This window comes from Stomoxys calcitrans, chromosome 2, assembly GCF_963082655.1.
Source record: "Stomoxys calcitrans chromosome 2, idStoCalc2.1, whole genome shotgun sequence".
Classification (NCBI taxonomy): domain Eukaryota; kingdom Metazoa; phylum Arthropoda; class Insecta; order Diptera; family Muscidae; genus Stomoxys; species Stomoxys calcitrans.
The window spans coordinates 233,967,426-234,255,783 of NC_081553.1; the positions used below are offsets into that span (position 1 = coordinate 233,967,426).

At 38.2% G+C, this 288,358-nt stretch overlaps 4 protein-coding genes across 23 annotated transcripts in view; 2 read left to right on the forward strand and 2 right to left on the reverse strand.

Moving 5' to 3' along the window:
- Positions 1 to 4,169: 4,169 nt before the first annotated feature.
- On the reverse strand, positions 4,170 to 28,143 carry LOC106095639 (arrestin domain-containing protein 17). The gene is made up of 5 exons (XM_013262918.2): positions 27,213 to 28,143; positions 11,450 to 11,802; positions 10,748 to 11,384; positions 6,847 to 7,014; positions 4,170 to 5,972 (listed from the first exon to the last, which is right to left on the reverse strand). Exons 1-5 carry the CDS (start codon positions 27,325 to 27,327, stop codon positions 5,830 to 5,832), a joined length of 1,416 nt encoding a protein of 471 aa, XP_013118372.1. The 5' UTR covers positions 27,328 to 28,143; the 3' UTR covers positions 4,170 to 5,829.
- An 8,349-nt stretch (positions 28,144 to 36,492) lies between these two features.
- On the forward strand, positions 36,493 to 37,771 carry LOC106095606 (pyridoxine/pyridoxamine 5'-phosphate oxidase). Its single transcript, XM_013262848.2, has 4 exons — positions 36,493 to 36,706; positions 36,774 to 36,930; positions 37,006 to 37,462; positions 37,670 to 37,771. Exons 1-4 carry the CDS (start codon positions 36,679 to 36,681, stop codon positions 37,733 to 37,735), a joined length of 708 nt encoding a protein of 235 aa, XP_013118302.2. The 5' UTR covers positions 36,493 to 36,678; the 3' UTR covers positions 37,736 to 37,771.
- A 9,528-nt stretch (positions 37,772 to 47,299) lies between these two features.
- On the forward strand, positions 47,300 to 221,501 carry LOC106095625 (diacylglycerol kinase eta). 6 transcript variants are annotated; one of them, XM_013262896.2, is made up of 14 exons: positions 47,300 to 48,014; positions 65,771 to 65,881; positions 170,509 to 170,589; positions 207,062 to 207,913; positions 207,982 to 208,538; positions 208,600 to 209,473; positions 209,541 to 209,684; positions 209,752 to 210,171; positions 210,314 to 210,928; positions 211,694 to 211,816; positions 212,283 to 212,481; positions 212,549 to 212,924; positions 212,983 to 213,805; positions 213,871 to 221,501. In XM_013262896.2, the coding sequence occupies exons 1-14, from the start codon at positions 47,778 to 47,780 to the stop codon at positions 214,177 to 214,179; spliced, it is 5,721 nt and encodes a 1,906-aa protein (XP_013118350.1). In that variant the 5' UTR covers positions 47,300 to 47,777; the 3' UTR covers positions 214,180 to 221,501. The 6 variants fall into 6 exon arrangements, with proteins under 6 accessions (XP_013118350.1, XP_013118347.1, XP_013118345.1 ...); XM_013262893.2 differs by lacking the exon at positions 211,694 to 211,816 and having other exon boundaries at positions 47,301 to 48,014; positions 210,314 to 210,574; positions 210,647 to 210,928; XM_013262891.2 differs by lacking the exon at positions 211,694 to 211,816 and having other exon boundaries at positions 47,301 to 48,014.
- Positions 221,502 to 227,814: 6,313 nt separating this feature from the next.
- Positions 227,815 to 288,358, reverse strand: part of LOC106095618 (uncharacterized) — a 161,665-nt gene continuing 101,121 nt past the window's right edge. For 14 of the 15 annotated variants that reach the window (XM_059363830.1, XM_059363841.1, XM_059363839.1 and 11 more), the window contains 10 exons: positions 279,737 to 280,043; positions 266,141 to 266,201; positions 259,404 to 259,668; positions 259,189 to 259,307; positions 253,633 to 253,811; positions 253,392 to 253,565; positions 247,608 to 247,757; positions 241,124 to 241,342; positions 237,985 to 238,098; positions 227,815 to 237,629 (listed from right to left, as the gene is read on the reverse strand). In XM_059363830.1, the coding sequence (XP_059219813.1) occupies positions 237,277 to 237,629; positions 237,985 to 238,098; positions 241,124 to 241,342; positions 247,608 to 247,757; positions 253,392 to 253,565; positions 253,633 to 253,811; positions 259,189 to 259,307; positions 259,404 to 259,668; positions 266,141 to 266,201; positions 279,737 to 280,043 (1,941 nt within the window). In that variant the 3' untranslated portion in view covers positions 227,815 to 237,276. The remainder of the gene's footprint in view (positions 237,630 to 237,984; positions 238,099 to 241,123; positions 241,343 to 247,607; positions 247,758 to 253,391; positions 253,566 to 253,632; positions 253,812 to 259,188; positions 259,308 to 259,403; positions 259,669 to 266,140; positions 266,202 to 279,736; positions 280,044 to 288,358) is intronic. The other variant, XM_059363845.1, reaches the window with a different exon arrangement.

The window sequence follows — 288,358 nt, forward strand, 5'->3', positions numbered from 1 at the left end:
GGAAAGACTGATTGACCTGAAGGTGAGAGGTTGAAGCTTCAGTGGGACAAAACGCCCATACCTCAAAGGCAGGTCGGTGGACACGGCCCTTCACGAAGTGATACAGGAGGTCGAGACGTCTCTCTGACAGAAGGAGTACCGCACTGTATCGCACGGAGATTCACCCCTTAATCTCCCAGTGGACCAATAATATGATTTATGGCACGATTTTTAATGCGAACCTGGGAGATTGTGTGGTCAGAAGGGGATGACCAGAGGAACGCCCCAAGGAGGAATGTTCTCACCGATTCTATGGAACCTCGTGATTAATGAAAGCCTGATGGATCTCGGTGGGGACGGCACGAAGATTATCGCTTATGAGGACGACGTAGTTCTGCAGGTCCGACGCATGTTTCTGTCGACCATCAGCGAGATCATGGAAGGGTCACTGAGGAGGTAGTCGAGATGGGCTGCAAGAAATGGGTTGAGGACCAATCCAGGGAAGAGGGAGCTGGTGCTCTTCATATGTAGATATAAGATACCGGAGTTCAGACTCCTGTCCTTGGAAGGGGTCATCCTATGGTTGTCGAAGGAGGCGAAGTACCTAGGCATAGTCCTCGATTCGAAACTGTCCTGGAAGAGGAACGCCGAGGGAAGAAGCCGTAAGACTCTGCGTGGTTTTTACGCCTGCAGGAGAATGTTCGGTAGGAAGTGGGGGATAACTCCCAAGATGTTTTATTGGATGTATACGGCCATCGTGAGACCTGTACTGGCCTATGGGGCACTGCTATGGTGGAATGCCGTAGGGAAAAGGACTAGTGCGAGGGAGTCCAAAGAGGTCCAGAGACTGGCCTGCGTCGCGATCACAGGGGAACTGAGATCCGCACCGCAGGCAGGCCTGGAGGCGGGGTTGGATTTGCAGCCCATTGGGGCCTATATTTGGAACTGCGCCACCTGGGTCGCGCTTAGGCTGAGGATGGCACCAGTACCGACTAGAGTCAGGGCATTCGCGATTCGATTTCCTGATAGGGACGAATGGAGGGCGAATGGTGTATTTGAGGAGGATAAGACCTCGATCTACACAGATGGCTCCAAGATGGACTCAGGGTGAAACTGCCGAGAGTACGGTCTTTCAGTCTGAGGTCTGTGCCATTGCAGTGGCCACATGAAAAATTCTAGTAAAGGACTTACCGCCCTTGAAACTCAGAATTTATGAGCACAGTATGGAGGCGCTCAAGGCCTTAGGTTCGAGGATGGTGAGGTCGAGATGCGTGGCGGATTGGTTGGAATCCCTTGATAGGCTCCATACCCACGATGTAACGCTGACATGGGTTCTTGGGCATGAGAGGATTCCAGAAAATGAGAGTGCGGACGAGTGCGCTAGGAGAGGTCCGTCTGCGCTGGGCGGACCAGTCATCGGTTTTGCCTACGTGCCATTTGTCGAGCTACTGAACACACTAGAGGGAATAGCCAGAGCGGCGCCGGTGGCGAGGTGGGACTCGGTGGATGATTGCCGCACTGCAAAGGCGCTATGGCTAGTCATCGACCAGAGGAGGACGAGGGAGTTGCTGGCGTTCGGTAAAGCAAGTGTTTTCAATAAGGACAAATCAATGAAAATACCTTTTTTTTGACTAAGCAAATTTTTTGCTAACATCTCAGCTCTTAACATTCCAAATTTCAAAGAGATATCTCTACCCGTTCTCACACGGAATATTTGTTACTAGTTTTTTCGATTTTCTCCCACTGTTTGATAGTGGACATAGTGGGCCTGTGGATGTTCATTGAGAACGCAGGGACTGAGATCTGCTCCCGGCTGCCTGACAATAATACGATCTGGCATGTGGAACTCCGGGCGTTTACGGAATGCGTGAGGAAGTGTGGTGTTAATGTTTTTAACTACTCCCTCAAAAACGGTGATTGATACTATCAATCTCGTGATTGAAGCTGCCTCAATTAAAAAAATTAATTGGATCAATTAATTTCATGATTGAAACCGATTTTTATTTTTTTCTGTATAACCTAAAAATTTCAAAGCACCCTTGCAGACCGACAAGGACCGTATGGGTGTCAAATTAAAGGTTTTTGCGGTAGAGTACAATTGGATCCAAGATGAACACATGGTTCTGAAAGTTTAAATTTAAAGTTTTAACCTCAAAAAGTTTAAGATTCTTACTCCATCTGCCCAAAATTAGTATAGCGGTAAAAATTAAAGCATGATTTTTTATGAGTTATCTTTCTCAGGGTAGCAGCACTGTTTTATAGACGTTCGTACATAGTATACAGAAGAGAATATTGCACCCGTTGCAACCAATGATAAATAGTAAAAATTCTATTCGTGGCTGTTGGCAGCTATTAGGCATATGTTATACATACACTGGGAATTAACCTTACCACTTGAAGCGGAGCCGTAGGCAACATTTACATGAAGTTATTATACCCTGCACCACCTTAGGGGGAGAGGTGGCTGATATACCTTCGAGTATACCGATCGACTCAGAATGACTTTCTGATTCGGTTTAGCTATGTCCCTCTGTCAGTTGTTACCAAACTGAACATTTTTGCAAAATTTCATCAAATTCAGTTCCGATTCGGATATAGCTCTCATACATATGTACCGCTCGATTTGCACTTATACCAGAGCTGGCAAAATATCGATACTATCGATATTTTATATTTTGTCTGAAAATCGATTGATATTTTTCCAACCGATACTTTCGGCAAATTTATTATACCCGCCACCGAAGGATGGGGGTATATTCATTTTGTCATTCCGTTTGCAACACATCGAAATATCCATTTCCGACCCTATAAAGTATATATATTCTTGATCAGCGTAAAAATCTAAGACGATCTAGACATGTCCGTCCGTCTGTCCGTCTGTCTGTTGAAATCACGCTACAGTCTTCAAAAATAGAGATATTGAGCTGAAATTTTGCACAGATTCTTTTTTTGTCCATAAGCAGGTTAAGTTCGAAGATGGGCTATATCGGACTATATCTTGATATAGCCCCCATATAGACCGATCCGCCGATTTAGGGTCTTAGGCCAATAAAAGCCACATTTATTATCCAATTTTGCTTAAATTTGGGACAGTGAGTTGTGTTAGGCTTTCCGATATCCTTCGTCAATTTGGCGCAGATTGGTCCATATTTGGATATAGCTGCCATATAGACCGATCTTCCGATTTAGGGTCTTAGGCCCCTAAAAGCCACATTTATTATCCGATTTTCCTGAAATTTGGGAAAGTGAGTTGCGTTAGGCCCTTCAACATCTTTCGTTAATTTGGCCCAGATCGGTCCAGATTTGGATATAGCTGCCATATAGACCGATCCTACGACTTAGGGTCTAAGGCCCATAAACGCCACATTTATTATCCGATTTCGCTGAAATTTGGGACAGTGAGTTGTGTTAGGCCCCTCAAAATCCTCCGTCAGTTTGGCCCAGATCGGTCCAGATTTGGATATAGCTGCCATATAGACCGATCCTCCGATTTGGGGTCTAAGGCCCATAAAAGCCACATTTATTATCCGATTTTGCTGAAATTCGGGACAGTGAGTTGTGTTAGGCCCTTCGACATCTTTCTTCAATTTGGTCCAGATCGGTTCAGATTTGGATATAGCTGCCATATAGACCGATTTCTTGATTTATGGTTTTGGACCCATAAAATGCTCATTTATTGTCCGATGTCTCCGAAATTTGGGACAGCGACTTAAGTTAAGCTCCTTGACATACTTCTGCAATATCGCACAGATCGGTCTAGATTTGAATATAGGTGCCATATAGACCGATCTCTCGATTTAAGGTTTTGGGACCATAAAAGAGGCATTTATTGTCCGATTTCACCGAAATTTGGGACATTGCTTTGTGCTAGGCTCTTCGACATTTTTATGCAACTTGGCTCAAATCGGTTCAGATTTGGATATAGCTGCCATGTAGACGGATATCTCGATTTAAAGTCTTGGCCCCATTAAAGGCGCATTTATAATCCGATTTCAGTGAAATTTGACACAGTAACTTATGTTAGGCTTTTCGACATCCGTGTCGTATATAGTTCAGATCGGTTTATTTTTAAAGATTGCTAGTGTACTTATTAGTATATGGTCCAAATCGGAACTTATTTTGATATAACTGATATGGGACATAAGGTATGAAATTTTCACCGAATTTTGATGAAAGATGGTTTACATATATACCCGAGGTGGTGGGTATCCAAAGTTCGGCCCGGCCGAACTTAACGCCTTTTTACTTGTTTTTTGCAAAATTGGTCAAAATAAGAGCGATCTGAGCATAGATATTGCTTCTGCATAAATCGATCTCTCGATTTATACTTCGCATTTTGATTTGAAATGTAGGTGATGGAAAATTAACGATAGTATCTTTTCCAGCTAGCCGCTTGAAATTTTGCACAAATACTTTTTAATAGTTTAGGTCGGTTGGGATTGTAAATGGGCTATATCGGTCCACGTTTTGATATAGCTGCCATATAAACCGATCTGGGATCTAGACTTCTTGAGCTAGAGGGCACAATTCTTATCCGATTTCGCTGAAATTTTGCATGAGGTGTTTTATTATGACTTCCAACAACTGTGCTGAGTATGGTTGAAATCGGTTCATAACCTGATATAGGTGCCATATAAACCTAACTGGGGTCTTGACTTCTTGAGAGTCTAGAGGTCGCAATTATTATCCGATTTGCCTTTTGTACAACGGATCTTCTCTTGACCATCAACATACGTGTTTATTATGGTCTGAATCGGTCTATAGCCTGATACAGCCCCCATATAAATCGATATCTCTATTTAACTTCTTGAGCCCCCAAAGGGAGCAATTCTCACTCGAATTGGCTAACATTTTACACAGGTCTCCAATATATATTTTAATTGTGGTCCAAACCGGACCATATCTTGATATCCTTTTTTGCCTATGAAGAGATGCCGGAAAGAACTCGACAAATGCGATCCATGGTGGAGGGTATATAAGATTCGGCCCGGCCGAACTTAGCACACTTTTACTTGATTTTAAACACTTGTTCGATGCTGCAAAGTTTTGCTGGTAAAAAACCTCCAGCAGAAATTTGCAAGCTCTCATTTACCAAACTGTCAAAATTTTGCTCGCACTCTCCCGCTCTCTTCGGCTGGTAAGTAAAGTACGAGAACGACATCTAGTAAAAATTTTTGGAACTTTGCACACATAACATTATCCATCATTACCGTAAATACATTTTGCCAACCTTTAAGGTATTATCCCCAATTTATGTATGGTACAATTTGCTCAAACAAAAATTCGTGGTGAATTGTATTTAAGATTTCGGTTCAAAAATAAAATTGAGGCTCTAAATGTTTGTGTTTTGTTTTACAAGGTTCTTCGAAACCGATGGTATTCACTATCGCATACAGGCAACTATTGACAATTGTTTTGATTTGTAACTAATTTTTATGAACACATTTGTCTTTAGTATCTCTTTTTTAATGCCCGCACGCATAACTTTCAGAATACTTAGAATCTTATCTCTATGCATTAGAAAACAAAAAAAAAAAACGTATTTGTGCCAAATTGTTAATGATAACGCGCGACCCACCCTAATGTACAACATTCACATTTCATATAATATTCAATAAGTGCGTATGTTTGTGTTCATGTAAAATTGTTATTAGGTTAAATTTTCTTTTGTTGCTATCTAAGGAAATATTACAAATACACTGGAGACGAAAAAAAAAATTAAATACAAGAACGACTCTAAGAGACGACCGCGATGACTTAAACGACGACGGCGACGATGCTTATACATATGCTAGGTGAAGCTGATGCCCCATTCGGGCGAGGAGTAGGGGCGGGAGGGGCAATCATCAACTATTTCTTCATGTAACGCAATATTTGGAATTTCCCAAATGTCTTTACATGACTCAATTCTAACGATGTGGGGGACATGTCCGACATAGGCGTTGCTAGCACCATTGGATGGTAACGTGATGGTATGGCATCGTAAAGGGTTTCTATAAAAGACAAAAACAGTAAAAGAAGAACAACAAAAAATAGACAGAGCGACACATGAAAGAAACAAACAAATGGAAATTCATTATTAACCATTACATGAAGCAAGGGGTGAGGTGGGTCGATTAGTGGATTAGTGTGGGGCGGGGAGTGTTGTAAGAAAGCCAATCGTATGTTGAAAATTCAAAGGCAGCAAACACATACAAACATATCAGAGGAGAGAAAAAAAGTCGCAAGGCAAAAGTCTCATAGTGAAAATCAAAGATAGGCTAATCATACGATACAATACACTTACATAGGGCTAAGGCTAGAAAACTTAGAAATTAATTGTTTCCATACCAAAATACAATACGTACATTGAAATTATGCTCATATAAAAATAATTAGGCTTAAAGGCGTGCAAAATTCTAGTTTCTAGTTTTTTTTTTTTTATATAACAATTCATTCCAAATATGAAAATTAGAAATCAATTTGAACGCAAATTGAAAAACATACCAATTTGTTAGAGAGGATGAATGTTGTCTGGCAATTGGCAAAGTGTTTCGTTTAAGGATGTGTGTTAAAGTTTCAAATGTAAATAAATACAAGTAATTTTAAATTTTTAAATTATTTGAAAAAACAAAAAAAATATTTCAATTTTGTAACTAACTACATATATCTAGAAGGAAATAATTGTTGTTTAAGAAAAACATGTAGGTAGTCAGGTAGACAGGTTATTAGGTATATGTTGTATGTATATAAATATGTATATATATAGTAAGAAAAAAAAAAAACAAATGCATATCAATGGGTTTTGGAGTTCTATGTAATAAAAAATTTTGGATGCTGGTAAAAGTTGTAAAAATTATTCAGATTCATTTGTGGAATCATCACTACCGGGTGGTATTATGGGAGTCTCGTAGTAATAGTAGACGGGATAGCGCGGTTTAAAGTTCTCGTTTTTGGAATTGGTCACCACACTGGAAACGCTGACATTTTCCATGTATGCCAAGTCATCGAAAAATTTCTCGCTTAAGGCCATGGCATCCTCATAGGAGGGAGGCACTGGAAAAAGAAAAATATCAAAAGATTAGACAATAGAATTCATTAACAAGTAAAAACAAGTAAAAAGGCGTTAAATTCGGCCGGGCCGAACTTTGGATACCCACCACCTCGGATATATATGTAAACAACCTTTCATTATAATCCGGTGAAAATTCATAATTTGTGCCCCAATAGCAGCTCTATCGAAATGTAGTCGAAAAGCCTAATATAAGCCACTGTGTCAAATTTCGTCAAAATCGGATTATAAATGTGTATTTTATGGGACCAAGACTTTAAATCGAGAGATCGGTCTATATGGCAGCTATATGCAAATCTGAACCGATCTGGGCCAAATTGAAAAGAAGTATGTCGAAGGGCCTAACACAACTCACTGTCCCAAATTTCGACGAAATCAGACAATAACTGCGCCTTTTATGGGCCCAAGACCTTAAATCGAGAAATCGGTCTATATGGCAGCTATATCCAAATCTGGACCGATCTGTGATATATTGCAGAAAGTTATCGAGGGGCCTAACATAACTCACTGTCCCAAATTTCGACGACATCGGACAATAAATGCGCCTCTTATGAGCCCCTTACCTTAAATCGAGAGATCGGTCTATATGGCAGCTATATCCAAATCTGAACCGATCTGGACCAAATTGAAGAAGTATGTTGAAAGGCCTGACACAACTCACTGTCCCAAATTTCAGCAAAATCGGATTATAAATGTGTCTTTTACGGGGTCAAACTTTAAATCAAGAGATCGGTCTATATGGGAGCAATATCCAAATCTGAACCGATTTGGGCCATATTGAAGAAGGATGTCGAAGAGCCTAACACAACTCACTGTCCCAAATTTAATCGAAATCGGATTATAAATGTGTCTTTTATGGGGCCAAGACTTTAAATGGAGAGATCGGTCTATATGGCAGCTATATCCAAATCTTAACCGATCTGGGCCAAATTGAAGAAGTATGTCCAAGGGACTGACACAACTCACTGTCCCAAGTTTAAGCAAAATCGGATTATAAATGTGGCATTTATGGACCAAGACTTTAAATCGAGAGATCGGTCTATATGGCAGCGATATCGCAATCTGGACCAATATCGGCCATATTGACGAAGGATGTCGAGGGGACTAACACAACCCAATGTCCCGAATTTCAGTAAAATCGGATAATAAATGTGGCTTTTATAGGCCTAAGACCCTAAGTCGGAGGATCGGTCTATACGGCAGCTATATCCAAATTTGAACCGATCTGAGCCAAATTGACAAAAGATGTCGAAGGGCCTAACGCAACTCTCTGTTTTAAATTTCAGCAAAATCGGATAATAAATGTAGCTTTAATGGGCCTAAGACCCTAAGTCGGAGGATCGGTCTATATGGCAGCTATATCCAAGTCTGAACCGATCTGGGGCAAATTGGAGAAGTATGTCGAAGGGCCTAACACAACTCACTGCTCCAAATTTTAGCAAAATTGGATTTTAAATGTGGCATTTTTGGGCCTAAGGCCTTAAATCGGCGAATCGGTCTATATGGGGGCTATATCAAAATAGAGTCCGATATAGCCCCTTCTTCGAACTTAACTTGCCTACGGGCAAGAAAAGAATCTGTGCAAAGTTTCTGCTCAATACCCCTATTTTTAAATACTGTAGCGTGATTTCAACAGATAAACGGACGGATATGTCTAGATTATCTTAGATTTTTACGCTGATCAAGATTATATATAGACTTTGCAGGGTCGGAAATGGATATTTCGATGTGTTGCAAACGGAATGACAAAATGAAAATATCCTTCGGTGAACGGTATAAGCAAGTAACATGTAAGAGCGTGCTAAGTTCGGCCCGGTCGATTCTAATATACCCTCCACCATGGATCGCATTTGTCGAGTTCTCTGCGCGTTATCTCTTTTTGGGCAAACAAAGAATAATGAAGAAGAACTGTTATGCTGTTGGAGCTATATCAAGCTTTAGGCCGATTCGGACCATAAATGAATTGAATGCTGAACATTATAGAAGTCATTGTGTAATATTTCAGTCCATTCTGACAAGAATTGCGCCTTTTAGGGGCTTAAGAAGCCCCTATTTCGATGAAATTTGGCACAGCGAGTGCCGGTATCCCCCTAAACCCTTTTGTTGAATATCGTCCAGATCGGAAAATATTTGGATATTGCTGCCATATAAACTGATCTCCCGAAATAGAGTATTGAGCCCATAAAACGAGCAGTTTTCATCCGATTGTGATGAAATTTGAAACAGTGAGTTTCGATAGACCTCTACACCTGTTTGTTGAATATCGTCCAGATCGAGATTTCGTTAGAGGAGGAGAGGTGCAGATATTAATCCGCCCCTTGCCTTGTTGTGCGCTCTAAAAACTAAAAAGTAATCTCGAAAAAGAAAATTTTAAGTTACTACTTACAAAATCCTTAATTGTTTTCCATACCACTCCCCTAAGTTGGTTCATGACTGGTATCGAGTCCCCACCTCAGTACTGGTGTCTTTTAGGCGCTAAAGGCGGACAATGACATAGGAAAAGCTCCAACGTCTCATCATCTTCCCCACATGCCCTACTCACGCTATCACTTGCCGAACCGATTTTGCATATGTGTCCCGTTATGACACCAAAAGCTATACTGACCTCCTTCTTACTTCCTTTCGGTAATAACCTCGTCTCACGATCCGGATCACCCCATAGGATTTTTGGCATCCTAACAACAGTTTCGCTTTTCTACAGTGTTACATGCATGTTACATGTTACAAGGGCGTTTGCCGCCCACGCCCTTAAATCGGACTGCATCGACCCGAAAAGCTTCTGGTTAACCAAGTATATCGGCGGCAGTTCTTTGGCCATCACTGCCAAATCGTCTGTCATTTCATTCCCTCTTACTCCGTTATGGCCCGGCGGATTGTGTCAAACTCAGAGAAAGCGTTAATCTCCTTCTTATACTGCAAGACTGTTCGTGATATTACCCTCCTGGTTATTATTGCCCTTATTGCCATTTTACTGTCCGTAAAGATGTTCACACTCAACGTCTTCGTGCTAACACCACACCACCTCACGCATTGCGTGATCGCCCGGATCTCTGTCTGCAGGACCGTATTATGGTCAGCCAGTCTAAAACATATCTCAGTCCCTAGGTTCTCAATGTAGACCCCAAGGCGCACTCTGTCCTCCAGCTTTGATCCATCCGTGTAACATGATCTTCCAGATGACAATACTAGTGTTCCGTCAGTCCAAGATTGTGCCGCTGGCAACTCCGCCTCGCACTCGACCTCAAGTATTGTCTCAGGTATTCGATCGGAACCCTTTTCCCTTATTTCCAGGTTTCCTATCGATTATACCGCGATGGTATGAGCCGCTCCCATCCTCAATCCATTCTCCCATCGCCTTAAGTCTCATAGCCGAAGTGGTTGCTTCACATTTAATATGTTTGTCAATGGGTCTGTTATCTAGAATAGTCTCCAGTGCCCTAGTAGACTCTTCATGGCTCCGCCTATGCCAATACAACACGTTTTCAGAACTTCTCGATCCTAATGTTGCACTTTTTTTCATAGCAGTTCACCAAACTACTGGAGCGTAAGTAAGTATTGGTCTAATCACCCAATATTTCTTTATTTAGACACTTTACCGTGATTTCAATAGACAAACGGACGGACAGCTACTTTGACTTTTCCTGTCAAAACAATCTCGAAAATTTTATTTTTCCCCCTTCCCCTGGTGGTGGTTATGAAAACTACCTAAAATCTTACTCATTTGTATGTAATCCGGAGGATTATCCGCATCAGTCACCATTATCGTGGGCGTGGTATTCTCATTGCCTTCGTTATCCAACAACTGTTCATTGGCCATTGCTCTAACCTGGGGCTCATCCACCGATTCGGCCCTCATAATGCTGTTGTTGTTGGCCTGCAATACCCCCGCACTACTCGAACTATCCATGATGGGCACACTGCCTATGGTCACGGGAACCTTCAGTTTCATTTTCCAATGAAATTCCGTTGGCTTTATCACAATCTTCATGGCATAGTTGACGGTTATGGGACATGAGGTCTTGGCCGATGTTGGCGGTATGGATGGCAGTTCCAAATAACCACGATACACCTTGCGGCTCCATCTCAAGACATTGCCAAACTGCTTGGATGCTATCAAATGCTTGTCATAGCGATACTCATGTTGCGGATCATGAGTCTCATAGGTCACCTCCTGCTTCAGTTTCACATCGCATGCGGTTATGTCGATGGAGGACTCATTGTTAATGTATAAAACGAAATGGATTTTTTGGCCCGGCGCATAGCCGCAATAGGGTGTGGAAAATTTAACGGTAAGTGGTCCAGTGGGGCAGCAAAAACTCCAGAAACGTTTACGATCTAATATCTCTAAGGGAACCTGAAAAAAAACATTCAAAAAAATGGATTAAATGCGGCTTGCTTCTGTTTTGAGCGACCACTTACCCTATATATGGCATCACTGTTTAAGTCTACTGGATGTATCACCGTAAAAGGCAATTTGAAAACTTTGGGATAACGACCCGGCCTATCAATGGTCGTTATGATCTCATAGTGTATCTGTCCATATTTGCCATCGAAGGAGGTTGGTAAATTTTCCGGCAGTATAACATGGAATGTGTATGAATATTCACCAGCCATCCAATCCAGATAGGAGTTGACACCACATGATCCCAGCACATAGGAGCGTGATGACAAATACGAACGATAGGCTCGACACATGGCCCGCTCACTGTCGCGTGGATATCCCTTCTTTATCCAGCGTATCTTGGCATAACCATTGACGGTGATGTGTATGGCTGTAATGGAAATTTAAATTCATAAAAAAGTTAAACTAAAGGGTGATTTTTTTGAGGTTAGGATTTTCATGCATTAGTATTTGACAGATCACGTGGGATTTCAGACATGGTGTCAAAGAGAAAGATGCTCAGTATGCTTTGACATTTCATCATGAATAGACTTACTAACGAGCAACGCTTGCAAAGCATTAAATTTTATTACCAAAATCAGTGTTCGGTTCGAAATGTGTTCATTTACCGTAACGTTGCGTCCAACAGCATCTTTGAAAAAATACGGTCCAATGATTCCACCAGCGTACAAACCACACCAAACAGTGCATTTTTCGGGATGCATGGGCAGTTCTTGAACGGCTTCTGGTTACTCTTCACTCCAAATGCGGCAATTTTGCTTATTTACGTAGCCATTCAACCAGAAATGAGCCTCATCGCTGAACGGTGAATGAACATATTTCGAACCGAACACTGATTTTGGTAATAAAATTCAATGATTTGCAAGCGTTGCTCGTTAGTAAGTCTTTTCATGATGAAATGTCAAAGCATACTGAGCATCTTTCTCTTTGACACCATGTCTGAAATCCCACGTGATCTGTCAAATACTAATGCATGAAAATCCTAACCTCAAAAAAATCACCCTTTATTAACATTTGTTATCCAATTCTTATATATTAAATTAAAACCTTGTTTAGTGCAGACTCATGAATACCTAAACCATTTTTTCTATAGGTTTAAATAGAAGCTACGTGGAGGTTGAGTACGAATTTGTCATATAGCCGATATAGCTATAGCTGCCATATAAACCAATCTCAGAATCTGACCTCTTGAGCCTCTAGAGGGCGCAATTCTTATCCGATTTAGCTGGAATTTTGCACACTGAATTTTCCCATGACCTTCAACACACGTGTCAAATATGGTCTGAACGGGCCTATAGCCTGATACAGCTCCCAAATAAACCGATCTCCCGATGTTACTTCTTGATACCCTAAAGGGCGCAACTCTTATACGAATTGGCGGAAATTTCACACAATGACTTCTCTTATGGTCTCCAACATTCAATTCAATTATGGCCCGAGTCGGACCATAACTTGATAAAGCTCCAATAGCATAGCAATTTTTATCGTTTATCCTTTATTTGCCTAAAAAGTGATACCGGGCAAAGTACTCAACAAATGCGATCCATGGTGTAGGGGGTATAAGATACGCCCAGGCCAAACTTACCACGCTTGTACTTGTTTTAACCACCACCACCCAAGGATGGGGGTATTTTCGTTTTGTCATTCCGTTTGCAACACATCGACCCCATATTATTGATCGTCGTAAAAGTCTAAGACGATCAAGCCAAGTGAGTTCGTCCATCTGTCTCTTCAAATCACGCTACAGTCTTCAAAAATAGAGATATTGAGCTGAAACTTTGCACAGATTCTTTTTTTATTCATAGGCAGGTTAACTTCGGAAATGAGCTACATCGGCATATATCTTGATATAGCCCCCATATAGACCGAACTGCCGATTTCAGGTCTTAGGCCCATAAAAGCCACATTTATTTTCCGATTTTGCAGCCATTTGATACAATAAGCTGTTTTAGGCCACTTGACATCCTTCTATAGTTTGGCTCATTTCAGTCCAGATTTTGATATAGCTGCAGATTTGGATGGGCCCATAAAACGGTCAATTTTAGTTCAATTTCGCTGAAATTATGGACAGTGAGTTTTGTTAGATCCCTCGATTTCCTTCTAAATGATGGCCCAGATCGGTCCAGACGGATAGACGGATCTCTCGATTTAAGGTCTTGGGCCCAAAAAAGGCGCACATATTGTCCGATTTAGCTGAAATTTAGGACAGTGAGTTGTGTTAGGCCCTTCGACATCCTTCTTAAAGATGTTTTATGGTCTTGGGCTCATAATACGGGCATTTTTTGTCCGGTTTCGCTTACATTTAGGACAGTGACTTCTATTAGACTTTTCGATAGCCGTGTCCTACATGTTTCATATCGGTCTATATTTGGACATAGCTGCCAAATGACCAATATTGATCCAAAATTGCAAATTTTGCCCATGAACATTCCACTAAGGAACAGGTGCAAACTTCTCACATATCAATGAGTGTAGTCCGATTCAAGTTTAAGCTCAGTGATAAGGGACCTCCTTTTTATAGCCGAGTCCGAACGGCGTGCCGCAGTGCGACACCTTTTTGGAGAGAAGTTTTACATGGCATAGTACCTCACAAATGTTGCCAGCATTAGGTGGGGAAAACCACCGCTGAAAATTTTTTCTGATGGTCTCGCTAGGATTCGAACCCAGGCGTTCAGCTTCATAGGCAAACATGCTAACCTCTGTGCTATGGTGGTCACAGTTTGGTGCGGTTTATGGGCTGGTGGCATCATTGGACCGTACTTTTTCAACGATGATGTGAACCGTAACGTAACTGTGAATGGTGAGCGCTGCCGTGAGATGATATCCAATTTTTACACCCTCCACCATAGGATGGGGGTATACTAATTTCGTCGTTCTGTTTGTAACACCTCGAAATATGCGTCTAAGACCCCATAAAGTATATATATATTCTTGATCGTCATGTCATTTTAAGTCGATCTAGCCATGTCCGTCCGTATGTTCGTCCGTCCGACCGTCTGTCTGTCGAAAGCACGCAAACTTTCCAAGGAGTAAAGCTAGCCGCTTGAAATTTTGCACAAATACTTTTTATTAGTGTACGTCGGTTGGTATTTTAAAAGGGCCAAATCGGTCCATGTTTTGATATAGCTGCCATACTAACCGATCTTGGGTCTTGACTTCTTGAGCCTCTAGAAGGCTCAATTCTCGTCCGACTTGACTGAAATTTTGCACGATGTGTTTTGTTATGATATTCAACAACTGCGCTAAGTATGGTTTAAATCGATCTATGTTTTGATATAGCTGTCATATAAACCGATCTTGGATCTTGAATTCTTGAACCTCTAGAGGGCGCAATTCTTATCCGATTGTAATGAAATTTTGCACCACGTGTTTCGCTATGGCTTTCAACAACTGCGCTAAGTATGGTTTAAATCGGTCCATATTTTGATATAGCTGTCACAAAAACCGATCATGGGTCTTGACTTCTTGAGCCCCTAGAGGGCGCAATTCTTATCCGATTTTATTGAAATTTTGCATGTTGTGGTTTGGTAGCACTTCCAATAACTACGCCATGTTTTGATATAGCTGCCATATAAACCGATCTTGGGTTTTGACTTCTTGAGCCTCTCGTCCGATTTAACTGAAATTTTGCATGTAGTTTTTTGGTAGCACCTCCAACAACTACGCTTAGCATGGTTTTAATCGGTCCATGTTTTGATATAGCTGCCATATAAACCGATCTTGGGTCTTGACTTCTTGAGCCTCTAGAGGACGCAATTCTCGTCCGATTTAACTGAAATTTTGCACGTAGTGTTAAGGTATTACTTTCAACAAATGTGCTACGTATGATTCAAATCGGTTCATAATCTGGTATAGCTGTCATATAAACCGATCTTGGATCTTGACTTCTTGAGGCAATGGAGCGCGCAATTCTCATCCGATTTGGCTGAAATTTTGTACAACGGTTTCTCTCATGACCTTCAACATACATGCCTAATATGGTCTGAATCGATCAATAGCTTGATACAGCTCCTATATAAACCTATCTCCCGATTTTGCTTCTTGAGCCCCTACCAAGCGCTATTCTTATCCGAATGAACTGAAATATTACACAATGACTTCTACAATGTTCAGCATTCATTTATGGTCCGAATCGGACTATAACTTGATATAGCTCCATTAGCATAACAGTTCTTATTCAATATTCTATGTATGTCTAAAAAGAGATACCGCGCATAGAACTCGACAAATGCGATCAATGGTGGAGGGTATATAAGATTCGGTCCGGCCGAAATTAGAACTTGTGTTTACTCTAAATGCAAGATCATGACTTCCATGACTTGTGGTTTCAACAAGACGGTGCCACATGCCACACAGCACGCGTAGCAGTAGACTTATCGAGAGGCGAGTTCGACCGATCAATTGGCCGCCTAGATTGTGCGATTTAACGCCTTTAGATTATTTTTTGTGGGGCTATGTTAATGGAGCTCATGTTTATACAGACAATTTCGCTTCAATTGGCGCATTGGAAGACAACATTGAAACATTTATTAGTGAAGTACCGGGCGAAATGTTGGAAAGAGTATGCCAAAATTGGTCGATGCGTATGGACCACTTGAAGCGCAGTCACGGTCAACATTTGCATGAAATAATCTTCAAACATTAAATTATTAGACCGAACTATCGATTCAAATAAATATCTCATGCTATTTTCTGAATTTTATGTCTTTTTTTTTTTTTTTTGAAAAACTTTCCTATAGCTTTTAAAAAATCACCTTTTATAAACAAATTTTTGATGATTCACTCTTCAAAATCTTCCACAACTACCACGTGGTTCTCGTTATTCTATAATATAATACTCGTTACTCTATAATTCTCGAGGTATGGCATTTAGAAAAAAAGACATATTCTTGAACGTCTCGGCATTCTAAGTCGATCTGTCCGTCCGTCCGTCTGTGAAAATGTTGGTTGGTAAAAGCTTAAAGCTAGCAGCACAAAATTTTGCACAGACACTTCTTATTTATGTGGATTATTGCAAATGGGCCATACCAGTTCAGATTTGGATATCGCTCCTATATAAAGCGTTCCCCCGAGTTGACATCTTGAACCCCTAGAAGCCGCTATTGTTGTGCGATAGGGCTGAAATTTTATTCCATTATGACTTCCAACAGTCGTGAAGAGTATGGTTTGAATTGGAATATAACCTGATTTAGCTGCCATATAAACCGATTTGTCGATTGTCTTGTTAGGTTCCTACAAGCTTTAACTTAATTTATAATTTTTAGCAGTATGTTGGGTTCCCTGTATTCAGCCAGGTCGAAATTAGCATGGTTTAACTTGTTTATTAAAAACAGAAAAACAAAAATTTTTAGTAATAAATTTCTTTTAAATTGTTGAAGCAGTAAATTATTTAAGGATCTATAACATTTTTAAGATCCATAATATGAAAACAAATTTTCGATGAAATAAAATTCTAAAGTCACATCCCAATGATTACTAACTGCAGATGAAGTAATACCCTTAAATTAACAAATGCTATAACATTCCCGCTCCTATACTATAAAATCCATCAATTGCCATAAATTGTATGGCAAAAGCAAACAAAGACGATTTTGGGCGCCACTGCAATATAATGTTGACTTTGTAATTAATTTGCAACTGCAATGGAACATCTTTGCCATTTCTGTACTTTGTCTGTGGCATTTATGTGCATTCGCTTCAAAGAAAAACCAATGAAAATTCACAGCCATGCGAATAGTCAAATACTTTGTGTTGATTTATGGAGCACAACCTCTACCAAGATTTAATGAAGATTTTCTGTGCCGATTAGGGAGTCCACTTACTACTCTCCTATAGTATAGCTTACATGTCCCTGTATGTGAACATTGGCAACGTTTGTCTTCTAAATGCTCACTTTTTTGCTGCTTTAACGACTGTTATTCACAGTAATGGCTGCATGCCAACAAAAATAGGAACAACAACGAGAGAAATGCTTTGCTGCACAAACAAGAAAATCAACTAAAAATAGGAAATAATTATATAGAGCACCGATAAAGTGCTTACAATAATAATAGACAGCCACAACAAGACAAGAATTTCCACACAGGATATGGATACTGCACAACACGTGTGGATGTGTGTGAAAATGTTTCATACTCACGCACACACATACCACACACTCGTAGACAGGCGCTTATTTGGACTAATGCGACAAGTCCATGGACAATACCCACCACAATGGACACACAACACATGATTTGGAAAGCAATTAACAAATGTGGCGAAAACGATGGAAACTTCATTGTCATCCCATCCAAAGGAGACACTAAAGGTCAATCTATAGGGTGAGCTATAATGTCAGACCTTTTTAGCTTGGACTTTCAATGCATTTGTTGCAACGTAGAGTGTGTGTGTGTGTTTTGTTTTGCTAAAAATAATGAGCTAGTTTTAGTCATATCATGTTATCCCAATGGGATAATAAATAGTGGCATTTAATAAGGGTACTGGGTAATATTAAAAAAAAATATGGCGAAATTGTCTGCAATTTTAAATTTGCATCTAAATGTCAAAGTGGATTAATATGGCAAAGGCCAATTCTCATTAATTCACTTGTGGTTGAAATTAGAGAAGGGTGTTCCTCGCTTTTGCAAATGACATATAGAGCGAACATTTTATACCATCACCAATAGAAAAGATAGTAACAAGGGTTAGGTTAAGTTAGCAGCAGCCTCAGGGCAAGCTAGATTCTGTAAAAAATAAAAACTAACAAAGTTTACCAGGGCTGAATGTTGGGAAAGAGGAAGGCCATGTGACTACTATACGTACCAAAATTTCTGCCAAATCTACCAAAAATTTAAGCTTTTTGGGGCAGTAAAAGTCTGATAAAAATATCGGTTTATATGGGGGCTATAACAGACTAACAGGAAATGTGTAGTCCATTGCCCCATATATACCGATCCTACAGGGAATGAAAAGTTTCAATTATCGTAACTTATGATTTTAATTATTTTTTTTTTTTCAAAAGGTCGCTTAATTATTGTTGGAAACTGCTTATTCTTTTTCGAACTGTCCCAGGATCTATCCTACGATGTTAGAATGGTGGCAATTCGTCACCTCGAGCGACAAACCCTTATAAAAGTGATAGAGTTTTTCCATTTAAGGGGATGAGAACTGGGACCGGTCCCTATCACTAGAGGAACTTTTCCGTGACAGTTTTGGAACCTGTCCCATTTCCCTTAGGGAGGTTATAAACCGATTTGGATCATATCTTTATGTGCCACGGATGTTGAAAGTCATAACAGAACGTTTCTTGCAGAATTTCTGTCTAATCGAACGACAATTACGGTTTCCACGGCAAAAAAACACTTCATACAAAATTTAAGCAAAACTGGGTTTACGAAGTCAAATGAGAGAACTATGACCTATGTCCAACTCTCAACCGATATGACCCATTTGCAATCCCCAAATATAGCTATGCAAAATTTCAAACGGAAATCTTCCTTCGTTCGAACGCTATCGTTATTTCCATGGAGAGATGGACGGACGGACGGACATCTAGATCAACTTATAAAGTCAAGAGAAGATCAAGTTTTTATACCCACCACCGTAGATTAGGGGATATATTCATTTAGTCATTCCGTTTGCAACACATCAAAATATCAATTTTCGACCCTACAAAGTATATATATTTCGGATCGTCGTAAAAGTCTAATGATGTCCGTGTGTGTGTCCGTCCATCCGTCTGTTCTAATCACTCTACTGGCTTCAAAAAATTGAGATATTCAGCTAAAGTTTGGCACAGATACGACTTTTTAATGCACTCTGGTTAAATTCTTTAACTGGCCAAATCGGACCATATTTGGATATAGCTGCTATATAGACCAATTTTCCGATAAACAGTCTAATACCCATAAAAACTTTAATTTTTCATCCGATTTTGCTGAAAACTCAACCAATGAGTAGTTTTAGGCCTTCCGACATCTGACCCAAATATGGTTCAGATCGGACTATATTTAGATATAGCTGCCATATAGACCGATCTGCCGTTAAAGGGTCTAAAGCCCATAAAATCTTTATTTATTGCCCAATTTCGCTGAAATTTAAAACAGTAGGTAGTATTAGGCCTACCAAGATCTGACCCCAAAAATGGTTCAGATCGGACTATATTTAGATATAGCTTAAATATAGACCGATCTGCCGTTAAAGGGTCTAAAGCCCATAAAAGCTTTATTTATTGCTCAGTTTCGCTGAAATTTTAAAACGTGGGTTATTTTAAGACTCCCGATATCTGCCCTAAGTATGGTTTAGATCGGTCTATATTTAGATATAGCTGCCATATAGACCGATCTCCCGATAAGGGGCCCATAGAAGCTTTATTTTTTAACAGATTTCGCTGAAATTTGAAACAGTGAGTAGTTTTAGGCCTACCAATGTCTGACCAAAATATGGTTCAGATCGGACTATATTTAGATATAGCTGTCATGTAGACCGATCTCCCGATAAAGGGTCTGAAGCCCATAAAAGCATTATTTTTTATCCAATTTCACTGAAATTTGAAACAGTGAGTAGTTTTATGCCTCCCGAGATCCGCCCAAAAAATGGTTTGGATCGGACTATATTTAGATATACCTGGCATATAGACCGATCACCCGATAAAAGGTCTGAAGCCCATAAAAGCACTATTTTTTATCCAATTTCACTGAAATTTGAAACAGTGAGTAGTTTTAGGCCACCCGCCATCAGACTCAAATATGGTAAAAATTGGACTGTATTTAGATATAGCTGTCATAAAGACCGATATGCCGGTTAAGGGACTGCAAGTATTTATAATCTTGATCGTCTTGACATTCTTAATCAATTTAGCCATGTCCGTCCGTCCGTCTGTCGAAGAACGCTAACTTTCGAAGGAGTGAAGCTACGTGCTTAAAATTTTGCATAAATACTTTTATGAGCCGCTAGAGAGCGCAATTATTATTTGTTTTGGCTGAAATTTAGGTTTGACCGTCAACAACTGTACCATGTATGGTCCAAATCGATACATAACCTGATATATCTTCCACATGAACCGATTTTGGATCATGACTTATTGAGCCGCTAGAGGGCGCAAATATAATCCGATATTTCTGAAATTTTGCATGAAATATTTTGGTTTCACCATCAACAACTGTGCCAAATATGGCTCAAACTGTTCATAACCCGATATAGCTCCCATATAATACGACCTCGGATCTTGACTGCGTGAGCCGCAGTCAATTACTATGCGATTTGGTGCAATTACTATGTGATTTGGCTGAAATTTTGGGCCAAGTATGGCCCAAATCGGTTTACAACCTAATATAGCTCCCATATGAACCGATCTCCCGATTATACTTCTTGCACAATGAATTCCACTTTGGTCTCCAACAGCCAAACTTAACATAACTTGGTATAGTCGAAGTTGCATAACAATTCTTATCTACAATCCTATAAGGAGATATTGGCCAAAGAACTTGACATATTCGAACCATGGTGGAGGGTATATAAGATTCGGTCCGGCCGAACTTAACACGCTTTTACTTGTTTTTTTATGAGTATTACAAACTTGAACTTGAATTAAGTTTCTCACATTTTGTAAGGACATAGCCAGAAGTTTTATTTCCCCTAACAATGGTGCGATTACATCATTTTTTCCCATTGGCGCTGTTCAATGTCATGACGGCTCTGTGAGTGATCATAAAATTCGTCAGTCCAATGGAATTGAACACAAATTCAAATGGTCGACATTCTTCAACCTCCAACCAATTTCGCTGTCGTTTGTAATGAAGGGAACACAGGACTCAACCCTTATGGGAGCAGAGCTTTACACCATCTACATGTAGTCAAGCATTTTATACAACAGTTTTCACACCAATGCATAATTTTCTCTTTGCTTTCATAAAGAGGAAAGTCCTTATGCAAGCAACTCGTAAATTTAAATTAATGAAGTTTAGCGATTGCCACTTTTATGTGTGACGGTTGATTCATCCAAAGGATATTCTTGAATTTCAATAAAATTCAAGTTTTGAGATGATTCATATTAACACATTTATAAATAATGAGCAAACTTAAATTAAAACAAGAAAAGTGTGATAAGTTCGGCCGGGCCGAATCTTCGGAAACCACCACCATTGATTCTGCTAAGAATTTATACAAAATAAATTTTGTTAAAGGGCATAATTTTATTCCACATACCAAACTTCTGTCAAACCATCAACAATTAGAGCTCTAGGAACATAACATGGATGATCGAAAGACCGGTTTACATGGGAGCTATATCAAGTTCTTGACCGGATTGGATCGTACTTGGCACAATTATTGGAAGTCATAATAGAACACTACGTGCAAAGTTTCAGCCAAATCGTACAAAAATTGCAGATTCCACGGACCGACTAAAGCCGTATTTGGCAAAATTTCAGCCAAATCAGACAAGAAGTCAAATCGGGATATCGGTATATATGGGAGCTATATCAGGTTCTTTAACAAATTTGAACCGTACACAGTTATTGAAAGTCATAGCAGAACCCTCTTTGCAAAATTTCAGCCAAATCGGGCAAAAATTGCAGCTTCCAGGGGCTCAAGAAGTCAAGTCAGTAGATCGATTTATATGGGAGCTATATCCAAATCTGAACCGATATGACCCATTTGGAATCCCCAACGGCCTACATCAATAGTAAGTATCAAACGGCTAGCTTTACGCGTTCGACCGCAATAGTGATTTCGACAGACGGACAGACATGGCTAGATCGACTCAGAATGTCGAGACGATCAAAAGTAAAAGTAACCAAATCGGATAACAATTGCTGTCATATCAGTAGATCGGTTTATATGAGAGCTATATTAAGCAGATTTAGATCGCACCTGGCACGGTTTTGGAATTCGTAACAGAACATTATATGTGAAATTTCAGTCAAAGCGGATGACAATTTCGGCAGGTAAACGCTCAAGAAATAAAGTCGGAGGACCATTTTATATGGGAGCTGTATCCAAATCTGTGTCGACACCGCCCATTGGCAAATCTCAATGACCTACATCAACACGAAATATCTGTGCAATATTTCAACTGGGTATCTTTATTTGTTCTACCGCTTACGTGGTTTCAACAGACGGACTGACAGACATGGCTAGGTGGACTCAGAATTGGGTCGCAGATTCATATTTTGAGGTGTTACAAACGGAATATCCAGATTAGTATACCCGCTATCCTATGGTGGTGGGTATAAAAATTGTTTAATGTGATAAATAAACTCTAAATAACGGATTTAACATTAAATCAAGTAAGTATGTGCAAAATTCGGCAGGGTCGAGTCTTGAGAGCCCACCATGATAGCTTCTATAAAAACTTTCCACAAATGAACTTAGTTGAAATCATATGTGTATTTCAGGTATAAAATCTCTGGCAAATCTGCCACAAATTGACGTTTCTAGGGGCGGGAGAAGGGCTCAAGATGACAAATTGAGAGATCGGTTTACATGGGAGCTATATCCAAATCTAACCAGATATAGCTCATTTGAAATCCCCAACAACTTACATCAATAAGAAGTATCCGTCAAGCGGCAATGCTTACACCAAGTTCCACACACATTGTTGAAATCGGCAAAATCGAATAAAATGCGGCCTTTATGGACCTAAGACCCTAAATCGGCAGATCGGTCTATGTGGGGGCTATATCGAGATATAGTCCGATATAGCCCATCTTCGATCTTAATCTGCTTATGGACACAAAAGAGAATCTGTGCGAAGTTTCAGCTCAATATCTCTATTTTTAAAGACTGTAGCGTGATTTCAACAGAAGACGGACAGACAGACGGACGGACACGGCTAGATCATCTTAGACTTTTACGCTGATCAAGAATACTTTACGAGGTCGGAAATGGATATTTCGTGGATACCCACCATCCTTCGGTGGTGGGTATAAAAATGATTGAAAGAAACAATTATATAATTGAAAAATTCAGATTCAATTAAAACAAGTAAAAACGTGTTAAGTTCGACTGTGCCGAACTTTGGATACCCACCACCATGGATATAATAATCATCCCATTTTATTATTGGGTTGCCCAAAAAGTAATTGCGGATTTTTTTAAAGAAAGTAAATGCATTTTTAATAATACTTAAAATAAACTTTAATCAAATATACTTTTTTTACACTTTTTTTTCTAAAGCAAGCTAAAAGTAACAGCTGATAACTGACAGAAGAAATAATGCAATTACAGAGTCACAAGCTGTGAAAAAATTTGTCAACGCCGACTATATGAAAAATCCGCAATTACTTTTTGGGCAACCCAATATAACTCCACTACTATATCATTGGTAAAGCTTTTATGGGCTTTAGACCCATAATCGGTATATCGGTCTATACGACACCTATATCTAAATATAGTCCGATCTGAATTATATTACAATCGAATGCAGGGAAGCTTTAAACAACGCACTGTTTAAAATTTCAGCGAATCGGGTAAAAAGGCAGTCCCTTAACCAGCAGATCGGTCTATATGGCAGCTAAATTTAAATATAGGCCAATCCGAACCATATTTGAGTCAGATGTCGGGAGGCTTAAAACAACTCACTGTTGCAAATTTCAGCGAATTCGGGTATAAATAAAGCTTTTATTGGCTTAAGACCCCTTATCGGCAGATCGGTCTATATGGCAGACATATCTAAATGAAGTCCGATCTGAACCATATTTAGGTCGGGTATCAGGAGACTAAAAATAACTCACTGTTTCAAATGTTTGCGAAATTGGGTAATAAATAAAGCTTTTATGGTCTTCAGACCCTTTATCGGGAGATGGGTCTATATGGTAGCTATATAGTCCCATCTAAACCATATTTAGGTCAGTTGCCAGGAAGCCTTAAAATACTCACTGTTTGAAATTTCAGCAAAATCAGTTGAAAAATAAAGTTTTTATGGGCATTAGACCCTTTATCGGTAGATCGGTCTATATAGCAGCTATATCCAAATATGATCCGATTTGGCCCGCTCAAGAACTTAACCAGAGTGCATCAAAAAGAAAGTATCTTTGCCAAACTTCAGCTCAATATCTCAATTTTTAAATGGCTCTAGAGTGATTACAACAGACGGACGGACAGACGGATAGACGGACAGACATCGTTAAATCGTCTTAGAATTTTACGACGATCCGAAATACATATACTTTGTAGGATCGGAAATTAATACTTCGATGTGTTGCAAACGGAATGACTAAATGAATATACTCCCATCCTTCAGTGATGGTTATAAAAATGATTGATTCAAATCATTTTTTAATTGAAAACGTTTTTATTCTCAATTACTTTTTTAATTTTTAAATAGGAGGCCACCGTAGCGCAGAGGTTAGCATATCTGCCTATGACGCTAAACGCTTGGGTTCGAATTCTGGCGAGACCATCAGAAAAAATTTTCAGCCGTGGTTTTCACCTCCTAAATGCTGGCAACATTTGTGAGGTACTATGCCATGTAAAACTTCTCTCCAAAGAGGCGTCCCACTGCGGCACGCCGTTCGGACTTGACTATAAAACGGAGGCCCCTTATCATTGAGCTTAAACTTCGATCGGACTGCACTAATTGATATGTGAGAAGTTTGCCCCTATTCCTTAGTGGAATGCTCATGGGCATAATTTGCAATTTTACATTTTTAATTTAAAAATTCTCTTGACATTTTTTTTTATTTGTGGAAGAAAATTTGCAATCTGGTCCCATCTCTTTTCGTTTTGGGTATTACATCCAAAGTTTATCAAGTTATATAATACCCTGTTTAACAGTTGTGTTGTATTTTATAAAATTCTAGCTCGACTAGGGCTAGAAGCATGCCTATTTAGTTTTCATAAGCATATAGTGGATGAATTGTTATAGTTGAATAAAATTATTTTCGCCATTAAAGGATATGTTTTTTTGAAAAATATACTTTCTTGAAATCGCGTTGTACTTCAAGTCTTCTATATTTAAAAACAAGTAAAGGCGTGCTAAGTTCGGCTGGGCCGAGCCTTATATACCCTCCACCATGGATCACATTTGTCAAGTTCTTTGCCCGATTTATCTTAATAGCCAAACAAAGAATAATGGAAGAATTGCAATGCTATTGGAGCTATAGCAATTTGTAAACCAATTAAGGGCCGTACATATATTGGCCGTTGGAGATCATTGTGTAAAATTTCAGCAAAATCGGATATGAATTGCGCCCTCTATAGGCTCAATAAGTATAATCAAGAGATCGGTTTATAAGGGAGCTACATCAGGTTATGAACCTATTAAGACCATAATTGGCACAGTTGTTGGAAGATAAAGCAAAGCACTTTATGCCAACATTTCAGCTAAATCGTATAATAACTGCGCCCTCTAGCGGCTCAAGAAGTCAAAATGCGATAAACCGATTTGAACGATACCTGGTACAGTTGTTAGAAATTAAAGCAAAACATTTCATGCTAAATTTCAGCCAAATCGAATAATAATTGAGCAATCTAGAGGCCCAAGAAGTTAAGATCCGAGATCGTATCATATGGGAGCTATATCAGGTTATGGCCCGTTTTGAGCCATACATGGCACAGTTTTTGGGAGTACTAACAAAACTCCTCATGCCAAATTTCAGCCAAATCGTCAAGATCTTAGATAGGCTGTATCAAAACAAGTACCGATATGGCTCACTTACAATTCCAACCGACCTACACTAATAAGAATTATTTGTACAAAATTTCAAGTGCCTTGCTGAACTCCTTCAAACAGGAATATGTATACTTTATGGGGTCTAAGACGAATATTTCGAGTTGTTACAAATAGAATGACGAAATTAATATGCCCCCATTATATGGTGGAGGCTATAAAAACGTTGTTCCACAAGTACAATTTTGAGCAATGGGTATTTGTATTAAATTGATATGAAATACAAAAAAAAATTGCACGAAAACTAAAATTTTCAAAAATCCTAAGCCAACATTTTTATTTTTTAATTTACATACCACCTCAATAAAAATGCTCTAAATTCTTACGGTATTTCGTTAAACACCTCTTCATCATACATATATACCTGCTGCAAAAACATGATATTTCGATTATGTATCCAAGTGAAACAAACATTTATTTTAGCAACAATCATAAATGTCCTTGTGCCAGTTTTTGAGTAGCTTGTTGCCGTTGCCTAGTGCGTATGATGAATGTGAATAGCAAAAGTGTTGGTGTTTATCATTCGCATAGATGTACCATCTATGTGTGCTACGGAATAAAATCGTGTTTAGGCATCAAACTATGATTTTTTCAACAACCCTTTTTTAACAGTTTAATTAAAATAAAACTGCAAACTATTAGACAAATTCAATACCCCTTTCATCTACTGGATAAGAGACATATCTTTTGCCATCAATAACCACCACGAATTGACAAATTGCGATGTTTATTGATAAACGACAATTAGAAAAGAGTAAAACAAAAATGTAATAAACTTTAATGTGCATTGCAACAACAGTTTCCCAAGCAAATGTGAGAGCAGAAAAACAAGCGTATAAACTGGTAGTCCGTTCGAATGTTTGTCATCACCAACACAGCCAATGAGACACAAACATTCCTCGGAAATGGGCACACACATCCTTTTTGAGTCATACTCTTTGAACAGCACAAATAAACAAACAAACGTTGGCACACACACACTCACAGCCACATACACCATGAGATGTTGAACAAGGAAAAGGACCTTTGCAAAACAAAATATGCAAAATGAAAGGCGAAAGGAAAACAGAAAACAAAAAACCAGAAAAAAAAAACAGAATTTACAATGTTGTTTGTTGTTTGTTTACCTTTAATACGTTTTGTTGTATCAACAGTGAGATCAACAACACCCGATAATTCCTGGCCAGCATAATAGACACCTTGAGTATTGTTATCGAAGGATATAAGGCACTCAATGGGCATATATTTCTATATGTGTGAAGGCACACTCACACAGACAGACCGACTAACAAGAGAGACAGCGAGCAACAACACACCAAGACGAGTGCGGCGACAAATTCAAAGCCGTTGCGAATGGACTGGCAAGAGGAATAGCAACAGCAACAGCAACACACCGCAGACGCACACTTTTGACACACTTTTGTTTCTGGCTCTGTATTTTCTTTGTTTGTTTGTGTTTTTTTTTTGGTTTGTGATCAAAATCAAAAATAAATTTCCGAGATTTTTGTTCTTTTGTTTTTGTTGTATTTATTTCGGTGTGTCAATGTTAGTGCTAGTGTAAGTGTGAGTGTCAGTTTTTGTTTTAATTTATTGGCGAGTTTTGTTAGCACAATTATTGTGGTAGTGGCAAGGACGACTTTTTGTAGTAGACAAGTGATTAAAATATTGCTTTAATTTCCCTCTTTGATTTGTTGCGAGATTTTCGTTTCTCTTTACTTCTTAAATCGATTTAAATACTTTTGGAATTTTCATGGGTATGTAGTAGAGCATGGGTAGTTAAACGTTTACTTTTCGTTTACTTCGATTAGCACTACATCATAATCTTCATTATCAGCACTAGCATGAACGTCGCCATCATCACTCGATTTTCCCGATAACACAGCAATAGCGAAAATTGTCGAGTAGTTGTGGTTGTTATTATTTTTATGTTTATTGCTATTTTATGATTAAATTATTCACTTTGTTTTATTAAAAAGAAATTCTCCTCAAGCCTTAAATTTTACTTTTGCTCACGCTTTAACGTTTTTTTTTTTACGCGGACATGCACAACAAACCTCACGAACGACCAGCAGCCTTTTGCGTTCACATAATTTTCAGTTGCTCGATGGTACTCGTCTCGTCGTCCTCTGTCGGCGTAGAGTACTCGTGAGAGCTTCTGTTGCTGTGTAAGTGTCAGCTTGTCCTGTCAGTATATTGTTCTCCTTATTTTCTGTTTATTCCAAGAGTGCGATGTGAATGTACAGTCAGCGGTTGTTGAATTATGAATCATAAGAAAATTCTGTTAAAATGCGATGATGGATTCTATTCATACCAGCGATTCTTGATTCGGAGAGATAGGAAATCAGTTGAAATCCTTCTGGAGAGTTTTAATGGTTTTCTAAATATTATAAATTAGGCATTTCCTAAAGTACTTTTTAGCCTATGGGACTGTGGAAAGACGCTTTTTGTGTTTTTTCTGGTCGATGGTGGATTTGCCAGAAGCAAGGCTAAATTTTTGGTGCCCCATTTGGCCTTGACTTTTAATCTCTCACACGGCTGCATGAAGTTTAGCCCAAAGAAATTGTACCTCAAAACCAAAACGAAAATATGTCCGAAACAGGAATGTGAAGAACAGCAACAAAACTTTTGGCGTCGATTCTCGTCTTGTCTTTTTTAACCAAATCCAAATTTGTCGATTTAAATTGGGAAGTTAATGATATTGGATTATATTCATGTTACCATGGGGCTTTATCTCACTGCTTGGACCAAAAAAGAGACTTGTGCAAAATTTCATGACAATCGGACAAATGCTACCTGTATCTTGCCAACAAGAATATATGGACAGACAGACAGACATAGTTAATTCAAATCAGAAAGTGATTCCAAGCCGATACGTATGATAATCAATGGGTCTAGCTCTTATCCCTCTTAGTTTTGCAAACAAGTGCTTACTTACTTACTTATTGGCATTGGTCAAGTCTCCGTGACAAGTTTGACATAAACTGAAGGCATGGCGTACTACGGAACCGACGATGAAACCATCAACGCCTTCCTCAAGATACGAAAAACTAGGTTAGATAAATGATCCTAATATTGAAACATCAGGCAGTGCAGTGGCAGGAAATCCAATGCAGTCTTAAGAACAGGGAGCAGGGAATGAGACCATCACCCACTTCCAAGATGCCCATTTACTGGAGGACCAATGATAGTAAGTTTAATAAAGTTAGTCATGAGAGAAATAAGTCAATATTGAGAAAAAAAAAACAAGCAAAAGCTTGCTTAGTTCAGCCGGGCCGAATTTTGGAACATACCACCATGGATTCTGCTAAAATATGGGAGCTATATCTGGTTATAGAACGATTCAAACCGTACTTGGCATAATTGTTGGAAGTCATAACAGAACACTATTTGTAAAATTTCAGCCAAATTGGATGAAAATTGAAGCTCAAAAAGTCAATTCGGGAGATAGGTTTATATGAGAGCTATATCCAAATCTGGACCAATATGCCCCATTTGCAATTCCCAACAACCTACATCAATACTAAGTATCTCTTTCAAGCAGCTAGTTAAGAGAGCCATTCGCCGTATCCGTGGTCCTGAGCCGAAGAGCAGTTATCCCAATTTACTGTGGACGAACTAACGATTGTCATCCGCGGCTCCAAACCATCCAAGGCGTTGGAACCCGACGGAATCTCTACACTGATGCTGAAGAATCTGAATTTATCTGGACTTGAGTACCTTAGTACTGTCCTCAACCTGTCTTTGAAAACACTTATAGTTCCCGATGTGTAGAAAATGGGCGGAGTGATCCCGCTACTGAAGCCTGGAAAGGACAGGAGTTTGGGGAAGTCGTTTGGGACCGATCTCCTTTCTCTCGCCAGTAGCAAAGACACTTCCGCGCCTCGTAGGAGAATTTCAATTCGCTGAGCATCTACCTGGATTCCGAAGACGACATAGCACAACAACTGCTTTGCATGCCATCACCGCACACATTTGCCGTGGCTTTAATCAGCCCTGGCCATGTGATAGAGCGGTCCTCGTGCCATTGGACCTATCGAAGGCATTCGACACGGTCAGCCATGCCAAACTATTTAAGGACATCGCCAACACGTCCCTTCATCCAGGCCTGAAACGCTGGGTCGCGAATTATCTGTGTGATTGCAAGTCATTTGTGGAATTTGGGGATAGGAAGTCGAAGCACCGTAGAGTGAAACGGGGAGTTCCCCAAGGCGGGGTGATATCTACGGCACTGTTTAACCTCTACCTATCCTCCATTCCACCACACAAAGAACCTACCAGTGCAAAGACATAACTACATGCTGTCTAAGCAATACCTTTAGGGCTGTTATCGCGTAGACCATACAAATTACATCTTGTGGATAGGTATCCACCGCCCAAAAGCCTTAAGGTAGATCTACATGATCTAGAGCGTGAGGTTCAGCGCTGCAATAGAGAACCTCTAAATCAAGCGACATATCATGCGGGTCTAGACAACATTCATGCAGACACGGTAGCAGATGCGGTAAATTACTACCCGGTGAATGCCATCCTTGGAGAACGACCGTTCCGACAGATGCAGCCGCCTCCATTCCTACAGAGCAAGGATGGATGGAGACGTGCAAAATGTCATGTCATGTCACCTGTTTAACTGCAAAGCCCAACCCACTCGACTCTGATCCCTCTGGATCTGGACACTCAACAGAATCAAGCAGACGAAAGATAGAACACAACAACAACCAATTATTCTTTGCTAACACTGGTACTCGGCCGAAGACCTGCGTTATTTGTCATGAAGATTTGACAATTTTACCCACCAATTTGGGTATGAAATGTATTTAGTTTACAACAAAAATAAAAACAATTTGGGGTACATTTTCTCAAATTAAAATAAGAGCTGAACATATTTTTCTGCCTATTAAAAAAAATTGAAAAATATTTTCAAAAATTTCGCGATATTTGAAAACGTCTTGGAATGTTATGTTTTTATACCCACCACCGAAGAATGGGGGTATCTTCATTTTGTCATTCCGTTTCCAACACATCGAAATATCCATTTCCGACCATATAAAGTATATATATTCTTGATCAGCGCAAAAATCTTAAACAATCTAGCCATGTCCGTTCGTCTGTCCGTCCGTCTGCCTGTTGAAATCACGCTACAGTCTTTGAAAATAGAGCTATTGAGCTAAAACTTTGCACAGAATATTTTTTTGTCCATAAGCAGGTTAAGTTCGAAGATGGGCTATATCGGATTATATCTTGATATAGCCTCCATATAGATCGATCCGCCGATTTAGGGTCTTAGGTCAATAAAAGACACATTTATTATCCGATTTTGCTGATATTTGGGACAGTGAGTTGTGTAAGCCCTTCGACATCCTTCTTTAATTTAGCTTAGATCGGTTCAGATTTGGATATAGCTGCCATATAGACCGATCCGCCGATTTAGGGTCTTATTTTGAAAGACTGCAGCGTGATTTTAACAGACAAACGGGTGGACGGACGGACGGACGGACATGTCTAGATCGTCCTAGATTTTTATGCTGATGAAGAATATATATATTTACTTTATAGGGTCGGAAATGGATATTTCGATGTGTTGCAAACGGAATGACAAAAATATGAATATACCCCCATCCTTCGGTAGTGGATATAAAAATGTTGATTAAATTCTGTGCCTCAAGCAAATGTAACACAAATTATTTGTTTCAATGCCGAAATTATCTTCCATCTCATTTTATACCGTTGTAATATAGGATCCTTAGACTTTGCATTAAATGTTTGTGTGTCCTTTTTTAATGCACAAATTCATGTATGTGAGTTTGTTGATTTTTGTGGCCCCAAAGTTATCCTTACGTTTACAGTGCTCTAGATTTAGTTTTCATTTGTTGTTTAGTGAAATCCTTGTTGGGTATTTCATGTTCTTGTCCTTTTTGGCAGCGCTGCCAAAAACGAGTACGGCAGAAACATCGTGCCTACGATTAGCTTGCTTGTGTGTTCATAATCCTCATACACACGGACAAACACACAGTGTGATATGAGGAAGCTTTGTTGTGGTTGTTGCTATATGTTTTCATCACTTTGGGGGCCTTTACGCATCTTTAACATTGTTTCTTTGCTTTTATCGTCACCTTTATTACGCTGTTTTGTTTATATGCTGCTACGCTGCTTGATTATTGGTGTGCGAAAATATTCTCTCTCTGGAGAAGAGAGCACTTTGAAGCTTTGTGCTTTTTGAAGCCTTACGGCATGTATATTTAAAGCGGTAAAAAAACACATTTGTTCTATCCAGTACAAGTCAGATATACTGACTAGACTTCTAGTGCAAAGTTGTAATGCACAGTTATCGATGTCATACGACTACACTTTGGAATTACCGGGGGCTATCGGAAACACTTCATCTGACATATCCAAGGAGACATTTTAGTGTTATTGCGCGCTATTAAGAAATAACTTATTTTTTAAATATTGTTATATCTGGTTCTGTTTTATTTAAGGCCTATCCAATGAAGATTAGAAACACTGGCAGGATATTCAGTGTATCGATAACATGCGATAACAGATATGATGCCTGCATAAGCGTGCTAAGTTCGACCGGGCCGAATCTTATATACCCTCCACCATCTTTGCGCGGTATCTCCTTATAGGCATACAAAGAATAATGGATAACAATTGTTATGCTATTGGAGATTTATAAAGTTATAGTCCGATACGGACCATAAACGAATTAAATGTTGAAGGCCATAGTAAGTCCTTGTGTAATATTTCAGCCCAGTTGGATAAGAAATGCGCCTTGTAGGGGCCCAAGAAGCAAAATCGGGGGATCGATTTATATGGGAGCCGTATCAAGCTATAGATCGATTCAGACCATATTGGACACGTATATTGAAGGTCATGGAAGAAGCCGTGGTACGAAATTTCTGCCAAGTCGGATGAGAATTGCGCCCTCCAGAGGCTCAAGAAGTAAAGATCCCAGATGAGTATATATGACAGCTATATCAAGTTATGTACCGATTTGCGCCATATTAAGCACAATTGTTGGAAGGCATTACAAAACACCTCGTACAAAATTTCAGCCAAATCGGATAAGAATTGCGCCCTCTAGCAGCTCAAGAAGTCAAGATCCAAGATCGGTTTATATGGCAGCTACACCAGGCTGTAGACCGATTTCAACCATACTACGCACAGTTGATGGAGGTGGTACCAAAACATCACGGGCAAAATTTCAGTCAAATCGGACGATAATAACGCCCTCTAGAGGCTCAAGAAGTCAAGACCCAAGATCGGTTTATATGGCACCTATATCAGGATATGTACCGATTTCAACCATACTTAGCACAGTTGTTGGAAGTGATACCAAAACACCACGTGCAAAATTACAGATCAATCGGGCAAGAATTCCGCCCTCTAAATGCTCAAGAAGTCTAGACCCCAGATCGGTTTATGTGGCAGCTATATTAGGATATCAACCGATTTGAACATTATTTGGCACAGTTGTTGGAAGTGATATCAAAACACCACGAGCAAAGTTTCAGTCAAATCGGATAATAATTGCGCCCTCTAGAGGCTGAAGAAGTCAAGACCCAAGATAGGTTTATATAGCAGCTATATCAAAACATGGACCAATTTGGCCCATTTACAATCCCAACCGACCTACAGCAATAAAAAGTAGTTGTGGACCGATTTCGCCCATTTAAACGTTGACGTCCTTTCAACAAACGAACACACTAACGGACGGATATGGCTGTTTCGACTTAAGATATCATGACACTCGAGAATGTTACAAACGAAATGTCAAATTCCAATTTGCCCATGAACATTGAATTAAAAAACAGGAGCAAACTTCTCGTATGTATACCAATGAGTGCTGTCCGATTCAAGTTTAAGCTCAATGATAAGGGGCCTCCTTTTTAGGGGAGAAGTTATTACATGGCATACGTACGGCACAAATGTCGCCAGCATTAGGATAAGGTAACCACCGATGAAAATTTGTTCTCATGCTCTCGCCGGCGTTTACCGTCAAAGGCGGTTAGCAACCTTTGAGCTACGGTGGCCTCCAATTTTCAATTGTAGTTCTGGTCAATGGCAAATTAAGCATCAACACGCAGTGTAATAAAATGAACTTTCTCGATTTTGATTTTTCCGCCACGCTTTTGAATCTCACAGCTGTTCTTGGTGACATTTTTTTGTTGACACATATTATTTTCAAACAAGATTCACTAATAGAAGGACGCAAACATAAAATGGATAGGCCCTATGAACATCATTAAAGATGTCAAATATGCCGAGTGAAAATGTCATCAAATGGGAGAAACCGTAAATAAAGAATGAATGTAAAAAGAGAACAAGATGACATTCTCAATGACAAGTACTGCCAGAAATTAAAAAAAATAATAGGTCGGCTGATCGTTTGGCTTAACCTTATTCAGTGAATTCTGATTTTCAAAGATAATTTCAATGTTTTGTGTTCATTAAGTTTGTTTAGTATGAATTAAACCGGCAATTCCTTTTGTAGCGTTTGACAGATCTGCTCCGTCAGCCATACGTAATGCATCAAACAACTGCAACTAATTAATTACCATCAAAGCCTTACACCATGTTTACACTTGGAGCAAATCTAAATTTGAGACGAGATTTCAAAAATGTCGTGTTTTGCAACGAGGTTTCCCAAGACGGATTTAGCAAGGTGGACTCACGCGAAAAGCTGTTAAAAGCCGGCCAGGTTTGACGGTATTAAGATGTCAGATTTCGATTGCATTCTTTTTGTTGTCATCTTATTTCTCGCATATTCTCTGCTCATGTACGCACACGTATGAATACACGCACACAAATATCTTTGTGTGTGTTGGCAAACCGTCGATCAGCTTGATGGCAAAATTGGGGATTTCACCATATGATTTGTGATTTTGTACAAATGAGACCACCTTTAATTGTTTCGCCATGGAGGTTACCCATTCATTTTCAATGTGAGCAAATCTACTTAGGTAAAGTTTCTTTACGTTAGGTTGAAAAGAGGGTGCAGATATTAATCCGCCCCATGCCACTATGGACATACACCTAAGTCAGTAACCAGCTTGTTGTGCGCTCTAAAAACTAACAAGTACCAAACTGCCCTCCGAGTGGACTCACCTTTGGTGGGCGACCCATTCAACCAAACCTAACCTTACCTCGAAAAAGATAATTTTATGTTAGGAACTCCGTGCTACTGAAAAAATCCTTAATTGTTTTTCATACCACTCCCCTAAGTTGGTTCATGTCTGGTATCGTGCCCCACCTAAGTACCTTTGTAGTGGCAAAGACATAGGAAATGCTCCAACGTCTCATCATCTTCCCTACATGCCATTACTTGCCGCACAGATTATGCATAAGTGAGCTCGTAGTCTTATGTGTCACCAAAAGCTATACTAACGCCCTTCTTACTTCCTTTCAGTAGTAGCCTAGTCCTCTGACGATCCGGATTACCTCATAGGATTTTCGCCGTCCTACCAACGTTTCTCTGTTCCACAGTGAAGTTTATCGCCCACGCCCAAAATCGGACTGAGTCGACCCGATAGGCTTCGGTTTAAACAGGTTTATCGACGGCAGTTCTCTGGCCATCAAATCATCTGCCCTTTCATTCCCCCTTACTCCGTAATGGCCCGGCACCTAAACGATGCAGATTGTGCCATACTCAGAGAAGGCGTTAATCTCCTTCTTATACTGCAAGACTGTTCGTGACCTTACCCTCCTGGTTGTTATTGCCCTTATGGCCATTTTACTGTCCGTAAAGATGTTCGCACTCGAGGTCCTCGCGTTGGTACCACACCAAAACCCACTACAATTTAAAAAAAAAATGCAAATTTTGCCCATGAACATTCCACTAAGGAACAAGGGTAAACTTCTCAGTGCAGTCCGATTCAAGTTTAAGCTCAATGATAAGGGGCCTCCTTTTTATAGCCGAGTCCGAACGGCGTGCCGCAGTGCGACACCTCTTTGGAGAGAAGTTTGACATGGCATAGTACCTCACAAATGTTGCCAGCATTAGGAGAAGAAAACCACCGCTGAAAATTTTTTCTGATGGACTCGCCAGGATTCGTACCCAGGCGTTCAGCGTTATAGGCTGACATGCTAACCTAATGCGCTCATATCAATATCAACATATTTATATAAGGGCTCACTGCAGCAAAATTACGCTTTGAATACCCAATTTTAAGCCAATGGCTAAAAAAGACTATGCTAATTATGACTAACGACCTCTTCTGAGCACTACAAGTAACTTAAATATATAACTGAAAGATTTTTCTACTAGCGACATCTGGCATGAAAAAATCGCAATGGAAATCCACACTTTGTTAGCATTAGTTTAATACAGATGGAGACTTTAATTATTGCCATGTATCACCATCTGGCAACTACGTTTTCTATCATTGACACTTAAAAAACAAAAACAATTTTCAATGGCCAAACAACAATCATGCAAATATAAACAGAAGATAAGCGGCAATAGAATAAAAAATAAATTGTTTTTATTACTGCAATGACGTTAAACTGCTAACTGTTGTACGGATTGCAGCTGCTTAGATTAAAATTTAAACCGAATTTGATTGAAAGAATCAGTTATTAAAAATTCGCAAGATGTCAACTGCAAGTGTTCCATTATCCGGTAAGTTGCTTGTTTTTGCGGTGCTTTGGAAAAAAATTTGTTGTTGAATTCTCTTTGATGGCAACAGCTCTGCGCATGAAATACATGGAAAAGAAAGAAGCATTTCTGGAGGAGAACATAAAGGTAAAGGAACCCATCAGTTTGTTCAATGAATGGATGAGCCAGGCAGTGCAAACGGAAGGTATTTTAGAACCAAATGCGGCTTCATTGGCTACAGTGAATAGGTGAGATTTTGTTTGTTTGTAAATAATTAACTTCGAATTACGCAACTTTAACAAATGTTGCCTTATGAATTTCAGTAAAGGCTGTCCTTCCAATCGTTTTGTTTTACTCAAAGATGTGTCGCCTGCAGGATTCACTTTTTTCACCAACTATGGCAGCCGCAAGGCCAGCGACATTGAAAACAATAACAATGTAGCCATGACTCTTTATTGGTGTCCATTGCGTCGTTCAGTGCGTATTGAGGGTACTGCTGAGAAAATCCCTAAGGAAGATTCCTTAAAGTATTTTCATGAAAGGCCAAGAGCCAGTCAAATTGGCTCTTTAGCTTCGGAGCAAAGTTCTAGAATACCTTCACGTCAGCATTTGGATCAAATCGAAAAGAAACTCAAACAAGATCTGGGAGATGATAAGGAGGTACCTCTGCCCAACTGGGGTGGTTACTTGATACGGCCAAGGTTAATTGAATTCTGGCAAGGACAGACGGATCGTTTACATGATCGCATTGTATTTAGAAAGCATGCGGGTGTGGAGAAGGTAACTACAAACTATTTTTTAAGTAGAAATCCAGGAAAGTGAATTAAATTTTTATGTTGGCTTTGGGTTCCCTAAAAGAAACCCAAATATCTCAATGCTGCAACTTTTCTTGAAACACATTTTTATATTCCGCAATAGGCCATAGGTCCATCTTTTCCCTATAATTCTTGTTCGATTTTTAATAATGTGTGCTTTATTTCATTCTAGGAAGTTGACAATGTTTTAATACATCCTGCTGAAAATGGTTGGGTTTATGAACGCTTGGCTCCTTAATTGCTAATAAAGAATTTATGGCTGTAACCAAAATGATACGACACTGGTTTGTATATTCACATGATTTAGCGATGCCATGTAGAAAGATTTTGTATTATTATTGAGTTGATTAGCCAATGTCACTGTTATTTAAGTGATAAGCATAAACATTAAAGCCAAAGTACATTTTGGATAAATAAAATAAAAAAAGAAAGAAAAAAAAAAAGAAAATATTAGTAAATTAAGCATTGAAAACCCTAAGTAGACTTTGGAAACATTTTTAGAGGCTATCTATTGAATTGCAGTTATCTCTGGAGGCCACTGGTTACAATCGAATATCATATGGGTATAGTTAATTTTTTTTTCCTGCCCATATCCATCTCATTTCTCGTTAAAGCCGTTAACAACATTCTTAGAGCGAAAACTGAAATCTGAAATTTTTATTAAAACGTGCATTTGGTAAAGTGGAACATTTTTATACCTTCCACCATAGGATGGGGTATACTAATTTCGCCATTCTGTATGTAACACCTCGAAATATGCGTCTGAAACGTCATAAAGTATATACATTCTTGATCGTCATGTCATTTTAAGTCGATCTAGCTATGTCCGTCCGTCTGTCTGTCGAAAGCACGCCAGCTTTCGAAGGAGTAGAGCTAGCTGTTTGAAATACTTGCGCAAATACTTTTTATTAGTGTAGGTCAGTTGGGATTGTAAATGGACTAAATCGGTCCATGTTTTGATATAGCTGCCATATAAACCGATCTTGAGTCTTGACTTCTTCAGCCTCTGGAGGGCGTAATTCTCTTCCAATTTTACTGAAATTTTGCACGTGTTGTTTTGGTATCACTTCCAACAACTGGCCCTATGTATGGTTCTAATCGATCCATGTTTTGATATAGCTGCCATATAAACCGATCTTGGGTCTTGACTTCTTGAGCCTCTAGAGGGCGCAATTCTCATCCGATTTGGAAGAAATTTTGTACAACGGCTTCTCTCATTACCTTCAATATACGTGTCTAATATGATCTGAAGCCATCAATAGCTTGATACAGCTCCCATATAAACGGATCTCCCGATTTTGCTTCTTGAGCCCCTACAAGGCGCAATTCTTATCCGAATGGACTGAAATATTACACAATGACTTCTACAATGTTCATCATACATTTATGGTCGTAATCGGACTATAACTTGATATAGCTCCAATAGCATAACAGTTCTTATTCAATATTCTTTGTTTGCCTTAAAAGAGATACCGCGCATAGAACTCGACAAATGCGATCCATGGTGGATTGTCAAAATCTGCCTGTTGTGAACGTTGTCAGTCAAATTGTTTTCTCTTACAAAATTCAGTATCCACGCATAATTATACCCATCACCGAAGGATGGGGTTATATTCATTTTGTCATTCCGTTTGCAACACATCGAAATATCCATTTCCGACCCTATTCAGAATATATATTCTTGATCGTCGTAAAAATCTAAGACGATCTAGCCATGTCCATCCGTTTGTCGTCTGTCTGTTAAAATCACGCTACAGTCTTTAAAAATAGAGATATTGAGCTGAAACTTTGCATAGATACTTCTTTTGTCCATAAGCAGGTGAAGTTCCACTATGGGCAATATTCGATATATATCTTGGTATAGCCCTATATAGACCGATCCGCCGATTTAAGGTCCAAGGCCCATAAAAGCCACATTTATTATTCGATTTTGTTGAAATTTGGAACAGCGAGTTCTGTTAGGCCCTTCGACATCCTTCTTTAATTTGACCCAGATCGGTTCAGATTTGGATATAGCTGCCATATAGACCGATGTCTCGATTAAAGGTCTTAGGCCCATAAAAGGACATTTATTGTCCGATTTTGCCAAAATTTGGGACAGTGAGTTGTGTTAGGCAAGCAAAAGTACGCGCACGACTTCTAGTCAAAATTTGCAGAACATCAGCTGATTTTTGTTTTGGTTGGTTTTTTATTTGCTTGCTTAGGAAAACAATTGTTAAAAAAAAATGCTGGCGATACTTGTGAGGTAGGCAAGGCTAGAAGGGGAGCCATTCGTCGTATCCGTGATCTCCGTGCCGCTGGATAGTCATCACAATTTACCGTGCATGCAGCTACGAATTTCATCCGTGGCGCCAAGGTTGGTCCCAGATAGAATCTCTACATTGATTCTGAAGCATCTGGATCTTCCTGGAGTCGAGGATCTTACAACTGTCCTCAAGCTGTCTGAACACTATTATAGTACCCGATGTTTGGAAGATGAGCAGTGTGATCCCGCTACTGAAACCTGGAAAGGACACGAGCAAGGGAAGTCATACAGACCGAACTGTCTTCTTTCATCAGTAGCCAAGACGCATTTCCATTAGCCGAGCATCAGCATGCTGCATAGGACTACAACTACTTTACATGCCATCACCACTAAATACCATGGCAGCATCTTCCCTCCTTAACAAATTCAAAGGAACGGTGTTGGTTTCATCGTAGCGCTCTGATGAGGATGATTCCATCAAAACACCAAAGAAACCGATCATTGCTCTTTTCTTGGTGTCTGAAAGGATACAATGTTTTAATTTTTCAAGATTCTCCAAATAATTCCGCAAATTTGCACATACTTTCTAATGTAGAACAGCCGACTTGAGGTAAAATTACAACTTCATTTGGCGAATTTTCTGTACCTGAAAACTAGCTGCTGCCTTGAATCTTCATTAAAAATAAATAAAAATGAAACAAATATAAAAATTACCAATAAGCAATATTTTTACTTTTTACTTACCTCTTTTTTGTATTTTCATGTAACGGCTGATTTTCATAAAACAGCTGACCTTTACAAAACATCTGTTGCAAATTTCTACTGGCAAAAAAAGTCTCTGTAGAAATGTCAAAATTTCCTCTCTCTCTCGCACTCTCTTCTGCTGGCAAAAAAGTACGCGAACGATTTCTAGTAAAAATTTGTGTAAATTTGCACATATTTTTAAGTTCCCGAACACAGCTATTTTGATAATCTCCCATCAATATGTGTTTAAAATTTATCAAAATATGTTAATAATTTTTATTTCTTTAGCTCACGAAAGCCAAAATGTGAGTGATCGTATTTGACACTGGTCTTCTTATAATTGACGCCAATACACCCGTAGTGAAACCCACTTTCAAAACGAATTGCTTACGCCATCTTTTGCATTGCCACTCACCCGTGCGAGTGAATGTAAACATTAAACTTAGTGGGACAGGCTGTTAGTGTCATATTAAGGACTTATATTATCAAACTCTTGGCCCCATAATCGTCAACACTTTATTGTAGTCAAGAGCGTAAATTTCTTCGTAAATTATTTGAATGATCCTAAATCGTGCGCCGAATTCAGAGATAAGCTATCAGTAAACCTTTGAGAACAGGGTACCCCAAATCGTTTTCTGGCACATAAAGCGCCCCCTTATTAAGCATCTGTGAGACAGTAGGCCGAACTGTGGTGAACCATGCAGCGTGGGTGGGCACCAGGGATGAGAAATATTGACTTTGAAATGGTACTCTTTGACCGAAAAAGTACATTTTATCTTATTTTTGTTTGCCGAATCTTATACACCTTCCACCATGGATATTATTTCTCAAGCTCTTTACCCGGTATCCCTTTATAAGCAAACAAAGGATTATGGGTTATGCAAGCTATTCTTGTAAGGTTATAGACAGTTTTGGACCGTACTTTGCAAAGTTGTTGAAAGTCGTAACAGAACACCGCATGCAAAAAATCTGACAAAATTGAGGCTTGTAAAGACTCAAGAAATCAAATCGTGAGATCGGTTTATATTTGAGCTATATTAGGTTATAGACCGATTTGGGAGATCGGTTTATGTGGGCGCTATATCTAAATCTGAACCGATATGGGCCATTTGCTATCTCCAACGACCAACATTAATAGTAAGTATCTGTGCAAAATTTCAAGCGGCTAGCTTTACGCGTTCTACCGACGGACAAACATGGCAAGACCAACTCAACGTCGAGACGATCAAGAGTATATATACTTTATGGGGACTTTGATGAATACTCCGTTACAAACGGAATGGCTAGATTGGTAGACCCCCAACCTATGTTGGTGGGTATAAAAACATATGTTATGGAGCGGTCCATTCTAATGTACAATTGTCATATGAAGCAACAGCTTTTCTCAAGTTTTTTTTTGCATATCCTTTCAACAAGACACCAAGAATTGAAATTGCATTGACAATTGGCCTTCCTATTGTTAGAATCCTATCAATACCCTTGCCAGCCCAGCCAATAAAGGACAATATGAATCTTACAGCGCTAGTTAAATTTTTACTTTTTATACATACGAATACGCAACAGTCTGTTTCCTAGAACACATGCCTTGACATGTGACACTCACATGCACATGCACACGTACAGTTTCAAACACTCACACCCCTCTTGCGTCGTTGCCTCACTGCATAGTGCTCTAAATTAAATTGATGGGCAACTCTAACAAGTATAATTAAGAAACAGAGACATTTAACTGTCTCTGCCTTTGCCTCTCTCGCTCACTCACTCTAAGGGAATAATTGAATTAATTAGCCATGTCAGTCGATGTCCTTTCAACAACTTGTAACTATTTGACAGCTGCACTTGTTTTTGTTTTTATTAGTTTGTTTTGCTATTGCTATCCTTCGCCAAGGTTTTGGTTGATTGTTAGCGCCTTTTATCCATGTGCGTGGGTGTATGTTTTGTCTGGTGCCTGTGTCCCCATCTGTGGGTGTATCCCAAAAGGTGTTGTAGTGTTGGTGTAAGCACATGTCTTAGCCTGAGGTGCTGTTGCTGCGACTCTCTGTATCCATGAACTCCCCTATTCCCTTACCCCATGCTTAAAGTCATACAACAAAACACAACAAACGACATTAAGGGTTTATGAACTTTTGAAAGTCGTTTTGTATTTGTTGGTCTCCTTATGTTACGTGTGTGCAACTTTTTCGCTCCATTTGCTCTCTTTTTGTTGTCTTTCTTTACCCAAAGAAGAAGGAGATGCCTAGAAGAGCAAACGTATTAGAGAGGGACCTATTAGCATAGGGTTGCCAATAGGTTAATGATTTAGTACAACATTTCTAAAACAAATTTGTAATACACATGCTGCTGAGTATTCAATATATTGTAGATTTTTGAATGCCTCCCACCAGACCGCATTATCGAATAACATTATAGGGCTGATAACTGCTGTATACGGCCAACCATGACAAATGGTTAACGGTCCCCTAAAGAGAATTTTTCATTGTATTTCGATGAAATTTGGCACATCGAGTTCTGGTACCCTCCTTGACCTTTTTGTTGAATAGCATCCAGATCGGACGACATATGGATATAGCTGCCATATAGATCGATCCCCTGATATAGTCGAACGAGTCGAAATACGATGAAAAATTCTCCTTTTATAGGCTCATTACACTATATCGGGAGATCGGTATATATGGCAGTTATATCCAAATATGGTCCGATCTGGACGAGATTTCCCAGGAATGGGTAGGGGTCTACCAGAACACACTATGCCCAATTTCATCTAATTCGGGTTATAAATGGAACTTTTATGGCCTCAATACCCTATATCGGGAGAACGGGAGGTCGGTGTGTAGGGCAGCTATATCCAAATATAGTCCGATCTGAACCACACTCTACAGAAATGGGTAGGGGTCTACCAGAACTCAATGTGCCGAATTCGGATGAAAAATTACCAATTTATTGCTTCAAGACAGTCTGGAGATTGGGCTATATAGCGGCTATATATAACTAAAATCCGATTTTATGAGATCAGAAGAACATGTTTATATACAAAGAATACGAAATCATCAAAAAATTTTTTGGAAAATGCTTTTATACACAATATATCTGCAAAATTATAAATACCCAGCTTTTGGGTATAAATGGGTAAAAACCCGGTAATATTTTCCCAATTTTCCGGGTAAATGAATTCTGATGAATATCTCTAAGAGTGCTGAGATCAAAATCTAATCGAATACCTTGTATCCTTGCTTATAATAACAAATTCCATCTTGGACGTATTAATGCCTCGACCAAAATTGGCTGCCCAGTTCGCTGACAACGTGGAGCTTTCTGAAGAATGTCTCTAAGAGTGCTGAGATCTAAATCTAAGCACGTGATCGTGAATTAAAATTCTTCATTGGTTAGCGACTCGCGAGACACCCACGAAATACACACGAGACGCTCACGACTCACGAGAAAATCATGACTAACTGTTAAAAATTATCAAAAAAAAAAATAAAATTTTTTGCATGCATCCCAAATTTTAGGGTATTTTGGTCGGTCTAAGGGCAGCTATATCCCAATATAGTCCGATCAGAACCGCATTTCACAGTAATGAATAAGGGCCTACCAGAACTCACTGTGCCTAATTTCATCGAAATCGGATAAAAAAATTACCAATTGCCTTCAGACTTTAAGTCTGAAGATCGGTTTATATAGCGGCTATATATAACTAAAATCCGATTTTATGAGATCAGAAGAACAGGTTTATATACAAAGAATCATCAAAATTTTTTTGGAAAATTTGTTTATACCCAAGATATCTGCAAGATTAAAAATACCCAAAAATAGTATTTATTGAGTATTTGAACAATAAATGCCCAAGCGTTGAGTATTTAACCGGTCGTTGGGATTGCCATGATATGTTTTTCACAAATAAGTGTGGCCACTCGCAGAAATCCTCTATTGGGAATGGCAAAATAAAATTAAAACCAATTAATCACAAAATTGCGTGCACGAATCTTAATACATCTTATTTGACTTCTAGGTCCACTTATGTTTATAAATTTTACAATTATTTTCACTTTTTTCCTCGTATTGTTTTGACAGGTTTGCAAATGGCGTTGCCAACTCATGGCAAACAAACAGTCTTGGAAACTTTTTTGTGTTTTCTTAAAGTTAATTTTTATACCCACCACCGAAGGATGGGGGTATATTCATTTTGTCATTCCGTTTGCAACACATCGAAATATCCATTTCCGACCCTATAAAGTATATATATTCTTGATCAGCGTAAAAATCTAAGACGATCTAGACATGTCCGTCCGTCTGTCCGTCTGTCTGTTGAAATCACGCTACAGCCTTTAAAAATAGAGATATTGAGCTGAAACTTTGCACAGATTCTTTTTATGTCCATAAGCAGGTTAAGTTCGAAGATGGGCTATATCGGACTATATCTTGATATAGCCCCCATATAGACCGATCGGCCGATTTAGGGACTTAGGCCCATAAAAGCCACATTTATTATCCGATTTTGCTGAAATTTGGGACAGTGAGTTGTGTTAGGCCCTTCGACATCCTCCGCGAATTTGGCTCAGATCGGTCCAGATTTGGATATAGCTGCCATATAGACCGATATGCCAATTTAGGGTCTTAGGCCCATAAAAGCCACATTTATTGTCCGATTTTGCTGAAATTTGGGATAGTGAGTTGTGTTAGGCCCTTCGACATCCTTGTTGAATTTGGCCCATATCGGTCCAGATTTGGATATAGCTGCCATATAGACCGATCATCCGATTTAGGGTCTAAGTCCCATAAAAGCCACATTTATTATCCGATCTTGCTGAAATTTGGGACAGTGAGTTGTGTTAGGCCCTTCGACATCCTCCGTGAATTTGGCTCAGATCGGTCCAGATTTGGATATAGCTGCCATATAGACCGATCATCCGATTTAGGGTCTAAGTCCCATAAAAGCCACATTTATTATCGGATCTTGCTGAAATTTGAGACAGTGAGTTGTGTTATGCCTTTCGACATCTTTCTTCAATTTGGCCCAGATCGGTTCAGATTTGGATATAGCTGCCATATAGACCGATTTCTTGATTTATGGTTTTGGGCCCATAAAATGCTTATTTATTATCCGATGTCGCCAAAATTTGGGACAGTGAGTTAAGTTAAACCCCTTGACATACTTCTGCAATATCGCACAGATCGGTTCAGATTTGGATATAGCTGCCATATTGGCCGATATCTATGTTTTAGGTTTTGGGGCCATAAAAGACGCATTTATTGTCCGATGTCGCTGAAATTTGGGACAGTGAGTTTGGTTAGGCTCTTCGACGTCCTTCTTCAATTTTGCCCAGATCGGTCGAGATTTGAATATAGCTGCCATATAGACCGATATCGCGATTTAAGGTCTTGGCCCCATAAAAGGCGCATTTCACTGAAATTTGGTTCAGATCGGTTTATTTTTAGATATAGCTAGTGTACTTTTAGTATTTGGTCCAAATCGGAACATATTTTGATATAACTGATATGGGACATAAGGTATGAAATTTCCACCGAATTTTGATGAAAGGTGGTTTACATATATTCCCGAGGTGGTGGGTATCCAAAGTTCGGCCCGGCCGAACTTAACGCCTTTTTACTTGTTTTTTTAAATTAAAATTTTTATACGAGTTTTTCGAATGACAAAATGTCAATGACATTTTCTCTGAGGACAAAATTTCAATAAAATCTTCTTTAAAGTTTCTTCTTCATCTTCATCTATAATCTAAATTCGCAATGGATGCTTTTGTGTAAAGATTCAATTTCAATGAAGTTATTATAAATAAAATAAAAATGTTGTACATTAATCCTTGTAAAACTGATTGTCCAAAAAATTTTCTCAATATTATTCCCAATACTTGGAAATCCTGTGCAAATGCTTCCCTTTCGTTCTTCTCATTTACAAATATCCTCATATACAGCAATGTTTTACTTACACACACATACAACAACAAAAAACCTTCACAGACATTTAAGCCATCAATAACAAGCCGTGAAATGAATGTGAGTCTCTGTATGTGTGTGCGTGTGTGTGTGTTTTTGTAATTTCATGGAAGAGAACTCTCAGCAACAAACTCCAATAAACATTTCGCTCAGCATCAAACAAGGGAAACAATATTTCTTTTCCTATACACTCAGCCATAGTTAGAGGTCTGGCAAATGCCAAAAGCTCAGTGAGGGTTGCGGTCTTGAAACTGTGAACTGTGTGTGAGCAAAATTGTGGTTCTTTTACAATAAAATAAAATTACTAAAAATAAATGAACATGAAAAGCAAACCGATAACAAAAGTGTTTAAATATTCTTAGAATTAAAAAAAAAGAAAGAAATTGTTCCCCCAAAGCTAGGCAACAATCGGTCAATCATATCTGCAAATAACAACTCAATGCACAAAATGAGCAAAACTACATAATAAGTCACAAAAAAAATACATTTTTTACAATTTTTATACATAAAATACATATTTTTGTCGATGTTTCAATTAAAACGTAGTTAGAAATATACATAAAACGATTTTTTATAGAAAATATATAGCGAATGAAGCATAAAAACGGGCGTACCAGCAACATCGTCTACATGTCCCGTCTAGCCTGAAAGTATACTCTAAAATATAAATGTGAAGCCGTGTGTATGTGTACGTTTCTGTATGTGTGTTTGTGTCTTTTTTTAAATAAATTGTGGTACATACATACAAACCTGTTAGACATGTGATTTTTTGTATTAACAATTATTGTCGGAAAACCAAAAACTTAAACTAAATGTCCCCCCCCCCCCCCCCCCCCCCTAACAGGAGTTGGATACACAACAACCCTCACAAGCCAACAGCCAACAAGGCGAGAGTTTTTCTCTCAAGCAAATAAAATAAAATGCCTTTTTAGCCAAATTATGAAAATAATGAAATTAATATAACATTTGGTGGAATACTCGGTGTGTCCAAATGTGTGGAAAAAATTGTCTACACACCAAAGAAAAACACAAAGTCAAGTGTGTAATGTGCAAGTGTATGCGTTATATTCCCCCTGAAAGTATGCCATAAATCATTGAACCGTTTTCAGTGCAAATTAAATATCTTCCCCGCTAAAACAAAAGGAGATACCAGGACCTGTGGGCAAGGCGAGAATCAGAACCACAACAACGGCAAGAGCAACAGCAACAGCAACATAATCAGCACCAATTCAACCAAAAAAGGAGCAGTAATTCGTTCAGCAACAACAACTACAAAAACCATTTTACCAAATTGGCAGAGCAGCAACAAACGCAGTGAACAAGAGGAAGCATCAGCAGAATGTCTAATCAGGGACTTCTACGTGTTGCTGCCATTAACGCAACCAATCGTAGCAGTGGCGGAGGAGGCGGTCGCAGTGCTGGCAGCAGTACATGTAGCTCAGCCAGTGTATCACCCATACCCATACCGGTGATTGCCATAAGTCCAGGAGATGATTCCTCCGAATCGGAAATTGAAGCTGAGCCAGCGAAAATATTTCATCGACGTGTTTCCACCAAACGCAATGTCAACAGTTCGGTAAGCATTCCTCATATTCGCACAAACACACCCGCAAAATGGTCCATCCATGGTCATTGCTGGGGATCTCCTTCCAAAAACTGTTCATGTGAGATAATTATGATAAAGTTGATTATTTTGCAAGAAATTGTATTTTTTCACACACACAAAAAAAAAAAGGAAAACAAAATGGATGAGAAAAGAACAAAAGTTTTTTTTGGCTAAATTTTTTCCTCAAATTTTGGTTGCGGCTTTAGTGGTTCTTGTGTTTCTTGCCCTTCAGAGTTAATTTAATAAAAAAATGCAAAAAACGCCAAACCCAAAACCCAGGCTTGAGGTATACTTGTCGGTTGAAATATAAAAAAATCAAAGTCGGTGTTTCTAAGAAAACCACTTGTATACGATTGACAGCAGAAAGAAAGACGAAAAACCGTTTCAGGCTATTTCTGTACACTGAGCCAAAGTCACCAAAGGCCTTTTTTCCCTGTTATTTCCTAGCGTCATTCACATGATGGATATTCTGCGGTCTCTTCAACATTGGAGAAATAATTTTGAAGGGCAGTGTTGCTGAAATCTTGAATTTGTTGTAACAAAATTATATTTGAAATGTGATTAAAGTAATTAAGGACAACATTGCATGGGTGGGGCTCACGAAGTTTTTGTAAGATATTGCAATGTATCATGACGATGACAATGATGACGAGGCATCCTTTCTTAAACTTAGGATTTGTTGAGTAAAGGAAAAAATCTTTTTCGATAGAAAATTGAAGAAAGTAACAGGAATAAAAAAGGCTTTCAGTTTTTCCGGGCCGAACTTTGGACACTCACCAACACCATTCGTCATAACAGGGTAAAAAATTTATCATTTATGAACCATTAGCAGCTACATATATCTAAATATTGTCCGATCTTCACTATATTCAGAAAGGCTATGTAAGGTCTAACACAACCCAACGCACCAAATTTATCGTTTTTAAAATTCACCTTTTTTGGGCTAAAGAACGTAAATCGGAAGATCGGTATATGTAAATGACAGCTATATACAAATATAGACCGATCTGAACCATATTGAACACGAATGTCGAAGAGCCTAGCACAGCTCTCTGTGTCATATTTCAGCGAAATCGAGAAATAAACGCACTTTTATTGTCTCAAGAACTTAAATCGGGAGATAGGTATATATGGCAACTTTATCCAAATATAAACCTTAGCAATGGCCAGAATACGACCACTTTCGGACAACAGTATGCCAGAGTATTCTGACAATCCGACATCCATCCACAGACTCCTACTTCGCCACCGCCTTCGCATTGGCCATTTCCTGTACTATGTTCAGTAGTTCAACAAAAGGCACATGTGCAAGACAGGCGACATATCCATTTACCATGGAGGAGCCCATCTTAGCATACTCGTCTGCCCTTTCATTTCCCAGAGCACCGACGTGTCCGTGAACACAGGCCAACACAATGTTATGAGCCAGAAGTCCGTTCAGGGTCCTCAAACTATCCGTCATTCACTTCCACCTCACCGTTCTCTAATGCAAGGCCTTGAGAGCCGCCATAGGTTAGGTAAGGTTGAAAAAAGGGTGCGGCAGCTTTACTCCATGGCACTATGGACATACACCTAAGCTAGTAATCGGCTTGTCATACGCTCTAAAAACTAAAAAGTAATCTTGAAAACAGAAAATTTAAAGTTAGGAATTCCGTGCTATTTACAGAAACCTTAAGTTTGTTCATATCTGGTATCGTGTCGCCATCAAAGTACCGGTGTCTTTTACCTACTAAAGCCGGGCAAACACATAGGGAAGAGGATCAGACGTTGGTCTCATCATCTTCCCCAGATGCCCTGCACATGCTATCACTTGCCGCACCGATTTTGGATAAGTGAGCTCCTAGTCTTATGTGTCCCGTTATCCCTCAGTAATAACATCGACCTCTCACGAACTGGGTCTCCCCATAGAAATTCCGCCGTCCTAACGACCGTTTCGCTGATCCACAATGGGCGTTCGTCGCCCTTAAATCGGTTTGCTTCGACCCAAAAGGCTTCGGGTTAACCCAGTTTATTGGCGGCAGTTCTCTGGCCCTCACACTGCCAAATCGTCTGCCCTTGCCATCCTCAGAGAAGGTGTTAATCTCCTTCTTAAACTCCAAGACAGTTCGTTACCTTACCTTCCTAGTTGTTATGCCCTAATGGCCATTTTATCGTCCGAAAAGATGTTCACACACGAGAGCGATGGTGGCAAGCCCATGGCACATACCTCTGCACTCGTTTGGCAATCTAACTGATATACCGTTGAAGAGTGTCCCTAAGTAAACAACAACCCCCACTCTCACTCCATCATCGGGCGTTATTGAAGACCAAGGTCTCATCCACATTCAATACAGTATCCGCCTCCCACCGTAAAGCGAATCTTGAAACTCTTCTCACCAATCGGACTCGACGCATTTAGCCTGAGACTTACTCAGCCTACTGTCTGCATCCATAATATCTAGAATGGACCGTGACAGTGCCCGGCTTCTTTCAGCATGCTTAGTTCTCTCAGCCATAGTGCGACCTTAGCGGCACAGCTCCTTATATAGATCTCAAAAGGTTGTATATTCAGCATCACCTCCAAACCCGCCTGCAGTGTGGATCTTAACTTTTCTGTTAAGTTTTTATGCCTTTTGAATCTCCGTGGTGCATGTCATCTTTTCTACTCCCTTCCACCATACTTGTGTTAGATATGTTAGCACTGGTCTCAGAATGGGAGACGAACATCCTTTTGCAGGAGTAGAAGGCGCCTTTAAGCAACTTTCCTCCGAATTTCTTTTCCAGAATAGTTTTAAATCGAGGACTAGGCCTAGGTATTTCGCCTCCTTTGACAACTGCGGAGTGATCTCGTCGAAAGGCGGCAGTCTTACTTTACTTACTTTAATTGGCTATGACAGAATATTTGTCTCATTGGCCAACCGTAAAATAGCGTTCCAAGCGCCTCGATCTTCTGCGCTCCTTCTATAATCTCTGACACCAATATTCGAAGTGTCTCTAACCACTTGATCCATTGGGCTTTTGGTCGTCCAAGCTTGCATGTACCATCATGATCGCTTTCAAAAGACTTCTTTGCCGGAGCTTCTTCATTCCTTCTGACAACCTGACCTAACCAACTCAGCCGTCGTAATTTCATACGTTTAACTATGCTAACGTCGTCATACAGCTCGTGGTTCATACGATGAAAACTGATCCATAAATTTTACGACGAATCTTTCTCCCAAACACTCCAAGCACTGCCTCGTCTGCTTTCACAAATACTCATGTCACGGAACCATATAACAACACGGGTAATATAAGTGTCTTGTATAGTGTGATCTTTGTCCGTCGAGAGGTGGGCTTGTTTCTAAGCTGCTGTTACTCAGACCAAAGTAGCTTTTGTTTGCCAGTATTATTCTTCGCTTTATTTCAAAACTGATGTCATTCGTTTCGGTTACGGCGGTGCCGAGGTAGCCAAAGTTACTGACTATCTCAAAGTTGTGGTTCCCAACTTTCTCCATTTTCTTTATCTGCTCGGTTGTACAAGGAGTTTTAGGAGTTGAAACCATTCATTTCGTCTTATCTCCACTTACTGGCAGACCCATTTTCACTGACTTTCTTGCGTTTCTATCAAAAGCTGCAGTTACTACTTCCGGTGACCGACCTATGATGTCGATGTCGTTAGCATCGGCGATTAGCATGTGTTCTCTTATGATTAGTATGCCATATCTATTCACATCTGCATCTCGTATAATTTTCTCCAGCAGGATATTAAAGAGATTACATGATTAGTTGTCTCCTTGACGGAAGCCTCGTTTGGTCTTGAATGGTTCGGAGAGATTCTTTCCAAGTCTTACTGAGCAACATGTATCAGTAAGTGTCATCCTGCAGAGTCTTATTAATTTTGCAGGGATACCAAACTCAGGCATGATTTGAAATACCTTTGAACTTATAGGGCGGCTTTGTAGTCAACAAAGAGATGGTAGGTGTTGATATGTCCTTCTCAGGTCTTTTCCGGAATTTGGCGCAGTGGTCTATGGTGAATTTACTGCAGTCTACAATTTGGTACGTTATATCTTCGGGTATAGAGCATCTGCTAGGCGTTCCTTGAGTTATTCTTCAACCTACTTCAGTTAGCCCATCTCTACATCATCCACAGTGACCTTTCCATTATATACCTGATCGTCGACAGAAATCTTCCTCGAATTATTAAGACGACATTGTCCTCGTATGCGATTATTCTCACACCATTTCTGTTGAGATCCAATAAGACTTCGTTTATCACTTGTTTCCCGAGAATCGGCGAGAACACTTTTTCTTGAGGCGTTCCCTTTGTCACCCGCATTCTGACTACACTGCCTCCCAAGTCCGCATTGATAATCCTGCCGCGAAGCATACTATCCGTCAACCGTGAGATATTCGGGTGGATCTCCGTGAGGTCCAGGGCGGCGACTTTTGAATAAAATCGATGACAGACTGATGGCTCTCTAACCCCTCGTAGTAGCACTGGTTTATTTTTCCCGACCTTGCGGTAAAGATCACCCTGACCTCCCTCCATACCCTAAGTATGATGATAATGGAAGGCTAGCCTTGAAATCGTTTTGAGAAGATCAGATGATAAATCCGTTTAGTAAGGCTCTAGAAGTGGATATTGGGCGATATATATGAGTTATACCAAAATCTCTCGACAGACGAAGATTACACTATGCATGACACCAATACTACCCGTGTCCCCGGCATTGGATAGCTGTGAGCACCACACAGGCTGCAACATTTAGGTCCGATCTGTGTGGTGTTCATTGCTGTTACGAGAAGCTTAGCTTCGAAGCACTGGGCGCATTCACAGGTTGCGGATAGTGGAATGCTCCATACGATCGGTCCTTTGGACAGGAACGAGCTACAGAATCCACAGAAGCATGACGAGGATCGCCACCTCCACATGCAAATGTGGTTACAACAACAACTTCCTGTGTTGTTATATGGTTCTGAGGCATGGGTACTTTTGAAAGATGAGGAAGTGCTTGGAGTATTTGAGAGAAAGGTTCTTCGTAAAATATAAGGACCAGTTTGCGTTAATGGAGAATATAGGCGTCGTATGAACCACGAGCTATATGACGACGATAGCATAGTAACACGGATCAAAATACAACGTCTGCGTTGGCTAGGTAATGTTGTCAGAATGGATGAAGAAGCTCCAGCAAAGAAGTCTTTTGATGGCAAACACGGTGGTACACGCAAACCGGGACGACCAAAAGCCCGATGGAAAGATCAACTGGTGGGAGACACCTCGGAATTTGGTATCAGTGATTAGAGAAGGAACGCAGAAGATCGAGGCGCTTGGCACGCTATTCGACGTTCGGCTAGAGGAACAAATGTTTCGTCTCTAACCAGAAAACGCCTCTGCCAAAATTTGAAGATTTATGACTTGTTTTCATTGGATACATAAACATGAACGAATAGACAGACAAACGGACGGGTGGATAGAAAAATAGATAGACAGAAACTCGTACATCGATATGTTACATTCGGAATAACAACCACACCAAATATCGCCTAAAAACTACACTAAAAAATGCCGATATAGGTCTAAAGACAGATACTTTCCCCTATAAACTGATCTCCGATTTGATTTTACGAGCCATATTCAAGACAAGCCGGTCATTCAAAATACTCAACAAAATCTCTGTCTAAAGCACACACCTAAAAAAATTTTAAGAGAATATATAGTGTCCGCTATTTTCTTCAAGACAAACCGGTCATTCGAGACATTCAACAAAATCTCTGTCTAAATCACACACCTAAAAAAATTTTAAGAGAATATATAGTGCCCGCTACTAAAGATTGGGCATAGAATCGGATTGCTACTGTTTAAGTTTTACCAAAAAAAAATTTCTTTCTACAAATTTCCTTTATCCTTAAGTTTCAATTTAATTTCTCTCAGTGCTTTAAATACAACAACAACGAAACAAAGGGAAACCTGTGATTGCAGCGGAAAACTTTTTAAACATAAAAATTATTATTTATTAAAAAGCTTTTAAAACAACCGGCATACCAAGAGCTTTGATTTGTTGTAAATTTCACCAGATTCAATTTTCTCTAGCTCTCTCTTCCATTTGTTTTCTTTTGTATCTCATTTTACATCGTAGTATAGAGACTACCACAACACTTACTCGCAACTCTCATCACACACAAATGTTGTAACAGAGGCACAAGCATCAACAAGCTATGTCAATACCGGGAGAGAGCCAACAAATTTGCCGGAACTTGTACTAGTGTATGGAAGGTGTAACGAGAGCAATGATTCCAACAACATCAGAATTTTACGATATGTTTACATTTGACATCACGGTCCACAAGTATTGGTGTTGTATCTGTATCTGTGTTGACTTTCTATTGTACTATACAATGTAGAAAGCCAACACAGAAATTGTAACATGTGATAGAGGACGAGATGCAGAGGCGATAGAATGAAGAAAATGGATGTAGAGGGAGTAGATATGTGCATTTTTGAGGATATGCAATACAGTACTTGGCGTTTGAGTTATAACGGATATGCCGCTATTTGAATGCGAAAGAGGACAATGAGGGTGTGGTTAAATACCACGCGCAGCACTTATGCGTACTTTAGCAATCAAATTCATCCTTATGCGTTTTTTGGGTTGAATTACACACCATGCGCCTTTTGCTGCATACAAATTTAAAAAAAATCAGCTGATTTATGTCATAACCAACCTTTAGTTTAATGAAAATATTCAATAATGTGGTTATATATAAAATCATATTATATAAGTTAATTACTTATTTCTTGGCGTATAGTTGAACTTTTGGTATTTTTATGACTTACTTAATGGTTTCGGCTGCAGGTCAGTTAAAACAAAGTGTTTTAGGGTGTGGTTTCAATTTATTTCCGATATTTCGGTTGACTTCGTCTAACCGTTTTCACAGGATTTTAATTGAGGCTTAATACAAGTCGAAATCGGGCAATAAATGCAGCTTTTATGGGCTTAAGACCCTTAATCGGCAGATCAGTCTATATGGCAGCTATACCTAAATATAGTCCGATCTGAATCTTATTTGGGTCGGATGTTGGGGGGCTTAGAACAACCCACCATTTCAAATTCCAGCGAAATCAGAACTCGGCTTTTATGGTATTAGGACACCAAATCGGTCGATATGGCAGCTATATGTAAATATAGTCCGATGTGAACCATGTGGTGTTCGGATGTCGGGAGGCTTAAAACAACTCCCTATTTAAAATTTCAGAAAAATCGGATAATTATTGTGGCTTTTATGGGCTTGAGACCCTTAATGGACAGGTCGGTCTATATGGCAGCTATATTTAAATATATAGTCCGATCTGAACCATATTTAAGTCAGATGTCGGGAAGCTTAGAACAACTCACCGTTTCGAATTTCAGCGAAATCGGGTATTATGGACTTAAGACCCTAAATCAGCATATCGGTCTATATGGCAGCTCTATCTATATTTAGTCCGATCTGTACCATATTTGCATTGAATATCGGGTGGCTTTAATCAACTCACTCTTTCAAATTTCAGCAAAATCGGGTAATAATTGGCTATATCTAAATATAGTCCGATCTGGACCATATTTGAGTCGAATGACGGGAGACTTAAAAAAACTCACTATTTATTCAGAGAAATCGGATAATAATTTCGGATTTTACGGGCTTAAGACCCTTAATCGGCCTATATGGCAGCTATATCCAAATATAGTCCAATTTGAACCATTCAAGAACTTCACCTGCGTATGGAAGAAATACAAGTCTGTGCAAAATTTCAGATTAAGCTCTCAATTTTGTGCTTGCATTTGGATTTGGATAAGGCTTAATTTGTGGTTTAGTGTAGGGTTGCGTTAGGGGTTAGAGTTAGGTTTGAAGTTAGGTTTGGATTGAGAGTTGAGATGAGCGTTAAGTTTAGGGTAAATGTAAGGTAAGGGTTAGGCTTAAGGTAAGGTTATTGTTGGAGTTAGATTAACAATTAGTGTTATGGGTGGGAAAAGGGTTGGGGTTAGAGTTAGGAATAAAATTAGAGTTAAGTTTAATGTAAGGATTAGTTTTAGGGTAGAATAACGGTAAGTGTTCGAAAAGGGTTATATTGAGGATAGTATAAGGGTTAGGGCAAGGGAAAGGGTTAAGGTGGTAGTTAGAGCTAGGTTTATGGTTAGAAATAGGTGTAGGATGGTGCTACGTTTGTTGTTATAAGGGTATGGTAAGATTAGGTTTGTATAAGTGCTAAGGTTTGTAATAAGGTTGGGGTTGAGGTTAGGGTGGAGTTTTGGGGTTGAAGATTGGCTTGAGTTTATTGTTAGAGTTAAAGTATTGATAATGATTGGGTTTCGGTTTGGTACTAGGTTTGGCATTCGGGTAATAAACAAGGTTAGTGTTATGGTTAGGGTTAGGGTTAGGGTTAGGGTTAGGGTTAGGGTTAGGGTTAGGGTTAGGGTTAGGGTTAGGGTTAGGGTTAGGGTTAGGGTTAGGGTTAGGGTTAGGGTTAGGGTTAGGGTTAGGGTTAGGGTTAGGGTTAGGGTTAGGGTTAGGGTTAGGGTTAGGGTTAGGGTTAGGGTTAGGGTTAGGGTTAGGGTTAGGGTTAGGGTTAGGGTTAGGGTTAGGGTTAGGGTTAGGGTTAGGGTTAGGGTTAGGGTTAGGGTTAGGGTTAGGGTTAGGGTTAGGGTTAGGGTTAGGGTTAGGGTTAGGGTTAGGGTTAGGGTTAGGGTTAGGGTTAGGGTTAGGGTTAGGGTTAGGGTTAGGGTTAGGGTTAGGGTTAGGGCTAGGGTTAGGGTTAGGGTTAGGGTTAGGGTTAGGGTTAGGGTTAGGGTTAGGGTTAGGGTTAGGGTTAGGGTTAGGGTTAGGGTTAGGGTTAGGGTTAGGGTTAGGGTTAGGGTTAGGGTTAGGGTTAGGGTTAGGGTTAGGGTTAGGGTTAGGGTTAGGGTTAGGGTTAGGGTTAGGGTTAGGGTTAGGGTTAGGGTTAGGGTTAGGGTTAGGGTTAGGGTTAGGGTTAGGGTTAGGGTTAGGGTTAGGGTTAGGGTTAGGGTTAGGGTTAGGGTTAGGGTTAGGGTTAGGGTTAGGGTTAGGGTTAGGGTTAGGGTTAGGGTTAGGGTTAGGGTTAGGGTTAGGGTTAGGGTTAGGGTTAGGGTTAGGGTTAGGGTTAGGGTTAGGGTTAGGGTTAGGGTTAGGGTTAGGGTTAGGGTTAGGGTTAGGGTTAGGGTTAGGGTTAGGGTTAGGGTTAGGGTTAGGGTTAGGGTTAGGGTTTGGTTTGTCCTAGGCTCATGATTGGTAGATAGATAAGAGTTAGAAATAGGATTAGAATTAGGGTAAGGCTTAGGGTTCGGGCAAGTGTTTCGGTTAGAATTTAGGTTAGGATAAAGTTAGGTTTGTGCGATGTTAGTTACTCTTAAGATTAAGATTACAATTTAGAGTTGAGTTTAGTGGTAGAGTTTGGTTAAGGTTAAGGTTTATGAGTTGAGTCAGGATTAAGGTAAAGATAAATGTTTCTGATATGATTTCGGTTAACATTAAATTAAGGATTTGGGTTGAAGTTAAGGTTCTAAAGCATCACCAACGATAGACTATCCCATGCTATAAAAGACAATCTCTTTATAGCAAAAAGCTAAACGTATGCCCTCCATTTTTTATACCCACCACCATAGGACACAACACAATAACCCATAGAAATATCCATTCCCGATCCTACAATCAATATATATTTTCTCAATCCTCGTAATATTTCAAGACGATTTAACGATGTCCGTGTGTCTGTCCTTCCGTTTGTTGTATTCACGCTACAGCCTTCAAAAATTTAGGTATTGAGCTGAAATTTTGCACAGATCCGTACCATATTTGTATATAGGGCAAAATCTGATCATATTTGGATAACGTTGTCAAATGAACTGATTTTACAATGTAGGGTCTTAGGGATAACCCCGGTTAGGGTTTCCTCCTTGCGTCCTGGTGGCGGTGGTTATCGTCAACCGATGGTCATAGTATTTCATGTTCTGCTTTTTGGGATCAAATGCAAAAAAATGGATAACTTGTTGCGCATAGGATGTCATTTTGATCTTGATGGGTTTATAATCTAATATAACTTCAAAGTAAAGTCCTTAGTTTTGGACAAGACAATCTGAAGTAAGTTTTATTTTGACAATATATCGACAGACTGATGACTTTGTTGGGCAACAAACATGTTCGCTACCAAATCGGTAGCTTTCTTCATGGAATATATTTGAACATAGTTAAGTTTTGGTATTGTTAAAACATTTTCTGATTGACTACTTAGTTTGAATGCTCAGACATATGTTGTGATAAATGTAGTCCTTGGTCTTCAGATGTTATTAAATTTCAATAATATTTTGGAATTTATTGAAATTTAATTTTATTGCACTACGAAGACTTAATATAATTCTACTTTACCTATTTACCGTTCATGGGTATGCTAAGAAGAAGTTGCTCAGAATATCTCTTGTAAGTATTTAAGCCAGCACAATGTATGTGGGATACAGACAGAATGACGTGTTTGGCTTCAGCAGATTCCTTTGAATATTTAAGGTTTGTTGAATATAGACTGCACACATAAAGACACATTCAATGCATATTTCGAAATCTTGCTAACTTTAAGTACCTCACAGAAGTATTCCAAGAAACAAATAATGGCTGAATGTTACACTTCTTTCAGTGATTTTAAAATTTGCGTGCAATCTTTGTCATTGCTATGGTTTCACAGCCCCATTCTATCTACTGTACAAGGAATGCCGGCCTCACCCCACTTTTTTTTATCTAAAAATCAAAGCTGATATTACATATCCGTTATGGAAATTACCATGTCGGTAGGGTTTCCGGTTTATCAAAGATCCCATAGTGTTGGTATAGCATTGTTCTGCAGGATGTGTTTGGGGCAATGTTGCCGAAAACTATGATAACAATTTAAAATGTGTGCAAATTTCCTTGCCAAGCAATTTGGGTCGTTTTTCCCATATTCATTTCCGGCGATCGAAAACATTTCTAAGTTTGTCAATGGTTTATGGGTATTTCTTTTGGCAGCGTGACAAAATTTCGGCCGTCACCACAAAAACTCCAATGTCTGGTGGTGTCCATAAGAAGAGGGAGAAGACAAGATAATAGTCATACATACAAACAAACGTATTCACTAAAAACAGTTATGGTAGGGTGTGGTGGTCAGCTCTAGGTATGTTTATACAAAAAATATTAAATTCCCACTAATTTGTCTTGTTAAAGAGACATTTGAAGTATAGATTGGAACACATGAGGGGCATCGCCGAATCTAATTACAATATCTTGTCTACTAGGAATATGGTTTCTTTATACGGTCAAAAATGAAAATTTCAAGGTAGTATTACCCCCATTCTAAGGTAGAGGGTATAAAGAAATCAAATGCCAACACTATATAGGAAAATGGTCATATTCACTATCCTTAATCTTACCCGATTTAGCTGAAATTTTGTACATTGGCTTCTTATAAAGGGTGATTTTTTTGAGGTTAGGATTTTCATGCATTAGTATTTGACAGATCACGTGGGATTTCAGACATGGTGTCAAAGAGAAAGATGCTCAGTATGCTTTGACATTTCATCATGAATAGACTTACTAACGAGCAACGCTTGCAAATCATTGAATTTTATTACCAAAATCAGTGTTCGGTTCGAAATCTGTTCAAATTTTGACAAATTTTGTTCAGCGATGAGGCTCATTTCTGGTTGAATGGCTACGTAAATAAGCAAAATTGCCGCATTTGGAGTGAAGAGCAACCAGAAGCCGTTCAAGAACTGCCCATGCATCCCGAAAAATGCACTGTTTGGTGTGGTTTGTACGCTGGTGGAATCATTGGACCGTATTTTTTCAAAGATGCTGTTGGACGCAACGTTACGGTGAATGAACACATTTCGAACCGAACACTGATTTTGGTAATAAAATTCAATGATTTGCAAGCGTTGCTCGTTAGTAAGTCTATTCATGATGAAATGTCAAAGCATACTGAGCATCTTTCTCTTTGACACCATGTCTGAAATCCCACGTGATCTGTCAAATACTAATGCATGAAAATCCTAACCTCAAAAAAATCACCCTTTATGAATGTGTGGTGCAAATGGGTGAACTTTTATATGCACTGCTCCCATATAAACACATTTTTCTATTTCACTTCTTGAGCCCCTAGATGAGGCAAATTTTATTCGATTTAATCAAAAATTTACAAACTATGTAGAAGAGGCACTATGTAGACGGGCCGTAGGCTCGAACGGGGTGATTAGACCAATACTTACTTACGCCTCAGTAGTTTGGTGAACTGCTATCGAGAAAAAGTGCAACATAAGGACCACACAACAGGTTCAGAGAACATGTTGTCTTGGCATAGGCGGAGCGATGAGGACCACGCCCACTAGGGCACTGCAGACTATTCTAGATATCCGACCCATTGACATACAGATTAAGTGTGAGGCAGCCACTGCGGCTATGAGACTTAAGGCGATGGGAGAATGGATAGTGGATGGGAGCAGCTCATACCATCGCGGTATAATCGAGGCGACGATAGGAAACCTGGAAGGAAGGGAAGAGGTTTCCGATCGAATACCTGAGATGAACCTTGAAGTCTAGTCCGAGGCATTGCTGCCATCGGGACAGTCTTGGATTGACGGAACCCTAGTATTGCCATCTGGAAGATTATGTTAGACGGATGGATCAAAGCTAGAGGACATAGTGGGCCTGGGGGTTTACATTGAGAACCCAGGGACTAAGATCTGTTTTAGACTGCCTGACCATAATACGCTCCTGCAGGCGGAGATCCGGGCGATCACGGAATGCGTGAAGTGGTGTGGTGCAGTAAAATTGCCATAAGGGCAATAACAACCAGGGCGGTAAGGTCACGAATAGTCTTGTAGTGTAAGAAGGAGATTTACACCTTATCTGAGTATGGCAAAATCCGCATCGTTTGGTGCCGGGCCATAACGGAATAAAGGGAAATGAAAGGGCAGACGATTTGGCAGAGAAGGCCAGAGGACTGCCGTCAATAAACTTGATTAAACCGAAGCCTTTCCGGTCGACGCAGTCCGAGTTAAGGGAGTGGGCAAGTTTTTAATATTCATTGTAGGATATCCAGGATAAATATGAAAAAAAAACAAAAAAAATAAACTAAACAATTTTTGTCCTGTGATACAAAATTGAGTGCAATTTTTTCCAAACATAAGATTTTGATGAAATTTTTTCCAAATACATACACAATTTAAATTAGGTGTTTACTTAGGACACTTTTAATGCAGTTTTCAAGTAGAAAATTTCAATCAAATTTTCTTTAAAGACTAAATTAAAAAAAAAAATTGTAAAGGGCAATATTTCAAAGAAAGTTATTAAAGATTAAATTTTATTGTTTTTTTCTTTTATCCCGTATGGCGAATGAGCAACGCATGGCTTCAAATTACATAAACCATACGCTACCCCCGTCTAAAGCTTTAAGAGTGTTTTTCAACTTATTTTCCCATATATTTCAATTTGTATTTTTCCATTTGGATTATCTACTCAATATAACGCTGCACCTTTGTTCAAACGAAAACTAAGATTACACTTTCCAAGTTAATAGTAATATCGATATTTTTGTCAGTTCATTAGGCATTACATCTGTCAATAAATAAAAGAAAGGCTTTTGCCTTTGCATGATGAACTACCCTTCAAACACAGACTGTTTCAACAGCTAATTTCAGTTGATTGAGGATGCAACAGGGATACTGGAACTACCAAAACAAATCTCACTCACTCACATATAAACCGAAGAACAAAACTAGCACACTGACTCCACAAATCCCCTGCCACAGTGTGCCAATATTGATGGCCCCATGTTTTGGTGCTGTCAGATTTTATGATTTTCTTGTTTACTTTCCATTGTCAGTTTTTTTCCATGGTGTTTTCTTTGCAAATCACAAATCAAAAACCGAAACAAAGTTAAACAATGAACAGAAAAAAAAATAAAATCACTACAGCCACCAACAATATCAATAACAACATTACCATAGAGCTGCCTCAACACGCCCCCACCCGCCCATCGTCCCTCACAAAAAAAAAAAAAATTCCGTTCACACCATGGCTCCAAGCGAACAAGTATCCTATACGTTTGAGTGAGCTGCCGATACCAAAACTAAAAAAAAATGTAGGGAATAACGAAAAACAAGCCGAACAGTATCCTATTGATACAAATCAACTGCCAGCATTATTGTATGTCAGGGTGAAGTGAATCGCTTTTCGAACCTGCATTGTGGCAGCCACTCACAGGCAGTGGCAGTAGCCCCACTTGAGACTGGCGGCGGGAGGAGCTTGTGGAAGGTGTTATTGGTAAAGAGCCTTCAGGTTGTGCCAGTGATAGTTGTTTGTCGATTCTTTTTGTTGATTTAGGCCCACTTGAGTGAATGTATATGAATGCTTGGATATGAATGTATGGGTATGGTTATTTTTTCTAACATCCGCACAATGGGTATATATTTACTTAGGAATAATTGGACATGCTTCAATGGTTGTATAACAATCACACAGTGGGAAATTATTTTATAGAATGCAGTGGAGTTTTTAAGAAGTTTTCTAAAGGAATTAATACAGTTCTATTTAAACAAAATTTCAACGATTTTTTTTTTTTAAATCTAAGATTAAGGGTGCAATCTTTAGTTATAATCCCATAATCCCCCCTCTTTGAACTTAACCTTAACTGGATATAAAAAAGCAAGTTAGCAGAGACAAAAGTCGGGCGGTGGCGACTATACAAAAGCCTAAAACTACTTTAACAACTACTTTGCTCTATAGGTATAAATCGGAAAATACATGTATATGGGAGATATATCAAAATCCGATTTAAATAATCCGCAAATCAGTGTTCTTTTTTCGTTTGCTTGGGACGTCAACGATAGGTGAGTCCGATCTTTCTATTCTTTTGTTTCACATAGTAGTTCTCATAGTTTTCTGGAGGCGCATTACTGGCCCAGTGCCTCAACCGCATGGGTTTTGTGGGATTACACATATATCCCTCGTTGTGGCGAGCAGCTTGCTCCGACGCTCGTCTCCAGCCACCCCTAACCTGGGAACAGACGCTTATGTTAGCAATTAATTTTGTCATTCCGTTTCCAAATTGCAAATTTTTGTTATTTCACCCATTAATATTTCGTTGGGCAACAGCGGGGATACTTCTCTCACATCAATGTCAATTGTCCGATAAAATGTTATGCTCAGTGATAAGTCACTTTCTTTAAATGGACTTCCTGCCTATGAACAAAAAACAAGTAAAAAGGCGTCAAGTTCTTTGCGTTAAGAACTTTAGATACCCACCACCTCGGGGATGTATATAAACCACCTTTCTTCAAAATACGGTGAAAAATGCATACCTTATGCCCATAGCAGCTATATCGAAATATGTTCCGATTTGGAATTCTAATAAGTACAAATTGTTGATTGTACAATTGTGTATAACAAAATATTGGTCTTTTTAGTAGCTTTATCTAAAAATAAACCGATCTGAAATATATACGACACGGATATCAAACAGCCTAACAAAATCGGATTATAAATGCGCATTTTGTGGGGCCCAGACTTTAAATGGAGAGATCGGTCCATATGGCAGTTATATCCAATTATGGACCGATTTGGGCCAAGTTGCAGAAAAATGCCGAAGAGCCTTACACAACTCACTGTCCCAAATTTCGACGAAATCGGACAATAAATGCACCTTTAATGGGCCCAAAACCTTAAATCGAGAGATCAGTCTATATGGCAGCTATATCCAAATCTGCACTGATCTAACCAAAGGATGTCGAAGGGCCTAACACAACTCACTGTCCCAAATTTCGGCGAGATCGGACAATAAATGCGCCTTTAAGGGGCCCAAAACCTTAAATCGAGAGATCGGTCTATATGGTAGCTATATCCAAATCTGGACCGATCTTAGCCAAATTGAAGAGGAATATCGGAGGGCCTAATTTCAACAAAATCATATAAAAAATGCGGCTTTTATGGGCCAAAGACCCTATATCGAGAGATCCGTCGATATGGCAGCTATATCCAAATCTGGACCGATCTGAGCCAAATTAAAGAATGATGTCGAGGGACTTAACTTAACCCACTGTCTCAAATTTCGGCGACATCGGATAATAAATGGGCCTTTTATGGATCCAAAACCTTAAATCGAGATATCGGTCTATATGGCAGCTATATCCAAATCTGGACCGATCTGTGCAAGATTGCAGAAGTATGTCGAGGGACTAAGCCTAACTCAATGTCATAAATTTCGGCGACATCGGACATTAAAGGCGCCAATTATGGGCCCAAAACCTTTAATCGGCAGATCGGTCTATATGGCAGCTATATCCAAATCTGGATGGATCTGAGCCAAATTGAAGAAGAATGTCGAAGGGCTTAACACAACTCAATGGTGCAAATTTCGGCAAAATCGGATTATAAATGTGGCTTTTATGGGCCTTAGATCCTAAATCGTGAGATCGGTCTATATGGCAGCTATATCGAAATCTGGACCGATCTGGGCCAAATTAAAGAAGGATGTCGAAGGTCTAACGAACCTCACTATTCCAAATTTCAGCAAAATCGGAAAATAAATGTGACTTTTTTGGGCCTAAGACTCTAAATCGGCGGATCGTTCTTTAAAAGACTGTAGGGTGATTTCAACAGACAGACGGACGGACATGGCTAGATCGTCTGAGATTTTTACGGTGATAAAAAATATATATACTTTATAAGGTCGGAAATTGAAATTTCGATGTCTTGCAAACGGAATAACAAGAATATGTGCAAAGTTTCAGCTCAATATCTCTATTTTTAAACACTGTAGCGTTATTGCAACAAACATACTGCCATGGTGGATAGATATGGCTGGATTGTTTTGGGTTTATATGACGGTCAAGAATATATATACTTTATTGTGTCTGAAATGGATATTTCGATGATGTGCAATTGAATTGGGGCCACCGTAGTACATAAGTTAGCATGTCCGCATATGACGTTCAACGCCTGGGTTTAAATCCTGTCGAGAATATCAGAACAAAAAAATCAGCGGTAGTTTTACCCTCCAAATGCTGGCCCTCCAAATGGTGAAATACTACTTGTACAAATTTCTCGCCAAGAAGGTGTCGCTCTGCGGCACGCCTATCGGACTCGGCTATAAAAAGGAGGACCCTTAACATTGAACTTAAACTGGAATCGGACAGCACTCGGTGATATGTGAAATGTTTGCCTCTGTTCCTAAATAAATGCTTCATTTGCTGACCAATCTGCTCTTCTTAGGGCTAACATTTCATTCATTTGTGAATATCACTTTTTTCGCCCACGGTGCATTATCTTCGTGCTTTCTCATTCTTAACTTACCTGCCGCTGCTTGTTTGGGGGATTGTTTTGGTGGCCTGCGAAGTGTTATAAAGTGAAAATGAATATTTTGCACGTGATTGAGGGAAAGCCAAATCGCGCAATCAATCGTTCATGTTTTCCGGGCAAACGGCAAATGTTAGCAGAAAATTTCAACAAAAGAAAAGTTGGAAAACAATGGAGTAGGCGGTAACAGCAACAGCCGCTGCCGTAAAGAAAACAAAATGCATTGATTACAAACAAACACTCGTTTACATAGACATACAACCATACATTCATGCACTCATAGACCTTTGCTGCAATTAAGGAACGCAAATTGCTTATAAATTTAATTCGTATAAGTTTTAAAGTTCCTTTACTCAATCGCTCTTTTATTCTCTCGCTATTTTTCTTTTCAGGTTGCCATTAAGGAGGGTTTCCTGCTTAAACAAACGTGGTCCTTTCAACGTTGGCGTCGGCGTTTCTTTCGCTTGAAACGCAATAAACTCTACTATGCCAAGGATCCCAAGGTCAGTGTAAATCATATTCAAAAACTAAACAACGATGCCTTTCAAACTTGATTGCGAACAGGAAAAACTGCACACACATACACACACACACACACACACACACACACAATTTTACTTGAAAAATTTCGAAAGTGCAGTTGTTAAGCTTCAATAGCAATTGAAAAGTTTGCCTTTTTTCAGCTAAGTAGCATTGGCATCATTTTAAGTGCCTTGCAATGGCTTATGACGTCTAAGGACGACGTGCATTTAGGTGGGGGAGGGAGGTAGGAAAATGAAGGACATTGATAAGTTTGATTGAATGTGGTCAACATCATAAAGGAGACCTCTTGAATTTCATTAGCTTGACAAATGTCACATCCGGCCTTCCTTACAACACAATCACAAGGACCCTGTGCAAGCACAATTATAAAAATATCCTGTGACGTGCTGCATAACATTTCGCTTTATTAGATCATGTAGTGTGCAAGGGTCTAGTCTGAGCAAAACTCCACATAAATGTCTATAGATGAAACAAAACGGCATGGCACGCATATTTCACCGGCCTTATTGCTCGTCGGATGGGGGGGATCTTGCCAATGTTCATCGTTTAATTTTACCAACTACCAGCTTTAATGTTAATGCGTGCACGAATGATAGCAAAACCAAAACAAAAGAAAGTCAGATAGAATAGACAAATACACAAAGTATAAGGGGGTCACAACACCAGAGGATCTATTTCCGACATCATTCGATCGGCTGTGCTAAGGTGTAAGCTGCACAGCATGCCCTCCCTTCCTGTTTACCAAAAGCATCCAAAGAAATCGCTTCTTGGTTGGTAAACCCATAATATTTACCCTACCTTCCTTTACCGACCCTACAAATCAAACTCAAAGGTTTGGGCTTACTCCATATTTAACAAATTCATTAAATTTATTAAGAAAAAGTTCATTATCAAATCCGGTCGCTCACTATAGAGATGAATCACATCATACTTTAAAAACAGACAAAAAAAAAAATATAATAAAAGAAATATTAAAGTCAAGGCTAACAACCAATTTTTTTGTATATCTAAATTGATCCTTTAATTTACTAAAATTATTTTCATAACTCTAAAAAAAAACTAATCATTTAAATTAAATCTCAAAACTTAACAAGAAGGGTTAAAAAAAACACGGCATGAAAAAAAAATATTTATATAATATATCAAATAAGAATCAATAGGCGAGTTTATTTGAATTCGTAGCACGGCAGAAAAAAAACTAAATCGGCTGTGAAACAAACTTCATTTAAAAGGCTCATTATGAAAAAAATGATATGTAGCTGTGTGAGTGTATTTCCATTTGTACTTCTGTTAAAGTAAAACAGCTGTGAGTGCATTGACCCCTTTTTTCCCTTACTTCATTTTTTTCCTCTAATCACGCATACATCAACACAACCCACTCGGTTGTATAAAACGAAAAACTAATTTTAAATCGCGAAGTTTTGACTAATATGCAGCCAAATTTCAATAAAAATGGTATCAAATGTAAAAACAATATTTTATAGGCATACTGGGCTAGATATGTCAATGATCAAAAGGCACAAAACGTACATTCATATAAAAATATTGCCAAAAAAATTGTATCAAAGCTATTTCAATCGAAGCAGTGCTTTTCAGACCCAAGAACATTTTCTGAGAGTCTTGTTAACAGCGAATCAACATAGTTAACAGAGGTTCCAATAGCATGTTAACACTTTAGCATTGACATATCCACCAGCACAGAATCAGATATATATGTATATGCAGGATATTTAACTGAGCAAACACAAACAGATCATCTGAAAGTTGCCAACTTGCAAAAATTCCAATTTAAAAATTATGGGGGAAGATTTAAAACATTTTTAAATTAATTTAAAAGAAAAAAATTATTTAATTTGACAAAAATTACCTGAGAGAGGTAACGGCATCTCTCTCACTCTCCGAAAAAAAATAAATCTGTTTGGCTTTGCTCAGTGGTAGTATAACAGTTTGCACTTACTTGGTTTTTGTTGGAGCTCCCACGTTGAAAGGCCTTTCGAGGGGTGAGGGGTTATTAAAACAAACCAGCAAACTCCAGCCAATTGCAAGTTTTTAACAAAATACGCGGCATACACAAAAAATCACTTTTTTCAATATAGTCTTTAACATTTGATACGATTCACTCTATCGGTCTTTTTTTATATTCGCCTTTTTCTAAAACATTGGATTGCCAAACTACTTTTACCAAAAAAAAACTCTCAATTATGCATTAACTTTTTGTTTCACTTCCGATTCGGTTCTCCATCTCTGCCTTACAAATGAGCAAAAATTAAACTATATAACACTTGAGGCAAATTACGTGGGCAAAAATACGGAAAAATAATTATTTTTTTAAGGTCTTTTTTTTAGCAAGTTACAAAACCTAAGAATTAGCACGCAAGAGTTTTTTTTTCCTTTTCGAGAGTGATTTTTCAACCAAAACGCGTTTGTTTCGATTCCCGAAAAACAAAAACTAAATGAGTTGCACCAATCCCGACGGCTCTTTTTTTCTCTTGTACTTGAAACCAAGACAAACGATCCATTTAAAACACCAGAATCCACAGATCAAAAAAAATGAAAAGACTTTTGTTAGACTCTCTCAGGCAGCCAAATCTGCACAGCAGAAACAGAGAAATCCATATGAGCACAGGGAAAGGGGGAATCCTAGAATCAGAGAAACAAGGCCCACAGAACAATGAGTTCTCCAAAGAAATTGAGAAATTGTTTAGAAAAAATGCCACCTTACCAAATGTATTAATCCAGGAGTTAAATGATCACAGGGGACCAACACTCCAGCTTTGGGGATAAAACCCTCAGCAAAAAGAAAATGCAGGAAACCAACACTTGCAACAATTATTTACCCGCGATTTTATAAATAAACATCGATTCTGCAGGACAATAAAAAAATAAAAATTGAGGAGAACTGCCACCAACAAAAAAAAATTTTAATCCCTTTTTTACTAAAGCAAGGATAACGCTTTTACACTTTTAAAGAATCTCAAGTCCTTTACGACACAAAAACTTAATCTTTTGGGTGCACACGGTTGCAAGGTTGGAGCAAAATGGATCTCAAATCAGTCTGCTACCACCTTTTGTAGCCTCGACCTAAACAATGGGGCAAATTGCTGAATTACTACCACAAATTAAAATTCTCAAAACCAAAAATGTCTTCTTTTACATACATGCCACAAATACAATAATAATCCATTTGTGAGTGTATGGGAACTCCAATGCGAAAGAAAAGCTACAAAGAACATAGAAAAGAAGTTAACATTCACCACTATGGCTAAGGGGAAATTATAGCAACTTTTCAATATGGAGACAAAGTGCTCTAAACCTATGATTTGGTCGGACTTATATGTGTGGATGTTAACAACCAAAACCATTTTCCACCTTATCCAATAGTTGTCAAAAAAAAGAAAACCAAAAGGAAAAAAAATTAAACAACTCATTTGAACTTTGATGTGATCAAATGATCAAAAAAAAAGAAAACAAATGAAATGAAACAAACAAAAAAAAAAAAATAAATAAATAAAAAATATAAATGTATAAAGAAACACTGCTGCCGGTATTCGAACTCACGCTCACCGGTTCGTAGGCTGTAACGCTTCCCCTAGGCTACCGCCTATGATGCGTCTCTGTTAGCTAAGTGATTATAACACATGATCACACTAAGCTTTGAATCATCAACAGCGGTCAATGTAAGTGAATCCAACTGTAACAGTGCTACAAGGAAGAAGAAGAAGAAAAACAGCATAGGCAAAGCTCCAAATATGTTCCAATAAGGGAACAACATGAGACAAGCAATCACAACAACAAAAATACTCTAGCATCCACATTGTATGTTAACTCGCGTTGGGGTTGGAAAAAAAACAGGAATGTCCATATCTATTATCAGGCGGGCCAATTCCAAGAAATATATTCATATTGGGTACATCGACATGCGCCACTACAAATACCCCCCGCCAAAATCAGGCTTAATGGACAAATTGGAGATTAAGTCTGATACCGCATGGAGATGTAATCTATTGCCTCATATCTTTTGCATGATATGTACCAACCAACTTGCCTTGAAGATCTTCAAGTTCTTAATAACAAGTACCAATTCTACGACGAACCCTGCATTTAATAAACGTAGGTGCAAGTTTAGCATTGTATCCTTTTTCAAAACTGCTTTGGCTAAAATTTCGCCTGTACACCTCTTGACCAACATTATATGACACTTCACGCGAACGTAGGTTGTATTGTCTTTCATTACGATCATGTTGCACTCTCATCACATTAGCAGCTTTAGATCTAACAACATCAAAGGTGTCCGATCTATTAAATTGTATCGCCCTATCCTCTAAAGCATTCAGTTTTCTTAGCAGTTGGTAAATAGAACCATTAGTCACCATATTTTGACCAAAAACCATAAAATAAGGGGAAGTCCCAATGGCAGTATGTACTGTCGAACGCAAAGCACACGCAATGTGGCTTAGTTTTTCATCCCAATTTTTTTGATCGGGTTTTACATATGCTTTAATAGCAGAAATGACGGATCGGTTCACCCGTTCAGAGGCATTAGCCTGTGGCGAATGAACTGCGGTATAAATATGAGAAATCTTATAAAAATTCAAAAGATCATTAAATTTCTTTGCTTTGAACTGCGTTCCATTATCCGAGATAACGCTCTCTGGTACACCAAATGTGTGAAACAAATCTTCTTCCATATACTTAATAACAGCATCAGCTGTAAACTTTTTAACCGGGCGGAGAAAACAAAATTTTGAAAAATGATCAAGGACAATAAAAATTCCAATATTCCCTGAACTGGATCGAGGGTAAGGTCCTATGAAATCAACATATAAGCGCTGAAAGAATCTATGGGATGAACCAGTGTCACCCATGGGTGGTCTCATAACAACATTAGGGTGCTTTGTACTCTTACAAACTTCACACGAGTTAACATAATTCTTAACATCCCAAACTAAGTTAGGCCAGAAATAGTATCTGCGAATTCTTTCCAATGTTTTATTAATCCCACAATGCGAAGACAAGGGGTCATCATGATGTTTCTGCAATACCTCTGGAACCATACTTTTAGGAATCCATAGCTTCCAAATCATGTCATCAGCAAGCTGTTCTCCAACGGCGTGTTCCGTTCGTCTGTATAAATAACCATCGATAATCTTCAAGTCGGGAGTGGAATCGATATTATCTTCAACCCTTCTCAATAAGTCCTTGTAGTCGTCAGAGGAAAAATGTTCAGATTTTAAATCAACAAAAAACCCCGCGTTCATTTCTTATCTCGGACAGACCGCATATTTCGGACAAGTCATCGGTATTCGTACGCGAAAGCGCATCAGGAACTATATTCTGCGACCCTTTTCTATGCTCAATTTTAAACCGGTATCCTTGAAGCTTCAAGGCCCATCTAGCTAGCCGCGTGCTTAAGTCAGTTTGGGACATGAGCCATTTAAGAGAGGCGTGATCAGTAATCACCGTGAACTCATGTCCCTCGACATAAGCTCGAAACTTTTTAATGCAAAGCATTGCTGCCAAGCATTCTTGTTCAGTGACACTATAGTTACGTTGGGCTTGGTTAAGTTTCTTAGACATAAACGCCACAGGAAACTCATCGCCCTCCGCATTCTTTTGCACCAAGACTCCTCCTATTCCTGTTTTGCTGGCATCACAGTGTATAAAAAACGGCTGTGAAAAATCAGGACTGTGCAAAACAGGGGCTGAGCTAAGAATGGATTTCAAATCTTCAAAGGATTTTTGGGCCTCCTCGGTCCATACGAATTTTCGATTAGTCTTTAACAAATCAGTTAAGGGACTAGAAATAGCAGCGTAATTCCTGATGAACTTTCTGTACCACCCTGATATACCTAGAAATCGTCGGACTTGTTTAACCGATCTCGGTGCCGGGAATTCAGTAATGGCCGAAATTTTTCCTGGATCGGTACGAATGGTCCCGTCCCCAACTACATGGCCTAAATATCGGACTTCTGTCATACAAAATTTGCTTTTTCCTACGTTTATTGTAAGTCCAGCATTACGAAGACACTTAGCCACTTCCTTGAGTACCTCTAGATGCCGATCAAATGTGGGAGATACCACTAGAAGATCGTCCAGGTAGACCAAAACCTCAGCTCTGAGAGATGCCGGTATCACCCTATCCATAAGCCTGCACATGGTTTGCGGGGCATTACATAAGCCAAATGGCATAACTTTAAAATGATAAAGGGGTCTCCCAGGAACCGTGAATGCAGTCTTACCTTTCGACGATTCATCTAGCGGTATCTGCCAGAATGCATCCTTCAAATCAAGGCTGGATATAAATTCAGCTTTAGGCAAACGACTCAAGATACCATCGATATGTGGAAGTGGATAAGCATCCCCCTCTGTAACAGCATTAAGTTTTCTACTGTCCAAGCATAAGCGATTCTTGCCTGGTTTTCTATGCAAAACAATCGGTGAAGACCAAGGACTAGTGGACTCCTCTATTACACCCATAGCCAACATGCGATCAAGCTCTTCGTAGATTAGCTTCTCAATCGCCGGAGAGACAGGGAAATGCCTTTGTTTTATCGGGGTTGCACCACCCGTATTAATAGTATGGCAAATAACATTCGTTTTCCCTAGGCCCTCTTTCGCGAACGAAGGAAATAAATCAATAGCACATTGCAGCTGAAACTTCTGATCCACCGAGAGATATTTCTGGTCTAAATTTTGGGCATCGCCTACTGAGAACGATAAACTGGAAATTCCATTTAAAAGAGACTGAGGAAGAAGGTTATATTTCCTCCAAAAATCAATGCCAAGTATCAAATCCTGTGACAAATTAGGAACCACATAAATAGTAATGGGCTCACTTTTATTTCTAAAAACCACTTCAGTCGTAAAAACACCCGCAATCCTTTGAGGTTTACCATCTGCCGTATTGACAGTGGTGTTTAATTTCTTATAAGGAATCTGAGATCCTAGAAAATCTATAGCGGCTTGAGCACCAAGACACGTCACGGAGGCACCAGTGTCTAAAAGACCTATCACATTTCTATCTAACAAACGCACCTCAGCATAAGGACGAACATCGCCTGGCCTCTCAAGTACTGAAACACTAAAGTTCCTTTTTAAATTCTTGACAATTTTCCAAAATTTTCTCATCCTTTTGCTTGACCTGGCAACCCTAGGCTCTTCATTGAATATCCTGTCTCTGACCTAGAGATAATTTTTTAACCTCACATGAAAAGGTATTATTGGACGAGGTCCTGTAGTAGTAGGGCAAGTACTTTGAATCACAGTATTATCCTGGGTATCATAATTTTTATTTGAATATTCAGTATTATGGGTTTCCTCAGGTTGAGTATCCGAAGGAAAATTTGAACGAGAAAATATTTTTACATGGTCTGTGAGGATTGTTGACAAGTTTTCGGTCTGGGTGCACTTCTCAGTGCAGAGCTCTGGAAGTTTTTTGGATTGTCATTACATTTCCTACAATTGGGTTTATATACTTGTGGAGTACCACAACCATAACAAAAAACACTGCGATCAGCTAAACATTCTTGGTATCTATGACCTGTATGCCTACAATTCCAACACACAGATGAGACCTCCGAAACTTCTTCAAACTCAAGTAATTCAGGCTCGTTAACTTCATTGAATTCAACTTCTGCTGCACGCTTTGAAAAATGATTATGCCTGCTACCGGAGAATCCATGCTTACGACTCATATCCTGTAGGAAGAACTCCCTACGCCGACAAATTTCACGCAATTGACCAACCGAGCTAATCGACATATTTAATATTTCATGCTGGATATCTGGTTGTAGATTGCGACGTAAGATTTCAACCAGCGTTTTATCATCAAGGGGCTTATCAAGTCTATCGACCAAGTCTATGACTGAATCATAAAAAGTGTCGAACGGTTCGTTTGGCTTTTGCTTCCTGTCGCGTATTAATTCTCTTATGTCAATATCAGTTCTGGAGTCCCTATAATGCTGACGTAATGCTCTACAAAGATCGAACCACTGAACAACACGTACAGTACGGTGGAACCTCCAAAACCAGTCACTGGCTTTGCCTTCAAAAAGTGCACTTGCGCTACGACAAAGGATGTCAAAATCACCATTTAATGTCTGTCTAGTTAGGGCTTCAACACGATAAATAAAATTATCAACAGGTAAGCTGTTCGAACTACCATTGAACTTAATCTTCCAATTGGCAATTATTTGGCTAACCTTATCAGGACGAAAGGCTAAATCATGGCTTAAATTTGGGGCACTAAATCGAGATCGGCTTGCAGAATTACCATCATGGTTACTTCTACCAGAATCATTATTCACCTGTTCATTATTTGAATATGGCAACCCCAGCAACTGCTCCAATGTCCTCTGCTCAACCTCACCTACATTCAGCATAGAGGGACGGTTTCTATTGACTACCGGCGAAGATGCGTTAGCAATCTGTGGAGCCTGATTAATATTTAAACGAGCAAGACTAACCTCAACACTCTTCTCGACCCACGAAGTTACCTGATTGGAAAGAGACTGAACAATCTCTGTTTGTTGCCTATTCATCATTGCAGTCACTAAGTCCTTTATGCTGTCCAAAGTCAAGCTGGGTTGAGGTAGTGACATACCTGCACTAGCATCTAAATTTGTAGTTATATCCTGGTTAGAGGATCCTTCAGCCCTATTGTCATCATAGCTCTTGGCTTTTGCAGACGACCTAGTTGCAACCGATGAAGTTGTTTTCTGCGAAGTTGCAAGACCGGACTTTTTGCTGTCCTTGACTATGTTCGACCCACACACTGGACAATCAGACTGAGTTTTAATGTAATTCGTAATGCATATTTTATGAAAGGAATGTCTACAGGAGGTTTCTGTTAAAAGTAATGGATTCTGAATAACAGAACTACAAATCTGGCATAAAAGCAAGTTACCCTCAACAGCTGTTCCAGCAGCTGAAATATGTTCAGAACTTCTTTCAAGGGGCATTTTCAAATAACATTAAAAAAATCAAAATCTAAGGCAAATCAAGACAAAATAATAACTAAAAAAAATCAAAAAGTAAATAAAAACAACAATTCAATCAAGAAAACCAAGTTTGATTTGTTCGGGCATAGGAGGTAAGGTAGGATAGTAATAAAAAAAAATTATCAAACTATGCGAAAATAGATGGAAATAATTAAGGAGAAGAATAACAAATTGATAGGGGAGACAGAAAGAAAAATGGTTATTTACGATGGGTAAAAACATCCTCGATAATATTCATACATTCCAAATCGCAAATAGAGAAAACAAATAATAAAAGTTTCCAATCAGATATACGCTGAAGCCAGAATTAGAGCCTAGTCCAAAACCTGTATTCATTCAACCTGAACACCAACTGAAACTTTCACACGAGAGAAAAAAGGGCAGGACAACCTAACTCCTGGTTATATGCTTCAGCATCGCTGCATATCAAACATATAAATTCCAACGAAGTTTAGTTATCCCGACAAAAGAAAATAGATGGGGAAAAAAATAAAGGCAGTATAAAGAAAAGAGAGGAAAAATACTAGGAGCTGAGTGAAAAATCCTACGATATCTGAAATATCAAGCCGTTCAATATAAAAAAAATTTTTAATTCACTCGGGCCCCACGTTGGGCGCCAAAAACTGTAGTGTGCAAGGGTCTAGTCTGAGCAAAACTCCACATAAATGTCTATAGATGAAACAAAACGGCATGGCACGCATATTTCACCGGCCTTATTGCTCGTCGGATGGGGGGGATCTTGCCAATGTTCATCGTTTAATTTTACCAACTACCAGCTTTAATGTTAATGCGTGCACGAATGATAGCAAAACCAAAACAAAAGAAAGTCAGATAGAATAGACAAATACACAAAGTATAAGGGGGTCACAACACCAGAGGATCTATTTCCGACATCATTCGATCGGCTGTGCTAAGGTGTAAGCTGCACAGCATGCCCTCCCTTCCTGTTTACCAAAAGCATCCAAAGAAATCGCTTCTTGGTTGGTAAACCCATAATATTTACTCTACCTTCCTTTACCGACCCTACAAATCAAACTCAAAGGTTTGGGCTTACTCCATATTTAACAAATTCATTAAATTTATTAAGAAAAAGTTCATTATCAAATCCGGTCGCTCACTATAGAGATGAATCACATCATACTTTAAAAACAGACAAAAAAAAAAATATAATAAAAGAAATATTAAAGTCAAGGCTAACAACCAATTTTTTTGTATATCTAAATTGATCCTTTAATTTACTAAAATTATTTTCATAACTCTTAAAAAAAACTAATCATTTAAATTAAATCTCAAAACTTAACAAGAAGGGTTAAAAAAAACACGGCATGAAAAAAAAATATTTATATAATATATCAAATAAGAATCAATAGGCGAGTTTATTTGAATTCGTAGCACGGCAGAAAAAAAACTAAATCGGCTGTGAAACAAACTTCATTTAAAAGGCTCATTATGAAAAAAATGATATGTAGCTGTGTGAGTGTATTTCCATTTGTACTTCTGTTAAAGTAAAACAGCTGTGAGTGCATTGACCCCTTTTTTCCCTTACTTCATTTTTTTCCTCTAATCACGCATACATCAACACAACCCACTCGGTTGTATAAAACGAAAAACTAATTTTAAATCGCGAAGTTTTGACTAATATGCAGCCAAATTTCAATAAAAATGGTATCAAATGTAAAAACAATATTTTATAGGCATACTGGGCTAGATATGTCAATGATCAAAAGGCACAAAACGTACATTCATATAAAAATATTGCCAAAAAAATTGTATCAAAGCTATTTCAATCGAAGCAGTGCTTTTCAGACCCAAGAACATTTTCTGAGAGTCTTGTTAACAGCGAATCAACATAGTTAACAGAGGTTCCAATAGCATGTTAACACTTTAGCATTGACATATCCACCAGCACAGAATCAGATATATATGTATATGCAGGATATTTAACTGAGCAAACACAAACAGATCATCTGAAAGTTGCCAACTTGCAAAAATTCCAATTTAAAAATTATGGGGGAAGATTTAAAACATTTTTAAATTAATTTAAAAGAAAAAAATTATTTAATTTGACAAAAATTACCTGAGAGAGGTAACGGCATCTCTCTCACTCTCCGAAAAAAAATAAATCTGTTTGGCTTTGCTCAGTGGTAGTATAACAGTTTGCACTTACTTGGTTTTTGTTGGAGCTCCCACGTTGAAAGGCCTTTCGAGGGGTGAGGGGTTATTAAAACAAACCAGCAAACTCCAGCCAATTGCAAGTTTTTAACAAAATACGCGGCATACACAAAAAATCACTTTTTTCAATATAGTCTTTAACATTTGATACGATTCACTCTATCGGTCTTTTTTTATATTCGCCTTTTTCTAAAACATTGGATTGCCAAACTACTTTTACCAAAAAAAAACTCTCAATTAGGCATTAACTTTTTGTTTCACTTCCGATTCGGTTCTCCATCTCTGCCTTACAAATGAGCAAAAATTAAACTATATAACACTTGAGGCAAATTACGTGGGCAAAAATACGGAAAAATAATTATTTTTTTAAGGTCTTTTTTTTAGCAAGTTACAAAACCTAAGAATTAGCACGCAAGAGTTTTTTTTTCCTTTTCGAGAGTGATTTTTCAACCAAAACGCGTTTGTTTCGATTCCCGAAAAACAAAAACTAAATGAGTTGCACCAATCCCGACGGCTCTTTTTTTCTCTTGTACTTGAAACCAAGACAAACGATCCATTTAAAACACCAGAATCCACTGATCAAAAAAAAATGAAAAGACTTTTGTTAGACTCTCTCAGGCAGCCAAATCTGCACAGCAGAAACAGAGAAATCCATATGAGCACAGGGAAAGGGGGAATCCTAGAATCAGAGAAACAAGGCCCACAGAACAATGAGTTCTCCAAAGAAATTGAGAAATTGTTTAGAAAAAATGCCACCTTACCAAATGTATTAATCCAGGAGTTAAATGATCACAGGGGACCAACACTCCAGCTTTGGGGATAAAACCCTCAGCAAAAAGAAAATGCAGGAAACCAACACTTGCAACAATTATTTACCCGCGATTTTATAAATAAACATCGATTCTGCAGGACAATAAAAAAATAAAAATTGAGGAGAACTGCCACCAACAAAAAAAAATTTTAATCCCTTTTTTACTAAAGCAAGGATAACGCTTTTACACTTTTAAAGAATCTCAAGTCCTTTACGACACAAAAACTTAAACTTTTGGGTGCACACGGTTGCAAGGTTGGAGCAAAATGGATCTCAAATCAGTCTGCTACCACCTTTTGTAGCCTCGACCTAAACAATGGGGCAAATTGCTGAATTACTACCACAAATTAAAATTCTCAAAACCAAAAATGTCTTCTTTTACATACATGCCACAAATACAATAATAATCCATTTGTGAGTGTATGGGAACTCCAATGCGAAAGAAAAGCTACAAAGAACATAGAAAAGAAGTTAACATTCACCACTATGGCTAAGGGGAAATTATAGCAACTTTTCAATATGGAGACAAAGTGCTCTAAACCTATGATTTGGTCGGACTTATATGTGTGGATGTTAACAACCAAAACCATTTTCCACCTTATCCAATAGTTGTCAAAAAAAAGAAAACCAAAAGGAAAAAAAATTAAACAACTCATTTGAACTTTGATGTGATCAAATGATCAAAAAAAAGAAAACAAATGAAATGAAACAAACAAAAAAAAAAAAATAAATAAATAAAAAATATAAATGTATAAAGAAACACTGCTGCCGGTATTCGAACTCACGCTCACCGGTTCGTAGGCTGTAACGCTTCCCCTAGGCTACCGCCTATGATGCGTCTCTGTTAGCTAAGTGATTATAACACATGATCACACTAAGCTTTGAATCATCAACAGCGGTCAATGTAAGTGAATCCAACTGTAACAGTGCTACAAGGAAGAAGAAGAAGAAAAACAGCATAGGCAAAGCTCCAAATATGTTCCAATAAGGGAACAACATGAGACAAGCAATCACAACAACAAAAATACTCTAGCATCCACATTGTATGTTAACTCGCGTTGGGGTTGGAAAAAAAACAGGAATGTCCATATCTATTATCAGGCGGGCCAATTCCAAGAAATATATTCATATTGGGTACATCGACATGCGCCACTACAATCATTACAGGGATTTGCAGCTAGTCCCTTGCTTGCTCTAAAATGAATGAATGACAAAAATAGTTGCCATCCATTAATTGTTTTATACATATGTGTGTGTGTGTGTGTTAATTCAACGGAAGTTAAGTTAAACTTAAATTGAATAAAGCCAGGAAATTGTATTAAATTGGCTACAAGGGTAATTTAACATACTGAGGTCTTTTTAAGGGAAATCATAGTATTTATACATACTAGGACGAGTTGATTTACATGGATGAAAAAAAAAAATTAAAAATCGTATAGGAAAAACTGCATCTACATAAAATTCTCCGAAGAAACCTTGGATCTAAAATCAAACCCTAATCCGCTCCTCTCGACTTGGAAAAAAACTTGAAACTTGAAACAAAAATTTTAAAATTTAAGATCTTCTCTCTTGGACCTAAATTAGGTCCAAGTGAGGGGAGGACGTCCACCTCCAAATACCCCCAAATAGACATTTTAGCCAACCATGGCTATATGGGACTCAACTGAAAGATATTAGAGAGTAGATTCGAATAGGACATTAAAATTTGCGTTCAAGTCTAGGTGTCGCTTTTCCTCCTAAAGATACGTCAAATGGGTTATTTGACCCATTATGACAATATGGGACTCAAATGAAAGGTATTTGAGAGTAGAAAACGAATTTGATATCCAATTTCGGAGTCAAGTGTTTTGGGGTACGCCCTTATGTACCCCCTAAACTGAACTTCATTTCCGTTGGTTATAGATAACGAATTTGATATCCATATTTGAGTCGCAATGTCTGAGGTACCTTTCCTCCCCTAATGAGAACATTACCCTTAGGAAGAACATTACCACCAGGAACCGAGAAGGGGCAAATTCTTACACATCTATGAGTGCTTTTCGATTCAAGTTTTAACTCAATGATATGAGACTTTTTTTATAGCCGAGTCCGAACGGCGTCCCGCAGTGCGACACCTCTTTGGAGAAAATTTTTTAAATGACCATGCATGGCATTGTACCTCGCAAATGTCGCCAACATTAAGAATTTTGTATGTTTTAGGTTACTATAAGGGTCCATACACAATTTTACTTACATCGATACACACATCTCCGAGATATGACGCCTTTGAAAATTGGGGTTAGGGGGAGGGTGCGCTCCCCTCGCGTATATTACGAAATGAAGAACCCTATTTTCACCGGAGGGCCAAACTCTGCCGTCTGTGAAAATTTCATGAAAATCAGTTCAGCCGTTTTTAGGGCTACTCAAAACACACAAAGCGCTACACTTTCATTTATACCACCACTGTGGTATAGGGTGTTATAACTTTGTGCATTTGTTTGCAACGCTTAGAAGAAAAAGAGCTAGACCCATTCCCATACCGATCGACTTAGAATCACTTCCTGACTCGATTTAGCTATGTTCGCATGTCTGTCTGGTAGGTCTTGAAGGGTTTGTTGTCCCAATGACGAACAGTATGGATTTTGAACAGAAACGGATCAGATCTTACTACATACTCCCATATATAGGTAAGGTTTAAGTGGCAGTCTGCCATCAGACTCACTTAGAAGTTTTCGTTCATTGTGTCACCACAGAAACAGAAGAAGGAAAATGCCTTCTAGTTCCTACCGTTGATCCATCCAGATCGCTTTAAAAAGCCTAATAATTTGCGAATGTTCACATACGCTAAATCAGACTGGTTCTCAAAGGAATGAGAACCTAAAGTGGAACTCATTCTGACTGCTAGTGGGAAACACACACACACAGAAGGTGTTCTATAGGCTGTTCTTCATCGATGTCCCCATGTCTCTATATAACTTTCATCCGATATGGCCTTTTAAGGCTATGGGAGGCACAATTTTCGACCTGTTTCCTCTGTTCCTTAATGGAATGTTCATTTGCAAATTTGTATTATTTTTCAATGTGTTTTCAATAAATCGAATGTCATGTAGCTTGAAAGATATGCCAGTGTGAACTTGGTGACACTTCGTATCAGCTACTCCCAAATAACTTTTTTATTTAAATCCCATATTGTCCCGATGAATCTCCGTTGGGAGAGGTTTTGAGGTAGAGCTTCCCGCCACATTTTGATATCGGTATTGTGTTTTTAGTAGGGTACATTCAAAATTTAGAACGGTCCACTTTTCTTTGATATATCGCTTTTTTGAAAATTGCCTTAAGTGCGAGGGTTCACCCCCTACTCACTTTGATGTCAGAGACTTTTTGTGTACATGTGTATGTTTTTCCAAATAGATTTCATACACATGTTCACATGGTAGACGTAGATTAACTATTTTTCAAAGTAAACCAAGTTATTATTTGGGTTTATGTGTTGAAAAATGTTTCCCGGAAATGTGCTCTTGGCATTATAGGTTGTTGCTTCCGTTTCTTTTATTATCTACTTCTTTATAAAGATACTTTTTGCCATCCACAGGAGCGTGTGTTTATCATGGAGTTATCATAAGTGTCACTCTCGCTGATGATTAACGTCGCGTATAGGCAGCAAAGCCAATGCCATTCATATTCACATTCTCAATTGTCTGGCAATGGCAAGATAAGCAAAAAATATGTGAGCAGTGTTTGAGGGAATTTGTGAAAATTTTGTTGCAGACTGAATTTTATGTTTGTACCTACCGGAAGGAAACATAAAACATTTCCACGCATAAACATACATACACATGTATGTATGTATGAGTGTTGAACATTATAGGAGATATAAAATTTCAAGTTAATTGTTTATTTACCTTTTGCCTTTGTTTTGGGTTTTCGTTTCAATCCATGCCGAAGGAACTGTTAGCCAGGCCTGTCAAGCAAAGGAATAACAACAGAACATTCCCTTTTTATAGCCATCACCAAAGGATGGAGGCATATTCATCTTTTCATTACGTTTGCAACACACCGACCCCATATAGTATATATATTCTTGATCGCCGTAAAAATCTAAGACGATCTAGCCCTGTTTGCCTGTTGAAATTACGCTACAGTCTTCAAAAACAGAGATATTGAGCTGAAACATTGCAAAGATTCTCTTTTTGTCCAGAGGCAGGTTTAATTCGAATATGGGCTATATTGGACTATATCTTGATATAGCCCCCATATAGACCGATCTGCCGATTTAAGGTCTTAGGCCCATTAAACCATATTTATTATCCGACTTCGCTGAAATTTGGGAACGTGAGTTGTGTGAGACCTCTTGAAGTCCTTGTTTAATATGGACCAGATCGGTTTAGATTAAAATATAGCTACCATATAGACCGTACTCTCGATTTAAGGTTTTGGCCCCTAAAAGACACATTTATTGTTCGATTTCGGGGACAGTAAGTTATGTTGAGCCCCTCGACATCCTTGTTTAATTTAGCCCAGATTGGCCCAGATTTGGATATAGCTGCCATATAGTCCGATCTCTCGATTTAAGGTCTTGAACCCATAATATGTGCATTTATTGTCCGATATCGCTGAAATTTGGTATAGTGAGTTGTATTAGGCTCCTCGATAGCCCTGTTCAATATGGCCCAGATCGGTCCAGATTTAAATATAGATGCCATATAGACAAATCTCTCGATTTAAGGTTTTGGACCCATAAAAGGCGCATTTATTGTCCGATGTCGCCGAAATTTGGGACAGTGAATTGTGTTGGGCCCTTCGACATTTTTCTTCAATATGGCCCAAATCGGTCCAGATTTGGATATAGCTGCCATATATACCGATCTCTTGATTTAAGGTCTAGGACCTCTTATGAGCTCATTTATTGCCTGATTTCGATGAAATTTAGGACAGTGAGTTGTCTTAGGCCCCTCGACATTCAATACGGCTCAGATACGTTAAGATTTGGATATAGCTGCCATATATACCGATCTCCCGATTTAAGGTCCAGGGCTCCTAATAGGCACATTTAGTGTCTGATTTCGCTGAAATTTGGGAGAATGGATTGCGCTCCTCGACATTTACTTTGAGTATGTTTAAGAACGCGCTCTATTTGCATATAGCTGCCTATCTCCCGATTTAAGTTCTTCAGAAAATAAAAGCACATTTGTTACTCGATTTCGATGAAATTTTGCACAATGGGCTCAACATTCGCGTTCAGTATGGTTAAGATCGGTTTATATTTGGATATAGCTTTCATAAACATATACCGATCTCCCGATTTGAGTTTTTAGGCCCATAAAAGGTGCATCTTTTAACCGAAGAATGTAGTACAACGAATTGTTTTAGATCTTTGTTGAATATGGTGGAGATCACTTTAGCTGCTATGGGTTCTTAATTCATGCATTTTTCACCGTATTATGACGAAAGGTGCTTATATCATATATATCCGAGGTGGTGGGTATCTATAGTTCGACCCGGCCGAACTTAATGCCTTTTACTTGTTTTTTTCTTTTTTTTTTTGTTATGAATAGCATGTCATGCGCTCTCTTGAGTGGATATTAAAATTACAATATAATAAGCTTGAAATAAGCTGTTATTATATCCAAAAAACGTCTGATATTCTTTCAAAGTCCCTTTTCGTCACCTGAATAAATGTCTGGCTGCTATACATATTTCCCAAATCCTAAGCGGGAAGTCCCAATATGCCCATATGAGCATTAAACAAGTATGTATGTGTGTGAACGAGTGTGCAGAGTATTCTGTGTGTGTGTGTGTGTTTATATGAATTTATATGGCTGTATGAACTTTATAAGAAACCAATTTAAATTTGTAACACACCTGAGCCTTACCATCTCCAGTAACCTCTTCTTACATTTGAAGTTATAATCCTCCACACAATCAGGCACATGCACATATACTCACATATAATGCTTAAAACCATAACTATAAGCAATAAAGAAAAACTTTTGACAAGGCGATTCGATGGATGTCTGCTTAAATGATGGTTTGTCTTAGCCAATCATCATGCAACAAGGGAAATCTTAATAAATGTAGTGGATGTATATGTGAGTGTATGCGATGGGTTAATGTCTTAAATTCCAATGCGAAGAAATACACATCGTTAAGTATATGTATATAGCCATATACTTAAATGTGTATGTGTATGCATGTCTTTCCTTATGACAACTGACAACTGATCCTTTTTATTATTTTCTTGAGTGTTGTCCTCGGACCATGTGATAGCTTGCCGTAGTATTTTAGCGCGTGCTTGTGTTTACTACGTTTTCACCACTATTTACCATTGCCGCCATTCTAACACACTGACACACACTCCATGCCTTACGCATTACCTTTTGCCCCACATTATAAAGAAAATGGTGGGATACAGAAAATAAGCACGTGAGTTAATGTTTTGGCTGAAAAGAGAATGTGGTGAACTTTTTTTTGGCTGCTCAGAGTTTTTTTTTTTCTTTTTTGCTTAATAAGCAGAGAGCCTTGCAGAGTTGCCATTCAATAAAAAATTTTCCTAGGCACATTCCATCACATATCAATTAGTGCTGCCCGATTGAAGTGCGTCCGAACGTCGTGCAGCAGTGCGAAACAGCTTTGTAGAGAATCATTTGGTCGAATTATATAAATGGGAGCTACATCTGAGCTAATCTGAGCCGATTTTTACCAAAATTCGAAGGCTTCGTCTATGGGCTAAAAAAGTGATGTGTAGAAAATTTCGTTATGATTGGTTTAAAAAAATACGGACTTGCAAACAGCACAGAAAAGATATGCAGACAGACGGACATGGTTAAGCTGAATCTGGAGGAATTTCTGTGTAGAACCATACATATTGGCACAGCAACACTAATGTTGTAGTTCTTGTTTTTACAATATAATCATTGCCAAATAAATGTGTAGTTTGTTTTGCAGAGAACCCAGCGACTCAAATGTCTGATGTCAGATACATCTGAACCAATTTTGAAGTCTTCCAACAAGATCTTACCGACTTCGTTTTAAATTCTATTCGACATTCTGAAGGAATTTTTGTTCCAACAGTTTTGAAATAATGCTGAACGAAGTCTGACCGTTTTTATACCCTCCACCATAGGATGGGGGTATACTCATTTCGTCATTCTGTTTGTAACTACTCGAAATATTCGTCTGAGATCCCATAAAGTATATACATTCTTGATCGTCGCGACATTTTATGTCGATCTAGCCATGTCCGTCCGTCCTTCCGTCCGTCCGTCTGTCTGTCGAAAGCATGCTAATTTCCGAAGGAGTAAAGCTAGCCGCTTAAAATTTTGCACAAATACTTCTTATTAGTGTAGGTCGGTTGGTATTGTAAATGGGCCATATCGGTCCATGTTTTGATATAGCTGCCATTTAAACCGATCTTGGGTCTTGACTTCTTGAGCCTCTAGAGGGCGCAATTATTATCCGATTGGAATGAAATTTTACACGACGTGTTTTGTTATGATATCCAACAAATGTGCCAAGTACGGTTAAAATCGGTCCATAACTCGATACAGCTGCCATATAAACCGATCTTGGGTCTCGACTTCTTGAGCCTTTAGGGTGCGCAATTCTTATCCGATTGGAATGAAATTTTGCACGACGTGTTCTGTTATGATATGCAAAAAGTGTGCCAAGTATGGTTCAAATCGGTCCATAACCCGATATAGCTGTCAAATAAACCGATCTTGGGTCTTGACTTCTTGAGCCTCTATAGTGCGCAATTCTTATCCGATTTGAATGAAATTTTGCGTGACGTATTTTATTCTTACTCTCAACAACTGTGTCAAATGAGGTTAAAATCGGTTCATAACCTGATATAGCTGCCATATAAACCGATCTGGGATATTGACTTCTTGAGCCTCTAGAGGTCGCAATTATTATCCCATTTGCCTGAAATTTTGTACGACAGATCCTCTCATGACCATCAACATACGTGTTTATTATGGTCTGAATCTGTCTATAGCCCGATACAGCTCCCATATAAATCGATCTCTCTATTTTATTTCTTGAGCCCCCAAAGAGCGCAATTCTTATTCGAATTGGCTGACATTTTACACAGGTCTCCAACATATAATATAATTGTGGTCCAAACCGGACTATATCTTGTTATCGTCCTAATAGCAAAGCAAATATTTTTTTATATACTTTTTTGCCTAAAAAGAGATGCCGAGAAAAGAACTCGACAAATGCGATCCATGGTGGAGGGTATAAAAGATTCGGCCCGGCCGAACTTAGCACGCTTTTACTTGTTTCGAATATTTTTTTTTAATTTTTCTTTTAACAGTTCGGAAGGAGTTCTGAACTATATCTGCACTGTTTGTGTGTTCCAAAAGTTCTGAAAGAATTCTAAATGATGTCTGAAGGTTCTGTCGTATGTTTTTATTCTTTAATTTTTCTTCCAATAGTTCGGACGGAATCTTTTACGATGTCTGAACTCCTTGTCGGATGTTTATACCCCACACCACCACTATGGTACAGGGTATAATAGATTTGTGCATTTGTTTGCAACGCTAAGAAGGAGAAGAGCTAGGCCCATCTGTAAGTATACGGATCGGCTTAGAATCACTTCCTGATTCGATTTAGCTATGTCCGTCTGTCTGTCTGTCCATTTATTCTTGTAATCAAATACAAATTTGTTGTCCGATTTTCACAAAATTTAGCTTAAGTGTCTTTTTTGACCCAAGCACGAACGCTATCGATTTAAAAAAAAAAAAAATCGGTCCAGATTTAGATATAGCTCCCATATATATCTTTCATCCGATGTGCCCTTTTAAATCTGTAGAAGTATATATATGGCCGTAGTAACTACAATTTTCAATCGATCAGCACAAAATTTGGCACGGACTGTGTCATTACTGATCTTAATATATCTCAAAATTTTCATCAAAATCGGTTCAGATTTAGATATAGCTCCCATATATATCTTTCATCCGATTTCAACTTTTAAGGCTGTAGAAGCCATAATTTTGGTCGGATCTTCACCACATTTGGCGTGGAGTCGTTTTTGTAAAGTCTCAATGTATGTGCAAAATTTCATAAAAATCGGTTTAGATTTAGTTATAGCTCCCATACATATCCGATTTGGCCTTTTAAGGCTGTAGAAGTCTCAATTATGGTCCGATCTTTACAAAATTTTGCATGAGGTGCTTTATTTGACGTCTTCATTAGTGTGCAAAATTTCATAAAAATCGGTTTAGATTTTGATATAGCTCCCATATATATCGCTCATCCGATATGGCCTTTTAAGACTGTAGAATCCACAATTTTCGCCCGATTTTGCATGAGGCGTTTAAATGGACGTTCCAATACGTGCGCAAAATTTCATTAAAATCAGTCCTAATTTAGATATAGCTCCAATGTGTATATTTCATCCGATATGGACTTTTAAGGCAGTAAAATCCACAATTTTGGTCACATCTCTACAATATAGGGCGTGAGATGTTCTATTCCATGTCCCAGTATGTGTCATTTAAATTGGCACAGGTTTCGATACAACTCCCATATAATCTTTTATCCGATATGGCCGATATTAAAGATGTGGAAAATCCAAAACTTTGTCCTATGGTAGGAAAATCTTACAAGATTCTAAATCGCTATTTCAATAGGTATCCAAATTAAAGTCTGACTAGATTTCCAGATAAGTTATACATATAACAAGTACTACATGCACGAGGTGGTGTAGGGTATTATAAAGTCGGAACCGCCCGATTTTTGCCTTTCCTTACTGGTTTTGATATGTCATAGTACCTCACAAATATCGCCAGCATAAAGAGGATATAAATACCGCTGAAATTTTTTTTGATGCTCTCTTCAGGATTCAGGATTAGCACCAGGTATTAAATAACCGGCTTTTGCCTTGCCTTTTTTGTTACGACTGCAATTAATTTTTGCATTTTTTCGTATTCCTTTTGAACTTGTCGATTATGGCCATTGCTAACGTAAAACACTGTTTCCCTGTCGAGTTTCCTTTCTCTTGAAAGCTCAAAGCTTTTGAGCTTTATGTCCTCATTTTCCTGAATCCTTAGACGAGACATGCCGTCTGTGGTGGAATTTTCACCAGCCAACCAGTCACACGGGTAGGTTTATAAGCATAGATGCTGAACGAAAATCGCTCAGTAGTTACCCAGTTGAGCATCGGTTAACACAGAACCAAAAAAACAAGGATATTGGAAATCAAATCAGACCAAAAGACAACATTGCCAATAAAAAAAAGAACAAAAAAGAGACCACAAACAAAAAGTAAAAAAAAAACCATTGGACCAAAAAAGGAACAAAAGCGCTTTTCAAATATACAAATTACAAAAAGTACCTTATCAAGCCTCCCAGTCCCCAAATCCCCCAACCACCCACAACGTTACAAAAAAACAAGCATACAACAAAATAAAAAAGAAACGAAGCGAAAAAATTGAAATCACCTCAAATTAAGTGTTACTTGGTAGTGTACAACAACAACAACCAAAAAAATAAATAAATAAAAGGAAGAAAATAAAACATTTGAATTAAGTGTTAATTGTAGTGAGCTTGGCTTAATAACTTGTAGACCGACGTACCTCCTCCACAACAGACAGCAACACGGACCTCCAGCTACATCCTCAGGCAAACAGGTAAGACCAGGTGCATTTATATGCTGCTGTACTTAAATTACAACTAAATGATATTCTCTCACACAAATGCAAACACAAACACAAACACACAGGGAAGGATAATATCCATTGGCCAAATACAGCAAAGCCGGAAACAGACCGCATTTTTTTTTGAATGCGGGGATGTGCCAAGGCTTTGTTGTTGGCAAACAACTTCGTTGTTTTGAGAGGTTTCAGTCGCCACTTTCGCATGAAATTCATTTTAATTCATGGCCGTAAAATGTTTACTAAGTAAAAGTTTTCCCAACTTTGGCCGAATGTTTTCGCCCCAACATGCTCAGCATCCCCTACTGTCTTAGTTATCCTTATATGCTGCGATGGCAAAAGGTCAAAGTGTCTTTCTACTCTGGCAAATGCACATTTTCCTTTTGGGACGTTGAAAATTTTGTGAAATTGTCTGTGTTGTGTTTGTGTGTCTTTTTTCTCTTTGAGCTTTTTGGCTGTTTTGTATGCCATCCTCTTAGCTTTGTAAAGTAAATATTTTAACTGCCGCAAAAGAAAAGTCTTATACCCGCATAAAGTCAGAAAAACTAACCCACAACTAGTCTATGTCACCGCAGGAATATGTGAATAATTTTGGTATTTTCCTTGCAAAAGCTGGCCAAAACACAGCTCAAACAGAAAGGACACCGCCACAAATCCTTGAGATTCGACTTAGTCCATATGATATGAGGGCAAGGCAGGGGTTTTCTTGAAGTTAAAAGTTCGCCTTGGCATTTTCAACAAAATTAGCAACGAAACTTTTTCATTTTGTCTGCATATTATCATCTTTATATTATGTTTTTATGGGGGCCTTACTGTGGATCATTTGTTTAGGATTAGATGCGAAATGGCTAATGAGAAATTAAATTAAAAGGGATTTTAGTTGATTTAGTTGGTTAAAAGGAAACATATTTTTTTTTATATATTTAAAAAATATATTTATACAAAAAACACAAAAAGAGGGATACGAATAGGTTTCCTTGCTAAATATATTAAATAGCCCAACATTTTTAATTTTGCCAGCATTTAACCCAGAGATTTATTGTTTTTTTAGATTTTATATATAGCGGTACATGTTTTAATTCAGCAACTTCGCCATTGGATGGGGAATATACCTCGCCGACATTCCTTTTGTTTTTATATCCTCCACCATAGGATGGGGGGTATATTAATTTCGTCATTCTGTTTGTAACTACTCGAAATATTCATCTGAGACCCCATAAAGTATATATATTCTTGATCGTCGCGACATTTTATGTCGATCTAGCCATGTCCGTTCGTCTGTCCGTCCGTCCGTCTGTCCGTCTGTCTGTCGAAAGCACGCCAACTTCCGAAGGAGTAAAGCTAGCCGCTTGAAATTTTGCACAATAACTTCTTATTAGTGTAGGTCGGTTGGTATTGTAAATGGGCCATATCGATCAATGTTTTGATATAGCTGCCATATAAACCGATCTTGGGTCTTGACTTCTTGAGCCTCTAGAGGGCGCAATTCTTTTCCGATTGGGATGAAATTTTGCACGACGTGTTTTGTTATGATATCCAACAACTGTGTCAAGTATTGTTCACATCGGTCCATAACCTGATATAGCTGCCATATAAACAGATCTTGGGTTTTGACTTCTTGAGCCTCTAGAGGGCGCAATTCTTATCCGATTTGAATGAATTTTGGCACGTGATATTTTGTTATGATATCCAACAACTGTGCCAAGTATGGTTCAAATCAGTTCATAACCTGATATAGCTGTCATATAAACAGATATGGGAACTTGACTTCTTGGGCTTCAAGAGGGTGCCATTTCTTTCCCATTTGGCTGAAATTTTGCATGACGTATTTTATTCTTACTTTCAACTACTGTGTCAAATAAGGCTCACATCGGTTCATAACCTGATATAGCTGTCATATAAACCGATCTGGGATATTGACTTCTTGAGCCTCTAGAGGTCGCAATTATTATCCGATTTGCCTGAAATTTTGTACGACGGATTCTCTCATGACCATCAACATACGTGTTTATTATGGTCTGAATCGGTCTATAGCCTGATACAGCTCCCATATAAATCGATCTCTCTATTTTACTTCTTGAGCCACCAATGGGCGCAATTCTAATTCGAATTGGCTGACATTTTACACAGGTCTCCAACATATAATTTAATTGTGGTCCAAACCGGACCATATCTTGATATCGCTCTAATAGCAGAGCAAATCTTTTCTTATATCCTGTTTTGCCTAAGAAGAGATGCCGGGAAAAGAACTCGACAAATGCGATCCATGGTGGAGGGTATATAAAATTCGGCCCGGCCGAACTTAGCACGCTTTTACTTGTTATACCCTACACCACTACTGTGGTACAGGGTAGTATAACTTAGTGAATTTGTTTGTAACACCCAAAAAGAAGAGAGATATACCCATTGATAAGTAGACCGATCAACTCAGAATCACTTTCTGATTCGATTTAGCTATGTCCGCCTGTCTGTCTGTCCATGTTATTTTGTTTACAAATCACAGGTCGCAATTTTCATCCGATAGTCTTCAAATTTGGTATGGGTATGTTTTTCGGCCTAGAAACGATGCCTATTGAAATTGGAAAAAATCGGTTCAGATTTGGATATAGCTTCCATATATATGTTCGTCCGATTTGCAGTAATAATGCAATAAATTAGTCATTTGTTAACCGATTCTGTCGAAATTTGGCAAGAAGGATTTCCTTTTGACTCTCAATATTACTGGTGAATTTTATAGAAATCTGTTCAGATTTAGGTATAGCTCACATAAATATATATCGCCCGATTTTCACTTCTAGACCCACTGCAAGCGTATTTATTGACCAATCTTCCCAACATTTTGTACAACGCTTTCCTCGACTAATTCCACAATATCCATAAAGTTTGATCGAAATCGGTTCAGATTTAGACGTAGTTCCCATCTCCCGTCATTTGTAAACCGTATTTATTACATTTTGCACATATTTGCTTTGCTCGAAAATTAATGCAGTAATTTTAATAACCTATCTGAATACATCCGCCGAAGTCTATCAAAATTTGTACAGAATTAGATATAGTCCCACTTTTGTATTTAAAGGGTAGGTGTAGAGTATTATAAAGTCGGCACCGCCCAACTTTTGCCTTTCCTTACTGGTTTCCAAATCGGTCTGCCTTAGACCGCACCATGCTATCGATAACTATATGAGTGTATAACCCTTTATTTATGATAATTTTGTTAAAATCTCCAATTCAACGTTGAAATTTAAAATAAAATTTCACATCTGCTTCATTGTTAATCGGGCACAATTGGGAAAACGAGCATTGATTTAAAATCCCCATGAATTAAATTTTCGATAAATATAAGATTTTATCCCAATGGCAATTTGTGTGCCCTTATATGAAACGACCATACCCTAGGGACTTGTATGTTTGAAATTCGTAAAAAATCTCAAATGTTGTTAGCCCAGCCAAGGGCAAAAGCACAAGTCGTCATTGTACATTCCATGTTTGTGAACTTAATAATGAAAAAAAAAGCCATGTACGATTAAAAGACTAGAACGAGCATAGACGACCGTTTTAGACTCTACACAATAGCATAAACTTCCCGATTACGAAAGCCTTCCGACTATAAGTAGCCCTAAAAAACAAAAATCTGGTCTTAATGACTGTTTAATTTAAAATCGAGAAATAATAAGGGTGAAGGCTTTATTTGATACGATTGAAATAAAGAATTTGGCCAAGTAGTATGAACGTTTATGGCAGATAGACCTTGCGAAATAGATTCAAAGTGATGCCCTTAACCAAATGTTACCTATGGTCATGCCTCATCCATTCTATTTGGAGATGATTCAAATAAATGCACAAGGTTATGTTACCCATTGCCACAGTAGTGGTATAGTGATTAAGGTGTATGGGTTTACGGGTGAATATGAACTCGGTGTAATGATGTTTTTCATTGCCGAAAAAACGAAAAAAAAACAATGTACACTTCCTTTGCTTGTTAAAAACAACGACGGACAGGGTACAATACAATTTCGCCCTTATCCAAGCTTAACCTTTTTCACTTTGTTTAACGTTTTATTCTCATCTTCTAAGAATGGGCTATAATTTCGTACTTACTACACATACTGAGACAATAAGAGGGCCGCTTTGAGAGAGTGTGTGAGAGATAGGGACAGACAGACAGACATTTGTAACATTTTCAAAACTCATCTGAAAATTCCACTTAAACAATAATGTCCTTGCAAAGCAAACGTTTCACCAATGATGCTGTTGGTTGTTGGAATTGTGCATGTAATGGTAATAAGGACAAAAGTGCCGCAAGAAAATTTTCCAAAGCTAAAACGACAAAGTGAAGCAAAAACGTTTGATATGTTCAATAATGAACGGACAAACAAACACCCAAACATGCCTTCCAGTATGTGAACAACAAATATGAACATCCTCCTCCACACACATGCACACACACACCAATATACGTTTGCGACGAGTTTCCTTTAGCATTGTGAAATGTAATCAAGAAATATTTTTCATCAAATAGGCTATGGCATAAATACTTAGAGATCAAAGTGAATAAAAACGACTTTATTGAAAAGATAAATAGATGGCGGAAAAAGCAGAGCACACCCATGCTTGTATGTGCTAAAAGTGCACAGTAAAATTTTCTGGGCTTAATTTCTATAAGACATTCGTGGAAACATCTCTGATTGATAACTCAATAATTTAACTGTTGGCATAATTCGGAATGTTGACTACAATTTTATGCATACCACAAGGATTTTTTTTCATAAGAAGTTAACAGAAGGCTGCTTGGAAATTGTAATCGTATTAATTTTGAAATTAATTTATAATCGTATTAATTTTGAAATATGACTAAAATGCCTACAACAAACGAAATTTGTAACAGCAGCTGATTTGGAAGTTCGTGTGGGGCATGTAAAAATTTTGATTGAAGACCATGGGCGTACCACCAAAACTCGGCGCCGACACATAAAACACTTGTAAACCAAGCATGGTTAATAAATCATATTCCGTTCTTCATTTCGACCACACGGTGGCTGAATAATTCGCCAGGTGCAAATCTGTTGTAGTTTTTATACCCTCCCCAATAGGATGGGGGCATACTAATTTCGTCATTCTGTTTGTAACTCCTCGAAATATGTGTCTGAGACCCCAAAAAGTATATATATTCTTGATCGTCATGACACTTTAAGTCGATCGATCTAGCTATGTCCGTCCGTCGGTCCTTCTGTCCGTCCGTCCGTCCGTCGGTCCGTCCGTCTGTCCGTCCGTCTATCTGTCGAAAACAAGCTAATTTTCGAAGGAGTAAAGCTATCCGCTTGAAATTTTGCACAAAAACTTCCTATTAGCGTAGGTGGGGAATGTAAATGGGCGATATCGGTTCATGTTTTGATATAGCTGCCATATAAACCCATCCGGGATCTTGACTTCTTGAGCTACTAGAGGACGCAATTCTTACCCCATTTGGCTGAAATTTTGCATGAGGTGTTTTGTTATGATTTCCAACAACTGTACCAAGCATGGTTTAAATCGGTCCATGACTTCTTGAGCCACTAGAGGACGCAACTCTTATCCGATTTGGCTGAAATTTTCCACAAAGTGTTTTGTTATGATTTCCAACAAGTATGCCAAGTATTGTTTAAATCGGTCCATAACCTGATATAGCTGCCATATAAACCGATCTGGTATCTTGATTTCCTGAATCACTTGAGGCCACAATTCTTATCCGATTTTTCTGAAATTATGGACGAGGTGTTTTATTATGACTTCCAACAACTGTGCCAATTATGGATTTAATCGGTCCATAACCAGATATAGCTGTCATATAAACCGATCTGCGTTCTTGACTTCTTGAGCCTCTAGAGGGCGCAATTTCTATTTGATTTGGCTGAAATTTTGCATGACGTATTTCGTTATGACTTCCAATAACGGTGCCAAGTATGGTTTAAATCGGTTCATAGCCTGATATAGCTGTCATATACACCGATCTTGATTTTTGAATTTTTGACCGACTAGACGGCCCAATTTCTAGCCAATTTGGCTGAAATTTTGCATGAGGTGTTCTGTTGCGACTTCCAACAACTGTGCCAAATATGGTTCAAATCTGTTCATAACCAGGTATAGCTGTCATATAAACCGATCTGGGATCTTGACTTCTTGAGCCTCTAGAGGTCGCAATCATTATCCGATTTGCCTGAAATTTTGTACGACGGATCCTCTCATGACCATCAACATACGTGTTTATTATGGTCTGAATCGGTCTATAGCCTGATATAGCTTCCATTTAAATCGATATTTCTATTTTATTTCTTCAGCCCCCAAAGGGCGCGGTTCATATTCGAATTGGCTGACATTTTACACAGGTCTCCAATATATAATTTAATTGTTTTCCGAACCGGACCATATCTTGATATCGCTCTAATAGCAGAGCAAATCTTTTTTTATCTTTTTTGTTCCTAAAAAGAGATGCCGGGACAAGAACTAAACAAATGCGGTCCATGGTGGAGGGTATATAAGATTCGGCCCGGCCGAACTTTGCATGCTTTTACTTGTTTGGGCCTACGACCTTAAATCGGCGGATCGGTCTATATGAAGGCTATATCAAGATATAGTCCGATATAGCCCATCTTCGAACTTAACCTGCTTATGGACAAAGAATAATTCTGTGCAAAATTTCAGCTCAATATCTTTATTTTTAAAGACTGTAGCGTGATTTCAACAGACAGACGAACGGACATGGCTAGATCGTCTTGGATTTTTACGCTGATCAAGAATATATATACTTTATAGGGTCGGAAATGGATATTTCGATGTGTTTTTTATACCCACCCCTATCTTTCGGTAGTGGGTATAAAAAACTTAATTTTCTGTGATATTCATCCTCATGGTCAGATTAAGCGTAAAAATAAACTTATTTAATTTGTGTAAATTTGTAGCATAATCCATGGTGGTTGGTTTCCAAGTTCAAGTCCGGCCGTAGTGGCTACGTTTTTACTTATTTTCTATGAAAACTTTAAATAATTAATGTATGAACTTTTACGAGCCTACGCAAACTCAATAAATTTTTTTTGGTCAATGGTTTACTTAGACGAGAAAAAACTTTTTTATAGTTTGTAGTTCGTTGTAAATGACAGTTTTACTAATCGAATACAAATAAATGTCTAAAAAATTTAATGGCAAGTCAATATAAATTGAATAAACATGAAAATGTAATCAAAGCAATAATATAATATTGTTCGCATTGGGAAATAATGAAAATCGAGAGTTCAGTCCAATAAACTGATATAACATTTAACATTTATTTAATTTACCTGCAAATTGTAGTTTATTTTTGTTAGTTCAGGACAAAGTTTGAACGTCATAATGGCATACCTTTTGCAAATATTCGAATGCAAACATACAATGAAAAAAATAGATTAAGCCAAAACTTGTAGCCTTTCAATATGACAAACTAATAGACTTTCTTACTACGCATTTGCGAATATTTGTTTAGCTTTGTTGATTTTACAAGGACATCCAAATCTCCGGACAAAGCAAGGATAATGGAAAGTATTTCAATTAACCTTTTTTAAAATTTAAACTTCTTATAGCAAACAGTTTACTGTTTGACTTCGAGAGAACATCAAACGCAAACAAACATAGAAAAAGAATGAGGGGGATTATTACTGAAAATTACACTTGAAAAAATCATTTTGTAATATCACTTTAAAATTACAATTTAATTTATTTGCAAATATGTCCGATTTAGGGATGTTTTGGGGAGTGAGGTGGTCGCCCAAACACTTAGCCCTAGAAATATATCAGCATCTTGCTCTACTCCCAAATATCATTTATTTGAACCCCATATTGCCATTGGCCTCCAAATTGTATATCAAATACGTTTGCTAATCTCAAATACCTTTTATTTAAACCCCTTACTGCAAAAGTCAGCAAATATGTCCGGTTTGGGGTATGGGCCCTAAAAACTATCAATATCGAGCTCCACTCTCTTTAAGACCCAAATTGTCATGGTGAGCAAATACGTCCTATTTGCAGGTGGGACGTCGGTTAAACAGTTGGTCCCGACTGTTGATATCATATTTGTAGTCTACTCCCAATTACCTTTCAATTGAGCCCCATATTTCCACAGTCGACAAACATGACCGTTTTGGCGGATGTTTTGAGGGATGGGGCCACTCCGTGACTTGGCCCTGAAAATATATATCAGATTCTTGTTCTACTCCAAAATATCTCTAATTTGTGCCCCATATTGCAATGGTCTGCAAATACGTCCTATTTGGGTGGTTTTATGGGGTTAGGGTGGCCCATTAACACTTTTTCCCGAATATTGATATCCGATTCCTGCTTTATTCCCAAAGACTTTTCATTTGAAGGGGTGGACCCCGAGAAACTTGATCCCACATTTGGTTGGGGGTTGGTGTGGTCCCCCAAACACTTGGTCCGACAATTGGATATCAGATACGTTTTCAACTCTTAAATACCTTTCATTTGAGTCTCATATTGTCGTGATTGGACTATGTATATATTTGGAAGGTTTTGGGGTAGAGCGACCCCTAGGTACCCCATCCGTAGTTTGGATACCAAATTTTTGTTTGTAGGTTACTATAAGAGAGCACACCAAATTTCGCTTAAATGGCAACACCCATCTCCGACATCTGGCGTTTCTGAAAGGGGGAGCGTTCGCCCTCCCTTCAGATATCAAAAAATGTAGTACCCTATTTTCACCACGGGATCACCATCAGTAAAAATTTCAAAAAAATCGGTTCAGCCGTTTCTGAGTCTATAAGGAACACACAAACAAACACAAATTGATTTTTATATATAAGACTAGCATCCCGGTGGTCCGATTCATTGTCCCGTTTTTGAAAACCCCTTTTAAGTGTAGGACTTCCAAAAACCTATGCAGTCACTCGATTTGTAAGATTATGAAGATTTGTAATAATTGGGTATAAAATTTCAGAAATTTGTCCCCTTCTGTACAGAAAGTACCAAATAGTCGTCCAAGATATGTTGTCAAGGTATAAATGAATGCCAATTTTGAGCGCTTTTGCTCAATCGTAAAGAAAGAACTATTTTGTAAGTTTTCGTACTAAATGTACACTTTGGAAAAGAAAAATCTTCTGGTTGCCCAAAATTTATAGTCAATCCCAATTTTGAGAGCTTAAGATTACTCTGTAAAGAAAATACCATATTGTATGTCTTACAATATCCTCTTCTCACCGCCCAATATTTACTGTCAAGGTGTATTCGTATCTTAATTTTGAGTGCTTTCGCTCAATTCGTAAAAAATTACTTTTTTGTACGTTTTAGTACCTAAATGTACGATTTTGAAAAATCTTCTAGCCACCTTCAAATTTATAGTCAAGGTGTACTTGTGTCCCAATTTTAAGAGCTGTAGTGCACTCCGTAAAAAAAGTACCATTCTGTACGTTTGAGTACCTTAACACACGAATAAAAATTATCTTCTATTTGCTAAATGTATTCCTTCAAGGCTTCAACTACACCACAATTAGTACGTTTTCTTCCACATTCGTCAAATTGCTTAATTTTATCAACCATCGTTCGCTGTAACCGAAGATGAGCTGTTTTGTACTACTTTGAACTTTTTGGTACTAAAATGTTCGAATTTTGAATGGATCATATAGTTACCATATAGTTATAGTTATCATATAGTTACCCATTATATATTTCCTTCTCGTACACCCATGCTAAATATCAGACCTCCAGCTCCTTCTGTAAAGAATGTACTAAATGGTACCAAAATGTACGAGTTGTGAATAGATAATGTGGTCCCCCATCATATTTTTGCTAGTAGTACCTGCATGCCAAATCTCATCGGTAAAGAAAGTACAAGTTGGTACTAATTTTGGTACCAAAATGTACGCATTATTAAAAGATCATTTAGTCACCTATAATATATTTCATAGTTGTACCTACTTGCCAAATTTTGGACCCCTAACTCCATCTATGAAGAAAGTACCAAATGGTACCAATTTTGGTACCAAAAGGTGCGAATGGTGAATAGATCATTTGGCCATCTATCATATATTACTTAGTTGTTCCTACACGTCAAATTTCAGACCTCACCCATGTTGATACCAAAATTTTTAAATTGTGAAAAAATCATTTAGTAGCCAAATGTCAGACCTTTAGCTCCATCTACACCGAAAGTACCAATTTTGGTACGAAAAATTTATGAATTGTGAAAAGCTCATATTCACTCATTACATTTTTCCTAGTTGTACCTGCATGCAAAATTTCAGACCTCTAACTCTATCTGTATAGAAAGTACCAAATGGTACTAATTTTGGTACTAAAATTGACGAATTTTAAATAGACCATTTAGTCACCCATCATATATTTCTTAGTTATATCTACATGCAAAATTTCAGAACTCTAGCTCTAGACGTACGTTTTCTCCCGGTGCAAGTAATATTTTCATACCATCCACCATTGGATGGGGGTATACTAATTTCGTCATTCAGTTTGTAACACCTCGAAATATGCTTCTAAGACCCCATAAAGTATATATATTCTTGATTGTCATGGCATTTTAGGTCGATTTAGCCATATCCGTCTGTCTGTCCGTCCGTCTGTCCGTCCAACTGTCCGTCCGCCTGTCCGTTTATATATATATATATATATATATATAGCCTCTAGAGAGCGCAATTCTCATCCGATTTGACTGAAATTTTGCTCGTAGTGTTTTGGTGTCAATTCCAACAAATGTGTTAAGTATGATTCAAATCGGTTCATAATCTGATATAGCTGCCATATAAACCGATCTTGGTTCTTGACTTCTTGAGCGAATAGAGCGCGCAATTCTCATCCGATTTGGCTGAAATTTAGCATGAGGTGTTTTATTATGACTTCCAATAACTGCGCAAAGTATGGAGCAAATCGGTACATAATTTGATATAGCAGCCATATAAACCGATCAGGGATCTTGACTTCTTGAGCCTCTAGAGGGCGCAATTCCTATCCGATTTAGCTGAAATTTTGTACAACGGCTTCTCTCATGACTTTCAGCATACGTGTCTAATATGGTCGGAATCGATTTATAGCTTGATACAACTCCCATATAAACCTATCTGCCGATTTTGCTTCTTGAGCTCCTGGAAGGCGCAATTCTAATCCGAATGAAATGAAATATTACACAATGACTTCTACAGTGTTCAGCATTCATTTATGGTCCGAATCGGATTATAACTCAATATAGCTCCAATAGCATAACAGTTCTTATTCAATATTCTTTGTTTGCCTAAGAAGAGGTACCGCGCATAGAACTCCACAAATGCGATCCATGGTGGAGGTAAAATTTCAAAATTCTATACCTAGCCATCCGCCCTGTACTAAGTTCACACATTTCGTACCATTTTGGTACTTTTGTTAGTACCTAAATATAGAAAAACTCTTATAGTCACCCAATTAAGGTTGCTATAGTGTACCCAATTTCCAAAATTCAGAGCTCTAATTCAATTTACAAAGAACGTACCATTTGCGGTACTAAACGTACTATTTCTCCCACTTCCGGTACGATTTTCCATTTTTTTTACCGCCCAAGAACATAAATCTAGCACTTTCAGTTCGCGCTGGGCAAATAAAGGGTGATTTTTTTGAGGTTAGGATTTTCATGCATTAGTATTTGACAGATCACGTGGGATTTCAGACATGGTTCAAAGAGAAAGATGCTCAGTATGCTTTGACATTTCATCATGAATAGACTTACTAACGAGCAACGCTTGCAAATCATTGAATTTTATTACCAAAATCAGTGTTCGGTTCGAAATGTGTTCATTCACCGTAACGTTGCGTCCAACAGCATCTTTGAAAAAATACGGTCCAATGATTCCACCAGCGTACAAACCACACCAAACAGTGCATTTTTCGGGATGCATGGGCAGCTCTTGAACGGCTTCTGGTTGCTCTTCACTCCAAATACGGCAATTTTGCTTATTTACGTAGCCATTCAACCAGAAATGAGCCTCATCGCTGAACAAAATTTGTCAAAATTTGAACACATTTCGAAGCGAACACTGATTTTGGTAATAAAATTCAATGATTTGCAAGCGTTGCTCGTTAGTACGTCTATTCATGATGAAATGTCAAAGCATACTGAGCATCTTTCTCTTTGACACCATGTCTGAAATCCCACGTGATCTGTCAAATACTAATGCATGAAAATCCTAACCTCAAAAAAATCACCCTTTATGTACCGTGTCGTATTTTTTGGTACTTTTTAGTACCTAAACATTCAAATATCACAAAATCCAGCCTAATCCAGAATTATCCCGTGCTTATGAACCAAGACCAACATTTGTGCAAAATTTCATGATTCTAACTTTAGCCGTTTGGGCTGGGCGATGATCAGCCAGTGAGAAATCAGTCAGTCACGCTGCTCCTTTATATATAAACCGATCAGCGAAATCCTCTGATAATTCAGAATAGAGTAGTAATCTTTGTCAAGAAGTAGATTTGGGAAGGACACAGTTTTCCTTTAACACTTTTAAAAATCAATTTCCTTATTTTATCATGTAAATACAATTTTTTTCCTGTGTATTATTGTAGATATTCTGCACAGGTGCTTGTCAACCCATTGCCTATTGTTGTTACAAATCAATTGTAAAACATCCTTTTTCCATAGTCCTTGGCATAGTTTGATGTGACAAAAAGTAGTCGGCATCTATAATAGGGGATTTTCTCACATTTCCTAGGCTATTTTAACACGTTAATATTCATTGAAAGCATGCACACATACATACATAAACAAGCACTTTCCCTCCGTACAAATGCTGGAATATAACTATGTGCTCCAACATACATTATGGTATCTACATACACACCATTCACGTTAACGCACTAACTAGCCTCCTTTTGATTGACGGCTTATTCCTGTCGAGTACATACACACACTAACTTTTTATTGCGGAACGACACGTATTCCTTCCAATTGACCATAAGCCATGGCCATAACAGTGAGCGCAGAATGATAGAGAGATAGAGGCGGGGGCAGGAAGACATTTTAGCAAAGATTAGCCTACATTTAATGAATATGGCTATGGGGATGTAATGGTGGATGTTGTTGACGATGGTGCATGCCCTCAATTGAAGAGACAGTTAGGATGAGGTGTTAATAATTCCAACTCCATAGCCACGGAGACCAGTGGGCGTTGGGGGCCTTTGAAGTTTTTGTGGTTGGCCACATTTCTGGGAAATTTCTCACAGGTCTTTAACATTTGCAGGGCGGTGTAGGTGTGCAGTAGGTTTTTCTTCGCCTTTGGAAATTCATTCAAACCTCAAACCAATACAAAATAATTGAGAACGTCCTTTGTTATATCGACCGACATTAACATGAACTCAATTGTTTGTTAGTTGTTTTTGGGAGGAGTGTTTGCTGCGTGCCAATTAGCCCTGGAAACGGAATGGTATTTTTTGTAATTGCTTAACAGTTTATTGTTAACTTTGGCTACAAATGATTTCGTGGTATTTTGTTTTTTTTTTTTTGGTTGGCATTTTTGGGATGCGCTCCACCACAGTTGGCTAAGTTCTATGAATAGGAGCAATATGTGGTCTTTCGCAAATGTCTTATTCTTCATCATGAAATGTTCAGAACTGAAGCAATTGTTAAAATTCCCTAACAGTTAATTTTTTTTTCGATTTTATCTCAAGGACGAGGATACCCTTATAAAAGGGTTCTACAGAAAAAAATTATGTGAAAACTTTCATGTAAGAGTTTAATCTCCTTTGTAATATAAAAACAAGTAAAAAGGCGTTAAGTGTGGCCGGGCCGAACTTTGGATACCCACCACCTCGGGTATATATGTAAAACACCTTTCGCCAAAATCCGGTGAAAAATGCATACCTTATGCCCCATAGCAGCTATATCGAAATTTGTTCCGATCTAGACCAAATACTAATAAGAACCAGTCATTGTTCAATTGTGTATAACAAAATTTTGATCTTTTAAGCAGCTATATCTAAAAATAAACCGATCTGAACGCGGATGTCGAAAATCCTATCATAAGTCACTGTGGCAAACAGTGAAATCGGATTACAAATGCGCCTTTTATGGGGCCAAGACTTTAAATCGAGATATTGGTCTATATGGCAGCTATATCCAAATCTGGACCAATTTGGGCCAAGTTGCAGAAAAATGTCAAAAAATTTCAAATCTGGACCGATCTCTGCCATATTGCAAAAGTATGTCGAGGGGCTTAATTTAACTCACTGTCTCAAATTTCGGCGACATCGGACAGTAAATGCAACTTTTATGAGCCGAAAACCTTAAATCGAGAGATCATTCTATATGGCAGCTATATTTATATCTAAACCGATCTGGGCCAAATTGAAGAAAGGTGTCGAAGGGCCTAACACAAGTCATTGTCCCAATTTTCACCAAAATCGAATAATAAATGCGGCTTTTATGGGCCTTAGACCCTAAATCGGCGAATCGGTCTATATGAGAGCTATATCCAAATCTGGACCGATCTCTGCCATATTGCAGAAGTATGTCGAGGGGCTTATTTTAACTCTTTGTCCCAAAGATTCTGTCCTCGGAGAGTGGATCTTCGGCGAACTTTCCCAGAGACCATTTACCAATAATTCTGCGTTGCGGCAGGTCGTTCGGCTTCAATTCTTGCACCAGCTGTATTTTGAAGGCTTCACATGTGATTGATCATTCTGCTTGGTGAAAGCGGTACCCCATAGGCTAAATGCCTAGGTTCAAATCCTGGCGAAAACATCACACAAAAAATTTCAGCGATTTGTGAGGAATTAAGCTAAATTACAACTTCTTTCAAGAGATATCGCCCTGAGACACGCCATTCTGACTCGGCTTGATTTTATTGTTATTGAATTAAACTTAAACTGAAGAAGTTTATGTTTGTTTCTGTAATGTTTCTGGGCAAATTTTGATTACAGCGTACAAAATTCTTAATTGGATACCAGTTTCCAGATGTGCCGTAGTGCTGCTAAGGGTAGCTAAAATCTCTGCATACAGGAAAATACTCCAGTCATATGATAAACTAATGACAAGTGTTGTTCATTATTACAACGAACCTTAATGAAAAATTACACGAAAACGAAGCAAAAAATCATCATTTCACATTTTTTACCAGACCAAAGTTGAAATTCAGTTCTCGATTCATATATGCATGTTTCGAATTTCATTTGACACTACGAAGTTAAATTATTTCCAAACATTTGGTGTAAATTGAATTTTTCAATTTGTTAATTTGTCAATTTTTCCTCACAACAGCCTATGTACTTATAATCGTATTTATTTCTTCATAATTTGCATTGAATGAAAATGCTGTTAATGATGTTTCGCAGTGGATGTAAAGCATGTTGGAGGCTTCAACATAATCACCTCAATGGGGTGCGGATGTGCTTGTGTCATTATTCGATTAACAGCATTGCCTTGTTGAGATTTCCAAGAAAAGTTAATAATCTTATCATTTTGGGAAACTCTTTTAATTTAATGAAACTTTACTTTTCAGTTTCTAATGACGGTCGCGACGGTGGAAGGGAGGTTATATATACAAAAGCCACTCATTTGTTTAGTTTAATTTTTAAAAATTTCTCCTTTGTTTGCTGGCAAAAGCGGCAAAATGGAGTTGAATTTTGTCATTCATTAAATACAACTTCTTAATCATGGGCGATTTTCATTTACCGGTCGTCATTCGCCATTGTTCGCTAGGCATGATTAATATTAGGCGTATGATTAATATTAATTTCATTGCTGTCGTTAATCTTCTTTAATACTTGGAATGAAACTTTGTCGTTCACTTGCGTTTATCGTTTACTCACGCCATTGTTCAGGTCATTTGTCGTTGTGTGTGTGGGTTTCGCTGGCATTGGTCGCAATAGGGGAGGTAAAAGTTTGTCCATTCACAAAAGCTGCTTTGTTGTATGTATTTGCTTCAAATTAACGCATTTATAAATATATTTATACATATTGGTGGGCTTTTCTCCCCCCACCCTTTTCATTGCAATTTGCCTTTGTTCTGTCTCTGGGCTTTTGTGTGTCCACCCAAATGGCTTCGATTGTTTCCAGAGAGTAGAAATATATGTCAATTAGGGCAAATTAAGAATTATTTCAGGCTTCTCCTCCACACCCCCCATAGGACAAAGTCCACCTCATCATGGGTGGCAGCAGCCATAAATTAGCACAAAATCAATAAGTTTATTAAAGAGTTCCAAACTTGGACCATGCCTTCCTGTGTACGGGACATGTGTGAATATAAAGCAAATGAATAAAGTCAAACTTTCATAATACAGATGAAACAATGTGGGCATAAGGGTATTATACTGCTTACAGATAAACATTTTGGATAACATGGAAACTTTTTTAATAAACTCAAAAAACATTTTTAGGGAGCAGAAGTTTGAACAGTAGGAAAATTGGCTTAATTAAAATAAAACTGAAAAAAATTGTCATGGGAAAAAAATGTTATTGAAATTTTGCCTTTGAATAACATTTTACGTCAATTTTGTATTTCGAAGAAATTCCAATCTAATGTTTTCCTTAAGGAAAAATGTCACATTATTCTGAGACACAAAGGACTAGTAAAAAAGGAATCCCCTAACTTTGACGATCCACACGACCCAAATGGAAAAAGGCCCATGATTTGCACCTGGAATGTCGGTACTCTTTATAGGGAAGGTGCAGTGTACGCACTGGCGGAGTTATGTGAAAATTGTATGACCGATGGAATGGCGTCACAACAACACCAAACGGTGACTAACTCTACTATAGCTGCCATGACACGAGGCATGAAATTGGCTTTGTATTTGTGGTTAATCGGAGACTGAAACATCTTGTCTCAAGCTCTACTCCTGTGAATGAGAGGCTAGCCACAACCCGCATAAAATCTAAATTCTTCAACAAAAGTTTAATCTCCAGGAGATAACGTCCTATAGTGGGTTGAGACTAAAAGATTTCTCTCAGGCAAAAAAAGGTAGCAGCACCAGATTTCAACATCAAAATATTCACAAAGCCTGTCACCCGTTCAAAACACGAGGAATCAAATTGATCACGTTGTGATAGACGGAAGGCATTCATTCAGCGTATTAGATGTACGATCGATCCGTGGAGCGAATATAGATTCGGATCACCACCTCGTTGCAGCAAAGGTTCGCACCCGTTTGAACATGGCGAAAAAGTACGATCTGCAAACACAACAGATGATAACGGTATACTCCACTTGACTAACTCAACTGCTTGATGAAATCACTCCTTGTTCTGATGATGTAATGGTGCAGTGGGAAACTATTGCCACACTCTGGAAAATGCCGCGAAATCAGTACTTGGGTACCGGAAGCCTCCTCCAAGAAACCCATGGTACCACCAAGAGTGTCGAGATGCTACTGAAGCCAAGAATGAGGCATATAGAGCAACCCTGCAATCAGTTGCAACGCGCCAGATAAAGGACAGGTATCGGGAGAAAAGGAGAGAAGATTCCGCAGAAAGAAAAAGGAAGTGGAAAGACGTGAGTGTGAGCGAATTGCGATGTACAGGAGTCAGATTAAAGTCTGGAAATTCTACCAAAGAATTAAACATCAAACCGATGGCTTTGGTGCAGGCACATCCTCTTGCAGAGACAAAAAAAGAAATCTGGTAACTAATTCAGTTGGTGAGCTGAAGATTTGGAAAGAACATTTTATCCAACTGCTAGTGGCCGACGTTGGTGGCAAAGAGGATACCGCAGAACCACTCCCTGATGATGGTATAGAATGTTTACCACCTAGTCAGAATGAGGTCGAAGTAGCAGTGACCCGACTAAAGAACAACAAGGCAGCAGGAGCCGACTTGTTACCCGATGAGCTATTTAAACCGGAGGCGACACACTGATAAAGCGTATGCATCAGCTCGTCTGCACGATCCGGCTAGAAGAACGCATAAACGATGATTTGAACCATAACGTATTATGTCCCGAGATAATTGTTTGAATAATTCGTGCTACTTACAAAATCCTTACTTGTTTTCCACGCCTCTGGGTTGGCTCATTTTTGCTATTGTGTCCCCACCTAAGTGCTGGTGTCTGTTAGCAGCGAAAGCCGAGCAATGACAAAGGAAATGCTCCAACGTCTCATCATATTTCCTACATGCCCAACACATGCTATCACTTGTCTCACCGATTTTGCATAATTGAGCTCGTAGACGTATGTGGTCCGTTATGATACCAAAAGCTATACTGACCTCTTTCTTACTTCCTTTCAGTAATAGCCTCGTGTTCTCACGATCCGAATCTCCCCATCGGATTTTATCTCGGACTGCGTCGAATAGTTGGGCTTCGGGCTAACTGAGAGCCGGGCTCTTTCTTTTCCAGGTTCGGCTAATGGGATAAATCTTCTGTTATAACCAATCAAATTAAAAGTAAGGGAAGAAAGTCATTGCTGTTTGTTTTTAGACAAATTTTTCTTCGGAGTGCAAAGATAACAAAGCATTCCCAATTTGACTTCTTGTATAACCGATATCCCAATTTGACTTTTTGAACCTCTAGAGGGCGCAGTTACTACTCGATATGGCTAAAAATTCGCATGTACTGTTTTGTTATGATTTTCAGCAACCGTGTCATGTATGGTTAGGTTCATAACCTTATGAAGCTCGCATATAAACCGATCTCGCGATTTGAATTCGCGAATCTCTAGAGCGCGCGATTATTAACTGATTTGCCTGAAATTTCACATTTCATATTATTTTTCTTTATTTCTACTTTCATTTATGATTCAAATCAGTTCATAAACTAAAATTTCATCCATAAACCTGATCTCTCTATTTAACTTTATGAACTTCCAACTTGACAATGCGACTTGACTATAATATTGAACGTGGCTTTTTGTTATGACTTCTAACAGCTATGACATGTATGCTCCATAATTTGATATTAATCGCTCTGCTTGTTGATAAAAGTCTTATAAAGAACTTGTCAAATGCGTTGCATATTATAGGGTATAGAAGATTCGGCACGCCCGAACTTTGACTATAATATTGAACGTGGCTTTTTGTTATGACTTCTAACAGCTATGACATGTATGCTCCATAATTTGATATTAATCGCTCTGCTTGTTGGTAAAAGTCTTATAAAGAACTTGTCAAATGCGTTGCATATTATAGGGTATATAAGATTCGGCACGGCCGAACTTTATTTTATTGTTTAGTTGCCTTTTTGACTCTTCTCCAATTTGTAATAAAAGTTAAATTTTGTCAAGTATTTTGAAATTTCTCAGAACCAATGTATAAAAGGAAGAGAATGAACAACTAAGACTTGTTTCGTGGAAAATCCTAAAGCAATCTCCGCATTTAACTAGAATACAAAAACGCACGTTTCACCTACATGACTTTAGACAAAGCTGGAAGTCATAAGATGAGCTTAATTTTTGCAACAAATAATAAAATTTATGTTTATTGCCGCCTATGAAATGTAAAAAAAAAAATTAAAAAAGAAATTATTTTTGAGAAAATATGTAACACCAAACTTCTTAAAAAAAAATTAAAAAAAAAAAACAAGAAAAAAGGCATTAAGTTGGGCACGGCCGGGAATAAATACGCTATTCATGGCGAAAATAGGTCCATACCCAAATATAGTTCGTTCTAAACCAAACTGTACAGGGACGTAGCAGGTCCGTATACATCTCACTTTAATATGTTTCAGAGAAATCGGGCAATAAATGCGGCTGTAATTGGCCTGAAACCTTCGACACTCTTCTTCAATTTGGCCTAGATAGGTTCATATTTGAATATAGCTGACATATAGACGGATCTCTCGATTTAAGCTTTTGGGGCTATAAAAAACGCATTTATTGTCCGATGTCGCCGAAATTTGCGACAGTCAGTTGTGTTAGGACCTTCGACATCCTTCTTCAATTTGGTATGCATTTTTCACTGGATTTTGACCAAAGGTGGTTTACATATATACCCGAGGTGGTGGGTATCCAAAGTTCGGTCCGGCCAAACCTAACGCCTTTTACTTGTTTTTATACCCCCCATCCTATGGTGGGGGGTATAAAAATTCTAATTCTAATTTCGTCATTCTGTTTGTAACTACTCGAAATATTCGTCTGAGACCCCATAAAGTATATATATTCTTGATCGTCGTGACATTTTATGTCGATCTAGCCATGTCCTTCCGTCTGTCTGTCGAAGGACGCTAACTTCCGAAGGAGTAAAGCTTAAAATTTTGCACAAATACTTCTTATTAGTGTAGGTAAGTTGGTATTGTAAATGGGCCATATCGGTCCATGTTTTGATATAACTGCCATATAAAACGATCTTGGGTCTTTACTTCTTGAGCCTCTAGAGTACGCAATTCTTATCCGATTGGAATGAAATTTTGCACGACGTATTTTGTTATGATATCCAACAACTGTGACAAGTATGGTTCAAATCGGTCCATAACCTGATATAGCTGCCATATAAACCGATCTTGGGTCTTGACTTCTTGACCCTCTAGAGTACGCAATTCTTATCCGATTAGAATGAAATTATGCACGACGTGTTTTGTTATGATATCCAAAAACTGTGCCAAGTATGGCTCAAATCGGTCCATGCTTTGATATAGCTGCCATATAAAGCGATCTTGGATCTTGACTTCTTGTGCCTCTAGCTGGCGCAATTCTTATCCGATTTGGCAGAATTTTTGTATGAGTGGTTTTATTACAGCTCTAACATTTATGCCAAGTATGGTCTAAACCGGTTCATAAATTGATATGGCTGCCATATACACCGATCTCCGGTCTTGACTTTTTGAGCCTCTAGAGAGCATTTATAATCCGATTTGGCTTAAATTCAGCATGAAGTCTTTTGTTTTGACTTCCAACAACTGTGCCAAGTATGGTCCAAACTGGTTCATAACTTGATCCGATTTGGCTGAAACTTTGTACAATGACTTCTTCTATGATCTACTAAGGTCTCCAACATCCAAACCAAGTATAGGCAAAATCGGTCCATAATCTGATATGGTTTCAATAGCATGGCAATTTTGATCCATTATCCTTTGCTTGTCTATGAAGAGATACTGGGAAAAGAACCTGACAAATGCGATGCATGGTGGAGGGTATATGAACCGATCCGATTTGTTCCCCTCGAGGACCCAATTTATATCCGATTTAACAAGCCGATCACAAATCCTTTTTGATCTGAATTTTTTTTTTTAAGTTAATTCACCCCGAAAGGGCTGACTTCGATTTTTCGTATCCGTTTCATAATAAAAATTGATTTAAAAACTTGACAAGTGCAATCTAGAGTAGAGGGTGTAGAAGATATGGCCCAAACGAACTTGGCACGTTTCACTTGGTTTTGTTTGAAAGCATTAAAATTGTCTATGTGTGCTAATAAAAAAGAAAACATTTCTCAAAATTTTTTCCTCGTTCCGACACTCATTTAATTTGTGTTGTTTTTTGAATTCAGTTCGTTTTATCTTTGTTATCCCTTCTGCTTAAACTGTGATTTTTCAAGTGGCAAAACATTTCAGCTTTGATTTTTTTTCCATTGAAAACCGACTTATCACTGAAAGATATTGGCATATCTTGGGTTTTGTTTAGTATTCCTTGCCAATTACTGTCGTGCGTTGCGGAAAATCTCTTAAGAAAACACTGCGGTATCAATTTAGTACGCTCGCACCCACACTATACGAATAAACCACTTGGATGAGTTGTTAAATAAGTTCATGCCCTTGTACATATGACAGATGTAGGAACAATAAGGAAAAAAGCGTCAAGTTCGGCCGGGCCGAATCTCATATATCCTCCACCATGGATCGCATTTGAAAATGTTTTGTAATGACTGTGTCAAATATTGTATATAGGAGCTACATCAAGTTATGCACTCTACTAGTCATGGCCGTTGGAAGTCATAAAAAACTTCAACTACAACGGAAGTCATAAAAAACTGTCAGCCTAATTGGATTAGAATTGCACCCTCTAGAGGCTCAAGAATTCAAATTGCGAGATCGGTTTTGTATGGCAACTATATCAGGTGATGGATCGAATTGGGCCATAATTGACACAGTGACTTTCAAAACAAAAGGCAACGCGATAAATTTTAGCCAAATCGAATAAAAAATTGCGCCCTCTAAAGGCTTGAGAAGAATAGAACGGTATATATGGCAACTATTTCAAAATATGGACCGATTTGTCCCATTCACAATCCCAATCGAGTCACACCACTAGGAAGTATTTGTGCCACATTTCAAGCGCCTAGCTTTACTATTTCGAATGTAAGCCTGCTTTCGACAGGTGGACGGACGGACATTGCTATATAGACTTAGAATGTCAAGACCAAGAATGTTTTCGATCAATATTTCGATAAGTTACAAACGAAACAACGACACTAGTATACCCCCATCCGATGAAGTCGGGTATAAAAATACGATTCCCAGGAACGTTTTACAACTGTTTGTGATGTTTTGCAATGGATAAGTGTATATGTATATATATAGATATGTGTGTCTGTGTGAGTGCTTGTGTTTGTGAGTCTTATTGTACGTGACCTGAACATCAAATGATTTCTGATGGCATTTGATTCAATGGCAATTCGTTTCGTATATTTGCGAGTCAAAAAGGCGAAGGATGACAATTACACCTTCGAATGATTCTTCGAATGCGCGGCATAAACGTGCAGATATGTTGACTGCTGACTTTATGTTCGCCCCTACCGCTCCAAAGCTTTAGCAATAACGATTGTTTGCCGATGAGTAGTCAGATAGATATGAAGTGTATGCAAGATTGTATACATACATATGTATGTATATCTATACGCATGTATTCGCTATGTGTTATGTATAGCTGGATGGTAGCGAGTTCCCAAGAGCATAGCGAAGGTCTTATAAAATTTAATATTGGGGCCTTACTTCAGAGACGGGAACTTGCAGCGTTTTCATTTGTATTGAATATCCTTTATTTCTGACGCTTCCTCTAGTAATGGATCGATGTTTTCAAACTATAAGAAGTCATAAAAAAATAATTGCCTCATCTAGAAGCTCAAGAAGATCGAGAGTTCAGTTTATATGGAAACTACATCATGTTATGGACCGAATTGAACCATACTTGGCACGGTCATAACAAAACGTTAAAGGCAAAATGTCAGCCGAATCGGGTGTCAATTGAGATTTCTAGCGGCTCAAGAACTCAAATATAAAAATCGGTTTATATGGCAGCTTTATCAAATTATGGACCGATTTGGATTATAGTTAATGAAGATGTAAGAAATCTAAATAAAACACCCCATGTAAGGTTTGTAAACCAAATTGTGTGAAAATTACGCCATCTAGAGGCTCAAGTAGTCAAGATCGGTTTATACTTTAATTATACTCACCACCGTAGGATAGGGGGTATATTCATTTAGTCATTCCGTTTGCAACACATCGAAATATCAATTTCCGACCCTACAAAGTATATATATTTTGGACCGTCGTAAAATTCTAAACCGATTTAACGATGTCCGTGTGCCTGTCTCTCCGTGAGTCCGTCAGTCTGTTGTAATCACTCTACAGCCTTCAAAAATTGAGATATTGAGCTGAAATTTGCCACAAATACGTCTTTTTGATGCAAGCTGGTTAAGATCATGAACGGGCCAAATCGGACCATATTTGAATGTAGCTGCTATATTGACCGATTTTCCGATAAAGGGTCTCATGCCCAAAAAAAATTTTTTTTTTATCCTATTTTGCTGAAATTTAAAACAATGAGTAGTTTAAGGCTTCCCGACACCTGAGCTCAATATGGATTAGATCGGACTATATTAAGATATAGCTGCCATATAGACCGATGTCCCGATAGAGGGTCTGAAGGCCATAACAGCTTTATTTATTACCCGATATCGCTGAAATTTGAAACAGTGGGTAGTTTTGGGCCTCCCGACATCTGACCTAAATATGGTTCTGATCGAACTATATTTAGATATAGCTGCCATATAGACCGATCTCCCGATTAAGGGTCTGAAGCCTATAAACGCTTTATTTTTTACCCGATTTCCCTGAAATAGGCAATAGTGGGATATTTTAGGGCTCCTGACATGTGACCTAACTATGGTTCAGATCGGACTATGTTTAGATATAGCTGCCATATTGACCGATCTCCCGATTAAGGGTCTGAAGCACATAAAGGCTTTATTTATTACCCGATTTCGTTGAAATTTTAAACAATGGGTTTTTTTAAGCCTGCCGACAACTGACCCAAACATGGTTCAGATCGGATTATATTTAGATATAGCTGCCATAAAGACCGATATCCCGATAAAGGGTCTGAAGCCCATAAAAGGTTTATTTTTTAACCGATTTTGCTAAAATTTGAAACAGTGAATAATTTTTAGCCTCCTGACACCGGACCTAAATATTGTTCAGATCGGACAACATTTAGATATAGCTGCCATATAGACCGATCTGCCGATAAGGGGTAATAAATAAAGCTTTTATGGGCAAAAGCTTTATTTATTACCCGATTTCGATGAAATTTGAAACAGTGGGTGTTTTTAAAGCCTCCTGATATGTGACTTAAATATGGTTCAGATCGGACTATATTTATATATAGCTGCCATATAGACCGATCTGCCGATAAGGGGTCTGAAGCTCATAAAAGCTTTATTTATTACCCGATTTTGCTGAAATTTGAAACAGAAGGTTATTTTAAGCCTCCTGACATGTGACCTAACTATGGTTCAGATCGGACTATATTTGGATATAGCTGCCATATTGACCGATCTCCCGATTAAGCGTCTGAAGCCCATAAAGGCTTTAGTTTTTAACCGATTTCGCTAAAATTTGAAACAGTGAATAATTTTTAGCCTCCTGACACCGGACCTAAATATGGTTCAGATCGGACAATATTTAGATATAGCTTCCATATAGACCGATCTGCTGATAAGGGGTTCTGAAGCCAATGAAAGTTTTATTTTTTACCCGATTTCGCTGAAATTTGAAACTGTGAGTAGGTTAAGACCTCCTAACTTCCGACCTAAATATGGTTCTGATCGGACTATATTTAGATATAGCTGCCATATAGACCGATCTGCCGATAAAGGTTCTGAAGCCCATAAAAGCTTTATTTTTTAACCGATTTGAAACAGTGAGTTATTTTTAGCCTCCTGACACCCGACCTAAATATGGTTCAGATCGGTCTATACTTAGATATAGCTGCCATATAGACCGATCTGACGATAAGGGGACTGAAGCCCATAAAAGCTTCATTTATTACCCGATTTCGCTGGAATTTGAAACAGTGAGTTTTTCTGAGCCTCACGATATCCGACCTTAATATGGTTCAGATCGGTTTATAATTGGATATATCTGCCAAAAAAAAAACAATATTTTGTTCTACAAAATTGAATAATGGCATATATATTATTGGGTTGCCCAAAAAGTAACTGCAAATTTTTCATATAGTCGGCGTTGACAAATTTTTTCACAGCTTGTGATTCTGTAATTGCTTTAGAAAAAAAGTGTAAAAAGTATATATGATTAAAGTTCAATCTAAGTTTTAATAAAAATGCATTTACTTTCTTTTAAAAAATCCGCAATTACTTTTTGGGCAACCCAATAGACCACTCAATTTCCGTGCCGAATTTGGGTGCTTAAGTTATTTCAATTTCACCGGATTGTGATGAAATGGGGTTTACATATATAACTGAGGTGGTGGGTATCCAAAGTTCGGCCCGGCCGAACTTGATGCCTTTTTGCTGTTATTTTTATTGAACCCGAATTTTTGAAATTTAAGAAAGTGACTGTTTACATCGGTCATTATTCATTAAAACTTCGACATCAAAATTTAAATACAAGTGGTGTTACTTTCATTAAATACGAAAGCGTACTCGATCACGTATGCGGCAATTCGGCCCCTATTTAGCAGTCATGGTATGTTATGCCATAGTGGGCGTGCACACCATACCATGCCATAACTTTTAGCTCTTAAATATTTGAAAAACTCTTTCAAAGAACTTGTTACGTGCGATCCATTGAGTATGGTATATAAGATTCGGTATGGCCGAACTTAACGCTTTACTTGTTTTCAATAAAATTTTCTATATTTTAAAATCTTCATTTTTGGTAAAAATTTGATTCATTTTTTAATTTCCACTTTTTCAATGTAAGGGCCTTTCTTCAGGCCCCTATTGGAATTGAAACCTTTCCCAAATTTCCTTTTCGGTGATTTACATCATATCTAGCCATGTGTATATCAAATAAGTGTGCGTGTTTCTGATGTAAAATATTCTTTTGTTGCTTAGCATTGCCCTGGCATCCTTTGGCTGCTTATTCTATGAGAATTGGGTTCCTTTTAGTCTAGGGCAATGGCCAGCATATGGTTTGAACGCATCCAAGCCAGAGTTCGCATTTATTTGCCCATTCATGGCATTTTCGGTTGTTGCTCATATTTGCATTGGGATGCCGGCCCTTTAATTCAATGTGGCTTTGGGTGAATCGTTAAAAGTCTTGCCGATTTAATGGCTCCTTACGACTAATGAATGCTCAGTGACTGGGAACAAATTAAATATTAATTTTTGGACGAGGGTAATCAAATGTAATGGGAATTTAACTACAATGCAAAGAGCCTAGATCCCAACAATAAGTCATCATGACACACAACATGTTGTTAGAAAGCTTTATGGAAATTATTTAAAATTCGGGATAAATATTTTTAAATTTACTTGGGATTGAAATTGAAAATTTTGGAAAAAGAAAATTGCATGGACATCAGGAAATTAAGCAAGAAAAAAGGCACAATGTTCGGCTTGACAGAACTTTAGATACCCACAAGCTCGGTAATTTTGACTTTAATGGGCCCACATTTTTTAATCTGAAGATCGTTCTATATGGGGATTATATCAAGATATTGTCTTTAACAAGCCAAAGTTTAACTTTAACTTAATACAAAATTATTTAAGCGCCCCAGTAACCGAGTTGGTAGTCTGCTCGGATTGCCAGTGAGGGGTCGTGGGTTCGATTCCTCCCTTAGGTTTTGGCCTGTCGCTATTGTGGCATCAAAAAAGACTAAACTTTTTCTTAGTGAGTTTGTAAAGGACTGCCGCTCTTGTCTAAACTAACCTAACCTAATACAAAATTAGTTTTAAAATAATACAAAATAATAATTCTGGGTGAATCGTCAAATTTGCTGAATGACTAACTTAATGCATCTTTTTATCCTTCATAATTATTTATAAATATTTATTTCATATTTATCATAAACCACTATTTTGTCGCAATCCCTTGTGGCTTAATGAACATCACATGGACAATACAAAATGCTAACAGGTTTTTGTATTATGGTTATTTGTGTGAGAGAGTGGGTATGAGCCAAACCTAAAACAAACACTGACAGACGATAGACATTGGGAAATTTATTCAGTCATCATCGTCATCATCTCGTGGCAAATGAGTAATACCCATTGACTTACATGACCTCATAAAAATTGCAATTTAAATGTTAATGGCATTCTAAGTTTAACTTGTATGCATTATTGAGTTATTTACCAAACTGCATCCTTTGCAATTGTCTATGTGTGTGTGTGTGAGTGTGTGCGAGTAAGTAACAGAGAAACGCAACGTACCTATATGTTTGTGTGTGTGTGTGTGTGAGTTTTGTTTTGTGTTTTGCAAATACCATTTAATAACCATGCACCCTTAATGCAAAGAGCGAGAGAGCGCAAACGACAGACAACTTGGTATCGTGCAGGAGCACCCCGTACATTGTATCATTTTCATGTGTTATCCTTTGGGGGCGACTATATACTGTATTCGAAACACCTTAATAAAGCTCACTTTCGCTTACAAGGTTATGACAGAGCACATAAATTTATTTGCAACCATTCAAGGATGCACATTGTGCACAAATGCAACTGTGACCCCCACTAACATTTCAATAGAGAAACGAATTGACAACTTAATTGCATTTCTTTTCGTCCAAGTTCAATTTGTTTTTAATTTTTAGAAAAGAAAATTATTTGTATGGTTCATAAATATGCCTTTTATAAGCTCATGATCTTGTATCGGTAAATTGGTCCATATGGTATATAGCCAAATATGGTCCGATCTATACCATACTCAGCAAAGCTGTCATGAGGTTTGATACAACCCACTGTTCCAAATTTCAGTTTACCAGATAATAAATGAGTCTTTTATGAACTTAAAACCTTAATTGGCGTATCGGTCTCTACCGGGACTCTATCAATATATAGTCCGACATAACAATGTTATGACTGTCAACAAGGGCAGTCATAATAAAGCAGCCCCTAAGTGTGGTTTAAAGCGACCTTAAACCTGATGTAGCTGCCATATAAACCGATCTCCCGATTAGACTTCTGGAGCCTCTAGGGGACGCATTTATTATCGAATTTGGCTGAAAGTTTGCCAAATGTGCCAAATTTGGTCTGAATCGGTCCATAAGCTGATATAGCTTCCATAAATACCAATTTCCTGATTTTACTTCTTGAGCGTATAGAGGGCGCAATTCTAGTCCGATTTGGGTGATATTTTGCACAGTGACTTCTGTTATGACCTTCAATATACGATCCACCAAATATGGTTTACCAAATCGGTTTATAACCAATGGCAGTTCTTTTCCATTATCCTATGTTTGCCTACAAAGAGATATCGGGCAAAGAAATTGACAAATGCGATCAACGAAGGAGGGTATACAAGATTCGGCCCAGCCGAATTTAGCACGCTTTTACTTGTTTTTTTTCGTTTTTTTTGGATTACCACCATGGCTTTTGGCAACGCTACCAGTATCATTATAACAATTTATAATTCTATATACAAAACTGTTTGTTCACTTTGAAGTGTTTGAGATCGCCAATAATAGCCGATTGTGATTTTCCAGTCATATACAACGCAATCACACTATTACGCTAGAACTCCATCACGCAAAACTTTCTTTTTAACTAAACTCAGATGCAAGTACTTTTGGTGAGCAGTCACATTAGCCACGCTCGGCAACCCTGTCTATTAGCTGTACTTTTTCCTATGCATGTATTTTCGTGTAATGGTAAATTTTTTGTCTACAACAAGTTACACTACTTCCATGGTACGCACATGATTCTGTGTATCTGTTGGAAGTTGTATTGATGGCTTTGATCGCTAGGCAACGGCTTTCGCTGCTGCTCCATGTGGCCAGGTTTGAATCCCGGCCGTTATCAAGTTTTTCGTCTGTTAGGTAGAAAACCATTAAATTTTTGTTTGTTTCTTAAGACGAGCTTTATGATCGGAGATTTTCTTTGCAAATGCTATAGTGGATTAATAAAGACATTTATAGTTGTTGGGATACTAATCAAAGATCTAATTTTTACACAAATTTGTGCATTTAATTGGAGTAAATTGTTAATGGCAATCGTAGGTCTTCGAATAGGAGTTCTGATAAAAGTTTAATCTCGAAAAAGAAAATATAAGTTAGGTTTGCCGTGCTACTTACACAATCCTTAATTGTTGTCCATACCACACCTCTAAGTTGGTTTATGTCTGGTAATGTGTCCCCACTTAAGTACCGGTGTCTGGTAGCCGCGAAAGCCGGACAATGATATAGGATATGCTTCAACGTCTCATCATCTACACATGCTATCATTTGACGCACCGATTTTGCATAAGTGAGCTCGTGGTCCTATGTGTCCCCTTATGATACCGAAAGCTATACTGACCTCCTTCTACCTTACTTTCAGTAATAGCCTCATCTTCTCACGATCTGAATCTCCCCATAGGATTTTCGTCCTATTACCGTCCGTTTCGCTGTTTCACAGTGTTAAATGCTCGTTTGTGACCCACGCCCTTAACTCAGACTGCGTTGGCCTGAAAGGCTTCGGTTTAACCAAGTTAATTGACAACAGTGATCTGGCATTTACTGCCAAATCGACTGTTCTTTCATTCCCCCCTTACTCCACTATGGCCCGGAAACGAAACTCAGAGAAGGCGTTAATCTCCTTCATACACTCCAAGACTGTTCGTGACCTGTTCTGGTTGTCATGTCCTGATGGTTAGTTTACTGTCCGCAAAGATGTTCACACATGAGGTCCTCGTACGAACACCACATCCCTTCACGCATTTCGTGATCGCCCGGATCTCTGCCTGCAGGATCGTATTATGAGCAGGCAGTCGAAAACAGATCTCAGTCCCTGGGTTCTCAATGTAAACTCCCAGGCCCACTCTGTCCTCTAGCTTTGATCCATCTGTAAAGCATGATCTCTCAGATGGCAATACCAGAGTTCTGTCAATCCAAGACTGTGCCTCTGGCAGCAGTGTCTGGCACTCCACCTCAAGTGTCATCTCAGGTATCCGATCGGAAACCTCTTCTAGTCCTAACATCTTGTAGCTGTTATTTTTAGTTTGACATATATATATACCAGTGTGAACTTGGTAACACTTTGTGTCAGCTACCCTGTATATCTCCATAACGTTGTATAGTATTCTTCGTCCGCTTTGTTGTTGAAAGCAGGTTATCTTTCGAACGTGTACATCTAGCCACTCCAAATTTTGCAAAAATACTTCTTATCGATGTGTATCGATTGGGATTGTCAATGGGCCAACGCGGTCCAATTTTATACATAACAGTCATATTAACCGAGCTTCAGATTTGAATTCTTAAATATCTAGAATGTGTTATTCTTATTCCATTTGACTGTAATTTGGAACTAATATTCTTTGAGGATTTTCAAAGTCATATTCTTTCTATAATCTGATAGCCCTATAATTGATTTCTTGAGCCTCTAGAGAGTACTACGAGTATTGTCGACGTATTTGGCTGAAATTTGGATGTGATGTCTTGTCACAACTTTCAACAATCATGCTAAAATGATACAAATGGGCAGCTATGTTATCAACAGAACTCCTTTTTTGACTTCTTCAGCTTCTGAAAGCGCAGTTACTAACCGAAATTATTATCTGACATTTTGAACGTGGTGTTTTGTCATCACTTCTAACAGCCATGACAAGTGCTGTCCATAACTTTATGCAGGTCTTATATATATATATGCGATCGATGGTAGAGGATATATTAGATTCGATCCAACCGAACTTCACCACACTTTTACTTGTACAGTCCTAATATTTCTTTTTCTCGAGTTTGATATTAAATAGAGTAAATATTTAATGTCATAATTCATATCTTTTTAAATGTACCAGTTTCACACCTTTTTCGCCCACTGTGCCACGTGAAGGGTTTTCAATATAACATGGAAGCAATTAAATGGCTATTGTGCAACGTCACAATGCAGAAGCAAACGCCGAAGCCAAAGCCAAAGAACACTGAAATAGAGACCCCATAAATTGCATGACTAAACGTTGCAAAACAATCCACATCTATGTGTGTACACTGTACAGCCATTGCAATAGTAACGAAATGCTTCACAGAAATCCAACAGGGTGGGCAAAGCACATATCCAACCGGTTGCGCAAAGGTATCCTTGTGAACAATAGCAAAAAAGCACAATAGCTGCATTCACTATAACTATGACGTAGAGAGCAACAATGATGGCAAGTCGGACAAAGATATGCGAGCATCATGATGATCATTAACACGAATTTGCAGATGTTGAACTAATGCTTCAGCTATTGGCTAAGTTGGTGAGTTTCATTGCTTTCTACTGGTGTAAGCTCTAGGAAATTGAAAAGAATTTTTTAAAAAAAGTTCTATTGGAAGTGAATGAATGGTCAATGTATTGTCATTTTTGTACGCTTGGAGTGCCAAGTACAAAATCGGGACTATTTATAAGAAAAGGAGAATATAAATTGGCGTATGTCCGCTTTTTGAGAGATCAACGATGAGCTTATATAAAAGATATGTATATAAAGTATAAACAGAATACAATTTAATTGAAAATATAATTGTTTTCAATTAAAAAATTAATTGATTTAAACATTTTTCAATAAATTTTTTTTTTCAATTACAATCGTGCTTGAATGATGTTTGCTATTTTCAGTTAGAAAATTAATTGATTCAAATAATTTTTTAATTGAATCTGAAAAATTTTTCAATGGAAGACTTGATTGAAAATGGTATCTTCTTCAAATAAAACAAGTAAACAGGCATTACGTTCGGCCGGGCCGAACTTTGGATACCCAACACCTCGGGTATATATGCAAACCCCCTTTCGTCACAATCCGGTGAGAATTGGATAACTTATGCACTCAAATTCGGCACGGATATTTAGTGGTCTAATAAATATAAATCACTATTCAATTTTGCAGAACAAAATATTGGTGTTTTTGGCAGCTATATCAAGTATAAATTGATATAAACCATATAGGACAACGAAATCGGATAATAAATGCTGATTTTAAATCGAGAGATCGTTCTATATGGCTCCTATAACCAAATCTGGACCAATCTGGATCAAATTAAACAAGTATTAGAGAGTGGTCTCGATCATATTCTATTCTGGTCCCGAGAACTCATATACAAGTAATATTTTCAGAAAATAAATCTGTTTTTATGGGCTTCAGACCCCTTATCGGCAGATCGGTCTATATGGCAGCTATATCCAAATATTGTCCGATCTGAACCATATTTAGATCGGATGTCGGGAGGCCTAAAGGTACTCTATGTTTAAAATTTCAGCGGAATCGGGTGATAAATAAAGATTTTTTTGGGCTTCAGACCCCTTATCGGCAGATCGGTCTATATGGCAGCTACATCTAAATAAAGTCCGATCTGTATCATAATTGGGTCGGATGTCAGGAGGCTTACAGGAACCCAACATTTGAAATTTCCGCAAAATCGGATATAAAATAAAGCATTTATGGGCTTTAGACCCTTTGTCCTAAAATAAAGGTCAAAAAGACAACAGTGAACCGCAGTTGAAATTGCAAAATAACCTTACAAATAGAAGCGTCTTTATATTGGGTTGCCCAAAAAGTAATTGCGGATTTTACATATAATCGGCGTTGACAATTTTGTGACTCTGTAATTGCATTCTTTCTTCTGTCAGTTATCAGTTGTTAATTTTAGCATGCTTTAGAAAAAAAGTGTAAAAAAAGTATATTTGATTAAAGTTCATTCTAAGTTCTTTTAAAAATGCATTTACTTTCTTTTGAAAAATCCGCAATTACTTTTTGGGCAACCCAATATGTTTGTCTTTTGTATACCCTCCACCATAGAATGGGGGTATACTAATTTCTCCCTTCTTTTTGTGATACCTCGAAATTTTCGTCTAAGAGCCTCCATAAAGTGTATATATTCTTGATCGTCATGACATTTTTAGTCGAACTAGCCATGTCCGTCCGTCCGTCCATCTGTATGTCGAAAGCACGCAAACTTTCGAAGAAGTAAAGCTAGCCGCTTGAAATTTTGCACAAATACTTCTTATTAGTGTAGGTTGGTTGGGATTGTAAATAGGCTACATTGGTTCACATTTTGATATAGCTGCCACATAAACCGATCTGGGATCTTGACTTCTTGAGCCGCTAGAGGGCACAATTCTTATACGATTTGGCTGAAATTTTGCATGATGTGTTTTATTATGACTTCCAACAACTGTATACTCAGCACAGTTGTTGGTTGAAATGAGTCCATAACCTGATATAGCTGTCATATTAACCTATCTGGAGTCCTGACTTCTTGAGCGTCTACAGTGCCTAATTCGTATAGTCCTATGGTGAAGGGTATAAAAAAAATTGGTCAGTCATCTATGAAGTAAAATGAGAATCAATTAGTTATCAAAATTTGAAAAGGACGGTCATGTCCGAAAGTAAATAGAAAATTGAGTTTATAGATTGCATCTTTATTTTAAAGCTTAAGTTCTTCGGCTTGTATTCAATGCTCAAATCCTGCGAACAAGGAAACATTTTAAATTTTGGGCCGACTTTTTTTCAGTGTAGCAAAGCACCATAACTATGAAACCAAATCGAGTTTAATTAAATGAAAAGAGAATAGTTCAAAAACGAAATTCAAAATATTATTTTTTTTTAATAGAATTTTAATTGAATGGAAACAAAAACTTGCCTTAAAATTCATATTCATGAAACTATTAAAACACAAATGTTACATCATTTCATTGCAATTGGCCTCCATGGCAAGGACATGCATATGTAACAGCGGTTGTGGACCTCATATTAATGGGACATGTCATACATATTTGTAATGAGACGGCAAAAAACTATGAGTATTAACTTAACAAAAAAAATAAAACCAACATTTGTTTTCCATTTTCAATAGGGTATACGCTGGACAACTGGTCTTCAAGTGGGAGAACACTATCAGCCATAACAACTACATGCTCTCGGGTTATGCTATACTATGGTTGGTGGTATTTGCACTGCTTTTACAAGCATTCCAATCACCTCTTTTCGCTTTGGGCTGGCCTGTGTGCCAATGCTTGTGTCTGTATGTTATGATGGTTGCTTGTTATTGCTATTTGGTATGGTAAAACATATGTGCGAGTATGTGTGTCGACAATAAACCCACATTTGTAGCCTACAACAACAGGATTACATACGGCGAGTACTTTCTGTGGCTATAGTGAAAGGAATTCATTCCGAAATGAAATCCTTAAACTGATGACACACCTACACTGGCACAAGAGAGCGTTAATATTTTATGATTATGTATGCATGTGCATGTGAGTGCCTGAAACAAAACGAAATATATAACATTCATACATAATGTTCAGATCAAGCCCAAGGCACATACATATGTACATTTACACATATGAATGTGCGCGTATGTTTTGATGTGTCCATATAAATAAGCGTGCAAGCATATGCATATTGTATGAATTTAATTTATGTTTGTATTCTCAAACTCACCAAACCATGTATCAAAGAGAGAGATACAAACACACATGCACACACACACACTAAAGCGTTCATGCCTTCACATGACATTTAAACATACTTTTTTACGATGCTGACGACCAAGACCAAGCTGTTATGGTACAGGCTGTTGCTGATGTTTTGCTTCTTCGAGGTCACAATTTTGTAAATATTTAAAAGGCTCGGGCACATCACCAAACTTCAGTGTGGTCTCCCAGTGTTGAGAGTGGATCGTAAAAGTTTCACCGAACAGGTTGTTGCTGTTGCAAAATTTTCTTAAAGGGATTCTTCAAAGTTTCTTTGAAAGTCTCATTTCTACGTATTCGTTAAAGCAGTGATGGGCACACTGGCAACCTTAGCCCAAGCGCTTGGGTTAATGTATTTGTATACGTGCAGAATAATGTGCTATAGTCTGTGTGTATTTGCCCATCGCTGCGGCGTTAAAGGTCAATCATGGGTAATTTTCTTCTCCACCTACAGCTGCCAAAGTTGATAAAGAGCAAAAGTTTGCAACAAATAAAAAGAACAAAAACTGTTAAATTTATTAAAATTTGTAAAATTGTGAAATGAATATAAACATTGATTGATTTTCCTCAATTTCATCTGCATATGCTACTACAGGTAGGTTAAAGACATGATAAGTGAAGACTCCTTTGCAATGTGATTGAAAACTAAGCAACTTTGATTTTATGGAAGGAGAATTTGTATAGCCACTGCCATTGGATGATGTAATACAGCATACGTAACTTTTTATTCCGTTGCAACACCTACAGATATTGATTTGCAAACAACCAGAGTATATACAGGGTAGCTAACACGAAGTGCTACCAATTCTAACAAACATATTATTGATTTTTTTTTTTCATTGATTCAAAAGACAACAAGTAAAAGCGTTCTAAGTTCGGCCGGGCAGAATCTTGGAAACCCACCACTATGAGTTCTGCTAAAAATTTATACAAAATAAATTTAGTTGAAGGGCATAAATTTATTCTATTGGGTTGCCCAAAAAGTAATTGCGGATTTTTTAAAAGAAAGTAAATGCATTTTTAATAAAACTTAGAATGAACTTTAATCAAATATACTTTTTTTTACACTTTTTTTCTAAAGCAAGCTAAAAGTAACAGCTGATAACTGATAGAAGAAAGAATGCAATTACAGAGTCACAAACTGTGAAAAAATTTGTCAACGCCGACTATATGAAAAATCCGCAATTACTTTTTGGGCAACCCAATACAAACCAAACTTCCGTCAAACTAACAAAAATCACAGCTTATAGGAACCGAACAAGGATGATCGAGAGACCGGTTTATATGAGTGGTATATCAGGTTATGGAGTCTATAATATAGACTGATTTGGACCGTATTTGGCAAGGTTGTTATAAGTCGTAACAGAACACCGCTTGCAAATTTCAGACAAATCGGATAAAAATGGCGAAATGTAAGGACTCAAGAAGTCAAATCGTTAGATCGGTTAATATGGGAGCTTTATCACGTTATAGATCGATTGGCACCGTACTTGGCACAGCTGCTGAAAGTCATTACAAAACACTATATGCTCAATTTTAGCCAAATAGACAAAAATTGCGATTCGATTCGGACCGTACTTGGCGCAGTTGTTGGAAGTCATAACGGAACACCACATGCAAAATTTCACCCAAATAAGAAACCAAGTAAGAGCGTACTAAGTTCGGCCGGGCCAAATCTTATATACCCTCCACCATGGATCGCATTTGTCGAGTTCTATGCGCGGTGTCCCTTTTTAGGCAAATAACGAATATTGAATAAGAACTGTTCTGCTATTGGAGCTATATCAAGTTATAGTCCGATTCGGACCATAAATGAATGCTGAACATTTTAGAAGTCATTGTGTAATATTTCAGTTCATTCGGATAAGAATTGCGCCTTGTAGGGGCTCCAGAATCAAAATCGGAAGATCGGTTTATATGGGATCTGTATCAAGCTATTAATCGATGCAGACCATATTGAACACGTATATTGAAGGTCACGAGAGAAGCTGTTGTACAAAATGTCTGCCAAATTGGATGACAATTGCGCCCTCTAGAGGCTCAAGAAGTCAAGAAGTCAAGATCCAAGATCGGTTTATATGGCAGCTATATCAGGTTATGTACCGATTTGCGTCTTACTTAGCACAATTATTGGAAGTCATAACGAAACACCTCATGTAAAATTTCAGCCAAATCGGACGAGAATTGCGCCCTACAGAGACTCAAGAAGTCAAGATCCAAGATCGGTTTATATGACAGCTACACCGGATTATAAACCGATTTAAATCATACTTGGCACAGATGTTGGAAGTGATCCCAAAACACTACGTGCAAAATTTCAGTCAAATCGGACAAGAATTGCGCCCTCTAGAGGCTCAAGAAGTCAAGACCCAAGATCTGTTTATAAGGCAGCTATATCAAAACATGGACCGATTCGAACCATACCTAATGCATTTATTGGAAGTGATACCAAAATACCACGTGCAAAGTGTTAGTCAAATCGGAAGAGAATTGCGCCCTCTAGAGGCTCAAGAAGTCAAGACCCAAGATCGGTTTATATGGGAGCTATATCAAAGCATGGACCGATTTGGCCGATTTACAAACCCAACCGACCTACACTAATAAAGAGTATTTGTGCAAAATTTCAAGCCGCTAGCTTTAGTCCTTCGAAAGTTAGCGTGCTTTCGACGGACGGACGGACGGACAGACGGACAGACGGACGGACGGACGGATGGACGGATGGACGGACGGACGGACGGATGGACGGACGGACGGACGGACAGACGGACATAGCCAGATCGATTTAAAATGTCATGACGATCAAGAATATACATACTTTATGGGGCCTCAGACGCATATTTCGAGGTGTTACAAACAGATTGACGAAATAAGTGTACCCCCATCCTATTGCGGAGGGTATACAAATTGCGGTTTGTAAGGGCTCAAGAAATCCTATCGGTAGATCAGTTTATATGGGAGTTATATCAGGTTATAGACCGACTTGGACCGTACATGGAACAGTTGTGAATGGCAGCAACAGAATACTACATGTCAAATTACAGCCTTATCGTTTTTGTCCGATTGGGCTGAAATTTTACGGTTTCTCGGGAGATCGGTTTATATCGAAGCTATATCCAAATCTGAACCAATATGGCCCATTTACAATCCCCAATGGCCTACGTCAATAGGAAGCATCTGTGCAAAATTTTAAGTAGCTAGCTTTATACGTTCGACCGCTATCGTGAATTCGACAGAAGAACGGACGGACGGACATGGCTAGATCGACTCAGAACGTTAAGACGATCAAGAATATATATACATTAATGGGTCTGAGACGAACATTTCGAGGTGTTACAAGCGGAATGACTAGATTAGTATACCCCCATTCTATGGTTGTGGGTAAAAAAATGTGTGAATATATTCTAAATTTCAAAATCCATTCACTATTGATCGATATGGCCACTTTTTGCCTGGACTATTGCTTTGAGTTGATCGTATCTGGTATATATCGAGAATTTAATTTAATTAATGAATTACATCTGGGTACTCCTAATTAATGAACGACAACAAATAAAAACAAATTAAGGAACGGGACAAACTTCTCACATATCAATGAGTGTAGTCCTATTCAAGTTTTACATCAATGATCAATGATATGGGGCCTCCTTGTTATGCCCAGTCTGAGAGGCGTGTGGCTTGGCTACACCACTTGTTATCGAAGTTTTAACATGACAGGATACCTTACAAATATTGCCATCGTTTTTAAAAGATAAACCATCGCTGAAAATTTGTTGCTTACGTTCATGCTGTGGTTTGAACCCAGACGTTCGGTGTCACAGGCGGACATGCTAACCTCTGCTTCACGGTGGCGTTCGAATAACTACAATATAACGAACTGCATATCTACAAATATTTCCAACCCTCTTTTTCAGAAAAAAATATTTTCCCTACTTCCAAACCTATAAAAGTCTTCATTTTGCGAACTAAAGTAAAAGTTATTCGAAGCTTCTTTTTTCTTTTTGCTCAACCGCAATATGATGTGTTTTTGGCTTTAGAATATTTGTTTAGATTTTGTAAACTTTTCCTCTTAGCTTTTAGTGTTCATTAAGATGTACGGCTTAAGACTAATTAATATTTACATATCTAATTCACATGTGTGTGATAATTAGTAATTTAAATTTCTCCACAACTTCCACAGACGACTTCTGAATTTGGGTATTCATTCGCATCCCAATTTGACAGTTGCTGTATTGTGTTGACTCGGTTGAAGGATGTGGATCTTGTCATTTGCATAAATTATGTTTTTAGAGAGCTTTGAGCGGGAGGGAGCATGGGCGAAAGGCAAACAAACTCAGGCGAGTAAATGTTTGCCTGACATCAATTAACACCAACACCACTAAGACTTGGTGGGCCTCATAAGAAGCAAGTTACGAAATTGGGTGAAAATTGGAAATGAATTTGTCAAGATTTTAAACATTTATTTTTAATGATGTTGATTTCAGACAAGAGAATGAATGATAAATTGCCTTCTCTAACCATTTCATAGGGGAATGCCAAAGTCAATCAATGTGTGGTTAGGAAAATAAATTGGAAAATCTGATGAAAACAGCTATGAGCGAATTTTGCCAAGGTGCCATTTGTGCAGCATAATTCAAACACAATTTTTTTTTTTTTAAAGCTGAAAATTTTTCTCAGAATTTTTGAAATTCAAATCATTTGTTCAGTTTCACAAAGCGATTACTCCTTAAGTAGATAAACAAATTTGAGGTTTTCCAAAAAGTGGCAAAAGTGGGCCTTAAGAGTGCCTTAACAGTGGGAGTAATAGGTAAAACCAGTAAGAAAAGGCAAAAGTCGGTCGGAGCCGACTATATAATACCCTACACCAACAAGTCCACTTACTACTTTGATTAAATAGAACTTATCGCCAAATCCAGCCAGACTTTAATTTTGCATGCCTATTGAAATATGGAATAGAACTTTGTAAAATTTTCCCACGATAGACAGAAATAGTGGATTTCTACAGCCATAAAGGGCCATATCGCATAGAAGATATATATGGGAGCCTTAAGCGAAACCAGCCTTGCTTTCTGAAGGACATACTGGGACGTCAAGTAGAACATCTCACGCTCAATATTGTAGAGATCTGACCAAAACTTGTGTTAAATACTGCTAAAAAATAGGTTAGGTGAGAGTGGAAGTCCTTTACAGACTCACTTATACAATTTTAAGTCCAATTTAAGTACAATTTTACAGCTTTGCAGAAGGGCCGAGAGGGTCTTAGATAGGGCATTTGACTGGGCTAGACACAGAGGTATCAATGGTAACCCAGAGAAGACTGAAATATGCCTGTTCACGAGAAAGACGAAGGTGGGCCAATTTAACTCACCACGTTTCCTCAGTAAGACGATTTTGATATCTGACAAGGTCAAATACTTAGGACAGGAAACTGGAAGTGGAAGTGTCACATTCAGGAGCGTACTGAGAAGGCTCACAGATGTTGGGCACTATGTAGACGCTTAAAATGGGGCCTGAATCCGTGGATAGTCCACTGGCTCTATAGAAGTGTAATTAGACCAATACTTACTTACGCCTCAATATTTTGATGGACTGCTATGGAGAAAAAGTGCAGCATAAGGACCATGCAACAGGTTCAGAGAACATGTTGTCTTGGCATAGGCGGAGCGATAAGGACCACGCCCACTAGGGCACTGAAGACTATTCTAGATATCCGACCCATTGACATACAGATTAAAGGTGAGACAGCCACTGCGGAGAATGGATTGAGGATGTGAGCAGCTCATATCATCGCGGTATAATCGAGGCGACGATAGGAAACCTGGAAGGAAGGGAAGAGGTTTCCCATCGGATGCCTGAGATGAACCTTGAAATCGAGTGCGAGGCACTGCTGCCATCGGCACAGACTTGGAATGACGGGTCATGTTACACGGAAGGATCAAAGCTAGAGGACAGAGTGGACCTGGGGGTTTACATTGAGAACCCAGGGACTGAGATCTGTTTTGGCTATCTAATCATAATACGCTCCTGCAGGCGGAGATCCGGGCGATCACGGATTTCTTGAGGTGGTTTAGTGTTAACGCGAGGACGTCGAGTGTGAACATCTTTACCGACAGTAAAATTGCCATAAGGGCAATAACAAGCAGGACGGTAGGGTCACGAACAGTCTTGCAGTGTAAGAAGGAGATTAACGCCTTCTCTAAGGATGGCAAAATCCGCATCGTTTGGGTGCCTAGCCATAACGGAGTAAGGGGAATCAAAGGGCAGACGATTTGGTGGTAAAGGCCTGAGGACTGTCGTCAATAAACTCCCTCTCCCACTCCCTTAACTCGACGCAGTCCGAGTCCGAGCTTCTGTCAACGGAGTGGGCGTTGGTAAACGAAGAACACATGATTCTATTCATTTGTTAATTTTCATTTGTTGTCAACGCCTGTTGCGATTTTCTAGCCAAATGTAGGATAATCGCACTTCCACACTTTGACTCCATCACTAATTACTCTTTTTTTATACTTAATCTAGTCATTTCGTTTGTCACACTTTGTAATATTGACCTGGACCCCATAAAGTATACATATTCTGGATCGTCTCGACATTCCGATTCGATCTAGCCATGTCCGTCCGTCCGTCTGTCAAAGTCACGATAGAGGTCGAACGCGTAAAGCTAGACACTTGAAATTTTGCACAGATATTTTACATTTAAGTAGGCCGTTGGGGCTTGCAAATGGGCCATATCGGTTCAGATTTAGATATAGCTCCCACACAAACCGATCTACCGATTTGACTTCTTTAGTCCCTGGAAGCCTCAATTTTCATCGGATTTGGCTGAAGTTTTGAACATTGTGTTCTATTATGGCTTCCAACAACTATGTCAAGTACCGTTCAAATCGATCCATAATCTAATTGGGTTGCCCAAAAAGTAATTGCGGATTTTTTAAAAGAAAGTAAATGCATTTTTAATAAAACTTAGAATGAACTTTAATCAAATGTACTTTTTTACTCTTTTTTTCTAAAGCAAGCTAGCAAGCTAAAAGTAACAGCTGATAACTGGCAGAAGAAAGAATGCAATTACAGAGTCACAAGCTGTGAAAAAATTTGGCAACGCCGACTATATGAAAAATCCGCAATTACTTTTTGGGGAACCCAATAGCTCCCATATAAACCGATCTCCCGATTTAACTTCTTTGGCCCCTGGCAGCCGCAATTTTTGTCCGATTTCGTTGAAATTTTGCACGACGAGTAGTTATGACGTCAAAAAAATGTGTCAAATACCGCCCTTGATATAGCTCCCATATAAACCGATATAACGATTTGACTTTTTGAGCCACTGGAAGCCAACATTTTTTCTTCTATCTGGCTGAAATCTTGCTCATAGTGTTGTGTTGTGATTTCCTACAACTGTGCGAAGTACCGTCCAAATCAGTCTATAACCTGATAGAGCTCCCATACAAACCGATTTCCCGATTTGACTTCTTGAGCCCTTACAAGCTGAAATTTTGCGCATAGTGTTCTGTTGTGGCTCTCAACAACTGCGCCAAGTACTGTAAATTGCGCATAGTGTTCTGTTGTGGCTCTCAACAACTGCGCCAAGTACGGTCCAAATCGGTCTATAACCAGATATAGCTCCCATATTTTAGCAGAATCCATGGTGGTGGGTTCCCAAGATACGGCCCGGACGAACTTAGCACGCTTTTACTTTTTTTAAATAATCTCAGAATCAAATGCTTTTGATGACTTAAAAAAATTTAATGAGCTGTCAATAGGACTAACAACGCGTAACTGTCATTTGTAGTTTGACTGATATACCAGTGTGAACATGGTAGTACTTCGTGTCAGCTTCTCTGTACCTTATCTACTTCTTTGATTTTAACCCCAATTCCTGAGCAAACCAGAATTCGTTTAATTGGCCCCATACCCCATATCCATGATCTGGCATTTTTGGAAATTGAAATTTGGAAAAGTTGGAACTCCCTCAGATAATAAAGAAAAAACTGGAGAAAAACTACTCAACATCAATGTCATCAATGTTGCCAACAGTGCGGGACTACTTCTTGGCAATTCTTCCTCCATTTCAATTTTTTGGATTAAATTAAATATTCAATTATTTACGAGCTTTACAAGAAACTCATTCGCTTTGTTGTTGTTGTTGTTTTTCTTCCTCTTCTTCTGACAGTGGAAAATATGCAAAAAGCACATCAGTCACGTTGTTTTTTGTTTTGTTTTTGAAAATTATTTATTCACCGCAACTAAATTATTCAGAACGATGACGAAAACCTGCAGATAACATATTTTTTTTGTATTCCACTTAGCATTCCATCGGAGGCGATAAAAGATTCAAGCAGTCTGGTCGCTTAAGAAAATTGCAAGACATTTAGTACACGTCCTTGAGGTTTAGTGTTTCCAGAAGTGGGGTTTTATGTTTGTGTGCGTGCATTGCTTTTGTTTACACCACATTAATTTACTATAAAAGCAACCAAGGATTTTGTCATTTGTTGAAAGTATCCTTAAAAAACTGAAACTTAAAGCAAATTGTTTGAAATTGCCATATATGGCAATATGCAAGTATCTGGCTCAGCGTGTCGTTTGCCTACACAAGCCTAAGCCTTATGCTGCCTCCCTCATTCCTCAGGATATGTCTATGGGGTCTTTGTGTCTATAAATTTTAAGTAATCTTCTAATGATAATAATACCTTAAAATACATTAAGAGATAGACCTGCTGAGACATCCTTCTCTCAGCTAGATGACATTCATCCAGGCACCGACTACACCTGGCCGTTTATATCCTCCACCCCACTGTCATGCTGTTCTTTGCATAGCTATGTTGAAATGTTTAAGCTCTTTTGCCAGTTGATGTGAATGTAAATGGAAATGGAATTGCCAAGAGCTATGCTTGACACGCATTGGACTCATAACTATGAGCAAACATTGAGACAATGTATGTATGCGTGTGGGAATCTGTGTGTGTGTGTGTGTGTGGTTGTGCAAGCAAGGTTTTATTTGTTGCTGTGTAGCCCTTTAGGCAGGTGTTAGTCGGCCATTGTTTTGGTGTGTTAGTGCTTGAGATATAATTTCCTCTAGGCCTGTCATTTTATGTGAGCACTTTGCTGGGCTCTGTGTGTGTGTGAGTGTGTGTGCGTGTTTGATCATTGTCCTTTCTGTCGATGGCACTAATACACAAAACATCGAAATATTAAAACTTTTTCGTTTACACAAATTGTTTTTTGCCTGAGTTTTTCAAATCTTAGTCACGTCTCAGCAATTACGAGGATCATAGCATAAATTGTATCAAGGAAAACTTTTTTGCTTTGCTCTCTTTGTTAAACTGTAATTGAAGTTGTTGCTGTCCCCCTACTAGCACTACCACAAAAAAAAAAAAAAACTTTTACTGCAGAATCAAACGACAAAACGCAGATAAGAAAACGAAAACGCCAGAATTTTGCCCATTAAAGTTGGTCAATTGCCTGCGGGGGGGAAGGTTGATTTTTATGAGTTTTGTTTGGCGACTGGGATTACAAGTTGCAAATTGTAAATGGCACATTATATTCGTTACGCTTCAATTACTTTATCGAGTTAATATTATTAGCAAGGTAAGAAAAAGGGTCCGCAGTTGGTTGGGTTTGGGGGAAAGTGCGTGTGATAAGAAAAAAACGCCAAAGTCAGTTAATCCCCATCGAGAAATCCGTTTGATTAAATGTAAACTTGTTCTATCCCAGCAAAAAACATGCAGGGGTTTCAGCAGCTTTGTAAGGAAGGTTCAAGCCACTCAGTGCTACTGGTGCTCTGAGTTCCATGGTGAAATTTTAATGAAATATGCCATTTGCAATTAAGCTCTTTTGGAAGCACGAAATTGAGAATCATTACCGCATTACTGATTCCCTTTCATTGCACTCTACCATAGAATGGGGGATTTATTAACTTCGTCATTCCGTATTGGTCTAAGACCTCATGCAATATGCATTTATTTAGTATTCTTAATATACTTGGCATTCTAAGTCGATGTAGTCATGCCCGTCTGTTTGTCGAAATCACTACAAGGGGCGAACGATCATAGGTATTCCCTTGAAAATTTTTTACAGTTACTTTTTATTGATGTATTTCATTGGGGGTGTTGCAAATGGGCCGATTCGATTTATGTTGAGCTTTAGCTACCATATGAACAAATCTCCCGTTATGATTTCTAAAGTCTCCAACGGACGTAATTCTTATCCGATTTTGCTAATTTGATGACACGATGACTGTTTTCATGACTATGACCAACACCTGAGCAATGTTAAATCCGAATCGGTCTGTAACCTGATATAATTCCCATATAAGCCGATCTACCGATTTGACATCTTAAGCCTCTTAAGAACGTAATTCGCATCCGATTTGGGCAAAATGAGCAATGACTCCTCATACGATAATCAACACCGTTGCCAAATATAATCCGAATCTGTCCTTAAACTGATATACAATAGCTCCCATCTAAACCGATCTGATACAGCTCCCATCTAAACCAATCTCCCGATTTGACTTCTTTAGACTCTAGAGCGCTTAACTCTTAGTATATCCTTCTCGTATACAATTAATAAAATTGTGAACTCTCAGTTCAATACCCACAAGAAAAAAATTATTTTTGCTGGGATACGACAAATGTTTGCTGGGATGCGACCAATTATTACACAGCTTAAAGTCATTTTAGTGTTTACGTTGTTGAAGCTTTCAATTTTATTTTGCTAACCATTGGTTATAAATAACACTTAAAGAGGCTTGAGAAATCGAAAAAAGTTTAAACATTTAAGGCTTTTCAGTCCACGGAGAGATGAAAAATGTGGATACCTCTTAAAGAGGGTCTCTTTCTTGGATCTTTGCCAGTATAGGTGTAGTGTCAATATCTGGTCTGTGGTAGATTTACCGTTTAGATTAACCTTTGTCGGGCGGAGGTCGCCGTAGCACGGAGGTTAGCATGTCCGCCTTGGCTCGAATCCTGGCGAGAGACCATCCGAGAGAGACCATCAGAAAAAATTTTCTGTGGTGGTTTTCGCCTCCTAATGCTGGCAACATTTGTGAGGTACTATGCCATGTAAAACTTCTCTCCAAAAAGGTGTCGCACTACGGCATGCCGTTCGGACTCGGCTACAAAAAGGAGGTCCCTTAACATTGAGCTTTAACTTGAATCGGACTGCACTCATTGATATGTGAGAAGTTTGCCCCTGTTCCTTAGTTGAATGTTTATGGGCAAAATTTGCATTTTTGGTAGATTTACCGCATTTAGAAGACCCAATTATCTCGTTGACTTTGCACGGTCATCTCTAGTACAGTGCGTTTGAGAGATTTTTGTATGCGAAGTGAAAAAGTCTTGTCCACTCTCTTGTGTATCAGACTTGGTTTTGCTGAGATTATGAACATCGAGTATGCGTTCTTCTAGATTGAGCAGACAAACTGATACATAGGACTGATACATAGGACTCATATTTAGTGTTGATTCCGGTATTAAATAGTTAAGTTGGTAAGCCATGGGTTCCTGCTGCCTTGTTGTGATTCCAAAGGGTATACAAGCTATACCGCCATCAAGGATCGATATTGTGGTCTCCTCCTTGCCCCCAATACTAGAAACCATATCCCATATCGGTTCCCATATCGTCAGCACATTTTTTCTGTAAGAGGTTGCGCCTGTACCAAATCCATCGGTTTATTGTTAAGTGCTACGATAGAATTTCCGGACTATTCTAACTCCTAAACATCTTGATTCTCTTGATTCCACTCACGTCTTTCGATTTCTCTCCTTGCCCTGCTGAAAATGTGGTTCAGCATTGTTGTGATTCCAAGGGGTATACATGCTATACCGACATCAAGGATCGGTATCATGGTCTTCTCGTTGCCGCCAATACTGGAAACCATATTCCATATCGGTTCCCATATCCTCCGCACATTTTCTCTATAAGAGGTTGCGCCTGTAGCAAATCAATCAGTTTATTCTTTAATTCTACGATAGAATTTCCGGACCATTCTGACTCCTTAATAACTTCATTCTCTTCCACTCACGATTTCTCTCCTTACCCTGTTGAAATGGGGATTCAAGATTCTGAACTTCTCACCATAACTCATCTTTGCCGGGCGCTTCTTCCTGCAATCCAGGTTCATAGGGCAAAGCTTTGTTCTCCAAAATATTGACTTTGCAGAATTTTTTCAAAGTGGACAATGGTTTGGAGGTCACGGTAGCACAGATGATATTATGATAAGAAAATTTTTTAATCTGTGGTTCTACCCCACACCCCTCCTCCTCCCCCCAACCACCTAATGCAGGCGACATTTGTGAGGTGCTACACCATGCATAGAGGCCATGTGAAAACTTCCCCCCAATAGAAGTGTCGCACTGCGGCACGCCATTCAGAATCGGCTATAAAAAGGAGGTCCACTATCATTGCGCTTAAATTGAATCGGCCAGCCCTCATTAATATGTGAGAATTTTGTCCCTGTTCCATAATGTGGCAAATTTGCATTTGGGCAATGGTTCGCCAATGCATCGCTATGCAAAATGCATTCTCCCAGCAATTTGGTTAGTGGAGTAATATGTGCCCTTGGTATCTGTTACCTTCGAATTTTGTTTATATACAACTTTTGTATAGTCTCCTTGGAAGGAGAGAATGTTCCATTTACTGAAAACGCTAAAGACCTGGGTGTTTTGTTGTACAGGAAATTGAACTTCAAACCCAATATTTTGGAAAGGGCAAGAAAGGCTACTCTTGCCCTTAACACCTGCAAGAGAGCCTTGGCAAAAGTTGGGGGTTTTAGCCACGGGTAATGCACTGGCGTATATACTGCAGTTGTCAGACCTATAACGCTATATGGTGTTGTGGTGTGGTGGACGGCGCTTCAAAAGTCCACCTACTGTTCAATTCTTAACCAGATCCAAAGGGTGACTTGTTTTTGCATCACAGCCGCACTGGGGACGACACCATCTGATGCACTGAATTTAATGCTACACCTAATGCTTCTGGACGTTGTGGCGAGACAAATTTCTGCGACCACTGCTGTGAGTCTAAGGAGCTTTCTCTTTGGTCATGTAGCGGCTACGTACACTGCGTTATCCTTGATAAAATGTCCGATGATTTACACTCTGCCTGAGCCGCTTTTTGATAAAAAGTACTGTACCAGTACTCCTGATAGAACCGATTGGAGCTACGATATGCTTGGTAATGGAAATTACATAGACTTCTACAGGGATGGTTCCAAACTAGGCGACCAGGTGGGCTCTGTAAGACAAGAACTGGTCATATCGATAAGGTTACCCGACCACTGCAGTGTGTATCAAGCGGAGATCCTTGCAATTAAAGAAGTGGTGAAATGGCTAAGATATAATCGCATAACGACAACTGGCATTAGTATCTTCTAAGGTAGCCAGGCAGCCATTAAATTCCTGGAGAAGGTATTTCTGAACACAAAAACCGCCCTCGACTGACGTAAATCTCTCAACGAGATGGTTGAACAGTTCAATATTTACATGTTTTGGGTCCCCGGCCACAGAGATATCCCATTGAATTGTAAAGCGGACGAGCTTGCGAGACGAGGAACTACCTTACCTGATTTAGTTGATGTGAACATTCGCAAGTTGTTGGGCTTTTTAAAGCGATCTGTATGATACAACGCACAGTGGGCCAAATGGCAAAAAAATTGGAAATAAGTCTACAACTTTTTATCTGTTGATTTTAGCCATACAAAATGTTCTAGACATTTGTAGAGGAGGACATAGGCTTTCAGAAAAGTGCTGTTGTTGGTCCATATCTTTAATACAGGGTGAGCTACAGGGTGTCAAAGTTGACCACTTTTGACTTCTCCAAGCTTCTGGGGGCCATAACTTTTGATCTACTCAACCGATTTACATGATTTAGGACTCTAGAGAAAGAGCTTGAGAAGATCTAAAAAACTTATGCATAAAGTACCATGCCATCGTGTACTGTTAAGGAGTTATGAATTGTTTAATTTTAAAATATGAAAATTTGGCCTTGGTTTTTTTCAGTGTTTTTTTAATAACTCCGTCAATTTTAAAGCTATAAACTTCATACTTCACACAAATTATGCCAGCATATGTGTGCATAAAATACAAAAGGAATCACGTGAATATCTTTGGCGGTTTAAAAATGGCATCGTTTTCAATATGAAAAATATTTTTTTTGTCAAAAAATTGCAAAATTTTTCAAAAAAGATACTCCCATTTCCTTTAAGTTTTCGCAAACTTTGGCCGTCAAAGCATTATCATTTCTTTCCATTTTCACAAAGTCGAGGTATTAAGAAAAGTTTTAAGTGCTAATTTGGCTAATTTCGATATCAAACAACACCGTTATCTTAAGACCAAAATGGCCAATTTTTTTACTAAACTTCAAAAGTTTCTCACTGGAAAAAAAGTTCCACGGGGATTTTTTCGCTTTTTTTGAACTTAAATGAAAGCTTAAAATGTTCCCAACATTTTAAGGTATGTCTCGCCATATCCTAGCCATAAATGAGATCGTAGCGATCAAAATACTGAAAAAAGTCAATTTTCAAGTAGTGCTATATTCATTGCTAAAAAACAAGTATTACGTCACATTTTATTGCAAAGATGTTAAATAAACTTTTATTTGGTAACACTTCTTCTACAAAACACAAAAAGAATCATGGAAATATCTCTATTCTATTCCATTTTATGGAACCGGCAATAAAAAAGTCAATTTTTCAAAAAAGTCGAATTTCCCAAATTTTGTTTTTGTTGTCCTAATTGCACATGACACACTATAGCCATATTTACGCAACATACCTTATCGTAAAGGAAATTTTCATACCTTTCCAACGATGTATAAAACATTTCTCAACTCGGATTCTATCTACTCTAAAATTCATTTACACTTCATTAAACTCTATATAAAAATGTCTATTTGTGAAATGGAACCTTATATGGGGCCTACACTAAAACATTGATAGATTTGCCCAGGGTTTACAATACAAATGTGTTAGAATAAAAAAAGGTCTCCTGCCAAAGTTTAAAAAAATTGGAATAAAAATATGTGTTTTAGAGCGAAAACACTTCGCATCGGCGTGCGTTTATATGTATATTAGCTACTCCCAAAATAAAAAAGCATTTTAGTTTTGTATTATTTGATTTTATTCTCTACCAAATAATCTAAGGTATCAAAATTTAAAAGCTCTTTAATTTGAATGGCATCGGGATCGTCCTTATCTATATCGTCACATATTTTTGGTAGCCATTTAGTTCTGATGCTGTATAGTACCGGATCAGACGATAACAATAAATATTGAAGTAAATCATAATTTTGGTTAAATTTGGTGCTCTTTCGGGTATTGAAAAGCCGGAACTGTTTAACATCTCTATTACGGGATTCCTGAGCTTCTTCTGTAAGTTCTCCTAACGGAAGTATGTTGTATTCCACAATTTCCTTGCCATGATGTAAGACTTTATGTACTGTCGGTGTTAAAGCTTTCCACGAATATAAATCAGATAAAATGTTTTTTGTGTCATTACTATAAGCTTCAAATTTGGTTGAATTTATCATCTTTTTGCTATTGATTACAGCCAAAATCACTTTGAATCGTCTTAGCAAGTGTTCATCAAGACCGGTTATTTTAGATGTCGATACGGGGTCCTCAAAAAACCGCCTTGCCGAGTTGCCATCATTTGTGCTTCCGTATCCGTAAAGAGGTTTATCTATTATAAGTCCCTTTTGTTTAAACTCCAACTGGATTCGATTCTTCTCTTCCTGCCTCATTTTGTGAAGATCTTGGTTGTTTCTAGCAGAGACATCGCGGTTTCCAGGGCTAGTCCGATATTTAAGGTCATACGATAAATGCAAACAATACTCCATGAATCGAATTCTACAGTGCAGGGGCGAAATACCGAAATTGAGCGCATTTTCGTTTACTAAATTTTCATCAGACTTGTCCTCGAATTGCCCATTCTTCTTGCCACAAATATTGCATCTCCAATTGGACATAACGCCAAGAAACAAATACTCAACAATGAGGAAGGCTCTTCGTGAAAAAGGATGGGGTTGTTTACCCTCAAAACATAAATTGTACAACACCAGGACGAAAATGGTGCCATCAAATATATACGTGGACGAATTAAAAGCAAGAGTGAAACTTGCTGATCTTGTTGAAAATACAGCTGTTAGAATTATTTCTAATTTTACTGAAGAACAGTTGAACACATGTAATAATTCCGAAGTGGTTTTGATCAGCAAATGGGGTTGTGATGGATCATCTGGATTTTCCGAATATAAGCAACAAACAGAAATAGATACCAACTTCGCATCAATTTTCATGGCATCATTAGTACCATTGAGAATGAGATTGTACAAGGACCAATCTTCATCATCGAAAGAAAATGCATTTCAAGATATATGGATAAATAGAACACCTGGGTCAAAATATTTATGTCGCCCAATTCGGTTTGAGTATACAAAGGAAGACCGGAACACAACACGATCTTTGGTGAACGAAATAAAGGAAGAAATTGCTGCATTACCCATGATTGTTATAAACCAATTGGGAAGAAATATAAAAGTTTCGTTTCAACTACAACTCACTATGATCGATGGAAAGGTGGCAAACGCATTAACTGGCGTTATGTCCAATTGGAGATGCAATATTTGTGGCAAGAAGAATGGGCAATTCGAGGACAAGTCTGATGAAAATTTAGTAAACGAAAATGCGCTCAATTTCGGTATTTCGCCCCTGCACTGTAGAATTCGATTCATGGAGTATTGTTTGCATTTATCGTATGACCTTAAATATCGGACTAGCCCTGGAAACCGCGATGTCTCTGCTAGAAACAACCAAGATCTTCACAAAATGAGGCAGGAAGAGAAGAATCGAATCCAGTTGGAGTTTAAACAAAAGGGACTTATAATAGATAAACCTCTTTACGGATACGGAAGCACAAATGATGGCAACTCGGCAAGGCGGTTTTTTGAGGACCCCGTATCGACATCTAAAATAACCGGTCTTGATGAACACTTGCTAAGACGATTCAAAGTGATTTTGGCTGTAATCAATAGCAAAAAGATGATAAATTCAACCAAATTTGAAGCTTATAGTAATGACACAAAAAACATTTTATCTGATTTATATTCGTGGAAAGCTTTAACACCGACAGTACATAAAGTCTTACATCATGGCAAGGAAATTGTGGAATACAACATACTTCCGTTAGGAGAACTTACAGAAGAAGCTCAGGAATCCCGTAATAGAGATGTTAAACAGTTCCGGCTTTTCAATACCCGAAAGAGCACCAAATTTAACCAAAATTATGATTTACTTCAATATTTATTGTTATCGTCTGATCCGGTACTATACAGCATCAGAACTAAATGGCTACCAAAAATATGTGACGATATAGATAAGGACGATCCCGATGCCATTCAAATTAAAGAGCTTTTAAATTTTGATACCTTAGATTATTTGGTAGAGAATAAAATCAAATAATACAAAACTAAAATGCTTTTTTATTTTGGGAGTAGCTAATATACATATAAACGCACGCCGATGCGAAGTGTTTTCGCTCTAAAACACATATTTTTATTCCAATTTTTTTAAACTTTGGCAGGAGACCTTTTTTTATTCTAACACATTTGTATTGTAAACCCTGGGCAAATCTATCAATGTTTTAGTGTAGGCCCCATATAAGGTTCCATTTCACAAATAGACATTTTTATATAGAGTTTAATGAAGTGTAAATGAATTTTAGAGTAGATAGAATCCGAGTTGAGAAATGTTTTATACATCGTTGGAAAGGTATGAAAATTTCCTTTACGATAAGGTATGTTGCGTAAATATGGCTATAGTGTGTCATGTGCAATTAGGACAACAAAAACAAAATTTGGGAAATTCGACTTTTTTGAAAAATTGACTTTTTTATTGCCGGTTCCATAAAATGGAATAGAATAGAGATATTTCCATGATTCTTTTTGTGTTTTGTAGAAGAAGTGTTACCAAATAAAAGTTTATTTAACATCTTTGCAATAAAATGTGACGTAATACTTGTTTTTTAGCAATGAATATAGCACTACTTGAAAATTGACTTTTTTCAGTATTTTGATCGCTACGATCTCATTTATGGCTAGGATATGGCGAGACATACCTTAAAATGTTGGGAACATGAACCTTAAAATGTTGGGAACACAAAAAAAGCGAAAAAATCCCCGTGGAACTTTTTTTCCAGTGAGAAACTTTTGAAGTTTAGTAAAAAAATTGGCCATTTTGGTCTTAAGATAACGGTGTTGTTTGATATCGAAATTAGCCAAATTAGCACTTAAAACTTTTCTTAATACCTCGACTTTGTGAAAATGGAAAGAAATGATAATGCTTTGACGGCCAAAGTTTGCGAAAACTTAAAGGAAATGGGAGTATCTTTTTTGAAAAATTTTGCAATTTTTTGACAAAAAAAATATTTTTCATATTGAAAACGATGCCATTTTTAAACCGCCAAAGATATTCACGTGATTCCTTTTGTATTTTATGCACACATATGCTGGCATAATTTGTGTGAAGTATGAAGTTTATAGCTTTAAAATTGACGGAGTTATTAAAAAAACACTGAAAAAAACCAAGGCCAAATTTTCATATTTTAAAATTAAACAATTCATAACTCCTTAACAGTACACGATGGCATGGTACTTTATGCATAAGTTTTTTAGATCTTGTCAAGCTCTTTCTCTAGAGTCCTAAATCATGTAAATCGGTTGAGTAGATCAAAAGTTATGGCCCCCAGAAGCTTGGAGAAGTCAAAAGTGGTCAACTTTGACACCCTGTAGCTCACCCTGTATTAAAGATATGGACCAACAACAGCACTTTTCTGAAAGCCTATGTCCTCCTCTACAAATGTCTAGAACATTTTGTATGGCTAAAATCAACAGATAAAAAGTTGTAGACTTATTTCCAATTTTTTTGCCATTTGGCCCACTGTGCAACGGTAGGAACTTGAAGGCATCTTCCTTCTCTTGTGCCTGTGGTATCACAATGGACGAAAACGTCTAAATGAGTCTGTTGGCAGACTGCCACTTTAAACTAACCTTTTGTATAAATCCAGCTCTTACGTTTCCCGCTTCGCTTGAAGGGGTGGGAACATTAGTTGCAATAAGCTTTTGCCTCGAATCGGTTTCTCGTTGTTTGATCGGGGGGCAACATTTTGGCTTTTTGAATTCCACGATGTTGAAATCTGGTGTTGTTAGCTACCATTTTGCCGCTGCAATGCCTTAATCCATTTTGTCATGGGCAGAGCTATCCTGCCTGTACCAATAGTCGATTTCATAAGTCAATCCCTTTGTCCTTTCTTCTAGGCTTTCAAAGCATATTTCGTAAATAAATCAATTCTTTGGTCCAACTTTCCTCTGTTCCTCCCGAGCTGTTACATTTTCCTTCATATTTTAGGTCCTTAGAGGCCCACATAAAAAACCTTGGTTAACTTTTTTAAAATCAAAATCTGTTATAAGGATGTAAATGTAAATTTCTTAAAATTTTTTCCTTTTTTTTTCATTTTTTTTTTCTTATTGTTTTTATGTACATTGAACACTGTGCATTGATGAAGACGCTGCATTTGTATTAATTTTATTCACGTACGTCGAAACAACTTCATTAAGCTGTGAAACAATCTATTCTCACTATGGGTTGGAACATCATTTGATTATACTCAGAGATAAAAACACTTGCCAACAACATTTTCTCATGCACGCTTACGCTTTCCCATACACACAAGAAAGTCGCTCACAATGGCAATCCAAAGATATGGAAATAATGACCTTAACATATGTTGCATACATTCAGGCTGAATATTATTTTGCTTCAAGGCATTCAGGCTCAAGCAGAGATAATAACAACACACACACACACACACATCCAGTTAGGGATTTCCTCATATGCATGCATATTGGTACTAAAGAAAAATGTGTTTTATGTAAATATTTTCATTTGTTTGTTTGTTCGCCCGCCCGCTTGTCCTTCATTCATGAATAAAGTTTCTTTCTTTCGTCCTGAACTAAGTGTGATAAGTGTTGAATATCAGGGATGTTGGTGAGTTGATTTGTGTGTATGTGTGTAAGGTTGTGTTTTCATTGAATCGACACATTTTCAGCACGAAACGCTTCCGTTTGCGATTTATGGCCTTTTCGGCATGACGTTGTTAGCAGAAGGAAAGAATAAAAAAAAAAAAAACAAAAGTTTAAAACATTGGATTTGTTCCCGCCTTAAAATGTCAAGTAAGAAGGTCGTTAGATTTAGGGGTTTTTTTCTACTACAAAACATTACCAAGAAGAAATCAAGCACAAGAAAATCTGTTCTTTTTTCAAGCTTTGGTCTTTTAAGATAAAAAAATGTTAGAAGAAACCCTGCTCTAAAAAATTCTACCAAAACTAATTTAATAGTTTCTTTATGTCTTACGTTGATGATCATATAATGACTTCATATTTTATTTTTTTTTTTCAGGTAAAATAAAGCGTTAAATTTGAAATTGTTGTACAATTTACTTTGTTTTTTGGTGAGTTTATTATTTTACTAATACATGTCCAGAGGGTGCTATCCAATTTGAGTTTTGTTCTTTTTTATGACCTTGAAAGCAGGTTGGCAATGTAAATATTTATTTTTTATGATAGTCTCGCCAGCATGCGAACCCACGCATTAAGCGTCACAGGTGGACATGCTAACCTCCACGTTACGATGGCCTCCGTTGGAAGTTCACGTCCGCCAACTTAGACAAGTCCTCCAAGAAGTGATAACCTAAAGTGGAACTCTTTCCGCTTGCCAATGCCGAAAACATTCATCAGATGTTCTATAGTCTCCTCTTCCTCGACGTCCCCATAGCTTCTGTAGAAGTCATAACTTGCATCCTACAGTCTATCAGCATCTTTACCGATACAACAGCGACTTATCATGAAGGACACATTGATTGAGACGTCTGTTGTAGTCAGCTACAGCAAAGCTGTAGATCGCTTGAAATCTAGATTGGGCGACATTGAGTGTATCTTCACTTTGTGACCATTTGTCAATCTTAAGCTCAACTGTCGAAAAAGTTAGCCTACACGAAGAATCTTACGATAATGGATTGAGGCTAAGCAAAGGGCTCGCCGCAGCAAAGAACATGGTAGTAAGCAGCACCAGATTCCAACATTAAAGAATTCACGCGGCCACATGGCTCTCACTCGTTCAAAACACGAGAAACTAAATAGACCATGTTGTGATATTTATGTCATTCTGCATTATCATCTAAGTCCTTCCACCACTTCTTTAACCACTTTAATATTTTCACAAAAAATGTGGTCGATTGAATTGGTAAAATTTCGTATCCTTTATTTGCTCATATATAAATATTTGTTAGGCATATGTGGATAAAATTGCTTTCTCTATTGGTCATTGTTAAATAAATTGAAAATAGTTTTAATTTAAAATTTTCTTATTGTCCACACACACTTGTAAAATATATATAGGTTAGTTAAATTGGTTTTAATTATGCTTCACAATAAATCTATCAAACAGATACTTGTGTCTTGATTACTTTTTGTACTCTTTTCCAAGTAAGACTTGACGCAACAACAATAAAGCAAACTGCAAAAACAATGGGTTTCCATGGGAAATGGTGTAGCCAGAGTATGGCATGTCACTCACAGTTGCCTTGATGTCTGACAGCAGTCTGTTGCAAACTTTAGGCAACTTTAAAGGCAACAAATGAACCAAACAAGTTTGTGTGTTTGTTTCTTGCATGAATAATACAAGCTGAAGGACTTTCTTTTGTTCTATGTTTTGATATGAAAGAGAAAAGCCTGGATATGAAATTGACTAACTTTGGAGTGAATTTTTGTTCTCAACCATCAAAAAGTCAACATCCCATGGTCATGGAGTAAACTACATATGATATGAGAGCATATGTTGGCTGAAAACGGTTCTAAGGATTTAAATGTATTCAAAATCAAAAAGGATTAAGTTTAAGCTTTAAAAGCAATAATTTCAACTAACTTTGATAAAGGTACAGTAAAAAAATCCCAACAAGGATTTTCCATTATATTGTTAATGTAAACCAGTGAGTGTATTAAATTTTAATAAAAATGTGGGTAGCTCACAAATTTCTTATAAGGGGCTAAGATATCTTGCATATCAAAGGGAACAACTTTTGTTAGCTTCAATAGAAAAAAACCTTCTTTTTGCAAATGCCAAGAAATGCTGTACTTTAGAATAACCCAACCCTGCTTGTTAAGATACTTAAATAAATGCTTAGCTTATAAAAAATCGCCTTCATTAAGGCAAGGCAAGGCGTAATCAACGCTGGAAAATACTGTAATAGTCTTGCAGGAATTTTATGTGTGACTGAGTATATCCTACACAACTGCTGTTGAAATTAATTGTAACGCACACACACACACATAGTTAGCTAAGTGATATTCATTAAATGAAAGGGGCATGATAACATTTCTCAGTCAATTTAGTCAAATTTATTTGTCTGTCTGTCCGTCCACCCATCTCTCTGCTTTTCTTAATCAAAAACGTAGAAATTAAAAATTGTCAGAGTTTTCCTTCTCTTATGGACTAAAGCTTCATACAAGGAAATTGGATAACGGGGGTTCAGATTAAGCCTCTAACGGATTCACTGGTTACGAAATATGTGGTTTTTTGTTGCCCAAACATCCCATTATGGTACAAGTTTGAAGAAAACTAACTTCTCACAAAGTCAATTGAGTGCTGCCCGAATGAACGATAAGGGGACCTCCTTTTTTATGCCAAGTCCAAACGGCGCTTCACCGAAAAGTGACAACCTCTGTTGATAAGTTGTACTTGACTGAAATACTCACAAATGTAGCCAGCATTTGGTGAGGGTTTAACTATGGCTGAAAATGTGTTTTTAGATGCTCTTGCCAGCAGGATTTGAACCCGGGCGTTTGGATGCATTAGGCGGGCATGCTAACCTATGCACCACGGTGGATCCCGGAAATATACTCATCATATCATAACACCAGAAGTAATTAAAACATGTCTGCCATTTGATAGTAAAAACCCTTAAAGTATACTTCATTCTTTGATATACTCACCACTGAAGTATGGGGGTATATTCATTTTGTCATTCCGTTTGCAACACATCGAAATATCCATTTCCGACCCTATCTTATATATATAAAATTAAATTTGTGTTTGTTTGTTTGTTCCGTACGGCTGAACCGATTACCTTGAAATTTTCGCAGATTGTGTAGGTTGGTCTGGAAGGAAACACAGGCTTTGTAATTTTTTGATATCGGGAGGGGAGCGGACCCTCCCCATTACCCGAAAAGTACTATCCAAAAATAAAAGTCTACCGATCGGGACAATATGAGATTCAAATGAAAGGTATTCATGAGTAGAGTACGAATTTCATAATAAAAGTTGGTTCCAAGTACCTAGGTGCCCGCCCCAGCCCCAAAAACCCCTTAAAAGAGGTCTGTTTGACGATCATGACAATATGGGACTCAAATGAAAGGTATTCGGGAGTAGATTACGAATATGGTCTGAATGTAGGAATAGGCTTTATAATTTATTGATAACGGAAGGGGGCGGACCCTCCACCGTTACCCCAAAAAAACCATCCAAAATCTAAAGTGGTCCGATAAGGACAATATGGGTATCAAATGAAAAGTATGCGGCAGTAGATAACGAATCTGGCATAAAATTCATGTCGAAGTATAGGGGGTCACCCCACCCACATAAAAACGCCTAAAATGGGCACGGATATATGGGACTCGGTTTGTTTGTTCCGTATAGACTGAAAAACGGCAGAACCGATTTGTTCGAAATTTTCGCTTATTGTGTAGGTTGGTCTGGAAGAAAACATAGGCTATATAATTTTTCGGGTTCGGAAGGGGGACGGACCTTACCCCTTATGCCAAAAACACAACCCAAAATCTAAAGTAGACCGATCGGGACAATGAAAGGCATTGGAGAGTAAAATACGAATATGGTATTAAAATGTGAGTTTAAGTACCCATCGGGCTGCCCCAACCCCAAAACTCCCCCAAAACAGACATATTGGACGTTCGTTTCAATATGGTGCTCAAATTAAAGGTAACCAAGTGTTTTGGGGTACGCCCTGAATCACCTTCTAAATCGAACTTCATTTCTTTTGGGAATAAAGAACATAATTGATATCTATTTTCAGTGCAAAGTATCAGTGGCCGCTCCAGCCTCAAAACACCCTCCAAACGGTTCATATTTAACGGCCGTGACAATATGGGGCTCAAATTAAAAAGAATTTGGAAGTGTAGCATGAATTTGATATCTATATTTGAGTCGAAATATCTGAGGTGCCATCCCTTCCCTAAAAAGCACATCTCATTACTCTTAATTTTTGAAAACACCAGGAACCGAGCCGGGGCAAACTTCCCACACATCAATGAGTGCTTACCGATTCAAGTTTAAACTCAATGTTTAAACTTTTTTTAAAGCCAAGTCCGAACGGTGTCCCGCAGTGCGACAATTCTTTGAGGAACACTTTCTGAATGACCATGCATGGCATTGTACCTGGCAAATGTCGCTAACATTAAGAGGGGAAAAACAACGCTTTGTCCGACGTTCTCGCCAGGATTCGAACGTTGTTCAGCGTCATAGGCTACAATGGCACGAAGTCGATATCTGCATTTAGGGCGAAGTGTCCCCACCCTAAAAAGATAAAAGAGAGTTAAGGAAGGCGCAGCGGAGCGGGCCCGGTTCGGCTGGTAAAGTATATATATACTTGATCAGCGTAAAAATCTAAGACGATCTAGCCATGTCCGTCCGTCTGTCTGTTGAAATCACGTTACAGGCTTTAAAAATTGAGATATTGAGCTGAAACTTTGCACATATTCTTTTTTTGATCATAAGCAGGTTAAGTTCAAAGATGGGCTATATCGGACTACATACCTATACAGACCGATCCGCCAATATATGGGTCTTAGACCCATAAAAGCCACATTTATTATCCGATTTTGCTGAAATTTGGGACAGTGAGTTGTGTTAGGCCAGTCGATATATTTCTTTAATTTTACCCAGATCGGTCCAGATTTGGATAAAGCTGTCATATAGACCGATCTACTGATTTAAGGTTTTGGGTCGATAAAAGGCACATTTATAATTCGATTTCGTTGAATTTTGACACAGTGACTTAAGTTAGGCTTTTCGACATCCGTGCCACTACTTACCTAGACAGAGTATCAAACAGTCATCTTTAACTTGCCCTAACCTATTCTTTTACTGACACTGAAATAAAAAATGTTTCTCTTTATCATTAATTACACCCATTAAAGTGTCATTAAATGGGTCGTAATAACAACGTAATTGCCACATGCTCATAGCATTGGACAGAACATGACCATATGTCGCTGCTCCTAATGTATTTCTCTTAATTGACAGTTGGGATCAACTGCAATTCACCAACAACTAACCACTATCATCAACGTCATCATCAATCTTAGTTGTCCCAAACCCCATATGCTGGTGAAGAGCACTTTCATTTGTATTGAAGCGTTAAAAAAATGCTCAGTGCAAACGTATATTAACTTATCTAACAGGTCTCTCAAGGACATTTGTGATGATGTGTGCGTTTAGGTAGGTGTGTGCCAAACTGTCAATGTCTGTGGCTGTCAATGGTGAAAGATGGTTCTTCACACCAATGCATTTTGGCTCGTAATTGCAGAAACTCGAAAACTTAAAAACAGCACACACACACACACGCGCAAACGTTAATCTCATCATCAACAACAGTAGTCGAGAAATGCATAAAAAAAACAGCAACTTGCCAAACATATACCATGAGCACCACGTCACATACCTTTTTGGGGTAGGAATGTGTAAACATTTGGCCAACAACAAGGTCAAATTGATTGCATAATGACCATTGACGACTGACTGTGCAATTCGATTGAATTTAAAGTAGTACGAAAAACTGGAGGAGATCTTCCAACTTGAGAATCACTTCAATATTGACCTTTGGCCTTTCTGTGGAACATCAAGAGGAGCCGCAAATTGAAAACTCAAATTAGTTTGTAGTTGTTAATTAACTATTAATGAATGAAAAATTTGTTACGAATGTCGTGGGGCATGACATAACTCACTGCTGCTCCAAAATCCTGCAATTGGGTTATAAATGTGGTAATACCCAAATTTTATCCAATCCGCACTATATTCAAGAAAGATGTACACAAACTAACAAAGTATTTATATTATTGATCGTCATGACATTTGAAGTCAATCTAGCCATGTCCGTCCGTCTTACCGTCCTTCTGTCTGTGGAAAGCGAGATAACTATCGAAGGCGTGACGCTAGGAGTTTGAAATCTTGCACAAATACTTCCTACCAGTGTAGGTCAGTTGGGATTATTAATGAGCCTTATTGGTCCAATTTTGCACGGATTATTTTGATTTGCCAATAGTTACCATATAAACCGATCTCGGATCTTTACTTATTAAGAGAGCGCAATTATATTTCAATTTTGGTAAAATTTTGCATTAAGTCTTTTGTTTTGACTTCCAACAACTATGCGAGGTATGGTTCAAATCGGTTCACAACTTGATAAAGCTCCCATATAAAATGATCTCCCGATTATACATCTTGAGCCTATAAAGGGTGCAATTCTTCTTCAAATTGGCTAACATTTTACACAATGACTTCTCCTATAACCTTCAACATGCGTACCAAATATGATCTGAATCGGTCTACAATCTGGTATAGCTTTCATATAAATCGATCTCCCGATAATACTTCTTGTGCTCCTATGGGGTGCAATTCTTATCCGATTTGGATTTGTCAGAACGACTTGTACTATGGACTCCAACATCCAATCTAGTATGGCCCAAATCGGTCCATAACCTTAAATGGTTCCAATAGTATGGAAATTTTTATCCATTATCCTTTGTTTGCCCATAAGAAAATATTGGGCAAAGAACCTGACAAATGCAATCCATGGTGGAGGGTATATAAGATTCGGCCCGGCCGAACTTAGCACGCATTTACTTGTTATTACCTAATCTCGCTGAAGTTTGGCGCTGGGACTTGCCAGCTGTTCGCCATCTTGCCATCTGTACCGAATATAGTCCAGATCGGAATTTGTTTGACCGAAACCCAAAAATGTTTGACCGAAACCCAAAATGGGCCATATCGGTGCACATTTTGATATAGCTGACATATAAACCGATCTCGGATCTTGAATTCTGAAGCCTCTGGAGAGAGCAATGTGTATACGATTTGGGTTTTTGAACTTCTAAAATGAGCAATTACCAACCGATTTGGCTAAAATGTTGCACATAGAGTTATACGAGAAAATTATTCAAAGAACGTGTCGAATGCGATCCCACTTGGGAGGTATAAAAGATTAGGTCCGATCGAACAAAACGCTTTTACATGTTTTATCTTATTTATACTCAATATTTCTTTTGGTGTAAGGTATCGAAAGGTCGGCTTTGTCCGACTTTAGTCCATTTTTAATTATTTGCATATGCTGTTTGAACTCTGTATGCTTACTGGTTTAAATTCTCCTCTTCACCATATGATGCAAAATCCTGTAGGTTTCATTGACAATTTCTGACATTTGCTCAAAAACTATCAAATCCTTGGAGTTCGTAATTGGAATTTGCTTCTTCACAAAACACATATAAAAATCCAAACACTTTTATTTCAGCTTTTATATTTTGTTTGCGTCTTCTTTTATTTTGGCTTACATTTTTTTGGTATTTTATGCAGAATATATTATTAAGCTGAAGAGCATTAGGTTAAATGCTTCTACTCGAAGAATACCATAACGAAACAAGTTAATTGGGGCCTAGACAACCCACACCTCATTGATCGATATTAAATTTGCATTCATTTGAAATGAAGAATTTCTACCCAAATCCATACATATTTGGGGAGGCACAGAGCTATTCTTAATCTAAACTGATTTCTATGATACTCACTACTGATCTGAAGAGTTATAACAGAAACCTTTGTGCCAAATTTCGTATGAATCGGTAAGCAAATGACATGCAAACATATGGAAGCTAAATCTTAAGCCAGACCGATTTCAATGAGGATCCGTACATATTGTGGTATTCGTAAATTTCTGAAAGACCGCTTGCAAAGGCTGTAACAGATAGAATCAGGCGATATATATATGCGAGCTATATCTTAATCTAAACCGATATCTAAGAAATTCACCAGTGATCTCTAGAGACATAATCGGTGTACAAATGACCACACACTCTCAATTTTAGTTCCAAAAGGGAGCTCAATCGAAATGGAAACCGATTTCTGAATGATTGGATGAAAATTTGTTACCTGTACTTTAAACACATATCGACATGATAAGACAGACGGACAGACCCACGGGCGGATATAACTAAAACGAATCAGAAAGTGGTTATCGATACTTCTTTCTTTCTTTTTTCTTCCTGGGGTTACAAACAAATGCCCTAATACTATAATAACCTGTGCATCACTGTTGATGTTGCTACTTCTCATATTGGTGAAAATATCTTCAATATCATATCTATCAATATCTTCAATATTTGGAATTTTCTTCTCTTTCCATGAAATAACTTTGAGTTTTGGCAAGATTATAGGCCTCATATTTTGTGTCGGCCTCTTGGCCTTTAAATTTTTATTTTTATTAACTCAATAGAATATGCAATTTTACCCAATCAAATTTTAATTCTTGGTATATGATACAATTGCAAACTCATGTGCAATCAAACATGGAATTTGGTATAACGTGTACAACTGGTTTTCATTAATTCCTTAGGTACACAGCATATGAGTAAATATCAAATTAGCTCAAACAAATTTGTCTGTAGACAAAAAAAAAAAACCAAAAACAAAATTTGTTTTTCATCTGAAATTCTAAAATTGGAATAAAATATTTACAATACTGCTAATTGCATTTGAGGAACATAGAAACCCAATTTTAGCCAAACTAAAATAAATGGAAACTAGCTGCTTTAACTTTCAAATGAATCGAGTGGCAAACTGCTAGAAATTTTGGCTGTAAGCATTAATAATTTTGGTCTTTTTATATATTCTCTGAGGATGGAAAAATCCGCATCGTTTGGCTGCCGGGAGTAAGGGGAAATGAAAGGGCAGACGATTTGGCGTTGAAGGCCGAAGGACTGCCGTCAATAAACTTAGCCTTTTGGGTCGACGCAGTCCGAGTTAAGGAAGTATTTGTGCAAAATTTTAAGCGCCTAGCTTTAAGGCCAACTCCACTGGGCCTTCCTTTGCAATATATGAAACAAAATTGTTATTTAAACATTTAAGTGTTTTTAGTGAAATTCCGGGCTGAGAAAGCGGTATACAGCTGTCTAAATGTCTTTATATCATTAGAATGCAAACACACACACCATTGCCCAATAGTGTCTACGCGCTTTAGAACATGCATATAGGCCAGTGGTATTGAAAATACTATGCCATTGTGCTAGTATGTCCACCACTGTTTTATATGAATCATATATGATCTTTGTTGGTTTATGACATAGATGAGCAGCATACATATCCGCCCTCGGGCATAGGAAAAACGAAAAGAAGTATTTGGGTAGTAAATAATAATAAATAACTTCGTGTGGCTTCGTTCCGCCTTTTCAAAGTTATTTCAATTGTTTGATATTTGATGATAATCATACAAACACAGTTTGGACATTTCAACATCGTTAGTGTTTTCTTCTTTGAGATCGCTCGGAGAGTTTTTGGTCAATTGGAACTACACCAACACTGTGGTACAGGGTATTATAGATTTGTGCATTTGTTTGCAACGTTAAGAAGGAGAAGAGCTAGGCCCTTCGATAAGTATACGGATCGTCTTAGAATCACTTCCTGACACGATTTAGCTATGTCCGTCTGTCTGTCCATGTATTCGTGTAATCAAGGTACAGGTCGCACTTGTTGTCCGATTTTCACAAAATTTTGCACAAGTCTCTTTTTTGGTCCAAGAACGAACGCTATTGATGAAAAAATCTAATCTATTTTGAAAAAACTCGTTCATTGAAATCGGTCCAGATTAAGATATATCTCCCATATATATCTTTCATGCGATGTGCACTGCTAAAGCTGGAGAAGATACAATTTTGGTCCGATCCTTACAAAATTTGGCACAACGTGTTCTTGTTAACGTCTCAATATGTGTGCAAAATTTCATCTAAGTCCGTCCAGATTAAGATATAGCTCCCATATATATCTTTCATCCGATATGCCCTTTTAAAGCTGTAGGAGCCGCAATTTTATTCCGATCTTTACCAAATTTAGCATTAAATGTTTCGTGTGACTTCTTAATACGTGTGCAAAATTTCATCTAAATCGCCTCAGATTTAGATATAGCTCCCATATATAACTTTCATCCGATTTGGCCTATTAAGGCTGTAGAAGGCACAATTTTGGTCCGATCTTTACCAAATTTGGCCAAATTTGTTCCCGCAAATAATTCATCTCCAATGTGGATATAAAATTAGTTATCTAATCGCAAATACCTTTCATTTGAGTCACATATTGACATGGTCGGTAAATATGTGCGGTTTATGGAGAGTTTGTTTTTCGTCACTTGGCTCTAAAACAGATATCAGACTCGTGCTCTACTTTCTGGTACCTTTAATTTGAGTCTTACAACCATAGTTGGCAAATAAATCAAGTTTAGGTGCTGTTTAGTCGGCTCCCAATCGTTCATAGTGCTCCAATCTCGGCCCATAGACGCTTGGTCCTCAAAGTTAATATCATATTCTACTCCATCTCTACTCCAAAATACCTTTCATTTAAGCCCCATAATGCCTTGATCGGTAAATATGTCATGTATGAGAGGGTTTTCGGGTTGGGGCGGCCACCCAAACCCTAGGAAACAAAAAATTTCATATCGGGTTCATTTTCTACTCTGACATAACTTTCATTTTGAAAACTTTCATATAAGAAAATATGCAATTCAAATATTGTCGAAAGAATCTAATTTATTTCTCTGAGTGTATAGAAATATCTGTTTTGCAATTCGATTCAATTGAAAATTATTTATATCCACATACTCAAATGAAATGTTGAAGAATGCTTACACAGTTCACAGAAGCCTCTTTGTTAAATTAAATAATTGTTGTTGCATAATACTATAGCAAAATAATATAATAGTAATACAAAAATACCAATGTACTTTCGAGCATACCTAATTTTGTTGCCCTTACAAAGTTAGGGCAAGGAGATTTGCCATTCATTGTCTGAATTATCACAAAACTTGAGTAATTACAACGTTGTGACATAACCAAAGGCTATGACAATCATAAGCCATTCATCACTAACGAGAATTGAAGATGATTAAGACACATGCGCTAAGATGAACAAAGGCCTATTGCGATGGATGTCACTGACAACAACAACAGCAACAACACCTACCTAAAAGCAATACTAATCAAACGCAGCAAATTAGTATCACAAACATGTTGTAAGCAAAGTTTTTGCAGAACATCAAACACAAAGAAATTGAATAGCATTTTAAATTGACCTAAGCGACTGTTGGCTATAGTTATTCACAAAAGTCACATTCTGTGTCACCCAATTACTATTTTAACTGTTGAATTTCACAAAATCTGACAATAAGCTCAAAGTCAATTTTTTCAAAAATTTTAAAGTTTCAGTTAGGAACGTTTTATGAGCATTTGTTTTCTTAAAACTAAATTAAAATTTTTTAAGCACTTAAATACATTAAGGGTTGTTAGTTTTTTATTAAAAATTGAATCAAAAAAAAATATTTTTGATAAAAACTTAAATATTTGTATACCATTTTGAAATGTTTATTATCGGTGATTGCGAAAAAATGGCAAAAAAGGCAAAACAAATAAAAAGTAAACCTTATGCCCCATAGCAGCAATATCGAAATATGTCCCGATGTGGACCAAATACTAATTAGTACAAGTCATTGTTCAATTGTGTAAAACAAAATGTTGATCTTTTTATTAGCTATATCTAAAAATAAACCGATTTGAACCATATCCGACACGGATTTCGAAAAGCCTAACATAAGTCACTGTGTCAAATTTCAGTGAAATCGGATTATAAATGCGCCTTTCATTGGGCCAAGGCTTTAAATCGAGATATCGGTCTATATGGCAGCTATATCCCAATCTGGACCGATTTAGACAAAGTTGCAGATAAATTTCAAATAGACTAACACAACTCGCTGTGCCAAATTTCTGCGAAATCGGACAATAAATGCGCCTTTTATGGCCCTAAAACCTTAAATCGAGAGATTGGTCTATATGGCAGCTATATCCAAATGTGTAACGATCTGGGCCAAATTGATGAAGGATGTCGAAGGACGTAACACAACTCACTGTCCCAAATTTCAGCAAAATCGGACAATAAATGTGGCTTTTATGTGCCTTAGACCCTACATCGGGAGGTCGGTCTATATGACAGCTATATCCAAATCTGGACCGATCTAGGCCAAATTGAAGGAGGATGTCGAAGGACATAACACAACTCACTGTCCCATATTGCAGCACAATCGGATAATAAATGTAGATTTTATGGGCCTAAGACCCTAAATCGGCGGATCGGCCTATATGGGGGCTATATCAAGATATAGTCCAATGTAGCCCATCTTCGAACTTAACCTGCTTATGGACAAAAAAAGAATTCGTGCAAAGTTTCAACTCAATGTTTCTATTTTTAAATACTGTGATTTCAACAGACGGACGGACGGACATGGCTAGATCGTCTTAGATTTTTACGCTGATCAAGGGTATATATACTTTATAGGGTCGGAAATGGATATTTCGATGTGTTGCAAACGGAATGACAAAATTAATATACCCCTATCCTTGGGTGGTGGGCATAAAAAGGCAAAAAAAAGTCTTCTTTGAAAAAAATGTTGGTCCCAATTTTAAAGATGGCTTTCAACAGACAGACGGACGGATGGACAGATGGACGGACAGGCGGACGGACAGTTGGACGGACAGACGGACGGACAGACAGACGGATATGGCTAAATCGACCTAAAATGCCATGACAATCAAGAATATATATACTTTATGGGGTGTTAGATGAATATTTCGAGGAGTGACAAACAGAATGACGAGATTAGTATACCCCAATCCTATGGTGGAGGGTATTCAAATAATTTTTCAAAAAATTATAATTGGACAGTCATCTATGAAGTAAAATAAGAGTCAATCAGAGATCAAAATTTGATGAATGGTCATGTCCGTTAGTAGGTAGGAGGTTAGCATGGCCGCCTATGACGCTGAATGTCTGGGTTTCAATCCTGGCGAGACCATCCGAAAAAAATGTCAGCGGTGGTTTTCCCCTCCTGATGCTGACAACATTTGTGAGGTACTATGCCATGTAAAACTTCTCTTCAAAGAGGCGTCGCATTGCAGCACGCCGTTCGGACTCGACTATAGAAAGGATGCCCCTTATCATTGATCTTAAACTTGAATCGGACTGCACTCATTGATATGTGTTTGCCCCTGTTCTTCAGTGGTATGTTCATTGCCAACATTTTCAAATGTGCATCTTTATTTAAAAGTTTTGGCTCTTTGTCTTCTTTTCGGTCCTAAAGTCCTACGCATAAGGAAAAATCTTAAATGTTCGGCCAATTCTTTCTTTCAGTGCACAGAGTATTGTTTCGAAGAGTTTTATTCATATGAGGCATAATTTAAAATGAATATTTAATCAAAAACTATTCTAAATAAGCCCTTCGAAATGAAAATTTAATGCTTTTGTATAATAAGCCCATTATGGCTTTTCCCTTTTGAGGCATTAATTTTAATTGGAAAGCATTTATGAAATTATTCATTCCTATGAGAAGTAGTAACGCTATGAAGACCACACACAATGGAAAAAGCATTTCATGCCAACTAATCCCATTAGTTAAATATGAGGTGAAAAATTACACTTATCCCCTCCTGCGTGGCTTTATTCATATGTGGAAGTGTTGGCACACAATTCATAACCTGACAGCGAGATAATGATGTAGACCCACCGCAATTGAATGCAATAATTTAATTTTCCAAAAGAATTTCAATTTAGATAGTGGTTTTGTCAGTTATTGGCACTCTATCTCTCTTACTCACACTAGCAAACCCACACATACTTACGCCCACCTACCACATTTAGCTTCTTATTTCGTTCGCTTAGAGCATCATTAGCACATAGAGAATGTTGTTTAGGTGGAGCAAATTGAAACAGGGTAAAGCGACAACTAAAATATGTTGCCTTTCCTTGTTTTTCAAAGACAGGACATGGCATAAGCAAAATAAATTGATATTTATGCTTTCGGCTATAAATATGAAAATTGTTTAAAAACTTTTTTATTTCCTTTTGGTGCTTTGCCCTGAAAATAAGACAGTCTCTCTCTCTAAACAACCCGCACATACACACACACACATACTCAGAAGTTTAAAACAATCTTTTGTGTAGAGATTAAGATTTTGTTTTTGTCTTTTCCATACTCTGAGGTCGTCTGGGGACCATAATTGTGCTGCAAAAAAACTGAAGAAACCCTCTTTTTTTTAAGTATTGTTGAAAGCAAAAATTTTAAATAATGAAATACACGATTATATCTTGGAAGAGAAAGAAGTATTCTAAGATTTTCACAAAATAAGTTCGATGTGGGTATATATAAACAAGTAAACCCGTGCTAAGTTCGGCCGGGCCGAATCTTATATACCCACCACCATGGATCGCATTTGTCGGGTTCTTTCCCGGCATCTTTTCTCAGGCAAAAAACGATATAAGAAGAGATTTGCTCTGCTATTAGTAATGACTATCAAGAATATTTATACTTTATGGGATCTTAGACGAATATTTCGAGTAGGTACAAAACGACGAAATTGGTATACCTCCATTCTATGGTGGAGGGTATAAAAAAAACCCAAAAAGATTTTAGTTAAAGACTCTTAGTCTGTGACTTCCAGTTGAGCTGGCAAAATATTGATGGCACTAACGATATCGATATATTTTTTTGGTCTGGATATCGATTAATATTTTTCCTATCGATACTATCGGATAAGTTAAATTTTTGCATAACTAAACAAAAATAAACTATCCGACATTGAATGTATCCTTTAATATACATAGCGCCTACATAATGCGCAATTTTTATTCGATTGATCTAAAATGTTGTACAATGATCTCTCTCATGGCTCTCAACTGACTTTATTACATTTTGTTTTATTCAATCTGTGCAGTGATTTTGCAAATGCAAATTTGCCCTTCGGGAACAGGGACAAACTTCTTACATATAAATGAGTGCAGTCCGATTCAAGTTTAAGCTCAATGATAAGGGGCCTCCTTTTTATAGCCGAGTTCGAATGGGGAGCCGCAGCGCGACACCTCTTTGGAGAGAAGTTTTACATGGCATAGTACCTAACAAATGTTACCAGCATTAGGAGGGGAAAACCACCGCTGAAAATTTTTTCTAATGGTCTCGCCAGGATTCAAACCCAGGCTTTCAGCGTCAAAGGCGGACATGCTAACCTCTGCGCTACGGTGGCCTCCAATGATAAGGGACCTTTTTTTATAGCCGAGCCCGAACAGGGTACCGCAGTGCGACAACTCTTTGGGAGAAGTTTTCACATGCCATAGTACCTCACAAATGTTCTCGCCAGGATTCGAACCCTGGCGTTTAGAGCCATAGCGGACTTGCTAACATCTGTTCTATGGTGGCTTCTATATAAATCTATCTCCTGATTTTTACTTCTCATTTTCGTTTGAAATGGTGATGGGAAGTTAACGATAGTTTCGCTACTATCGATAATTATTATTAGAAATAACAATAATATCGAGTGTTCCCGTTATCGTTGGCTTGCCAGCTCTTGTTTCAAACTAAAACTATGATAGCACAGAGAATCGAATTTATTTAAGTAAGTCTATTTTGACACACGTCCGCTGTCCAACCAATTCTAATATACCTACCTCGTTCTCAGCCGTTGAGCTAAATCGAACGCTTGAAGCTTCCAGCGCACATACTCAAACACACGCACACACACACACATACATTCCTGTATAAACATAAACAATGACAAAGCAAACTTCAATCCTTCCAATATGCCTTTGGCAGTAAACGAAAGGGAAAACAAAACAAAGACTATGTCATACCTCTCAACGAGCCCAAGCATTACACTTAAAGGAAAGGCATAGACGAGACTTTAGACATACTCGCACAACACATAGATGCATACATACATACAAACAAACATAAATATGTACATACCTATGCTGGTGTATGTACATATGCCTTATAATGACAACACAATGCAAAGGCATAAGACAAATGAATGAATTGGACTGGTATGTTGTTGCTGTTGATGTTGTTATTGTTCGCACACACGAATAACGAACGATAACGGAAGGAAGTGTGTGACAACACCAACACACTGGTTGACAATATGTGTCACTCATACCTACTGATTATGGGGACATAAACACCCTCCCCAAATTGAAAAAAAGACAATAACTGAGCGGAAAGTAGTTTTTGCTTTAGTGAAATTTCGTATTTTATTACATTTAAAATAAAAAGTGAACGTGAAATGAATTTTGTTTATGGAAAAACACCAATGGAAACTACTTAAAATTATTACTTTTGAATAACAAATGCAATAAATGCTTGTTTGGGTTGAATGTCGTTCATATTCCATGAACATTGGGGTTAAAGGCACTCACGGCTAAGTAAACCAAAATATGTAATTTTTAAATTCCGCACACAAAATTTCGATTCCTTTGCCTTTTGTATTGTCGTCGAAATTAATCAGTTAATATTGTAATGAAAATCAAAAGATATCTCGGAATTTTTTTTTTTACAACTTCACTTCATTCACATGTCTTTCGCATCATACACTCTTCATTTAATTACATTTCAATATAAATGATTGACTTTTCATTTGAAATACATTTTGAGTATTTCTTCTTTGTCAAAGCATGTTTTATTCTTCCCCCCTGGTGCGTATGACGAATATTCTCACCCATGTCAGCACTCATACGCCACCCCGTTCAGTGTATAACTGAAACACTACCTTGATCAAATTTAAAAGTGTCAGCTTCAATTTTATTTTCATAGCAATTCTTTCACACGCATACGCACACTCACTTCTTGACACTTGATTTTGACAGACCATTAAATATCAAACCTAGATGGCCATTACACTTCAATCAATGTCTGAAATTCAATTTCATTGCAGGCAAACAGCTAAACGCCTTCTCTTTTCTTAGTTTTCTTAGTTTCTTTTCAGATTATTAAAAGGAATTCAATATGAGTTCAAAGAATAGGTTTTCTTTAAATTTCAGACATTCAATGCAGAAAAAGAAGATTACAATAAAATGTTTAAGGGGTTGTGCTTCACGGCGCATAGGTCGATCCTCCCCCGCATTTGATCCCATTTATTTACACTTCAATCACACTTATAACAAACATCAAAAAGAAAGGAGCAAACCTCTTTGCAAGTGGTGTGAGTGGATAAGCAGAAGGATAGAGAAGCAATCCCTTTAGAATGGAATAAAATCTCGGTAATCACGAAAAGTATTAAAGAAGACCAACACCCCAAAGGAATTTTGTGGGAATCTTTAAAGAATTTCAGGATACCATTAAAACACAAGAAACAGCAAGAACAAAGGCAAGAACAATGTCGGTCTCGGTAAAGCAAGTGTTGATGGCATACCAGCAAAATGTGGTGCCAACAAAACATAAAGCAGAGGCAAGCGGGCCTTTGGCACAGTGTTGACATAAAGAAGAAATTACATTCTAAGTTGGGCCGGCTAGAATAGTAATAGCCTTTAGCTGGAATGAAATTTTTAAAGATCTCTGAATTAATTCTTTTTATACCCACCACAGAAGGATGTGGGTACATTTATTTTGCCATACCGTTTGCAACACACCGAAATATTTATTTCCTACCCTCTAAAATTTAAATATTCTCGCTAGTCTTAACAAGTAAGAGCGTGCTAAGTTGGCCGGGCGGAATTTGTATACCCTCCAAATCTTTTTAGACAAACAAAGAATAATGAATAAGAACTATTACGCTATTGGAGCTATATCAAGTTATAGACCGATTCGGACTATAAATGAATTCAATGCTGAAAATTGTAGAAGTCATTGTGTAATATTTCAGTTCATTCGGATAAGAATTGCGCCTTGTAGGGGCTCAATAAGCAAAATTGAGAGATCGGTTTATATGGGAGTTGTATCAAGTCGTAGATCGATTCAGACCATCTTAGACATGTATGTTGAACATCATGGGAGAAACCGTTGTACAAAATTTCTGCCTAATCGGATGATAATTGCACTCTCTAGAGTCTCAATAAGTCAAAATCCCAGATCGGTTTATATGGTATGTTTTGTACCGATTTGCGCCAGTACAGTACAGTTGTTGGAAGTCATAACAAACCACCTCAAGCAAAATTTCAGTCACTCCGGATGAGAATTGCGCCCTCTAGCGGCTCAAGAACTCAAGATCCAGGATCGGTTTATATGGCAGCTATACCAGGTTAGGAACCGATTTAGGCCAGTCTTCGCATAGTTGTTAAAAGTCATAACAAAACAATCCGTGCAAAATTTCAGCCTAATAGGATAAGAATTGCGGTCCCTAGAGGCTCAAGAAGTCAAGACTCAAGATCGGTTTATATGACAGCTATACCATTTTGCGAACCGATTTAGGCCATACTTCACATAGTTGTTAAAAGTCATAACAAAACACGTCGTGCAAAATTTCATTACAATCGGATAAGAATTGCGCCCTCTAGAGGCTCAAGAAGTCAAGACCCAAGATCGGTTTATATGGCAGCTATATCAGGTTATGAACCAATTTGAACCATACTTGACACAGTTGTTGGATATCATAACAAAACTCGTCGTGCAAAATTTCATTACAATCGGATAAGAAATGCGCCCTCTAGAGGCGCAAGAAGTCAAGACCCAAGATCGGTATATACGGCATTTATCACATCAACATGGACCGATATGGTTAATTTACAGTCCCAACCGACCTACACTTATAAGAAGTAATGCAAATTTTGCCCATAAATATTCCACTAAGGAACAGGGACAAACTTCTCCTCCTTTTTATAGCCGAGTCCGAACGACGTGCCGCAGTGCGACACCTCTTTGGAGAGAAGTTTTACATGGCATAGTACCTCACAAATGCTGCCAACATTAAGAGGGGAAACCACTGCTAAAATTTTTTCTGATGGTCTCGCCAGGATTCGAACCCATGCGTTCAGCGTCATAGGCGGACATGCTAACCTCTGCGCTACGATGGCCTTCACTAATAAAAAGTATTGGTGCAAAATTTCAAGCGGCTAGCTTTACACCTTCGAAAGTTAGCGTGCTTTCGACAGACAGGCGGACGGACGTGACATATAATGTCAGACGAATATTTAGAGAAGTTACAAACAGAATGACGAAATAAGTACACCCCCATGCTATGGTGGAGGGTATAAAATCAAGTAAAAGCGTGCTAAGTTCGGCGGGTCCGAATCTTGGGTACTCACCACCGCTAACCCTTTTAGCTGATTTTGCATTTGAATTATTTTTTCTAAAGAATTTATATCGGGATTTCAGCACATAGAGGGCCTATATCACCATACTGATCGATTCAGATAAAACTTAGAACTGATATTGTAAGTCATAAGATATGTTTTTGGGCCAAATTTTAGGTAAATCAAATAAAAATTTAGGCCTCTATGGGCTGAAGAAATCAAATCCGAAGATCGTTTTATATGGCAGCCATATCTGTTTATAGACCGATTCTGATCATACTTGGCATGGGTATTGGAAGTCATAACACAAGTCTTTGCTCCGATTTTCAACCAAATCGGATGAAGATTGATGCTTCTAGGGGGAAAAAAGTCAAGTCGCTGGAAAGATTTATATGGGGCGATATCCAAATCTGAACCGATATGGCCCATTTGCAATCTCCAACGACGATAAAAGATTTCTGTTCAGCGGCTAGCCTTACGCGTTCAGCCGCTATCGTGATTTTCGGAGACGGACTGACGGACGAACGGTGTTTGATTGACTTCAGCGTAGGCAGTAGGTAGGTCCCTAATTGTGTAGCGAATGGCCGATTTTCACCTCCCGCTCGGGTTTTCTCCACCCCTCCTGTCTTTTCCTTTTATTCCCAAGAATAAGGAAAAATTAAAATCTTTCCTTCTTCTTTTTTATTTGGGTAGAAGCTTCAATGCCATGCCTACTTTGGCAAAATCTATTGCAAAACACTGTTCGTCAGGGCCAACATTTAATGTTGATGGGTGTTGCTCTAATTTGACTTCTTTCCCCGTTAGCAACTGTCTTTAATGACTCATAAATGCTGGCAAAAGCAGCAGCAACCACACACAGCAACAGCACAGCCACAACGCCAGACAAGGTGAAAGGATGCCCAACAAAAGTTTGACTGAGAAAACGACGCATTCCATTTTGGTTAACGGTGAAAATAAATTATAGTTAATTATATTATAATGCCAACCAACAACTAACCAACGGCTGTGTGAGTTACAGCAGCAATGGCCATTGTGAACATGTTTGAAGTTTGCCCCAAAGTGAGACCTACACCTCGCGTATACACAACAGACAAATACCAAACAGGCAGACAGCCAGGCCTTTTATTAATTACCCCATAAAATGCTGCCTTTTGTGATGTTATTGTGATTAAAACAGCAGGTGTATATCAAGCAAGATTTATGTTTATTCTCAAATAAGAATGGGCCATTTTCATTTGGTAATATTTTGAAATTGGCATTTTGTGCGGTGAAAAATTGCCTAGTTATTTGTTATAATACCTGGGGCTTTGGCAAAGCATAACTAATTTCCAAAGTTGTTAAGAAATGGTAATGAAATTTAATGAACAATCGATGCCATGGCAGTTTATTAAGGAGAAGATGCATGAAGTCGTTGGAAAATGGTTAGCAGAGGCCTTTCTACGCTTGTTGGACATAGACATTTAAAAAATCGAAGTTCTGTGCAATACCAACACCACACCACAGCAGTACTGAGAGCGACACCACATGATGTGCTGATTTTAATGCTACACTTAGTAACTATGGAAATTCTTGTGTCCATTGTGTCATGTCGTTAAGTAAGCTTTTTCTTTTATCAGGCAAGACCTATAGACACTTTGAAATTTTATTTCAATTCGCCATATACCAGGCGATGTAGTTGTCATATCGTATGAGTCCCCATTTGTTAAAAAGTAGTGGATATAGTCTAAAGAGCTAGGACTGGGCATAAGGAAAAGACCGAGGTAAGCAACTTTAAAGGCCTGCTAAGAATCCCCCCAATTCACATTTGCACATTTTCTCTTTAACACTTCAGCTCTAATTGTTCAAAATTTCAAAGAGATATCTCTACCCATTTTCAATCGCAAGTATTTTTACTACTTTTTTCGATTCTACAACACTGTAGGGCGTTGATTACCGCTTACAAATAAGTATTAAAAAAATATTTCCAAACAACCGCAAGATTTATGAAAATATTTTTCGCCTACAACTCATTTTGACACGTCAAAAAAAAAAATTCAAAATATTCAAGCTATTGATCGATTCAAGTCGTCGAAAGTCGTGAGAGAAGCCGTTGTACAAAATTTCTGCCAAATCGGATGACAATTGCGCCCTCTAAAGGCTTAAGAAAGCAATATCCCAGATCGGTTTATATGGCAGCTATATCAGGTTATGTACCGACTTTCGCCATACTTAGCACATTTGTTGGAAGTCATAACAAAACACCTGATGGAAAATTTCAGCCAAATTGGATGAGAATTTCGCGCTCTATTGGCTCAAGACGTCAAGATCCAAGATCGGTTTATATGACATCAATACCAGATTATGAACCGATTTGAATCATACTTAGCACAATTGTTGGAAGTATTGGGTTGCCCAAAAAGTAATTGCGGAGTTTTCATATAGTCGGCGTTGACAAATTTTTTCACAGCTTGTGACTCTGTAATTGCATTCTTTCTTCTGTGAGTGATCAGCTGTTACTTTTAGCTTGCCTTAGAAAAAAAGTGTAAAAAAAGTATATTTGATTACAGTTCATTCTAAGTTTTATTAAAAATGCATTTACTTTCTTTTAAAAAAACCGCAATTACTTTTTGGGCAACCCAATTAATCGACCGATTTTCACTCTTAGAGCCACTGCAAGCGCTTTTCACCAATCTTCCCAAAATTTTGTACAATGCTTTCCTTGGCGACTTTCGCAATATCCATAGGGTTTGGTCGAAATCGGCTCAGATTTAGATATAGCTCCCAAATATATGTTCGAAATTTAGCAGGAAGGATTTTTTTATGAATCTCGACTTTACTGGTGAATTTCATAGAAATCGGTTCAGATTTAGATATAGCTCTCATATATATATTTCGCCCGATTTTCAATCCTAGAGACACTGCAAGCGCATTTATTCACCAATGCTTTCCTTGGCGACTTCCACAGTATCCATAAAGTTTGGTCGAAATCGGTTCAGATTTAGATATAGCTCCCATATATATGTTCATCCAATTTTGAGAAATGTTGCAATAAAGTGGTCATTTGTCAAACGATTTTCTCGAAATCTAGCAGCAAGGATTTTCTTATGACTCATAATATTACCAGTCCAGATTAAGGTATAGCTGCCTCATATGTATGTCGCCCGATTTTCACTTCAAGAGCCACTGCAAACGATTTTTTTGACTTCTTGCCAAAATTTTGCACAACTCTTTGCTTGACAACTACCACAACATTTAGGAAGTTTGTTCGTACTCGGTTCAGATTTAGATATAGCTCCCATATATATGTTCGTCAGATTTTGGATAATTTCCAATTATGTTGTCATTTGTCAACCGTAGTTATCACAATTTGAACATATTTGTACAAAATTTGATACGGATTGTTAAATAATCCATCTGAAAACATCCGCCGAGGTCCATCAAAATTGGTTCAGAATTAGATATAGTTCCCACTATGTACATATAAGGTAAGTGTGGGGTATTATTCAGTCGGCACCGCCAGACTTTTGCCTTTCCTGGCAGGTTTCTTTTTCAATTTGGGGCGTATTTGTTTGGAGCCCACTGTCATGACGTCTATAAAAACTCTTTTCCAAACTCCATGTTGTAACTCGTATCAGACCAACAAATTTATGCAATGAAAAAATCCCATTGACACTAATGATTTGCGAAACAAATCACTTTTACTATTTGCCAAAACACTTTTCACAACAAATTGAATTAGGCGAACACTCTAGCCAAGAATGACAGCGTTGTGCCTTGTCAAAAGGCAAACATTAGTAGAACAATGCTCTCAAGTGCTACCTCTCCCCCTTGGTGAAAGACAATGAACTTGATTGAATTATTTTCATGGATAGCGGGCGGCAAAGGACATCCACACACACACACACACACACACACATAGAAGACATCACGAAGAATAGCCTGACATTTTGTATTGGCGGCGGAAATTTTCTTAAATTCCATTAGAAATTAATGAAATTTAATTCCCATCAATTGAGGAGTTTCTTCTCTGCAAATGCTTGGGAAATTTCCAGCAGCCATTCACACACACACACACCAAGAAATACGTCATTATGGGACTTGGGACTTTCAATTTAAATGAATTGTGTATATGTTTTGTTAACGAATTTGCCAAAACTTGTCAATGTTAAACGAAAACTCTCAGCGGGAATTGAATTCAAAATGTGAATTTTTAATATTTGATGAAGGGATTTCAGGGCATTATTCCAAGGAGTTATGAGATTTATAAAAACAAATGGCAAAGACATTATCAAACAAAAGTCTCAAAAGTGGGCTTTGGTTTTCATTCCAATTTGTATTAACTACTTGGCAAGATTTGTCATGGTATTAATCAACTTTTAAAATGCATTTTTTGGGAACATATGAAAACCCAAACCCAAATTCTTAAAATTCTTGTTATCCCCGTTTTTCATTAATTTAAAAGAAGCTTTAATCGTAACTAAAATTTTCCTCTAAGCAGCAGCCATTGAGACTGTGAGCTAATACCATGGCTCCCCTTTGTTTTTTGTCATCCATTATGGATGTTTCAAATTTAAGGGCACGTGCCAGGAAGTTCCGTCCTACTAAAATGCTACCTTGCAAAAGAGGAAATTGAAAAACAATTTCTCTGGGCTTCTACTGCTACGCCATCTCATGCATCACAAAACAATTGGCCAATTGGATGATAAGCGACGACGGAGATTTTCAATAAAAAAGTTCATGATTTGCATTAACAACACAAAGTAATGGACGTATAACAAAGCAGACTTTTTTAAGTCCTCTAGATTTTTCATTTTAAATATTGAAATTTACCAAACCCCACGTATGAGACAAAAGCATTATTACACCCACCACCGTAGGACAGTTAACGATAGATATAGATCTGTCCGTCTGTCCTGACCAAAATATGGATTAGTTTGGTCCATATTTAGGTATAGCTGCCATATAAGCCGATCTCCCGATAAAGGGTCTGAAGCTCATAAAAGCTTTATTTATTCCCCGATTTTGCTGAAATTCGCAGCAGTGGGTTATTTTAAGCCTCCTGACATCTGAACTAAAAATGGATTAGATCGGTCCATATTTAGATATAGCTGCCATATAGACCGATCTCCCGATAAAGGGTCTGAAGGCCATAAAAGCTTTATTTATTACCCGATTTCGCTGAAATTTGCAACAGTGGGTTATTTTAAGCCCCCCAACATCCGACCTTAATATGGTACAGATAGGACTATATTTAGATACAACTGTCATATAGATCGATCTGCCGATAAAGGATCTGAAGCCCATAAAAGCTTTATTTATTACTCGATTTCGCTGAAATTTGCAACAGTGGGCAGATCTCAGTCCCTAGGTTCTCAATGTAGTCCCCAGGCCCACTCTGTCCTCTAGTGTTGATCCATCCGTGTAACATGATCTTCCTGATGACAATACTAGGGTTCCGTCAATTCAATACTGTGCAGCTTGCAGCAGAGCCTCGCACTCGACCTCAAGGTTTATCGCAGATATCCGATCGGAAACCTCTTCTAATCCTTCCAGGTTTCCTATCGTCGCCTCGATTATACCTCGATGGTATGAGCTGCTCCATTCTCAATCCATTCTCCCATCGCATTAAGTCTCATAGCCGCAGTGGCTGCCTCACACTTAATCTGTATGCCAATGGGTCGGATAGTCTCCATTGCCCTAGTGGGCGTGGTCCTCATCGCTCCGCCTATGCCAAGACAACATGTTCTCTGAATCTGTTGTATGGCCATAGCAGTCCACCAAACTACTGAGGCGTAAGTAAGCATTGGTTTAATCACCCTCCTGTAGAGCCAGTGGATGCCCAACATCGGTGAGCCTTCTCAGTACGCTCCTGATGTGACACTTCCAATTCAGTTTCCTGTCCAAGTTCACACCTAAGTATTTGACCTTGTCAGATATCGAAATCGATTTGTTGATGAAACGTGGTGCGTAAAATTGACTCACCTTCGCCTTCCTCGTGAACAGGCATATTTCAGTCTTCTCTGAGTTAACATTGAGACCTCTGGATATAGCCCAGTCATATGCCCTATGCAAAACCCTTTCGGCCCTTCTGCATAGATGGTTCGGTTCCTTACCCATTAGACGGGTTCAAATCCCTCCTTTGTCAACATCCAAATTGCAAAGTTTGCCCATGGTCCATTAGGGAACAGTGACAAACTTCTCACATATCAATGAGTGCAGCCCGATTCAAGTTTAGGCTCAATGCTAAGGGGACTCCTTTTTATAGCCGAGTCCGAACAGCGTGCCGCAGTGCGACACCTCTTTGGAGAAAAGTCTTACGTGGTTAGGTTAGGTAAGAGTCCTTTACAGAATCACTTTGACAATTTAAGTCCATTGTGATACCACAATAGCGATAGACGAAGGCTTCTGGCGGCCGACCCCTGCACTGGTAATCCAAGCACGCTACCAACTCGAGTACCGGGCATAAGGAGCGGAAAACCACCGCTGAAAATTTTTTCTAATGGTCTCGCCAGGATTCGAACCCAGGAACTCAGTGTCATAGGCGGACATGCTAACCTCTGCGCAACGGTGGCCTCCTGTCGGTCGGCATCCGTATTGGATCATTTATGGTCGTCACTCGTACGAGTGGCCATAAAATGCCCACATGTGGCGTGCCTTGTGCCATTTTCTCCCTTATATTTATGTCATGGGACACACAATTAATCCACCTGGTTAATTAGCATATGGCATATGGTTTATCCAGTCTCTAAGGACCGTGTACACCCGGTACTGGTCTAAGGATTGGATCAATGCATACCGCCAGTGTCTAAGTTTTGGCATCGGAGGATCCTTCTATTTTATGCACAACCTCTTGCGGGGTCTGTCTCCACCGACCTTCCCTTGACATAGGCATGCTGTTTGTATTTGAGCAGTTCGCTGGATGTCCTACTATTAATCATGGTGTGCACAATACGGTTTCATGGTTTTGAGTAGACAGGAAGTAAGGCTTATAGGTTTGTAGGCCTTTGGTGTCGCATAACTTGCCTTGCCGGGCTTGGATGTAAATACCACCCTTGCCTCCTGCCAGGATTTCGAAGGATATATGCAAGTCCCAGGCACTCTGTTAAAATATTGGCCAGTTGGGGCACCAGATAGTCAGACTTTGGCGCTCAGCCTGGCCAATATTTTCACAGCGTGCCTGGGATTTGCAATATACTCCGAAATTCTGGCAGGAGGCAAGGTTTTGGTGTTACCCTTCCAATTTTTTAGGTCCTTCGAAATCCTCTACTACTTCACACAGTTTGTAAGTTTTTTTATCCCATTCCGATTGATAAATCAAGCAGTGCAAGGAGGGAATTTTTATCGCGGTTGCTTGCTAGAGCTATAACCAAAAACTCATGTTGCCCTACTCATGCCTGGAGATGATTTTCTTGTAGTATTGATACAGATACCTGCTATCTGTATCATAGATCTGAGATCTGAGATTATTAATAAGTTTTATTAAATTGTAAGTTTGCTTTATGGAGATGTAAACAAGTAAAAAACACTCACTCAATACAATTTTCGCACAACCAAAACACTTTCAGGGGGTGGGACAATAAAGAGGACATCTAAGTTATAAAACAATTAGTGCTGCTTTCACAAAGACAACCTGAGTTGCTCGTCCTGCTAATAACAATTTGCACTGCGTGTCATTAAATTACAAGTTAGGAACACGCCTTACACATTTACAAATAACACTCACACATACACATAAGCCACCTAACACTTAAGTTGAAGTGACTCGAAACGAACTTTGAGTACAAAGTGACCTTTTTCTCACATTTCTCTCTTCTTTTGCAGAGTGATGTCTTCGATGAAATCGACCTGTCCGATTTGTGTACGGCCGAGTGCAGCATTAAAAACGTAAATCACAGTTTTCAGGTAAGTTTATTAACAACAACAGCAATAACAGAAAGAAGAAAACATAGTAAAAGTTTTTGTTTTTTTTTTTTTGCAAAACTTTGTTCATTGAGTCAATAGAAATGCCAAAGCAAACAGGTTTAAATGACTGTATATGTATGTCGATAGAACTTTTTGATGTCATTTCTTGGCTAGGGGAATGTTTTCTGTCTCAGAGAGCTATGCTAATACAAAATGGATTTATGACGCTTTAAGACATAGGAAAGTTAAATGTGAAAAAGTAGTTTTATAATGGTTACACTCGGAGGGCACTGCGCTTCAGAGGTTACTTAGTATGTCTATGATGATGGATCTCTGGGTTCGAATGCTGGCCAGAAGACCATTGGACAATTTTTCAGCGACGACATTTGCTATAGCCTTTTGGACTTTTCTCAAATAGTAGGTTCCTTATCATTAAGCTTAAAACTGAATCTAACATCACTCATAGATATGTGGAAATTTAATGACATGCTTCAGTTTTCATACCCTCCACCATAGGATAGTGGTATACTAATGTCGTCATTCTGTTTGTAACACCTCGAAATATGCGTCTAAGACCCCATAAAGATTATATATTTTTGATCGTCGTGACATTTTAAGTCGAACTAGCCATGTCTGTCCGTCCGTCCATCTGTCCGTCCGTCTGTCTATCTGTCTGTATGTCTGTCCGGCCATCCGTCTGTCGAAAGCACGCTAACTTTTGAAGGAGTAAAGCTAGCCGCTTGAAATTTTGCACAAATACTTTTTATTAGTGTAGGTCAGTCGGGATGGGCCAAATCGGTCCATATTTTGATATAGCTGCCATATAAACCGATCTTCGGTCTTGACTTCTTGAGCCTCTAGAGGGCGCAATTCTCGTCCGAATGGACTAAAATTTTGCACGTGATGTTTTGATATCACTTCCAACAACTATGCTAAGTGTGGTTCAAATCGGTTCAAGACTTTTAATAAAACTTAGAATAAACTTTAATCAAATATACTTTTTTTACACTTTTTTTCTAAAGCAAGCTAAAAGTAACAGCTGATAACTGACAGAAGAAAGAATGAAATTACAAAGTCACAAGCTGTGAAAAAATTTGTCAACGCCGACTATATGAAAAATCCGCAATTACTTTTTGGGCAACCCAATATATGCCATATAAAACGATTTGGGGTCTTGACTTCTTGAGCTTTTAGAAGGTGCAATTCTTATCCGTAATTTTGCTCGTGGTGTTTTGGTATTACTTCCAACATTTGTGAGAAGTATGGTCCAAATCGGTCCAAAACCTGGTATAGGTGCCAAATAAACCGATCTTGGATCTTAATTTATTAAGCCGCTAGAGGGCGCAATTCCCATCCGATTTGGCTAAAATTTTGCATGAGATGTTTTGATATGACTTCCAAAAGCTGTGATAATCGGTACAAATCCTAATATAGCTTCCATATAAACCGATCGGAAATCTTGACTTCTTGAGCCTCTAGAGAAAGCAATTCTCATCAAATTTGGCACAAATTTAGTGCAACGGCTGTTCCCATGGCCTACAACATAGGTGTGCAATATGGTATAAATCGATCTAAAGCTTGATACAGCTCCCATATAAATCGATCTGCCGATATTCTTCTTGGGAGGCCACCGTAGCGCAGAGGTTAGCATGTCCGCCTTTGACGCTGAACGCCTGGGTTCGAATCCTGGCGAGACCATCACAACAAAATTTTCAGCAGTGGTTTTCCCCTCCTAATGCTGGCAACATTCTCTCTAAAGAGGTGTCGCACTGCGGCACGCCGATCGAACTCGGCTATTAGTAGGAGGCCCCTTATCATTGAGCTTAAACTTAAATCGGACTGCACTCATTGATATGTGGGAAGTTTGTCCCTGTTCCTTAGTGGAATGTGGAATGAATTCTTCTTGAGCCCGGAATCGGACTATAATTTGATATAGCTCCTCATCCTCCTCGGTCTTTATTCATTATTTTTTGTTTGCCTAAAAAGAGATACTGCGCACAGAACGCGACAGATGCGATCCATGGTGGAGGGTATATAAGATTCGGCCCGACCGAACTTAGTACGCTCTTACTTGCTTCAACTACAGTCACAAAGTTACATTTTGTTTCCTTCCTCTTTTTCCCATCAAAAAAGAAGAGAGTGCTCCCTATTATTATCACTTAAGCACTAACTCTCTGACAAACACAATAGCAGTTCAATTTCCGCTTACCGAGCAATTTTGTTTTAGCTCTGGGTTTTTATTGAATTTTAGCAATTCGAAAAATTCCATTTTGTTAGACAGTTTAGTACGAGTTTTTCCCCCTACCAGCGTTCTTTGTAAAATCATCCAGCCAAAATGTTGATGTTGTCCAATTTTATTATAACGCTTTAGTTTATGCCAACCCAAAGACATTACATAAAATCAGCCATAATTGGCTGTTCGCTGTGTAGTTGCTGATGTTTGTGCTTAAGCAAGCGGAGCAAAAATAATGTCCTCGCTTTATGACATGACAAGAAATTGGTGCTGCGTAAATGTGTTTCATCTTAATCACGTTATCCTTGTAAACCAAAGCACTTACGGGTTAACCTTTAAAGTCGAGGCAAGCGAACCATTTAGACCATCTTGGCAAGCAACCAAATCCTTTCGTCCAACTGAACAAAGCAAGCCGTCGAAGGGAATGCAAAAGACAAATAAGGATAAGATTTAGTATTATTAGGATACATCATATCAGCAACAGTTATCGTGGTACCTTACCCCCACACACACACACACACTCAAAAAACTCACATAAAATGCCTTATTTATATAGGTGTGGCTGCTTGAACAAACGATGTAATTTTTATATTTTGTACTCCTTTTGTTATGAACATAATTTACAATGTTATTTTATGGCCAAAACCGAAACGTGCCATTGGTGCGTATCTGCGTGATGTTTCAAAATGCTGTAATGTGCGGTGTCAATGGATGTTTTGAGAACAGGTGTTTAAGTGCTGGGAGCTATAAAGGATAACAAAACTTCATATGATTACCAATAATTTTATCTGAGCACTGCAAGCAAACTTCAGCTGAGCCGACACGTAGACACCAACTGATTGAGTTTTTTTGAGAGGTTAGCTCAGTTTATAAGTAGATTATGAAGACTGAAGGTAGCATATCGGCAAGTGATCGTCACTTTTAGGGAAGTTAAGTCGCCATTGCGTTTGTTACATCTCGAGCTATTGGTCTAAGATTTCATTAAGTGTATATATTCTTGTTCGTCATTTTAAGTGGATCTCACCATGTCCGTCCGTCTATGAAAAACATGAATACTTCTCATTACTGTAATTAAGTTGGAATTGTAAATGAGCCAAATTTCTCCCACATAAAACGATCGCAACTTTATACTCTTGGTACTCTAGAGCGTGCAATTCTGGTTCAATTCGGCTGAAATTGTGCACTACGAATTTTCTTATGACTTCCAACATGTGTGCCTAGTATAATCCAAATAGCTGCATAATCTACTGCTTCCATATAAACCGGTTTCCCCATTAAAATTCGCAAGCCTCTAGGGGGCTCAATTCTTATTCACTTTCGCTAAAATTATGCACAACAACTTTCCTTATGACCTCCAAGATCTGTGCCAATCATTTTACTCTGATTTGCCTCTCATATAAATCGATGTCCTAATTATACTTCTGACGAGGACGCAATTCTCATCCCATTTGGCTGAGATTTTGCACAACTACTTCTCTTATAAACTCCAAGTTCTATGTCAAGTATGTTTGGATAGTTCCAAACTAAACGACCAGGTAAGCTTTGGGTGTACTCTAAAGATCTAGAACTGGCCATATCGAAAAATTTACCCGACCACTGCAGGTGTATCAAGCAGAGATCCTTGCAATTAAGGAAGTGGTGGAATGGCTAAGATATAATGTCATTACGACAATTGGCATTAATATCTTCTCAGACAGCCAGGCAGCCATTAAATCCCTGGAGAACGCATTTCTGAACACAAAAACCCCCTTGAATGTCGTAGATCTCTCAACGAGATGGCTGAACAGGTCAACGTCTCATCATCTTCCCCGCATGCCAAACACATGCTATCACTTGCCACACTAATTTTAAAAAAGTGAGCTCGTAGTCCTATATGTCCCGTTATGACACCAATAGCTATACTGACCTCCTTCTTACTTCCTTTTTAAGTAATAGCCTCGTCTTCTTACGATCTGGATCTCCCTATAGGATTTTCGCCGTCCTACCGACCGTTTCGGTGTACCACAATGTTGCAGGCGCATTCGTCGCCCACTCCTTTAACTCGGACTGCTACGATCTGAGGTGTGGGGGTAACAAAGTTTATTGACGCCTTTGGTCTTCACCGCCAAATCGTCTGCCCTTTCATGCCCCCTGACTCTGTTATGGCCTGGCAACCAAACGATGCGGGTTTTGCCATCCTTAGAGAAGGCGTTAATCTCCTTCTTACACTGCAAGACTGTTCGTGACCTTATCGTCCTGGTTGTTATGGTCCTTATGGCAATTTTACTGTCGGTAACGATGTTCACACTCGACGTCCTCTCGTTAGCACCACACGACTTCACGCATTCCGTGATCGCCTGGATGCAGGATCATATTATGGTTAGGTAGTCTATTATAGATCTCAGTCCCTGGGTTCTCAATGTAGACCCCCAGGCCTACTTTGTCTTCTAGCTTTGATCCATCCGTGTAACATGATCTTCCAGATGGCAATACAAGGGTTCCGTCAATCCAAAACTGTGCCGATGGCAGCAGTGCCTCGCATTCGACTTCAAGGTTCATCTCAGATATCCGATGGGAAACCTCTTCCCTTCATTCCAGATAGCCTCGATTATACCGTGATGGTATGAGCTGCTCTCATCCCCAATCCATTCTCCCATCGCCTTAAGTCTCAAATTAAACTTAATCTGTATGTCAATGGGTCGTATATTTAGAATAGTCTCCAGTGCATACAACAGGTTCACAAAACATGTTGCCCTGGCACAGGCGAAGCGATGAGCACACACCATAGTGGGTGTGGTCATCATCGCACAGGTGTGCGCTCATCGCTCCGCATATGCCAAGGCAACATGTTCTGTGAACCTGTTGGATGCTCCTTTTGTTGCACTTGTTCTCTATAGCAGTCTACCAAACTACTGAGGCGTAAGTAAGTATTGGTCTAATCAGACTCCTGTAGAGCCAGTGGACTATCCACGGATTCAGACCCCATTTCGAACCTACGGTCCGTCTACATAGTGCCCAACATCTGAAGGCCTTCTTAGTACGCTTCTGAATGTGACGCTTTGAAATCAGTTTCCTGTCCAAGATCACACCTACAGTAAGTATTTGACCTTGTCAGATATCGAAATCGCCTTGCTGAGAAAACGTGGTGCGTTAAATTAGCTCGCCTTCGTCTTTCTCGTGAACAGGCATATTTCAGTCTTCTCTGGGTTAACATTGAGACCTCTGGGTCTAGCCCAGTCATATGCCATATGCAAAACCCTTTCGGCCCTTCTGCATAGCTCGTTCGGATCCTTACCCCTTAGAAATATTAGAACATCGTTTGCGTAGCAGATACCAATCGATTGGTTCTTATTCTCGCGATATTCGGGCATTGGCATTGAAAATGATGCAACGTCACCTCGATCTCCCCGCATGCCCCTAAGACAACAGTATAGAAGCGTCTGTTATCCCTCTGCAGTGTAAATGCCGAAGATCATGGGGATCTTCATATTCCTTCTCATTTTGCTCCTTGTCCTGTTGTTATACTAATCTATCCATACCATCTGTGCCTTCCATCCCACAATGTCTACCTACCCAGGATCGCATGGCCACGAAGGGCTTGGCGTTCTCTTACCTTGCTTTCGGCAACCCCCCGGCCCAACTGCTAGGTAAGGCATTTAAAAAATGTACAAACATCTTGAAGCAATCCCTCCTGCAGTTGGGGGATAAAAAATATCCTGTCTTAAACCGAAATTATGCTTCTAACGTTAAACCAATTTGAAGCCTTGCTTAAAGTTTTTATTAAAGCTTAAAGTGTTTATTCTTTTGATCTTTCTGTCATAAAAATGTGAGAAACCCTTAAGAATGAGTTCTAAGGAATATCCAATTATTCTCTATGTTACCAATATTTCCATCATCATCATCATCATTGCCTTGATGTTGCCAATCTAGGATTAATTTTCCTTTCTTTGAAGTGGCCACTTGTTAAACGTAGATTTATTTCCCCTTTGAATTGTTAACATTATGTGAATATGTATAACTCTTCATTAGCTTTCACCTGTATCAAGAGTTTTTGGGGCATTATTTCTTTGTTCTCTGAGCAATGAGCATTCTAGGCACAAGAGCACCTAATACTTTCCAGGGAGACGTTAATTTCAAATTTATGGATGCGTGAAATTACTTGGCAGTGGCGAACTCTAACCTCAGACATCAAATGCTTTCATATCGTAAATCTCCATCAGCATATGCGACTGTATATGTGTGTGTGTGTGTATGTGTCTACAAATTTTGCCCCATACATCTCGATACCAGGTTCATGCAAACTTGAACATGTGTTGGTAAACAATGTAACGCTCGTCCTCTGGCTGTCCTCATTTAAGCCACTGCATGAGTATGCTTATAGCCTTTGTCTTTGTATTGAGCTCGACAATCCTCCCAGGAATATCATTTCATTTATTAACATTGAGTTCATTGGATGCTCTAAGGGCTCTTTTGGTTATTTTTTTCAATTTTTGCCGAAATTCCATTAAACAAATTATGCTCCACCAATGGCAGGGTATTTCTTTATCCTTGTGTGCATGCTAACCAACCGCATTTGTATGTACGATGTAGCACCCTCAAGAAGGAGAGCAACCGAGAGACAGACAGACGGACAGACAGACATTCCAACATTCAGGACTTCGATGAAAAATAATAACGCAAATTCAGTATATTAACGAAGAATAAAAGAATTTTAATAAGTTGCTTTATTGCGGATATTCGTCTCCTTAGTCACTGGCATAGGGCGAATTTGGTGACGACAACAACATTAACCACAAGGATAAAAACATCATTTTTCCATATTTCTTATTTTTTCTTTACACACGAATGCTTTTTTACTGAGGCACGAAATTACAACTACAGGATCACGCAGAGGATAAGAACAATTTACAAAAAATACAAAATTGCTGTTAATGGAATTTCGCGAATACGTTGGCTTGTTACAAAGCTTCTGTAGGCAGGCATACAAGATAAATGCGGTTTAGAATTTTGGTTTTTGTCATAACAGACAAATTCCTATAAACAACAAAAAGGTATTCCAGAATATTTAAAGGACTAGATGCCAGCTTCCATTGTATTTATTATTCTAAACTAAGAAAATTCGGGGGCACTCTCATTTTCCCTTTTCAAATTTTCTGATAAATAAACAAAGCTGAGCTATCACTTTTTCCCATGCCTTTTCTTGCAAAAATATTTAATGAGTCAACAATAAAGTCTATGCAGTCATCCATTACCATTGTTGCTGATTATGTTCATAACGATATTGTTCCCTCATTCCGTAAGCTCTGTTCATCCATTTTGCCGTTCATTCATCCTTCTGCCCCTTGAGGTGGTTGCATTGTTCTCATGCTTTTAGAATCCTTATCGAATTTAAGTTCAATTCAGTTCATTAACTGCGAAACACTCGCAGATTCAGAGGATAATTGTTGGCCATTACTTTGTCGTTGATTTGGTCGTTACTCTGCACTGACAATCAATCAATTTATGGGCATTTATTTGCGAATCGTTCGCATTGTTCTTAAACACACACACGCTCACACACATTGAGAGTAGATGACATTTGAAACATGTTAGTGTTGTTGCTCTGTTGATTTAGAGTTCAGACATGCGACCAGCGACAATTTATATGGCAAATTGATTATCAAATATTGATCTGTCCACATAGGTCAAATATTGAGTATCACAAAATTTCCAAAATCAACCTTTGAATTTGAATAAACCCAAAATTTAAGTTCCATCCTTGTTTTGTGGAAAAATCGAAGGCCAACTAACATGTGACGTTAATTGATCACTAATAACCCAGCCAAGGATAATAGACAAACGAAGGACATACAATAGTAATGGCCTTCAGTTACTACCAAACTTCTCCAACCATTCGAGTGTTGTGCATAATCCATAAATGGCCCATTGATTACACATTCCATTGATGTAGATTAGTTTGGGGTTATGTAGTAACAAATTTGTATCATTTATGAAATCAAATGCCTTAATTACTCAATGAGCTCAATTTAGTAAATGATTATGGTCTTGTGTGTAGTTCATTTGTGATTTGTAGAAGTTGTTTAACACAAGGTCGTAACTTTATAATTTAGTTGACTAGAAAGGATATTTTATCCCTATAGTAAAGATCTAACTTGCTTAAGCTGCTATTACACGGCATGTAGTAGTCTTATGACAAGTCACTTTTTATACCCACCACCGAAGGATGGGGGTATATTCATTGCGTTTGCAACACATCGAAATATCCGATTCCGATCAGCGTAAAAATCTAAGACCATCTAGCCATGTCCGTTCGCCTGTCTGAAAACACGCTACAGTCTTTAAGAATAGAGATATTGAGTTGAAACTTTGCACAGATTCTTTTTTTGTCCATAAGCAGGTTAACTTCGAAGACGGGCTATATCGGACTATATCTTGATATAGCCCCCATATAGACCGATCCCCCGATTTAGGGTTTTAGGCCCATAAAAGCCAAATTTATTATCTGATTTTGCGGAAATTTGGGACAATGAGTTGAGTTAGGCACTTCGATATTCTTCTTCAATTTGGCCCAGATCGGTTCAGATTTGGATATAGCTGTCATATAGACCGATTCGCCGATTTAGGGTCTTAAGCCCATAAAAGCCACATTTGTTATCCGATGTGGCCGAAATTTAGGAAAGCGAGTTGTGATATGGCCTTCGACATCATTCTTCAATTTGGCTCAGATCGGTCCAGATTTCGATATAGCTACCATATAGACCAATCTCTCGTTTTAAGGTTTTGAGCCCTTAAAAAGTGCATTTATTGTCCTATGTCGCTAAAATTTGAGCCAGTGGGTTGTGTTATGCCCTTCAACAACTTTGTGCATTTTGGCCCAGATCGGTTCAGATTTGGATATAGCTGCCATATAGACCGATCTCTCCATTTAAGGTTTTAGGTCCATAAAAGCCGCATTTATTGTCCGATGTCGCCGAAATTTGGGACAGTGAGTTGTGTTGGGCACTTCGACATTCTTCTTCAACTTGGCCCAGATCGGTTCAGATTTGGATATAGCTGCCATATAGACCGAACTCTCGATTTAAGGTTTTGGGGTCATAAAAGACGCATTTATTCTCCGATGTCGCCGGAATTTGGGACAGTGAGTTGTGTTGGGCCCTTCGACACCCTTCTTCAACCTGGTCCAGATCGGTTCAGATTTGGATATAGCTGCCATATTGACCGATCTCTCGATTTATGGTCTTGCGCCCATAAAAGGCGCATTTATTGTCCGATGTCCCCAAAATTTGAGACAGTGAGTTGTGTTGGGCCCATCGACATTCTTCTTCAATTTGGCTTAGATCAGTCCAGATTTGGATATAGCTGCAATATAGACCGATCTCTCAACTTAAGGTTTTGGGCCCATAAAAGCCGCATTTATTGTCCGATGTCGCCTAAATTTGGGACAGTAAGTTCTGATATGGCCTTCGACATCCTTATTCAACTTGGCTCAGATCGGTTCAGATTTGGATATAGCTGCCATATAGACCGATCTCTAGAATTAAGGTTTTGGGGCCATAAAATGGGCATTTGTTGTCCGATTTCGCCTAAATTTGGAACAGTGAGTTGTGTTAGGCTCTTGGACATCTTTGTGCAACTTGACCCAAATCGGTCCAAATTTGGATATAGCTGTCTTGACCCCATAAAAGGCGCATTTGTAATTCTATTTCACAGAAATTTGACACAGGGACTTATGTTGGGCTTTTCGACATCCGTGTTGTATATGGCTGAGATTGGTTTGTTTCTAGATATTTAGATTGAGTCCTCCAGGAATTGCAACATTCAGTACTTCATAAATCAGTCTAAACTCTGATGTAGTTACTATTTCGCACTAATTTTGCTATTTGCATACGTGAGCATCTGAAAATTGCAAAACTTATTCGATTTGTCTCGAAGTATTCAAGATATGTTTTGGTGCAAGTGCCATATTTACCAAACTTTCGACTTGACTTCGGTAGCATATGAAGGGCGGAGGAAATTTTGCATGTCCAACAGTGCCGAATATGATCTGAATTCATTCAACATTTTATAATTCCATCTTATGAAGCTGTTTGACGCAAATCTTTGATATACAATCAAATCTCTGTCATATAGAGACAAAGTTTGACTTATCCACATGATATCCTTCACATGACAAAGTGCTTTCAGTTTGTAGAACAATTTTGTTGACATGTTTAAATTTTAAAGGTCACATTGTAAGGTTTCTCCTCCGTCTAAAGTTCATACAGCTTTGAAGTTGAGTTACCGCAAAGTTCTCAATTCATTCTGAATAATTTTGCTACGTTTTTAGTCATTCAGCGACTCTGCTAACTGTGGATTTGTAATCTAATAAAGCCATCGAGAGGATGCCCTATAATGCGTCTTAGGATTTTAACATTAATCAGAAAATCACTTGTGAGCTGCAAAACAATTAATTTTGCCATGCCAACGGCGACAATAGAAGTAAGCGGCAGCAAAACACCAAACAAGCAAAAAGTCTTGCTCACCCTCTGCTAACAACGGCCAAAGCCAAAGAGAAACAGAAAGGAACATGAAACCGAAGCACAGAGCACACATGTCATGTCATTGACCGGTAATAAAATTGTGGCCAAGTGTAATTCCATTATTTCGCACATCGATTTGAACGACTATAAAGACCTAGCCATAATGTCACCAATACCATTTAGAAAATGTTTTGGATTTGAGGCATCCCCTATAAAAAGGAAATGGATTTTGTGGTCACATGATTTTAGCCATAACAAATATGAAAAGCTTTCAGTCGATGGATTTGTCTGTGTGTGCTGTATGCTGTATGTGTGGGTGTAATGAAGACAATTCCTGTCACTTGGTTTGTATTTCTTTTTTGGGAAGTTTTTAAACTTTGTTCCTCTTTTAACTGAGAGGGGGGAAGTTCTAAGTATTAACGAACTTAATTACTTTGTGGTGGTATTAGGTAGTTTGTTATGACAACTTAATAGGGCCTGAAAAAAAATTTGGCCTTCAATCTTTGTTACTTGTTGGCACTACCTCCTTATAGGTTGAAGCTTGCGGCATACACAGTGTGGTAAGCTTCAAGCTTCAAGGCTATAATCCTTCATCGTAAGCCTTGATATATTATCTTTCCATTAATTCACCTACGATTAATTAAGACAGCATAAATAAGTGCTTCCTCATCATAAAATAAGGATTGCTTTGAGCTCACAGACTGCTGCATGTGCTTTGAAAATACGCATATCCTCTCCCAAGGGTGGCAATATCATACTGTAGTCCAGCATCTACAGATCTGCCTAAACCTCTTTCTTCCAATACGGATATGTCAGCAAGCAAAGGAAATGGAATATGACTCCTAATGTAGACCACAATGATACATGCAAATGAATGATGCCTCACAGGACCAAACATGACCTTTATATCGTATAAAGGCCACAATTGAGTTTTTCGCTTTGATGGTAAAGCAGAACGGAAACAAAATTGATTCAGACAAAGGACATTGATAGCTTAAGCAATTCAACAAGAGAAATTCTAAAGGTATCATGGTTTTGAATATTGTGTAAAAAAACGTATTTGGACAAGACTTTGAATTCATAGTGCGCTTAACAAATTAAAAGCGAACTGCTCAAATACAAACAGCATGCCTATGTCAAGGGAAGGTCGGCAGAGACTGCCCTGAACGAGGTTGTGCATAAAATAGAAGAATCCTTGGATGCCAAAAAGTACACCCTGGCGGCATGCATTGACACCGAGGGGGCTTTTAACAAAGTGCGGTGGATGCCATCGTAGCGCAGAGGTTAGCATGTCAGCCTATGACGCTGAACGCGTGGGTTCAAATCCTGGCGAGACCATCAGAAAAAATTTTAGCGGTGGTTTTCCCCTCCTAATGCTGCCAACATTTGCGAGGTACTATGCCATGTAAAACTTCTCTCCAAAAATGTGTGGCACTGCGGCACGCCGATCGGACTCGGCTATAAAAGCAGGCCCCTTATCATTGAGCTTAAACTTGAATCAGACTGCACTCATTGATATGTGAGAAGTTTGCCCCTGTTCCTTAGTGGAATGTTCATGGGCAAAATTTGCATTTGCATTTTGCAGACCGACACACGGATCCAATCCTTAGACCAGTACCGGGTAGACCCGGTCCTTAGAGACTGGATAAACCATATGCTAAGGAACAGGTAGATAAATTGTGTGTCCCATGGCATTAATATAAGGGTGAAAGTGACACAAGACACGCCACAGGGGAGCATTTCATCGCCACTCCTATGGGTGACCACCATAAATGATCTATTACGGATGCTGACTGAGAAGGGATTTAAACCTGTCTGCTGCACAAACTATGTTATAATAATTCTAAGGGTCAAGGATCCGAACGAGCTATGCAGAGGGTCCGAGAGGATTTTACATAGGGCATATGACTGGGATAGACCCAGAGGTCTCAATGTTAACGTAGAGAATGCTGAAATATGCCTATTCACGAGGAAGACGAAGTTGGGCCAATTTAACGCACCACGTTTCCTCAAAAAGACGATTTCGATATCAGACCAGGTTAAATAGTTACCATAGGGCCATATCGGAGTAAGATTTTGCGGTGAAGGCCAGAGGAGTGCCGTAAATAAACTTGGTTAACCCAAACCTCTCGGGTCAACGCAGTCCTTGTTAAGGAAGTGGGCGAGGAATGCGCATACAACATTGTGGAATAGCAATACGGCCGGTAGGACGGCGAAAATCCTATTGGGGGATCCAGATTGTTTGAAGATGAGGCTATTACTGAAAGGAGGAAACAGTATAGCCATTGGTATCATAACGGGACACATAGGACTACGAGCTCACTTATGTGAAATCGGTGCGGCAAGTGATAGCATGTGTAGGGCATGCGGCGAGGAAGATGATGAGACGTTCGAGCATTTCCTTTGTCATTGCCCGGCTTTCGTGGCTAATAGATAGGGGCAGTTGGTTGGAGACACAGTATCAGACATGAACCAACTTAGGGGAGTGGTATTGAAAACAATTACGGATTTTGTAAGTAGCACGGAATTCCTAACTTAAAATTTTTTTTTAGAAGTTACTCTATAGTTCTTAGAGCGCACAACATGCCGGTTATTGGTTTGGGTGTATGTCCATAGTGGCATGGGGCGAATTAATATCTGCACCCTCGCTTCAACCTTACCTACCTGGCAAATCAAATCGGGAGGTATAGGGTTAAACAGCGATTATGAAGTCATAATAGAACTCAAAACATGAAATTCTATCCAAATCAGATCGATTCGCTATCCATATACTCAATAAATCTGATAGGGAAATGGGTTTATATCGGATCTGTACAAGATTATGTTGACTTAAAATCTTAAAGTAGTGGTACATACATTAAAATTGCAACTCTGCAAACAAATGCCACAAAAGCGACGCTCAAAACTTTAAAGAATTTTCAACTTTGACGGTTGAACTCGAGCGTCATTATGTGTTGCCATACGTGATGTAGGGTTTTTAGGCGTTTAAGTTAAAAATTATTAAACTTTTGGGCTTTGCTTTTGTAAGATTTGTTTACAGAACTGCATTTTAATGTACGCGTATAGTATTTAACTCTATCTTGGCTCCAGCGGTATGTAGAATAAAACTGTGCCCTTTAACTAAATTTATTTTGTATACATTTTTAGCAGAATCCATGGTGGTGGGTTTCCAAGTTTCGGCCCGGTCAAACTTAGCACGCTTTTACTTGTTTTTTTTTTTTTTTCAAAATGTTCTGTACTGTGCCAATTACGCCTTTGCATCTTCAGTTCATTCTACTCAATTCTTTAAACAGTTTATCTTTAAAAACCAAAGTTATAGATTTGTGGGCGATGGATTTCCTAACTTTTCCACGACAGTTATATAAGGCGGAACTTAATGACACATTAATGTGGGGATAACAACCATCGTTAAATTTTTTTTCTTCAGTGTTCCCGCCCATGACGTTAATCATAATGGACGGACACGCTTATGAGAGCCCCCACCTTAGGGAGTAGTTACTATTGATGTACCCAACCCACAATTATATAGAAATGAGTGTTTAATTATACCTACGAGACGAAAAGAAATTAATTTGCCACCTACCATCACGAATGTAATTCAAAACTAGTGTAAATATTTAACAAATGATGGAAGCGTTGTAATGTTTTAATGATGTGAAAGAAACACAATGGTAGAATATTTTTCAAATTTTAATTCCAAATATTTTTAGGAAGTCCTTAAAATTTGACAAAAATTAGCAAAATATTGAGAGATATTCTTAAAATGTTCACAAAATTGAAAAAAATCGTTTATACTGGCAAATATTTGGAAAAATTGAGATTTTTTAATATTTTCGATATATCGTAAAAGTTTGCCACTAGGATTTAGAAACTCAGTCAAAATTTCATATCCCAGCAAAATTTTTGCTTCCGAAGATGTAGAAAAAATTTAGGCTTTTTGGGATCTGGATGTACTCCAAAACTGCACCAAAAGATGTGATTTTAACATGGAGCTGCCGCCGAAAAATTTAACATGTTGCTACATCTTTTCCAGCGAATTTTATTTCATTTTATTTATTTCATATTTCACATTGGTGTAGGTCGGTTGGGATTGTGAATGGGCCATATCGGTCCATGTTTTGATATAACTGCTTCTTGACTTCTTGAGCCTCTAGAGCGCGCAATTCTTATCCGATTGGAATGAAATTTTGTACGACATGTTTTGTTATGATATCCAACAACTGCGCCAACTATGGCTTAAATCGATCCATAACCTGATATAGCTACCATATAAACCGATCTGGAATCTTGATTTCTTGAGCCTCCAGAGGGCGAAATTATTATCCGATTTTGTACAACGGTTTCTCCCATTGCATTCAACATATGTGTCAAATATGGTCCAAATCGGTCTATAGGCTGATATAGCTCCCATCTCTACATTTAACGTTTTGAGACCCTAAAGGGAACAATTCTTACTCGAATTGGATGAAATTTTACACAATGACTTCTACTATGGTCTTCAACATTTAATTCAATTATGGTCCGAATCCCCCACAAAAAGTAGTCTAAAGGCGTTAAATCGCACGATTGACCAGTCCCGAACGTGAAATAAAAGGTTCACCGAACTCGCCTCTCAATAAGTCCATTGTTACGAGTGCTGTGTGGCATGTGGCACCGTCTTATTGAAACCACATGGCAAGCAAGTCAAGCTTTTTAATAGTGGGCAAAAAAGGTATATATCATCTCACGATAGCGCTCACAGTTTACAGTTTACGTTACGATTCGCATCATCTTTGAAGAAGTACGGTCCAATGAAGCCATCAGCCCATAAACCACACCAAACTGTGACTTTTTCTGGATGCATTGGTAGCTCTTGCAATGCTTCTGGCTGATCTTCACACCAAAATCGACAATTCGGCTTATTTACGGGCCGATTGACCCAAAAAATTAGCTTCATCCATAAAATGAATGAAGCGCGGAATGAACTTTTTTAACAGAGCACGCATTTAGATAAAAAAAACATAATTAAAAAAAATCAATAATTTGCTAGCGTTGTTCGTTTTTAAGACGATTTATGATTAAATACGGCCCCCCATTTTCAGGACCTCATTTTTACTGTCACATTTGTAATCTACTGCCTAAAACATTTTATTTAAATTCCATATTGACATGATAGTACAATATGACTGTTTGGGGAATTTTGGTGTCGGGGAGAGCTCCAAGGTACTTGGATCAAATTTTTGATATCATTTTTGTACTCTACTCTCAAATTCCTTTCATTTGAATCCCATATTGTTCCGATTGGTCCACTTTTGATTTTGGGTGGCGTTTTGATTGTAAGGGGAAGGGTCCGCCCCCCTTCTGTAAGACCCCAAAATGCTCATGTTTGCTTGACTGAGCGTACTAATGGGAATTTGAGTCTACGCACGGCTAACCGAAGTAATTTTCTATCTTAAGTGATGGTACGGGTAACTGTGACCGCCGATGGCTGCTCTCCAATCGTTTTCATCAAGCCTGGAGTCAAAGTGTGCGCCTTATTATTAGGGATGACATATGTCTCCTTACATCTATATGCTACAAACATATTCAGTAAGTTATACTACCCTGCGCCACAATAGTATTGTAGCATACAAAAATTAAGAACCAAATCTAGGCCCTTAAAAATGGTGCCTTCATAAAAGTAACACTCGTAAATGATGCTTCATTTGAAGCCACTGTGTTCAAAGTTCAAATGAAATGTGTAGATGGCCAATAACCACTGAGTGCTTGTTGTACGTATACTTCTAATATTTGCTGTTTCCAAATATTGTTCCATGCCATTTGACCTTTTGGTCTGGTAGTATTTCATGATCTCCCATGTCCATGTCTGTTGTACATGTCTGTAAATGTGAGTGAAATGTGTGCGCTATAAGAGATACAAAGTGTTCCGCATAAAGTCAAACGAATGTTATGTCGAATGTTTTGTGTATGTATGATAATTTCCAAAAATAATTGAATATATTAGTTTTCATCAGAAATTTAAGGAAATCATGGATAATACCAACGTAACTCATTTCTAGAATTTCGCCGTTGATGTCTATTGCTTATCGCAGTTATGAAACGTCATGGAATTATACCGCAATGTTTTCTTAACCCACCAACGAGTGATGGGGGCATATTAATGTTGTCATTTCGTTTGTAACACATCGAATTATTGATTTCGGGCCCTGGGAATCTGTTTTCCATCTTCTTTCTTTCTATGTATAAAGAACTGTATTTGTGTTTGTTTGTCAGTTTGTTTGTTACGTATCGAATCAAAAACGGCTGAAAAGATTGAAAAGAAGATTGAAGAGATTCAGGGGGCAGCCCCAATCCCAAATAGACAGATTGGATGTTCATATCAATATGGGAACTATCTGATACCTAAAATGGGGACCAAACATCGAGAGAGTCGTACCATTCCGCAAAAAAATCCCAAACGGGCAAATTTACCCATCATAACAATATGGGACTTTAATGAAAGATTTTTAGTAGTGGAGTACGGATCTGTTTGGTTCCAAATGTCTGGGGGGCCACCCCAACCTCAAAAACCTCCTCAACAGACATATTGATCGATTATAACATTTTGGTAGTTAATTGAAAAGTGTTTGGGAGAAGAGTGTGGGTATTACATTAAAGTTTTGTCCAAGGATTTGGGGATGGCTCTCCGTCTAGAATCACCCTAAATGGGTGATTGGTGCCATGACCGATCAATTCAGTGTTTAAATCTAGTGAGAGTTATTTTTTAGAATAGTACGAACCTATCATCCAAGTTTGTGCTTAAGGTGAGAAGGGGAGCAATAACAAATTCACTTATACATATGTATTTAAGCGAAATTTTTCCTGCCTGGTGAAAGTGAAAGCGTATTGGAACGGGTTGTGATTGCAAATGCAAATTTTGCCCATGAAGATTCCACTAAGGAACAGGGGCAAACTTCTCACATATCAATGAGTGCAGTCCGATTCAAGTTTAAGCTCAATGATAAGGGGTCTCCTTTTTACAGCCGAGTCCGAACGGCGAGCCGCAGTGCGACACCTCTTTAGAGAGAAGTTTTACATGGCATAGTACCTCACAAATGTCGCCAGCATTAGGAGGGGAAAACCACCTGTGCATTTTTTTTCTGATGGTCTCGCCAGAATTCGAACCCAGGCGTTCAGCGTCATAGGCGGACATGCTAACCTCTGCGCTGCGGTGGCCTACGGGTTGTGATTAGTTATGTTTAAATAAAGATTTGGATAAGAGCATTTCATTAAGCACAAGCGGGGATGAATTTCACGTATCACCCATAAGAGCCTCCTTTTAATAAACGAGCCTAAATGGTTAAAAACTGGGCGCTTCCTTTTTGCACTGAAGTCTTATATATTCACGAAAATCCTTAACTGTGCACAACGGTGACACCAGAAAGGCCGATAAATGTGGTACCAATATGATTGGTATCAATAGTGAACATCGCTACAAATAATAACACCGCCATCTATTGGGGAATAGAACAGAGTGCTCAAAGTTAATATGATTTTCACCATTGTTTTAACATGTTGTCTGTCCTTCGTAAAAATGAAATAACAGAAATAATAGTTCAATTATATGCCATGCAGAGCTTTAAGAAGAGGTAAACTTATAAAGAATTTTTAAAGAAAATCTATAAATAAAAGTATTGGGAAAACTTAGTTAAAGCAGACGAAGCAGAGCTTGGAGTGATTGAGAGAAAGATGCTTGGTAAAATGTATGGACCAGTTTGCGTTAATGGAGAATATAGGCATCATATGAATCAAGAGCTATATAACGACGATCACACGATGATTACATGTATCAAAATACAACGGTTGAGTTGGCTAGGGCATGTTGTCAGAATGGATGAAGAAGCTCCATCAAAGTTGTCTTTTAAAGGCAAACACCATGGTTCTCGCCAACCGTCAGGACCAAAAGCCTGATGAAATAAACAAGTGGTGGGAGACACCTCGAAACTTGGTGTCAGAGATTTTAGAATAAGCGCAGAAGATCGAGAAGCATGGAACGTTATGCTAATGGGCGTTCGGCTAATGGCACAAATGTTCTATCATAGCCAATTGGGGAAAGTAATGGGAAAACGTTGTATAGAATAAACAATTCTATGTAAAAAAGACCGGGAAAATACATAGGTACCTAAGTTAATGCAAATAGGCATGGTTACAGAAATGATATGAAAACTATAATTCCTGTGAAAAAAGTCGCAGCGGAGCGGATCGGGTTCAGCTTATTCATTATATAGAACTGAAAGTATTGCGCTTTTTTTTTTGTTTGTTTGTTCCAATTAGTCTCAAAAACAGGTGAACCGATTTTGGCTCTCCGATGAAAATAGGGTACTTCATTTCGTGACATCTGCAAGAGGGGCGGACCCTTCACTTAATCCCAATTTTTAGAAACACTGGATGTCGGAGTTGGGTGCTTCTATTTAAGTGAAATTGCGTATGTCCCCTTATGGTAACAGAAAATTGGTAGAAAACTTTAGGATGAAACAGCAGTGGGGGATGCCCTACCCCAGAATCGACCCAAACGGACATGTTTACCGAATGAGACAATATGGACATCAAATTAAAGGAATTTAAGAGTTGAGTACGAATTCGCTATAATAATGCGACCCCAAGGGCCAGGGGGTCTACCCCACCTGAAATGGACATCAAATTAAAGGTATTTAAGAGTAGAGTACAAATTCGATATAATAATTTGACCCCAAGTGCCAGGGGGTCTACCCCACCCGAAACTTGTACAAAACTTTTGGATTGATTGCCAGGCGGGGCGACCCAACCCAAAAGTATGCCCCAAATGGACATGTATACCAAACGGCACAATATACGAATCTAATGAAAGGCATTTGAGAGTTAAATACGTATACAAATTATTTGCAAACTTGGACCATGTCAAAAGGGGACCGCAAACACTTAATGGTGTAGCGAAGCACCCCGGACCAGCTAAATATATATGTATAAATATATATTCTTGATCCTCGCCAAGTCCTTCGGTTTGTGTATATCACTCTTAAAAATTAAGATAATTAGTTGATACTCTACACAGATTCCTTTCTTGTTCATAGGAAAGTATAGTTCGAAGATGGCCTATATAGGACTATATTTTGATTTGATCCCCTATGTAGGCCAATCTGCCGATTAAATGTCTTAAGGATATTGACACCATATTTATTACCCATTTGCACAGCGAGTTATGTTAAAACTTTCGATGTTTCGAAGTATGGACCAGATCGGACTATGTTTGGATATAGGAACAGGGGCACTTGGATATAGCTGTCATATATATCGTCATATTTTATTGTAATATATTTAATATACTCCAATTGTGAATAGAGAAAATATATATACCGATCTCCCGATTTACACCTCTGAGTTCCTCAAAGACCTAAATTGCATCCAATTTGGCTACAAACAACAAACATTTTGCAAAATAACAAAATACCCATTTTGTAGAAGTCACATAGCCATGGGTATTCAACATTTTCTTGTATTGCTGAAATCTCAAGCACTACGCAATTTTGAAATCTCCTCCCACTTGCGTGTTCAAAGCTAAGCTGAATTTATTAATAATATAATATGCTCTTTAATGTCATTCAAAAACTTTGTTAATAAACGATAAAAATATGAAAACATTTTTCATAACGAGACACAACAATAGCCTCAAGGCTTTGAAACAAATACTCAGCCAAAGATGTTGTTTTCAAAACTTGCTATCAGATTTTCAAATGTTTTCTACACCAGCTCGTTTTCTTTCATTCATGTTCTTTGTTGTTGTATTTGTTAATTAAAGTTGCACGTTTTGAGCTTTTAATGTAGAACGAATGTAAGTGTGTTCGGTGGGGCAATGTTTAAGGGGGTCCAGACCGGCTTGGAAGGCTCGAGTATTGTTTGCATTTTAATTAAACTTGAATCCCAGTTCGAGAAGAGTATCTTGACATTTGCCATTAAGCATCCTACCGTCATCCTCGCCGCCATTAAATGCATGCTCAATTAAAAAAGTTGAACGGCTGAATGGCAATTTTCCCTCGCCTCTTTCACATGAATAATTTCGCAGCCCTTTTTTGGGCAAAAGTCAATGGAAGTTGAAAATGGATATGAATTTTACATGATTATTGTGAAAACAAATCAAACAAACGCTCATGCATGCCTTAATGGAGAAGCTTTTTGGGCTCGTTTTATTTATGCATTCCAACGAATAGAGAAAAAAGTAAGGGAATTTGTTTATTAAAACGACGTAAAATAAATTATTTGGAAAAGATGTGATGACTTCAATAAGGCAGGGTATGACAGACAGCAATTATTGGTAATGGAATCATGGTCCAAAGAAATCAAATATTAGACATTTATTTAGCTCCCATTTAAACACATGCTCGATTTGATTTCTTGAGGCCCTAGATGTCCTGCTTTTAATGAGATTTATAGGGTAGCTGACACGAAGTGTTACCCATTCAAACATTTCTTTTTTGTGTGAAAATATCTTCTATTGATTCAAATGACAAAAAATGGCCCAAATAGATTGGCATCTCGTCGACTGGACAGCCACTGTGTAGAAGAAATGAAGCGTGGAACATGATTTGTTTAGCCATTCATGGTTTATAAGAGCTTGATGACGGTGACGGTTAGAGTTTCGTCTTCTTAGTGGGTCCATGGTATACGACCGAAATGTTTGAGTGCGTTTGGCTTCAAAGCAGCTTCCAAAATGTTTTCCCGATATAAAGTCGCATTTACTTTGACGTCAGTCTCGATGAAAACGATTGGGGAACGGTCAACGTTGGTTAAAATTAAAGCACCTGCAAGGGAAAATTACTTTGGGAGACCGTTCTTAGGCTCAAATTCTTGTACATCAGCCCGGTTAAATAACACACGTCCGCGCCGAACCCTAGAAGACCACCACCATGGATTCTGCGTAAAATTAGCATAAAATAAAATTAGTTAAAGGAAAAATTTAACTCTACCTGCCATATTTATGCCACATCAGGCAAAAAGAAGTGAAAGCGTGCTAAATTCGGCCTGGCCTAATCTTATATACACTCCACAATGGATCGCATTTGTCGAGTTCTATGCGCGGTATCTCTTTTTAGGCAAACAAGGAATATTGAATAAGAACTGTTATACTATTGGAGCTATATTAAGTTATAGTCCGATTCGGACCATAAATGAATGCTGAACATTGTAGAAGTCATTGTGTAAAATTTCAGTTTATTCGGATAAGAATTGCGCCTTGTAGGGTCTTAAGAAGCGAAATCGGGAGATCGGTTTATATGGGAGCTATATCAAAACGTTGACCGATTCAGACCACATTGAACACGCATGTTGAAGGTCATGAGAGAAGCCGTTGTACAAAATTTCAGCCAAATCGGATAAGAATTGCGCCCTCTAGAGGCTCAAGAAGTTGAGATCCCAGATCGGTTTATATGACAGCTATACCAGATTATGAACCAATTTGAATCATACTTAACACAGTTGTGATACCAAAACACTACGACCAAAATTTCAGTCAAATTCGATGACAATTGCGCCCTCTAGAGGCTGAAGATGTCAAGACCCAAGATCGGTTTATATGTCAGCGATATCAAAACATGAACCGATTTGAACCATACTTAGCGACGTTGTTGGAAGTGATACCAAAACATCACGTGCAAAATTTCAGTCAAATCGGACGAGAATTGCGCCCTCTTGAGGCTCAAAAAGTCAAGACCCAAGATCGGTTTATATGGCAGCTATATCAAAACATGGACCGATTTGGCCCATTTACAATTATAACCGACCTATACTAATAAAAAGTATTTGTGCAAAACTTCAAGCGTCTAGCATTACTTCTTCGAAAGTTAGCGTGCTTTCAACACATAGACGGACGGACGAACATGTCTAGATCGACTTAAAATGACATGACGATTAAGAATATATATACTTTAAGGGGTCACAGACGCATATTTCGAAGTGTTACAAACAGAATGACGAAACTAGTATACCCCCATCCTATGGTGAAGGGTATACAAATTAACGTCCAAAATAACCAAATTGTCTCAATTGTTATTTCGAAGTTAAAAAATTTTGAATGGATTTATTCAAAAGTTCAAAATTTTTATATGAAATAAAATTATCAGCAGACAGTGTTTGCTGATATCAGCAGACTAATTTTTCTGGGTGTAGCTCCCATATAAACACATGTCCGATTTGATTTCTTGAGGCCCTAAAAGTCCTCATTTTTTATCAGATTTATAGGGTAGATGACACGAAGTGCTACCAATTCAAATGACCAATTTTTTGTTGTGTGAAAATATGTTCTCCTGATTCAAATGACAAAAATGTGTGAAAGTAATCTCAATTTCAGAGTCTATTCAAATTTGTTCGACATGACCACCTTTTGCCTTGACTGCTCCGAGTCTGTAGAAAACAAGTTGCAAGCTTTGGCTTTCTTGAGAGTATCCACACTGGCATATTTTTATACCCACCACCATAGGATGGGTGTATACTAATTTAGTCATTCCGTTTGTAACACCTCGAAATATTCGTCTAAGACCCCATAAAGTATATATATATATTCTTGATCGTCTCTAGGTTCTGAGTCGATCTAGCCTTGTCCGTCCGTCTGTCGAAATCACGATAGAGGTCGAACGCGTAAAGCTAGGTCGCTTGAAATTTAGCACAGATACTTAATATTGATGAAGGTCGTTGTAGATTGCAAATGGGCCATATCGGTTCAGATTTGGACATAGCTCCCATATAAACCGATCTCCCGATTTGACTTCTTGAACCCCTGGAAGCCACAATTTTTTCCGATTTGGCTGCAATTTTGCATGGAAAGTTCCGTTACGACTTTTATGTGCCAAGTACGGTTCAAATCGATCAAGAACCTGATATAGCTCCCTTATAAACGGATACCTTGATTTGATATCTCGAGTCCCTAGAAGCCGCAATTTTTTTGGCTGATATTATGCAAGTGATGTTTCGTTATGGCTTCCAACAACTGTGCCAGGTACGGTTCAAATCGGTCTTAACCCAGATATAGCTCCCATATAAACCGACCTCCCGATTTGACTTCTTGAGCCCCTGAAAGCCGCAATTTTTTTTCCAAGTTGGCTGAAATTTTGCACGTGGTGTTCTTTTATGACTTCCAACAACTATGCCAAAATCAGTGTATAACCTGATATAGCTTCCGGTCTCTCGATCATCCTTGTTCGGTTCCTAGAAGCTTTAAATTTTGCTGGTTTGACAGAAGTTTGGTATGTAGAATAAAATTATGTCCTACAACTTAATTTATTTTGTATGAATTTTTAGCAGAATCCATGGTGGTGGGTTCCTAAGTCTTTCCCAAACAAATACACTTAGTTATAACACCCTGTACCACAGTAGTGGTGTAGGGTATTACAAATAATGAGTATTTATGTATGTGTATGTATTTCCATATCAACTTTCTGCTGACTGAGCTTGGGTTCGAGTATCCTTCGATGGGAATGTGAAGTATTTGCGTTGCTGAATTATCCTTCCCTAATTAATAACAACAATTCGCAATTAAGCATTCAATATGAATGAGCTGAAAATTAAGTTAACCAATGGAAATTGGGGCAACAAGGAGAGTCCACTTTCCCCCCAAATAAGAAACCGCAATACTGGTTACATTTGTGAGATATTAAAAACACTTGCGTGCGTTTAACGAAAAGGGATTATTTTGTTATGATTAAATTTCTACGAATAACGCTGGACGATGGTGAAGTGAAAGCAAAAAGTTTTCCATTATAATGCAATACAGAAAATCTTTCGTCCTTATTGTGATTTTCCATAAATTAAGGCGAAAAAAATCCAAAGAAAAATACATTTCAAATGTTTTAAACATTCAAACTTTGTTGTTTTCCAAACTCATCTGGAATTGTGTCTAATATGTAATCATCATACAGAAACAAATCTTGAATTCAAAGCAACATTGATAAAAGTTTTTTCATCTATTTCTCGGCAATCTTTTATTTATTCAGCAATTATTTAAATAATTTTCCTACGGCTTATGCTATTATTTAAAGTAAATATCTTTTAGATGGCTGTTGCCATAAGAATCGCCTACGGCTGATTTGAAATTTGAAAACGTCGCAATCAAAAGTTTTAACTGTTGATTTGCATTTAAAATGAGTTGTGATTTATAAGCAAATTACACACACACACAAGAGTTAAATAAACAAAAAGTTTTGAAGAACAACTTTTTTATAAAAAAAAAATAAAATAATTGAAGTAACTTCCTCTTGGCAATTTAGTGAATCACACCTAACCCACCTAACTATTTCATGCATTATCACCCTAAAAAATTGAAAGGGAGGGCGACAAATTGAGTAACGTGTCCTTCTTACAACAAAATAAAAAGAAAACGCTAAGTTCAGATGAGTCTAGATTTTGTATCGCCAATAGCATGGACTATACATCCCATGAATGGGATGTAAATATCGTTACGGATTTATAATCAGCAAACTGGCTAATATGGAGGCTAAGTTTTAGAGAGAAGCTGATACGAAGTGTTATATCTGATATATCTGTAAAACTTGCAATAACAGCAGCTTTATGTTTGTTCTAATTGCAACTCCTTATAAAGGGTGATTTTTAAGAGCTATGGGAAAATTTTTCTAGAAAATTCAGAAAAATGCGAAAAATCTTTATTTGAATCGATGGTACGGTCCATATAATTCAATGTTTGAAGATTATTGCATGCAAATGTTGACTGTGACAGCGTCTCAAATGGTCCATCCGACACGACAAAATTCCTCAATGTTGTCGTCCAATGCGTCAACTGAAGCGGGTTGGTTTGTATAGACATGAGCTTTAACATAGCCAAACAAAAAATGGTCTGACGGCGTTAAATCGCACGCTCTAGGCGGCCAATAGACCGATCCCGAATGTGAAATAAAATATTCATCGAACTCGCCTCTCAATAAATGCATTGTTACGCGTGCTGTGTAGCATGTGGCACGGTCTTGTTGGAACCCCATGTCATGGAAGTCAAGCTCTTGCATTTTGAGCAAAAAACAAGTAAAAAGACGTTAAGTTCGGCCGGGTCGAACTTTGGAGACCCACCACCTCGGGTATATATGTAAACCACCTTTCATCAAAATCCACCGAAAATTCCATGCCTTATGACCCATAGCAGTTATATCGAAATATGATCCGATTTGGACCAAATACTTATAAGTACAAGTCATTGTTCAATTATGTATAACAAAATGTTGGTCTTTTTAGTAGCTATATCTACAAATAAACCGAAAAGCCTAACATAAGTCAATGTGTTAAATTTCAGTTAAATCGGATTATAAATGCGTCTGTTTTGGGGCCAAGACTTTAAATCGAGATATCGGTCTATATGGCAGCTATATCCAAATCTTGATCGATCTGAGTAAAATTGAAAAAGGATGTCGAAGGGCCCAAAACAACTCACTGTCCCAAATTGTGGCGACATCGGACAATAAATGCGCTTTTTCTGGCCCCAAAACCTAAAACCGAGAGATCGGTCTATATGGCAGCTATATTCAAATCTTGACCGATCTGTGCCATAATGCAGAACTATGCCAAGAGGTTTAACCTAACCCAATGTCCCAATTTTCGGCAACACCGTACAATAAATGCGTCTTTTATGGGCCTTAGACCCTAAATCGGAGGATCGGTCTATATGACAGCTATATCCAAATCTGGACCGATCTGAGCCAAATTGACAAAGGATATCGAAGGGCCTAACACAACTCACTGTACCAAATTTCAGCAAAATTGGATAATATATGTGTCTTTTATGGGCCTAATACCCTAAATCGGAGGATCGGTCTATATGGCACCTATATCCAAATCTCAACCGATCTGGGCCAAATTGACGAAGGATGTCGGAGAGCCTAACACAACTCACTGTCCCAAATTTTAGCAAAATCGGATAATAAATGTGGCTTTTATGGGCCTAAGATCCTAAATCGGCGTATCGGTCTATATGGCAGCTATATCCAAATCTGAACCGATCTGAGCCAAATTGACGAAGGATGTCGAAAGGCCTAACACAACTCATTGTCCCAAATTTCAGCAAAATCGGATAAAAAATGTGGCTTTTATGGGCCAAAGACCCTAAATCGGCGGATCGCTCTATATGGGGGCTATATCAAGATATATTCCGATACAGCTCATCGTCGAACTTAACCTGCTTATGGACAATAAAAGACTCTGTGCTAAATTTCAGCTCAATATCTCTATTTTGGAAGTCTGTAGCGTGATTTCAACAGACAGACGGACGGACATGTCTAGATCGTCTTAGATTTTTACGCTGATCAAGAATATATATACTTTATAGGGTCGGAAATGGATGTTTCGATGTGTTGCAAACGGATTGACAAAATGAATATACCCCCATCCTTCGGTGGTGGGTATAAAAAGTGGGATATCATCTCAATGTAGCGCTGACCATTCACAGTTACGTGACGATTTGAATCATCTTTAAAGAAGTACGGTCCAATGATGCCGCCAGCCCATAAACCGCACCAAACTGAGACTTTTTCCGGATGCATTGCTAGCTCTGGCAATGCTTCTAGCTGATCTTCACTCAAAAATTAACAATTTTACTTATTTACGTACCTATTGAGCCAAAAATGAGCTTCGTCGTAAAATGGAAGCAGATTTTATTCTTAAATACCTTTAATTTGAGTTCCATATCGTTTCCATCGGTCTAATTAGTCGTTTGGAGGGCTTTTGGGAAAGGGGTAGTCTGCCTGAGACGTGGCATCATTTTGGATATCCAAATACCTTTCGGGCCCATATCTGAGGGCGTTTTCGGAGTTAGTTTATGGAGTGGAACGGCCTTACTGTGACGTGGTAAATTTTTAAACCCTCCACCACAGGATGGGGGTATACTAATTTTGTCATTCTGTTTGTAACTCCTCAAAATATTCGTCTAAGACCCCATAAAGTATTTATATTCTTGATCGTCATTATATTTAAGGTCGATCTTGCCATGTCCGTCCGTCTGTCCATCCATCCGTCCGTCCATCCGTTCGTCCATCCGCCCGTCCGTCTGTCTGTCTGTCGAAAGCACGCTAACATTCGAAGAAGTAAAGCTATCCGCTTGAAATTTCGCACAAATACTTCTTAAAAATGTAGGTCGGTTGGGATTGTAAATGGGCCATATCGGTCCATGTTTTGATATAGCTGCCATATAAACCGATCTTGGATCTTGACTTCTTGAGCCACTAAAGCACGCAATTCTCATTCGATTTGGCTGAAATTTTGCATGAGATGTTTTGTTATAGTTTCTAACAACTGTGCTAATTATGGTTCAAATCGGTCTATAACCTGACATAGATGTCATATAAACCGATCTGGGATCTTCACTTCTTGAGCCATTAGAGGGCGTAATTCCTATCCGTTTGGGCTGAAATTTTGCATGAGGTGTTTTGTTATGGCTTCCAACAACTGTGCCAAATGTGGTTCAAATCGGTCCATAACCTGATATAGCTGCCATACAAACCGATCTTGGATCTTGACTCGAAAGTTGTAAAAAAAAATTCGCACAAAAATGTTGATTTAATTCCATTTTTTGGGCGAGATGAATCTTTAAGTTACTGTAAACAACATAAATAGCGCTCGTATGTCAAAACGTTCTGAGTACGTATAACCTCAAAAATGTCCTGCTTTACGATAGAGCTGTCTGTTGGCAGATTGCAACACAGGGGTTGTAACCGTGTATATACTATCTGACCCGAGCTGCTTCGCTATGCTTTTAAGTGAAATTCGAAAATTATTTATATTCGTATTTAACTCACAAATAACTTTCATTAGAATCCCATTTAGTTCCGTTTGGTATATATGTCCATTTGGGGTATAATCATGGGAAGGGGCGACTCCCCGAGAATTGACCCAAATGTTTGTATGATTTTCGTATTCTACTCTCAAATACTTTTCGTTTGAGTCCGGTCTTCTGCCGTTTAGTTTACATGTCCATTTTGTGCATAATTTAGGGGTGGTGCAACCCGCCTGGGAATAAAGTCCGATTGGATGGGTTTTTGGGGTAGGGCGTCCCCCACGATTAGTTTTACCAATTTTGTGTTTTTGGACTACCATAAGCTGGCATACAAAATTTCACTTAAATCTATGCAACCTTATCCGAGATCTGGCGTTTTTGAAAATTGTGGTTAAGGGGAGGGTCCGCCCGCGTTCCTGGCAATCTGTGACAATTTTAAGAAAATCGGTGCATCCGTTTTTGAGTCTATGAGGAATAAACTTACATACCCACATACAAACAAACACAAATTTTAACATACATACATATGTATTGTAGATGGATAGATTGAAGTAAGCGTCGGGAATAGATATTTCCATGTGTTTCAAACCGAATGATAAAATTTATATAAAAAATGTTTCTGCCCAAAACGTGTTTTCGAATTGAGTTGAGTTTTTGAATTGAGAACACTTTGTGTCAGTTACCCTGTATATTGTGAAATAGTCTAATGTGTAAGATGCAATTGGTGAATATATATGACCAAGTTGGTAAATGCTAATAATTCTGATTCTCGCTTGAACTTTGAACGAGTAACAGGTCTACTCTATATATTGAACTGCATCTCTCCTGTGGTTCCACATATTCAATTTACACTTAAGCCTCCTCTTGTCCCAAATATGTTAGGTGCACGCATTCTATTTCATGTCATTCACTTTGCTTGTATTGCAGATACCTTCAACTTGAGGATAATATTAAATAAGTCCACAAATTGTGAAATACTTTTTCAAAATAAAGAATTCTCATATTCTTTCGACTGTCAAAGAAAAAAACCTAGTTTTTCGATATCCTTCAGAGCAAACAAAAAATTCTTAGCTCAAACTATATACAACACCATAGATTGTGTAGATTTGTTGACTGTTTGAAAGTGTATGGGACATTCCACAGTAATTCGGATAATGAAAAGGAAACTAATTGAATGTCGCTAGTTTTTGCATATCTACAACCATAGGATGGGGGTATACTCATCTAGTCATTCTATTTGTTACACATCGAAATATTGATCTAGGACCCCATCATATATATAAAGTTCATCATATTCCGACATATAATGTCGGTTTGTTTGTTTGTTCCGTATAGACTCAAAAACGACTTCCAGACCTGGCTTGGTCTGGAAGGAAACATAGGCTATTCAATTTATTGATATCGGGAGGTGGGCGGACCCTCCCCCTTATCCGAAAAGTACTACCCAAAAATAAAAGTGGACCGATCTGGACAATATGGGATTCAAATGAAAGGTATTCAAGAGCAGAGTACGACTTTCATAAAAAAAAGTTGGGTCAAAGTACCTGGGGGCCCGCCTCGGCCCCAAAACTCCTTAAAATAAGTTTATTTGACGATAATGACAATATGGGTCTCAATTGAAAGGTATTTGGGAGTATATTACGAATATGGTCAGGAAGTAGCAATAGGTTTTAAAATTTACTGATAACGGAAGGGGGCGGACCCGCCACCGTTACCCCAAAAACACCACCCAAAATCAAAAGTGAACCGATAAGGACAATATGAGTATCAAATGACAAGTATGCGGGAGTAAATAACGAATCTGGCTAAGAAATTCATGTAGAAGTGTTGGGGGTAACCCCACCCAGCACAAAAACACCCAAAATTGGAACATTAGCCAATCACGAATATATGGGACTCGGTTTGTTTGTTCCATATAGATTGAAAACGACAGAATTGATTTTCTCGAAATTTTCGCATATTGTGTGGGTTATACTGAAAGGAAACAAAGACCATATAATTTTTCGGTATCGGAGGGGGACGGACCCTCCCCCTAATGCCAAAAACACAACCTAAACACAATCAAATGAAAGGTATTGGAGCGTAGCATACGAATATGGTCTTCAAATTTGAGTCCAAATACCCAGGTCCTTCCCAACCCCAAAACTTTTCTTGACAGATATATTCGAAGTTCATGTCAATATGGGACTCAAATGAAAAGTATTAGGCAGTAGATTACAAATATGGCACCCCCACCCCCAAATACCCGCAAATGAGCATTTAAGACGACCATGGCTATATGAGACGAAAATAGAAGCTATTAGGGAGTAGATTGTTAATATCACATTAAAATTTGCGTTGAAGTTTAGGTGGCGCTTTTCCTCCTAAAGATACGTCAAATGGGTTATTTGACCCATTATGACAGTATGGGACTCAAATGAAAGGCATTTGAGAGTAGAAAATGAATTTGATATCCACTTTTGGAGTCAAGTGTTTTGGGGTACGCCCCAAAGCGCCCCCTTAACTAAACGTCATTTCCGTTGGGAATAAAGAACGAATTTGATATCTATTTTCAGTGCAAAGTGTCGGTGGCCGCCACAGCCCCAAAACTCCCTCCAAACGGTTCATATTTACCGGCCATGGTAATATGGGGCTCAAATTTAAGGGATTTGGAAGTGCAGCACGAATTTGATGTCCATATTTGACTTGGAATGTCTGAGGTGCCATTCCTCTCTTAATGAGAACATTACCTTAAGGAGGAACATTACCACCAGGAACCGAGAAGGGGCAAATTCTCGCACATCAATGAGTGCTTTCCGATTCGAGTTTAAACCCAATGACCTTGCATGTATAGCATTGTACCTCGCGAATGTCGCCAACATTAAGAGGCGATAAAAACCGCTAAATAGATATTAAAGAGTTAGATAAGGTGTAGCGGAGCGGCCCGTTTCGGCTAGTAATGTATATATATTCTTGATCGTCTCGACATCCTGAGTCGATCTAGCCATATCCGTCCGTCCGTCTGTTGAAATCATGATAGCGGTCAAACCCATAAAGCTAGCCCTTTGAAATTTTGCACAGATACTTAGTACTGATGTAGGTCCTTGAGGATTGCAAATGGCCAATATCGATTCTGAGTGGGATATAGCTCACATAAAAACCAATCTCCCGATTTGACTTCTTGAACCCCTGAAGCCACAATTTTTGTCCGATTTGACTGAAATTTTGCATGCAATGTTCTGTTATGACCTCCAACAACTGTGCAATGTACAGCCGAAATATAAACCGATCACCCGATTTGACTTCTTGAGCCCCTGGAAATCACAATTTATGTCCGATTTGCCTGAAATTTTGCACAAAGTGCTCTATTATGACTCTCAACAATTGTGCCAAGTACGGTACAAATCAGTATTTAAGCAAATATAGCTCCCATATAAACCGATCTTCCGATTTGACTTCTTGAGCCCCTGGAAGCCTACATTTTCATTCGATTTGTCTGAAATTTTTAAAATTTTGCGCATAGTGTTCTGTTATGACTTCCAACAACTATACAAAGTACAGTCTAAATCGGTCCATAACCTTGATTGGCATAACTTGGTATACTCACCGTCCTATGTTGGAAGATGGCGAAGAAAAGCCAATGCAAAAGATATGAGTAAGGGTAAAACTTTGTCGTTCACTTAAACTGTCTGCAAGTTAAACGCTGCTGTCATTCTAGTCTATCCATCCATCTTCTTTTCATTTACTTTTGGTTGACTTGTGGACATCATAGATGAACAAGAAACAACAAAAACTAAACAAACAACTCAAGGACTTGAATGCAATAATTTATACAAACAAGGAATTAAGAAGAAAACATTCTTCGGATATCTTCGATGGGCACTAGCAAGTTTACGGGCAACAGTAATGATTGATGCGGGTGAAGTGGGTCACAATCTTGAATTATAGGCGGGGTCTCAATGTTGAGCTTAACTTATGATTGAATGTCAACGGACAAAAGTGAAACAAGAAAAAAGTTTCGTACACTCCTCTCAAGTAAATAACGAATGGTTTTCAAATTGAAAAGGAAATTGTAATACATTGCAAAATTTTTTTGCGCCCATTTTCACCACTTATGATTTTTCCTGTATTATAGCACTCACACTGTATGGCCAGAGGATATCACGCCTTGAGTTTTAATCGATAAAGTTTTTATTTGTTTTAATGGGAAGGAAATGTGTGATGTGTAAATAAGTTGAACAATGAACTCGAAACAACTCCCTTGGGTTATAGTTGTTGTGAATGTGATACTCAATTGATATTGAATTGCCAATGTTTACCTTGGTCAAGTGCATTAAAAACCATTAACGAAAACTTTTTCAAAGTACATTAAAGTAATGGATGTAACATAAATGTATGTATTTGCTTTTTCAGTTGATTAATTTATAAAAGTGTACACGTTTGACACAAATGTAATAAATGGTTGGAAGTACGAATAAAATAAAAATTGCAGGTATTTACAATAATTACATTTAAAGTTGTTATTTCAACGAAATCGAAAAAAACTATGTTTAACAGGACAAGACCTTTAATGCGCAGATCGGACTATATATATCAATATATAGTCCGAGGTAGCCCATCTTCGTACTTAATCTGCCTATGGACAAAATAAGTAAAAAGGCGTTAAGTTCGGCAGATCCGAACTTTGGATACCCACCACCTCGGATATATATGTAAACCACCTTTCGTCAAAATCCGGTGAAATATACATACCTTATACCCCATAGCAGCTATATCGAAATATGTTCACAAGTCATTGTTCAATTGTGTAAAACATAATTTTAATCTTTTTAGAAGTTATGTCTAAAAATAAACCGATCTGAACCATATACGACACGGATGTCGAAAAGCCTAACATAAGTCATTGTGTCAAATTTCAGTGAAATCGGATTATAAATGCGCCTTTTATTGGGCCAAGACTTTAAATCGAGATATCGGTATACATGGCAGCTATATCCAAATCTAGGCCGATTTGGGCCAAGATGCAGAAAAATTTCGAAGTGCCTAACGCAACTCACTGTCCCAAATTTCGGTGAAATCGGATTATAAATGCGCCTTTAATGTCCCCATAACCTTAAATCGAGAGATCGGTCTATATGGCAGCTATATCTACATCTGGACCGATCTGGGCCAAATTGAAGAATGATGTCAAAAGTCTTAATACAACCCACTGTCCCAAATTTCGGCGACATCGGACAATAAATGCGCCTTTCATAGCCCGAAAACATTAAATCGGGAGATAAGTCTATGTGGCAGCTATATTCAAATCTGGACCGATCTGTGTCATATTGCAGAAGTATGTTGAGGGGCTGAACACGACTCACTGTCCCAAATTTGGACGACATCGGAGAATAAATGTGGGTTTTATGGGCCTAAGACCCTATATCGGTGGATCGGTCTAAATGGCAGCTATATCCAAATCAGAACCGATCTAGACCAAATTGAAGAAGGATGTCGAAGGGCCTCACAACTCACTGCCCCAAATTTCAACAAAATCGGATAATAAATGTGGCTTTTATGGGTCTAAGACCCTAAATCGGCGGATCGGTCCATATGGCACCTATATCCAAATCTGGACCGATCTAGGCCAAATTGATGAAGGATGACGAAGGGCCTAACATAACTCCCTGTCCCAAATTTCAACAAAATCGGATAATAAATGTGGCTTTTATGGACCTGAGACCCTAAATCGGCAGATCGGTCTATATGGCAGCTATATCCAAATCTGGACCGATCTAGACCAAATTGAAGAAGGATGTCGAAGGGCCTAACACAACTCACTGTTCTAAATTTCACCAAAATCGGATACTAAATGTGGTTTTTATGGGCCTAAGACCCTAAATCGACGGATCGACCAATATGGGGGCTATATCAAGATGTAGTCCCATTTAGCCCATCTTCGAAATCATGACACTTTTTAAAGACAGTGTCATGATTTCAACAGACAGACAGGTGGTGGGTATAAAAAAGGAATCGGTGCAAAATTTCACCTAATCATCTCAAATTTTAAAGCCGGCAACGTGATTTCAACAGACGGACGAACAGTGCTGGATCGTCTTAGATGTTTACGACGATCAAGAATAATTATACTTTATAGGGCCGGAAATGAATACATCGATGAGTTTCCAACGGAATGAGGAAAGGAATATACCCCCATACTTCCAAAAAAAGGAAGCGCAAACAGACAAACCGAACGAAAGACACGTCGCATGTGGTGTAGTTCACTGCCTATACACAAAAACAGCACTGACAGAATCAACGTTGGGCGATCGCCGTGCGAAAAAAACAAAAGAGTTTTGCAAAAGATGTTTGCGTTTGTTGCTATGAGATTCGTTGGAAAAGTTGGATTTGAATAAGGGAAGTATTGGGTTACCCAAAAAGTAATTGCGGCTTTTTCATATAGTCGGCGTTGGCAAATTTTTTCACAGCTTGTGACTCTGTAATTGCATTCTTTCTTCTGTCAGTTATCAGCTGTTACTTTTAGATTGCTTTAGAAAAAAAGTGTAAGAAAAGTATATTTGATTAAAGTTCATTATAAGTTTTATTAAAAATGCATTTACTTTCTTTTAAAAAATCCTCAATTACTTTTTGGGCAACCCAATAAGTTTGATTTGTGTTCTATTGCGCTTATGAATTATGTCGTTTTAAAGAGCCCTGTTCAAATTCAAATGTGTGCTTTACAGCTTACTGCAGTTGGAATGGTTGTAAAGCACAATGATCCATTTGACATCTCGTGCTGATGATTTTTTTGGTCGAAAATGAAATCGCGATACGGGAAACCGGTCAAATGCTTCTAGCAACAACACATTCTTTGCTGACTTCTAAATGTTTTTTGCTATACTATTCTTTGAATAGAAAGCATTAAATAATGGTCTAAATCCGGTCAATATCCTGCAAAGGAATCTCAATATTCTTTATAATTTTGATTTTATCAATTTAATCACTCCCTAATGATGTTTTAAAAAACTTTATTTTTTGTAATAAATTATTCCAATACGTAAAAAGCCCTCCTAAATCCCCCAATGTTAATATTTTGTTCACATAGTACACATTTTTCCAATCAAATAAATTTGACTCTAACACTGAAACCGCATTGCCGACATGTGGTCAACAAATATACATGACTGCGATGGAAATCCATTAAAATGAGTTGGTAAACAAATAAATGCGGAATATGAAAAGGAAATTGGTTTTGTTTGATAACTGTACTTAAAGGAAAATCTAATCAATTTTAAGCGAAATACTAATTGAAGTAAAAAATATATTCAATTAAAGCTTGTGATAATTTAAAATGCAAATTAGAAATAAAAAATCTTAAATAAATACAGTTCGCATCTATGGCAAAAAGTAAAAAAAAAATTGAATATGCATATGCAAGAACTCTATACTCCGCATAATCTTCTCTTAGAAACATGTTCAAATTCCTTTAACAAAACTCTGTTTTTAAATGTAGTCACCTAGTTTCAATTCTACTTTAGCAGAGACCATAATTCTTGTTTACTTTTCTTTCGCCTTCGACTGTATCAATGGCGGAAATGCAACTCATATCAATTTCATAGTCTATTGGACTCATGCTCATGCTGCTGTTATACAACCACACCAAAGGTCACGATGATTTGCTAGAGCTAATTATGCTCTTATTAGATAATATTTATGACCTTAATTGCATATCAATGTGGGTGGTAGTGGACTGTGGTAAACTGTGCTCCCTACTTCATATGGATGTCTGTTTTGGTCCTTGGTCCAAAGTCCTTGACTAAGGATCTCAACTATGCATGCAGCCATGCTCATGTGAAGTGGAAATGTGAGCAAAGAAGGCAACTGCTAATGAACGTCACAGTGGCATAATAACATCATCTTTGACTGATTAGTGAGGGATTGGCATGGCCATGGCATATATTAACTGGGAACATTGAATGTTTTTGGTGGAATTTAATTATCATTTGGTCTCGTTATGTTTGCCTCTTTCAGGTTATCACACCCACACGATCCTTAGTATTGTGCGCTGAATCAAGACGCGAAATGGAGGACTGGCTGGGTTCACTGAAATCGGCCTCCATACCACCCCGCTCACGAGGTGACAGCTTTTTCATAGAACAGCACGACATATTCGCTAATCACCATCACTGGTATGCCACATCGCACGCCCGACCAACCTACTGCAATGTCTGCCGTGATGCCCTGTCGGGAGTCACCTCACATGGCCTCTCCTGTGAGGTGTGTAAGTGCAAGGTGCACAAACGCTGTGCCGCCAAGGCCATAGCCAACTGCAAATGGACCACATTGGCCACGGTGGGCAAGGACATAATTGAAGACCAGAATGGCAGCATTGTTATGCCCCACCAATGGATGGAGGGCAATTTGCCAGTATCGGCCACCTGTGCCGTTTGCAAGAAGACTTGTGGTTCGGTCTTGCGTCTGCAGGACTGGAGGTGTTTGTGGTGTCGAACCACAGTGCATGTGGCCTGTCGTCCCCATGTGGCCATAGCATGCCCCTTAGGACCAGCCAAGCTGTCGGTGGTGCCTCCCACATGCGTACATTCCATAGGCAATGACGACTCATGGGATGTGGCCAGCCCCAAGGGCAACTTTTCTCCCCTCTTGGTGTTTGTGAACTCAAAGTCGGGCGATAACCAGGGAGTGAAATTCTTGAGAAGATTTAAGCAACTTCTGAATCCGGCACAAGTTTTTGACTTAATCTCCACGGGGCCCGGTCTGGGCTTGAGGCTGTTTCGTCACTTTGAAATGTTTCGCATATTGGTGTGCTCTGGCGATGGCTCAGTGGGATGGGTTCTCAGTGAGATTGACCGCTTCAGCATGCATGTAAGTAAAATTGATAGACACTTTCTCAATGATTTCCATTTTAAGCCAATCCCATTCCCGTCTAACAGAAACAATGTCAAGTAGCTGTTCTTCCTTTGGGTACTGGCAACGATTTGGCCCGTGTACTTGGCTGGGGCTCCTCTTGCGACGATGATGCCCATTTGCCACAAATATTGGAACGCTATGAGACCGCCAGCACCAAAATGCTAGACCGTTGGAGTATAATGGTCTTCGAAAAGGCCGTTTCGGTACATCCCAAAATGCCAAAAATGTCATTGTCCTCGGAGCAAGAGGCCCTGCTCACTGGCATGGTTACAGCGGCCAATGAGAATCTACGTTCCATAGTGGAGACCGATGATTTGCCCACCTTGATGTCAGCCACCAAGACTTTGTGTGAGACAATCGACGATCTGTTGGAGCGCATGTGCGAGCACCGCAAAGAAGATGACCAATTGACCCTCAAGTGTGACATTCTAAGGCAGAAGGTCAATATGCTGTTGGACGCCTTAAAGGAGGAGGAGACTGGTTCGCACAATGGCGACGATTTGCTGTCGACCATAAATAGCATTATAGCCAAATCGGCACCCAATTCACCCATTCTCACGGCATCGTCCTCCAGCTTGCTGTAAGCGAATTCCACACATACCACAGGCTAGTCTCACAGAGTTTTTTACTTTCTCTTTCAGAAATCCCAACATATCAATCGAGAAAAATGAAAAGGATCAATTGAATCTCAAAGAAAGACGCAACAGCCGATCCTTGCGCGGCAACGAGAGAGAGGCCTTGCAGAGTCGCGCCAACAGCGTCAAACGGGCCATGTACAATGTTGTGGAACACTCGGAGCCCGGCAGGCCGAAACGTTATCAGCGCCGCCTGTCGGTGACACCCTTTGAAGCTTTGAAAATCCCCACCACAACCTCAAGTGATTCAACACCCTGCACCTCGCCCTTGCCCATCATACCACCCATCAACATCATTTCGCCCACCATGGAGTCGTCGCGTCTAACATGCATATCACCTTTACCGGACACGCGTCGCGAATCCATGGATGAGCATTTCTTCAATACCATCAGTTTGCCGGTACCAAGGCAATTTGCAGACAGTCGCCGCAGTTCGGGAGTGCCCGAGGTTATACAGGAACAGGAGGAGAATGGCAACGGCCACGTTGAGACCACATATCGCCGTACTCGTCTATCTCTTAGTGGAGGGGCCAACATTGACGATGCTGGTAATCGTCTGTCGCCTGGCAGCGAAGGCGCCTCCACTCCTACGGAGAGAAACTTCCTCACTGTGCCCATCCTGACCAGTGATCATCTGGTCGATCCCCTCTCCGAATTTCGGCCCATCGAAGTGTTTGAGCGCAACTACTACATGAGCAAGCAGTTGGACAAGGACAAGGAGCAGGAGGAAGGCCACCAGGGCAAGAGAGTCACCATCAGTGGCGAGGCTCTGGTGCATACGTGTGATCTTCAGGTACCCAGCATTGTAGTATCCCCTAAAGACGCTTGTAATGTCTATACAAGCGATAACATAACAATAATCGATACTGATGGGAACACCGTATGTTTCCCTGACTGACCTTGGGTCCCATTTTCACTGATCTCACTTTGCATTGTGCTTTTTGCAGGAGCAGTCTTCGGAGGAAGAATTCCAGGGAGAGCCCAGCGATGTGCTGTCGGCCATTAGCAACGAGGAATGCAGTGTGGCCTCTGAAATATTTGATAAGCAGGAGCCGCCCTTGACGGGATACCAGCTGGGAGATATTTTGCAGGTAACTAGCCAAAGTGTGTGAGATATAGAAATGTATTTCGTTAACATGTCTGTAATGCCCTTCTCAGAATTTGGATTCAAACGAATTCACCCACATCGACTCTCCCGAGACTAGCGATGAAACTGAAAATATTCCCGGCGAAAGTCTTATGGATGATATCAGCTCCGTATTGGGCCATGACATTACCTATGCCCTGCAGGACAATACCATCACGGACGACACCACACTGATGTGCTCAGAAAGGGCTGCAGTTCCACCGCCAAAGCCTGCCCGGGCCAAGCAAACGGCCAGGCGTGGTTCCTCTCCTCCCCGCATTCCCCGTCTGGATCGAATGGACAGCGATGACAATCCCCAGCAATTTGGCTTTGAGAACATTGTCTTCGAGATAGACAATCGCTGTGATGACCAAAAGATACGAGAGCCCCCACGCTTCTGCTCATTGGCGCAATTCGTGGAGGGCAGTGATATAGCCCGTCAGAGTTTCAAGGTAAGCCAGCACTGATTTGGTCACCATTCGCCCACACCACAACACCACATAAATGCACTGCCCAGCATTTGCTTTATGGTAACCTTTCTCTCCTCTCCTACTTTGTTTTTGTTGTTTTCGTTGTCCTCGTTGCGACATGAAGCGACCCAAGAAACGCTCCTCCCTTAAACAAACTAAACAAACCACCTCGACACTTGTATCCCAACAGCAGCACTCACTAGATGAGGTCACCGTGGCCACGACGGCCATCACCAGCAGCGTGCACACCTTGACTACGACCAGCGGCCATCAGTCCGAAGATGATTTGTCAACGGCCACAGCCATCAGGATCGAAGTAAGCGACACCACCACCAGCACCTCCTGCTTGAAGTCGTCACCGAAGAAATCCATTCCCGGACAAGATGTAAAGCGAATAACTTTTGATGACTCCTGTAAGAAAGAATCATTTGATGATGTAACTCCTCATCATCCACAGATAAGTGTTGTTGTCCGGCCACCCACCCCCCTTAGAGGAGATGCCATAAGGCCCCTTAACCCGGATGCTTGTAGCAGTCTACTGGCCATACGAGTGCCCTCAGAAATTCGCAGGCACTCCAGCCATGCAACATCGCTAACGGTGCGAGAGTTTGACAAGGACAAGGATCGACGCCATTCCGGGTTCAATCCCAACTATTTGAGTTTGGATCCAGAGCATAATCGCTTCCTCAATTCCTCGCCAGCCGCAAGTCGTAGAATAAGCTGTGGCAGTCTCTTCAAGGTAAGCTCATTTACTCACTTCTCCTACTCCGCAAGCACAGGCACACGCGCACACACACACACACCTACACATACATTACACACACTGTAATACACTAACGCGCAAGTGCACAACCTCTAGGCTGTGCCGTTAGATGAGAGAAAGCGAACGAGAGTGAGAGAGAGAGAGACTGACTCTCGTGCCACTGCCGATTACTCACTTAACTCCTGGGCCACTAAGACACAACGCATACATTAGAAATGAACACACACACACACACACACACACACACGCACACAGATATACTAACGCTCACCACAACTATTTGGAGAGACGGCCTTCTTCCTCTTCTTAGTAGGGAGTCACTGTATGTACAAACATATTTGAATTACTCAAACCATCATAGCCTTTGAATTTAAATCTGCTTTGACTTTGACTCGCTTTGATTTGATCTGATCTGATTTAGCGAACTCGCACAATTGGTATGTATTTCAAAATTATTGCTTTAACCAAACTGAAGTGTAAATATCATCACAACTTTCCTGGATATTAACGCAGTTGCCAAGCCAAAAGAGAGGAACGAAAACCAATGCCACCGTGTGACACGGTGACATTCGCTTTCCAACCCAATTTGGAGCAATTTCCTTTCTTTCACTCACCAACCATTTAACAAAATCAATTTGAAAAGCAAAAAAAATTGAACACCCACACATGCACAGACACCCACTTGCTCACTCATCACTATCACGCTCTTTGGGCTCTCTTGTTGACTGTCTGTTGTAGAAGAAAAGATCGAAGGGTATTTTGTCGGAGCGTGTCTATGGTTTGCTGGGCTTGAAACTTTTTGTGGTTGCCGAACCCGATATACGCCTGGCCACCTTGGCCCTAATCAGGCCATTGATACTGCTGGTAAGGAACCATGCATCAACCCAACTCAATCATACTGTGTCCCACCAATCCAGCTCATGATGAACCGACAAACCCATCCTTTGATTTCGTAACGAGTCTTTCACACCCAACACCACCACCACCACCACCACCGCCACTATAATCCACTAATCACCACCACTCACGCTCACTCTCCCAGGAACCGAACCCGCCACCTCAGTGATCTCAATCAATCGAATTGACAAACATGCGTACAATCCAAGCTTCCGTAGACTAATCTATCTTTGGATCTACTACTACTCTTTAGTTGCTCTATCGTTAGTAACTTCCTCCTAATGTCCTTTACTCGCTATTCTGATGATAACTGAACTGTACATAATCTCCAAATATCAAGTAGTTAATCCGAGTTCCTTGTCTATTGGTTAAAAAGTCTCCTGCCACAGTGGTGATGCTATACTTACAACGTCTTTGTTTTCCATTCTTTTAGCCCAATGAAGCATTGCCAAATCTTCAAAACTTTAAAGGATCGAAAGCGAGTCTCTTCACCGGATCCAGTCTCTTTGGCTTCGATCACTTTGGCACTGGCCCCGAAAAGGAGGACAAGGAGAAGAAGGACAAGACACCTACTGAGGAAAATCGCAAGTTGCCCATCATCAATCCCATTGTGAAATTGCCCAACTGGCCAAGTAAGTGATGGTGATCTTAGAAGAAAGGAGAACTTCCATTTCACTTACTCGGGTTTTTTCCTTTCAGATCTAACGGGCGGAGGCTCTGGTTTTATATCGAAATGCCTCTTGGCCAATGCAGATACTCTGTGCGCCGCTGTCAGCCCTCTCATGGATCCGGATGAGACCCTCTTGGCCGGCTACCATGAGAAATGTGTCATGAATAATTACTTCGGCATAGGCATAGATGCCAAGATCTCCTTGGACTTCCACAACAAGCGGGAGGAACATCCAGAGAAGTGTCGTTCTAGAGCCAAAAATTACATATGGTACGGAGTACTGGGCTCCAAGCAGCTCTTGCAAAAGACCTGCAAAAATCTGGAACAAAGAGTGCAGTTGGAATGTGATGGCCAAAGGATACCATTGCCTTCGTTACAGGGCATAGTGATTTTGAATATTCCCAGGTGATTTTCCCTAGCTTTGATTATATCCCTAGCATAGCTCATGTGTGTCTCTTTTCAGTTTTATGGGGGGCACCAATTTCTGGGGCAATTCCAAGAAAGATGATATTTTCCTGGCCCCCAGTTTCGATGACCGCATTCTCGAGGTGGTGGCAGTCTTCGGCTCCGTGCAGATGGCTGCTTCTCGCCTAATCAATCTGCAGCATCACCGCATTGCCCAGTGCCAAAGTGTCCAAATCAACATACTGGGCGATGAGGAGATACCCATACAAGTGGATGGCGAGGCCTGGCTACAACCACCCGGCATGATTCGCATCCTCCACAAGAATCGTGTGCAAATGTTGTGCCGCAATCGCAATTTGGAGGCCTCTCTAAAGACCTGGCAGGAGAAACAACGACAACATAGCATTTCCATACAACGAGACCATTCATCAACGGCTTCGGAACATGCCACCTCCACGGATGAGGTCATTTCGGAGCGCGAATGCTATGTTCTGCTCAACTTCATTGAGGCTGTCAGCTCTCTCATCAAATGGGTGAAGTTCTTGATTATATCCCATCCCACATTGAGGCATGATCTCTATGCGGTGGCCTGTCGAGCCCAGGATGCCTTGGAGAGTATACACCCACAGGGAAAGTTGCTGGAAGGGCCTTCGCTGCGCACAAACCTGGTGGAGGTAATAGACTCCTCGCGTCAACTCTACGACGATGCCTGCACCCTACTGAGAGATCGCGGCCACAGCTTGATTTTAAGAGAAGATCTGGAAAGCAAGCTGAGTGCTGCCTTGGCCAACATGGAAATGGAATTGAAGAAGTGCTCGGTGCAGAAGTGTGTGGATGGCAAGCTGAGGGCCTATTTCAATGTTTTGGCTCCCAACGAAGAGGTAAATTTAATACGAGCCATGCAGAATTTGAGAATGCTTAATTTTGACTTTTTCCTTCTTCTTAGGGTGATGGCCGCCGCAAATCTCGAGCTTTCTGGACTCGTCTGCGCTCTGGTTCCACTGCAGGCCAAAATCAATTTAAGCCTCCTCTAACCAACACCCGAGAGGCCGTTAGCAATTGGAGTGTCAACGAGGTGGTCACCTGGCTGGAGACCATGCAGCTATCCGAATATGTTGACAGTTTCCTGCGCAATGATATTCGAGGCAAGGAACTTTTGACATTGGGCCGAAGAGACCTCAAGGATTTGGGAGTCATCAAAGTTGGTCACGTCAAACGCATTTTGCAGGCCATCAAGGACATGAATGATAATTAGATTCCTCGTGATTACCCCAATCAAAACCAAAAAAAAAAAATAATACCCTGTAACACAGCGGTGGTGTAGGGTATAAGTATTGCTTAACACAATCATAGACCTATTCTTTTACACATGCAACTCTAAATTTTTTATTGGACGATACCCGTAATAATGACTAGCTAAGCTAAAATTAAACAAAACAAAAATATTTGCATACATATTTTGATGTCGAGAGATACAAACGAGAGCCAACGTTTTACATTTTCATATCCCAAAGTAAAAGAAGACAAATTTTCATTGACAATTTTTTATATATATGTATATGTTATTTTGTATGTGTATGTTTGCAAGTGTTCCACTAGATCTATTTTCACCCAATCCAGAATTTGTCGAATACATTCCATAATATGACCAATATAGGCCCAAATGGCTATGACAGTGAATTTTTTTCACTTTTGCTGTTATTTTTCGAGAAAATATTTTATTAATGAATACGAGAGAATTTTAGCATGAGAGCTTAATAGGCCTCATATGGCCTGACCCGGTTCCTTCCACATTTTAATATCTGAATATTTTGCTATCCGAAGTCTCCATTAACTTCAATGTAGTTATGTGTTTGGAGACTTGAAAGAAGTCATATTGTGTCGCGATTTTATGGTTACGTTGACCAAATATCGAAGTAGTTGTAGTAGGTGAATGAAATTTGACACAGATCTATTCTATTGTTTAAGAAGACATGGATCTTTAATCCCATGCCACTTCTTAATCTCCAAGATCCTACAAAATGCTGATTTTTCAACATATTTGTCTAAAGTTTTGGTTGTTTTTTCCTCTTCCCAACCATGACGAATGGTGGCCAAATCGGAACAACTTTCCCCAAATTTGAGTCCTCAGACCACAGCAGACTTATTTTTAGAAAATAAATGCGCATCCAGATACATTCGCCTGCAGGTATGAGCTTACTAGGAGGAGCCTTAGCCTGCACCCTGCTGAGAATCTCTTTCATGTGTACATGCCAATAAAACCCTACACCCACACCTACAATGAAGGTATGGAGGATTTTATCAAACCATCTGCAGGGACCATGCCGTCCTGCCGATGTATTAAAGAAGCCTTTGTAACGATAAGTTACCTTTAGATACTGTGGTATGCTTTTCGGACTCGGCTATAAAAAAAGTCCCTTAACATTGGTTTAAACTTGAATCGGAAGGCACTCATTGATGTGCCCCTTCCCGGTTTCTGGTGGTAATGTTCTTCCTTAGGGTAATGTTCTCATTGGGGGAGAGATGGCACCTCAGGCATTTCGACTCAAATATGGATATCAAATTCGTGATGCACTTCCAAAATCCCTTTAATTTGAGCCCGATATTCCCATGGCAGGCAATTATGAACCGTTTGAAGGGTGTTTTGGGGCTGAAGCGGCCACGGCACTTTGCACTGACAATAGATATCAAATTCATTCTTTATTCCCATGTTTTAATGTTTTATGCCATTTTTGATTTTCATTCGAATCCCATATTGACATGAACTTCGAATATATCTGTTTAGAGGAGTTTTGGGGTTGGGGGGCCCGTTGCGTGCTTGGACCCAAATTTTAATACGATATTCGTTTTCTGGTCTCCAATACCTTTCATTTGATGCCCTTATTGTGCCCATCGGACCACTTTCGGATATGGGTGGCGTTTTTGGGGTAAGGGGGAAGGTCCGCCTCCGACCCGATGGGTACTTACACTCAAATTTTAATACCATATTCGTATTCTACTCTCCAATACCTTTCATTTGATACCTATATTGTCCCGATTGTACCACTTTTGATTTTGAGTTGTGTTTTTGGCATAAGGGGGAGGGTCCGTCCCCTTTCCGATACCAAAAAATTATATAGTCTATGTTTCCTTCCAGAACAACCTACAAAATATGCGGAAATTTCGAGAAAATCGGTTTTGCCCTGTTTCAGTCTATACGGAACAAACAAACCGAGTCACATATATCCGTGATTGGCTAATATGCCCATTTTGTGCGTTTTTGTGGGAGTAAGGTGACCCCCTATACTTGGACATGAATTTTTATGCCAGATTTGTTTTCTACTCCCGCATACTTTTCATTTGATACCCATATTGTCCGTATCGGCCCATTTTTAATTTTGGGTGGTGTTTTTGGGGTAACGGTGGAGGGTCCGCCCCCTTCCGATGTCAATAAATTATAAAGCCTATTCCTACTTACTGACTATACTCGTAATCTACTCCCGAATACCTTTCATTTGAGCCCCATATTGTCATGATCATCAAATAAACCTATTTTAAGGGGTTTAGGGGCTGGCGCGACCCCCTAGGTACTTGGACCCAACTTTTATTTTGAAATTCGTACTCTACTCTTGAATACCTTTCATTTGAATCACATATTGTCCCAATCGGTCCACGTTTATTTTTGGGTAGTATTTTTAGGGTAAGGGGGAGGGTCCGCCCCCCTCCCGATATCAAAAAATTATAAAGCCTATGTTTCCTTCCAGACCAACCTACACAATCGGTTCAGCCGTTTTTGAGTCTATGCGGAACAAACAAACAAACACAAATTGAATTTTATATATAAGATTAGCTTGGTGTCAATAAGGGGGGTGTTTCGATTAGAAGCACATTCGCAGAGGGACTCGGTTGGTCGGATTGAGCAGCGGGCATATCCTAATACACATTTGGGTGTCAGCGTTTGGCAACTGATAGAGAGTAGAGAAAGCTTTGCTACTGGGTGCGATATGTAGTCACTGTAGACGACAAGGACGCCCATCCTTGTATTCGATATGTCACGCTGGTTGGCGACAAAGAGGTATACCCTACTACATGGCACTGTTCGGGCTCACTTACGCTTACGACACGAGAAGGCACGATTAATAAACAGAAAAACTCGGGCGCGGTGAGCAGATGAGTAACAAGGAGGTAGATCTCAATATACGCCACAATACGCGGGTTGGTGGCTAGGGGGTACAAACTAGTACACGGCCTTATTCGGGTTTACTGGCGTTCGTGCCACGAAATTACGAAAGGGTACTCCGTTATTAAGCCACAAGATACGGTCCCAGTGAGAAGATGAGTGGTAAGAAGACGACACTGTTCAGGTTCACTGGGGGTGACGGAACAAAATGGCGACATATAACGCGGTTTCGATCGCCGTGCCAAATGAGTGGGAAGGAGGCACACCCTAATAAACAGCACTCTTTAGATCACTCGCAATGAGGGAAGGAGAAGGCGAGAGGGGTATCCGTTAGTTATAAAATGGGGTTCGGATGCGATACCAAACGAGTGGCAAGTAGACACACCCCAATATACGGCACTGCTCACCCGCGATCACAGAGCTAAGACGAAAGGGGACACTCTACTTACAATAGGAACTGGGCGACGGGAAGGCACATCCTAATGTAAGACACTCTTAAATCACATTACTCACCTCATCTGCACAGCTTCTGACTCCTAGGTTGAATGTTCTAAGTACTCGTTGTGACTCCCTTTTTTATACCCACCACCGAAGGTTGGGGGTGTATTCATTTTGTCATACCGTTTGCAACACATCGAAATATCCCTTTCCGACCCTATAAAGTATATATATTCTTGATCAGCGTAAGACTATCTAGACATGTCCGTCAGTCTGTCTGTCTGTTGAAATTACGCTACAGTCTTAAAAAATAGAGATATTGAGCTGAAACTTTGAATAGATTCTTTTTTTGTTCATAAGCAGGTTAAGTTCGATGATGGGCTATATCGGACTATATCTTCATATAGCCCCCATATAGACCGATCCGACGATTTAGGGTCTAAGGCAATTAAAAGCCACACTTATTCTCCGATTTTGATAAAATTTGAGACAGTGAGTTGTGTTAAGCCTTCCGAAATTCTTCATCAAATCGGTTCAGATTTAGATATAGCTGTCATATAGACCGATCCTCCGATTTAGGGTCTTACGCCCATAAAAGGCGCATTTATTGTCCGATTTCGCCGAAATTTTGGACAGTGAATTGTGTTAGACCCTTCGATATCCTTCTTGAATTTGGCTCTGATCGGTTCAGATTTGGACACAGCTGCCATATTGACCGATCCTCCGGTTTAGGGCCTTAGGCTCATAAAAGCCATATTCATTATCAGATTTCGCCGAAATTTAAGACAGTGAGTTATGTAAGGGCCTTCGACATCCTTCTACAATTTGGATCTAATCGGTCCAGATTTGGTTATAGCTGCCATATAGACCGTTCTCTCGATTTAAGGTTTTGGGCCCATAAAAGCCACATTTATTATCCGATTTTGCAGAAATTTGGGACCATGAATTGTCTTAGGCCCCTCGACATTTTTCTTCAATTTGGCCCAGAGCGGTCCAGATTTGGATATAGCTGTCATATAGACCGATCACTCGATTTAAGGTTTTGGACCCATAAAAGGCTCATTTATTGTTCGATGTCGCCGAAATTTGGGACAGTGGGTTGTGTGGGGTCCTTTGACATTCTTCTTGAATTTGGTTTACATCGGTCCAGATTTGGATATAGCTGCCATATAGACCGATCTCTCGATTTAAGGTTTTGGACCCATAAAAGACACATTTATTGTCCGATTTCACCGAAATTTGGGACAGTGAGTTGTGTTAGGCCCTTCGATATTCCTCTACAATTTGGCCCAGATCGGTCCAGATTTGGTTATAGCTGCCATATAGACCGATCCTCCGATTTAGGGTCTTACGCCCATAAAAGCTACATTTATTATCCGATTTTGCTGAAATTTAGGACAGTGAGTTGTGTTAGGCCCGTTGACACAACGCTTCTATTTGGCCCGGATACGTTCAGATTTGAATATAGCTGCCATATATACCGATTCGCCGATTTAGGGTCTTAGGCCCATAAAAGCCACATTTATTACCCGATTTTGCTGAAATTTGGGACAATGAGTTGTGTTAGGCTTTGACATTTTTCTGCAACTTGGCCCAAATCGGTTAAGATTTGGATATAGCTACCATATAGACCGATCTTTCAATTAAAGGTCTTGGCCCATAAAAGGCGCATTTATTGTCCAATGTCGCCGAAATTTGGGACAGTGAGTAAGGTTAAGCCCTTCCACATTATTCTTGAATTTGGTTTACATCGGTCCAGATTTGGATATAGCTGTCATATAGACCGATCTCTCAGTTTAAGGTTTTGGGCCCATAAAAGGCGCATTTATTGTCCGAATTCGCCGAAATTTTGGGACAGTGAGTTGTGTTAGGCTTTTCGACATCCGTGTCGTATATGATTCCGATCGGTTAATTTTTAGATATAGCTACTGTACTTATTATTATTTGGTCCAAATCGGAACATATTTCGATATAACTGCTATGGGACATAAGATATGCAAAAGCATATGCTATTGGTGGCTTGTAAACTATATTATGAGCTGTCAATAAAACAAGTATCATATAGCAGTAATTTCTAATTTGACAGGTATACCAGTGTGAACTTTATTTTCATTAGCCGAACTTGGAAAAGATTTATAAGCGTCTTGATCTTCTGCAACATTCCCAAATTCTGACACTTACATCAGATTTCTTTGTCCACTTGGTCTTTTTGTGATCCCTTACGCTCTTTTTTTGAATAGTGTTATAGTGTGCCAAGCCTATTCACTCACACCACACTCGTTTGGTACTGCATAGTTCGGAAAGATACTTTTCTTATCCAACATAGGAACGTTTGTCATTTAGTGTCATACTGCAAGCCGTATCAATGCCTATGGGATGTCAAATTCAGAAACTTTTTTTTATAAGACTCTGTAGAGGTTAGCCTCTCTGAAGTTTTATGCTGTTCTCCACACCATATGGTCATTTTGGAATGTTTCAAATGTTAACGAATTAACTAAAAAACAATAACAAACATTTTGGATTACTCAGCAATCATTACCTGAAACATTAATCCAAATTAAACTCAAACCGCTTAAATGATCCAAAAGAGTGGTTAAATGTAACAGCCATTATGAGTTATTAATGTTAAGTTATAGAAGAATGTGTTAAAGAAGAATATTACAAAAAATATACGTATACATGAATTAAAGAAATGAAAGACGAATTTAATTTCCCTTAAAAAACATTCTTTAAATTTATCAACAAACAAAAAAAGAAAAGAAAACAACAACAACTTTAAAACCAGCGATCCTTAATGTTATTATGATTAATTCTACAATTAAATTTAAAACAAAACAAAAAAATCTTAAGCAAAAAAAGAAGAAAACAATATAACAGATGCATTCTAAATTTTAAAAGCAATTCAATTCAAAATTCAAAAACAAAATGTGTAACAAGAACAAAAACAAACAGAATAAGTAATCCATAAAAATATTTAAAGAATTATTTATGTAAACTAACTTTGTATTAATGGTAAATCTTAAGTTAAGCCCAACACACACAAACGAAATGAACGACTGTTTAATTAAAAATTTAGAAAAAAAAGACATTTATGAAAACACAAAAATAAAAACAACAAAAATGCAATGCAACAACTCTGCAAACAAAAACATTGATAAAAAAAAATGAAGACAAAATGAAGCCGCAAAGAAAAAATACATGCAGTATAACGAAATAAATTTTGCATAATTTTAAGTATTTTTCCATTATCAAGAAGAACAAGAAGAAGCAAAAACTATGATTACATTTAATAACAAAAAGAAAAAAAGTTTATTAAAAAAATTAAGAAAAAGAAAATCCAAAAAACTTACACTGAATATATATACTGCATAAGACACGGACCATTTAGACGGACAAAAGGACATAACATTCAATCTTAATAACTTACACATACATATAGCATTGCAAAAATGTTCTAAAACATACACACATACACTTACACACCTAAACAAAAGAGAATCTTATGTATTTGTCTTGTTAAATAGAGCCCAGTTAAATACATGATGTTCTCTTTATTTGCCCATAAACACACTTACCCATACACTCACATATACATACAAACACACACATTTACGCTTTACAAAGCAACATTTGATGGTTAAACATAAGCCCACACTAAAATCCCAAAAGTCTTGGTAACAAAATTCGAAATACGCTTAACAAAAACGAAACTTTTTTCGTGAGTCATATTTTTTAATTTACTTGTTTCCCTTTTTTATTAAAACTTTTTCCTAACCGGATATTAAAGAGAAAAAACAAAACAAATTGAAAGTAAAAATTTAATTATGAAAAAAAAAAACAAAACAAAACAAAAAAAATTTATATAAAATCAATCATTAAATCTTTTTTAGATATTATTATATATGTATTTAAAAAAATTTAAACTTAATCTTATAAGCAATTCAAAGCAAACTATAAAAAACCAAATTCTACAACTCTCCCCCCCCACCCCCCCCCCAAACCGCCCTTGAGAAAAAGGAAGAGAAGCCCAATTCCTTGAAAAAAAAAAAACAAACCAAACCAAAAAAAAAAGGAAAACTAAATCTACCATATAAGATATTGAGCATTTCGCAATGATTTGAAAGTGTAACTGAAACAGACTCCCGGACTTGCTGTATAACCATAAAAACTGTGATATAAAAGCAGTCCTGTTTTTAATTTTCATTAGAAAACCCCTCGGCTCCAATACACCCCTTCTCCCATCCTCTCCCTTGAAATGTCTCCTCCTCTAGCACTGCCCTGCCCCAAATTTTCTTATTAATGCAGCCTAACTCGTTTTTCTTTTTTTTGTTATTTTTTTTGAAACTAATTTAATAAATAAATAGTAAATCCACGGAACAATCATTGATGAATCAATAATTATTCTACAATAACTTTAACTATACATTTGTATTGTTGATATACATGATGATATACTCTCATATATACATACCTACCTATATACTATACACTAATACAACAGCGAAAGACAGACAGCCTACCTTAAAAAAATATTCACTGTTACACAGGCCTGAGAGTGCAGAGCCCTGTGAGGATTTGATTAACCAATTGCATTCTTTAAGAATGCTTGTGAAAAATACTACTTACCCCTTAAACTTGGTTGTCCACATTACCCCCCTTTCAACTACTCTTTATGTATAGCAACAATAAGAACAAATCCCAACTCCCTTAACTACTTTTAAATGATAGCCTAAACCAAAAAAAAAAAAAAAAAAAAAAAACAAAACACAAAATAACAAACCAAAATTCTTTACTGTGGTCCTTTAAACACAAAAAAAACAACAACAAATAAAATTAAACATTTTTTGTTTATTTCTTTAAATCTTTACAAAAACCCACAAAACCAATTGTCTTGTTTCATTTATTTCCCAGACAAAAATGCTAAGGTAAGTGTGAAAGTTCAAGAAGGTTTAGTATACCCACCACCAGAGGATGGGGTGATAACAAATCTAGTCACAACATATTTCACACCTCGTAAAACAGACCTGCGATCGATTTCGAAAAGCCAAAAGCTCTATTTGTTCAAACGATATCGTTATTCCCATAGACACATGACAACACACAGGGCTGTCGCACATTGGGATAGAAAGGAAAAAAAAACGAATTAAAAACAAATAACAGCGAGCTAAGTTCGGCTGGGCCGAATCTTATATACCCGCCACCATAGATCGCATTTGCCGAGTTCTTTTCCTGGTGTCTCTTCTTAGGCAAAAAAAAGGATAAAAAAAGGATAAAATAGATAGATAGATAAAATAGACCTGTGTAAAATGTCAGCCAATTCGAATAAGATTTGCGCCCTTTGGGGGCTCAAGAAGTAAAATAGAGAGATCGACTTATATGGGAGCTGTATCAGGCTATAGACCGATTCAGATCATGTTGATGGTCATGGTAGGATCCGTCGTACAGGCAAATCGGATAATAATTGCGCCCCCTAGAGGCTCAAGAAATCAAGATCCCAGACTGGTTTATATGACAGCTATATCAGGTTATGAACCGATTTGAACTTTATTTGGCACAGTTGTTGAAAGTCATAATAAAATACGTCATGTAAAATTTCAGTCATATCAGAGAGGAATTGCGTCATCTAGAGGCTCAAGAAGTCAAGACCCCAGATCGGTTTATATGATTGCTATATCAGGTTATGGACCGATTTCAACCATACTTAGCACAGTTGTTGAAAATCTTAAAAGAACACCTCATGCAAAAGTTCATCCAAATCGGACAAGAATTGCGCAATCTAGAGGCTCAAGAAATCAAGACCCAAGATCGTTTTATATGGCAGCCATATCAAAACATGGACCGATTTGGCCCATTTACAATCACAACCGACCTACACTAAAAAAAAAGTATTTGTGAAAAATTTCAAACTGCTAGCTTTACTCCTTCAAAAATTAGCGAGCTTTTGACTGACAGACGGACGGACGGACATGGCTGGTTCAATTTAAAATGTCACGACGATCAAGAATATATATAGTTTATGGGGTCGTAGATGCACATTTCGAGGTGATACAAACAGAATGACGAAATTAGTATACCCCCATCCTATGGTGGAGGGTATAAAAATATGCCATTTGACAACGGATAGAATAACACTTTGAAATTTGAAAATGTCAAAAGGTGATGTGTTATCGAGATAATGTGCAAAATTTTAAGGTCCTAGGCATTTCGGCAATTCGAAAAATTGTTCGGGCTGCCAAATCTTCAGTAGTGACCCGATTTTCTAAAGTCTTCTTTCGGTGAATAAAAAATGTCCACTTAGGTATGCAATATGTCCACTGGTTTCAGGGATAGAAGTATTTTATTGTACGCAGCACCAAAGGATAGGGGGTATATTAATTTAGTCATTCCGTTTGCAACACATCGAAATATCCATTTCCGACCCTATAAAGTATATATATTCCTGATCAGCGTTAAAAATCTAAGACGATCTACATGTCCATTCGTGTGTCCGTTTGTCTGTTGAAATCACGTTACAGTCTTCAAAAATAGAGATATTGAGCTGAAATTTGGCACAGATACGTCTATTTAATACATATTTTAAGTTCTTGAACAGGCTGAATCGGACCATATTTGGATATAGCTGCTATATAGACCAATTTTCCGATAAAGGGTCTAATGCCCCTAAAAAAAATTAATTTTTAATCCGTGTTTGCTGAAATTTTAGATAGTAAGTAGCAGTAGGCCTCCAGACATCGGATCCAAATATGGTTCAGATCGGTCTATATTTAGATATAGCTGCCACATAGGACGATCGGCCGATAAAGGGTCTGAAGCCCATAAAGGCTTTATTTATTGCCCAATTTTGATGAAATTTAAAACAGTGGGTTTTTTTGAGCCTCCCGACATCTGACCTAAGTATGGTTCAGATCGGACTATATATATTGAGATATAACTGCCATATAGACCGATATCCCGATAAACGGTCAGAAGCCCATAAAAGCTTTATTTTTAAACTGATTTCGCTGAAATTTAGGTATACCATTATCTGATTCAAGTATAGTTCAAATCGGACCCGATTTCGCTGAAATTTGAAACAAAGGGTTATCTTAAACCTCCTGATATCTGATATAAATATGGATCAAATCGGACAATATTTAGGTATAGCTGCCATAGAGACCGATCCCCAGATAAAGTCTAAAGCCCATAAAAGCTTTCTTTGTTAACCGATTTCGCTGAAATTTGAAACAGTAAGTAGTTTTACACCTCCCAACACAGGACCCAAACATGGATCAGATCGGACTGTATTTAGATATAACTGCCATATAGACCGATCTCCCGATAAAGAGTCTAAAGCTCATAAAAGCTTTATTTATTACCCGTTTTCCCTGAAATTTGAAACAGAGGGTTATCTTAGGCCTCCCAATATCTGATCCAAATATGGTTCAGATCGGACTATATTTAGATATAGCTGCCATATAGACCGATCTCCCGATTAAGGGTCTGAAGCCCATAAAAGCTTTATTTTTTAACCGATTTCGCTGAAATTTGAAACAGTAAATAGTTTTACAGCTCCCAACATAGGACCCAAATATGGTTCAGATCGAACTATATTAAGATATAGCTGTTATATAGACCGATCTCCCGATTAAGGGTGTGAAGCCCATAAAAGCTTTATTTTTCAACCGATTTCGCTAAAATTTTAAACATTAAGTAGTTTTAGACCACCCGCCATCCGACCCAAATATGGTAAAGATCGGACTGTGTTTAAATATAGCTGTCATATAGACCGATGTGGCGATTAAGGGTCTGAAGCTCATAAAAGCTGTACCTATTTCCCGCTTTTGTTGAAAATTGAAACACAAAATTCAACAGTGACTTATACTTATTAGACCCCTCAATATCCGTGTCAAATTTGAGTCCATAAGTTATCCAATTTTCACCGGATTGTGACGAAAGGGGGCGGTGGGTATCCAAAGTTCGGCCCGGCCGAACTTAATGCCTTTTTACTTGTCTTAAAGAAAAACACATGATAGCAATTTATTGAAACGTTTATATGCATTTCTTTATTTAAATATATAATTTTTTTTTAAGTTTTTTTTTACTTTTATCGATCTCATTAGTTTTATAGCTTAATAGATGTTACTTGAAGTTTTTCTTTTTGTTTTTTTATTAAGTGATCTTCATTGATCAGCTTCTCACATTAATGACTAGTAATAAAAAAAGCCCTTTTTGGTGTCCACAAGGCTTTATTTTCTTTTTTTAATTTAGTTCAGTGGATTTTGTTGTTTTCTTGTGTTGATTCTCTTGTGGTAGTTAATCTTCTTTGAGGGTTTTTTGGGGGGTGTCAAACTTCGATTTAGGATTTTTTTCTTTATGTTATTTATTTGTTTTTGTTTTAAAAAAAGCTCACTATTTAATTAAATTCATTACAATTTATCTTTTTTTGTTGGTTGGTTGGTTGGTTTTTCACTTTTGTGGTTTCTCTTTAGTATGTCAAAAGATTTCAATCGGTATTAGAGTGGGCTTAATGACTATAAAGTATTAAAATTTTCTTGCTTTTTCATAGAATTGGGTTTTGAGGTCTTTTTTTCTAGCAAATTTCTTGGTTTTTAGTGGGAAGAAGGGGGTACATGTCATTGAAGCTGTGTTGTTGGGGCCTAATGAGTACAGTGATGCTTCTTATTATCTGATTTCGCTATGGAAATTGTTGCGGAGTTTTATGGATTGTTGTTCTCTTCGATTTTAGTTCAGTATTTTCTTTTACAACCAAGCTAAAAAGTTGCATCTTCTTTCATTCCGAGTATCAATTTGTTTAAATTCCTATTTTTCTATGGTTTATTAAAAACTAAAAAAAAATATTTCTTTTGTTTTGTGTTTGTTGTATAGAGAAGGATTAGAGAGGGGCAGAGGGAGACATTTATATAAATTGAAGTTTTTTTCTGGTTGTTTTGTTTATATGTTACTATGTCGTTATGTCATTATGTATTGTTTAATATGTGGTATGTGCTTTTGCTATTTATTGGCTATGGTTTGCTGTTCTGAAATTGCAAGTGATTTTATATTTAAAAATTTAAAAACTTGACTACAAAATCACTTTCAATTTCATTTCATTTTATAAATTCTTTAATGGTAATGACTTTTGCTTTGACTTTAGTTTGTTACTAACTATATTTTTTTCACTTTTTCGGATTCAGTTAAAATCTTTGTTATCGTTATGGGAAGTTGTATGACTTATTTTCTCTATTTTTATTGTGTTAATTGTCAATAAGTGTATGTATGTTTGTGTGTATTTTTCTTTTTCCTTTGTTCTAATGTTCTTTATTTGTTATGAAATTAATACTTTTCCTTTTCTTATGATTTCATATTCATATTGGATCTGAGGATTATAGAGAAAAAGAGAGTATATAGTTGTGTGTTTTTGTTTTTCTTCTTTTATCGTTACGGGTTTTCAATCATTCCTTTATTTAAGAAAAGGCTAAACATTCATTATTAGTACTTATAATAGTTAGCTAAAGAACTTTCATTCTTGTTTTACAGAGTAGTTTGCCATTTTTCTCTTTCTTTCTTTGAAATTATCAATAAATTCTTTTAAATAAACTCAACTGTTAATGTTCACTTTCCTATCATCACTTCCTTCAGTTTCTTGATAATATTTTTTACTTTTTTTTATTTGTAGTTTAAATCATTTTGACAACATGATCATGGGCAACTTATTTGTAATTGTACAAAATAACATTAAATATTTTATGTTGTTTTAGTTTTCTTAAATCTTTTGCTTAAGGACACATACATATGTTTTGTTTCACTATGAGGGATAAAGGCTAACAAATACACCAACAACTATGAAGGTCAATTATTGTTTGAGAAATTTTAAAATATTTTCCATGTAATAAAATGAAAATAAATGTGTGAAACATTCTTCAATAACAGGCACATACATTAATGTATACACATATACATTACAGATAATACAATTTAAGAAATATCACTTCAAGATTCCTAAATGCTGGCTAACCATCATTGCTAATGCTACATACGTGAGTATAGTGAGGATCTTAGTGTTGGCCATATACAAACAGTAGCTCATGTATAAAGGGAAAGTAGGATAGGTTTATAAGACAGCTGTTACATGATATACATTCTTTATTTATAAAGAATGTAATATAGATGAATTTTTTTCTGTCAGCCAACACGCAGAGTATGTCCCCCATGAATGCAGTGTATTGCATTGGCGAGAGGAAATTAGGAATTGGAGGGGGGGAGAACTACATTCTTTCCCCCCCCCCCCCCCCCCCAATTCCTTATTTCCTCTCGCCAACGCAATACACTGCATTCATGGGGGACATACCCTGCGTGTTGGCTGACAGAAAAAAAATTATCTATATTACATTGTCTTATTGACATTTGTCTTAAATCTTTGGATGTCAAATTAGGTAGGAAAAACATTAGCCGGAAGACGATTCCACATACGAACGGTTCGGGCGAAATAAGAATTCTCTCTAAAATGCATTGTGCGGTCCGTGGGCCAATCAATTACAAACAGGTGTGAGTTCCTAGAATGTCTAGTATCCCCGACATACATCTCTACATCAGGAATAAGAAGACGAATATCAGACGAATACACACCAAGAAAGTACCGATAGAACAGCGCCAAACAACCCACATTGTGACGAAGATGAAGAGAGGCAATAGAGTTGGATACCTCACTGTCCCCTATCAACGTCATCGCTCTCCTCTGTACACGGTCCAGTAGCTCCAGGTCCTGATTTTGAAGCTCCAGCCCATACATGTGAGTTGTACTCCATTTTCTGTCTTATGAAAGTGGTGTAGATGTTAAAAAGATCAAACTGAGTGAAGTAATTCTTACACCGTTTAAGGAAGCCTAAAGACTTGAATGCTTCTTTCGACACTTCAAATACATGTTCAGCCCAAAGGACACTTTGTATTTTCATGCCCAAAACATCGAGAGCATCTGATTGCTCAACATCTACACCGTGTGGATAGACAAAGATGATCATAATGGGTCAGCGAATCGTTTGTGTGACAACAAGCAGCACTGAGTCTTTCGTGCATTAAAATCTACTCGATTCATTTGACCCCACTCAGAAATGGCCAGCAAATCCTGGCAGAGTGTATCACCCATAACCCGCCTCTTGTCCTCAATTTCTCGAAGACTGAGACGTCTGTTCTAGACAGTGTCAGCAAAGCGGTAGGCCTCTTAAAGTCTAGAGATGCCAAGGATAACACAGTGTCCGTAGCCGCTACATGACCAAAGAGAAAGCTTCCTAAGCCTCGCGGCAATGGTTGCAGCAATTTGTCTAGCCACAATGTCCAGAGGTATTAGATGTAGCATTAAATCCAGTGCATTAGATGGTGTCGTTCTCAGTGCGGCAGTGATACACAAACGAACCATCTTTTAAATCGGTTTGAGTATTCAACAGTAGGTGGACTTTTAAAGCACCATCCACCAGACCACAACACCTTACAGCATTATAGGTCTGACAACTGCAGTATATACCCAATGCATGGCGCGCGATCTAAACCCCCAACTTTTGCCAATTGCTCTTGCCCTTTCCAAAATGTTGGATTTGAAGATCAATTTCCTGTCCAGCAAAACACACAGGTATTTTGCGCTTTGCCTCCCAAGGAGGAATGTTCCACTATAGGCAACATGTATTTCATCTACTTCTGTCCTGCACGGATTTAAACCTACACCATTTTCGATAGCCCACTTTGCTGTTACGCGTAGAGCAACAGAGCCCTGCGGTACACCTGCGATCAATTTATGCTCATTGGATGAGAACCCATCTATAACGATTCGAATAGTGCGATCTCTGAGAAAGCTCGAAATGAAACGAACGAAGCCATTACCGACACCAAATGCGACAAGCTTTGATAGTAGTGCACCGTGCCAGACCCTATCAAATGCCTTGGAGACCCTATCCAAAGCCACTCTCATCACAACGTTCCGACAGAAGTACCATGAGGTCGCCCGTAGCGCGATTTCTGCGGAACCCATACTGTTGATCGCTTAGAAGGCCATTAGACTCTAAATACCTCACAAGATGGTGATTAACCATGCTTTCCATGACCTTGGAGAGAGCGGAGCATATCGCAATTGGCCTATAATTCGCAGGGTTGTTTACCTCACCATTCTTGGGTATTGGCTGCACGTTTGCAACCTTCCATCGCGCCGGGAAGACTCCCGCACGATAGGCAAAGTTGAAAAGGTTGCGTAATGGACGAGCGAGCGTCGAAGAATATTTGCGTAAGACAAGTGTTAATATGTCATTCGGCCGGGCCCGGGGATTTATTTACGTTTAGATTCTCGAGAACACTTTAAACTGCACGAGTTCGAAAAAATATTGGGGGCCTGACGCCAGATACATTTTCGATTGAGAGGAGTGGTTGATTGCTTTCCGGTTTTTATTTTTTTATTGATCCAATTAAATGATTGAAATTTTCAAAAGATTTTTTAATTGACCCATTTAAAAAGTTATTGAAATTTTTTGATAATTTCAATTAATTTCTTTATTTGCTACACGGATGTAGCATAATTTCTTTATTTGCTACACGGATGTAGCATAAGCTTGAGGTGTGTTGTTTGGGCATAAATCTAAGGGCACCCATATAACAAAAATTCCCACACGAGGGTTCTTTAAAAAATGGTGTGTCCTGGATAGGATTGCCCTATAGACTTAATATGTAGGACTTAATCGGGTTAATACGGCACTTTGAATCGGCTGCCATGGATTTGCTATAGATTTGTCGAAATGTGGGGGGTATGGTTCTTTGAAATCACTTACCCTTTATATTGTGGGGGACAATATAGCTTTCATTTTTTTAAGACTTGATTTAAAAAATAATGGAATTCAAGAAAAGTGGTTATTCAACAGTTATTTTGTGATTTAAGGCGTATTTACAGTATAAGAAGGAATTCGCATTGCTTTCACCATAAAATTTTTAGTGAAATGGTCTCACAGTTTTTTTTTGGTGAAATCTATCATACGGGACACCTTATTTCATACATATTTCACATTAGCCTGCGACACGAAACCAAGGTCATACCTGAATAAATTTTGAACAACTTTTGGCCAATTTTTAAGAAAAATAAGCTTTAGCTTAAATTCAGTGATACACAGAGCAAGCTTAACAATGATTCATTGTTGGCCTTCAAGTAGTAAACCTAATGCAACAAGTAAAAGCATCGGTAAATTGTAGAATACCTAGACATATTTTAACAAAGCAGTTGATATTGTTATTCCTTTCTACAAACAAAGAATAATGCCTTCATTTCAAATTATACAGCACCACAAATTTGTATATAAACTTAAGTTGTTGAACTCTTTCGGTGCCATGCACATTAATACACATGATTTTTCTAAATATGGGGACTTTGCTTTGCTTGTATTGATTGATTTTTGAATTCATTCCAACAAAATACACATTTTTGGTAAGCTTTCAAAACATATTGAATAATTGAACTATGAAGAAATACTGCAAAGTCATACTTAATCTAGCTTAGCTAGGCTGAGTAGACAGAATTTAAATAAACAAAAAAATGCATAACAAATTTTCAACATATAAGAGTTTGTATTTGTGAAGCTTCTTAGAAACAACGTGCCAATTGTTTGCCATCAAAGTAACAATCATTAAACTATGTTCAATAACTGTCTTTAGACTATCCTTGGACCGATAATAAATAATGCAGATAAATAAAAACCAAATGGCGAACCACTTGTAATGGAACTCATTACAATCATCAAGGTCTATTAAAAAAAATTTTCAAACAATAATTTTCCTTCATTTTTATTTAGGTGTATATTCATGTCTATAATAAAACTAAATAAAGCTTAACATGTCATAAACAAAAAACATTCAATGATAAGCTTTTGTTTGATTATTTCGATTTATAATAATTAATAATAATAATAATGGTGTAATGATGACAATAGTAATAATAATAATAATAATCATATAATAATGATGATAAATACAATATATCAATAAATATGTAATTGTTGTTGTGGCTTTCATTCACCAAGTTATGCATATATAACATCATGTTTGGGTATCAATAATCCTTTTTCATTTATTTTCGTTTCCATTTCGTCTTCATTCTTTCATCATCTTCAACTTGTTTCCTTTAATGCTTTAATTTATATGGTTTTTAAGTGTTTTCATTTGTTTTGTGTTTTTTTTTTTTTTTGGTGTGGTCACTTAACTTTAATCCAATAATACTTTGTTTTTAATCGATCGATTTCAATTTTTTTTTTTTTTTTTTTTGTAAACAAAAAAGAAGAACGCAAAGAAACACTTTGGAGTATATATGTATTCGATTTTGAATTCGATTTCGATTGGTTTTCTTTTAGTAATTTAAAAAATATTAAATAAATTAAAAAAAAAAAAATGGGTTTGCCATATACGTACATATACCATGTATATGTGAGAATATATTTTGGTTTGTTTTAGTTTTTTTTTTTGAGTTACATTTGTAAGTCCTTTCGAAATAAGCACTTGAGAGAATTAAGCTTAGAATTTTGTTGATAACAGAAGGAAACAAACTTTCAAAGTTGTTTTCAAGTAAGTATTCTTCAAAACATTTTGTATGTATGTAAAGGTGTTGTGTTATTGTGTGTGTCTATGTTGGTGTTTGGGTTTTTTGTGTATCCTTTTCTAAAGTTTCTCATTTTAAAAAATATTTCTTATAATTATTTTGGTTTTACTTTTAAAAACGTCGTCAATATCCTCGAAAAAAAACACGACTGAATGACTGACTTTGAATGACTACCAGACATATACGAGCTTAGAAAAATAATTTCTTGATGTATAAACTTCATGACGGAAACTTCTATTCATTTTGTATTATGCCTGAATATCTATATATGTTCAGTATTGGCCTAAATAGCAAAAAATGGTTTGGTTTGAGTTGACTGTTGTTGATGTAAATGTCGGTTATTTGCTTTTTCCTTAAGCTTTTGTTTGGTTTGTTATCTAAAACGGCTTAATTTTGTCTCTTTTTCTTTTTTCTTAAGTATTTTTTTCCATTTTGTGTGTTTTTGGACGGGTCTTCGTGTCTTTGATTTGACTTGATGAAATGTTATGAGAAAAACTTATAAATACACTCCATTTCACATAGTTAAGGGCAAAGGTAGGGAGGGGGTTTAAGTACAAAGTTGGATACTTGGCTAAGATTGTCGCCACAATGTCAACATTTGAAAAAATATCTCTTAAATGTTGTAAAAACCATTCTGAAATTCTTTGTTATTCTGGCGACATTCTCATGTCTATGCTTACATCCGAATTATTAGAGCACTTTGCTCAAAGTTTAAAACCTATAATTCAACTTTGAAGAAGAGAAGATCGAGGCGCATGGAACGCTATTCTACGTTCGGCTAGTGGAACAAATATTCTGCCATAGCCAATTAAATTAAAGTAAGTAATTCAACTTTGATATAAGTCACTTAAAATTGTTAACGAACTCTTTCTTTTTATTAGGTCCTAGATTAGTTTATGGCTGTAATCTGAAATCACAATCAGACGATTAATGATCATTGTGATAACACACTAGCGACAAACCCATGATGGAAATCGAAACAACAACCCTTATACATATAATCCGATTTCGCTAACAATCCAGCAATCGGAAGGGCTTATTCGGGTGCTAAATGTTATCATTTCTCCATTCCATAACATTTGTCTAATCAACTTTATCCAGAGTTGAAGAAAAATTAGTTACCTTCTTTAGTAGAACACAGTTGTAGTTAAAATATTATATTCAGATATACGAGCATTATATTATTGTATGTTCTATGTAAATAAGCGACGCCCAACCCTTTACGATAGCGTTGATGGCAAGTCACACGAATTCTTATACTGTTTCTTATCCTTTCTCCATTCCATAACATTTGTCTAATCAACTTTATCCAGAGATGATGAAAAAATTTTTAACTTCTTTGGTAGAACACAGTTGTAGCCAACTCATTATTATGTTCCGAGATACGCGCATTATGTTATTGTATGTTCTATGTAAATCAGCGATGCCCAGCCCTTTACGATAGCGTTGATGGCAAGTCACACGAATTCTTATACTCTTTCTCTCAGCCGTTATTGAGAATGCAACGAATGAACATACCTAGAGGCATACATATCGTTTTAAATTTTTAAAATAATATTTTTTTTTTATTTTTCAACTTTTTTGCCTGTTAGGGTAAAGATCATAAAATTTTACAATTTTTGTTTGTTTCTCTTTCGAGACGAGCTCAATGATCGGAGATTGCAAATGGAAAAGGAAAGCCAAAGATAGCATCACACATACCAAACATTATGGGACGCGTTTAGTCGTTGGTTAGAAGACTTTTCAACCATATTAGGTGTAATGACTTCAACGGCCGTGCGTTGGTATGTTGTATTTTAATCTTATTAATTGCGCAAAAGCATCTATGATACAATTACCACATTAACCACGCTCGACCACCCTGTCTATTACTACTTTTTCCCAATGTATATTTTTGTGTAAAGACAGACTTTTTTCTGTGGCAATTACACTTCTTCCGTACTACACATGATTTTGTGCCTCTGTTGGAAGTTGTATTGATGACTTCGAACGCTAGACAATGGCAATGGCTCTTGCTTTTGCTCCGCGTGCCCAGGTTCGAACCCTGTCTTGGAAGATATAAAAAAGTATTTATGTCTACTTAAGTATTTAAGAATATTGAAATAGAGTATTACACAAACAGTTATATTCTCATTTTGATGATCGCTGATATAGATACTATAACACTTTAGAACTGTGTTCAGCAAAGTAGATTAAGTTTATTTATAACATAATGATGAATTACTTGTAATAATGAATTTGGGTTTAAATTGAATTTAACGGTTGAAATATTCGCTAATTTGCATCAATGGAAACCTTTGGCACAATCAAACTCACCAAAGACAAGTGCTTTCGCTCAAATTGCCCCAGAGTTTCCATTTTGAAATAATATGCCAATTCATCTTGCGCTGAACTGCCCCCTTTTGCTATGTATAGAATACCTTATCCTCTCACTTAATAAGAAACTAGCTTACTCTATGGTAAGAACGAAGCTCTCTTTACGGAGACTATCGGATAAAGTTTGAATTACATAAACCTAACTCTGGCCTTTTTTTCTACTTTTTTGTTCTATTTGCATGGATGTACAATTGTGAGTTTCATACTAAAATACAGTCCACTTATGCAGAAAACCTCACAATTGTACAAACACAATATCTCTCAATTCCATGAATGGTTCTTTTAACCACGGAAAATCTTTTAGATTTTATGTTCCTAACATTTTGTATTATTATTGCTTGCACATATGTATATATGCATGCAGTGGCACAGATAAGTCGACATACCTTTTCATAAACGGCAGCTTCGTAGACTGAGAGTCACATAATAAGGCTATGATATAACCTCATAAATGTTTGCTAATACTAAAAGTGGTGGCCATGAAAAACAGTTTAGCTAGGATATGATATAACCTCATAAATTCTTGCTAATACTTAAAGTGGTGGCCATGAAGAACAGTTTTAGCAGGGATATGATATAATTTCATCCATTTTTTTTAATACTAAAAGTGGTGGCCATGAAGAACAGTTTTAGCAAGATTCGATATTTTGCGGTAAAACGTTTTAGTATATAAATTTTCTTCTTTAAAACTCATATTTTGAGTAGTGTATGTAGACTTTTCTGTGCCACTGTATGTAATAAAGGTACAGTATACATTATTTAGCAACGAAATATATTATGATTGCTTTTAACAACAATATGTATGAAACATTTTGTTTCATCCTCTTCGTTCTTCTCATTTGAAAAACGAGCAAACATTAATCCTAACACTTTTTCATCATGATTTTTACATTGTTATGATATGCCCAACCGTTAAACCATCTCATTTAAGGCTTAATTTGACAACTCATAAGTCAACTATATACCGTGTAATAGCGCCTTTAGTTTGCCTCAATGTATCATAACAGCAATTTTTAATTGAATACTTCGGTTTTCTCAGATCTTTCTAGTGACATTTTTCACGAAATATTTTTATATGAAAGATTATTCATAGCGTGATGTCAAAAAATATTTTTAAAAAAATATCTTGTCATTACAAAAGTTCCAAAAATCAAAGAAGAGTGTTTTCATCATTTTTTAGAAACGACTACTGTTAACTATCAGATAGGACTCAATTGAACTATCACAGATGGAACTCCCAATTTCAAACGGCCGATGCTTAAGAAAACTTAGCTAGGAAAACGTTAAGGAAAAAGGAGATGTCGACATTATCCGAGATTTTCGTTTTCAATTTATAAGCTGGCTGAAGTGCGGCTTCCAAAGTCAACTGCAAAATCCACAGAAGTGAAAAAAAATCTGGAAGCCGGAAGACAACTCACAGAACAGTTTCCATTGCATCTTACATATATCGTCTGCAGCAAAATGTGTACTCAACTTCAATGATAAAAGCTTCAAACGTTGTTTCTACGACTTCATGCACCTCCATTCGATTTCTTTAATGACAAAGTCAATAAAATGCTTCCCAAATTTAACCGGCGTAGGAAAAGTTCAAATCATCTGCTTTTGCTACATTGAAAGTGAGCGAATTAAAATTCTTTGTCCATTAAAATGACAAGGAATAATGGAAAACAGTTCAAAGTAGGCTAGGATCGATATCCCTATTTCCCCTATACAAAACAGTCTATTTAGGCAGTAAAATATTCAAATTCTTTCTAATATTTATGCAAATATGCTCTAAAAAATTCCACCAGGGAACTTATCTCTCAATGAGTGTGGTTCGATACAAGCATTAACCTTACGAGACAACATAAACTGCTGCTTAGTTCAAGCAAATTCTTTTTTCATTAATTATGAAAACGAGTACGCCTGTATTATGTAAACTCTCAAACTACTTTGCATTTGACCCACCCTTTTATGGCCTTTTCCCCTGCCCTTTTCCTATTTCAGTTGGAGTGTATGAGGGATAAATTGTCGTTGGTTTAAAACTCAAAATGCTCACGTTTTCGATTTATGATTTTCTAACTTAATGCTCTTTTACTTAAATGACATAGAGAATGGGAGTAAGGAATGAACGCGCGAGAGAGAGAGAGAGAGAGTGTTTGTGTGAGTTAATCAAATTCAGCTTTAAACTCTTAATTAGCCTTCAAAATACAGCTGAATATTTCGAATTGAGTGTCTGTACGATATTTACGAATAAGAGGGAGTGGGGGGGGGGGCGCGGGGCGGTTTGGACTGGCTAGAGTCCAGTGTAAAAGCTTTGCTGTTATCCTAAAATCTAAGACATTGCTAGAGTCCTGCACAGAACGAATACAAGCTTCAGTAAAAAGTGAAGTGAAGTTTTAGTTGTTATGGAGGTAATTGGTTTGGGGGGATTGGGGAGCTTTAAGAGTTGCTTTAACTCCCCTCCCCGCTAACTAGCAACTATCCTTTCGTTTTGGCCTTAGCAAAAGCTTTGACAATGAGGCCAGTGTTTACAGTGGAACCTCAATCACCACATGCGTGTGTGTGTGTTTGTCTGTATAGATATATGTGGGTCGGTGCCAATCTAACGAAAAAGAATTGCTATTCACTTTGAAACTTCAGCAGCCCTGATTAGTTAAAATTTTGCTTGTTAGCATCTCGTTGTTTTTCTTGTTCTTGTAAATATTAAAAGGATTTGCTTCTTCTTCATCTTTTTGAGGTGATACAACATTTTACGCACGAACAAACAAAACGTAAGTATTTTTTTCTTAATTTAGGCAAGTTTAGACACTCTCCTCTTTTGTGACATTACCGCCCCAGAAACGATCAAAACGGTCACGAGCCTTTTCTAGAACTTCGGTAGCTGTGGAACGAGCCGTTGAAGCTGTTGTTGTGGTTGAGTTCGAAGAGGACGACAGATTAGCGCCGGCAGCCCCAGCCGCAGCGGCGGCAGCACTAGAAGCCATTACGACATCGACGTCGAACAAGGGGTCTTCCAGGACGCGTATGGATGAGCCTGGCAAGGGTTTCTTTGACGCTGCCGTTGGGTACTTTTCCCCGGTCGATGTGGGACTCAGTGTGCCCTGAGGAGACTTGACTTCGCTGTTGGTGCTGGGCTGTTTTTTCTTCCAGGCTGCTTTGGGGTTGATAGTTGGTGATGTTGTTGTAATAGTAGATGTTGATGTTGATGATGTTGTGTTGTTGTTGTTGATGTTGTGTTGTTGTGGAATTTTGTTGCAAACGTGAGTAATTAAGGGATTAAATTACGAAGAAGAAGATGTGTGTTACGAAAAAAGTGCTTCTTTCTTGATAGGCTTTAAGCTTTTTGAGTTTTTATTAGAGTTTTTTTTTTGTAAATACGGGTTTTAATGATGATAATGATGAATAGCGAATTAGTTTTGAAAAAGCATTTTTGGTATTATTTTTTTTTTTTTTTTTTGGTTTTTATTGGATATGGATGTTACGAAGAACAAGCGTGCTTTAGAGCTTACCGTCCATTTTGACTTGTTCAGTCAATTCTGGTGGAGCCGACTGAGGTGGTGGTGGTGGCTTTTCAACGGGCGTAGAAGCTTTTATTTCACTTTGTGGTCTACTATAATTTTCACCTGAGAAGAGATTTTCAAAACAAAAATTCATAATTAGAAATTAATTTTTATTACAAAAAGAAAAATATTAAAAACCTATATTGGTCTTACCATGCCAAATGACATGCTTCAAATTACCATATCTAGGAAAAACTTTTTTAAATTTAACCGTTAAAGATTGAAGTATGCGCGAGCAGCTTCAGGAATAATTACAAATTTTAAGTCTCATAGAATTTTATACCCCCCACCGTGGTGTGGAAGTGATCTAATCCCATATCTTATATAGTAACTTTTACGCCAAAATATCGTTATGTGGCTCCAACAAGTGAATACATATATTTTTGATAGTCCAAATCACTGAAGAAATAACAATGAAATTTCGTCTTTAAGCCTAGTACTGACTTCGATTGTGCGGAAAATTTTGCTAAACAGCAGTTAAATTGTTAACATATGACTGTCAACTAAGCAAAAAACTAATTTTTCTTCAAAATGGTATTTACACCCTATACCACTGATCTTAACTTATCTGCAAGATTTCATCAAAATCGGTATAGACTTGAATATAGGTCCCATATATAAGCTCCCATATATATTTATCGCACTTATGTGGCCGTAGTGACAACAATTTTCAAACGATCTATTAGAAAAAAGTCGGTTCACATTTGGATATAGCTCATATACATATATTTATTGCCTTAATTTATAATTGTAGGGTACATGTAGGTTATTATATAGTCGGCTCTGCCCGACTTTAACCGTTCCTTACTGGTTTTAACTACAAAGCGTCCACTATGTATTTAAGAAAATACATTGTGGACGCAAAGATCTCCGCTTGATACACACTGCAGTGGTCCAAGTTCTTCAGAGTGCACTCCAAGCTCTCCTGGTCACCTAGTTTGGAACCATCCGTATAAAAGTCTATGCAACTTTTAGAACCAGAGATTTTGTAGTTCCAAAGGATTCTTTTAGGAATAGTGGTACAATACTTTTTATCTATAAGCTGATCAGGCATTGTTTAATCCATAATGCCTGGAAAATCGATCATTGTATCAAGAATAACACAGTGTCCGTAGGCGCGGCATGACCAACATTATAGGTCTGACAACTGCAAGAGTTTCATGCCCTTTCCAAAATGTTGGATTTAAAGTTAAACTTCCCGTCTAGCCAAACACCCAGGTATTTTGCGCTTTCAGTAAATGGAACATTCTCTCCTCCCAAGGAGACAGATGCCACTGTAAGTAATTTGTATCTCCTGCTGAATAGACCTACTTCCGTCTTGCCTGGATTTACGCCTACGCCCCTTTAGATAGCCAATTTCGTTGTCGCACATAAAGCTTCCTGAAGTATATCTCTAAGAGTGCGGGAAAACATCTCCTAACCACAATTGTCATGTCATCAACATAAGCGACCATTTTTACACCATTTTCTTACAGAGACAATAAGATATTGTTAATGGCATTATTCCCAAGTTTAATAGACAGTACACCTCCTCGAGGAGTTCCTCTGTGACCCATCTCTTTAGATCTACAGATCCCAAGCCTGTCGTAATGCATATTTTAGTAAAAAATATATTAATAAACTATCTTAGGATGGTGCTGATGATGGAGAAGGAACAGAATATTGTGGGGCGACGATGAGTGCTCCAAGAGCAGTACTGAATGCGATACTTGATCTGAGACCTTTGCACTTGTACGTGGAGGGCGTTGAGTGCAGTCTTCTGGCAGAGAGAGTCAGGAAATCGCGCTCTTCGGATTTAGGGCATTCCTTTGTTCTCCTCTCTTCTCAGAGAGGTAGCTTTGGGCTGGGGGCGTCCCGAAATTCACTGATACCTCAATATTCACGGATTGGTCCAACTTGAAAGAGGGCACTGCAGCAGAGGTATTTATTGAATTCCAAGTAATTGGAGAGTCAAATAGACTTAATGTCTTTCATATTCCTAATATCTCAACACAAAATAAAAAGACAACGTTTAAATAAAAAAAATTTAAACTTACAATTTTTGTAAACAGATGATTGTCACTGTTCGTTTCAGTTAATAGGTACGTACATTTAAAATCTACGAAATTTGGTAATGTTGCAACATGTTGAAATAATTTTGTAAAGTGAACTTAGTACTGCTTATTAAAAAAAAAACTTTCTCTGGGGCACTAAAGCTATTTAATTTAGTTCTTAATTTCCGGTTGAAAACTTTAAGGTTAAAACAAAACTGTTTCAGTGTACAAGACAAGATTTCTTTGGCAAAATAAATTTACTTGCTATATTTTCTTCAAAAAAGATTTAATTTTTCAATTTTTTTGCCTGTTAGGGCGAAGATCATAAAATTTTACAAGTTTTGTTTGTTTCTCTTTCGAGACGAGCTCAATGATCGGAGATTGCAAATGGAAAAGGGAAGCCAAAGATAGCGGCACACACCAACCACTATGGGACGCGTTTAGTCTTTGGTTAGAAGACTTTTCAACCCTATTAGATGTGATGGATTCAAGCGCAGTGCGTTGGTATATTGTATTTGAATCGTATTATTGACGATAACGCATCTATGATACAATTACCACATTAACCACGCTCGACAACCCAGTCTATTAGCTGTACTTTTCCCAATGCATGTTTTTTCTGCAATGACGGAATTTCTTTCTGTGGCAATTACACTTCTTCCGTGCTACACATGATTTTGTGCATCTGTTGGAAGTTGTATTGATGGCTTCGAAAGCTAAGACAACGGCAATGACTCTCGCTGTTGCTCCGTGTGCCCAGGTTCGAATCCTGGCTGGGCTCTGCCGAATTTTTCAAGTTTTTTTGCCTTTTAGGGCGAAGATTATTTAATTTTACAATTTTTTTCTCTTTCGAGACAAAAAAAAATTCTTTGAAATCATATTAAATTTTCAAGGCTTTGAAAATTATCTTATTTTTGCTGGGTTAAACTGTTTAAAATCTTGCTCCCTGAATCGGATTTGTCAAGTGCTTTAGGTCGTAACAAGACTTCAAGTTCATTTCGGCCAAACTCAGCTCGTTTTTATTTGTTTGCAGCGATTTTTTCAGAAAGACTTACCTTCTTTGACATTTTGTGTGACAGTGAATGTTTTCCCTGTGTCCAGTGGTACAGTCCAATTCACTGGATCTGGTGAACGCATTATAATCTGCTCGGGACTTTTGACGCGAGTAGGCTCGGGAGGCGATTTGACAATGGGTTCTTCGGGAATGTCAGCTGCTGGTTGTGGGCTGCAACTTGATACAGATATGGCAGTGTCACGGCCATCTTCACCTTCATCTGTACACACACACAAATAGAGACAATAGTCATTAGCTTTGATTTTGAACTTAAGCAAGCAATAGACAAGAAATTTCTTCAATTTAAGAATTTTGTTAGGTATTAATGTTTTTCTTTTTTTTTTTTTTTTTTGGTAATAAGGTTTTTATATAAGCATACTTAGGTATTAAAAAAAAGAAATTATGTTAGTAGTAGTAGTTGTATTAGTAACAAAATTAGTAGTTATGTTACGAGTTCAGAGATCAAACCAAAACCAAAAACCAAACCTGTAAAACTCAAGAGAAAGAAGATTTTTGAGAAAGCAGCTGTTTTTTTGTTATATCTTTTTTCATTTTCAATCGATTATATTAAAGAAACTGCAAGAGTTTTCATCAAACCAAATCAGCAGATGCTGTACAGTTGCACAAACCCAAATCATAAATACAAACATTTCCAATGAGAAAACAAACTACATGCTCAAAGCTTTTACAATGATAACACAACTAAAGAACACATTTGCAAAAAAAGCGCTCTCAGCAAGTTTGCTGAGTAGGAAACATGTAAGAGACAGAGTTAGGTTGAGATAGAGATAGAGTTATGTGGCAAGAGTTATATGAGCAGTTACGATTGTGAAAGAGAGATAGAGAGAGAGAGAGAGAGAGAGTGATGTATAATGTTAGCTGGGAAGTGGTCATAAACAGTTAGTTGAGTTTCTGGGCACAGTCTGTACAGAAAAGATTCACTTGATCCTTTTTTTGTTAGTCAGAGTTGAGTTGTGTTGAGTTGAGCTGAATTGTCTACTGTAGAGTGGTGGGTGGTTTGGTTGACTTGAGTCTTGAAGATAGAGTGGCAAATAAAATTTGTACATTTTCGCTACTTAACTTAATACGCACACATACATTACTAGAGAGAGAGAGAGAGAGAGATAGTGAGCTACACAAACACTTAATACTACATTCAGAGACTAAAAGAGAGCGAGAGCAATAAATATGTAAATAGCAGCCTTATATATGTTTGTATGTACAATGTTAGAGGAATGTTATTTTCTACAGGGTTTGCTGGGGGAAAAAACACTGAAGGCGTTTGCTTTGCACATCTCTCTTAACTTGAGAAAAAGCCATTATTTTTACAGATTTTCGAGGGCCAAAGCCCCACAACATTTAACCTTGCCACATTTACAGAAAATGTTAATGAAATTTGCTTCGCTCTTGCGGTAACAGGCCAGGGTACTGTTAATGTGATAAGGCATTATGTTGGCAACATTTAGTCATTCATTAGTTATACAAGTGGATAAGTACAGTTGGTTGGTTGTTCTGTAGTTACTGTTTCAACATAGTAGATAGTAAGTAGGTGACGACTAAGGCAGACATTGAGCATTGAGTTTTATCAAAACGAAAAAGTTAAGGAGTTGTTACAGTGTTTGTAGTGTTGTTTTTTTTTTTATTTTCATACTTTTATAAAAGGCAGTTTGGAAGAACCAAAACAACAAAAAAAAAATATCAAATCATCATTCATTCCTCATCATACACAGATCATTTGAAGGCCTTCATGACCTTCACTACTCACTTTCAGCCAATTTCTTATCACGACCTGGTACAGCTAAATGATTTAATGCCAATAAATTGGGTTTGCCAACACCAACACCACCACCAATAATACCACCACTACCAATGCCAGTGCCCGTGCCTGTACCGTGATCGTGGCCATGGCCATGACCATTTACCAAACGCGGCGATGGTGGTGATAGTTTTGAGCTTGTCATATCTGTACAATGAGGCGATTTCGACGACGATTTCGAGCGTGGCTTGGCGGCATTGCTTTTGTCTTTCTCACTCTTGCGCATTTGAGCCGGTTGCGATGGTGATTTGCTTGATTGCTGTGATGTCGACAAATGCAATTGATTATTAGCGTTAGTAGCAGCAACAGCAGCACTTGCAGTAGTAGCAGCAGCATTTGCATGGGCCCTACCGCTGGGAGGAGGCAATGAACTACTTTTCGTACGATTATGTAATGTAGTGGAAAGGGTAGCTAGATTTATCCAAAAAAAAAAAAAAAAAAAATAAATTCAAAGGTAAACAGAAACACAAAAATAACGAATATGTGGGCAATACGTGGAAAAACAAAAGAAAATAAAAAACATTTCAATATATTCATAAGTAGGAAAATATCAAACAAAGAAAATGTAGCTTTAGACTCAAAAACGAAAGCTGTCTCTTGAAGCTGTTATCATCAAAGGCAAAACCCTCGGGAAAAACCCCTAACCCAGTGTGCCAACGCATAAAGCTTTGTACATTGGCTATTTGGCAAAGTCTCACTCTGAGTGCCGCGATAAGTTGGTATTTAATGCAACAACGTGTAACAATGAACATTTTGCATCTGAGTACAAAGAAATAAAAAGAAAAAACAAAAAAAAAACAAGGAAGACCGGAACAAACAAATCGCAAAAGCCTTTCAACGGTACGATGTATGTATTGTATGTAGTATGCACATGTAGTTAAATAATCAACAATGAGACTTTGGCTAATGAATCAATTAATACAATACAACAACAGTAGAACTCTCTGTCTCATGCACAACTTTTTGGCATTCAGTTACGAGAACGAGAGATATTCTCTTTCGATGTCCAAACACATTGTAATGCATTATTTTTCAACATTAGTAGATGATTTTTTGTTTTGCAATAAGTCGGTGCTACTAAATGATATAAAAAAATAAACTAAAACAATATACATGTAATGACCCAGGCTAAAGTATTTGCAGGCTTTGTTGGAAGAATTTCCAAAAATTATTTTCAAATTCATATTCAAAATAAAATACTACAGTTTGTTCATCGAGAAGAACAACGTTCTTTAGATACATGTCATTCTCCCTGATGGCAGTTTTTGATGACACGTTCTAGGTCGCTTAAACTAAGTTCGAAGAAAACAACAAAGTGTTCGAAAGTGGCTCATAATTATAAACACAAGAAGTTATATGCATTTATCCTATGAGAATCATTGGATAAAAATGAATGAAGATCTTGGTCAAACAACAGCACTCATTGATATGAGATCAGGTTATGGATTAAAAAAATTTGGATTATGTGGAACAAGTATAAACGCTTTAAGTTGGGCCATGCCGAACTTTGCATACCCTCCACCATGCATACATTCAACTTATTAGGTTAGGTTAGGTTGAAAAGAGGGTGCAGATATTAATCCGTCCCATGCCATTATGGACATACACCTAAGCCAGTAATCGGCTTGAGGCTAGAGCGCCTCTATAAAGAAAATTTTTAGTTAGGAATTCCGTGCTACTTACAAAATCCTTAATTGTTGTTAATACCACCACCCCTAAGTTGGATCATTTCAGATATTGTGTCTCCACCTAAGACGTGTTAGACGCGAAAGCCTGGCAATGACAAAGGAAATGCTCCAACGTCTCATCTTCTTCCCCGCATGCCCTGCACATGCTATCACTTGCCGCAACGATTTTACACAAGTGAGCTCGTAGTCCTATGTGCCCCTTATGATATCAATAGCTATACTAACCTCCTTCTTGCTTCCTTTCAACAATAGGCTCGTCTTCTCACTATCTGGATCCCCCCATAGCATTTTCGCCATCCTACCGACCGTTTCGCTGTTATTGTTCAGACTCGACGTCCTCGCCTTAGCACCACACCACTTCACGCATTCCGTGATCGCCCGGATCTCCGCCTGCAGGACCGTATTATGGTCAGGCAGTCTAAAACAGATCTCAGTCCCTGGGTTCTCAATGTAAACCCCCAGGCCCACTCTGTCCTCTAGCTTTGATCCATCCGTGTAACATGGCAATACTAGGGTTCCCTCACTCGACTTCAAGGTTCATCTCAGGTATCCGATCGGAAACCTCTCCACTTCCTTCTAGGTTTCCTATCGTCGCCTCGATTATACCGCGATGGTATGAGCTGCTCCCATCCTCAATCCATTCTCCCATCGCCTTAAGTCTCATAGCCGTAGTGGCAGCCTCACACTTAATCTGTAGGTCAATGGTTCGGATGTCTAGAATAGTTTTCAGTGCCCTAGGTGGTGTGGTCCTCATCGCTCCGGCTATGCCTAGACAACATGTTCTCTGAACCTGTTGTATGGTCCTTATGTGCACTTTTTCTCCCTCGCAGTCTACCAAACTACAATTCGAGCTCCCCTATAGGGCGCAATTCTTTTTCATGGTCTGCAACATCTGCAAGTCAAGAATGGCTCGAAATGGTCCATAACCTGATATAGCTCCAAATGCGTAGCAATTATTACCCATTCTTCTTTGTTTATCTATAAAGAGATAGCTGGCAAAGAACTTGACAAATGCGATACAGGGTGGAGGGTATATAAGATTCTAACCGACCGAACTTTTTTTGTGAAAAATCACAAAATTGTCTGTTCGACATCTCGACCAATGGTACAAAATGTCAAAATCTTAATCTACGGCGAATTCTAAGAATGTTGCCTCAAGAAATCATGGATATAAAATCAAATTTTAACTTCCAGTCTTCAGGGTTAGGTTAGACTAGGTTATAACCACGATATTTTTTTTTCTTCTAAGCCTAGACGGATCATATGAAGATAGCAGTCTTTATTTTAAGATCAGAGTCAATGTTGGCCCAGGTCGGTTCAGATTTGAATATAGCTGCCATATAGACCGATCTCTCGATTTAAGATTTTGGGCTCATAAAAGGCGCATTTATAATCCGATTTCACTGAAATTTGACACAGTGGCTTATGTTAGTCTTTTCGACATCCCTGTTGTAGTTGGTTCAGATCGGTTTATTTTTAGATATAGCTACTAATAAGATTAATATTCTGTTATACACAATATAGCTGCTATGGGGCACAAGGTATGAATTCTCCACCGGACTTTGACGAAAGGTGGTGAACATATATATCCGAGGTATTGGGTATCCAAAGATCGGCCCGGCCGTTCGTTCATGCAAACGCAGCAACTTTTTTGCTCTTTCGAGTCTATCTCTGTTTGCTTTGGTGTACGATCGTTTGCATTTTCGAAATGGTAAGACTTTATCTTGAGGTAGTTTACAAATATATGTTGCATGTATGCTTTAACGGAATATTTTCAGATCTTACCTAATCCTAACCTAAATTGAAACTAATCGGTTTCAATGTTTGGGACAAAGGAATGTTAAAGGAAGTTAAATAAAGCTAAAAAGTTGGACTGGTATGTACCCTCGTATTTCATCAATCTTTCTAAGGTTTCTGTATGCGATTGCTAACACTGATCATGTTGCTTTTACGTACACATATCAATGTTATACTCTGGAATATAAACTCGATCTTTTTTTTTTTTTTGTTTAATTCCCCAATCTGGTCTGCAACTTTAGCCTGGATAAATTTTATTAACAGAAAATTAATTCTTGATTGTATCATATTTTTATGATCAACTTTTGTTTAACATTAAACAAACTCACATAGTTATGTAAAATATCTGTTATTGTATAACAGTTCACTGTAAAAAAAAAACAATGTACAATTCAAATTTACACAGTCGATACACCACAGAAAATCATGCTAATCTATAATGCTAAACAAAAACTGGGAGAAATGGTTAACCATCTTCCAAGAATGTCGGTATTGGAAAATTGGGAAAGAATTTACAACAGACCACTAAATGATCTTCTCTCGGCTTGTATCGAAACGATTACGAACGAACGAATGAGAATACAAACAAATATGATTTATTAAGCTGTTGATTAGCCGATACTCTTAACCTATGTTAGTTAATGCTTGATTTGTTAGTATTTTTTGTTTTTTGTTTTGTTATTATTATAAAACCGCAACCACAATTAAAGGAACTACAAGAACTTCTAAAGAAACGAATATCAATGAATACCAACGAATACCAACTAATAATATATTTCTATTTGTATGTATGTTTGTAATTGGTTTGTTATACATATTATGTTGTTGTTGATAAGTAACAATGCTTGTATGGATGGTGTTGTTATGCCAATCAATGATGAGAGAATTATGGAGAACTTAAAAGACGACGAAAGTGATCAAACCAATAACCAAAGAGAACAATTCTAATTTTTCTAAACTGTTCTGGTAAAACAAATTAACATTTTCAGTATGGATGGGTTTCAAATTTACTCAGTACAGTACAAATACAGAGACAGAGAGAGAGAGATATTTAGAGAGAGGAGGATTGATTACGTACATAAGTATGTATGTAGGTATGGGTTTTTTTTCATTTAATTTCTGATTCTGTGAGAGAACGTAGCTACATTTCTTTTGATGTTGTTGATATTTCTGGATTTACTTACATGGTCGTGCTTTACGCTCAGCAATTGAGGCCGATCCTGTTGCAGCTGTGGGTGTTTTCTTGCCAGCTGTTCGACTAGTGGGGGCTGTGCTGGCGGAGCGTATTTGTCGCTTGGGCGATTCATTTTCTGGGCCAACCGATTGTGAGCGTGCTTAACGTTTCGATTTCGTTAAATTTCAATTATTTTCATTTCGTTTACGTTTACGTTCGAAAATGTTTATGTAACGGTTTTTTGTATTTTTTCGTTTTTTTTTTTTTGTTTACAGTGATTGAAGAAGAAATTTGAATTCGTATGTTAATGAAAATGGCATGACAACTTTTTGTTTTGCTTATTATCTTTAAAAACTAAAAGGTGAATTTTAATGGAAAGTAATTTTGTAATTCGATTCTTTTACAAATCCATCTAAGGTGAAAACACAAAAGAATACACAATTGGTTACTAAATTTTACACGGACATATCTAATAAAAAATAAAAAAAAAAATGTTTTACACACGTACACACTTAAGAAGTAGGAGGAGAACACGTTTAAACGTTTTTGATACAGCGAATGAACCTGCAAATATTCTTAGCTCTTTTATCTAACATCTGATTCTAATTTTGTGTTGGGGACGGGGTAATAAACTTGATTTTCTAAACGATTTTATTGAACACTCATGGGTTGCTGATGATTGATTTAATAGTTTAGATGGCTGAACGATAGTTTGATACGCTAAGCTATTTCCTTTGTTCAATTTATTTCATGATATAATAATTGTCCTTTAACTAAAGATTCAAATGACAATTACCTCTCATAGAATTTAATCCATAGTTTAAAAGACATACAAACATTTTCAAAGTTTTTGTCACGGCTAAGTATACAGGGCATTCCATAGGCATTGGATGCGAGTTGTCATAAATATATATTTGTCTACCTATAATTGTGCTGTAGCCAATTAAAGCTGAAGCTTATTCATCTAAGTCCCGTTAAATTGTTTGCTTGTCCTCATGTCAATCCCAGTCATACCTTATCGTTTACATTCATCCCAGATTTTCTTTCAAGTCTTTGGACTTTAATACCTCTGGCCGAAAACCTCTATTCATTCCAGTGGTCGCCTAAGCTGTCACTTCTTTGGAATTAACTTCAAACTGCATTTTATAAAAAAGGGAAGTCTGAATTTCCGTTTGGGTTTAAGACAGGCATACCATCATAGGATAGGGAGTATATTAATTTAGTCATTCCGTTTGCAACACATCGAAACATGAATTTCAAAGCCTACAAAGTATATATTTTTCTTATCATCGTAAAATTCTAAGATTTAATGATGCCCATATCTGTCCGTCCGTGAGTCCGTCATTTGTAATCACGCTACAGTCTTTAACCAGTAAGGAAGGGCAAACAAGGGCAATGTGGGAGCTATATCCTATTCTGCACCAATTTTGATGGACCGCTGCGGTTGTTTTCAGATGATATTTCGCTGATATTTGAAATAGTGAGTTGATTAAAGCCTCCCGATATCCGACCCAAATATGGATCAGATCGGACTTAATATAGACTATATTTAGATATAGCTGCCATGCAGACCGATCTTCCAATTTAGGATCTTATTCCCATAAAAAGCGATTGGAATGAAATTTTGCACGACGTGTTTTGTTATGATATCCAACAACTGTGCCAAGTATGGTTCAAATCGGTCCATAATATTATATAACTGCCATATAAACCTATCTTGGGTCTTGACTTCTTGAGCCTCTAGAGGGCGCAATTCTTATCCGATTGGAATGAAATTTCGCACGACGTGTTTTGTCATGATATCCAACAACTATGCCAAGTATGGTTCAAATTGGTTCATAACCTGATATAGCTGTCATATAAACCGATATTGGGTCTTGACTTCTTGAGCCTCTAGAGGTCGCAATTATTATCCGATTTGCCTGAAATTTTGTACGACGGATTCTCTCATGACCATCAACATACGTGTTTATTATGTTCTGAATCGGTCTATAGCCTGATACAGCTCCCATATAAATCGATCTCTCTATTTTACTTCTTGAGCCCCCAATAGGCGCAATTCTTATTCGAATTGGCTGACATTTTACACAGATCTTCAGCATATAATATAATTGTGGTCCAAACCGGACCATATCTTGATATCGCTCTAATAGCAGAGCAAATCATTTCTTATATCCTGTTTTGCCTAAGAAGAGATGCCAGGAAAAGAACTCGACAAATGCGATCCATGGTGGAGGGTATATAAGATTCGGCCCGGCCGAACTTAGCACGCTTTTACTTGTCTAACTTAATCTGCCTATGGACATAACAATAACCTGTGCAAAGTTTCAGCTAATTATCATCATTTTTTAATATATGTTGATTGATTTCAACAGACGGGCGGACAAGGCTAAATCATCTTAAGTTTTTACGGGTTATTTTTTAGCTATTATCTTTTTGGCAACACTGGTTGGAATAGCTCACAATTTTAGGTACATAAATAAGCAGAATTTTCGATTTTGGAGTGAAGATCAGCCAGAAGCATTGTAAGAGATACCAATGCATTCAGAAAAGGTCACAGTTTTTTGCGCTTTATGGGCTGGTGGCGCCATTGGACTGTACTTCTTCAAACATAATGCGAATCGTAACGTAACTTTAAATGGTAAGCTTTACAGTCAGATGATATGCAACTTCTTTTTTGTCCAAAAAGGAAAAGCTTGACTTGCATGACATGTGGTTTCAACAAGACGGTGCCACATGCTGCACATCACGCGTAACAATGGACTTATTGAGAGGCGAGTTCGGTGAACATTTTATTTCACATTCCGAATAATTGGACACCTAGATCGTGCGATTTAACGTCTTTAGACAATTTGCGTGCTCTGCTAAGAAATTTCATGGCACGCTATTTTCATTTTACGACTAAGCTCATTTTTGGCTCAATGGGTATGTAAATAAGCAGAATTGTCGATATTGGAGTGAAGATCAGCCAGAAGCATTGCAAGAGCTACCAACGCATCCAGAAAAAGTCACAGTTTAGTGCGGTTTATGGGCTGGTGGCATCATTGGACCGTACTTCTTCAAAGATAATGCGAATCGTAATGTAACTGTGAATGTTGAGCGCTACCGTGAGATGACATCGAACCTTTTTTGCCCAAAATGCAAGAGCTTGACTTGCATGATATGTGGTTTCAACAAGACTTTGCCACATGCAAGGTGAACATTTTATTTCACGTTCGGGACCGGTCAATTGGCCACCTTTATTGTGCAATTTAATGCCTTTAGATTATTTCCTGTGGGACTATGTTAAAGCTCATGACAAGCCCGCTTCAATTGATGCATTGAAGCATTTATTCGTGAGATACCAGCCGAAGTGTCGGAAAGAGTATTCCAAAATTGGACAAAGCGGATGAACCATTTGAGGCGCAGTCACAGTCAACCTCTGTTTGAAATAATATTTAAGCATTGAATTATATGGACCGTACTATCGATTCAAATAAAGATTTCATGCACTTTCCTGATCTTAAAAAATCACCCTTTACTTTATAGGGTAAGAAGTGGATATTTCGATGTGTTGCAAACGGAATGACTAAATTAATATACTCCCACCCTTGGGTGGTGGGTATAGAAATAGAGGGTATGCATTTCGAATTAAAAATCTTTTTGTTTTTTGGAAACAGGGAACGGAGTTTTGGCATGGTCCACCTTATGACTACAGACTTTCCCTTAGGGACTTCATCTAAGTGTTTTTTATGTGCCTTTAACCCTTTGTTTTCGAATTACCGTTTTCGTAGTTATTATCTCTCAAACATACGCTGCATAGCTATTGTTTTTGGTTATTCAACATATTTGTTTAGGTAGTCTGCTATGAGATTAATTATGTTCAGGTGGCTGATAACCAGTGTTACAAAAGTTCAGAGCGCTTTACAGATTCCTTGTTTAATGCATTTCAGACCTGTAATTTACACTAAGCTCTTCCATGCATCGTATTCTTCCTTTGACTATATATCTTTTAGCCACCATCTTGTCTTCCAATGGAGCTTTCTTAGTTTATTTTCCATCCTTAGTCTTGGCATCTACTTCTGTTTCAAAAAAAGTCAGTTTGGATGACATCTACGAAGATAGCTCCTACAAGATAGCTAATCCATGACATTTTCTATTATACGAATATTACAATTCTTTCTTCTCATTTACCATTCCTGGTCTAGTTTTCCCTAGTCTCTTTTTACCCCTTTCAGTAGTAATTTTCTAATCTCAATTTCAACTATTTTCAACTCCCAATCAGCTTCTGCAAGGAAAATCATCCAGTTATCTAATTATTGCATGCTATATCGGAAATGCGGTATCAGCACAGATTTTTTTCATTAGTTTTGACAAATAAACTAAAAAATTTCGATTCCACCATACAAAAAATTGGGAAAACCGCGGATAAATATGATTTAAATGTACCCGACCAAGACATTGACTTTGAAAAGCCCTGGATTGCAGAGCTTGTCATCATCTGGACTGGCAAGACTTGAAGAGTTTGGAAAAGAGTCACATACCTAACCCGAAGAGGAAAAGGATTTTATTTAATATGTGTGACATTCTCAAAGGATCCTTAAGCCAAGGGGGGCATATAAAAGCCTTGAATGGCAAAATCTGCAGACTTTGCCACTGTCCTGTGTTTACAATGCAAACGTCCGATGTCATCCTGAAGTCGACATCATTTTAATCCTAATATGGGGTACCGTAACATTTTTGTAATTTTAAGATTAGAAGAGGGTATTCAACACTTCGCAAAGATCGTTGATGTATTTGAGCGCGTGCTAATGAGAAAACAAATCCGTCATTGATGAGTTAGCTTCGCGGACAGCATCAGTAAAATGTAATATCGCTACCTTTTGATACATAATTCATAAATTTATCTCACATCACAATCCAAAGATTACCAAAAAAAAACGCCAAACAAGGTATACAACATACCATACAATAGTTCTGTAAACCTGTCAAAGTCAGTGATCTTCCAATGACGAATGTCCATTATGTATCTCGTTGGCTTTTGCTTATCTTACTTTTGAGATTATTTTCATATACCAGTCCTTGGGTGCATTATAGTCCATGGTCTTTCCTTTCGAGCCACAGAACTAACAACAGGTGAGTGAGAACAAATTTCGTATTTTTTTTTTAACTGCACTCAAAAACGCTTTTGATTTTAATCAAATCAATTAACGAAAAACGGCCAAAAAGCTAAGCAAATAATAACGCAACTTGCAAACGAAAAACGCAGGCAAAACAAAACTCATTTCATTGCAATTCACTCCACATCCACCATACAAGAGAAACAAGAGAAAAAGTAGAGCAAGACAAACATTTTTGCTCGCAAAGGAAAAAAAGAAACTCAAAAACAAAACGGAAACGGAAATCATATTAGAAAATGGGAAGTTCAAATAAATCAAAATGAATAGAGTAGTGGCTCATTTTACCAAAACAAAATCAAACCAAAGGAAGAATAAAACGAGAAGGAAATTTCTGTGTATGTTTGTTTGTTTTCGGGTGGGTGTGGCTTGTGTCATTGGGAGGGTATAGTTCGGGAAGGTGGTCGCAGGCAGTTAACCTGCAGATCACCACAACATTCCTCCTACTACCCCTGCCCAAAGTTAAACAACTCAAGTGCTTCAAATTGTGTGTTGTCTATTCATTATCTTAATAATCTGTAGTTCAAAGAGTGTTGTTTGAAGTGTTGAAAACAAATCGTGGAGTACCGAATTTCTGCTGATATACAGCGTATTCTAAGTGTAATTTAAGTGAGCCAGTCAAGTGTGGTGGTACTTACTTTTCAAAATCTTTTTGGGGCTACCCTTTTGGGGACTACCCTTCTGGGGAGAACCGTGACGTGAGGCAGCGGTTTTCTTGGGACTACCACGCTGAGACTCTGATTCACGTTTGGTAATAGCAGGCATTAGTTTCTCCCGAGTGGGGGAAGGCAGTAGGGCGCCCTCTTCAACATCTGTGGAGAAGAAATTAATAATCAATATTTTGAAGCTACAAATCAAGCATTTGACGAGCAATATAACCTGGTCCAGTGGTGCGTTCCAAATGGTGACGTATATGACTGAATCGTGCTGGCAGTGCATTGAGTTCATCTTTGTTATCCAAAATGTAGGCCTGACCAGGAACTCTGGGCTTTTGGGGTTTCAATACTGGAGTTGTCTTCTTGTTGTTCTCCTGATCCTTCTCCTCCTTGGTAATGGGTCTATAATAGCCATAAAATATTAATTCAATTAAATCGAACAAAACAACAAAGGCACATCGTTTAGTGTATTAGGGTGTAGCGAAAGATTTGTTTTTTCTTCGAACCTTTCACTTGTAATTTTCGACTAAAGCCTCAGCAAAGGCTTATAGACAATAAACAAAAATTCAACTATTCTTTGCAAAAACTTAATTCTTTTATTCTTTCAATCTACAATATAATAAAATCAGTAATTAAGAATAATTCAGTTGGGTAAAGCGACATTAGAACACCCTATATACACATCAATTGACGCTGGGATAATATGAAAATTTGTTTGTTTGATTGTTCCGTATAGACTCAAAAACGGCTGAACCGATATCCTTCAAAATTTTCACAGATTGTGTAGGTTGGCCTGGAAGGAAACATAGGCTAAATAATATATCGATATCGGGAGGGGGGCGGACCCTCCCCCTCACCCCAAAAGTACAACCCAAAAATTACCGATCGGGACAATATATAGTTCAAATGAAGGGTATTCAAGAGAAGAGTACGAATTTCATAATAAAAGTTGGGTCCAAGTACCATACAAAATAAGATCGAAGTATAGGGGGTCACGCCAACCCTCAAAAACACCATTAGACCCATTATGACTATATGATACAGGGATGAACCGATTTTCTTAAAATTTCCATAGATTGTGTACGTTTGTCAGGAAGGAAACATAGGCTATGTAATTTTTAGATATCGGCGGAGCCTCCCCCTTACCCCAAAAGCGCCACTCGAAAGTGGTCCGATGGGCACAATAAGGTTATCAGTTGAAAGGTAATGGAGACCAGAAAACGAATATGGTATTAAACTTTGGGTCCAAGTACCCAATGGGCCCCCCAACCCCAAAACTCCTCTAAACAGATATATTCGGAGTTCAAATCAATATGGGACTCAAATGAAAAGAATTAGGCAGTAGATTACAAATATGGCATAGAACATTAGGTCCAAGTAATGGGAGGTCGCCCACCCCCAAATGGGCAAATTAGCCGACCATGGCTATATGGGACTCAAATGAAATTTATTTGGGAGTAGATTACGAATATGACATTAAAATTTGCATTCAAGTCAAGGTGGCGCTTTTCCTCATTAAGATACGTCAAATGGGTTATTTGACCCATTATGAAATGGCATTTGAGAGTAGAAAACGAATTTGATATGGCGTCAAGTGTTTTGGGGTACGCCCTAAAACACCCCCAAAACTGAACTACATTTCCGTTGGGAATAAAAAGATATTGGAGAGTTAAAGAAGGCGCAGCGGAGCGGGCCTGGTTCGGCGAATTCCCAGAATTTTTGTCCCGGAAACGACATTTTTCACAACAAAGTTTGCTCTTTTGCCAATGACAAGGACGAAAAGGCTTAAATGCTTCCTAAATCTCGATATTGGTAACCTCTTTATAGACATAGATATTTGACTCATCCTAATTTAGGTATTTTTATACCCTTCACCATAGGATTGAGAGTTACTAACTTGGTCATTCCGTTTGTAGAACCTCGAAATTTTGGACCTCGTAAAGTGTATATATTGCTGATCATCGATATAGTCATGTCCGTTCGAAAGCAGGCAAACTTTTAAAAGAGTAAAGGCCAAAACAGAATGAGCGCGTTGAGGAGCGTTGCGTTGGAAAATGCAATTCCACAAACAAATCCCAAAAAAGCAACGCGCAAAAGTTAAAGAATGTTCAATGTTGAAGACTGGCTTTAGCTTCATTCTGTGTTGCCATACGTGAAGTAGTGTTTTTAGACGTCCAAGATAACAAGCAAAAAGGCGTTAAGTTCGGCCGGGTCGAACTTTGAATGCCCACCACCTCTGGTATATATGCAAACCACTTTTCGTCAAAATCCGGTGAAAAATGCATACCTTAGGCCCCATAGCAGCTTTGTCGAAATATGTTATCGAAGAGCCTGACGCAACTCACTGTCCCAAATTTAGACGAAATTGGACAATAAATGCGCCTTTTATGGGCCCAAGACCTTAAAACGATAGATTGGTCTACATGGCAGCTATAACCAAATTTGGACCGATCTCAGCCAAATTGAAGAAGAATATTTAAGGGCCTAACACTACTCACTGTTCCAAATGTCGGCGTAATTTAACAATAAATGCGCCGACCCTAAATCGAAAGATCGGTCTATATGGCAGCTACATTCAAATCTGGACCGATCTGTGCCATATTGCCGAAGGATGTCGAGGGGCGTAACACAACTCACTGTCCCAAATTTCGGCGACAGCGGACAATAATTACGCCTTTATGGGCCCAAAACGTTAAATCGAGAGATCGGTCTATATGAAAGCTATATCCAAATCTGAACCGATCTGGGCCAAACTGAAGGGGGATGTCGAAGGGCCTAACGCAACTCACTGTCCCAAATTTCAGCAAAATCGGATAATAAATGTGGCTTTTATGGGTCTAAGACCCTAAATCGTCTATATAGGAGCTATATCAAGATAAAGTCCGATATAGCTCATCTTCGTACTTAACCTGCTTATGGGCAAAAGAAGAATCTGTGCAAAGTTTCAGCTCAATATCTCTATTTTTAAAGACTATAGCGTGATTTCACCAGACAGACGGATGGACGGACATGGCTAGATTATCTTAGATTTTTACGCTGATCAAGATTATATATAGACTTTATGGGGTCGGAAATGGATATTTCAATGTGTTGCCCACGGAATGACAAAATGAATATACCCCCATCCTTCGGTGGTGGGTATAAAAAGGGTGATACGCCTTTTAGGTACTTTGTTATGGCTTATAGTCAACATTTGTGGAAAAATGGTAACTAAGTGGAGTAAATTTTTTTTTTTAATTTTAGGCATTTTTTCCTTTTTTTAAGGTTTTAATATTTTAAAATTTTTAACTAAAACTTATAAAAAAAATTTTTTCTGTGATTTTATTGTTGACCTTTTGAATTTTTATAACTTTGTCTTCTTGGTTTGGCTCGAGGTCATCGAAAAATTTACAAAAACAGGTGTTGGTGTTTTTTAGTATTTTTTAAAAATATTTCGACCACCGCCGGTGATCTTCATCAGGGTTTCAACTATAAATTTAACCAGCAAATTATTTTACAAAGAATTAAAAAAAAAAAAAACATTTATACATTTGAAAATAATTACATTTTGAAACAAAACAAGTAAGAGCGTGCTAAGTTCGGCAGGGCCTAATCTTATATACCCTCCACCATGGATCCCATTTGTCGAGTTCTATGCGCGGTATCTCTTTTTAGGCAAACAAAGAATAATGAATAATAACTGTTATGCTATTGGAGCTATATCAGGTAATATTACGATTCCGATCATAAATCAATGCTGGACATTGTAGAAATTGTTGTTTCAGTTCATTCGGATAAGAATATCGCCTTGCAGGGGCTCAAGAAGCAAAATTGGGAAATAGGTTTATATGGGAGCTGTATCGAGCTATTGATCGATTCAGACCATATAAGACACGTATGTTGAAGGTCCTGAGAGAAGCCGTTTTACAAAATTTCTGCCAAATAGGATGAGAATTGTGCCTTATAGAGGCTCAAGAAGTCAAGACCCACGATCGGTTTGTATAGCAGTTATATCAGGTTATGTACCGTACCATACTTCGCACAGTAATTGGAAGTCATAAAAAAACACCTCATGCAAAATTTTAGCCAAATCGGAAGAGAAGTCAAGATCCAAGATCGGTTTATATGACAGCTATACAGATTATGAACTTATTTGAATCATTCTTAACACAGTTGTTGAAAGAGATACCAAAACACTACGTGCAAAATTTCAGTCAAATCGGGTGAGAATTGCGCCCTCTAAAGGTTCAAGAAGTCAAGACCCACGATCGGTTTGTATAGCAGGTATATCAAAACATGGACCGAGTTGAACCATACTTAACACAGTTGTTGAAAGAGATACCAAAACACTACGTGCAAAATTTCAGTCAAATCGGATGAGAATTGCGCTCTCTAGAGGCCCAAGAAGTCAAGGCATAGACCAAGTTGAACCATACTTAACGCAGTTGTTGGAAGTGATATCAAAACTCCACGTGCACAATTTCAGTCAAATCGGACGAGAATTGCGCCCTCTAGAGGCTCAAGAAGTCAAGACCCAAGATCGGTTTATATGGCAGATATGTCAAAACATGGACCGATTTGGCCCATTTACAGTCCCCACCGAACTACACTAATAACAAGTATTTGTGGAAAATTTCAAGCGGCTAGCTTTACTCCTTCGAAAGTTAGCGTGCTTTCGACAGACAGGTGGACGGACAGACTGACGGACGTACGTGGCTAGATCGATTTCAAATGACATGACGATCAAGAATATTTATACTTTGCGGGGTCTCAGACGCATATTTCGAGGTGTAACAAACAGAATGACGAAATTAGTATACCTCCATCCTAAGGTGGAGGGTATAAAAAATCGAATTTTCCTTTACAGAGCACAAGGTCGACTAAAGCTCTCTCATTCTTGTCCGTATTTTTGTACCAAATTTTGTGCAAAATTGTGTATGTCTTTCTTAAAGTTCATGCGTTTGTTTGTAGGGGTGTCAATAATATGTAACATTTCTAGAGTAAATCGTCTTTTGTGATTGGATTCTTGTGTAAATGGGCCAGATCAGCGCACGTTTACACGTTTATATATATCTCCCATATAAACCGATCTCCAAAATAAACTTCTGGGGTATATTCCGGAATATATATATATATATATATATATATATATATATATATATATATATATATCGCCTAATTTTTACTCCTAGAGCCACTGCAAGCACATTTATTGACCAATCTTCCCAAAACTTCGTACAACACTTTCTTCGACAACTGTGACAGTATCTGACAAGGTTGCTCGAAATCGGTTCAGATTTAGATATAGCTTCCATATATATGTTCGTCCGACTTGCAGTAATGTTGCAATAAAATGGTCTTTTGCTAACCGATTCTTTCGAAAGGAAGGAATTTCTTACGACTCTCGATATTACTGGCAAATTTCATAAGAATCGGCTTAGATTTAGATATAGCTGGCATATATGTATATCGCCAGATTTTCACTCCAAGAGCCGCTGCATGTGCATTATTTGACCAATCTTCCCAAAATTTTGCACCAAGCTTTCCTCGTTTTTGGTATATTTTTTGGGTTTTGCTCTGCCGACCTTATACCATTATACTGACTTGGAATTTTCCTCACAATTTAATTTGCTAACAGAAACCTCTGTAAGAGATCATTTTACTCGCCAAAACACATCACAATAATGGAACTTAAAATGAGCTTAGACTACAGTGCCAGTGTAAATTCCAAAAAAAAAAAAAAAACATAATTAGATCACTACACCCTTGTGTTACAATCAAATCCATCATCATAACCTACCTTGGCATGGTAGAGGCCAAGCAAAGCGATGAAAGTGAGCTACGTTTTGAGACCTGATCCCAGAGATCCTTTTGTTTATTGTACAGTTCGGGATCGATTTCGGTGCCCCAACCGCGAGACTTTACATCAGCAAAACAAAAAGCACATACAAAAACAAGGTTATTAAGTTATGAGCTCCCTTTTAAACAAGTGTAGCAGCAACACTATCAACTGACCTTATATTCTCCAGCCTTTTTACGCAATTCTACTACCTCTTTGAACCACAAATCCAAATTAGGCTTTGAATGTGGAGGTGCCGAGCCATTCATGATGATCTCACCCTGCTGCTCCTGCTTCGCGTGCTGTCGCTTATTGTCACCATCGGTGATGTCCTCGAAACCAAAGTTCTCCTTCTTCGTTATGAAGTGATTGGGTCGCTCCTGATCAATCAACTGCGAGAAGGGCCTGGCCGTAACCTTTCTCTCCTGTATAGTTACTTGTCTAACGGTTTTTTTTTATTTCAATATTTAAGTGCAAAATTCGAAAATATTTTTTTTTTTTTGGTTTTTTCATTTAGATACAGAAGTTGATTCATTGGCATTGATGAGAGTTGGTTAACATGGTTGAAAGATTTTGGTTTTGTTTTAAGCCAGTGCAGGTATTTAAGCCATTTTGATGCGGGGGAACAGTTGAGGGTTGTGTTTTGTTATTATTTAAGATAGTTTTAGAATTTTTGTTTTTGTAAATTTTGCAAAAACCGAGTTAAAAGTTGATGATGAGATTTAGGATGATTTTGATGGGAGGAAAAGAAAGCGTTTTGTTTTTTTTATTTAAAGTTTAGTTTTGGTTAAAGCATCATGTATTGGCATTCGCGCAAGCATCCGTACAGTTGTGGCACATATTTAGGAAGGATCAAAAAAACCATTTTGAGGATTTGTACGGTGAGAGAAAAAGTTCACAAAAAAATAAAAAAACGAAAAACAAAATTCATTTGAATTAATTGAGAGTTTTCGAGTCAACGCAACGATGATTTCTATTGATGAGGGGTGCGTTTTGAATTTTGGAATTGGTGATGATTCTATTGGAAAAGTTCCTCTAAAATTATTTACAATGGAGTTCGAGAGAATGTTGAACAAATAACGAAAAGAAACGAAACAAAACCCAAAAACTAATTGACACAAAAAAAAGGTTCAGTAACGTACTGAGAAGTATACCAAAGTGGCCATCCATCAATTTTATAGCCTAACCATTTTAGCAAAACATATGCTTATATTGAAATGATGAAAAAGTAATTTTGCATAATTTTTTCCATTGCCATATCAGTCCAAACAACCTTCAAATAATATGCCAAATAAGATAACTTCAATAATTTAGACTACAATCATGGATTTTTGTTTTTTTTTCGACTAAAATTTTTAAATAATATTATAATAATTTGTTGTTTTTTTATTTGTTCTATTTATTTATTTTTTTTTTATTATTAAATTTCATTCATGTGGTGTAAGTAACACTGCTCATAAAACAGCACTGGCAGCATCAGCCGATGGCTGATCTCATTGCAGGGAACAAATAAGTTCGGCAAAATTGTGTTTGTTTGTTGCTATTGGCATTTTTGGATAAGTTGGATTTGAATAAGGGAAGAAAGATTTTACTTGTTTTTTATTGCACGTGTGAATCAAGTCTTCTTAAAGAGCCCTGTTCAAATTCAGATGTATGTTTTGCAACCTACTCTAGTTGGGTTGGTATGTAAAGCACCATGATCCATTTGATAAATTTCTTTGAAGCAACATCACACATTTTGCCTTTCTTATGTAAGTTCTTTGCTGTGCTATTTTCGATAGTCTATAGCCGGACAATATCCAGCAATAGAATCTAAATAATACCGGCTACAACAGCCCAACAAAGAAACAGATGATATTCGTAAGTATCCCCTTTCACTAAATTGCAGACTTCAAGTTAAACCAGACCACAAAAGGAATTAGAGTTCTATGGCCAACATATTTTTTAAAATCCTTCATATAAAACCCCGTTTGATGAGTTGGTAGTGAGATGCGATTACCAGTGCGGATGTCGTGAGTCCATTCCCACCAGAGACTTGGGTATTTCATTATTGTGGTGTAGCCATAGATAAATGTTGGACTAAAACCTAGTCAAACCTTTACCGAAGGCAAGGGGTCCTCATTATCTTCGACCCACCAGAGACTTGGGTATTTCATTACTGTGGTGTAGCCATAGATAAATGTTGGACTAAAACCTAGTCAAACCTTTACCGAAGGCAAGGGGTCCTCATTATCTTCTTCCTCATTATCTTCGATATTCTCCAAATTATAATAAAAAAAACACAAATAAGTTATTATAAAGTTGAAGTCTTGATCCAGGAGGAACTTCCTTCCTATAATATTGGAAGTAAATGAAAGGCATTTAAGAGTGAGTGTCAAAGGCCAAGTGTCAGGGGGTCTGACCCACGGTTCACATGCCCGTTTGGGGTGGAGGTTTCCCCCCTTAACCCCAAATTTATTGTCCGATTTTGCCAACATTTGGAACAGTGAGTTGTGTTAGGCCCTTCGATATTCTTCTTCAATTTGGCCCAGATCGGCCCAGCTTTGAATATAGCTGCCATATAGACCGATCTCTCGATTTATGTCCGATGTCGTCGAAATCCGGGACAGTGAGTTAAGTTAAGCCCCTCGATTGGATATAGCATATATTTGCATTTATTTTCCGATGTAGCCGAAATTTGGGACAGTGAGTTGTGTAAGGACCTTTGACATACTTCTTCAATTTGGCCCAGATCGGTCCAGATTTTAATGTAGCTGCCATATAGACCGATCTCTAGATTTAAGGTTTTGGTCCAATAAAAGGCACATTTATAATTCGATTTTACTGAAATTTGACACAGTGATCTATGTTAGGCTTTTCGACATCCGCGTCGCATATGGTTCAAATCGGTTTATTTTTAGATACAGCTACTAAAAAGATATTTGTGTATAACAACATTTAGTTATACACAATTGAACAATGACTTCTACTTATTAGTATTTGGTCCAAATCGGTACATATTTCGATATGCTGCTATGGGACATAAGGTGTGCATTTTTCACCGGATTTTGACGAAAGGTGGTTTTCCATATGTACCCGAGGTGGTGGGTAACCAAAGTTCAGCGCGGCCGAACTTAACGCTTTTTACTTGTTATCTTTGTATTATATATACTACTGTGAAAAAAAAATTGCAAATATTTGTTCAAATCTATTTCGTTCCCCTCAATGTAATCTCCCTGGCTACAGTACACTTTTACCAAAAGTTTTCCAATTCCCATAACTGTTGTTAATTGGGCGAATGCGGTTTTTGTGTGACAATATTGGTAGGTTTTTTTTTCTATGGCCTAAATGATCGAACATCATTTCTTTCATTTTATTGACATGTTGATCATTAGTTGATATTGATGGCATTCATGGCCGAACGCTTGGGTGCTTCTTTCAACACTTCCCAATACAAGTCTTGACCACATAAAAGGGCACATAATATCTTCATGCCCATAACATCAAGAGCTTCGCATTGCTCAACATACATATCGTCAATGGACAGAGAAGATCGTAGTGAATCAGCGAATAGTTTGTGTGATAGCAAACAACACTGCGTCTTGAGTGCACTAAAATCTACTCTGTTCATACAACTCCACTCAGCCAGCATGTCCAGGCGGAGTTTCCCATCCATAATTCGCCTAGAGAGGGTTGAATGAATATGAATGACAAAGGTTGCTGTCGTCCGCAAATGAGTTTATCAGTTTCCCGGTCTAGTTCAACAGATCATCAATGGAAACAAGAACAAGTAAAAGCGTAGTAAGTTCGGCCTGGCCGAATTTTGTATACTCTCCGCATGGATAGATTTGTAAAGTTCTCCGATATCTCTTCATAAGCAAATAAAGGATAATGGATAAGAATATCTATACTATTTGAGTTATACCAAGTTATGAACGTCATTAACGGGTTCTCGACCATCTTTGATTTATTGGTACCAATTAAAAACACTTGCTGGCGACATACACACAACATTTGACCCAATTAATTTTTAAATTATTGCACTTAAATCCTTGGAAAAAAAGCCTTTGTTTTAATTTTTATTGTTGAATAAAAGTTTAGAAAGCACTTAGGATTCTAATGAAGTCGCTTTACCCAACCAATTCGTTCTTACCTGATTGTTCATTATTAACATTTTAGAGTAATTATTCATATTATCCAATGGGTTTAGGTGATATGGAATCCAATCTGCAGGTAAGTCAGAAGTCGTTTAAAGACTTTTTATTGTTGCCAGAAAAACGAATATTTCCTTGGTGCATTCTATTGAATATGTCTATTAAGTGCTGATCTGAGGATTTGTGTTTATACAGTTCGTTAGAGAGAAGTGCATTTAAATAGTGACTATGACTATAGCATTTGTGCTTGAGAATAGTATTGGAATAATTATGAAACTCAGACTTCTAGTCCAAGTTAAATTAAACTATGAAGATTTATTGATTGTAACCTTATGTATTGTTAAATGTTGTGAAAGTAAGCTGTTGCCTAAATGTGTAAAAACATTTGAATATAGTTCTGCGAAACTGGAAGATCATGCTAGACGGATACACCAAAGCTAGAGAACAGAGTGGGTCGGGGGGTCTACCTTGAGGTCTGGACCTTTGGATAAAATCCCGGTCTCGTATTGAAGCAAGGACGTCAGTGCGAACATCATTACGGAAAGTAAGACGGTCATCAGGGGGCTGGGCCATGAAACGATCTGACCGTTAGCCCAGAAGATTAATATCAGTAAATTTGGTAAATGCGAAGCCTTTGGGGGCGACGAACCTGCATGTAGCACTATGTCATAGTAAAATGGTCAGTGGGACGTCGCAGAAACCCTTTAGGAGATTCGGATCAAAGAATACAAGGCTAATATTAAATGGAAGTAACTCGGTGCTATTACGGAACACATAGAAATACGGGCAGACTTTTACAAAATAGGTGCGGCAGATGATAGCGTGTATAGGGCATGATGAGACGTTCGAGCATCCTTTAGCCCGGCTTTAGTGGCTAAAGGAATCCGCTACTTAGGTAAGGACACAATAACAAAATTTAACCAACTGAGGAACTCACCACCGAAGGATAGGGGGTATATTCATTTAGTCATTTCGTTTGCAACACTTTGAAAATCCAATTTCCGACCCTACAAAGTATATATATTTCGGATCGTCGTAAAATTCTAGGACGATTGAACGATGACCCTATGTCTGTCCGTCCGTCTGTTTATATCACTCTACAGCCTTCAAAAATTGAGATATTGAGCTGAAATGTGGCACAGATACGTATTTTTGATGCACGCTGGTTAAGTTTTTGAACGGGCCAATTCAGACCATATTTGGATATTATCTAATTCCGCTGCAATTTGCAACAGTGAGTTATTTAAGGCCCCCCAATATCTGACGTAAATATAGTTCAGATCGGACTATATTTAGATATAGCTGTCATATAGACCGATCTCCCGATTAAGGGTCTGAAGGCCATCAAAGCTTCATTTATTACCCGATTTCGCTGAAATTTCCAACAGTGGGTTATTTAGAGACTCCCGACATCTGACCTAAATTTGGTTCAGATCGGACTATATTTAGATATAGCTGCCATGTAGACTGATCTCCCGATGGAGGGTCTGAAGGACATAAAAGCTTTATTTTTTATCCGATTTCGCTGAAATTTGGAATAGTATGCAGTTTTAAGCCTCCCAACATTCGACCCAAATATGGTAGTGATCGGACTATATTTAGACACAGCAGTCAAATAGACCGCTATGCCGATAAAGGGTCTGAAGCTTAAAAAAGCTTTATTTTTTAACCGATTTCGCTAAAATTTTAAACAGTGAGTTATTTTTAGACTCCTGATACCCGACCTAAATATAGTTCAGATCGGACTATATTTAGATATAGCTGCCATATAGACTGATCTGCCGATAAGGGGACTCAAGCCCATAAGAGCTTTATTTATTACCAGATTTCGCTGTAATTTGAAACAGTGAGTTTTTCTGAGCCTCACGATAGCCGACCTCAATACGGCCTTCTACAAAATTGAATAGTGACATATATATAATAGACCACTCAATTTCCGTGCCGAATTTGGGTGCTTAAGTTATACAATTTTCACCGGATTGGGACGAAATGGGATTTACATATATACCCGAGGTGGTGGGTATCCAAAGTTCGGCCCGGCCGAACTTAATGCCTTTTTTTTTGTTTTTGTGAAATTTTGCGAAAAATTCGATATGAAAAATATCAATCCATATTCCGACAAATAATAAAATATCAATAGTGCCATCGATGATTTGCCAGCTCTACTACAGATGCCAAAACTGCCGCAATAGGTCATGTAGTACATAAGTTATTATATAAGTATTGTTGTATAAAGTATCCATCCGCCTTAGAATTATAGGTTCTGCATTAGAGAAGGAATCCACAATGTCTACAAATAATTCCTTGTAGTTTGCCCCTTTTCCTTAATGGAATGTTTATGGGCATATTAGCATTTGCAGTTAATATAAATTAAAATGTTTTTTTCAAGCTACACTCGGCAGAAAGTAGCCCTTGATATATCACAAATATTTGTAAAGTGCTTTGGATTTACTTAAATAAGCAATGGCAAGAAAATGTAAGCTTAAAATATGGCTATTTAATAAGCTGTAAAATATGGCTATTTGTTCCGTAAGCTGCAAGCTGTATATTTTAAGGAAGATCTGTTCTTAATAACTGTTGACAGTTTTTTTATTTTACATAAGAGACTATTTAAAAACTTTAATAATACCAGTGTTTATGTCAGTTTTATGCATTTGTTGGTGTTTGGTATACTTCTCACAACCAAATTAAAGAAATAAAATCAAAATAAATAACTACTTTTAGGAAGAAACAACAGAAAACATGAAACATAAATAGAAGCTTAAGAATAATTTGCATACTTTTCGATTGGTTTTCTATCTTCGGCATCGCTAACCAGCGGCTCCAACTCATGAAGTGTGGCTAAAATATAAATATACACATTTAAATTGATTTCTTCAAAAAATCTGCAAGGAACAACATCAACAATTAAGAATCATTCATTCATTTTATGTTTCATTATTGATTTCTTTTTCATCGAGAATAATATACAAGAAATTAGCTAGGTAGGCGTTTACTTTAAAAGTCTTCAACAAAAATGAATGCATGAAAGATCTATGTATATGAAAGATCAATATGAATAGTAATAAATAACTAGTAGTAGTATAAAACAAATACTTTATAACAATATGATAAATAGAAATAGTTATACAATATTGTATTTGGTAATTATTAGTAGTTGATATTAGTAGTAGTAGTAGTAGTAATAATAATAATGGTAGTAGAAGTACTTAGTATGTTTGCAATAGTTTTACAACATTTCTCATCAATTCTCAAATGTCAATTTTCAAATTTGTTTGATTAGTAAACAAATTAACAACAACAGCAAATTGTATGTTTTGTTTTCTTTTTCGGTTTAGGAGTTGCCTCCTGGGTTTTGGTTTTCATTTTCGACATTTTTGGTTTGTTTTTGAGGGGCCTTTTTTGGTGGTTAATTACATTTAAAACGAACAAAACTATGTTAATCGATACACAACATAAACAAAAAACGCAAATCAAACTGAATTGGACTGAAAGTAAAAGTTACTCAAACAACTTGTCAAACAAACAGACCGACAGACTGACTTAAACATAATAATAGACAGACACAGGGTTGGGATTAAAGTAACATATGTCAGTTGTAAGGTTAAACCAAACCGAACGAAATAAAAATACCAACTAAATTGAAAACATTTTCTAAGTGTTAGTACAGATAGATTTGATTGTTTGCTCTTTTCCAAAAAGGCTATGATTTTCAACACAAAGAGAACTAAGACAAGAATATAGAACGAAATTGTAACCAATGTTGAATTTTCATGTTAGTGTTAATATTAGTACACAATGTAATGCAACAAAGAATATTTGAATAAACTCATGGAATAATGAAATGCAATCCAAACTAGGAAACAAAATGGAAACTAAGTACAAACAAGTGTCCTGAAAAACTCCTCGAAATAGAAAAACTACATTGCTTTGATCTAAACGATAAGAACCTCTGTAATAACCTGAATACACCTACCACTCTTTGATTGTTGTTTACAAATAGGGCATATTTTGTTTAACTTTTAATTTGATTTCTTAAGTGACTGGAAATTCATTTTTTCCTGATTGGCGGAAACTTGGTGCTATATAAGTAAACCACCACCGCGATATCATTTCTCCCACTCCATCACTCTGCGTTTCAAAGTATGAGAGCAGTGCAAATACCAATGTGTGAGTTTTAGTTTCACACTAGAATTGCAGAGCGACTGCTGGACCAAGGTTGAACTTAACATCCAAACAAAGGGCGAGGGACTTCAGTCACGGCAGCCGACCAAGAAACATTCTCATATAGAATGATCGGACGACGAAACTGTCCTCCCTTTTGTTTGGAAATTCACCTTTTGGAACAGAATTGCGGAGCGACTGCTGGTCGATGGTTGAACTTAACATCCAAACAAAGGGCAAGGGATTTCAGTTACGGCAGCCGACCAAGAAACATACTCATATAGAACGATTGGACGACGAAACTGTCCTCGCTTTTGTTTGGAAACTCACCTTTTAGTATTTGCACTGAGTTTCCAAACAAAAGCGAGGACAGTTTCGTCGTCCAATCGCTCTCTATGAGAATGTTTCTTGGTCGGTTGCCGTAACTGAACTCCCTCGCTCTTTGTGTGGATGTTAAGTTCAACCATCGACCAGCAGTCTTTCTGCAATTCTAATAAGTCAGTATGAAACTGAAACTCATCCTTTGGTATTTGCACTGCTCTCATACTTTGAAACGCAGAGTGGAGGAGTGAGAGAAATGATATCACGGTGGTGGTAAACTTATGCAAAAAACGCAATGCAAATCGGGATCATTGATCCCAATCTGATGTTCTAGAAGGCTATTGAACCTAACCTATAATTTAACAGTAGAAATAGACTGTAGACCAAACCGTTCAGTTTGATTCCTTACAAAATGTATTTAGAGTTGATTTCTCATTTTTTGTGCTCACTTTCATAGAATGGTGGTTTAATAACTTCGTCACTCGATAGCAGCACTGTGAAATATCGCCAAAGACCTTAGAGTCATAGGTAGTAAACCTTCATCTGCCTGGCTGACTGCCGCAAAAAATCTTCCTTTCGAACGAGTTAAGCTATAACACATTATTATCCAAATACTACAAAAAATATCCATTGGTTCCTCATTTAATTTAGTCTGTAAGATTCAACCCAGTCGAAATTTACGTGCCTTTACTTATTAACATATTTATTTTCAACCGTAGCGCAGAGGTTAGCATATTCGCCATTGACGCTGAACGCCTGGGTTAGAATTCTGGCGAGAACACCAAAAAAAATTTCAGCCGTTGTTATCCTCTCCTATCGTCACGGAATGCGAGAGGTGCTATAGTGCTAACGAGAGGACGTCGAGTGTGTATATCTTTACGGACAGTAAACCGGCCCAATAGGGGCAATAACAACCACGACGGTAAATTCACGAACAGTCTTGGAGTGTAAGAAGGAGATTACCGCCTTCTCTGAGAATAGCAGAGCAAGACAGTGAAGACCAGAGGACTACCATCAACAAACTTGGTTAACCCGAAGTCTTTCAGGTGGACGTAGCCCGAGTTAATAGCGTGGGCTACGAACACTGTGGAACAACGAAACGGTCGGCAGATTGACGAAAATTCTATGGGGAGATCCGGATTGAGAGAAGACGAGGTTATTACTGAAAGAAAGCAAATCAGAGGTCAGCAAAGCTTTTGGTATCATAACAGGATACAAAGGTCTACGAGCTAACTTATGCAAAATCGGTGCGGCAAGTGATAGAATATATAGGGTATGCGGGGAAGATGATGAGACGTTGGAGCATTTCCTATGTCATTTCCCGGCTTTAGTTAATAACAGACTCCGGTACTTAGGTGGGCACACAATACCACGCATAAACCAACATAAGGATTTTGTAAGCAGCACGGAATTCCTGATTTACATTTTCTTTTTCGAGATTACTTCTTAGTATTTAGAGCGCACAACAGGCCGATTACTGACTTAGGTGTATGTCCATAGTGGCATGGGGCTGATTAATATCGGCAACCTTTCCTAACCTGACACGTTTGCACGTGTCAATACGTTGGGACCCATTTTTGATAACTCGGTCTCTATTTCCCGTTCAATGTTGGCTCTGAGCTCTTCCAACGTCGTCAGCTTGTCGGCATAGAACAATGACTTGACATAACCCAAAAAAAATATTCTAGAGGTGTCAAATCGCACGAACAAGGCAGCCAATTGATTGGGTCATTTCTTGAGATGTTCTTACACTTCAATAAATCAAATGTAACGCGTGCTGTGTGGCTCATGGCACCGTCATATTGAAACCACATGTCGTCCAAGACCATATCATCCAATTCAGGCCAAAAATAATCTGTGAGTATGGTGCGGTAGCGTTGTTCATTTATGGTAACATGACGATTGGCTTCACTGACGAAGAAGTACGGCCCAATGACACCGCCGACAGGCAAACCCCACCAAACACATATTTTTTGTGAATGAAATTTTGACTCGTGAAGCACATGGTAATTTTCACCTGACCAATAACGCATATTTCGCTTATTGATGAACCCATTTAGCTAAAAAAAAATTGAGCTCAGGCTCTTAAAGTAGACGACAACGACTCCGAATTTCGGTAATAAATGTTTATGATTTGCAAACGTTGTTAGTTCGTGTACTTTACCATGATGAAAGTGTTGAGTTTACTCAATACATTGACAGCGACAATTCATTTTTGTCAAGTCCCTATTGGAAAACACTTTATAAACAAAACCGAAGCTGTAAGACCATTGACCCTCATATTACCTGTTGCAAATTGTAAATTTGTCCATGAACATTCAATTAAGGAACAGGAGCAAACTGTTCGCTTATCGATGAGTACTATCCGATTCAAAATTTAAGTTTAATTGTAAGGGGCCTTTTTATAGCCGTTTCCGAACGGCGTGCCGCAGTACGACACCTCTTTGTGGAGCAGTTTTTACATGGCAAAGTACCTCACAAATGAAGTCAGCGTTAGGAGGGGAAAACCACCACTGAAAAGTCCAACGTCATGGGCGGACATGCTAACCTCTGCGATACGATGGCGTCCATGGCCGATCAAGGACTACATCGGGTTAATCCGGCAAGTCGCAGTTTTAAATAAAAAGTTAATTGGGTCAGTTAATTTTGTGATTTTTATTTTTTCTGTGCATACTCGGAGAATAAAAGCGTCTTTTATGAGCCCAAGAGCTGAAATCGGGAGATCGGTATATGTAACAGCTTTATCCAAATGTAGTTCCCTTTGGACCATATAGGGCAATTTTCAGTCAAATCCGGTTATAAATACGGCTTTAAAGGGCTCAAAACATTAAATCAGGAGATGTGATCTGGACCATACTCTGCACAGATGACGAATGGTCGAGTGGAACTCTCCGTAACAAATTTCATCGAAACAGGGAAAGAAATGCGACTTTTATGGGCTCAAGACCCAAAATTGCAATATCGGTCTATATGGGGGCTTTATTAAGTTAAAATCCTATACAGCCCTTCTTCGAACTTAAACTGCCTATGACAAAAAAAAATATCTGTGCAACGTTTAATATCTTCAGTTTAATATTTTCATTATACGCTACACCACTACTGTGGAACAGGGTATTATAATTTAGTGAAGGATTAGAATTTTGGGAAGCATTAGAATCGATTTCTGATTCGATTTAGATATGTCTGTCTGTCCGTATTTTTGTCCGGCTGTCTGTTTTTCACTCCGTCTATCTCTCTGTCTGTCAATCGCACTCAAACCTTACCCCGGCATTTGTTTTGACGTACATACAAAGCCCAATAAAACTGGAAAAAATTGGCTCAGATTTGGATATAGCTCCTATCAATTTTTATTTCTAAAGCCCTTGCAAGAGCATTTTTAAACCGATCTTCTCAAAAATTCACGACGCTCTCTTCTACGACTCCCACAACGTGTACGAATCGCTTGAGATTAATATATAGGTCTCATATAATGTTCGTCCGATTTTAGCTAATGCTGTAATAATTTGGAAATTTATTAACCGATCCTCATGAAATTTGGCATGAAGAGTTTTCTTAGGCCTCTTCAGATCACTGTTGAATGTATCTCCTGATTTTTCATTTTTAGGCCTAAGCAGGCACTGCGATTTCTTCTATGACTCCCATAACATATACAGATGATGGTAGTTAATTCTTTAGATCAAATACAAGCAAATTTAAATTTGGACGTCTTAGCTGGGGTACTCCAAATGGTGTAGGGTAATACAAGGTCGATTTTAACCCATCCTTACTTTTTCAAAAAAATTGATTCTTATAGAACACTTTTCCTCAAATCTAGTTTCCTAATTCCCCAGATCTTATGAATGTATCGAATGATATGAATTCAAAACTAAGCAATTTTACAAATGGCTATGAAATAATTTGAGAAATGAAAAGAAAATTCTTACGACACCAACTCAAAACGGAACATAGGAAACATAAACTTTTGCATGCTCCCACTATGGCAAAATAAATGCTAAAAATTCAATTCAATTGGAAAACAACTCAACAAAAAACTAGAAAATATGACCCCAAGACAATAGCTACCCGGGCGCCGACACAAGTAGAGGTAACCAACTGAAATAAGGTGTTTAAGCCATCAAAAAATAAACAAAATCAAATTACAAAGGCCACAATGAGCCCATCATTACTTTTAGACTGGATCAGTGTTTTTTCTTTGGTTTATTTAGTAAATATTGTAGTTGGTTGGTAGGTCTTAGTCTTAGCTTCAACAACAACAGCACTTACTTGAATCGCCTAAAAATCTTAAATTTTTTGCTAAAAAGCTGTTATTTACGTTTAACAAAATCTCTGTAAAAATTATAAAAAACAACAACAACAAGTTGGTCTCTTTCTTGTTTTGCATTTGAGACTTTCGTACATTAAAAAGGAGAATTGTAAAGTTTTGTTTTGTATTTTTTTTTAATTTCGTTCTATATAAAGAAAAATGTTGTGTCAAAAAGAAAAACTAAAGACGTTAAAGTTAAGTTAGAAATGAAAACAAACGCACACAGCCATATGTGACAAAAATTATAGAACAGGTAAAAGGAAGTGAAAGGGGTTGAAGTTAGTCTTTAAGATTGCTAATGTCAAAGTCATAAAAAGAAATTTAAAAGGAATTTTAAATAATCTATTGCAGTAGTTTCCAAACTCCCATGAGAATAGCCTGGCACTCCCCACATTGATTTGTGAGGTGGAATAACTGATATACATTTTTATACCCTACACCTCTACTGTGGTACAGGGTATTATAACTTAGTGAATTAGTTTGCAACACCCAAAAGGAAGAGAGATAGACCCATTTATAAGTATACCGACCGACTCAGAATCACTTTCTGATTCGATTTAGCTTTGTCCGTCTGTCCATCTGCCCGTCTTTCCGTCTGTCTGTCCGACTGTCCATGTTAATTTGTGTACAAACTACAGATGGCAATTTTCATCCGATCGTTTTCAAATTTGGTATGGGCATGTTTTCGGCCTAGAGACGAAGCCTATTGAAAATGGAAAAAATCGGTTCAGATTTGGATATGGCTCTCATATACATGTTCGTCCGATTTGTAATAATACTGCAAAAATCATTTATTAACCGATTTTCTCGAAATTTGGCAGGAAGGATTTTCTTATGACTCTCGATATTGCAGGCGAATTTCATAGAAATCGGTTCAGATTTGGATATAGCTCCCATATATACGTTCGTCCGATTTGCAGTAATAATACATTAAAATGGTCATTTGTTACCCGATTCTCTCGAAATTTTTGCAGGAAAGATTTTCTAATGACTCTCGACATTATAGGTGAATTTCCTGGAAATCAGTTCAGATTTCGATGTAGCTCTCATATATATCGCCCGATTTTCACTCCTAGAGCCACTGCAAGCGCATTTAATTACCAATCTTCTCAAAATTTTGTACAACGCTTTCCTCAACGACTTCCACAATGTCTATAAAGTTTGCTCGAAATGAGTTCAGATTTAGACATAGCTCTCATATATATATTCTCGTCCGATATGCAGTAATATTGCTATCAAATGATCATTTGTTAATCGATCATTTACTTAAGCGAGAATATGGCAGGAAGGATTTTCTCTTGCTTCTCGACATTATAGCTGAATTTCATAGAAATCGGTTCAGATTTAGATGTCATATACGTATATGGCCCGATTTTCACTACTAGAGCCACTGGAAGAGCATTTTTTGAACAATCTTGCCAAAATTTTGCACAACTCTTTTCTCGACGACCATCACATATTCAAATTTTGGGTAATTTGCAATAATGTTGTCATTTGTGAACCGTAGAACATATTTGCTCGAAATGTGATACGGATTGTTTAATAACCTATCTGAAAACATCCGATGAGGGTCAACAAAATTGGTTCAGAATTAGACACAGCTCCCAATTTGTACCTATAGGGTAGGTGTAGGGTATAATAAAGTCGGCACCGCCCGTCTTTTGCCTTTCCTTACCGGTTAATTTAAAAATAGAGATCAAGAATGAGACGACAGAAATGACGGCGTGCCACAGTGCGACACCTCTTTGCAGAGAAGTTTTTGCCTAGTAAAGTACCTCAGAAATGTTGCCAGCATTAGGAGGGGAAAACCACCGCTGAAAATTTTTTTTAAAGGTCTCGCCAGGATTCAAACGCTGACATTCAGTGTCATTACTAAAAATTAACCTCAAAAAGAAAATCCAAGTCAGGAACTCCGTGCTACTTACAAAATCCTTAATTGTTTTCCATGCCACGACCCTAAGTTGTTTCATGTCTGGTATTGTGTCCCCACCTAAATGCCGGTGTCTGTTAGCCACGAAAGACGGGCAATGAAAAATCTTTTACTTCCCCGCATGCCCTACATCTTCCCCGTATGCCCTACACCGATTTTGCTTAAGCGAGATCGTAGTCCCCTGTGTCCTGTCATAATACCGAAAGTCATGCTGACCTCCTTTTTACTACCTTTCAGTAATAGCTTTGTCTTTTCACGATCTGTATCCCCCCGTAGGATTTTCGTCGTCCTATCGACCATTTCGCTGTTCCACAGTGTTGCATTGATACCAAGATCATGGATAGTAAAGTAATACCAAAACAATACCGAATGGTATGGATGATGTTAAGCATTATAATACCATACGGTATTATTTTGGTATTAATTCCCGTCGTTGCTTTACTAGCAATACCATTGGTACCATATGGTATCAATTTTTCTTTCGTTGTTGACATTAGGGTAGGTCTGGCCTTCGACAGTTTCTCTGAACAATTTTTTTCTTCAAAGGCATATGTAGATCATACTTAACATCGGTATGGTAGTATGATCTAAAACTAGCTACATTTTCTCATAAACATTCCATTAAGGAACATGGGGTACTTTTCTCATATCAATGAGTGTAGTCCGAGCAAAGTTTAAGCTCAATGATAAAGGGCCTCTTTTTTTACGCCGAGTCCGAACGGTGTGCCACATAGCGACACCATTTGGTAGAGGAGTTTTAGCATGGCAGGATGTCTTACAAATGTAGCGAGCATATCAGGGGGATGACCACCGCATTCGGCGTCATGGGCGGACATGCTAACCTCTTAGCCACAATGGAAAGTATGATCAGAACTCCAAACGTTCGGTTTATATGGAAGCTATGGCATAAGTATTGTGTAGGAACGAGTAGGACGCTACTTCGCATGAATGTCGTTACAGAACAGACAGGCAGATGACGGACGAAAAGATAAACAGACTTAAGAGGTTCTTAAATCAACATCCCAGTATTACTAAAGGTATGATGGAAATAGCACATCATCAAAAATTATGAGAAAAGTTTCAAGAAAACATGCCTTTGGTTGTGAATTCATAATAAGTTGAAGGATTTGACTGTTTACGCTCAGTTTTACTTCAGTGTAATAAATAAAAAAAGATTATAACATCGGTCTTATCAAAGCCCAAGCTCTGATCGGAGACTGGGCCGAGGCGAGTCCTACCGTCGACAGAAGGAACTGCTGGCCTTTGATAAGAGTTCACTCAGTCCTGCCGGCCGTTTATCCGAATGAATGATGATGAATGATGAATACTACGGATGCTGTAGTGATGAGGAGGAGGAGAGGATTCAGCACTTGCCTAAGTCTGAGTCCAAAGAGGCACAGGCTTTCCATCTTAGGGAGGCACTTTTTCTCCGATCTCCGCCTTCTTGCAGATGTATCTCTGGAAAGTCTACTCAAGTACGGCAATAGAATGGAGAGATCGGAACGGAACTCTCCAGGAATGCAAATACGTGACAGCATGCCAGATAGGCCTTCTTATATTTTAACATATTTTAAATTTTGTATTTTCCTTTTCACATACACTTCTATTTATACCTCCCATCATAGGATAGGGATACACTAATCTCGTCATTCCTTTTGTAACAACTCGAAATATAGATTTACGACCCCATAAAGTACATATATTCTTAAAAGTTTTGGAATTCTCATTCCATATCGGTTCATATTAGGATAAAGGCGCCATATAAACCGATCCCCAGGCTAGACTTGTTGAGGCCCTAGCAGCCTTAATTTTTATCGGACAGCTTAAAGTGTTTTGGAGTCCACTGTAGTGCACAGAAGCATGCCCCCCTACGACACTGAATGTCTGGGCTCGGAAACAAGTAAAAAGGCTTTAAGTTCTGCCGGGACGAACTTTGGATACCTACCCCCTCGGGTATATATGTAAGCCACCTCTCATCAAAATCCGGTGAAACTGCATACCTTATTCCCCCATAGCAGCTATATCGAAATATGTTGCGATTTGGACCAAATACTAATAAGTACAAGTTATTGTTCAATTGTGTATAACAAAATATTGTGCTTTTTAGTAGCTTTATCTAAAAATAAACTGATCTGAACCATATACGACACGGATGTCGAAAAGCCTAACATAAGTCACTGTGTCAAATTTCAGTGAAATCGGATTATAAATGTGCCTCTTATATGGCTAAGACTTTAAATCGAGATATCGGTCTATATGGCAGCTATATCCAAATCTGGACTGTTTTGGGCCAAGTTGCAGAAAAATGTGGAAGAGCCAAACACATCTCACTGTCCCAATTTTCGGCGAAATCGTACAATAAATGCGCCTTTTATGGCTCCATAACCTTGAATCGAGAGATCGGTTTATATGGCAGCTATATCGGAATCTGGAACGATCTAGGCCAAATTGAAGACGAAAGTCGTAGGGCCTACACAACTCAGTGTACCAAATTTTGGCAACATCCGACAATAAATGGACCTTTTATGGGTCCAAAACCTTAAATCTGGAGATCGGTCTACATGGCAGCTATATTCAAATCTAGACCGATCTGGACCAAATTGCAAAAGTATGTCAAGGGGCTTAACTTAACTCACTGTCCCAAATTTCGATGAAATCGGACAATGAATGCTCCTTTTATGGACCCAAAGCATTAAATCGAGAGATCGGTCTATATGGCAGCTATATCCAAATTTTGACCGATCTGAGCCAAATTGAAGAAGGATGTCGAAGGGCCTAACACAACTCACTGTCCCAAATTTTAGCAAAATCGGCGGATCGGCCTATATCAAGGAATACATCGAAATATCCATTTCCGACCTTATAACGTATATATATTCTTGATCACCGTCTTTCCGTCTGTCTGTTGAAATCACGCTACAGTCTTTAAAAATAGAGATATTGAGTTGAAACTTTGCACAGATTCTTCCTTTGTCCATTAGCAGGTTAAGTTCGAAGATGGGCTAAATCAGACTATATCTTGATATAGCCCCCATATAGACCGATCCGCCGATTTAGGGTCTTAGGCCCATAAAAGCCAAATTTATTATCTGATTTTTCGGAAATTTGGGACAATGAGTTGAGTTAGGCACTTCGATATTCTTCTTCAATTTGCCCCAGATCGGTTCAGATTTGGATATAGCTGTCATATAGACCGATCTCTCGATTAAGGGTCTTGGCCCAATAAAAGACGCATTTATTGTCTGATTTTGCCAAAATTTGGGACTGTGAGTTGTGTTAGGCCCATCGACATTCTTCTTCAATTTGGCCTAGATCGGTCCAGATTTGAATATAGCTGCCATATAGACCGATCTCTCGATTTGAGGTCTTGGACTCATAAAAGACGCATTTATTATCCGATTTTGCCTAAATTTCGGACAGTGAGTTGTCTTAGGCCCTTCGATATCATTCATCAATTTGGCTCAGATCGGTCCAGATTTGGATATAGCTGCCATATTGACCGATTTCTTGATTTAAGGTTTTGGGCCCATAAAAGGCGCATTTATTGTCCGATGTCGCCGAAATTTGCGACAGTGAGTTGTGTTAGGTGTTGTCTTCGACATCCTTCATCAATTTGGCTTAGATTGGTCCAGATTTGGATATAGCAGATTTGAATATAGCTGCCATATAGACCGATCCGCCGATTTAGGGTCTTAGGCCATTAAAAGGCGTATTTATTATCCGATGTCGAAATTTGGGACAGTGAGTCGTTTTAAGCCCCTCGACGTACTTCTGCAATATGGCACAGATCGGTCCAGATTTGAATATAGCTGCCATATAGACCGATCCGCTGATTTAGGGTCTTAGGCCCATAAAAGGCGTATTTATTATCCGATTTTGCCAAAATTTGGGACAGTGAGTTGTATTAAGACTTTCGGCATCATTCTTCAATTTGGCCCAGATCGGTCCAGATTTGAATATAGCTGCCATATAGACCGATATCTTGATTTAAAGTTTTGCCCCGTAAAATGCTCATTTATAGTCCGATTTGGGACTGTGAATTGTGTTAGGCTCTTCGACATTTATCTGCAACTTGGTCTCAATCGGTCCAGATTTGGATATAGCTCCCATATAGACCGATATCTCGATTTAAAGACTTGGGCCAATAAAAGCCGCATTTATAGCTACTAAAAAGAACAAAATTCTGTTTAACACAATTGAACAATGACTTGTACTTATTAGTATTTGGTCCAAATCGGAACATATGTCGATATAGATGCTATGGGACATAAGGTATATATTTTTTACCGGATTTTGATGAAAGTTGGTTTTCACATATACCCGAGGTGGTGGGTATGCAATGTTCGGCACGGCCGAATTTAACGCCTTTTTATTTTATTTTTCAGAGAAGCTGTTGAGGGTGCACTGCTTCAAATCTCTTTTTACTGGGTCGATTAAACAGACGAATGAAAAGAAGTGACAAGGTGCAAACTAGTTCAGTTCGTTCATTTCAGTCACCTATTCAAGGAACTATGCAACACTTGTTCTATATCCCTAGTGAATACTTGATACGAAGCTATTGAAGTAGGTTAGATGTGTGAGTGTCTCTTATTTTATAATGCCACTGTAACCTAAGTGGCATTATAAAATAAGAGACACTCAGACAATTTATATCCATTATAATACCACAGGCCATCAAAGCCACGACCTACGCACTGGGCGTGGGTCGTGGGTTGTGTAAAATTCCTTTATGATTTTGACACCGCCTTTGCTAATGGATTTCTTAAAATTGGATAGGTAACATATTTGTGCTTAAATTCTCAAATGAAAAAGAAATAAATTAAAAAGTAGTTTGTAGAAAAACAAAAATTTAATAAATTAAACAAATGTTAGGAGTAACATCGATATAGCTAACGAACAAAGCTGGACCGTAGTCGTTGAGTCGGTTGATAGAAGATAGAGTGAGGAGAGATAATTGCAGGGACAGAAGCCATGGACTTTTTAACAAACATAGGACTACGATCCTTGAAATTTCATTGCATTTATTTTAGTTTACCAATTTTGCTGTTCAAACTCAACTACATACTTTAAGCGACAGATTTGGCGCAACCAGTTAACAAAGTATATTTCATTAAAAAGGACTAAGCCCAGAGGCCACAATTGATCGAACTAAGCCAACAAACAAGGCCTACTTGTTATGGGCACAACTACAAAAATATGGCAAACAAGGCATTCTAAAGGACTATCGCTTAAAAGTTATAACCAAATAACGAATTGGAACTACTCTCTTTTTTTTCGATTAAAGACTTTCGGTTTAAATTTGAACAAAATCCTCAATGTTTTTGCCGCATTTTTCATCGTATGTTTAAAGGAATTTCGAAACAATTCCCCTATTACTAAGTTAATAATAATACTCGCATCTACTTTCGTATTGTTTATAAAATTTTTCTCAATAGTTCTAATTTGTTGGTTTTACTCTTGTTTGAAAGAAATAAAAAAAAAAAACTAAATAATGAAACTGAACTCTTAACTGGGGGAAATAAGACCAAATCAAATATTTTTGTATTTAGTGTGAAAATAAAAAATTAAAAAAAAAATTCTTAAATTTTTTTTTTGCGTATTTGGTGATGGTTAAGTTAAAAAAAAGCGACAAAACTAAAGGAAATGTTTTGGTCGCACCTTCTTTTTGGTTGGTTGTACGTTTTTTATGAACCGAAGGCATTGCGGCCAGCATGGAACGATCTTGTTGGTGCAGAGGATGGTGCTGTTGATAGCCGTGTTGGCCTCGTATCGCACCCAACGATATCGATTTTTTCGGTTGGAATTGTTGCTGTTCTTTGGCTGTTGCTGTTGTTGATGTTGTTTTTTGGACGCTTGACCCAGATTGATCTCGTATTCTACGTACATTGGGCCAAACGAATTGCAAACGATACTCTGTGCTCAACTTTGAGATGGTCTTTTTGAATAGGCCATTCGACTCACCCGCCTGCAAAGAGACACAAGAAAATAAAACAAAAAACAAAAACCAGAAATAATCCAAAAAATTCAAATCACCACCAGCAGTGTAGATAACACCCACACCCACACCCAACCACCCACACATACACGAAGGCAGATACCAATACACAACACGGTTACAACACCACAGGCACACACACACACACACACAAAACCCAAAAAACCACATGACGAAATATATCAATTTTTTTATGATGTCATCCATTTTATTGCCATATCCAGGATCAGCCAGAGTTCGGTGGAGGTTTAAGGATTGGTAAGAAAGAAAACCAAATTGCAAGGTAAAGAAAAAAATGGAAGAAAAAGAGAGACAGACAAAATACAAGTATTTTTGGTAAATTTATAGATAATGTTTGTAGATTAAAAGAAAATGCTATTTGTTTTGTACATTTACATATACATACATATTATAAGTCATTATTTGATTTGATTTGATTATTTGATTTAAATTTTTTTAATTATTTTCTTCAATATTAACAATTACTATACAAAGTGCTTAGACATTCATTTGATATTGAGGGTTAATGAACATTGAAATGGGAAAACGAGATACAAAATAAAACATGCACACACATTCTTAACAATATTCAATATTAGGTATTTGCAATAAAATTATATTTACAAATAAAAAAAAAACTATAAACTATAGACAAATTAGTTGGATTTTCATGCCCCTCCCCATAGTGGGGATGGATGGAATACAAACTTCGTCAAAATGCTGAAAATTTTTATGCTCCTATTCACCACCAATACAAGGTTTTATATATATTTATATGCCACTATATATTCTCTTTTTGTGGTTCAATTTTAAGACACGACCATTAGAAGAATTACGCAAACATCAAAACGACTTGTGAATTAAGTGAGCCATCTGGATGTTTTCTTTGTGTAAACCGATGGTGGTAGCTAGAAGTCAATGTTCGTCCTGGGCGAACTAAACTTATTAGAGAGTAAACAAGACAGTCAGTTACATTGAACAACAACACAGCCACCATAAAAGTTAAATTCTCAAAAAAAAAATAAAGTTATTCCACCTCTTTAAATGTAATAAAATGCAAAAATTCTAACATTCGAAGAGGGCGAAATTATTAGATTACAAAGGCTGTGTAATATTAATTTGATAAATTATTATTAATTATACGCTACGATGGACTTCAAAACACACCCCAGCTCATGAGTCATATTAGCTTGTTTGCAATGGAATGAAATGTTCATGGAGAATTAGGACCATGAACAATATACTCTGTTCAGGACTATTAAGAACAGCAGAGTCCAGGACAAGCTTTGGCGGAATTATAAATCGATTTTGTTTGCATGAGTGTAGGTCCTAAGGAACATTAGTTAAAAACAAGTAAAAGCGTGCTAAGTTCGGCCGGGCCGAATCTTATATACCCCCCACCATGGATCGCATTTGTCGAGCTCTTGCCACGGTATCTCTTTTTAGGCAAACAAAAGATAAAAGAAAAGAATTGCTATGTTATTGGAACAATATCAAGTTATGGTTCATTTCGGACCATAATTGAACTGAATATTGGAGACCATAGTAGTAGTCAGTGTAAAATTTTATCCAAATCTATTGAGAAATGCTCAGTTTAGGGGCTGAAGAAGTAAAATAAGGAGATAGTTTTATAGAGGAGCTGTATTAGGCTATAAACTGATTCATGCCATATTCGACACGTATGTTAAAGGTCATGAGAGAAGCTGTTGTATAAAATTTCAGCCAAATGGGATAATACTTTCGCCCTTTAGAGGCTCAAGAAGTCAAGATCCCATATAGGTTTATATGGCAGCTATATAAGGTTATTGACCGATTATTCTTAGCACAGTTGTTGAATGTCATAACAAAACACATTATGCAAAATTTCAGCCAAATCGGATAAAAATTGCGCTCTCTAGTGGCTCAAGAAGTCAAGACCCCAGATCGGTTTATATGGCAGCTATATCAGATTATGGACCGATTTGAACCATTCTTAATACAGTTGTTGGAATTCATAACAAAACACGTGGTGCAATATTTCAGCCAAATGAGATAGAAACTGCTCCCAGTAGAGGCTCAAGAAATCAAGACCCCAGATCGGTATATATGACAGCTACATCAGGTTAGGGACCGATTTGAACTATTCTTAGCACAGCTGTTGGAAGTCATAATAAAACATCTCATGCAAAATTTTAGCCAAATCAGATAAGAATCAATTTATATGGCAGCTATATCAAAACGTGGGCCGATATAGCCCATTTACAATCCCCATTGACCTACACTAATAAGAAGTATGTGTGCAAAATTTCAAGCGGCTAGCTTTACTCCTTCGAAAGTTAGCGTGCTTTCGACAGACAGACTGACGGACGGACCGACAGACGGACGGACATGGCTAGTTCGACTTAAAATGCCATGACGATCAAGAATATATATACTTTATGGGGTCTTAGATGAATATTTCAAGGAGTTACAAACAGAATGACGAAATTCGTATACCCCCTTCCTATGGTGGAGGGTATAAGAAAACTATGCATAATTTTGTTAAAACCTTATAAAAACCAGCAAAGAAAGGCAAATATAATAACCTACACAATCGACTGTATGGTTAAAGCTATGGTGCCATAGAGATCATTTCAAGGCTCTAGGTGGTCGGACGCTTTTTGGCAGAACCCTTAAATTGGTCCCCTCGGCCTTTATTGTTCTGGTTGCAAAATCTTCTAATTTGTCATTTGTGGTCCGATTTTCAAAAAAAAAAAATTTGGTGGATACTGCTCCCTTAAAAGAGTCTACTGGTTTCGGGGATATTTATAATTATTTTTTTTTTGACCTCATGGCCGAGATTGGTTTCGTATTTTGCGATTTTGTAGTTCGATTTTCATTTTGATGCCTGATTTGGATATGTGACAAAATTTATAATGACTTTACTGTAGTGTGCGTCAATATACGTTAATTCAGTAAAAAGCCATACAGTATGAAAGTCAAAAAATGTAAAAAAGGGAAAGTCGAGCCATGTCCGTCCGTCTGTCTGTCAACAGACCTGTGGACCTGGGGTCTATATTGAGAACACAGGGACAGATCTGTTTTCGAATGTCTGACCATAATGCAATTCTGCAGGCGGATATGCGAGCGATCACAGAATGCGTCAGGTATAGTGGTGTTAACGCGAGTACATCGAGTGTGAAAATTTTTATGGACACTAAACTGGCCAAAAAGAACGATAAGGTCACGAACAGTCATGGAATGTAAGAAGGAGATCAACGTCTTCTCTGAGGATGGCACGATCCACATTTTTTGGTGCCGGACCACAGCGGAGTAAGGAGGAATGAAATAGCAGACGATTTGGCAGCGAAGGCCAGAGGACTACCGTCAATAAACTTGGTTAACCCGCGATCTTTCGAGGCGACGCAATCCGAGTTTAGTGCGTGGGCGACTAACGCAAATGTAACACTGGGGTCTTGACTTCTTGTGCCTCTACAGGAAGCAATTCCTATCCGATTTGGCTGAAATATTGCACCACGTGTTTTGTTATGACTTCCAACAACTGTATTAAGAATGGTTCAAATCGGTCCATAACCTGATATAGCTGCCATATAAACCAATCTGGGGTCTTGACTTCTTGAGCCACTAGAGGGCGCAAGTATTATCCGATTTGGCTGAAATTTTGCATGAGGTGTTTTGTTATGACTTTTAACAACTGTGCTAAGAATAGTTCAAATCGGTCCATAACCTGATATAGCTGCCATATAAACTGATATGGGGTCTTGACTTCTTGAACCACTAGAGGGCGCAATTATTGTCCAATTTAGCTGAAATATTGTACAACGGCTTTATCATACGTGTCGAAAAGGGCATGAATCGGTTTATAGCCTAATGCAGCTCTCCTATATGCCGATCTCCCTATTTTACTTTTTCAGCCCCTAAAGTGCGAAATTCTTATTAGATTTGGCTGAAATTTTACACAGTGACTTCTACTATGGTCTCCAATATTCAGTTCAATTATGGTCCGAAATTAACCATAACTGGATATTGTTCCAATAATATAGCAATTCTTTTCCCTTATCCTTTGTTTGCTTTAAAAGAGATACCGTGGCAAGAGCTCGACAAATGCGATCCATGGTGGAGGGTATATAAGATTCCGGCCGAACTTAGTACGGTTTTACTTGTTAAATATTCGGATGACAAAAAATTTAACTTTTTTCCATAACATTTCGATTTTCATTAAATCTTAAAGACACCTTGGATATGGTACTTCTATACCAAACCTTTGATATAAATATTCCCCTCTTAAATGAAATTTTTCATTTTATTTACACAACTCTCATTTAAAAGTTGTGGTCCGATGCTGTGCATATTCAATGCAACTGCTGCTGTTGGTGTCACTCAAAAACTCTTTAAAGTGTTCACGTCAAGTGCACCTACCACTCGTAATGATTTATTTCATTGGCTCATGATTGCATGCACACACACATACATCGAATGAGAGTTCAACACATTGCATTATAGTACAACTCAACTGAACTCAGCTCGGCTCTTGACAAATAATGATGGACTTTAAATGTAAAAAACAATAAATTCTCATTAAATTAACCCAGGCGTTCTTAATCGAGCCTAATGCCAGCTGTGACAAATGGACAAATTTCTTCTTTTTCTTTTAGTTTTTCTGTTGCTTGGCTGTGTAAAGCGTTGACTATGGCAAAACATCTCGGTCAAGTATTTGGTTTGACAGAAGGCAACACTGCAACAACACAGATACGATAGTTAGTTGATGGCATGCAACCGTAGAAAGAAAGCTTGAAAGGAAGGAAGATTGATGACGACGTTTCCTTTGGCATGTGCTTGAGCCGCTTTAGAAAGAGTAACAAATGCTTCAAAACTCAAACTCACACATATAGCCATAGCAGAAGATACAAACGCTGACACACACACACACACACTCACACCCTACTTCTAAAAGTGGACTATGCAATTCGATATTGCCCAAATTACAAAGCATTAGCAAGCAAGTAGGTTGGACAAGTCTTCTGCAAAAAAAGAAACAAGAAGAACAAGAAGTAGCAGTCGTCGTTGTCGTCGTCGTCTCGCCAACCATCATAGTCTCCATGTGCCAAAGGGGGTTTACGGTTCGAAAGATTCTTGCACAGAACATGCGGACATGAAACAGCTGGCTAGACTCCTACCAATATACCGAAAGCATGCGACCCAAAGCCAAGCAAGACGTTGCTCTAAATCGCTACTAGCCAACAACCACTTGAAATTTATAAGTCCCCCCATAATCTATAATCAGACCAACCACCACATGGACATGTACATTTACACATGACAGCATGGACAAGCATACAAATTGCAGGCATTGTTCACAAATATTGGGAGGAGGAACTTATTTTGTGAGCAAACAGAAAAAAGCAAATCCAGTTAAAAACTTGGCACCAAAAAAAAAATTCTTTAAGAAATTTGCCAACAACTTCTATAATGAAAGCCTTTTCAATATCTTTCAACTAGCCTTTTTTTACAGAAATTTGTTAACAATTTTATAATAAATGTTTGTTTCTTCTTTATAATTTATCAACTAGCCTTGTCCCTTGGTAACTAAAAATTCTAAACTTTCTAAATTTGTCTTGACGTTCCACCCTTGTAAACATATACATTTGATACACTTAATCGATAAATACACAAACACCATTCAACATCAATTGAATGGCAAGCAGAGACTGAGACTGACATAAAAATGTGAAAAAAAAGAAAGACAATGGGATAGCAAAAAAAAAGAAAAACAAAATACAGCACAGCAACATTTATCGCAAAACAATTTTTTTTATGGCAAAACTACCTCTTCATTTTACATCGAGAAAAACAAAGAAAAAAAGAATAAAGGAAAAATTTGTGAAGAAATTTCGAACAAAAAGAATTTGTGAAGAAATTAAAATGGAAATCAATAAGACAACAAAATACTTGCTTTTGAAAACAAGGCTTCATGTTTGTTCTATCCATGCATGCATGCATGCATAAAATCATTCCGAAATTGCTATGCAATATCAACAACAACAACAAAAGTCCCTAGGAATAGGAAACTTAAAATGGCTCATATTTAAATTGAGTTACACAAAAATATTACGCAGAGCTGAGACTCAAAACTGTCAAATTTTGTATAGAAGAGTTATTTTTATTCAATTATTTGTCACAATTAAGCATCGTTTTAAATAATTTAGCAACATAACTAAAATAAAGAAACTTTTCGTAGAATATTGGCTTCAAGCTATTGTCGTTAAAAAAAAAGGAAAATACAAGTAAAAAGGCGTTAAGTTCACCCGGGCCGAACTTTGGATACCCACCACTTCGGATATATATGTAAACCACCTTTTGTCAAAATGTGGTGAAATATGCATACCTTATGCCCCTTAGCAGCTATATCGAAATATGTTCCCATTTGGACCAATTACAAAATAAGTACAAGTCATTGTTCAATTGTGTATGACAAAATATTGATCTTTTTAACAGCTTTATCTAAAAATAAACTGATCTGAAGCATATACGACCCGGATGTCGAAAAGCCTAACATAAGTCACTGTGTCAAATTTCAGCGAAATCGGATTATAAGTGCGCCTTTTATATGGACAAGACTTTAGAGCGAGGCATCGGTCTATATGGCAGCTATATCCAAATCTGCACCGTTTTGGGTCAAGTTGCAGAACAATGTCCAAGAGCCTAACACAACTCACTGTTCCAAATTTCGGCTAAATCGGGCAATAAATGCGCCTTTTATCGCCCCAAAACCTTAAATCGAGAGATCGGTCTATATGGCAGCTATATCCAAATCTGGACCGATCTAGGCCAAATTCAAGAAGGATATCGAAGGCCCCAACTCAACTCACTATCACAAATTTCGGCGACATCGCACAATACATGGGCCATTTAGGGGCTCAAAACCTTAAATCGAGAGATCGGTCTATATGGCAACTATATTCAAATCTGGACCCATCCATGCCATATTGCAGAAGAATGTCGAGGTGCTTAACATAACTCACTGTCCCAAAATTCGACGATATCGGGCCCTCTTATGGGCCCAAAGCTTTAAATCAGGAGATCGGTCTATATGGCAGCTATATCCAAATCTAGACCGATCTGGGTCAAATTGAAGAAGGGTGTTGAAGGACCCAACACAACTCGCTGTCCCAAATTTTGGCAAAATCGGACAATAAATGCACTTTTATGGGCGCAAGACCTTAAATCAAGAGATCGGTCTATATGGCAGCTAAATCCAAATCTGGACCGATCTGGGCCAAATTGAAGAAGAATGTCGAGTAGCTAAACACAACTCACTGTCCCAAATTTCAGAAAATCGGATATTAAATGTGGCTTTTATGGGCCTAAGGCCCCAAATCGGGGGATCGGTCTATATGGCAGCTATATCCAAATCTGGACCGATCTGCGCCATATTGAGGAAGGATGTCAAAGGGTCTAACACAATTCACTGTACCAAATTTCAGCAAAATCGGATAATAAATGTGGCTTTTATTGGCCTAATACCATAAATCGGCGGATCGGTCTATGTGGGGGCTATATCAAGATATAGTCCGATATAGCTCATCTTCGAACTTAACCTGCTTATGGATAAAAAAAGAATCTGTTCAAAATTTCAGCTCAATATCTCTAAAGACTATAGCGTGATTTCAACAGACAGACGGACATGGCTAGATCGACTTAGAGTTTTACGCTGATATTTCGATGTGTAGCAAACGGAATGACAAAATGAATATACCCCCATCCTTCGGTGGTCGGTATAAGAAAATACTTTGAGAAAATACTGAAGTAATGGTCCCTCGGCTAAACAGAATAAAGGCGTCTATCCCTTCTAGACCAGAAAAGGAAGTGGAAACTACGGAGGATATAGACATAGCGGATCAAGAAGGCTCTGAATGACTCGCTTGTGTCAGCATGCCCTAGTGCCAAGCCAAGGTGCAAACAGTGACCGCCATGGTTGACCCCAGAGCTGGTTGGTCTAAGCAAGGACTGCAAAAAACTCTTCAACAGAGCAAAAGCCACAAGAGCACCACACGATTGGGACATCTACAAGGCTGAGCTAAGAAAATATAAGGGCGAGCTGAGAAAGGCTCAGAAAAAATCCGGGATAGAATTCTGCAGCTCCGTGGAGGATACATCTGTGGCCTCTAGGCTAAGGAAGATTCTGTCCTCGAGACCTATTACAGTGGTGTATATTCAGAAGTCAGAGAATGTATGGAAAATGTCTAGTGAGGAAACACTAGAACTACTCGTTGATACACATTTCCCGGGAAATTCTCCAATAGACA

Excerpts from the sequence above, each read along its gene's own strand:
- LOC106095639 (XM_013262918.2), bottom strand. The coding sequence starts at position 27,327 with ATGCCCATTGAGTGCCTTATATCCTTCGATAACAATACTCAAGGTGTC. Across the intron at positions 11,803-27,212 it reads TACAACAAAACGTATTAAAG|CCATACACATCACCGTCAAT; the intron begins GTAAACAAACAA and ends TTTCCATTACAG. Across the intron at positions 11,385-11,449 it reads ACAGTGATGCCATATATAGG|GTTCCCTTAGAGATATTAGA; the intron begins GTAAGTGGTCGC and ends GTTTTTTTTCAG.
- LOC106095606 (XM_013262848.2), top strand. The coding sequence starts at position 36,679 with ATGTCAACTGCAAGTGTTCCATTATCCG. Across the intron at positions 36,707-36,773 it reads TGCAAGTGTTCCATTATCCG|CTCTGCGCATGAAATACATG; the intron begins GTAAGTTGCTTG and ends TGATGGCAACAG. Across the intron at positions 36,931-37,005 it reads TCATTGGCTACAGTGAATAG|TAAAGGCTGTCCTTCCAATC; the intron begins GTGAGATTTTGT and ends TATGAATTTCAG.
- LOC106095625 (XM_013262896.2), top strand. The coding sequence starts at position 47,778 with ATGTCTAATCAGGGACTTCTACGTGTTGCTGCCATTAACGCAACCAAT. Across the intron at positions 65,882-170,508 it reads ACTATGCCAAGGATCCCAAG|AGTGATGTCTTCGATGAAAT; the intron begins GTCAGTGTAAAT and ends CTTCTTTTGCAG. Across the intron at positions 212,925-212,982 it reads GTGATTTTGAATATTCCCAG|TTTTATGGGGGGCACCAATT; the intron begins GTGATTTTCCCT and ends GTCTCTTTTCAG.